We start from the raw sequence: 252,187 nt of genomic DNA on the forward strand, positions 1-252,187 counted from the left end.
TCTGTTTTGTCCCCCTCCCTGTTTTTATATTATTTTTGCTTCCCTTCCCTTATGTTCATCTGTTCTGTGTCTTAAAGTCCTCATATAAGTGATGTCATATGATATTTATTTTTATCTGACTAATTTCGCTTAGCATAATACCCTCTTGTTCCACCCACGTAGTTGCAAATGGCAGGATTGCATTCTTTTTGATTGTCAAGTAATACTCCATCATATATATATACCACATCTTCTTTATCCATTCATCCATCGATGGACATTTGGGCTCTTTCCATATTTTGGCTATTGTTGATAGTGCTGCTATAAACACTGGGGTGCATGTGCCCCTTCGAAACAGCACACCTGTATACCTTGGATAAATACCTAGTAGTGCAATTGCTGGGTCATAGGGTAGTTCTATTTTTAATTTGATGAGGAACCCCCATACTGTTTTCCAGAGTGGCTGCACCAGTTTGCATTCCCACCAGCAGTGCAAAAGAGATCCTTTTTCTCCACATCCTCGCCAACATCTGTTGTTGCCTGAGTTAATGTTAGCCATTCTGACAGATGTGAGGTGGTATCTCATTGTGGTTTTGATTTGTATTTCCCTGATGGTGAGTGGTGTGGAGCATTTTTTCATGTGTCGGTTGGCCATCTGGATGTCTTCTTTGGAGAAGTATCTATTCATGTCTTTTGCCCATTTCTTCACTGGATTATTTGTTTTTTTGGGTGTTGAGTTTGATAAGTTCTTTATAGATTTTGGATCCTAACCCTTTATCTAATATGTCATTTGCAAATATCTCCTCCCATAATGTCTCTTCGTTTTGCTGATTATTTCCTTTGTTGTGCAGAAGCTTTTTATCTTGATGAGGTCCCAATAGTTCATTTTTGCTTTTGTTTCCCTTGCCTCTGGAGACGTGTTGAGTAAGAAGTTGCTGTGGCCAAGATCAAAGAGGTTTTGCCTGCTTTCTCCTCAAGGATTTTGATGGCTTCCTATCTTACATTTAGGTCTTTCATCATTTTGAGTCTTATTTTTGTGTATGGTGTAAGAAAGTAGTCCAGGTTCATTCTTCTGCATGTTGCTGTCCAGTTTTCCCAGCACCACTTGCTGAAGAGACTGTTTTTATTCCATTGGATATTCTTCCCTGCTTTGTCAAAGATTAGTTGGCCATACATTTGTGGGTCCATTTCTGGGTTCTCTATTCTGTTCCATTGATCTGTGTGTCTGTTTTTGTGCCATCCTTCCTAGACTTTTTACCAAGGTTTGCCTTTCCCTCCCTACTCCTTCTTCTGTTTCTTGTACTAATGGTTTGAGTGGTTTATTGGGAGGTTGTTTATTCTGGTGCAGATGGCTATAGAGAAAGGCTGAAATCTTGCCTGAAGGCTGAGGTCTGCCTTTGTGTTAACAGTCTGAGACTAGTGGATGGATGGGTCTGTGAAAGTAGGAGAAAAGCACTTCAGGGGGCTGGATGCCTACAAGGTGCTCTTGGATGGAAGGTTTTAAAGGTGATGCCTGGAGGCAAGCTGGAGCTAAGACAGGAGGAGTCTAGGTGAGACTTCTTTGCCCTGGAATCTTCTGTGGACTGTGAACTCTGGTAGTCTAACAATTGGTTGTTCTTTGTGACTGCTTCTTATTGTGTGCTAGCTTTTATTGCAAAGCCTTCTGCAGATCTTCCACTTTGGGAATTTGAAAGGAAGAGATTTGGTCCATTTTTGGGTGTGAAGGGGCAACACTCCCCTCCCCGCTATGATGACTGTAGGGATTAGTGTGGGCCTGAGGGGAATGTGAAGTTTGGGGACACATTAGGCTGTGTGGTCTGAGACATTATCCTTCTAATCTTGGGGAATTGATTTATTTTTTTATGAGAAGTGGTATTTTCTTTCTTATATAATCTCTAGTACTAAGTATAAGATTATTACTCAGAAATAGCAAAGGGGCTGGACCAGAAAGGATGAAACTCTGGAGTTCATTTAAAGGTTTACACAGTAGAGGTGACAGCAGATGATCAACCTTGCCTGCTTTTCATTGGTGCCAGGCACCTTCCCACGAGGGTTTTAGGTTGTTGGGACCAGTCTGCCCCTGGTGCATCTGCTCCCGGGGAGGTTCATTTTCTACCTGTATTTGGATAACACACTGTGTTCCTGGCTTCTCCTGCTTTGGTCTCCCTATGTGCCTGTTGTTCCACAGTACAACTAACTGAGCTGAATTACAGAGGGAGGTAAATTGTCCTTGCAGGAGGAGGGATGTAGCAATCCCAAATGCCAGGGCCAGTTGACCAAGGCACCAATTCTTACTGCAAACTGGAGAATGCAATGCATGTAGTTTTGTTGCCTGTTATGAAAACGGGGAAAGGTAATTTCTGAGGGGTGGGGAGGTCTGTAAATAACTGCCAAATATTATAGCTATAGAGTATTGAAAAGTAAGCAAAAATGATTTGGGGCACATGATTTTTTCATGCCTTCAGCAAGGTATATGCAGTAGAGCCAGCTTTTCCTTATCTATTATAATTTATTTTTTTTTAATTTTTTTAACGTTTATTTATTTTTGAGACAGAGAGAGACAGAGCATGAACAGGGGAGGAGCAGAGAGAGAGGGAGACACAGAATCTGAAACAGGCTCCAGGCTCTTGAGCTGTCAGCACAGAGCCCGACGCGGGGCTCGAACTCACGGACCGTGAGATCATGACCTGAGCCGAAGTCGGACGCTTAACCGACCAAGCCACCCAGGCACCCCTATCTATTATAATTTAAAACTCAGGCATGGAAGCAGGAGACGGACTTCAATGGACTGGAGGGCTGTGCTTTTCCCACTGAAAGAACTCTTTCAAATGGACTCTGGGTTAAAAACTAACCACTTTTTTCTAGCCAACCCTCAATCTCTCTCTCTTTCTCTCTCCCTTCCATTCTATGTATGTATGTACGTATGTATGTATGTATGTATGTATGTATGTATCTTCCTATCCATCCATCTATCATCTAATTCTAGGTGTTTTGTTTTTTTTTTTCTCCTATTTGAGAAATGTCAGGGGGGCGCCTGGGTGGCGCAGTCGGTTAAGCGTCCGACTTCAGCCAGGTCACGATCTCGCGGTCTGTGAGTTCGAGCCCCGCGTCGGGCTCTGGGCTGATGGCTCAGAGCCTGGAGCCTGTTTCCGATTCTGTGTCTCCCTCTCTCTCTGCCCCTCGCCCGTTCATGCTCTGTCTCTCTCTGTCCCAAAAATAAATAAACGTTGAAAAAAAAAAAATTAAAAAAAAAAAAAAATGTCAGGATCTGTATGAAGATGCTGGTCACTATTCCTTGTGACTGTTGATTCAGGACTTTTGGTACATTTCATCCTGTGAAGCTGTAGGTATAAGGTTGAAATAAGTGAAGTTACAGTATAAAATGATTTATCGCTTTGCAGAGTGTCTATTAGGTGGCATCTTATAGAACCTGAAATCCAGACTATTATATAAAATGGGCCTCAGACTATACCTTTGGAGAAAAAAAAAAAAAAAAAGCAGTTTCTTCTCACATGGTAGTGTCCTAATGGAGGCATAGCAAATAGTTATTTAGAAACAAGTAATTGTCACCATAAAAAAACAAGGTAGTATGAGTGGTACAACACATATGACCATTGTATATGCTGATTAAGCAAAAGAAAAATGATTTCTTTATTCATTTAACTACTTAAGAGCATCATGATAGAGTAGATTTGCCAGTCTACTGGGGGCACTTACTTTTAATATGTGTGAGCAGGAGTTCCCATAGCCTCAGGCTTCTATGCCATTCTTCTAGCATCACTTTCCCCCCAGGTCTCCATCAGTGCAATCTGGAGCTGCTTAGTGAAGCTGAGTTCAGCCAGCCTTGCCCATTGCACATATCCTTTAAGCTCCTCTTTAGTTGTGACCTCTTGGAGTTTGAAGTTGCAGGAGAGATACTTCCAGGGGGACTTGTGTAGGAGCAAAAAGCCATGTTCCTATAGATTATGAGCAATGGGTAGAGCCTGTGAAGAAACTGCTTATGTTGGGGGCCAGAGCCTTCTTTATCTATCTATCTATCTATCTATCTATCTATCTATCTATCATCTATGCATGCATTCGTGCATCCATTCATCCATCCATGTATCCACTCATTCATCCATCCATGTATCCACTCATTCATCCATCCATGTATCCAGTCATTCATCCATGCCGTTTATCTATGCATCTGTCCATCCATGCATCCATCTATGCTTCCAACCTTCTATCAGTACATCATCCATTTCTCCATCATCCATCTGCCCCTATAGCCAAGGGGGAACACAAATTCCTTGATTTTGGAGATATTTGAATTGATTTTGTTCCTTTTGGGGAGATATAATTCAGTTGAATAAAAAGTTAAAGGCTAGTGTACTGCATCAAAGTTTTCAAACTTTTTTTTAAACAGTGAATCTCGAGGCACCTGGGTGGTTCAGTCAGTTGAGCATCCAACCCTTGATTTCAGCTCAGGTCATGATCTCATGGTTCATGGGTTTGAGCCCCACATCAGGTTCTGGGCTGACAGAGTGGAGCCTGCTTGGGATTCTCTGTCTCCCTCTCTCTCTTTCTGCCCCTCCCCCACTCACGTGCACACACTCTCTCAAAAATAAATAAGTAAACACTAAAAAAAAAAGTGAACCTCAAAAGAAACCTCATATATGAGATAAATACATAGCCATCTGAAAAGTGATCTGGAGTTCCATTTGCTCTGCAAATACCCACCTCCCAACTACTGTGACAACTTCACAAGATCCCTTCGCTCCCCAGAGCACAGTTTACAGACTGCTGTGCGTTGGTATAAAGCAAAGTATTGATGATGTGGTTTGGGTGGTGGATCTTGTGGGGGATTAAGGGAAGGGAGAGTTCACTGGGGCTGGAGACTTTGGAGGAAGTGTTTTGAAGATGGGTATGTCTTGAAAGGGAGTCATGTTTGAACCAGGAGAGTTGGGGGACACACTTCTTGGCAAGGTAAAGGACAGAGATAGGATGAGTAAAGGCCCTGGAGGGGGAGATGGGGTAGAGGCAGAAAGGGTGTCAGTCAGGGTCCAATAAGGAAAAGGTGGCATAGTCAAGCTGGGTATTGAGGAGAGTGTAATGATGGGGTGATTGAGAAAGCTGCAGCAGGTTTAAGGAAATCAATAAAAGTGTGGAATCTTGGAGCTAGTGTATCAGCAAGCCATTACTAGGGGTAAGAGGAAGTTGCTATTCCTGGACCCAGGGACAGAACTGGACCACCTAACAGGAGGTGTGGCCTTTGGTAGAGAGGTCCCACCTATTCCTGGTGACCTTCAAGGAAGAGATGAGGGAAATAAATACCCCACTTAGCTCTTTCTCTTCTCCTAGTGCGTCTCATTGTCCAAACCAATTGGAAGCCAGGGAGGCCCTCTTCAAGGTGATGACAGATGTACAAGAGGGCAGACCATTACTTTAACACTTCTCAAGCCGTTGGTCATGTCACATCTGCCAATATTGGCCAAAGCAAGTCATGTGGCTGAGCCCAAGTCAAGGAGCAAGAAGGTCCCCTCCTCTCAGAGAGATGGGGAAATTGCCAGGTTGCGTGTGAAGAAGTGGAACCAGTAATTCAGCCTATCAAAATTTCCCTTAAGAGGATGAGGTGGAAAATGGATTGTGCAGGAGGGGGATTAGTGTGAACAGCTTTGGGTGGTACAACTTCTATTTGTACTCCCACCCCCACCATATCCGTCGTCCCTTCCTTTTATCATAATAGAATTTTTAGCTTGACACGTGACTGTATTTCACAGCTGAAGACAGTTTTCCCTAGCATTCCTTGCAAGTAAGTAAGGCTATTTGACTAAGTTCTGGGTGAAGAGATGTGAGTAGAAGTGGTATATACGGTTTCTGCCATTAAAGGGATTAATTAACTTCTTTTCCCACCCTCTCCCCCAAGCCTGCTTCCTGGAATGTGGATGTATTGCTGAGCCCTCTTAGATCATGCTTGCTTCAGGATGGCAGAGCAAGAAGACTGCAGGGGGCGGCTCCCTGGGCTGCTTATGTACCTATAGTCAGGTGCAAGGGAAAGAAGCCTCCAACTTTTTAAGGCTGCTGCTATTTTGGGTCTTTATTTCATCAGCCAAATCTGTAATTAATACAAATTCACAAAACCTCTATTCCTTTGATACCCAATGGAAGGGATAACACAGAAAGAGGTACAAGTTTTGTTTTTGTTTTTATTTTTTTCAGTCTTACTGGTATAAGGGAGAAGAGATCTCATAATTTTAGTTTTTCACCATGTTATCCCTATCTAGTATTTTGAAAGGATGCATTATCAGTGAGCTAGTTGCTGATGCAGTTTCCCTAATGATATTGGGACAGGTAGTGACAGGTCTGAACCAGTTCTGGACAATGCTGGTTCTATATGTGAGTGGAGGGCATGGCAGGCAAAGAGAGAAATGAGGGGAGAGAGCTCTTTGCCACTTGAGTATGTGTCATAACCAGGAAGTAGAGAGCAAGATTCCAACTTGGGCCCATTTGGCTCCAAAGCCCATCTCTCTTCATTTGGCACTAATTATATCAGAAAACTGGGAGAGGTCCAGCTACTCTAGAATCTAGAGTGGGTTCTTCAAACTAGCCTCTTTGGACATCCATGGCATTGGGGGCCTCTTTGCTAATTGACGTTGAAGGCAATGGTCTAGCACTTTTATCTAAACTGTGCAAATCAGGATTCCTACATTCTCTCTCTGGTCCTGTTAGAGAGAGGTAATCTTGGTGGTTTGAGATTTCTTGTGGCAAAGAACAAAATACAATGGGAAAAGCCTAGGCTCTCAGGAAGGTCCTGGTTGGGAGTATAGAAGACAGTATGGAGGGGTGGAAGCTAGGCAGCCATGAGTTCAAATCCCAGTTCTTGGAAGATTATTTAATCAGTCCAATCTTTAGTTTTCTTGCATAAGGATTGGAAATAGTATATGTCAACTTCCTAACCTATAGTAGGTGCTACTATAGAGCCAGCACTTTGTGCTTGTTAATGTCAGGCCTGGCCTGGCTCCTGCTTCATGGCACAGGAATTAATTTTAAGAAGCTTGTAACTCCCTGCAGCTTCCAGCCATGATTTGGTGGGTCTTGGCAATTAGTGACATGTAAAGAATACACAAAACTCTGGTGCCAAAGGTTAGGAGACTGGTCAAAGGGCAATTCTCCATACCTGGCCAAGAAGACTAAATTGAGACCCTTGGTTATGCCCATTTTATGACCTGTCTGAATGAGGTGTTAGCAGAAGTCTCTACACTGGCAGCTTCCTCCTGCTCAAGTTGCACAGGTGACCTTGCTTTGCAAACTGAGGGCTAATGTCCTTGGACGGAGTTTGGAGGCTGGGACACAATCCCGACTATGGCAGGCTGGAGTGGACTGAGATAGTTTATTCATAGACCATTCATTGAAAAATATGAAAACCAGGAGTCCTGTCTCTGGGGAATTAATGTTAGTTTTCTTAAGCCTGCTTTTTTCTGGACTTTTGCTCAACTGGGCATGCTATATACTTATTTGAACAAGGATATCTTGGAGGAGAGGAAAAAGGATGAACAGGTGAAGCAAAATCTTTTCAACATCTGCTATGTGACTTATCAAATAAATATGACACCATGCCATTAAGGGATTCTTCTCAGGAAAATGGAACTGTTGTACAGAGAAACACCTCAAAAAGACTGAAAAGTCTATCTGTACTTGTAAAATTGTTGAGTATAATGGTAAGAAAAGAGATGCTCCATCACACTACCATTTAGAAAAGGTTTCTAAAGTTTTTTCCCTGACTCAGGACCATACTTGGGTAATAGAATGAATCTGTTTTATCATCTGATTCTTTCCACTCTATCTTCCATTCACGTTGATAGACTGATACAAATATAATAAGCATACATCCAATATACTGGATGTACAATAACCAACTTTTAGCAACATGAATCCCTTCATTTCTCTTGCTTGGCTTCTTCTACTCTTCAGTTCTTTTAAGATTTCATAACTGACTGGCCACATTCACCTTTCTCTCTTCTCAATTCAGTAATTTTTAGGTCTCTCATCTAATCTGTAGATCATCTAACACATTGAAGGAGTTTTCTTCTGTTTCATCCAGATCACTTGTGCACAGTATTTGGCATGGAAAGAGGGATCTGCTCTACATTTTTTGGGAAAGGATTCAGACAAGAAGTGATGCTTGGGCTGAATCTTAAAGAAGGTACTCTCCAGGTATAAAATACAGGGAAGGAATCCAGGTAGAGTATGGGGGTGAGAAAGAGCATGGGAGAAAGTACAGGTGGCTTGGAAGGCTGTTTTGGTGCATGGGTGAGGGAGGGTAGGGTTGCAGCTGGAGGGAAGGCTGGACATGTGGTTGGGAACCTGGGATCCTTTTGAAGATTTTAGGCTAGGGATATGGGGTAGGATAGAGTTGGATTTTAAATTAAGAATGAGGAACCTGATCAGATTTGCATTTTTGAAGGCAACTATGACAGCAGTGTGGGCTAGGGACAAGTCTTCCAATCATCCTGTTTCCTCAGTTTTGCATGAAGATTAGAGGAGATAATGTATGTGAAAATGCTAAACATTTAAACAATTATTCTTGTGTGACTTCTCTGAGTCATGAGTTAATATGCTTACTTTTTCAAGAAGAGACCAGCTTTGTCATCTGAGGCAAAAAACACATGCTTGGCATTGTTACCTGATTGATATAGCTCTCTACTTCCTTAAATATCTGGTTTTTAAAATGGGAGTGGCTATTACCATTTGTTGTCTACTTTAGCTTACATTTTAACTCCTACAAATTGGAAGGGTGAGAGGAGATTCATAATAGAAGGTAATAGAAAAGAAAGGGTTTTTTCCCCTCCTGGTTGTGCATTCATTCTTTTAAGAACCATTAGAAAGAAAAATGTGGGGTGCCTGGGTGGCTCAGTTGGTTAAGTGTCCAACTCTTGATTTCAGATCAGGTCATGATCTCTTGGTTCTTGAGTTAGAGCCCCGCACCAAGCTCTGTGCTGACAGTGTGGAATCTGCTTGGGATTCTCTCTCCTGCTGTCTCTGTTCTTCCCTGCTGCATGCGCATTTTCTCTCAAAATAAATACACTTAAAAAAAAGAAAAATCATTCTCCTTCTCCTAGTGTGTATCAGGTTACGTGCCTGAACAGACTTTATCATATCTCATTAAAACTCTCCTCCCAAAAGAGCATCAGTTGTGAGTAGGTGAACAGAAACCTGTTGTATAAAGAGCTAAATGCACAGAGAAGTACATAAGGTATCTTATAATGTGTGATATTCATCTGATTTTATTCAGTGTGTTATTAAGAAGGACCCCTGTTCCTCAAAAACAGAATTTTCAGAGCTCAAGTCAGAATCCTATCTCCTTAGTGATGGTGGGACCTAGGAAGTGGTGTCACCTCCTTGAGACCCTCCCCTTTTCTGTCAATGGGGAGGGTAGCAAGGCCTGCTCGATGGGGCTGTTAGGAGGATGACGTGAGATGGTCTGACTGAAGTACTTCCCATAGTACCTGACAAATGACAGCACTGTAAGTTATGATTAGGGCTGGAGAGAACCATCTCAACTGAGAGAGCTAGCACTGTTCCCTTCTGATGATGGCATCACACATTTAAGTTGCTTCTGGGCATGAATATGAATTGACACTTAAAAAACAGGAAGAGGATGAAAAAGCAGATTGGGTTTAATCTATAAAAGGTCTTGAGGGATTGGGTTTAATCTGTGGAAGGCCTTGACCTGAGAAAATACTGGAGTCCAGTGCTTGCCTTGTGTCACAGGGCCCAGATGACGGTGAGTGCTGGCAACCTGACCAGGCCACGTGAACAGGACAGCAGGGCATAAAGGTGCAAGGAGATGGTCGTTTTCAGCTACAGAGATGGCATGAATGGTGACCAGGGGTTAAGACAACATAGTCCACACGGCTGCAGGTGTGAAAGTCAAACTCTGTCTTTATTCTTTTACCATTTTATTTGGGATAGGTAGCAGCACTGCCTGGGGAGCTCCTTGGAAGGGGAGGAGAGGGAATCTGTTGGTTGGAAATCTTACCTTTGAGCATCAATTATATCTAATGCCTATTTTCAGCACATTTCATGTTAGACTTTTTGATGGCAAGTCAAGGTGTAGAAGGTAGATGGGCTCAGAGGAAAGGTTCTTTGCAACAGTTCAATGTAGTGGCCAAAAGTTTACCCTTGCATTTCATCATACGTGTACCTTGGAGTTATGTTTTTTGGAACCTGCCTTAAGAAAACACAAACTTTCCAGGTAGCATATAGCTGTCCCCATCTTGCTTGCATCTCTGCCTTGGTTGATGAGATGCCATACTTTGCTGACAGTCACTAGTGGCTCTGCTGTTGGTCTGATATGAAGCACATTCATAACTCAGCCATAAAATAGGGCTTTCTAGATAGCCAGATTCTTTCCCAACAGATACCTCTCCACCACCCCTAACTCCACCAAAATGAAGTAGAAGCACATCCTGAGTTGACCACTTTCTCTGGGCCTGGCCAGGCACATAATAAGAATGTTGGCTGGTGATGGGCTCAAAACACAGCCCACTTGACTGAGCCACATATATGCTCAGGCTTGACCTATCCTGGCAAAATCTGCAAGGATATTTTTAGACATTTCAAGTGATTGACTCCTCTGAGGAAATGATACATTAAAAAATATATATATATACACACATATTTAATTTTTTAAAACCACAACTGAAAAATTTCTTTGCCAATGGGTAGAATTAAGTCTGACAAGAAACCCTAAGAGTTTTTTTTTATTAGTACCATTATTGTTTTCTTTGGCTCCATGTATTATATTGGTAAGATGACAAAAAAAAAAGAAGAAAAGGAAAAAATTATAAAAAGGCAAATATTTTGTACAAAAATACAAAGTTTTAAAAGCTCTTTAAGTATATTTCATATCATTACTAAGAGTTGGCCTATATATCTGTGTGTCTGCATATTTTTCTTACATTTGGGATTTTAGAAATGTACGGTACGTTTACACAGTATAGTTCTCCCTAAAGCTCAACAACCAATGATAGTCTTTTTTCTGATTGGAGCAGTCCATACTTTGGAAGATGTGATTTGCATAACTGTGCAGTTACTGGCTGAAAAAAATCTATGTGATTCAGTCCATTTGCATACTGAAAATCAATACATCATACTGGGGGGAACATTTTAGTTCTGAAATCCTTGAGTAAAGGAAGATGGTAAAGATAACTAGCTGTCAATTTTTTCAGTAATTTGTTTTCAGTGCTTTTTTTTCAATCTGGTGAGAAGATGATGCAATCAGAAAGAAGTATCCTTTGCCCTTGAGAACCATCTGAAAATCTGCTCTTGTTATTACATCACAGTCCATTATAATGCAGATGGTGGTACTACAAAAGAGGAAAAATAATGGGCGTTAGTTTTTCTTAAAGAATAACTATGTACAATTCAAAAAAAGGAGCACATATTTTTATAGGAAAGATTCCAAAATACATCAATTATTTTTTTCAAGAAATGCCTATAAGTTCATATCCAGATTAACTAAAAGGTAAATGTCTCCTTTAAGGAGTCCATTCTGGGCTCAACTTAAATCTCAAGTGGCCAAACAAGGCAAACAAATGACAAACCTGGGTCACTTCTCACCCTCTACTGTAATTTTTTTTTTAATTGAATATAACTGACATACAATATTAGTTTCGGGTGTGTAATATGATTTGATATTTCTATACATTGTGAAATGATCACCATAATAAGTCTAGTTAACATTTGTCATCACACACAGGAAAAAAAAATTACCTTTTCATTTATATCCAAATTAGTTAGCATATAGTGCCATAATGATTTCAGGAGTGGAATCCAGTGATTCATCCCAACGAGTGTTCTCCTTAAGGCCCCTTGCCCATTTAGCACATCCCCCCACCCACAACCCCTCCAGCAACCCTCAGTTTGTTCTCTGTATTTAAGAGTCTCTTGCGTTTTGTGCCCCTCCCTGTTTTTATATTATTTTTGCTTCTCTTCCCTTATGTTCATCTGTTTTGTATCTTAAATTCCATGTATGAGTGAAGTCATAAGTATCTTTCTCTAATTTCACTTCGCATAATATACTCTAGTTCCATTCATGTTGTTGCAAATGGCAAGATTTCATTCTTTTTGACTGCTAATACTCCATTTTGTAATATATATATACACACACACACACACACACACATATATATACATATATATATATACATACATACATACCACATCTTCTTTATCCATTCATCTGTTGATGGACATTTGGGTTCTTTCCATACTTTGGCTATTGTTGATAGTGCCGCTATAAACATTGGGGTGCATGTGTCCCTTTGAAACAGCATACCTGTATCCTTTGGATAAATACCTAGTAGTGCAATAGCTGTGTCATAGGGTAGTTCTATTTTTTTTTTAATCTAAAAAAATTTTTTTAATGTTTATTTATTTTTGAGAGAGAGAGAGAGAGAGTGTGAGTGGGGGAGGAGCAGAGAGAGAGGGAAACACAGAATCTAAAGCAGGCTCCAGGCTCTGAGCTGTCAGCCCAGAGCTTGATGCAGGGCTCAAACTCACGAACCGTGAGATCATGACCAGAGCTGAAGTCGGACACTTACCGACTGAGCCACTCAGGTGGCCCAGGGTAGTTCTATTTTTCATTTGCTGAGGAACCTCCATACCATTTTTCAGAGTGGCTGCACCCCACCAGCAGTGCAAAAGAGATCCTCTTTCTCCACATCCTCACCAACATCTGTTGTTGCCTGAGTTGTTAATGTTAGCCATTCTGACAGGTGTGAGGTGGTATCTCAGTTTGTATTTCCCTGATGATGAGTGATGTGGAGCATTTTTTCATGTGTCGGTTGGCCATCTGGATGTCTTCTTTGGAGAAGACATATTCATGTCTTTTGCTCATTTCTTCACTGGATTGTTTTTGGGTGTTGAGTTTGATAAGTTCTTTATAGATTTTGGATCCTAACCCTTTATCTGATATGTCGTTTGCAAATATCTTCTCCCATTCTGTTAGTGGTTTTATCTTTTGCTAATTAAACAGCTTTGCTGTGCAGAAGCTTTTTATCTTGATGAAGTCCCAATAGTTCATTTTTGCTTTTGTTTCCCTTGCCTCCAGAGACATGTTGAGTAAGAAGTTGCTGTGGCCAAGATCAAAGAGGTTTTGCCTGCTTTCTCCTCGAGGATTTTGATGGCTTCTTGTCTTACATTTAGGTCTTTTATCCATTTTGAGCTTATTTTTGTGTATCGTGTAAGAAAGTGGTCCAGGTTCATTCTTCTGCATGTCACCTGCCCAGTTTTCCCAACACCATTTGCTGAAGAGACTGTCTTTATTCCATTGGATAGTCTTTCCTGCTTTGGTCAAAGATTAGTTGGCCATATGTTTGTGGGTCCATTTCTGGGTTCTCTATTCTGTTCCATTGATCTGTGTGTCTGTTTTTGTGCCAGTACCATACTGTCTTGGTGATTACAGCTTTGTAAAACATCTTAAAGTCTGGAATTGTGATGCCTCCAGCCTTTGTTTTCTTTTGCAGGATTGCTTTGGCTATTGGGGTCTTTTCTGGTTCCATACAAATTTTAGGTTTTGTTTTTTTTTTTAAGCTCTGTGAGGAATGCTGATGTTATTTTGATAGGGATTGCATTGAATATGTACATTGCTTTGGGTAGTATCGACATTAACAATATTTGTTCTTCCAGTCCATGAGCATGGACAATTTTGCATTTTTTTGTCTTCTTCAATTTCTTTCATGAGCTTTCTATAGTTTTCAATGTATAGATTTTCACCACTTTGGTTAGGTTTATTCCTAGGTATATTATGGTTTTTGGTGGGAAAAAAAATTTTTATGATGGCTTTTTTATTTTTTTATGTTTGTTTATTTATTTATTTTGAGAGAGAGAGAGAGTGAGCACAAGCCGGAGGGGGGGGGGGGGAGAAAGAGGGAAAGAGAGAATCCCAAGCAGTCCTTTGCACTGTCAGTGCAGAGCCCAATATGGGGCTCAAACTCCTGTAGCGTGAGATCATGACCTGTGCCGAAATCAGGAGTCCAATGCTTAACCAACCGAGCTACTCAGGTGCCCTAAGTTTTTATTTTAATTCCAGTTAACATATAGTATTACATTAGTTGCAGGTGTATAGATAGTGATTCAACAATTCTGTACATCACCCAGAGCCCATCATGAGAAGTCCACTCTTTAATCCCCATCACCTGTTTCCACCCTCCCACCACCAACTTTCCCTCTGGTAACCATCAGTTCTCTATAGTTCAGAATCTGTTTCTTGCTTTCTCTCTCTCTCTCTTTCCCTTTGTTCATTTGTTTCTTAAATTTCACATATGAGTTCAATCATATGGTATTCTTCTCTGACTTATTTCTCTGAGCATTATATCCTCTAGCTCCAGCCATATCATTGCAAATGGCAATATTTCAGTGTTTTTAATGGCTGAATAATATTCCTTTGTATTTATATATTACTGCACATTTATCCATTCATTAATCAATGGACACTTGGGCTGCTGTTGTAAATAATGCTGCAATAAACATAGAGGTGCATATGGTATTTCTGAGGTAGTGTTTTCATTTTTTTCAGATAAGTGGCCAGAAGTGGAATTATTGGATATATGGTAATTGTATTTTTAATTTTTTAGGAACCTCTATGCTGTTTCCCATAGTGGCTGGTATATTCCTACCAACAGTGTACATGGATTTCCTGTTTTCCACATCCTTGCCAGCACTTGTTTATTTCTTTCTGAGCACAGCCATTCTAACAGGTGTGAAGTGATAGCTCATTGTGGTTTTGATTGCATTCCCTGATGATTGTGATGTTGAGCACCTTTTCATGTACCTGTTGGCCATTTGTATATCTTCTTTGGAAAAATATCTTATTCAGGTCCTTTGACCACTTTTAAATTGGGTTATTTGGCTTTTTGCTAATGAGTTGTTTGAATTCCCTTATGTATATTGGGTATTGACAACTTGTCAGATATATGATTTGAAAATATCTTCTACCATTCCACAGGTGGCCTTTTTTTATCCTCATGGTTTTTATTCAAATCTTTTTAAAAAAATTATTTTTATCCCCGTATAGTTAACATATAATGTTATATTAGTTTCAGGTGTACAATATAGTGATTCAATAATGCTATACATTGCCCAGGGCTCACCATGATAAATATACTCTGTAATCCCCATCTTCTATTTACCCATCCCCCAACCCATCTCCCTTGTGGTAACCATCAGTTTGTTCTCTATAATTAAAAGAGTCTGTTCCTTGGTTTGTCTCTCTCTTTTCCCTTTGTTCATTTGTTTTGTTTCTTAAATTCCACATGAGTATAATCATATAGTATTTGTCTTCACTTACTTCACTAAGCATTACATTTTCTTGCTCCATGCATGTTACTGCAAATGGCAAGGCTTCATTCTTTTTTTATGGCAGAATCGTAAATATACACCACATCTTTTTATCCATTCATCTATCAATGGACGCTTGGGCTGCCTTTCCTTTTTTTGATGGTTTTCTTTGCTGTGCAGAAGCTATTTAGTTTGCTGTAGTCCCATTTGTTTATTTTTGCCTCTGTTGCCTTTGCTTTTGGTGTTAGATTCAAAAAAGTCATTACCAACTGATGCCAAGGAGATTACTATGTTTTCTTCTAGGGGTTTTATGGTTTCAGGTCTTAATTCTTAATCCATTTTGAGTTAACTTTTGTGTATTGTGTACATTGCATTCTTTTGCACATGGCTGACCAGTCTGCTTAACACTATTAAAGAGACTGTCCTTTTGCTGTTGTATATTGTTGGCTTTTTGTCAGTTAATTAATGATATATGTGTAGGTTTATCTGTGGGCTGTCTATTCTGTTACATTGATCTATGTGTCTGTTCTTATGCCAACACCATACTCCTTACTATTAACTCAATCTGACTACTAATCTGTCAGTTCACATATTCTGTTTTCTTTGTTATTCAGTCTTGGTAGGTTTATGTTTCTAAGAATTTATCCATTTTTTCTGACTTTTTCTTGTTTATGGAGGTGGGCATTTATTGCTATGAACTTTTCCCTTAGAACTCCTTTTGTTGCATCCTATAACTTTTGGTATGTTCTATTTCCATTTTCATTTGTCTCAAAGAATTTTTGATCTTTCTTTGATTTCTTCTTTGAGTAATTGTAGTTTAGTAGCATGTTGTTTAATCTTCACATATTGGTGATATCCCAGTTTTCTTCTTACAACTGATTTCTAGTTTCATACCTTTATGGTCAGAAAGATGTCTGGTAGGATTGCAATCTCCTTAAATTTACTGAAATTTACTGTTTTGTGGCCTAATATGTGATCTATTCTGAAGAATGCTGCATGTTCAGTTGAGAAAAATATGTGTTCTGTTGCTTTAGGATGGAGTGTTCTGTATATGTAGGTTAAGTCCTTCTGATCTTAAGGCTGATGATTCCTCATGATTTTATTGTCTGGCTGATCCATCTATTTATGTAAGTGGGGTATTAAAGTCCCCTGCTATTATTGTATTGCTGCCTATTTCTCCCTTTAGGTCTGTTAATATGTGTTTCATATATTTAGGGGCTTCTATATTGGGTCCGTAAATATTTACAAATGTTATATCCATTTGTTGGATTGTCCCTTTGTTATTATCTAATGCCCTTCTTTGTCTCTTGTACAGTCTCTGTTAAAGTCTGTTTGGTCTGATATAAATACAGCAACCCCATCTTTTGGCTTGTTTCATGGTGTATCGTTTTCCATCCCTTCACTTTCAGTCTGTGTGTATCTTTATGTCTGAAGTGAGTCTCTTTTTGGCAGCATATACATGGGTCTTATTTTCTTATCCATTCAGCCACTTTGTGTCTTTTGATTGGAGAATTTAATCCATTTAAAGCAATTGTTGATAGGTGTGTACTTACTGCCATTTAAAAAGTTGCTTTTCAAAGGGAATTAAAAGCAAAAATGAACACCTGGGACCTTATGAAGATAAAAGCTTCTGCACAGCAAAGGAAACAACAAACAAAACTAAAGGCAACCAAACGGAATGGGAAAGATATGTGCAAATGACATATTGGACAAAGGGCTAGTATCCAAAATCTATAAGAGCTCACCAAACTCCCACACCCGAAAAACAAATAACCCAGTGAAGAAATGGGCAGAAAACATGAATAGACACTTCTCTAAAGAAGACATCCAGATGGCCAACAGACACATGAAAAGATGCTCATGTCCCTCCTCATCAGGGAAATACAAATCAAAACCACACTCAGATATCACCTCACGCCAGTCAGAGTGGCCAAAATGAACAAATCAGGAGACTATAGATGCTGGAGAGGATGTGGAGAAACGGGAACCCTCTTGCACTGTTGGTGGGAATGCAAACTGGTGCAGCCACTCTGGAAAACAGTGTGGAGGTTCCTCAAAAAGTAAAAACAGACCTACCCTATGACCCAGCAATAGCACTGCTAGGAATTTACCCAAGGAATACAGGAGTACTGATGCATAGGGGAACTTGTACCCCAATGTTTATAGCAGCACTCTCAACAATAGCCAAATTATGGAAAGAGCTGAAATGTCCATCAACTGATGAAGGGGTAAAGAAATTGTGGTTTATATACACAATGGAATACTATGTGGCAATGAAAAAGAATGAAATATGGCCCTTTGTAGCAACGTGGACGGAACTGGAGAGTGTTATGCTAAGTGAAATAAGCCATACAGAGAAGACAGATACCATATGGTTTCACTCTTATGTGGATCCTGAGAAACTTAACAGAAACCCATGGGGGAGGGGAAGGAAAAAAAAAAAAAAAGAGGTTAGAGTGGGAGAGAGCCAAAGCATAAGAGACTCTTAAAACTGAGAACTGAGGGTTGATGGGGGGGGGGGGGGGGGAGGGGGGGTGATGGGCATTGAGTAGGGCACCTTTTGGGATGAGCACTGGGTGTTGTATGGAAACCAATTTGACAATAAACTTCATATATTGAAAAAAATAAAATAAAAAATAAAAAGTTGCTTTTTAGTTGTTTTATAGTTCCTTTCTAGTCCTTTCTTCTCTTCCTTTGTGATTTTATGACCTCCCCTACTGGTGTGCTTAGATTCTTTATCTATCAACTATAGGTTTTTGCTTTGTGGTTACATGAGGCTTACATACAACTACTTATAGCAGTCTATTTTAACTTGGTAACAAGTTTGCTTTCTAAAGCTCTACAGTTTTATTCCACTTCCCACATTTTATTTTTTTGAGGTCACATTTCATATATTTTTATCTTGTGTATCCTTAATTATTGTATAGTTATTTTTATTACTTTTGTCTTTGAAATGACTAATCCACCACCTTACTATTTACCTTACCATTAAAGTTTATACTTTTGTGTGCTTTCTTGTTCCTAATTAGCACCCCTTTTTCAGCTTCAAGAAGTCCCTTTGACATTTCTTGTAAGGCTGGTTTAGTGGTGATGAACTCTGTTAGCTTTTGATTATCTGAGAAACTCTTTCTCTCCTTCAATTCTGAATAACTTTGCCAGGGTAGCGTATTCTTGGTTGGAAGTTCTGTTCTTGAGCATTTAAAAAAATATTCTTTGATATATAATGCCACTCCCTTCTGTCTTGCAAAGTTTCTGCTGAAATATCTGATAGTCCTATGGGGGTTCCCTTGTACATAACAAGTTTTTCTCTTGTTTCTTTTAAAATTGTCTCCTTGTCTTTAACTTTTGACATTTCAATTGTAATGTGTCTTGGTGTTGGTCTCTTTGGGTTCATCTTCTTTGGAACTCTCAAGGCATCCTGAATCTGAATGTCTATCTCCTTCCGTAGGTTAGAGAAGTTTTCTGCCCACCCCCTTTTCTCCTTCTACAACCCTTATAATGTGATGTTAGTATACTTGATGTCCTATAAATCCCTTAAGGTATCTTCACTTTTTTCCATTCTCTTTTTTGTTACTCTACTTTGGTGAGTTCCACTGTCCTGTGAATTCACTGATCCTTTCTTCTGCTTCATCTATTCTGCTGTTCAACCCCTCTAAGATATTTTTTCAGTTCTGTTGTTATATTCATCAGCTCTGTGACTTCTGTTTGGTATTTTCTATCTCTCTGGAAGTTCTCATCATGTTCATCCATTCTCCCAAGTTCAGTGAGCATCTTTTTAAATAATTATCACTGAGGTATAATTGACATACAAGGTTATATTAGTTTCAGGTATACAATATATTGATTTGGCAATTCTATACATTATTTAATGTTCTCTATGATAAGTATAATCATCTGTCACCATATGATGTTCTGACAATGTTACTGACTATATTCCCTATGCTGTACTTTTCATTTTGGTGACTTATTTACATTATAATTGTAAGTTTGTACCTCTTAATCTTCTTTATCTATTTTGCCCATCCCTCCAAACCACCAATTTGTTTTCTGTAATTAAGAGTGTTTTTCTTTGTTCATTTGCTTCGTCTTTTAGATTCCATATAAATGAAATCATATGGTATTGGTCCTTCTCTGAATTATTTCACTTAACGTAATGCCCTCTAAGTCCATCCATGTTGTTGCAAACAGCAAGATTTCATTCATTTTTTATGGCTGAGTAGTATTCCTCTGTGTGCATGTGTGTGTGTCTCTCTCTCTCTCACTATATATATATGCATGCACACACACACATCTTTATCTGTTTATCTATCAATGGACACGGAGTTGCTTCCATATTTTATCTATTATAAACAATGCTGCAGTAAACATAGAGAGTGCATATATTTTTTCAAGTCAGTGCTTTCTTTTTCTTTGGGTAAATAGTAGTGGAATTGCTGGATCATATGGTAATTCTATTTATCATTTCTTGAGGAATCTCCACACTGCTTTCCACAGTGGTTGCACCAATTTACATTCCCAACACTGCACAAGTGTTCCCTTCTCTCCACATTCTTACCAACACTTGTTATTTCTTATCTTTTTAATGTTTATTTTTGAGAGAGAATGAGAGCAGGGAGGGGCAGAGAGAGAGAGGGGGTTTGAGGATCTGAAGTGGGCTCTGTGCTGACAGTGGATGCTTAACCAACTGAGCCACCCAGGTGCCCCTATTTCTTGTCTTTTTGATACTAGCTGGCTATTCTGACTGGGGTGACGTGACATCTCCTGATGGTTTTGATTTGCATTTCCCTGATGATCAGTGATGTTGAACATCTTTTCATGTGTCTGCTGGCCATGTGCATGTCTTCTTTGGCAAAATGTCTATTCAGGTCCTCTATCCATTTCTTAGTCAAAAAAATTTTTTTTGGTGCTGAGTTGTATAAGTTCTTTATAGTTTTTGTATATTAACCCCTTAGATATATTATTTGCAAATATTTTCTCTCATTTACTAGGCTTTAGTTTTACTGATGGTTTCCTTTTCTGGCTCTTTAAAGGTGGGGATTCAGTTTCCTATTGCCCTCCAGCTTCCTGGGGTTTTAGCCCACTGATGTGATGTCCCTCCCATTTTCAGTTAGTCATAGTTGGGGTTTGGTTTCCAACTACATCTCTGTCCTTCCTACCTTTTATGATGTGGCCTCCTATGATTAGTTATGAAAAGTCTGTTTTGCCACTTTTCAGGTTGTTTCAGAGTTAAGTCACATGGTGGTAGCTGCTATCTTGGTGTGTCCTTGCAACAAGGTGAACTCAGGATCCTCCTACTCTGCATCTTCCCTGGTGTTCCAGTTAGCATCTTTATGACCATTACTATGAGCACTTTATCAGGTGTATTACTTATTTTCATTTTATGAAGGTTTTCTTTCCCCTGAAGTTTTATCTTGTTCTTTGTTAGGAATATTTTTCCTCTGTTTCTTCATTTTGCTTGACTCTCTCTGTTGGTTTCTATGTATTAGAGGAAACAACCACCTCTCCCAGTCTTTTTTTTTTTTTTTTAATTTAAAAAATTTTTTTAAAATTTAAATCCAAGTTAGTTCACATATAGTGTAATCATGATTTCAGGAACAGAATTTAGTGATTTATCATGAGCACACAGTGCTCATCCCAACAAGTGCCCTCCTTAATGTCCATCACCCATTTAGCTCATCCCCCCACCGAACTCCTCTCCAGCAACCCTGTTTGTTCTCTGTATTAAGAGTCTCTCACAGTTTGTCTCCCTCTCTGTTTTTATCTTGTTTTTGCCTCCCTTCCCCTATATTCATCTGCTTTCTTAAATTCCACATATGAGTGAAATCATATGATATTTGCTTTCTCTGGCTTATTTCGCTTAGCACAGTACACTCTAGTTCCATCTACATTGTTGCAAATGGTAAGATTTCACTTTTTTTGATCACCGAGTAATGTTACATTGTGTGTGTGTGTGTGTGTGTGTGTGTGTGTGTGTGTATGTATATATATGTAGCACATCTTTATCCATTCATCAGTGATGGACATTTGGGTTCTTTCCATACTTTGGCTTTGGTGACAGTGCTACTAGAAACCTTGGGGTGCATGTGCCCCTTCGAATCAGCATTTTTGTATCCTTTGGATAAATATCTAGTAGTGCAATGGTTGGGTCATAGGGTAGTTATGTTTTTAATTTTTTGAGGAACATCCATACTGTTTTCCAGAGTGACTGCACCAGTTTGTATTCCCACCAGCAGTGCAAAAAGAAAAGAAAATTTCCTTTTCTCTGCATCCTTGCCAACATCTGTGTTTCCTGAGTTGTTAATTTTAGCTATTCTGACAGGTGTGAGGTGTTGTCCTCATTGTGGTTTTGATTCCTATTTCCCTAAGAATGAGTGATGTGGAGCATCTTTTCATGTATCTGTTAGCCATCTGGATGTCTTCTTTGGAGAAGTGTCTATTCATGTCTTTTGCCCATTTCTTCACTGGATTATTGTTTTTGGGTGTTGAGTTTGATAAGTTCTTTATAGATTTTGGATACTAACCCTTTATCTGATACGTCGTTTGCAAATATCTTCTCCATTCCATCGGTTGCCTCTTCGTTTTGCTGATTGTTTCCTTTGCTGTGCAGAAGCTTTTTATCTTGATGAGGTCCCAATAGTTCATTTTGCTTTTGTTTCCCTTGCCTCCAGAAACATGTCTCGTAAGAAGTTGCTGCACCCAAGGTCAGAGGTTGTTGCCTGTTTTCTCCTCTAGGATTTTGTGGCTTCCTGTCTTACATTTAGGTCTTTCACCAATTTTGAGTTTATTTTTGTGTATGGTGTAAGAAAGTGGTCCAGGTTCATTCTTCTACATGTCACTGTCCAGTTTTCCCAACACCATTTGCTGAAAAGGACTGTCTTGATTCCATTGGATAGTCTTTCCTGCTTTGTCAAAGAATTGTTGGCCATATGTTTGTGGGTTCATTTCTGGGTTCTACTCTGTCCTATTGATCTATGTGTCTGTTTTTGTGCCAGTACCATACTGTCTTGGTGATTACAGCTTTGTAATACAGCTTGAAGTATGGAATTGTGATCCCTCCAGCTTTTTCTTTTTCAACATTTTTTCTGGTTCCATACAAATTTTAGGATTGTTGTTTCTAGCTCTGTGAAAAATGCTGGTGTTATTTTGATAGGGATTGCTTTGAATGCGTAGATTGTTTTGGGGTAGTATCAACTTTTAACAATAGTTGTTCTTCCAATCCATGAGCATGGAATGTTTTTCCATTTCTTTTTGTCTTCTTTAATTTCTTTCATAAGCTTTCTACCTTGTGTAGGCAGACACACATTGGAAGTCAGACATTCAGGCAATAGTGTTTAAAATATGCAAATATATACAGTCCTGTGGGACCATGAGTATAAGGTCTGCTGGCCACCAGAGCCAGGTGATCTGGAGGTGTACCCTCAGTGGCAGTTGCAAAAACCAAGTCTCTACATGAGTATACAAGCTCCTTTCTGGGAGATACCAGTGGGCTTTCATGAGGCACAGGGAGAGTACAAAGTATCCCCCAGCCTCTGTTCCTAGGAGCACCTCAGATGTGTGCCAAACCTGATAGGTTCCCTAGCCACCACACATGTGTAAGAGCTGTCCTGGGTACCTAGCCCACCAGGAGATTCTGGTGCTCTGGAGCACAGCAGAGAGCATGGAGATAGTGACTGCCCTCTGAGGAGAGGTCTCTGGAAATGCTTACAATCAGTCCTTAGATACGTGCTTAATTATAAGCCTGTGCCTCCAGCTGCAGCCATGATGATAAGCTAACAGGCATCTTTCACAGATAGACTGAGCTTCTGGGACTGTTACCTGTTGCTGTGCCCTGGGGGTGGTCGCTGTTTAACAACTCTTTCTCTGTTGGTATAGTCCTGTGGGACCCATGTCCACTGATACCAAGTCATGTAGAACTGTCCCCTGGTGGCAGCTGCCAAAAATTAGGGCACCAGACAAGGGTCTAAGCTCCTCTTTGGGAGACACCGATGAATCTGAGGGACTCTGAGGGAGAGGGCAAAGACTGAATCCACCAGCCTCTGTTCCTGAAGCACATATGTATAGGCTCCTAGATGTGTGCCAAACCAGAGGCTGTTCCTTAGGCTCCTGGACAAGCAATAGGCTTCTTTCATGGAATGACTGAGGGTGTCTTGCAGCCTGCTGTCTGTGCAGTGTCCTGGGGCAGTAGTCTGTCAAGAATGGTCTGATTGCTACAGTCCCATAGAACCAGGAACCCAAGTCTCCCCGGCCTCCAGAGCTGGGTGATCAAGGGCAGTGTCATGGGCAAAAACCAAGGCACCAGACATTTATCTAGGAGATACTGGTGCCGTGGAGCAAGGCCGAGGGAGAGAGTAGGATGGTGCCTGTCAGGTCTCAGACAGTATTCCACCAGGCTCCTAGATACAAATGTTAAGTTAGATGCCTGCCCCCAGGCCTATGCTTTAATATAAGCAAATGAGCTTCTTCATGTAAATTCTGGGTGCAGTTGACTGCCTGTGAGTTGGGCCGTGGGGTGGGTGAGTCCAAGTGTGCAGGCCCTTAAGACCCCATTCTCAGTTTGCTATAGCCTTGTGGGTCTCATGGATGCAAGCCCCTTTGGTTTTCAAAGCTTGAGGTTTTGGGGGCTTGTCTCTCTGGTGCAAGTCTTAAAACTTGGGGTACGGATGTAGGGTTCTCCTCCGGAAGAAGCTCTGGGTTTTTTTTTTTTTTTTTTAATTTTTTTTTTTTCAACGTTTATTATTTTTGGGACAGAGAGAGACAGAGCATGAACGGGGGATGGGCAGAGAGAGAGGGAGACACAGAATCGGAAACAGGCTCCAGGCTCTGAGCCATCAGCCCAGAGCCTGACGCAGGGCTCGAACTCACGGAGCGCGAGATGGTGACCTGGCTGAAGTCGGATGCTTAACCTGACTGCGCCACCCAGGCGCCCCAGAAGCTCTGGGTTTTTGAGCTCCCCTCTGACTGAGGTGGTCACTGTGCAGGAGGGGTGGATTTATGGCAAGATTGTGTCCCCACCTCTCCTACCCGCTTCGATGTGGTTTTTGTTCTTGTTTGCCTCATGTGTAGCAGTTGCTCGGCCAGGCTTTAAGTTTTTTTCAGAGGCAGTTATTCCATATGTAGCTGTAGACTTGGTGTGTTTGTGGGACATGCCATCATGAATTGGAAGGGGTCATTTCTTGTTTAGATATTTGTAGTTGTCCCCTGTAACTGACCAGGCTGGGAGTTCTTTGTGAATCTCAAGACCTGTGGCACTGGAGACTAGTGCCTGGTATTCAATAAATGTTGAATGGATGTATGGATAACTTGTGTCCTGGTTACTGTCAATAATGGTTTGAGCAAATGTATTTGAGGTTTTTGTTTACCACCACCGTTTTTATAAAGGCTTTATGAGATGTAATTCACATATAAATTTTACCCATCTAAAGTATACAATTCAGTGGCTTTTAGTATATTCAAAGATGTGTAAAATTTAGAAATATCTCATTTTAGAACATATCATCACCCCCAAAAGAAATCCATACTCATGAGGATTCACTCCTCATTCCCTCCTTCCCCCACCATAAATGTTTAAATCTAGGTCTGATGAAGAAAACTAAGGCACCCATTCTGAAAAGGGTCATGTATTAATGAAACTTTAGATAGGTATCTTTTGTAATTAAAAAAAAAACAAACAACGTATACACAAAAGGCTCTTAGTCTATACCCCCGAAAAGCTTCTAAGCTGATCTCCCTCTATTATCAGGCATAGCATCTGGCTCATAGTAGATGCTCAGTAAATACGCATGGAATTGAATGCTTAGTCACCTAAATTGTCCACGTATGAAACTATAAAACCGATGATAACACTGGTACCATATTTATTAACTGACAATATTATGAGATAGTGACCTAGAACAGTTAATCTGATATTTACTTCCTAGAAGTTAGGCACATTTATTAACTTGTTTAAACTCTCATGAAAACCCCACGAGAGGATACTATTATTATTTCCCTAAGGTTAACGAGCTGCCCCACCGGTAAGAGGCAGAACCACAGGCTGTAGAACCTGACTGCAGAGTCCGCATTCAGAGCCCTTCTACTCCTCCACATCTCACCCTTTGACAGAATATAAGCTGTGCAGCTCGCTCTTCAGTCCCCTTTCCTGCTTACCTGTCTCTCTGTCTTTTTCGCAAATGAAGTTATTGATGTCTTCACACTGGAAGTCATTCCACTGCCCAGCGTTAAATCAGCCCAGCACAGTCTTCTCCTGGCCCATGGCCATGACCCCAGTTATCTGGCTGTCCAGCTTTCCAATTTCTTTTAACAAAACAGAAATGGAGTGTTATTTGCAAGTCATGCAGAAGTTTTTTTTACCCAAGAGCAGCATATAAATATAAAAAACATAACTGAAGCCATGTCATTTGTCCTGGAATAAAAATACACTGTTTAAAGCTGTGCCTGCTCTTAGAATAAAAAGCAGCTGTTTTGCAGAGTGGTGTGTGATGCAGCATCTCCCTGTGGGCTTGTTATCTTTGAATGAAATCAACTCATTGAGCTGCTTCATCACAATGCTGAGGGAGGTAAAAGTTAGATGAGTAACTTTCCAGCGTGTACTGGAATACTGACTTCTGGGCGTGTGTGAATATGTCTGTGTGTGAATATATATGCACGCTGAGGACATGGTACACACATACACAGTCTCTCTCACTCTTATGGGAGCCCAGAGGGATCCTTGTGCATCTTGATTCCTTGCCTCTGACAAGTCAAAACATCACACAGAGAAAGTGAGGGACCGCCAATATACACATTTACGAGATTTACAATTACAAACCCTTGGTTATGGGTTGTCTGGCTAAGCTGCAGATAGTTGACTGCTGTAGAAAGAAGTAGTAATTGAATCTTACTGAAAATGACTCAGACATTTCACTGCCTTTTTGGGGAGGGAAATTCTCAAAAACATATTTTCTTCAGGAGTTCACTGGGGCTTGTTAACTTGGATGCCACAGCTTAAAATACCACTTTGTCAGAGTTCACTGTTCTTGATTGTCTTTCTGTGCAATAAATTAGTTGTGCTTCCAGGACTCAAAACTTGAGAGCTCAATTTTCTCTAAGAAGCAGGTTCTTGCACAGAAATTTGTGGTTACTGCCTGAGAAGACAAGCTTGCCTTGCGTGGAGGGTTCTAAAAAAACATGTGCAGCAGAAGGCTCTTCCCATAAATGACTCACTACCCCATCAGCCACAGGGTTGTCCTAGGGTAATCTGAGGATAGAGCCCATATTGCTCTACATCTTTTCACAATAGGATCAGTAAGACTAGAGAGCAGTGGGAAATGACAGGTGAAATTTACAATTAAAAGGTGGGGAAACAAGGCAGAATTGACTCCCCACACCATATAATTCATATATATGTAAAGGTATATAATATATAATATAAATATATATAAAATATATATATGTACACAGACATATATATGGATCCATATATATATATATATATATATGGATTTTTAAAAAATGTAAAGTGACCTCACTTAAATCTAGTAATAAACAGATAATTTAGACAAAACCATCAACTAAAAGAATAAAAATGGGATGATACTTAGGAGGGAGTATTAGAATATTCATTCACACATTCACTCAACAGATATCCAGACAGTACCTACTATGTGCCAGGGATGATGCTACATGATGGCAGCACAGCATGTGGGTAGGGTTGGGTTAGGGTTAGGGAGAATTCCCTCCCTCGGAGAACTTATGTAATAGGCAACAAACAAGTGAATTAAAATCTCAGACTGCTGCGGTGATTGGGCCAAAGACAGACGAAGTTAGAAGGAAAAATAGTTTACTTTCACGTCTGCTTTTTTTTGTATATTTCCATCCACCCTGTAGGACCCTTCAGCAATGTCAACAATGCCTGAGCAGTTTGATCCTGTTGGTGTACATTTGGTTAATTTCTGTCAGTAACATGAAGGGGTTTTATTCCAATTTTGTTTATAGAATTTGAGGTCTGTAATTCCTGAATGTATAATGATGGGACATTTGATATTCTTTATCTCAGTTAATTGGGAAGTTGTTATAAATAGGAGTTCTGAAAGAAGACCTGCTTAGTATTTTTCCCCTGCATTTACTTCAAGTTAAATAGATAAAAGGTTGGGGCGCCTGGGTGGCGCAGTCGGTTAAGCGTCCGACTTCAGCCAGGTCACGATCTCGCGGTCCGGGAGTTCGAGCCCCGCGTCGGGCTCTGGGCTGATGGCTCAGAGCCTGGAGCCTGTTTCCGATTCTGTGTCTCCCTCTCTCTCTGCCCCTCCCCCGTTCATGCTCTGTCTCTCTCTGTCCCAAAATAATAAAAACGTTGAAAAAAAAATTAAAAAAAAATAATAAATAGATAAAAGGGATTTATAGACTAGACCAAAAGATAAGTTAAAGATAAGAGACAGCCTTTATCAGGGTGCCTGGGTGGCACAGTTGGTTGAGCCTCTGACTCTTGATCTTGGCTCAGGTCATGATCTCATGGTTTGGTTCCTGAGTTCAAGCCCCACATCAGGCTCTGTGCCGATGGTGCCTGATTGGGATGCCCTCTCTCCTCTCTGCCCCTCCCCCGCTTGTGTGCTCGCTCACACTCTCTCTCAAAATAAACAAACTTAAAAAAATTACAAAAAAGAGATAACCTTTATCACCATTCTCCATATTTTTTAAGTCATTGGAATTCTCTGCATATGGTACTCAAGTTTTTCCTTTGGGACTAGAAGTAGAATGCAGTTCTGTGGGTATGAGTGTGTGACTTAGGTGATACTAGTGTGGATGGGTGGTGGGGTAACCTGAAGCCAGGCTCCAGGGGGCAATTTGTCTTTCACCCAGTCTCAAAACATATCTTTGGAAAAGCCAATCACATGGAGTGATTTGTAGCAAAACGCCCAAGCCTGCATGCTTGTCATTAAACAGAATAGAACATGTCAGATAAGAGAGTGTATATAGTTTATGAGAAGAATTTCAGGTTACACCGCGCCTTAACTTCCTTTACAGGTAGATTCTGGAAAGAAGATGGCTGAAGGATGGGCCCCAAGTCCCTGAATCCCATATTATAATACATATCCCAACACACATTTGTACCTGGACAGCATTCTCTAAGTACTCCAGGGACCTTGGAAGCACTTGGACTCACTGCTCTTGTCGCTGGAACACACAAGCACATCAGCTAGTGGGTGTGAACTCCCTCACCCAGGGTTTTGGTTTCTCCTAATGGTGCAGAGCACAAAGTCTCAATCTTGGGAAATAGCGCCTTCCAACCTCACGACTTTGTACTTTCTCATCAACCACAAGACTGAGGCCTCATGGCCAAGAAACTTCTGCTGGTAAGAGCCTGGCCTCAAAACAGGAAAATCTTAGTAGTGAGAAGTATACTTTGCTGTAGAATGTTCTCCCGATACCAGGGTCTATATAGGTTTCTCTCTGGTGGCCTAAGCCAATGCCACTCTGACAGAAACATGAAGTGTCAACCAGAGTGAGTTTTTAGTGAATTAGATGACTCTGAAGGTTCCCTTCTGGTCTCCACCATTCTATGGCTCTACGGTCTAAAAGCACAATACGTAATATTATAACGGAACAGTCTACATGGACAGAGGCAACCCAGGTTTTATCTTTGCAATGCAGAGATGAGAGTGTTACACATAACAGCATATTCCCACCAAATGAGGTTCTGCTCAGGGGACTAAGAAGTGGACAAGAGGAATAGAGGACTTCAAGTGTGTTTGGGAAACCCTCAGGAAGATACTCACATCTTTGGTGATCTAAGTAAGGTGGGCAACAGCAGCAGAGCGCGCTGGAAAAGGCCTTATAAGGCTCCCTTTTGGTTGTGCTCTGGGCCAAGTCAGTGGGCAGAACCTACATGCCACTTGTGTCTGATTCCTGCACTTGTACCAGGCAGCCTCTGTAAACGGTGATGATCTCTGCCAAACAACGTACTTGCATGTATTACATCCAGAGTAGAAAGATCAGCTTTGATGTGTTCCTAGGCTCACTGATCCTTTCTTTCATGTGTCTGTGTTCTGATTCACTGCTTTCCAGTCATTATTGTTTCCTTCCTTCTACTTATTTTGGGATTGACTTGCTTTTCTTCTACCCACATAAAGTGGAAGCTTAGATCATGGATTTTCAACTTAAAAACTTTTTTCAAGGGCTCCTGGGTGGCTCAGTTGATTACGACCTGGCTCAGCTCAGGTCATGATCTCATGGTTGGTGAGTTTGAGCCCCACATCAGGCTGTCTGCTTTCAGAGCAGACCCCGCTTTGGATCCTGACTCCCTCTCTCTGCTCTAACACAGCTCACGCACATGCTCCTTCTCTCTCAAAAATAAACATTAAAAAAAATAAAAAACTTTTTAAAAAAACATGAGTACTTTAGAGGAGTCTAAACACTGTTTTAACTGTATAAATTTTGATATGTTATATTTTCATTTTCTTTGAAACATTTGCAAGTTTCCTCTCTGATTTCTTCTTTGATCCATGGGTTATTAAGATGTGTGTTCTTTAATTTATAAATATTTGACAATATTGCAGATATCTTTTTTGCTGTGATTTCTAATTTAATTTTGGTCAGAGAACATACTCTGTATAATTTCAGTTCTTTTTAAATGTATTGAGACTTGTGTGATGGCCCAGCATATAGTTTATCTTGGTGAATGTACCGAATGTGCTTGAGAAGAGTGCATTTACAGCTCTTGGGTGAAACAGTCCATAAACATCAATTAAGTCAAGTTAGTTAATAGTGTCCATCATATCCCTACTGATTTTTCTACTTATTTGCTCTGTCAATTACTATAAGGAGAATGTTGAAATCTCCTTTGAAGCCCCACTCTTTGCTGTGTCCACATTTAGGGTTGGTGTGTCTATTTTCTGGATTGTGACATGGTCCTGGAAATCAGACTTTTTTTTACATGAGCAGCAACATGTCTCACTCATTGTTGCCTCTGTACTCTGGAAAAGATCCTCTAGGCCAGCACAGAGGCTGGCTCACAGTGGACTCACCAGGATAATTCACTGAATGTTGACATAGGACTATGGCCCTGGATTCCAATCTCCAGTCAGGGTTTGATGCTGGCCAGGAAAGAAGTTTTCACAGTTCTGTGGTGAAATGAAAGGACAACTGTGTGTATGTGTGTGTGTGTGTGTGTGTGTGTGTGTGTGAGAGAGAGAGAGAGAGAGAGAGAGAGAGAGAGAGAGAGAGAGAGATGGCCAAGTGTCTTCTTGGAAAGGACTATAGACTTGGTTTTTTTAATACCAAGATTTGTTGATAGGCAATTTTTAAAAAACATGTCCTTAAGTGGCAATAAAATGTTGGCAACGTATTTCAGCCCTCCATTCTTTCCCTTGGAATTATATATGAGTGTGGACCCAAAGCATCTGGGAAACTGTCCTGGGCAGCATCCTGAGCCACCACAGATTGAGGCAGGTCATATATTTTATTAGAAATAAATCTTAGTGCAGGTGTGTGTATGACCCAACCCTTTAGCATCTAGCATCCATTCCATGTTATTACCCTTGCTTTTTGTCCTTTTTTTTTTTTTTTTTCCAGCAGTCTTTGTCAACTAGGTCTCAGCATAAAAATGGAGGTGGGGCGGGGGTGGGTAGGCAACAGGCAGGGAGAACCTTTTATCTCTTGTCTATTTCCACTTCAACAGTACCACAAACACCTGAAACAATTTCAAAAGGGCTGTGAGAGTGAGGGTGTGGGTCGGTGTGAAGCTGTGTGTGTTGGAGGAAAATGGTAAGAGGACATCTAGGAGACATGATTGATTCTTCTGCAGCCTGGGCAAGGCACAAGGTTGTGCCTTCACAACCCTGGTGTGGGATCTGAGTGAGATAACTATGTGTGACATCTGAGTAAGGGTACGGTAAAATACATAAATGCTAGGTAGTGTTATTCTGCAATTACTGACTAGTATGAAGATAGTTGAAATTATGACAATAATAGTGATAATACTGATACTAGTAGGTGACATTTCTTGAGCACTTCCCATGAACCAAGTACTGAACTAAACGCTTTATATACATAATCTCATTTAATTTTCACAATACCAACATAGGTCCTTCTGTAATACTCACTGCCAGGTGAAGACATGAGATTTCACATGGTGGAGTAACTGGCAGCTACGAATGCCACGTCAAACCCTGGAACCCAGACCTCACTGCATTGGCTCTTTTTCTAGTTTGAGCAGTGTTTATTATTCTATGTCAAATTAAATTAGCCTTCCATTATTGAGGCCTCATAATATGTCTGCCTAATTTATTCTTGCTTTTAAAACTTGATCCTGGGGACTTTTCACGTACTGCATATGTGTTCCTCTGGGTGGAAAACGAGAAGTGCAGTGTGTGCTGTGGTTAGGGTCAGAAGCCAAGGCTCTCAGGAGGCTCCAGGGTGGCTGTGGCTGGGGAGGAGTTCCCAGCAAGGTGTCTGATCATCTAATCCCTCTCAGGTCCCAGGTACTGACACTGGTGCTCTCCTCCCAGTCACCAAATTCCTGCTGGAGCCCAGGGAAGAGGAGAAAAGTTCCCCTTTGGGAGAGTTGGCACAGACAATAATGCTTCAGCTCAATCCATCCCATATGGGCCAATCTAGTTTTTTTCTTGGAGGAAGGCTTAAGATTGAATTTCTCAGTGAGTCTAACCCAGACCTTTTATGCACTTATAGCTGTGAGGAAAGTGGAGAAGGCTGATTTTTTTAAAGCTTGCCCCACCCTTTGTAATGTTTATTTATTTTTGAGAGAGAGAGAGTGTGAGCAGGGGAGGGACAGAGAGAGAGGGAGACACAGAATCTGAAGCAGGCTCCAGGCTCCAAGCTGTCAGCACAGAGCTCAATGTGGGGCTCAAACTCACGAACCCCAAGATCATGACCTGAGCTGAGGTCGGATGCTTAACTGACTGAGCCACCCAGGTGCCCCTAACTTTGCCCACCCTTAAAAAAAAAAAAGATCCTGGCACTCCTGTCTGTTGAAGACAAGACTTATGCTTTATCCTCTAAAGGGAGATGCCTTCCATCTCCACCGCCAACCCTCCCAACTGTTTCGCGTCTCCTGAGTACATCTCTGCCACGCTGGGTGCTCAGGGTGGCTGTCAGCCAATTCCCCGAGCGCCAGGGTGTGGCATAGCTTCCTCTCCCCCAAGGACAGGTGCAGAGGGAGCCGACAGGATATCTGTCAGGCCAGCAGGCAGAAAGCCATTTGCCCTGTGGGCACTGTGAGGCTCGCCTTCGGAGCAGACCTAAAACCTTCTCATGTTCCATCTTAATGTTTGGTCACTGTTTTGTAAAGAAATGGCCTTACTCAGGTTTCTACCTATATCCTCTAATCCTGGTCCCATGGAAGATTTAAAAGTACAAAGCGAAGCTGCCTGTCTGTCTACCTGTGCACAGGCACACAGAAACATTTTAAAAACTCTCACTGGCTTCTCCACCGCCTCTGGCCCCTGCTTCTCCTCCTTGACAGCTACAGGCTCGGCCTCAATACCTCCGACACCATCTTAGTCCTGAAACACCTCACTGTCTCCTTCCTGGGTGCCGTGGTCACTGCTGTCTCCAAACCACGCCTGCTTGAGCCTCTGCAGGTCTGCCTTCTCTTCTCCAGCACAGGAAAGGCTGGTTATTTGGAGGTGAGTTTGCATAAATTCTGCTCCATGTGGTGCAGCTTGTTGCCTATTTTCACATCCATTAGAGGCAAGACAGGAGTTGGAAGAAGTGAAATTCAGATTGGTACAATTCAGCCACCATATGACCCTTGGGCAGGATTAGGGAAGGAGCTGACATGACAGCCCCGGGATTGAATTAGGGGCACAGAAGTCCCCATGAGCCTGGGAGTCTGAGCAGGTTTTATAAAGGGCTTCCATTCTTTGTCGCTGCCTTTACAGAACTCAGGTCACACTGGACTTAAAACACACACCTTTGTTCACGGTGCACCTGTCATAAACTTGTAGTTCATAATCATACTCTGGTCAGAAGCCCCGCTGGGGTCAGGGGCAGTGATGGTGTTATCCTTAAGGGAACTCCCAGCTCTTGTCAGGAACAGGGCTGGGGCAAGTTCTGATCGTGCCTGAAGTAGTCTGGGCTTCCTTATCCTTCAGAGCACCATTTAGGGAGAACACCTCAGTCCAAGTACCATACTGTGAGCTTTTATGAGTCTCTGATTTTTTTTCCCCATATAAATGAAAAAAATTCACTCCATGAAAAGAAAAAGGAACCTTATGTTATAGCACAGTGATTCTCAAGCACACGTGGAAATACACAACACTTGTACCAGAGCCTCAGTGGAGGGGCATCTAGGGCATCGGTGGTTAAAGAAGAAACTGCAGGGGGTCAGGCAAAGGTGAAAAACAAGAGCAGCCCAAGTCTTCCCAGGGATCTGGAAGGCTCTGAGCACTCACTTGTACTCTGGAGACGTCCCATCCAGCCACTTCCATTCATTTTCGTGCTCCGAGTCTGTGAGACCGATCCAGTGGCTGTCTCTTCCTACTATCTGCTTTTTTATCCATTGCTGAAAAACAAAACAGTGACAATGTGTTATTATTTTGGGGTCACACATACCTGGGGGAATTCCCCTGTCCCCTGCAGCATTTGGGGGGAAAAAAGGACATTTAAAAGAGGATGTTTGTTAGAGCACACACATGCTTCTGCTCTCTTTTTTACTGCACCTGTTTTGTTTGCAGTGCTTTGGGGCTTTGACACTTTCTCCTCTTATAAGTTTGTAAGTTAACATTTATGGGACGCTTTTTCTCTTGTAAATCACCCAGACACTCAATGAATCCCACCAGGCTCCATCCCTCTCCATCAGCCGTCGCTCCCATGTTCTAATACTACTAACAACCGTGGCATTATTGAGCTCTTCCTTTGGCCACGTCCCACGTCCAGTGTGTCACATGCCACATGTCTTTAAGCCTTCACAGCAACCTATGTAAACCAAGATAGTAAGTGGCTGGGCTGAGATTAGACCCAAGTCTACACAGTCTAAAGCCCAGGCACCTGACTGGATGCTCATCCGGGCCAGTTATTGCAGGAAACATCTGTTTTCAGGGTTGTGTCTGCTGGAGATACTTAGGGAAAAGGAAGGAGGCCACTGGAACAGTGTGCACCAAAGCCCATGGCATGGTTGCTAGAGGGACCTCAGTTTCAGTCTCAGCTCTGCATTACTTTTAATCCCATAAATAAAGCCATTAAACCTTGTGGGGCCTCAGTTTTCTTATCTGTAAAAAGGGGATAATAATACCCCTAGGTTCTAAGGTTGTTGTGAGGTGTAAAGGAGAAATGCCTTGTACTGTGCCTGGCACACAGTAGGGGCTAGGGAGTAGTCAACATCGTTATGTATGGGCTCTACCCCGTGGTCTTCTCTGCTCTTCCTGACCCTGCTGAAGCCACAGATATGGTCCCTTGCACCTGCCCCTACAGTGTTCATGCCCCTTTGTTTCTCTCTCCACAGGTGTTTGATGCCAGCCTGCAGGCTTCTATTCCACATTACGGCTCTTTTGACAGCCACCAGAGGCGGGGTTTGGGGGGAGCCACAGATCTCCGGCTTAATAACGCAGTATCTTCCAGGTATGAAGCAAGAGGACAGAATTCCCGTGCCATGAATGTTTCTTGTCACTGGATAAAGCCCAAATCTCCAGAATGCAGCCTTCTGTGTTTATGTGACTATAGATTCTTGATATCTTCGAATCCCCAGTAAGCATGCAATTTCCAGATGTAAACTATCCTTAAATTATAGTTTTCTCCAAGTATGCTGCAAACATACCTGTTCCTCTCTTGTGTTTATGAAAACAAGATGTGAAGACTTGTCTTCACAGAAAAGTTTTGCAATCCTCGAAAATGTCTTTCTCAACCGAAAATAGTAGCATTTGTCTGTGAAGTTCTTCCAGTGAGGGTGGGCAGCCTAGGAATGCAAATGTTTAAGATTATTAATTAGGGGCGCCTGGGTGGCTCAGTCAGTTAAGTGGCCGACTTCAGCTTGGGTCATGATCTTGCAGGTCATGAGTTCAAGCCCGCTTTGGGCTCTGTGCTGACAGCTCAGAGCCTGGAGCCTGCTTTGGATTCTGTGTCTCCCTCCCCCTCTGCCCCTCCCTGGCTCATGCTCTGTCTGTGTCTCTCAAAAATGAATGAACATTAAAAAAAAATTTTAAAAATATTAATGAAAACCCAAACACACACACGAAGCACTATGCCTTTCTTCAGTTATATGTCAGAGGCCATGGCTTTGGCCTCACTTCCCTCACAGGCCAGGAGGTGAGCAGTTCCAGCGTCTGTGTGTGAGCCTGTGACTGCCCTTGGACAGACACCTTGGGAGCTAAGACTTGTCCAGGAGGGCAGGCCACAGAGCACAACAGTAGTAAACCTACGTAGCCTGGAAAATTATTTTTGCTGGGTCTTAGTTCCTCTGTGTCTGGATTAGTATTTACAGTGACAGAAACAACAACAAAAGGCAATGCAGATGTTCCACATCAGTCTGGAGTCACATGGAACTAACCAGCAACTAGATGGAGCACCCAGAACCAAAACTGGGCTTGTGGAGCTACAAGGATGACCAGAGTCATGCTTAAGGAAATCAGGTGGAACTGGGTGTTATTCAAAGGAGAGGAAAAATAGGCTTGGTTGATAACCAAACACTGAGGGTTTTGCCAAGTTAGCAAAATTTAGTAAGCAAATTTAATAATTATAAAAAAACTAGAAGCACCATAACACCTTCTCGAAACAATGAAATCTGGGCTTTAGTAACAAAATTCCATCTACGTAGTTACTGAGGAATGTCTATCCCCCAGATTGAAGGGCATAAAATGAGAACAAAATGGGTGGGGGGTAGCCAGCCTCAGACTGTCACAAAGGAAATGTCTGGGGACGCATTTGTCCCTGAGGGCTTGACTTAGCTAAACAAACAAGTGCTAGAGAACCTGATAGTGTTTAGAGAGAAACACATATGCCTGAGTGACACTGCCTGGTGCAGAGGCCTGTGAGAGCAACGGGGTCCATGCCTGCCCACGTGGTGCCTTCATGCCAAGAGAAGTGGGGTGTGGGTGGCATACGGGCTGCATGCTGGGGGCTGGGCACAACCCCACACAGTGCCCTTGACCCTGGTTGTGAGGGAGGGCTCAGACTTACCATTGGCCTCAGGTGCAGAGGTTGGCTCATTCTGTAGGGCCAGGGGCATCGCTGCCCCTGATGGGCCTGGGGGGCCAGGGGGACCCTTCGGGCCTGGCATGCCTGGCACCCCAGGCAAGCCTGGCAGCCCCCGAGGTCCAGGCACCCCCGGCTCTCCCACGGTGCCCTGCAATCCCTGGAAGCCAGGAGGGCCCTGAGGGCCAGGGAGTCCATCCTTGCCTGGTGGGCCTGCGGGGCCTGGGTCTCCGCTGGGGCCCTGAGGGCCAGGCTTCCCAGGGGATCCACGGGAGCCTTTGGGGCCCTGCAAGCCTTTGGAGCCTTTGCCTCCACGCTCTCCAGGGGGGCCAACTGGCCCAATTGGGCCCCTCTCACCAGCGGGGCCGGGTGGACCAGGCTCTCCCTTCTCTCCTTTTTGTCCTTTGTTGCCAGTGGGACCAGGGGGTCCCTGCTGTCCTCTGTCGCCTTTTGGACCCCTGGGGCCAGGAGGACCTAAAACATAAAAAAATGTACATGGCATGAACAAAAATCCATTGTGAGTGATAGTGAAGAATTTATCTTATAAAATATCTAATTAAAAAAAATCTAGACATATAAAATATATTCATTAAAGGACTGCTTCTTGTTTCACTCTACTGTTGTCGATGATATTTTTTTCAAACAAAAAGGTTTCTTAACTAAGCTCACCCTTTCTGCTCCAAGCATTTAAAATATATTTTTTTTAATTTTTTTTTTTTTCCTGTTTTTGAGAGAGAGCAAGCAAGCGCACAGAGGAGGGGCAGAGAGACAGGGAGAGAGAGAGAATCCCAAGCAAGCTCCATGCTGTCAGCCCAGAGCCCGACGCGGGGCTCAAACCCATGAACCATGAGATCATGACCTGAGCTAAAGTCAGATGCCCGAACGACTGAGCCACCCAAGCGCCCGGCATTTAGAATATATCTTAACGGCACACAACCCTCCGGTATCCACTGATGTTTTAGGGGGAGGCACAGCTCCACGCCAACAATCACAGCAGTGACTCACACCATTCACCTGGGCCCCCCTTAGTCGTCTGGGACTGTTCCATCACCAGGAGAAAAGCAGTGCAAGTTGGGATGGGGATTCTCTCCTACTATTTCCTCTTCTTTTCATAGAGTTGAATGAAATATCCCATCCAATGTTGAGAGGCACCATTCTGCTAATTCATCCTCACCAAGTGGCAGCCTCTCCTCTGACACCTCACTCCCGCCCTCCTGGCCCCTCTGCCAGTGCTGTAGGGATGCTGCTGCCCTTGAGGCTGAGCCTTGCTCACCTGTGGAACAGCTCAGAGGGTCTCTGGGGGAAAGTGTTCTACAAGCTGGGCTAAGTGTCATTTTCCCCAGTTTGTTAGTCTAATAATGCAAATAGGGCTGTGGGCTACAGAAAAAAATAGGCGACCATCTAATTAGGCAAGGGAGAGGAAAAACAACAACAACATTTTTCCCCCAAAGGAAGAAGGCAAATACCTGCTCATCCCTTGTCATCCTAGAGATGCTCACACAACCTGGGATTGTTTTGTTTTCTGTAAATTCTTAGAGGTGACAGGGAACTGCACACAAACATACCACAACCAGGATTCATATGGTGACTTGACAGTTTTTGAGCTAGTTTCACATACATTATGTCATCTGAACTGTATCTATGAGATTATATTCCCAGAGCACATTGAGGACGTGTAGGGCCAGAGACACCAAGCTCTTATTCCATGCTAGCTCCTCAAGACAGATCTATCCAGGAGAATGAGACATGAACAGTTACAGTCTAGTGGTGGAGCTGGGATGGTAATTCCTGTCTTCTCCTTGCAATGACTGTATCTAGGAGGACACTATTCTCAAATATTCTACTCCCTGGAACTTTTGAGTGTCTGAGATCTCACTGTTCTCTATGTGAATAAGTAAAAGAGATCCACACTCATTCTTTCCATAGAAATGGAAAGCCTTTCAGGCTGGATGGGCAGAAGTGCTGGGGAGAGGGAGAGTAGATAGGCCTCCCACCCTATGTTTTTCTTGATCCCCTTACCCCACTCCTCCCCCACCAGCTGGTCAGGACAGAACACTGAAGCAGGCCTCCCCACCTCAAGGGGGAGGGGGCGTCTCTCTGCCCCACTCCCCTCTCTAGGCCTTGATGGATGTCCACTGTACCCTCATATTATCCATGGCCCTAACTAGCCCACCCATCTCTGTTCTCCCTTAGCAAGAACCTTGGCTCTGGACTCAGCTTTCCTCATTTAAGGTACTCATGATGTTGCCCTGGATTGACTGGCAGACCTACTACCAAGCTGTAAGAGAGTTCATGCTAATGGTTAGGACTAGCTTCAGTGTGTTTTTTTTGAGAACCCTTTCTAGGGGTCTTTCTCATCTGCTTGAGAAGACTTTGTAATGAAGAATTTTCTCTCCGAACCCAACTCACTGACTTTTGCCCACCAGCTCCTATTGGCTGCTCTCCATCACTAGCTCTCCTGGCCCTTATTTCCATCTCGTAGTTGGACAGTCCATTATCTCTGGGATGTCCTGCCAGCACCTCCAACCTGACATGTCTAAAACTGACCTTATCACCTCTTTATTGTTTATGCCCTTCTTCCATCATCCCTCATCCTACATCATCACAACCACCTCTTCCCTCTGTCCTTCATCATGACCCAGTGTGGGGGTTCTCTTTTTGGCAGATTTTTATAGTATCCTCTATAGTAACTGCTCTTCCTACCTTTGATTCCTCTCCATTCATTCCACTCTGTATCTTTCCCACATTTGTCCCACAGCTCTGATCTCCACTTGCCCTAAAATATTTTGTCCCCACTACCTGGTCATGTGGTATTAAATCAGGGTTTTCATGACCTGGTCTAACATGTCTTTAGTCCATCCTCCTCTGCACTTCTGCATATCTCTTCTCTTAAAATTGCCTCTGCTCATATCCATCTGGAGAACTGTCATCCACCTACCACGTAATCCTCCCAGGTGGAAGTTTTTCCTCTTTCTCTAATCTTTTAGTACTTGTTTGTTCTTTGAGAACACTTCTCCGTCTAGCAGCTAGCAGTGTCTGGTGTATGGTCCTTATTCAGACAGTGTTTATCAAACCAATGTGCATCACAGATCTAAATGCCTAGCATGCTGATGCCAACAGTTTGGGCCCCAGGAGAGACCAGAAGGGAGAGATTTTGGGGGAGTAGCGATTTGCTTGGTGCCCCTTACCTTTCTAAGAAGTAAAGCTCCACTCAGTCTATGTATCAGGATGCTCCTGGCTGCTGCTACGGAATGGTCCTGGGGAGATCTTTCTTGACTCTACACACATTTAAGAATTGATCCAGTAGTCTCTTCATCTGCAATCTGAGGGTTTTTTTTTTTTTCTTTTTAAGCTGAGGAGGCTCTTGGAATGTATTAGTAAAGATAGAGAAGGTGGATTTTCATTGTCAAATCGATCTTCTGTAAAAAAGTATCTTAGTTCCTTTGTGTGGTTGAGAAATAGTGCCCTAGAGATTAATAGTGGGGATGGTGGTGTGTGCATTCATTCCTCCATAATGGATGTAGTATTATGGAAGGTTCTAGCGGAACAATACTGACAAATAGGCCAAGACAACAACAACAAAATTCTAATTTAGTTAGAATAATAGCAAAAATAAAAGTAGCTTTTCTTCTCACCTGTTTCTTTTTATGGTCTATGTTTAGACTTTAGAAATCCAAATAATGAAGAGATTTTTTTGGGGGGAAATTCAAGTGCTTTAGATTCTCTATTCTTTATTCCTTATTCTCCTTATGGGTTTTGCCAACAATTAGTGTTTCTCAATCACTCACAACTGGGTTTGGTACTATACTTGCAGGTTATGGGAAATGGGTTTACCCATGCCCATGGAATAGTGACTATTCTGGGACTTGTCTTCCTGACATGACAGGGAGTTATATTTCTTCCAGAACACCTTCCTCTTGTTTCTAACAGAACTCCGAAGACACACAACTCTCTACTCCTCTCCGGGTATGAATCCGAGACCTTCCTTATGTAGGATGACAGCTTTTCATTAATCTTATTTCTCTCTGAGGTTGGGTGGGTTTATTATGGTGTTTAGCTATTTCCCTCTGAAGTGCTTCTCAAATGTCCCCACTCACTCCACACAAAAGTTGTGGCTTATTTTAAGAATGGCATCAAACATGGATCCCACAGTCAGTGCAAAATATCAGCAGGTGCTAACTTCTAGATCTTGGGAAGAAAGGGAAAAGATGTGAATATGCAAGGTTTTGCCTCTGATATAAAGGTCGAAAATCTCTTTTTTAAAAATATTTATTTTTGAGAGAGACAGAGCATGAATGGGGGAGGGGCAGAGAGAGAGAGGAAGCCACAGAATCTGAAACAGGCTCCAGGCTCCGAGCTGTCAGCAAAGAGTCTGACATGGGGCTTGAACCCGTGAACCTTGAGATCATGACCTGAGCTAAAGTCGGATGCTCAACCAACTGAAGCACCCAGGCAAATTTTTTAATTTTATTTTTAATTTATTTGAGAGAGAGAGTGGGGGAGGGGCAGAGAGAGAGGGAGAGAGAGTCCCAAGCAGGCTCCGTGCTGTCAGCGCAGAGCCTGATGTGGAGCTTGACCTCATGAAACCGTGAGAACATGACCTGAGCCAAGATCAAGAGTTGGATGCTTAACTAACTGAGCCACCGAGGCACCTTGAAAATCTTATTTGTGATGCATTTCCCAGCTGGATTAGAATGAAAACTGAATTTTTTACAGGAATTGCTACATTTCTCTTTATAAGACAAGGTTGAATATCAATGACTGTGGATAAACTCCTGACAAGCACAGTGTTATCGATTTCTTCATCCATAGCTGCCCCAGCCTTGGGAGAAAACCATCATGACACTAGAGCAGGAAGCTGGCACTCTACCTTCCAATGCTGGGCTAAGTAAAAAATGTACTCTATGTGTTCCATATGTAAGAGGATTCATTCATATACTTAAGTATTCAGTAAGACCATACTTTGCTCACTAAGAACTAAAATTTCCAACTTGTTTCTTTTCAAAAATTACTGAGGAAAAAAAGCTAAAACCACTGGCTACCTGTAAAATAGCCATACTGGCTACCCGTAAAAAATAGATTATTAATGCCAGGGGTATATCTTCTAGGACCCGGGATGCTAGCATCAAATATTAGTATCTGGACGATCCCAAGCTTTTAGGTCTTACTTGAATCTTTAATTGGGCAGCTGCTGAAATGAAAAGAAGATGAAATAAAAGACAAGTCACCCCTAGTGCCTTAAAACCGCAACAGTGAGATAAATGACCCAGGATTATTTATGAGCTTGGGCAGTAACAACTTGTGTTCAGAGTCGAGAATGTGGTAAATGCTACATGTGGAAGCAGATGTGATGTCCCCCTTCAGAAGCAAATTTGAGATTTGCTTTCAAGACCAAGTGAGTGGGTCCCTGGCTCAAGATTCTGAAATGCCGGAATACCCAGGTTGCTGGTAAAGCCATTGCAAAGCTCCAGAAATGCCTGAATATGACCTAGACCAGATCTTTGAGCAGCCTGTGTTTTACTGCCAGCAAAACATCCTCCCTGTTCCCCACCCTCCAGAATTGGGAGCCTTGAACACCTGAATCCTCTAAACAGTTTAAATGTTTTTTTTTTTTTTTTTAACGTTTATTCATTTTTGAGACAGAGAGAGACAGAGCATGAACGGGGGAGGGTCAGAGAGAGGGAGACACAGAATCCGAAGCGGGCTCCAGGCTCTGAGCTGTCAGCACAGGGCCTGACACGGGGCTTGAACTCACGGACCGCGAGATCATGACCTGAGCCGAAGTCGGACGCCCAACTGACTGAGCCACCCAGGCCCCCAAAACAGTTTAAAGAGGACAGAGTAAATTTACATCACTTTGCTGTTTCTGCTTTGGAAACCAAACTGCAGGCCCTGAGGAGAACCAGCCCTGTGTCCTACCCTTGAGAGAAGTTTCCAATTTGTTTTCCAATAAAGCAGAAAGTAGAGAAACCACTTCAATTCTTACTGTCCTACAAGATTTTGGAGATTTCATTTTAGAACCTCTAGTGGTAAGGTTAGAAGATAGAGGAAACTAGTCGTATAATCTGAGACATTTTTTCTTCTCATTTTTTTAAAATATGAAATTTATTTTCCAGTTGGTTTCCATACAACACCCAGTGCTCATCCCAATAGGTGCCCTCCTCAATGCCCATCACCCACTTTCCCCCACCCCCCATCAACCCTCAGTTTGTTCTCACTGACGTGCTTTAAAAGTACTTGTTTGAGGAAATTTAAAAGATATTATTTGGCAATAATTTTGAAAAATAATTTGATTCTTAACCTCATGTTTAAGACAGGCTTCTGGAAAGCCACAGAAGCTCCCTCTCCACAAATATACCCTTGTCCACAGGGTATATTTAAACCACCATTTCTCACCAACTGGCCACAGTTCTGTTTCTATGCCCTCAAATGCCTGCTCTCAAAGGTCCTCAGACAAGCAGTCTTCTTTGAGGAAGCATGACAAGAATGGCAGTTGGCAATGAGAGAAATTGAGGCCTCCTGCCTGATCCATTCAGCCTTCCTACGTATCTGTCAAGGTCCAGCTCAAATGTCAATCTCTTACACCTCAACCGACTGTTCTACTGAAAACAAACTCTTCCACATTTCAACTTCCCAAACATGCCATCTTTTCTCTTACATCGTTGCATAGCAGCAGGGGCTCATGTAGAAGCATCAGTTTGGGAATTAGATCCAGGGTTAGTACTCTCTGACATTACTAGCTCCTTGACCTTGGATAAGTTACTCAGGTTCTGTGCCATGGTTCCCAGCCCTGCAAATGCGGAATGCTGGTAATTCCTACCTTAAAGAGATGGAACAAGGAAAACAGACAAATTAACCAAGTGCTCAGCAGTATGACTGGCACACTGCAGACAATGGACTGGAAAGTGAGCGAAAGCTAGCTGTCAGCAGCACCTGACTCTGAGTCCTCTCCAAGGCTAGGCACTGGGCTGCCAGCAGCAAGTACTTTTGGAACCAAATCAACACTGATCCCATCTGTACAATTTTATTCCTTGAGCACACGAAGCTGTTGTTTGGCACTGTGATATAGCAGCTGGGGCTGCAGCAGAAATCCTGGGTAGGCACTGAACTTACTCACATTTGAGTATGAATATTAGCCAACTGCCTGCTAGGCACTGTACGAAGAGCTTTATTGACATTATCTCATGAAGTTCTCATAACTCGAAAGGTAGATGCAGAATAGGAAACTGAGGCAGGGAGAGGATGAGGAACTTGGTATTTGTGTTCAGGTCTATTTCCAGAGCTCTTGTTCTTACCCACTAAATCTGTTGCCTCTTTCACAAGAACAGAGGAAGGGAGCCCTCTGATTGTGCTAGGAAGGTGCACCTTGCATTCTTTGCTTCCTACCCAAGAGTGCACTGTGACGTTATGACGAGTGAAGTCCTCCACATACACAACGAGCATAAAGATATTTACATTATTTGTAACAAAAACAAGGCTTTTCCAATAAGTATTTTGGTTTATGGATAAAGAGATAATTGTTGCTGGGATTCAACATGGGGTTTAAAATCTATTTCCAGTTATCACCTAGCTTCAGTGCAAGCAGGGAGCTTCAGCTTCTACTTCGAAATGAGGCCAATGTCTCCTGCGACTGAACGGCATGCACCATATGCGTGAGGGCTCATTAAGTGCGAGTCCAAAGGATTTCCCTGGAAGCATCAGGGTATTCTGAATCTTGCAGAGGCAAGCCCAACATAACCCAAAGTTAATCCAATCCTGCTCCATCCTACTTTATCTCATCTTTCCCTCATCCTCAGGAACCAGATTTGCTGGGAGGGACAGAGGAAAGGCACTGGAGAAGTGCAAGGGGAAATGGAGCTCTGCCCCCAGTCTCTTCTTCAATGGCAACACCTCGTGAACATTCCTGTTCTGGAGGAAGTTGAACAGATGGAATAGAATGGGGGCAGTTTGTTTGGCCTGAGAAGTTTCATTTACCTCACAGAAAGTGCAGGTAATAAAAAGACCAAGGATAAAAGTAATATAGGAAAGGCATATGTGAAAAGGGAAAAATCATTCAGAAACCAGGATCTCAGGTGTTTCAGAAGCACGGAGTCAGAAACCTCATTCTAACAGATATGTTCCACTTAATATGTCTAAACGGGCCTCTCAACATGAACCTCCCCAGTCTGTCCATCTACCTACTTGCTTCAGCTAAAAACTAAGGAGACATCCTGCTCCTCTCTTTCCCTCACCCTCACAGCCAATCCACCCATCAGCCTCATCTAGCCACATACACTGGCCCCTGACCCTGTGTTCAGTTTCTGTCCACACCCCTCCACCACCACCCCTACAACACACCATGCCTCACGGCTGATCCTCTGGGCTTCGGACACTTTGCGTAGGAAATTCTAGAGTCTTGGGCATCAAATGGGGTCAAGAACAGGTTGATGTGAGCTCTGAATACTCGCAGCCCCTTGAACCTGTAGACTCCTCCCCCTCGGCAGAGTACAGCCAGAGGAAGCCAGTCAGGGCTTCTACAGCAGGGCCCTGTTGACCACGGAAGGGTAAGGCTGCCCTTGAGCCTGCCTACAAGACTCCTCCTCAATGATGAGACCCATTTCTCTTATATCCACGTCACTTATATCTGGCCCATAGCTCCTCACTGGACCCCCATCACCCTGCTTGCTCCCCTGTAATCTATTCTTCTCCCACCTCACCCCCTGACCCTGCACCCAGAATGACCTTTTAAAAATATAAATCAGACCATGTCACCACCTTGCTTAAAACCTCCCTGTCGCACTTAGAACGAAATCCCAGCTCCCTGCCCTCACAGACTACTTCAGGGGCAGCTGGGGACTGTAGAGGAGGGTCACTCACTTTCAGCAATTACTGACGGGGTTGGCAGCATGGGCTCTGGCACCAGGAAGCCTGGACTTGATACTATTTAGCTATTTACCATCTCTGTAAATTTGAGCAGTTTCCTTAAACACCTCTCTAAACCTTAGTTTCCTCATCTGTAAACTGGTTATGATCTTACAAGTTCCTATCCTACAGAGTTTGTGTAAAGCACTCAGTATACTCACATTCAACATTAGCCAATAAAAATAATCACAATAATGGAAACATTAATTTAAAGCCAGGGTCTGAATGTTCAACTATAAGCTTTTCACACACTTCCCTAGCTGACAAGTCACACTGTCTATACACACTAAATATGTCAGAAGTTTACTTGTAGAAGACAAGCTAGCAATTGGACTAATAGAATAATAAAACCATAAAACTTATAGCTGGAAAATGGCCAGAAAACTACAATAGGATTTTCTAAGGTTTTACAATGCCCAGAGAAATTTAGCAAGCTCTTATTTCATGTGGTTGCATTATCTATTGAGATATGCTCTCATTCTGAATTTGAGAAAAAACAGGGAAAAACTAGTCCCCTAATACCTTTTTTATCATTTGAAAACCTGTCCCTTATTCAGAGTATGACTTACACCCACAGTGTCCCTGCAACTGTCCATCCCCCAGTTGGGACACCCATATTTCTCAGGGAAGCCATTATATTTACGGGCAACGCCAATTTTTATAAGCAACATCATATAAAACCAAAATGTTTTCTATTAATGAATAGTCATTAGTCTTTGTTTCACCCTCCTCAGATGTCATTTAAAATCTCTTCCATGTGACAGTCTTTAAATAGCTATAGATAGCAGCCTTATCTCCCACTAAGCAGTCTCTCCTACAGGTTAAAGTTCCCAGGTCCTTCAATCTTTCCTTGAGCACATCTAGACTGCATAATCCTGGGCAAATTTTTCTGAACATGCTGCTCTGTGAACGTCCCTCTTGAAAGGGACCCCTCCAAAGTACACACTATCCTCCAGGGGTAGTCTTGCCACACTGAATGGAGTAAGATATCACCTCCTTCATTTTGGACATATTTCTATTGATATAGTCAAAGATCACATTAGATTCACTGGCAGACACAGTGACTTGCTTACAATCAACTAAAACCACCATGCTTTTCATGCATACTTCTTTAAGCCATGCTCTCCCATCAACATTGTTCTATTTGTTTTTTTCCACCTACCAGCAGGATTTTACATGTATTCCCTATCTCCTTCATTTGTTGGTATCTTTTTATTATTCTAGCCTCTCCAGGTCATTTTGGATTATGATTCTGTCATCCATGGGCTAGTATATATAGTTTCATGTCATACAAGTATTGGATTACCAGGTCATCCATATCCTCATGCTAGTCACGGACAAAGCTGTTGAATGGGCCCCTGCCATCTGCCATCCAGACTTGCTGCCAGCCTCACAGGGGCTCATTAACTACCATTCTTTAGACCCATTCTGTGGTAGACACACCCTAGGGTCATCTCCAATGACTCACACCCTCGTGTAATCCCTTCCCCTTGAGTGTAGAACCTGTGACTTGCTTCTAACCAACAGAACATGGCAAAGATGATGGCATGTCACCCCCTTGACTTACATTAGATGAGATGACGTTACATAACACAGTCTCAGCAGACTGGAGCGAGAGACTCCCTTGCCAGCTCTGAAGAAGCTGCAGTGTTGTCAGATGGTCACATGGCAAGGAACTGTAGGTGGTCTCTAGGCCAGTACCCCTTACTCCCCTGAAATCCCCCAGGAACCTCAATCTCACATTTGCAAGGACATGAATTCTGTCAAGCACCTGAGGGAGCGTGGAAATGGATCTTTCCCCAGTCAAGCCTCTGATGAAACCTCAGCCCCTCAGTGACACTGCACCCTGGTGAGAGACCCTAAGCAGAGGACCCAAGCCTTGCCCAGACTCCTAACCCACAGATATTGTGAGATAAGAAATGGGTGTCACCTGGGTGGCTCAGTCAGTTAAGCATCCAACTCTTGATTTCAGCTCAGTTCACGATCTCATAGTTTGTGAGTTCAAACCCTTGTCAGGTTCTTTGCTGACAGCATGGAGCCCGCTTCAGATTCTATCTCTCCCTCCGCCCCTGCCCTGCTTGCTCTCTCTCAAAATAAAAAATAAACTAAAAAAAAGAAAAATGGGTGTTGTCTTAAGCTGCTGAGTTTGTAATTTGTTACATAGCACAGAAAACCAACGTAACCCATAAACCCATCTAACTGTGCTATAATCCAGTAGCTATTTTTACCATCTTGTTCTTAACAGCATTAGTGACAAATGCCTTGGTAAAATCCAGATATGCTATTTTTCATTCTCCTAGTTTAAACAATCGAATAACTCTGTTAATATGCAGAAATAAGTTTAGGTTCACCTGCTTTTTTTTTTTTTTTTTTAATGTTTATTTTTACTTTTGAGACAGAGAGAGACAGAGCGTGAAGAGGTGAGGGGCAGAGAGAGAGGGAGACACAGAATCTGAAACAGGCTCCAGGCTCTGAGCTGTAAGTACAGAGCCCGACACAGGGCTCGAACTCACAGACCGTGAGATCATGACCTAAGCCGAAGTCGGACGCTCAACCGACTGAGCCACCCAGGCGCCCCATCACCTGCTTTCTTAATGAACTCCTTGTGATGACTGCTGCTTTCCTGAAGGTTCACAAATTATCCTCTTCTCAGGCTTGAAGACAAATTCCCATTCTACACAGTGTGTAGAATCCACCTAGATCCTCTTTTTGAAAATCAGGATTATTTTGCTTAACAGGTAGTCTCCTGATACTCTAAATCTCTTGATTTTTTTTTTTAAAGGTTTACTTATTTTTGAGAGAGCGAGCATGAGTGAGGGAGGGGCAGAGACAGAGGGAGATAGAGGATCAGAAATGGACTCCACACTGTCAGCAGAAAGCCTGATGCGGGGCTTGAAGTCTCGAACCGTGAGACTGTGACTTGAGCCAAAGTTGGACACTTAACCGACCAGCTGCCCAGGCGCCCCTGACCTTCTATTGATTTGAGCTACCTGAGGGCAGAGACCACCTGGGCTTCTCTGCATACCTCAGAGGGCTCAGCACAGCATCTTTCACATAGTACTTTCAACTTAAAACCTGTGAAGATAGTTTATGACTAAAAAATACTATTATTACATGGTTGCTGCAAATCTCAGAAGGAGACTTAATTTGAGCCAAATATTTTCAATTTACATGGATGACCTGGATGAAACTAAAACTCAGATTTTATATGCAAGTTACATTCTTTTCTCTCCTCTGTGGCCTTACGGTTACTGGGATGGCCATCCATCCATCTGCTCATGACACTTAGGAATAGGAATCTCTGAGGTGCCTGGGTGGCTCAGTCATTTAAGCATCTGACTCTTGATTTTGGGTCAGGTCATGATCTCATAGTTCATGAGATACAGCCCCGCAACAAGCTCTGCAATGACAGCACAGAGCCCGCTTGGGATTCTCTGCCCCTCCCCTGTCATGTTTGTGTGTGCACGCACACACACACTCTCTCTCTCTCTAAAAATAAATAAACTTAAAAAAATTAGGAATATCTGTGACCTAAAAAAATTAATCTTGCTTTCAAAGGAGCCCAATTTATAAAGACTTGAAAGAGCTAGGCACTGACAAAGTCCAAATTCAACAAATATTTAATGGACTGTCTTTGACCACTGACCACAAATTCATAGTTAAAACTCTTTTCAAGATGTAGAGCTTAATCTCCCCGGGTTGGACTTAGTGATTTATCAGATTATGGTGGAAGTGACGGTATGTGACTTCTGAGGCTAGGTCATAAAAGGCATGTGACTCCTCTTTGTGCTTTCTCTTGGATCACCTGCTCTGGAGGCAGCCAGCTGCCATATTGTGAGAACACTCAAGCAACTTCACGTTGTGAGGAACTGAGGCCTCCTGCAAAAACCGTGTACATGAGTCATCTTGAAAGCAGATTCTCAGCCCCAGTTAAGGTTTTGAGATGACTGCAGCCCTTGCCAATATTTTGACACAACCTTATGAAAGATACTGAGTGAGAATCACCCAGCTAAGCCACTCCTGAATTCCTAACCTACAGAAATGGTGAGATAGCAAGTGTTTATTGTTTTAAGTTGCCAGCTTTTAGGGTCGTTTGTTATACAGCAATCAATAACTAACACAAATAAATTCGGAATTTTCACTTACCTTGTAGTATTGTAAAATTCTTGATGAGCTGACCATGCTTGGAGTCTACCAGCTTCATTTCTTCCATAATTACTGATAAGTTGGCTACTTCAGTATCTAACCTTGACCTCATCATGTCTTGTTGCATCCTGAGAGAAACAGAATCCAAACGGATGTTGGCCAGTGTGTTATTCAAGGAGGTCAGGTCGTCTGTGTGTTTGGTCAGCGTATCTGTGCAAGTCGTCCTGACTTCATTCAGATTGCTGGTCAGCGTCCGCAGGTAGTGGGCAGTGTAACTGATGTTGCTAATGATGTTCACAATATCCGTCTCAAAGAGCTGGAAGCGTTCCTCCAACTGGCTGAACTTGATGGCTGTTCTGTTCTCCGCATCCTTGTGTACGTCCTGCAGGTCTTTCAGGTTCTGCTCATTAGCTTGTGAGGCTGTGGTGATGTTGTCCATCTGACCTGTGAATGAACTGAGCTGGCTGTTCATATCCTCCAGGGTGTCGTTGTTAGCTTTGGCCAAGGCAGAGTTATTGGCAGCCAGCGTCTGTAAACTCTGCACTTTCTCCTTCAGCCAATCAGTGTCCTTCTTGGCTTGAAGGAAAACCTGCTGCAGATTTTGGAAGTCGTTCTTGATTCGCTGGATGGCCTGGCTCGTGTCATCCACAGACCGCTGCAAATTAGTGATGAGGTTCCTCTGCTGCACCTGGGTCAGGTTCAGGTTGTTGAGGTTCATAATAACCACGTTATGAGAGTACATTTGGCTCTGCAGATTGCCCTGCAGCACGCTGGTGTCTTGCTGTAGATTGGTGACATAGCCATTATACGCTTGGAGGGTTTTGTTTACAGTGGTGATGAGGAAAGAGTTATTCTCCAAAGTTTCCTTCAGGTGACTCTGCCTGTCCACCAGCGCATCCCCACTTGCCTGTAACTTCTCCAGTGTGTCTTTGTTCTTGCTGGTTTTCTCTGTAATCTCACGAAGCTGCTGACGAAGATCCAGTATGTCTGATCTGAAGGTAGAGAGTTCTGAGTTGGTGCTTATAGCTTTCTTCCCAGTTTGGTCCCCTGGAATAAGACATGTTTTGTTACTTAGTGATATGAAGAAATGTTCACGTGAGGTCAAAGATCTCAAAGAGACTTAACTGGTATGCACTGCGTATTTCAGATATAAAATCTGTGATATATGCAGAATGGTCTATGTTAGTAAAACCCACGTGTCTATTAAAACTGGGTCCTGGAAAAGTGGAAAGGGTACTAACTTTGTAAGTGCTTTTCTCAAAGAAGGAGGGAATTCTACCAGATTCTAGAGCACTGGGCAGGGTGTCAAGAAGGCAATAAACTTTATTAAATTTACCATTAATTCCTTCCAAAAAAAATGGAAACAAAAATTCAAGGATAGAACTGGAATCTTTCATTTAAAAAAATTAATTTTCATAATTCTTCAATGCAGTTTAGAATATTTCAAATAGGAATTGACTGGAAATTTTATAAAAGAGCTTTTATTAAAGTGTATTTGTGGTACTTTTTGATCAGGATTGGTCTTCAGATCTTTATAAGCATTTTTTTTAAAGTTTATTTATTTTTGAGAGAGAGGGAGAGACAGACAGAGCACGAGCAGGGGACCGGCAGAGCGAGAGAGGGACACAGAATCCAAAGCAGGCTCCAGGCTCCATGATGTCGGCACAGAGCCCGATACGGGGCTTGAACTCACGAGCTGTGAGGTCATGACCTGAGCTGAAGTAGGACGCTTAACTGACTGAGCCACCCCGGCGCCCCAGTCTTCAGATTTTCAAATGCTTATTTATTTTTGAGAGAGAGAGAGAGAGAGAGAGCGCGCAAGTGAGCACAAGCAGGGGAGGAGCAGAGAGAGAGAGGGAAACACGAAATCCAAAGCAGACTCCAGGCTCTTAGCTGTCAGCACAGAGCCTGACGTGGGCCCTGAACTCATGAACTGTGAGATCATGACCTGAGCTGATCTTGGATGCTTAGCTGACTGAGCCACCCAGGCGTGCCTGGTGTTCAGATTTTAACTGGCATATGGAGTAGTTTTTGGGGGTGGGGAGAATCCAACTCTAAGATTGCTCTTTAACTTTAAAACGTAGACGCCTTTAAATTAAATTGTGAGGAAAAACTCAACACACAACACAAAAATTAATGTCCTTCTGGGTGGATGTGAGTTTATAGCAAAGTCATTCTAAAGAGCTATGGTCTTTTAATGTAGAATTAGAGGATTTAGTTTAGTGGGTCATTCTTGTTGCAGATTACCTAATTTTTTCAGGTCGCTTTCCACTGCTGTGAGCTTGTCATCATAGGTTTGGCGAGATGTCTCCATGCCACCTGTAACATTGTCCATTTTTTCTACAACTAAGATTTGGAAACTAAAGATTAGTACACACACCTGCTCATAATTTATTTTTCAGTTTCAACAAAAGACCATTTCATTACAGAATACAGGAAACAGATTGACACAAAAAGAGTATAAATGAAATCAAATATGAGGAATAAGCCATTCTCGTAGAAAAATAACTTGTCACAAAACCCAGTGATAGTTTATTTGGTTGAGAACTGTATGTTCTTATGATTCTGTATTGCCTCAGATGTTCCAGACCTTGTTTGAAACTAATTTTTAATTTTTATGTATTATATAAGCTTTTGATCTGTATTATTTTCTATAGGAACTTCCATAGGTAGATCATTTACAAAATCTCATCATTCATCAGACTCCCTACTATTCCTGGAAGGTGGTACTCACTTATCTGGAAGCAGAGTCCATAGCAAAGAACACCTAGCTTAATTCTATAAACAGTCTTCGTGAAAGGGAAACAGTGTTTGCCGTTCTCTTTCAGGAGGCCTGAAAAATTTGGTTCTCCTTAGTGACAAGTGAATATGTAGTTTATCAGTTCCCAAGGAGATGCCTAAGTAGGTTTCCAAACAATGATCTACGAAGACTTTTCCTTTTTTTTTTTTTTTCTTAGCATTTTCTTGATTGCACGCGATAGGGAAAGAGTTACTGATACAATGTTAAGTAAAAGCTTCTGTTCTCTTTGTTCTCAGAAGGCAGTCATTCTCTATGGTTGTGAATATGGTTTCTTTCTAAAATATCTATTAAGAGTGTATTTCTCCAGAAGTGACTCCTGTGAGATCCAGCCTCCAGCAGCTTGAGATGCAGTCTTTCTTGGTATCAACGGCTTTCTGAAAATACGGACTTTATTTTTTTTTAAGCATGAATATGTTTTGTATGTTAATTGTGAGGTAATGGAGCCAGTTTGTTTTTATTTATCAAGTGTCCCACCCATGCAAGACCGTGTGAGAAGATTCCCCTGGCTCCTATCAGGAAGCAGAAGTATGCTCCCATGTGTCTGTATGACCTAAACTGACCCAGCCCTGTGGTGCCTAGCACCTTCCCTGGAGAACCTTGCCATGCTGTCACTGTACCAAATACTTTCCCACCCAAGCCCTTCCATGTGTTCTTTCTACCTAGAATGTTCTTCCCTGGACTCTTCACCACGCTAAGCCCTACTTGCTCTTCAAGACTCAGCTCATTACTTCCTGTGGGAAATCTTTGCTGCCGGGCATCTTGCAGAATTCTTTTGGCAAGTAGTCCTTTCCCTACTGTAGGACTTCCTTCAATGTGTTATCATGGCTTGTTTACTATTAGATCCTTTAAGGCAGGAAAATGTGTACCCAGTTTTATCCGTACCTCTTAGTGTGTGGCACTTAGTAGGCATTCAACACATATTTGTTTATAATGCTATTTATTTAAATAAATGAGAGTCTGCCTGCTGGCTACTGAGGCCTGTGAAAAACTGGCTGGGCTAGATAGAGGTCATGCAAACAAACATACAAACCAGACGCCCCAGGGAAGCCTCAGCACTGGCAAGGAGTACAACATCCAGTTGAATGATGATTGTTTTTTTGGTAAGTGACTATATAGACAAGAGAGGTACAGTTACAGTAATCTGTACCTTAGGATTGTTAGATAGGCATGCACATTCATAAATCTCTGAAACTGAACAAAATGTTTCATCTGCATTTAAGCAAAATTAAACTTTTAAAAAATAAAGTATAAAATGTTTATGAGTTAAGATTCAGTTTTGATCCTCAAATCAAAACACATGCCTCAGTCTGTCCTCAAACCACACACAGGATTTTAAGTCCTGCCCTTTTTTCCCCCGGAAGCCGAAAAAACCTCTAAATATGCTGACAGGCAGTCATTTTTCTACCCTCTCTAATTTTTCTTCCATTTTAGTTTAAAAAAACACAGAACTTTCATGGACAGATAATTCAGGTTTGCGCAAAGGGAATGAATACATTTGTTACAAACAAATAACAAACCTGTTAGGTTTCTCTTCCGCTCAGCAAGGAAGCTATTTGCCCCGACCACAAATGCTAATGAACTGCTTACATGCACTGGGGTGTGTGCGTCTGTGTTTAAAAATAGGATCTGGGTATAAAGCTGCAAACTTCAGGGCTGCAAAGCTGGCAGCTTGGTATTACATAAAAATACCCAGCTGATGGACATCCAGAACCAACACTTGCTGTAATAGCACACAGCATTTTCGTCAATTTTTACTCTTATCAGCACAAGTTGTTAACCAGGAAAACGGTGGCAGAGCCATCCTCTCTTAGACTAGAAACTCAGTCTATCAATGCAGACCTCTGTCTGTAGATCCCTCTCCTGTGAGGAAAATGAACATGAAACAGAAGAGTTCCTAGCAGTCTGTTTTCTTCATGGGCTCCACTTTACTAGAAACTGTTTAACAGAGAATTTTTCTTTAGAATATTGCTGCTTCAGATATTATAGCTAAAGGGTCAGCCCTCTTCAAGTACCCAAAGCCTAATTCCCTTGGATAATCTGACAATAATCCCTTTTCTACAAAAGCATTTTGGTACCATCCCTTGGCCTGGACCATCAACCTCCTTCTCTCTTAATGCCACCCATCCTTCAGGGTCCACTCCAAGATGACCACCCCAACTATGCTCAGCCTTCCCAGATGATCGGATTCCACACCACACCAATGATAACACCAGTAACAGCCTCTCTTTATTGAGGGCCTACTCTTTGAGAGGTGCACTGTGCCATCACTGCAGTTAATCCTTAAAACTGCTATTTTACAGATGAAGAAATTGAGGCTCAGAGATGTTCAGTAGCTTGCCCAAAATTACACAGCTTGTAAATGACTAGGGGGCTTGCAGGCCAGGAGATCTAATTCCAAACCCCATGCCTTCTCTATAACTTCACATTGCTTCTAATTTACTATTTCTTTTTCCTAAATATGGTTTCCTCCCACAAGAGGCATAGCTCATGGTCCAGTCCCTGAGGAAAGGAACAGCAGCAAGGCACAGAGCTCCTGCTTGGTGCTCATGAGTGTCTGTCCCAGGCTGAATGGGGGATTGGGTGAGGGTGGAGATACCCCTGCATTGGTACCTGGGACTTCTGGGAATACCAGCTGCACTCCCCTGGAATGCAATAAAGACATTTCTACCTTGAACACTATTTCAGGTTTCATTACAACACTTAGGAGATATGGTTGTATGGTGTTACCCTGGCTTCTAACGTAGCCAACTCAGTGTGATTTGATGGACGTAACTGCTAGGTTAGGAGAGCTTAGCAGCAAGGTAGACCTTCTGTGACTAGGAATGTTGAGTTATAGGAGATTCTTCTTGAGAAATATTCAGACTTCTGTCTTTCTTCTTTATCCTCATTACCTTAAGATGGATGACTGCTGGGAAGGACAACTGAGTACAATTTCCCCGTTCAGGGAATGTTCTGGAGGAAACACAACTCATTGAAATTAAAAGATGGCTTCTGCCACGGAAGCTCCATGACTGAGGATAAAAAACCCAAGCAGAGAATGACCCAAGCTGAAACTGTCCAGGAACACGTTTTCTATAAAGTAGCTCATGAGTGTCATGGTCACAGCCACTGTACAGACCTGTGTGGGTGACTCAGCAGTTCCCTGACTTGTGCAGCAAATTCTCTAGAAGGAACTAAGTTATATCCCAACTTGTAGCTGTCTGAGTGACATAAAAGGAGAAGTAAAAACACAATTTTGAGAAAAACAGTATGGAGTTGCCTTTGCTAACTCTGATACATAAAGCAGTTTCTATTTTCTTTCCTTTCTAACTTCTCCTTCAGAGAAACATCTTCTTTGTCTGAATATTTCTTTTTCTTCCTTTCTTTTTTGCAATGGACAGAGTTTCTCTAGACTTCAAAGGGAGACATGGGAGGGGAGAACTAGGTCTTATCTTTCTGCCTCTTACAATGTGCGGTTACTAGAATCTTATTAGCAAGAAAGAAGAATCACTGTACAAGAGAAAACACACCTGGAAAATATCCACACTTTAGTTTATGAAGACTGTGTTTGGAAACCAAAACTGCATGTTGTATTATCTTATATTTCTAAGTAGATGCCTGAGAGATGGGGGCCCCTGAAGGAGGAAAAGGGGGCAAGACTATCATCTTGTGTCCACTTGTACTTGGTTCCCTCAACCTCTCCCCACTTCATCCTGGACAGAGGACACCCACGGAGAAGGCCATGCTGATCTTCAGGATTTTAGGCTTACAGGTAGGGATCTGAGTGGTAGCAATGCCTTAAGTGCAGAATGGTTTTAGAGTCCCTGGGCACCACCTGATTGTCTTTACAGAAGTCAGCCCTGATCTACAATCCATCCATCCATCCATCCATCCATCCATCCATCCATCCATTCTCTCATTAATTTATTCAGTAACTTCACTTGGTGCCTAATAAGTACCATGAGGCTAGATGCTAGATGGGAGATATAACAAACTAAAGATAGGAGTCTCTTGTCTTCATGGAACTTATAGTTTGGGTGGTAAGACAGACAAGCCCACTTGTCATAATGATACAGTGTGACAGGGGCACCTAACTCAGCCTTCAGGGGGTTCTTGCAGGATGTATGTCTGAGTGAAACATGAAGGGAAAGAAGGTGTCATTTGAGGTAGAGAGCAGAGAAAAGGTGTTCCAGGCAAATGGACCAGCACACGCAAAACATGCCAGAGCTGAGAAGGGCTTTCAAATGTCATAAAAATGGAGGAAACATCTGTACTTTAAAAACAAAGAAAAAAAAACCCTCCTCTGAATTTGGATCTTTCTGTATCATTCTAAAGGCATCAAGATCCAGATCTTACTTCTTTGCAGTGGTAAGAATTACAAAATCCCATATGGTGGTATGCTCTTCAAACCTTTGTCATCTGTCTTTCAGTAGTAAATGTTTGCTTTCATGCTATCACATAGTACTAAGCCCTAAAGGTACTTATTAAATGGCCATTTGTCAAGTTTCTCCTTTATCTGAGTTTGCTGGAAACAGTCAAGGAGAAGTGAGCAGTGACCTAAATAACTTGGTAAAGGAGGAGAGCCAGTCTGAATTACCTGGGACATAAAAGACCCTCCTTTTCCTCACTAGGATCCCTCCCTACTCCTTGTCCTGCCTTACCACAGTTTAATAACCTTTCTTAACACTTACTTTGTTAATACTAAGTTGGATTAACTAATCACAAATGGATAAAATTACATGGTAATTTTCCGAATTTCCACTGTGCTCAAATTCATCAGTCAACACACTATAGGACACACATAATTTTCTCCGTGTGTGACCTCAGAGATGAGACTTCCAAGCCTCACCTATATTGAGTATTTTTAACATTTTGCCATTCTAATGGCTATAGCTGTATAAATGCAGTTATGAAGAGGAAACACAGAAATATGGCCACTATCTAGTAGGACTAGATGGACAGGTGGTTCAATGACATCATCTTTGCTCATCTCAATCACCTTGAAAAATGGCATTATTAATTGCCATTTTAAGAAACAGTAAACTCAAAGAAGTTATGCTTCATACCCAGGTTACACAACCATGCAGAGGACTTAGCATGATGCCTAGAATATCAACAAGCACTTAATAAACATTAATTGTATTACAAACAGCAGAATCAAGAATGAACTTGACCATCTGGCTCCAAAGCCCATTCTCATTTCAACACATTGGGTTTCCTCAGGAAGCTTCTAGACACTGGGAGAGAGGAGACAGAAGTTACAGCTTGGGGGGAATTCACTTTGAATCTTTCTCTCCCCAAGGAGAGTAAATCTATGAACCAAGAACCCGTGGGAATTCTCCACTGTTAATCTGTCAGTTCTGAGGGAAGGCAGCTGAGATGACTGCTGAGTGAAGGTTTTGAAGATTAGCAGACCCCACGTCTGCCTCTTGCTAAAACCAGATGACATGCCTGTCTCACATATCTTTGATGGAAAGGCTTCTACGGCTTTTTTCTGTAAAAAGGTTTATGTAGCTTGTGATTCTGAATCATGACACCTTTTACCTATAGTATCTAGAATGGGTGTGGTGGTGATGGTGGTGAACCCGCTTTGTTTGCAAGTCTGAGGCAATAATTCTCCACTGACCTGAAACCAGACACATTGAAAGAATACCTAACATCCTATAAAGTATTGTTGAGGTGGCAGTGCTCCCTCTGTGTTTAACTTCTGCAGGGCAATATTTTTATGGAGCTATATAAACAACAGTGGTCACAGTAAATGTGCTGAAGAGGAAAAAAGGGAACTGGCTGCCCAGTCCCTGAGTAAAGTAAGTCGTATCTCTGGAGACTGTGTTTGGCTTACCCTGTGTCAGTACAATTTTCCTGCGTGCTGACTCAGGGTTTCCATAGCACCTCTTAGAGAGAAGATGAAAAAAGAGGGTGGAACTAGAAACAGGTAGGAAAATGCAACAGTGAGAAAAATTTTTATAAGTCATAGAGGACCTTTCTTATTGTTGAAATGAGTCAAAAGGACTCTGATCCCACAGCTACAAGAGGCTCAAGACACAAAGTTTATCATGTTGCTTACTTGTGCGTTTGAGCTGAATTAATGAAATACTTCATACTTGCAAACAGGGGTGTCTTTTTTTTTTTTTCATGTTTAAAGTCATAAAGAGAAACCTGCCATTTGGAAGGAAAAAGGAAAGAGTACTTACCTTTGTATCCCAAAATGGCTACTGTGATTGTTAGCAAGGCACACAAAATATATAATAATATGATAGAAAACTTCAGTGCCCAGTTATTTTTACATTTGGTACACTGCGTTCCTTCCTGGATACCTGTAAGAGAAGTCAAATTTTAATAATAGTAACCAGAGATCTCATTTTGAAAACTATCTTTCTGCATGTTGCTTCAAACACTATGATTAGGAATAATTTTTCTAGGGCGCCTGGCTGGCTCTCAGTTGGTTAAGCATCCAACTCGTGATCTCAGCTTAGGTCTTGATCTCAGGGTCTTGAGTTGAGTTCAAGCCCTGGGTTGGGCTCCATGCTGGGTATGGAGCCTACTTTAAAAAAAAAAAAGTAATTTTTCCACATGCCTTACTATAGGATGAGTGGTATTTTTTTTAAGTTTATTTATTTTGAGAGAGAGAGAGAGAGAGAGAGAGAAAACGCATGCATGCAGGGGAGGGGCAGAGAGAGAGAATCCTAAGCACACTCTGCACTGGCAGTGCAGAGCCCAACATGGGGCTCGAACTCATAACCCGCATGACCATAAAAGATCATGACCTGAGCCGAAACCAAGAGTTGGATGCTTAACTGACTGAGCCACCCAGGCGCCCCAGAATGAATAGTATTTTAAAATTAGACATACCACTTTAGCAACACAAAGACTTTGAATAATGCCATTATGTTGTAATTTAATGTTGTTGTATTTAATGAGATTGGGCATTTGCATATAACTTTGTCTCAGAATAATTTCAGATCAAATTCCATAATTATAATAAAAATCTCTACATGACAAAAAAATAATTATAATTTCAATAAAAATCTCTACATGACAGAAGATTTTAAACACCCAAATCTACTTGTTTCAGCTATTATTGGACCTATCACAATTCAAACACACCAATCAAAAAAACTGTGGCCTGTCCCTTAATGTTTGTTCAGTGGTATACTCGAGCTAGTTCCTACTGGCTTTACAAGAGTCAGCTGTTAAGTGTGTGGGAATCTGGGTAGCTGGTTGTTTAACTGTTGGTAGCTTGAAGTCGGCCCAGGAGGGAGTGTTTACACCATGGAAATTAGCAACCACCATAAACTGTGACACGCATTCATCCCCCCCACCCTCCCGACACCTAACTGGTTTACTATGCCACTGGCTATAATGTACTATAACCTGCAGCAGAAAATATAGGTAACTTCATGATTAAAATGCTCAATATATAACTATTGTTGTACATTATATGTATACAGAAAACAGACACTGACCCTTATTTACGTTATCACAGTGACTTGAATAACGACTAGGAAACTAGGAAAACCAGACATTTTTGATGAAAGGAGGTAAATTTTTACTGCTTACAGTTCAACTTTTTGAAGAGCATTCTAGTCTAAGTGGTAAACCACCATCACTTCTGCAAGTGACTCCAGAAACTAACCTATAAAAAGGGAACTTTCCATTAAATTGATTAGAATCACAGAAGACAAAAACGGTGGACATTTAAATGTGAAAATCACATTGTAAGAAATATTGGGAGATTCCTTGTTTTCCTATGTGTGTCTTACTAATAGTGTCCCACAGGAGCAACAGCACATAAAGTACTGATCTCCTATAATTGTGCTCAATAACTTTTGATGGGTAAGTCGTGAGGATTAAGCTTCAACCAAAGCTCCCCCCTTCTGGTTTGCAATTTTACGCATAGTGCCCTTCTTCAGTGAAAAGAGTTCTTCAGCTGTGTTTAATGCAAAATGATGAGAGAAACAGCATAGAACAATGACTCCATTTTAACTTTCAGGGTTTAACCAATCCCTGTGGTGTTCTGTGCTACAGACCCAAGGGGAGGGGGTTCAATCCATCTGTTCCATGACTTAGAGCGGTGATTCTCAAGCTCTAGGGTACATCGGAGTCGTCAAAATACAGCCTTTCTAATTCAGGAGGCCTGAGAAGGTGCCTGAGAATTTGGATTTCTAACAAGTTCCCAGGGGATGCTGACACTGCTAGTCTGGCCACCTGCTTTACAACAGTGCTTCTCAAACTATAAAGTGCTTACAAAACACACTGTCAAATGCAGATTCTGATTTAGCAGGTCTGAAGTAGGAGCTAAGATTCTGCATTTCTAACAAGGTCTAGAAGATGCTTAGTTGGAGACACACACTATGAGGAGCTAAGGTTTACTGAGAAGATGATGATGCCGGATCAACCTTTGGGTAGCCAATCCCTTGAAAGTGAAGCTGTAAAGTCAGACTCAATGGTCAAACAGACCTAGAGAAAATCAACTTCTTTGTTATCAGTTTTCCTATTTCTTTCACTCTGTTTCCTTTTCATCCTCCTTCTTTAATTGCCACCTGTATGTCTCCGCACCACCTCTCCTGTCCAAAACTACCTCGGTACCATCTTCACCAAACCAGATCTCTAACTTCCACCAATGTCCATATTTCCATCCAACCTAAATAGTACCACTATCTGAGTCCCTCACTCAAAGACACACTCAAGTCTTCTTTTGTACTTATTCTTTAATTCACTCAGTTGCCAGGCTCTGCGAATCCTCCCTGGGGATATTTTTATCACTATTATCTCATCTATAGTTTCTTGCTGTTCATTTACTGCCTACACTGTACCAGGTTCTGAGCTAGGTACTTTCCACACAGCACCTTTATTTGTAATCACCCTTCAAGGAGGCATGGCAGTGAGAGCTGAAATGACATCCCATAGACATCACAGCCAGGATTCAAACCTGGGTCTGCCCAACTTCAAATGCCATGATCTCACTTTGCCATGGTGACTCTCTCTGGTCATCCCTTCATCTCGATTTCACTGGCCCTTCATCTCAGTGGGAGCTTCTACTTCCATTCCCACTGGAATCCAGCCTCACCCTGTACTCAGATGCTGTTGTCCTCATGACAATGCCAAAGAGAAAAAAACAAAAACACTTCAATAGCTCATCCTTGAATAAAGGATGAACACACACACACACACACACACACACACACACACACCCCTCAGCTCTTAGATTCTCTACAATTTGGCAGCTTAAAACAAAACAAAGAGCCCTTACATCAGTCAGAATGAAAATATTTTTGGAATTGGGAGAGGGGGGAAGTGTAAATAGACCCACAAACATGCCACATCTCATGTTCAGAAACCATAAACTTGCTTTGGTGGCAACTATAAACACAGAAAGATGATAGACACAGCAATGCTGGACCAACCTCCCTTGGAAAGACTGGATGACATTTTTATGACTGATGGGGGAGGGGGTTCATTCCTTTTGGATTTTAGGACTGTGGTGGGTGAGCTCTTTATGTCTCTCCAGGGCTATTTCTTGCATTCCATTAGCAGAGCCTCAGAAGAGTTGGTCACCAGAGAGGTTAGGATAGATAACAGAATCTAGGGCGAGGAAGTTGCTTAGGGGTCATCTGGTCAAGTGTCATTGTGTTATTGATGGGGAAAGTGAGGCCGGCGAGGTAAAGCAAATCAGGAGCCACGTGTCCTCACTCTCAGGGAAAGGGTCTTTCCCTCCCATTCTGGCCATGTGTGCTAGGACTGTGTTTACCACCGGACATCTTGTGCATGTGGTATTCATGCAGGCCTGCTCCCAGACCGCTGTCACTGGTTCATATTCTGAAGAGCAGGGTCATTTCCTCGTGATGTGCCTTTCTCCCTGCTGGCCTAATCAAGCATTTAATCAATATCAGATGGCACCGCCTGGCCTCCCTTTCCACTTGACACACTTTCTGTGTCTTGTTTTTTCTCTCCCCAGAGACTTATTTTTAATAAGAATTCTGTTTTATCTTTCCCTCTCTGCCCTCTGCTGGGAGGACACCTGGCCAAACATACAGATGCCTACTACAAAGAGATCCTGCTGGCTCACGTAGCTGGGGGACCCCTCCTCCTTGAACCTAGATGGTCACAAAAAACATTCGAGAGAGATATCCCCCTGTTACCAGCCTTTGTACTGTTTGTTTTCTCAGCATTACTTTCCAGAGACTGGGGACTTTGTTCCTGTTGGAGGGGCTGGGGGTGGAAGGAAGGGCAAGGGAATCAGTCTGCAGAGCGCTGGAGATAAGGCATTCTAGTTCAGGAAATGAAGCAGTTTTGCCCCTGTACCACCAGGACACTCAGCGGATCAAAAAACCTGGCCCAAATAGCACATTTGTGATTCAGCAGGCCACAGACAGAACGTGCCTGAAGGATCCATGCTTTTCTGTTGGTTATCCCTCTTAAGCTAGCTCCCACTGAACTTGATTCTTGGCTCATGTTTTAAATGTGTTTTCCAGGGTCCTAGTCTTTCTTATGCAAAAGTAAGTTTGGGGGCCCAGTGAAATCAGAATCACTCCCAGTTAAGTCCTTGGGTATCGCACGGAAGTTCACAATAGACTGACAATATGATCCCCAGGGCCCAAACTCAAAGTTCCTCGTGTTGCCCTGTTTCCAATAACACATGTTTAAAGTAAGAAGGATGGGGGGCGGGTGAGGCCGCTGATCAGGGGGCTGGCGGTTAGCTGGTTGGAGAGAATAACTGCAACACTGCAGGAATGACAGTGCAAAGGGCCAGAATTCTCCAGCAGAGAATTCCTTTCTGCTGTGGTTCTCCATAAAGAGCCCTCCCAAGTGCTGCGGTCCAAGCTCCAATCCAGTCTGTTTTCCCAATCTGTTTGGAGAACAAAAGGGTCTCCTTCATTCACTATCATACTTTTCTGCCATCACAAGGATGGCTTGTCTTTTGAAACAGACTTGTGCTGATCAATGTCCTTCCTCAGGTGAAGAAGCCTGGCACTGTGGGCAAGTGTGGAGTACTCCTGGTCTGTCCTAATTATCACAAGTGTCTATAAAAGCTCTGTGGTGTTGTCATAAAAATCATATTACCAGAGAGGAGCTTCAAAAAGCTGGTGGGTTGCAAAATCCAGAAAACCACAGGTTTTGATCCCAGATTTGCAGTGACCTTTTCATGTGGTTTTTTTATAGTTATTAATCTACCGCCTGGTGGCATATATTCCCATAAGCCCATGAGAATGATTTGGCTCTAACAGTAAAACTGATGATTCAAATAAACTCCTACAATTAAAATGCCCTCAAAAACAACAAAACAGTAAGAGTTAACATCCTGGTTAGTTATTTGGATATTATGCAATATCATTAGAACAAAAGTTAAATACATGAAACACTTTATCCCACAAATAGTTTTTTTGCTTATTATAAAGGCCATTTACTAAATGGTGGAATATGGATTTAGTTAGCAAAAATTTTTTTTATTAATGAGTAATTTAGTTCCCCAAATATAAATCCCAGCCCTGGACAACTTATTATGCCAAGTTTCCTAAACGATGTGGAGAATCATGAAAACGGAAGCAGGACAAGACTTGGGAATGAAATAACTTTCCACACAAAATAAATGAAGCCTTACAGCATTTCTGCATTCATAAAAGTATATTCAAACCAGGAAAATTATTTAGAGGAGAGTTTGAAATCTTCAGTACTCCTTCTGAGCTTATATTAATATTCTGCACATTTAACAAGGGTATAGTTTTTTCATTAAAACAATTATATATATATATATATATATATATATCAGAACTGACTGCCATATATATAAAAATATATATATATTTATATACATAAATATATATATTTATAAATAAGTATATATATTTATATATATATGGCAGTCAGTTCTGGTTTGGGTTTAATGTTTTAAAAAAGAGTATGTGTTATTTGTTTAAAATTTATCATTAGTGCCCTGCCTACTAAAAAAGAACTGCTGTAGGAAAAAGCCAGATGAAATGAGCCACTCAGAGTATATAGTGTCTGCCAGAATATATACTGTCTCGACAAAACACCATTATTTTCTCTTTGTGGCTTTTAAAATAAGAAATCCTTTATTATATGAACCGTACACAAATGCTTTCGATTCTGAGGAACGGAATCCGGGCTCATCAGGGAGCTCAACCATCACATCTCCCTGCATTTGTCCCTCCTCGCTGGCCCCCCTCCTCTTGGCTCCAGTCCTGTTCATTTTATCCTATGGACACAGAGTGAGCTGTCAACAATCCTGTTGATACATTTCAGCAGCCCTGACTACTTCATTATCTGGCACTACCAAACAATGTCCTTCTGTGATTAGGCACTGAATCTTTTAATGAAAAGGACTTATGAAAATGCAGCTCCAGCTCAGGCCATCAGAGTCTGTTGTATAACTGAGCCAGACACATACACTGCACAGGTATCTGGAGGAAGGCCACTGAACATTTGTTTAGTGGGTGAGAGTCTGCCATTGCTGCTAAGGCAAAGAGGCACTGCTGAGGACGGCTGCTCTTCCTGAGGCCCTGATATGTGCCAGGCACCCTCTCCTAGTTACTTACGATCCCTTTCACAATTCTGCAAAGTAGGAATTCTGACCCTGATGTTACAGAGTTTGGGAAAGTGGGCATCAAAGAGTTTGACTATCCAAGCCAGTGAGCGGCTGAACTGTGAGCTGAACTCATAGTTATCATATGCTGCTTCTCCAAGCTCACTGACTTCCAGAAGTGGAAAGCAAAACAAAGTGAGATTAAGGATGCCTAACAAGATAAACTGTAGAAAACTGACAGGTTAGACTCCTAGAAGCACTCTGTCAAAATAAAGTGGTGTAGAAACATCTTTTCAAACGTTGATAGATAAGCCTTTCTCAGAAATGAGCAGTAAAATTCAGTCTCCAGTAAGTTAACTATTACAGGCCTGGGGCTTCTACTGACTGTAATTTCTCTCTGACTCTTCTGTGGTGACATACTGAAAAGCAAGTTAATTCCACCCTAAATAAATGCTCATTATCTCTGTGAGAGGTCAGGACTGTCTTGAAGGTTGGCTGGTAAGGTCTATTGGCCTTTCAGGGGAATCATCCACCAATGGTGATGGAATTTTTGGAATGGGGTGGGCCAGGAAGAGAAGGCAGCTTTATAATTTCAAGGCAAACTATGAGACGTGCAGGGGGCTTGCACAGTTTAAGCTTGGAACCAAAGCAAGTTGGTTGCTCCTAAGGAGTTTTCTTCTGAACTTCTAGTACATGACACAGTAGCCACAAAAGCCGGTCTCCAATGGACCATTTAACAGGAGGTTCACACCTGCAGAAGTTGGGTGAGATAAGTTAGTGGAAAGAAGGAGGTGCAAGAAGGATTAACTAAATGGTGATAAAAAAAATAATTTATCTGTAGCCTCTTAACCAGCCCTCAAACAAAAAATCTGCTTGAGTATATTGGGAAAACCTTTTCACAAATACCAGCTTGACCCAATGCTTCAGAAACCCATGGTGTTCTCCACTGCCATAGTAAGTTCCAGGTGGCTCAAAGTAGATTCCAAGATGCACGCCAGCTAGCCTCCTCTAACCACACAGGTCTGAAGAACCTCAGGGCCAGGAGGAGAATCAGTTGTCATCTAGGCCAACATCCGTCTTACAATGAGGAAACTACAGCCCAGTGAACTCCACTATCTGCCCCATTCCACGGGCCAGCCCTGTCTTTAGGATTCAGGTTTCCCGATTCTCTGCCAGAATTCTAATCTAGACCCCCAAACCCTGCCCACCTCCTTATGCTTCTTTCTTGTTACATCCCATTTATTCATTTATTCAAGAAATAAATATGGAGCACCAACTATGTACCAGGCACTGGGTATAATGGTCAACAAAACAGACAACAAATCTTGGCTCTTATGGAACTTACACACCAGTAGGAAGATACAGTAAGGTGTCGGAAGGTGAAAAACACTATGGAGAAAAATCAAGCCAGGAATGGGCAAAGGGCTTGTGGGAGAGGAGATGGATGGCAATTTATTTTTTTTTATTTTTTATTTAAAAAAAAAATTTTTTTTTTAACGTTTATTTATTTTTGAGACAGAGAAAGACAGAGCATGAAGGGGGGAGGGTCAGAGAGAGGGAGACACAGAATCTGAAACAGGCTCCAGGCTCTGAGCTGTCAGCACAGAGTCTGACGCGGGGCTCGAACTCACGGGCCGCGAGATCATGACCTGAGCTGAAGTCGGCCGCTCAACCGACTGAGCCACCCAGGCGCCCCTGGATGGCAATTTAAATAGCGTGGTCAGAGAAGGCTTCAGAGAGTAACACTGAAGCAAAAGTTTGGGGGAATGTGGGAAAGAGCACCAGGGTACCTGTGTGGAGCTCACACTGCACTCCCCAAACATTCCCCAAACATGTGCTCATTCCTTCTCCAGGTCTTGAGATCTGTCCTCCTTCTCCCTGCAAAACGTTTCCTCTCCATCAAATGACTTCTTTTAAAACTTTACTCACACATTTGTGAATCCTTTCGTAAAATTAGCCCCACCCCATGCCCAGCTGGGCCTGAACCCCTTTAGTACCTGTGTGGTTTACAGTGTATAAATCTATACTCATTTGGGTTTTTGAAGGCCATATGTATGGCTACCACCTCTTGTAGGTGTGGGAATTTTCTCTGCATGATTGCTTTTGGATATCTCTAAACAAACCAGTTATTTCTCTCTAGAACCCTACACATCAAGCCGTTTAACAAAGTGAGAAGAGCAGTCTCTGTCACTCCCTCAGTGAAGGTCTCTCACACAAACCGGAAGTGGCCACTTCCCTCAGCTCTCAGGTGCTGGGATTTCACAACCTTTTCTCCCATCTTGCCTTCTACCTGATGAGTGACATGCTGATCTCACTTGCGGGCCAGGATGTAGGCAGTCATCCTGGGAGAGGCATTCAGCTCAGAGGCCTGACAGTCAAAATGCAGACATTCATAACAACACTGCCTGGAACAATCAGGAGCCCACAGCCTGAAAGGAAGAGTTTTCTTTTTCACCACGGGAGGTGGGGAGTGCAGTGGGGTTTACTGACCAAAGAAACTCAAGGCATTCTTTAGACCCCAGCCCAGCCTGAAATGAATCCCAAGATCTAATGTGGGGCATGCAGCAGCATTTCTATGTTTTTTGTCCCTCAGTACTCACAAAACTAAATCCAGTAGGGCAAAGATGAGAAAAGTGAACACGCAATCCAACATCTGCCTTGAGTGTTGTTGCTTTATTTTTTTTAAAGATTTATTTATTTAAAAGTTTATTTATTTTTGAGACAGAGAGTGTTCTCACACAAGTGGGGGAGGAACAGAGAGAGAGGGGGAGACAGAGAATCCCAAGCAGGCTCCGCAATTTGAGTGCAGAGCCCGACATGGGGCTTGAACCCAGGAACCGTGAGATCATGACCTGAGCTGAAATCAAGAGGTAGACCCTTAACTGAGCCACCCAGGTGCCCCAGAGTGCTTTTGCTTTAAAAAGTGTTATTTGGGGGGCAGCAGAGGAGCTAATATGATGATGGGAACCCTGCTGAGCCAAGGGGGAGTGAGTCTCAGCTAATGATAGTGTATTTGCTGTTTATCACTGAAACAGTGTTGGGACATGTGGAAATTATGCTGTGGAGCAGGTGCTGGCATAAAAAAGAGACTAATCCACTCTCTCACATACCTACTTGATTTTTTCAAACCAACAGAACTAGTGTTTTGATGGGAAAAAAGGGGCCTTGATGTAAATGAAAATATCAATCAGCCTGACAGACATTCCTCATTCCTTTATGAATATGTGTTTTTTACTTTCTTCAAGTGAACACTGTAGTTGAGGACACTTAAATTAAGGGAAAAGTGAGCCAAGACAGAGCAACAAATTTTACTGTTGGTGTTTTAAAGTAATTATCTACTCTGCATTGAATGTAGCCCCAGTTCTGAACCCTGATGAGAAAGGAGTCAATCAACTTGAAATGACCCAAATGAGGAAGAGTTGGCAAATAAATAATGAGGGAAATGGGGGGGGGGATCTATTTTACAGACTATGGCCCAGCGGTGAGAAGAATGAGGTCCCCAGATTCGGTGAAGAGCATCCCATTCACCAGCCTGTTATTCTTACTTGTTATTAAGGGCGGACAAAGGACAGAGAGAGGAAGAAATGTTTCCACGGGGCAGGCAGCTATGGTTGTAGAGGTCAAAAGAATATAAAAATGGAAACCCACTACACAAGAGAGTCAGAAGGCATGCAATGAATTACAATTGAACATAAAATAAATGGGAAGATGTATGCTTATTAAATTTTCCATGACTTTGTAAAGAGCTCGCAGAGTTAAATTTAGGAAATTATCTAAAACTGAAATAACTACATAAAAAAAATGGATAAGTGCACACACTTGTATACATATGCACACACACACAAAGTGATTTTCTTGACAGTAGAAATGTTTTAAAAATGGATCTCTAAGTCAAAAATCCAAATTCACAATTTCCCATGGATTCCTCAGGTGTGTGCCTGAGCCAGCTGACACTGACTGGTGAGAACCAAGTATTTGTATCTCTTCACAACTCTACGTTCAGTGACTTTACATTGGCAGCTTGGAACTGGTCACACTGGGAGTATTTACACCAAAAAAAATCAGCAAATGCTACAAATCAGGGCTTTTGTCCCCTGGAAAGCTGGTTGTTAAACATCTGCCAGCACACTACTCAGCCTGGTTCAATTGACCCATCACATTTAAACAAATCAAACTGCTCTGTCCATCTGGAGTAATCACTTGAGAAGTTCGGGATCGTTGGACAGAGTGAAGATAACACTGGACCTTTGTTTCTTCTCTCCCCCTCCAGGTTATAGAGATCAGATGGGTAATCTTATTAGTGATATTTGTGCACATGAGATGTTTTGAATTCAAAATTTCCAGGGATACTTAATACATTTCAAATTCATAATCTCTATGGGGTACAATAACCTTCAATTCCTAGTGAAACTGACAATGTTTAGGATTCAATTCCCACATGTCTGTTAACTTCATACTATGGATACAAGTTTGACTTAATTCTGACCAACCAGCCTGAAAGTGAATTTTCCTCTCGCTTCGGAGATGATGTACAGAAGGGCTGGCCTAGTCTGTCACCTACATGAAGTTAGTGCAGCAAAGTTAAGAGGTGGAGCATAGATGAATCAGTCTAAGGACAGAGAGTTGTGGAGGGCACATCAAATGAAAAGCCTCAGTCTGGAAGACATTCTCTTTGCCTCCTAAAATTCTGAAGGAATTAAAACACCATCTGCTAGGCCAAATAATAATAATAATAGTAATAATAATAATAATAATAATAATAAATTTTAAAAATTAAAAATGTCCAAGAGTCCAAAGGAGCATAAGATCTCTATACATTCATGAGATGCACAAATATCTGTGACAGCATCCATCAGACGCAGAGACAGACAGAAACAGGAAAACATCAGAAATACACCAGCTGAGCTGCAAACAGTGGAGGCAGAATACCTTTTGAACTTGACCTCTTGTAGCAGAAAATTGCATAATTTGGTCAGGGCCACATTAGCTCTGGTTCATTATTCAATGGAGATCAGAGATGCAGACAGTATACACACAATTTCACCAATATGAACTTCTTAGGGTCAAATCACTTAATTCTACTCCATGCTCAACAAAATGCATTTTATTGCCCAAATGGCCAAACAGCTTTTAATTACATCAGTAAACTGGTTAAACAGGTGGAAAGAAGAGGTTTAGGACAAGTTCTTAACAATGCTGTCTAACCCTCACCTAAGTCAGGGTTTTCTCCACTATGCCAGTGAATGTGGAATTTGAAATTTGTATCAGAATCACCCACTAGTGAGTCATTCATGTATTTCATTTCTAATTTGTAGCACATATTTATTTACATTAATTCCTAGTAAGCTAGATATAGTTTGGAATATAGTGTGAGTTTATTGCTTATTATTCTTTAAAATATCCTCTGGTCCCTTCCAGTAAAGAAGTACTTGTCTTGAGTGGTCACTGCACAGTGGGATGCGAGGGACAGGCCTGGCTTGGCTCAGCAGACCAAGGACACACACCCCTTCTGGAACAGGGCGTGGGGCACCTGGGTGGCTCAGTTGGTTAAATGCCCGACTCTTGATTTTGGTTCAGGTACTGATCTCACAGTTTGTGGGTCTGAGTTTCACACTGGGCTCTGTGCTGACAATGTGGAGCCTGCTTGGGGATTCTTTGCCCACTGCCCCCCTGCCCCCGTCTCAAAATAAATAAATAAACAAACAAACAAACTTAAAAACAACAACAACAAACCAGGGCCTAAGCCGGGATCTTCCTTCCTTGAGCGGCAAGACTTCCCCATGAAGTCTTGGAAGTGTTGGAAAAGCTCTCATCCTATTGCTAACAGTCCGGCAGTGTGATCCTACAATCAAAAGACAGTGCTATTTCATTACTTTGACGTCATGGATGGCCCTGAAGAGGAACTAAACAAGGATTCAGTGATTCACAGAACATCCATTCTTAAATGAGGAATAGAATAAAGTCTGGACTTAATAACTCCAGCTAGTATGTGATGTTCCCTCCTGCCAGAAAGCAGTTGTGTTGTAGCAGTAAAGCTAGTAAAGACAACCAACCACCTGTAAATACAGTCTACTGGTTGCCTTGAAACAATCTGTCACTTTATATAGCACTTAGGGGAAACAACACCTAATAAACAACACCTAGTAAAGCACAGGAACATATACTACAGTAAAAGGAAAAATCCTACTTACAACTGTGGTTATGACAGTCCTTATAAAATTAGAAGCACTAATTTACTAGAGTATACAGAGCCCCCCAATGACTATGTGATTGTAGATTTACTCAATTGTATCTATGGGACTAACGTGTAGAAGTAAATCTTCTTGGCTTTGAGCTGGGTGGGAAGATCTGTCGGTTTCCATCTACTCTTGCTTACTTCCCAGGCACACGAAACAAGTGGGCACAAATCACCTAATGGAAATGTTTGTTCAAGTGGGGCTGGGAGAGTCAGGGGCTCAGGGAGCACTCCTCTCAAGGGCTTCAGCTGTACAGGCTTAGAGTAGGAAGGAAAGGATCTCAGAGTAGGAGACAGAAATAACCAAAAAAAAGTTTTTTAGAAGAGCAAAGATTTGTGAGTATCTAGAAATAACAAAAGAAAGGGGAGAGCTGTAGCAACAGAGGAATGAAAATAAGCAACAAAAGGCCTTGAAAGACACTATAAGAAAGGTTGATATCACTGAGTCATTTGTGTCCCAACAAGCAGGGAAATCCTGAGGTGGAATGTCTGTGCTCCATGCACTGGAACATAGAGATGATATAGATTATTTCTGTTAGTAATGAAGAGTGGGTTCTAGAAAGTAAAGAGAAAACAAACTAGAGCATGATACATGAATCTGCACAAGTCATAGAAAATTACTTGGACATCTAGGGCATAATCAAGTAAGTCTGTTAGGTAAAGAAATGAGTACCAATGGAGCTCCTGCTGTTAAAATGCAGTGATTCTTAAGTTCCCAAATGGCCAATACTAAGGTTTTATAGCTGCACACCTGGTCCTCAGAGTAGGGTGAGACTTCGGCTTCCACTCAACCCTCACCACTCCTCCCACCACGGACATCATGGCCAGGTGCTATTGTGTGGCCCCCACTGGGACCCAAACACCGTGGCTCAGCACACAGGTCGGGTGCTCCCTACTTGGGGTGCTATGTCTAGACAATGAAAGCATTCTTTTTTAGTAGACCCATTTCAGAGTTCTTCCTCAACCCACCCTCATGAAACAGGTAATCAACTGAAGAGACCAAACTGACTCTATTTTTACTGCACTATCTCATTTCTAGTAAGTCAAGTACTACAGTTCTGAAGTCTCTGAGCCACAGCTGGGAGCAAACTAGTCCAACCCTTAAGATGGTGCAGAAGTGGGAGCAAAATAATTTCCCAGCTCTATCATCTTGTAGGGTATACCTATAAGTATTATTTACTGACACTGGGCAGCACTTTTGGCAAAGCACTTTCTGACAAGTGGACATGTAACGTGACACAGGAAGTGTACTGATACCTCCCAAATAGGGGATCCAGTTTTTGGTCTGATCTTCCAGCAGAAAAAAGGTTCCGGCCAAAGAGGTTAAACCTCCTCCCATCTTTCCAGGAAACAGAGATTACAGCTTTGTAGCAAAAGATAATGAATCTTTTTGAGAGACTGGTATTGTTAAATTAATTAAATCAGGAGGCCATTAGACTGAGGTGGCTCTCATGCCCTGGCAGCCTACATAAGCAAACCAAAGCCTAAGTCTGTAAATGCCTTAAGGTTACAAAATCCCAACCCAAGAGTAGCCAATCACAAACAGCCAACTAGGCCTAAGCATTAGCCAATCAAATATTTTCCTTTCCTTGCTTCCACACCTTCTCTTTAAGTCTTTCCCTTGCTCCTAACCACTTCCGGTTTGCCTGCTCCAATTTGAACAGATGTTTGCTTAAACTCTTAAAATTCTTAACATGCCTCACTTTATCTTCTGACAGGATTTTCAAGTTAGAGAGGAACAGAGACTAGGGCTCCCTGTGGCCAGGATAAAACTGAAATGTTGCTCATGTTGGTGGACAGAAACACAGACTGAACCGGTAGCAAACGTTTTCATAGTTTTCCTTTTTAAAGTTCTCATCTCAATAAAAAATGTGAAATTTCTATGCAATTGAAGAACAAAATAAACAGGCTTCTGTTTCATAATGTGTATCATGGATCTTCTCCAGTTATCAAATACAAGCTTAATCATATTTGACCATGTTTCTGATGGTCCTAGTTTTTCCCCTCCACAGAAAAAAATAGGAAGGCTTATGGATGTTCCTGACCCTGACGTGAGAAGCAGACATCTCTTTAGTCAGTGAGACTAAACAGTGGGGGAAGAGCAGGGTGGACCTATGGAAGCAGATTCAGACAGGACCAGAACTATTTCCTTAGCCACAATGATGAAGGGTTTTTACCAGTTCCTTTAGTGAGGAGGAGCTGGAACCTGATATCAAAACCCACTGTATGTCCTTTATAGTTTATTGTATATAATTATGTACCATAAACTGTGCAGGGTTTGCATTCCAGGGCGTGGGATCAGTCATTCTCAACAAATCCTTTTGTTGACTTCTCTAAGTCCCAGCTAAGAACCCCTTGAGGGCTTCTCTGCACTGGGCCCCATGGACTAATGTGCCCAGGGGAAGCAGCAACCCACCAAATTCCGCCTGGTGTGCTTCGGGTACATCTGCAGATGAGTAGCAACCAATAGATATGCCAGGTGCATAGCCTGCCTCCAGTATAGGAACACGTCAGGATGTGCCAGCACGACTTTAGGAACGTCTGTTTCTATCACTGCACTGCTGCGAAGTCACTACGCTTCCCTATTAAATTTTCCTCTCTTTTCCTCTTTGCGGCTTAGACCTCATGTTGTGTGTGAGCTCTGTTCCACTAAGGACCCAAGGGGATGCGGGTGCTTCCAAATACCTAAGGCCTAGGTTGTTGTTTTAAACCATTTGGCTCATGTGCATGTCTGTAAAGCATTGCTAAAGTTGGAGGTGTTTCAAAGGCAATGAGGAGCATATGAGAATAAGTGATCTAATACAGCGGGTGAATTCCTAGCAGTTTAGTCACTGAGCATGGAGGCAAAACAGACCTTGTGTGGTAACACACCTTGATGTCCTCAAAAATACATTCCATGCCTTCCTAGAGACCATGATTTATCTTTCTATCTTAGAAATCCTACAAGTAATATTTGTTAAATAGAAATTTTACAGATTCTTAATATTAGGAAACTAAAAGATCCCTTTAAGCCCCTTTTTGAAATGTGTATATTGCCACATGCTGGCATATAGGTTAGTGCACTAGCATATCCATATGTAAGTATGGCCTGCAATTGTGATGAATCATTCAAGGAACAAGCAACATGAAAGTTATGACCTTGGGGCGCCTGGGTGGCGCAGTCGGTTAAGCGTCCGACATCAGCCAGGTCACCATCTCGCGGTCCGTGAGTTCGAGCCCCGCGTCGGGCTCTGGGCTGATGGCTCGGAGCCTGGAGCCTGTTTCCGATTCTGTGTCTCCCTCTCTCTCTGCCCCTCCCCCGTTCATGCTCTGTCTCTCTCTGTCCCAAAAATAAGTAAAAAAACGTTGAAAAAAAAATTAAAAAAAAAAAAAGGAAAGTTATGACCTCTCCCCAGAAAAATGTACCTGGATGTACACTGGACATTATTTCAGGAGATCTCTGGGATCTAGAAGCTCGCCATACCTAAGGCTCAGAGTTTGTGATGCCTGGCCCCTCACAGGAATATAAGGATATCATAATCTTTTCCCAAAGGAATTTATAGGTGCTAGTGAGTTCTCTGTCTGCCACACTACAGGGGGCAAGTTCATTGACAAACATGGCTTTCCACATCCTTGGTCTCCACTGGTTCTCTTGGTTGCCCAGCCAAAGCAATATTTATCTGTGAGTCCCCGGTCCCAATAACTAATGCAAACGCAGCAACACATTATGAATCACAAGTATAGACCACATTAGCAGTATCATCGAGACAATCCAGTGCAGAGAGGCAGCAAAGGACAGAATCATCCAGAAGGGAGGCTGGACCCAGATAGAGGGGAAGTTGGGGAAAGCTCATCTGCTGTCAAAATCAACAAGTACAATGTTGACAGTGGAGGCCCAGATGTCCTGTTAAGAAATTTCCTACTTAAACGGTCTCAAAAAGTTGGCAACTGTCCTTGTGGGAATCAACAGCAGGGGCAGCAGCTGTAGTGAATGAATCAGAAGTGTCCTTTCTACACATCTGGCTTCATCTTCATCATGCCCCTCCTCTGCTCAAGTTCTTCTGGTAGCTTCTCATCTCACAGAGACAAAGAGCTAAGGCCCGCAAAGCCCTACACAGTCTGTGCCCCAACCCTGACCTCTCTGACCTCATCTGCTCTTTCTACTCCAGCCACACTGGTCTCCTTGCTGCACCTTGGATACACTAGACATGTTTCTACAGGGCCTTTGCATTTGTCTTTTCCTCTACCCAGACTCTCTCTCTCTCTGGGATATCCTCATGGCTCCCTCTCTCCCTTAAGGTCTTTACTCAAATATCATCTTGTCAGAGAGGCTTTCCCTGATCATTCTTTTGAGAAATAACAACACTACCCATCCCTCACCATTCCCCATTCCTGTTTTATCTTTCTCCATAGCACTAAGCACCATTTAACATGCTACTTATTTTACTTATCTTTTGTCTTTCCTCAAAAAGAATGTAGGTTTCATGCAGGCAGAGATTTTTGTCAGTCACTTGCAACTCACTACTATATCCCCAAGGGCTAGAATATGGCTAGTATGGTGCCTACCCCACGGGGTTGTTGAGAAGATTAAATGAGTCATGTCAAACCTAACAGCACAGAGCATATAACAAGAATTATGTAAATGTTGGCTATTATTTGAATTTTGTTTTATTTTATTATTTTTAAAAAATGTTTATTTTTGAGAGAGAGAGTGTGAGCAGGGGGGTGGGGGGAGAGAGGGAGACACAGAATCCGAAGCAGGCTCCAGGCTCGAACACGCGAACCACGAGATCATGACCCGAGTCAAAGTTGGACGCTCAACTGACTGAGCCACCCAGGCGCCCCATTTTGAATTTTGTTTTAAACTTCATGACAACCTAATGAGTAATTACTACTATGCCATTTTACATATTAGGAGACTGAAGCTCAGAGTAACTCACTTGAGGTGACATATTAGCAACTGGCAGAACCAGGATTCAAACCCAGATCTGACTCTAAGTTCTATGTGCTCATTCCCCTCACTCTGCTTTGTAATTCCCAGCACAGAAGAGAGGCAGCAATCCATTCATTCTGGAACAAGCCCACAAAGCCTGAGAAGGCTCCAGCCCAAGGGAGTGGGGGGCAGGGAATAAAGTTTCTCGAATCCAGAGACCTTTGTATTGCGTGAATCTGAAATGGCATGTGGCATTCTGTTTACTTCCTAACTTCACCGAAAAATGTAGAAGAGCCTGCCAATTAAAAAATGTTTTCATGACCCCAGAAAATCCATGTATTGGAGACATTTACTTTAAACAGTCATTCTACCATAACAGGAAAAAGAGGTAGAGAGAGGAGTTTATTATAACAGCTGCTTTCATACCCAAAACAAGGTTTGGCTGTTTTTGGCAAGTTGTACCGTCCTAATGTTGGCAAGAAGCTGATGGACTGCGTGAGTTTCCTTTCAAAAGATCATTTTGCTTCCTTAGAGAAACCCATGACTGGACTATCTAGTGTGAATTGCAGATGTTTGTTCCTCCTTTGCTCCTCTGTCCTCCTGGGGCTTCCACCCTGCCCAGGCCTAACCAGGTCATGAGCTTGTAGAGCAGAAAGAGCGTAGGCTTTGGATTCACAAAGATCATGGTTAGAATCCACTGTTTCTTTTATTAGCTGTGCAGCACTCTGAGACTCAGGGTCCTCGTCCATAGGGCTATGTGAGGAGTAAGGAAGGCAGACGTCACTCCTAGCATGTTACCAGGCACCGCCAGCAGCTATTATTATAATATAGTTTTTATGATGATTTTTAGGTGGCTAGAGGCTTGAGTCCCTATTTCCTCTGAGGGTTCGTTTGAGACATTCCACTTTGCAAAATGCACATAGCAGAGGATGTAAAATGCAAATCCTCTCCTGAGGGCTTTTTAAAGAGTGACTTACCTGCACACCCCACCCCTTCAAACCTACAAGGTAGGCAAGAAATGACAGAAAGATAGATGTCAGAATCTCCCTGCAAATGTCGTTACTCTTGGGCTCCAAAAGGAGAGGAAAGGGAAGAGATAGAAGGGGACCTGATGATGGCCTGGAGGCTAGGGCTTCACTGGGTTTTAAACTGGAAATCCTACAGGAAGCAAAAGGCTCCTGGTTCCTAGAACTGAGGCTGTGCTGGGCTGCGCCTCCCGTGACACACCAAGTACACAGTGGCTGAAACCATTCCGATGCTAATGATTTCCAGATGGCGGGAGAACAACCAGCACATGATGCACTCAGCACAAGTGAGCCCAAGGGATATGATGCCCATCAGCAGGGCTGGTGGCCCACACTCATAAAGAACCTATATGAACTAGAAATGGACCCCCAGCAAACTTGGATCCCCTGGCTGGACTGTACTATTCCAGTACTGGATCAGTCAGCACAGAAGTCACCTCCCTCCCTCCTCCAGCAATGCTTGCTCCCCAGCATCCAAGTCTGAGGCTCACAGACAACACAGGTCTTGTTGCACAAAGGAAATGAGCTTCCCAAAGCATTTGGGAGATGTGTGCTGGGCTGGGTTTTTGGACCCATGCTATAGTGGAGGGAATCCTTGGCCACTGCTGGCAGCTTTGAAGACCTATTTTTGACTTCAAAAGCCTTTAATCCTCTGTCTATTCAGAGCCTGAACTTGGAGCATTTGCCTTTCAAAGAAAGATAGGGAAGCCAATGAGCAGCACGCGGAAAGAAGATTCAAGGAGCACCCCTCATTGGGCACCTTTAAGCCCTACTCTTTGGCTCTAGCCTGGCAAAAAGTGGGGTTTGGGGGGGGGGCTACATCCTTCCCCACTGAGAGGACTGAGGTTTAATTCAGACATTAAAACATCCCATATCCCAAATACCAGTTCAACCAAAAGGAAAATATGTGATTGTGCACGTCAGCCCCAACCCCATATCTAGGGGTGATTGTCCAAATATTTAAAAAATGCTTTGGCATGGGCACTGATCAATCAGACGGAATATACCATGGTGCTCCCTGCTGAGCATCAGCCCTACCTATATCCTGACAGAGATGTTTTAAAAATACCACAGCAATTACTTGTGGGTGGAATATCCCAGAGCAGCCAACACTTTCCACTGTTGACATGCAGCTCTCACTGCCTGGAACTTTGCCTGGAGGGCGCCCTGCTCCATGGTCACCTGGCCACACAGAGCTCAATGGTACATCAGAAGATGGACTGCGTGCCCCAGTTGTGAATTAAAAACAAGAACTGTTATAAAAGTAGACGATGAATGGCTATTTTAAGTTGCTCCACTGTTTTGGGAAAGGAGCTGTGAGGACAGGTGCCAGGGCTTGGAGAAAATTCTTCCATTCCTGTCAAATTGCGTAAAAACCCCAAGTGTATTGCTTTGTGAATGAAAAAACTCAGATGTGATTGCCACAGGTCCTTCAGCAGGAAGACCCACATCAAGTCCCGAAGGGCATGGCTAGGGAGGGAGAAAGAAAGAAGCAAACAGCACCCAGTGCCCAGCCTCCAGAAACTTACAATCGAAGTCTTTGCAATTACTGTCATAGTTGTAGATAACTAGGCTCCTTCCATGCAGCAGTCTGTCACTACTCAGCAGGGAAAGACTGTAAGTGCTAAAGGAGATACTGACAGAACCACAGTTTGTTTTGTCTGTCTTTATTTATTTATTTATTTATTTAATTTATTTATTTATTTTAAGAGACAGAGTAGGGGGGTGCAGTGAGAGAGGGAGGGAGGGAGGGAGGGAGGGAGGGAGGGAGGGAGGGAGAGAGATCCCAAGCAGGCCCCATACTATCAGCACAGAGCCCAATGTGAGGCTCGAACTCACGAACTATAATGATCAGGACCTGAGCCAAAATTAAGAGTCAGATGATTCAGGTGCCCCTGTTTTGTCCTTTCAGGACTCTTCTGACACAGTGTTTTTCTTCCCAATCTATTTTCCCTTCTCCTCCTCACTCCTAGTAGATCGCTACCTTCTCCATTCTCACCTTTCTTTTCCTTCTTTCCCTAGAACCAGTTCTCCATGGCAGTCTCTTTGATTCTTAGCAGCTCTATTTCTTTCTTTCCAACAGTGCCTTCAAGAACCTTACATCTGGACCACCAGAAAGAACCCCGAGTGCTTGTGACTGAGGATGGAGTGGGGCAAGGTAGAAATGTGAAGGATGGTTTCCAACAACATGCCTCCACCACCAACCCAGGATTCCTTCTGGTAGGCCAGAGCTGGATGGACTGTTCACTCTTTTATCACAAACTAGATCTTCACTAGGAGAAAAAGTTAGAACAGGTCACTTACTCCCAGCCCAGATCCATGCAGCCTAAAAATTCTGTTAAAGCAAAAAAGGAAAATTGGAGGATAAAAGGAAGAAATAAAAGGAATAAAGAGCAGAAGAGAGAGACTCAATTTCAGAGTGATCACACTGGATACAGGTCAAGGTTCAAAATACTAAAACTGTTTCTAATGTTCCACTAAGTAGCAGCCTCTCAGTGCCTCTGACAAGTGATTTAAGACAAGTGGTCTGCTCCCAAGGGGGCTCATGAATCTCCATGCATGACAGTTAGATCGAGAGAGTCTGGAGTCACACAGTTGGAAAGGTGGCAATGCAAAGGTCAGAAATACAAGGGAGGAGTCCATCCATCAACCCTGACAGGCGGGCATGCCCAGGACGGCAGAAGGGACAGGAGCCATCTGGTAGCTTTGCTTGCAAGACCAGATTAAGAAAGCACTAGCCCAGAAACCAAAAAGGAGAAGATGGAGCTGTATTTCCGGAGGAAAAAGCAAAGACTTCTACCCAAAGCTGAGGTAAGAGCTTTATTTTATTATTTTTTTTTCCAGTGATGAAGAAAGAATTCTACTTCCCTCTGATTTGAATTATTTTTAGTATACATGCCTCAGCTTTGATGCCCAACACGTCTGGCCATGTCTCTCTTCCCCTGCCTGAAATTTTTCAGTAGCTTCCCACTGCCTAGAGCGTAAAACGTAAACTCCACCGCATGGCACCAAAGGCCATCACGAAGAGACCTCTGCCTAACACTTCTTGTCTTCTTCCCGCATTCTCAGCTCAGACTTCAGAGGACTTGCACCTTCCAGAACACATTACACTGTCTCATGATTTTCCCTCTGCTTCGAACACTTTCTCCTGCTTGCTTGCCTTCCTGCCCAAATTTTACTCATCCGCTATAACCCATCTAAAACTCCAGCTCCTCTGTGAATCCTGACTTCTAAGGCGTTCCCTCTCCTGGATGCCCACAGAACTTGAATGTGTTTCCATTCTACTAATTATTTTTTTACCGTAATAGAGACTAGAACTGTATCTTTCCATCTTTTTGCAACCAGTGCCTAGCACACAGGCAGTGCCCCTAACATATTCAGAATATTCAGATATCATTGGTTTCAATTCGACATGTATACATATTTAATTACACAACACACACACACACACACACACACACACACACACACACACACACTGTCATCACCTCCTGTATCTCTAGGGTTGTGGGTTCTAGTTAGGACACTGGTTAGAAGTTTTTGACCAGGGCCCCAAGGTTGGGACAGATGTGATGTGATGAACAGAGTGAGTGGTCTATCTGAAATCAAGTTTGAAATGATCTTGAAGTGGTCTTGAAGTGGTCTATCTGAAATCAAGTGGTCTATCTGAAATCAAGTTTCCAGAAATGAATGGCTTCAAATGCTTAGAAGTATTTCCTATCCACAGTCCTTAGCCTTCAACTCAGAGTATAAATGTTTGCACGTGGGGGGTAGGGAGGTTGTAAATCAAAGTGAGTGAGAGCAGACAGAGGGGGTACAGGGTCTTGTGCAGAGTCTCACTCCTGGTCCCCCCCCTTCCAGCCTCCTGGGCAAATGGCCCCTGGCTAGTGGCTCTATATAAAGAGTCATTTATTATTTCCATCCATTTTAACTAGCCTTTTCCCAAGAACCACAGAATGTCAAAGACGCTGAGGTAAGCACTTGAGACTTTTGTAAATGTCAAAGGCAGTGGAGCCAGACTCCGAGAAAGTCAGGTAAATGCAGGAAGAGACCCCTTGCATTCCAAAGCATGTGCAGAAAAGTGTAGAAAAGTACAGAAGTGGGTATTTATGTACAAAGGAATTTTTGAAATAGTTCATTGTACAGAGATATAATTCTGCTCCAAAACCTCAATTTTCAAGAAGTCTGGCATGAAACTGACAGGAGAAGAAAGGGGTATCTAAATCTGGAATATTCTGCACTTCTGAAACTGGGTGTAGTTGGTAGTTTGTAGGTGTGCTCACCTCTCATCAGGAAATAAACTGCTGGATTTACAAATGTCAAGAACTCATTATTTGGGCACGTTAAACAAGCATACCAGGTCTGTGATCTTCTAGAGATCTAAAAACTGCTACTGCCACCACAGGGGAGACAGGAGTTTTACTAGGAATTAGGAATACACTGCTATAATAATCCATAATATATTCATGGTGGAGTTGGAATAGTATTTTCACTATACATACCAGGTACACAGTGGGTTAAACAGGCATTGCAGATGATCAGAAGGTAAAACATTATTTCTAGAGAGAAATGTATCTTTAAATGATCAAACATCTGCCTTACAAATTACTTTGCCTGTTCCAAGTTAGGAACTACCTGTATAAATCATTCAGACACACTGATGAAAAAAAAAATCCCCTCTTCTACTTTTCATGCAGAGTCAAGAATATAGGATCAATTAGTTTCACAAGTGTATAGTCTGACTTACTACTTTATACAGCAAGTTGCTCCAAGGAAGGTAGAGTATCTCCTACGTGTTCTGCATTTCATCACAGTGGAGCAGGTTTTTGTAACCTAGCAAATGTATGCCATGCAGAAATAGGACCCAGAAAGACTGACAGCCTGGAATTCTGGAGTGAACCCAATACAATGAAATTCAATACAGATGAAGTGCCTCCCTTACCTTAGCGGATGGTGTGGTGGAAAGGGCATGACACACATTTTGCTCCTGACACTCCACTTATTAGCACTCTGCCCCTCTGAGCACTAGCTTTCTTCTCTGTAATGTGGGCATAATTACATGCACATCACAAAATTATTGTACAGATTAAGTGAAATCATGCACTTACAATGAATATGGTAAATGTGGTACATGTTGGGCCAATGCATCATAGTTACCTCTTCTTTCCTTGTAAAATGTAATTCCCTTTTTGGGGTGTCTGCCTGCAGACAGAGAACACACTTTATGGTCTGTGCCTCCACGCAGTACGTTTTACAAGACAGTCCCCACATAAGAAGTCTGTGGTTTTCTAGTATTCCCTGTGGGAAAGTCCAGCTAATTCTAGAGTCCAGGATTGGGAAGCTCATTGCTGTGGTACACCTAAGCCACATCCTCCTACCTAGCCTTTATCAGTATTAAAGGTGAATTTTTTAATTAATAAAAAAAAGCATCTGCTGAAATATAAGATGGGGTAATGGCTTAGTAGTAGCATGAGGGAAAAAAGACTAGGAGTTTAGGTGAGTAGCAAATTCAATATAAGTTAGGGATCTGGTGTAGCTAATGTGTAATATGTAGTGTGATAGAGGTATGGAGGGGAGTGATACCTCAGGAGGGAGACCGTATGTCCCCATATCCCAACTTCCAAAATGCCTTGTCATAACATCCCATAGCAAAACAAAATACCTGCCAGAAACATGATAAAATGTGGAACATGAAAACATGAGCTTACCTAGCTCAGCTGTGAAACTTAAGTTATGATTATATTGGTTTTGTATTAATGCAACATAATTCAAGATTAAAACCTAAAAACCAAGTAACCTTAGTTCCATCTTAAGGAGAAACCTACCAATTCAACAACAGGTTATAGCTTCTCCTCCACCCTAACCACCCTCCCCATCCCTTCTCCACACTCAGCCCATGCACCCAGGAATGCCTTTGATCAGTAAAGACTCTACAGTAGTGGTTCTCAGCCTCAGTTGCATGATATACCCCAGAAGTCTGTACAAATCTTGAACCCAGGTCAGTAAAGTCCAGGTGATTCCAATGCACAGTCAAGGTCAAGAACCACTGCTCTAGAATGCTGGTCCCACTTGAACCCAGAGGATAGTACCAGTTCTGGTCCACAAACTTGAGGAAGATTGGAGAGAGTTGGGAGCCTGTTCAAATGAGAATGACCAGGATAGTGACAGAAGGACAACTGGCAAGGGACATGGAGATGAGGAGAATATACTCAGGGGGTGTATAATCGATACTTAACATACGTGGAGTTGATACTACCCAAAGCAATCTACATATTCAGTGCAATTCCTATCAAAATAACACCAGCATTATTCACAGAACTAGAACAAATAATCCTAAAATTTGTAGGGAACCAGAAAAGATCCCAAATAGCCAAAGAAATCTTGAAAAAGAAAACCAAAGCAGGAGGCATCATAACTCTGGATTTCAGGCTATACTACAAAGCTGTAATCATCAAGACAGTATGGTACTGGCACAAGAACAGACACACAGATCAATGGAACAGAATAGAGAACCCAGAAATGGACCCACAAACGTATGGTCAATTAATCTTTGACAAAGCAGGAAAGAATATCCATGGAATAAAGACAGTCTCTTCAGCAAGTGATGCTCGGAAAACTGGGCAGCGACATGCAGAAGAACGAACCTGGACCACCACTTTCTTACACCATACACAAAAATAAACTCAAAGTGGATGAAAGACCTAAATGTAAGACAGGAAGCCATCAAAATCCTCGAGGAGAAAGCAGGCAAAAACCTCTTTGATCTTAGCCGCAGCAGCTTCTTACTCAACACGTCTCAGGAGGCAAGGTAAACAAAAGCAAATATGAACTACTGGGACCTCATCAAAATAAAAAAGCTTCTGCACAGCAAAGGAAACAATCAGTAAAACTAAAAGGCAACCGACAGAATGGGAGAAGATATTTGCAAACGACATATCAGATAAAGGGTTAGGATCCAAAATCTATAAAGAACTTATCAAACTCAACACCCAAAAAACAAATAATCCAGTGAAGAAATGGGCGAAAGACATGAATATGTCTTCTCCAAAGAAGACATCTAGATGGCCAACCGACACATGAAAAAATGCTCCACATCACTCATCATCAGGGAAATACAAACTGAGATACCACCTCACACCTGTCAGAATGGCTAACATTAACAACTCAGGCAACAACAGATGTTGGTGAGGATGTGGAGAAAGAGGATCCCTTTTGCACTGCTGGTGGGAATGCAAGCTGGTGCAGCTACTCTGGAAAACGGTATGGAGGCTCTTCAAAAAACTAAAAATAGAACTACCCTATGACCCAGCAATTGCACTACTAGGTATTAATCCAAGGGATACAGGTGTGCTGTTTCGAAGGGACACATGCACCCCAATGTTTATAGCAGCACTATCGACAATAGCCAAAGTATGGAAAGACCCCAAATGTCCATCAATGGATGAATGGATAAAGAAGATGTGGTATATATATATATATATATATATATATATATATATATATATAATGGAGTATTACTCAGCAATCAAAAAGAATGAAATCTTGCCATTTGCAACTATGTGGATAGAACTGGAGGGTATTTTGCTAAGTGAAATTAGTCAGAGAAAGACAAATATCATATGACTTCACTCATAAGAGGACTTTAAGAGACAAAACAGATGAACATAAGGGAAGGGAAACAAAAATAATATAAAAACAGGGAGGGGAACAAAACATAAGAGACTCATAAATATGGAGAACAAACTGAGGGTTACTGGAAGGGGTGAGGGAGGGGGGATGGGCTAAATGGGTAAGGGGCAGTAAGGAATCTACTCCTGAAATCATTGTTGCACTATATGCTAACTAATTTGGATATAAATTAAAAATAAAAAATAAAATAAAATAGAATAAAATAAAATAAAAAGTGTTATGTGAAAACAGAGATGGGTCAGTTATAAATGTATATTTCAAACTTCAGGAAAAATTAAAAAAATTTTTTTTAATGAAAAAATAAATAAATAAAAATAAAATACCTGGAGCCCTGTCAAGTGTAGGAAAAAAATTGTTTTGTTCTCCCTGCATGACTATCAAAGGATGGAAACTAGAGGGAAATGATTTCAGTTCAATCTCAGGAAGAACTTTCTTAGAAGGAGAACTCTTCAAAGATGAAGAGGCCCTGAGGGAACGCACAACCCACAGCTGGACGTGAATGAGCGCAGACTGGTGTGAGGCCCCAGAGGCCAGAGATTCTATAATGGGAAATCAGGCATCAGATGGGGGATCAGACTGGACAGCTTTTCAGGTCTGGTGCAGCTCTGTGATTTCCGGGGCTTGATGCTAGTAATGGACTAAGTTATCAACTTTACATGATGAAGAAAAAAATTTCGTTTAACTCAGGAAAACAAATCCATTAATAACCCTTACCTAATGGGTAAACATGAGTGGGCTGGGATGTAGGAACAAACCCAAGAAGACTAAAATGCCCCAGACCTCTTTCCACAATACCATACAGTTCATTAGAACAATTCAAAATACAGCAGTGAAAGGCAGCTACGCTGAATGCCCTCTCTGCAGCAGCTCTCCAGGAGCTATCTGATTTGAGAAGGCAGACACTCTGGAGGAGCTCCCTGCTGTTTATATGGCTGTCCAAGTTAATTATCCCTATATTTTCAGATGAAGTGAATGGTAATCTGTTTATCTAGGTCAAATGTTTGGAGCTGCCTCTGTCCCTTGATAGTCATACAAAAATACATAGTGTTATCCTTCTGGGCATTATAAGAAAAGATCAGGTTAAAAAAATAGCATCTACTTCTTTATAGGTTCAACACAGTAAGCCCTTATTTGTAAAGTACTCTAATTAAACCTAACTCTAAACAAGTAGTTTATAATGGGATTTTTTTAAAAAAGAAAAGAAATTTTGAATTCATGCCATCTTGTTGTCCTGAGATTATGAATATGTTTCCCCATAGAGATAATGAAAAGCTGACTTCTGGTTTCTGCAACCATTCCTAAGAGTAGTCACTTCCACTGAACAAGGAAAAATGCATGGTACTACCATAGACAGCTAATAAAGTGCAGGTATTGATTACCAGAGCAAAGAGCGGTGTTGGACTGGAGGAAGAAACTTTATATGTAACAATGCATGTGGGGGAGGATGTGATTTTACATGCAAAATAAAATCTCTGGAAGGGTAGGTGTTTCCTAATGTCATCTACGATTAAGATGTACTTTAAGGTCATCTCATTTTGGATCAAGTCAGTCAGAGTGAACTGAGGATAGAGTTAGGGTAGGTATGCCCACCTGGGAGAAAGGATTAATAGGAAACCTGCTGTGGGTGGGGATGGGAATAAGGACAGTCTTGGTTTGGTCCTGGAAGAATGGAACCTTTAGAGGACTACAGAATCACTGAGCAGCTAAAGTTACAAACTCCCGTCCATCTATGTCCCTTTGAGCCACTTTTCTGTACTAACTAGATCCAACATGTCTAACGTTATTACATGCAAGGCATCTAACCAAACGTGAGCATACAGCAATGATGGGAAGACTAAGACATGCCTGCTGCCATCTTCGAGTCTCAGGAGGATAATGCTATTAAGACCTCCACACTCAGGGCGCCTGGGTGGCTCAGTCGGTTGAGCATCCGACTTCGGCTCAGGTCATGATCTCACAGTTCATGAGTTCAAGCCCCGCGTCAGGCTCTGTGCTGACAGCTCAGAGCCTGGAGCCTGCTTCGGATTCTGTGTCTCCCTCTCTCTGCCCCTTCCCTGCTCATGCTCTGTCGCTCTCTGTCTCTCAAAAATGAATAAAAGTTAAAAAAAAAATTAAAAAATAAAAGACCTCCACACTCAAAGTGCTATCTGTGCACCAGCAGCAATAGCATCACCTGGATGGAAGCTTCTCAGAAGCAGAACGTCAGGCCTCCCCCCAGACCTACTGAATCAGAACCCGCATTTTAACAAGATCCTTAAGTGATTCCTTTGGCTCATTAAAGCTGGAGAAGCACTTTGGTAAGAGACCTTAGAATTTCTATCCTCCCATTTAAAAATAAAAAAAAAAAAGACTATTTTTAAGGCAGTTTTAGGTTTGCAGCAAAATTGAGGGGAAAGTACAAGATTTCCCATGTACTTCCTGCCTACCCACTTGCACAGTCTCCCCCATTATCCACATCCCCCATCAGAGTGGCACATTTGTTATAGGTGACACATCTACATGGACACATCATGATCACCCAAAGTCCACAGTTCACATTAGAGTTCATTCCTGATGTTGCACATCTTGTGGGTTTAGATAAATGTATAATAACGTGTATTCACCATTATAGCATCACACACAGTAGATTCATTGCCCTAAAAAACTCTGTGCTCCATGTATTCATCCCTCCCTCCCCATTACGCCTGACAATCACTGACATTTTTACTGTCTCCATAGTTTTGCCTTTTCCAGAATGTCACACAGTTGGAATTATACAATATGTAGCCTTTTCAGACTGGCTTCCTTCACTTAGTAATATGCATTTATGTCTCTTCCATGTATTTTCATGGCCTGATAGCTTCTTTATTTCTAATGCTAAATTATGCTATATTCCATAATCTGGATGCATTATAGTTTATCCATTCACCTACTGAAGGACATCTTGGAGGCTTATAAGTTTTGGCAATTATGAATAAAGCTGCTATAAACATCTGTGCACAGGTTTTAGTGTAGACATAAGTTTTCATCTCCTTTGAGTAAATGTCAAAGAGTATGATCGCTGGATTGTATGGTAAGAGTATGTTTAGTTTTACAAGAATAACCTTTCATTTCTTAGCTACAGAGTCGAGGCCCAGAGAAGTTAAACGACTTGCCCAAAGTCACACCATAAATTCATGGAAGCCAGGCCCAGAACACACATTTCTTGCTGCTTCATCTGGAAACATATGTTGTTATGGGAAAATAATGAATTTGGAAGCCAGGGAGACCTGAATTTGGAAGCTCTGTGCCTCAGTTTCCTCACCTGTGGCCACTACGATGCTAATACTTGCCTAGTAGCATAATTGTGAAGATTTAGTGAAACACCTGAAAGAGCTCAAGGTCCACAAAAAATGTAACTTCCAAAAAGTTATTGTTCCTATTGGTACCTTCCAGAGGCACAGAACCTCTGAAAGGGGCCAGCTGCACTCCTCACTGAGGCTTCAGGGGCTCTCCACGTGGTGAGGAGTTTTGTTGGGCAAGAATGGAGAACTCTACTTCATCTGCTGAAGGGTGGGGTACCACACTGCTGCCCATGTTCTTTAAGACTGCTGTCCAAGCTTTATATAGATCCCTGGATGTTTCCAGTGCTGTTTTCTAACACAGTGACAAGCTCGCTTTTGGCAGATTAATTGGTAGAGTTGTCAGCACAGCTGCCTTTTATTGCCAATAAATGTGGGTCCCTCTGAGCTGTGGTCTTAATTATTTGTTATTTCTTTTTCCAAGGGGGGTAACATATGTCCTTCTTTAGCTGGTGTTTTCTTGCATCAGGGCAAGAAACTGAAGGGTGCACTGAGGCATTTATCATATGGCAGTGACTAGGAGCGTTAGAGAAAGCAATAAACTAGCAGAAGCTGGAATACCCTTCTACTAGCCTTTCTCCTTTTCTCGATCCTCTCACTCCCCCCCTTTCTCCTCCCCACCAAACCCGTGCTTAAAGGCAAGAGGCAGAAAAACTTCTGCATCCAGTTTAAGCCCCATGATAAAATTTCTACTGGTATAATACTGTGATTTCCCTCTCCCCATTTAAGAAATGTTTGAAGTGGGGCACCTGGGTGGCTCAGTCAGTTGAGCACTGACTTCAGCTCAGGTCATGATCTCACGGTTCGTGGGTTCAAGCCCTGCATTGGGCTCTGTGCTGATGGCTCGGAGCCTGGAGCCTGCTTTGGATTCTGTGTCTCCCTCTCTCTCTGTCCCTCCCTGCCCATGCTCTGTCTCTCTCTCAAAAGTAAAAATTAAAAAACAAAAACATAAGAAATGTTTGAAGGCTTCTAAGCCATAGGGCAATCCCTCGGTGATATTTTCTTATGCAATATTTGAGAACTATCAATCTCAGCACCATTGATTCAGATACAACTATAAATGACTGTATTTTTATAGCTCTTAAAAATAATGTACTCTAAGAAAATTCAGAAACTTTGTTGACAGTATTTACAGAATTAGGCAAAAACTGTTTTGATGAGTGTAATCACTGAACAAATCATGTGTAATTTGAAAATCTTCAAAATCCTGTTGGATTTATCACTGTTTTTCCTTACATGTAACAAAATTAATGCCATATAAAGCAGAATCCTGCTGAGTTTACTTTTTATCCTACCAAGAAATATTCAGTTCAGCCAATTGTTAGCTCGTTCCAACATTGGGGATCTAAGGGAATCAAAGGAAAATGTAATCCATGCGGGAACACATAGGTCTGTTTTCAGCCAATAGTTTCAGTATCTTCCCCACAAAATGTTTTACTAGATTTGCTGCTAGGCAGATAGATGTGAGCTTCACCTTCTTCATGTCTACCTTCTTGTCAAGGGGCTAGGGAACTGTAAAACAATCTCAGCTGGACAACAGGAGGGATAATGAGCAAAAAGAACTTGGTAATAAGCCATCTACATAATTGGTACATGAAAAAAATCAAGCTAAAATGGTAATTTTTAAGGCTGTTAGTAGCACTCAGCTTCCACAATGGCAAGACACAGTAAACTACTTATTATACTATTTTATTATAGTCAAATACCACCTCATTTTAAATGGAAGCCTTGTAAAATTGAACTAGATTGATGTCTTAACCAGAGTTATCTGTATAATCTCTAACTAAATCTGCCTAATTGGGTCATCAGCAATGGCTCTCTTGGCCATTAGTCTTAATTAGCATGGCGACATCAATACTGCACACACTCACATGCCTTCCAAGTAGCAGCTAGCATTAGCCACCTACCTTTTTTTTTTTTTTTGAGAGAGAGAGTGCATGTGTGGGGGTGCAGAGCAAGAGAGGGAGGGAGAGACACACAGAGAGAGAGAATCCCACTAGAGGCGGGGGGGGGGGAAGGGGGGAGGGAGAGAGAGAAGCAGGGATCACCCACAGTGGGACTCATGCTCACCTGAAGTGGGGCTTGAGCTCACCCAATGCGATACTCAAACTCATGAACCAAGAGGTCATGACCTGAACCAAAGTCAGATGCTTAACCGACTGAGCCACCCAGGTGCCCCCACCCGCCTTTTTATGAAGAGATTCACTCAAACATATGTATGTGGGTCTCCCCAAATGCCAAGCATACATCCAGTGAAGGTGGTAAACCTCAACTTTAACTTACTGAACTGATTAACTACTTGTGGCCAGCCAATGTCCAAGAGCCAGTATGTCACAGGGATGGACTAAATAGAGATAACACTGGAGAAACAATGGGAGGTATTCCTGGCAATGATGGGCTACCAACTAATTAATGTGACCCTGAAGCCAGCTTTTGTCACAAAATCAGAGTCCCAGGGACACTTGAAGAGGAGCAGGCACATCAGTACTTGTAATAACTGACTGTGCTTATAAAATTCTCACTCACCATTACTGCTCCCTTTCCTTCAGGCCAAGGAACACTTGGGAGATCACACACCTTTCGTCCCAAGCCAGGGTCTGCTTTACACTTTCAACATAGGGAGAAGTTTGGAGTCCTCCTGTCCCCATCACTTTGGAGTCCTCCTGTCCCCATCTCTGCATTGCTCTTCTTTCTCCCGAATGCCATCTACCTGTCTCCCGGCTCCCGGTGAACTCACTGTGCCTATCAGCTAGTGGCATTTCCTCACTTGCTGCCCTCTCCAATGCCCCTGGATTCTGATGACCTCTTCCTTCTATAACAAACATTTCCTCTCCTGGTGAGTATGTAAGCCAGGTGTTAGAAAGAAACAACTTGTCTGTATGATTCACAATTTATTGTGAAAATAGAACAACTAGCCACAACTCTCCCAAGGGTATTAACAATTGAAAGGATGAGCTTATTGACAATATTGAATTTATCACTGATAGACTTCCAACCAGTGTAACTTTGAAAAGGAAGCTGTTTCAGGCAGAATAAGGAAAGGATGTTTGAAAAGATACCTATATCCATTTCACACACACACAGCCATGCTGTACAATACTGTGCAGCAATTTTTTATTTTTTATTTATTTTTTATTTTTTTTTTTAATTTTTTTTTTCAACGTTTATTTACTTTTTGGGACAGAGAGAGACAGAGCATGAACGGGGGAGGGGCAGAGAGAGAGGGAGACACAGAATCCAAAGCAGGCTCCAGGCTCTGAGCCATCAGCCCAGAGCCTGATGCGGGGCTCGAACTCACAGACCGCGAGATCACGACCTGGTTGAAGTCGGACGCTTAACCGACTGTGCCACCCAGGCACCCCAAGTGCAGCAATTTTTTAAAATGACATAGTGTCATATATACTTAAGTGGAAACTCTCCAAGGTACTGTAACAGCAAGCCCCTTTGGGGATTCTTTAATCCAACCACAAGGTCAAAAATAAGGTCATCACTGGTCTTCTCCCACTATTTCAGAATAATCATCCCCTCTGCTCCACCTACTCCCCGAGAGAATCAAGCTCACTCAAAATGCCACCCACAGACTCAAGCCTGAAGAACAGAGCTGAAAACCTGGCACAGCACCTCTGAAAAATTGTTCAGCCCTGACCCTGGCCAATGGATGTGGAAATCTCATCTGTGGTCAAAATCACACTCACAGATCAGGCCACAGATGCAAATCCATTTTCTGCCATGGTATCCACAGACCTCATCTACAGCTTTCTGATGACTGGCTTTCATTCTAATTGAAAGGCCAACGATAAGATCCTGATGGAATTTTTCCTTAACATTAAAAGCACAAAGGGGCACCTGGGTGGCTCAGTCAGTTAAGTGCCTACCTTCGGCTCAGGTCATGATCTCACGGTTCATGGGTGCAAGCCCCATGTGGGGCTCTCTGCTGTCAGTGCACAGCCTGCTTCAGATCCTCTGCCCCTGCCCCTCTCTAAAGTAAGTAAACCTTTAAAAAACGCACAAATAAATAAAAACATACAGCAAACACAATGTCAGACTCTAATTTCACAGGATGCCATGTCAACCAGAGGCCTATCCCAGGATCCATAAGTGCTTTGCCCAGCAAGGGGCTAGAGTGCTCCAAATCACATCTGCATTTCCCAAGAGCAGGCCTCAGATGCTCTCAAAATCTGGGAAGGGAAGCCAGTCCTGCTGCACAAACGGTGGTTTGTTATGGAACAGGCCTACGCCTGTTGTCCTGTGAGCTATTTTTGAAAAAGAGGCAAGATGAGTAAGTTGAATTAGAATCTTTCAAAGCAGAAACTACTTTCCAGGACCCAGATATTTTCAGAAATGTTCCATTAACTATTTCAAGGCACAAAAGATCATTTAGCAAATGATCTTTACTGTACTTAAAGGTTAAAAAGATAACAAAGGCAAAGGCTCCTTTGGTGCATGAATTATAATCCTAAAGACTTAAGAAGGCCCTGTTTTCCTAATGCCCTGGTCACAGTACAGCAGCAGGTCACAAAGACACAAGGACAGTCCTTGCCTGCTACACTGGTGGGTCAGACATCATCCCCACAGCAGCAAACTGGGATCTGTTAGGAAGTAACCATGCAGGTGGCTGAGGGAAGCTGTGTGTTGATGGGGAACTGGTTCCACTCTTTCTCTCTTCCTTCCTTCCTTTCTTTCTCATGTGAATTTCCAGTTTTACTGCAGAGCCATTTAATGGCTTTTTCCAAACCAGTCTCAGGTTTGGATGTCACAGAGTCTTGTTTCCACCGACTTAACATGAACTCCATCTCTAACAACTTGGGAGGTTGGAGAGAAGAAAGCTCTTTGGGTATGTACCTACTTTCATCTTGTAGACTCCCAATTTTTTGAACTGAAAAAGACTTAGGAAATGATACATTCTCTCATTTGAAGAGTATGTACCAACTGGATGCCAAATGGAAAGGGGTGCGTGGTAATGTGTGTGCCCAAACAGAGAAGAGAATAGGGAAGGACGTTCTGGAATGTTTTACCCTGATTGATTTGGGGGAGGGGTTACTTTGGGGTATCTTTGGCAAGTAACTGCAGCAAAAGTGTCTCCATTTTTCAGCAAATACACAACATGTTATAAGTTAACAGGCAGTATGCCATATTAAGATCTGCCATCTCCTCTTGGGCAATAAACTGGAGATATTTAGTGCTATCTTGAGATCACCTTTTTGAGTGCCTGTGGCTCTCTTGTTGTAAGAACTCTTGTTGATCGGGAGGAGATTCTGTCTTTTGGGACAGTAGTTTATAATTAGTGCACTGTGCCATCGATGTCTGAATTTTACTTCCTATTTGTATTTTTGGGGGGGACCAAGAGAAAACAGCCTACAACCACAAATTCCCTGCTGCACACCAAAGTAACTAGATACAAGTTAGCTCTTTGGATGTTCAATGAAAAAGTAGGTAGGAGGCAGCAAGAGTTTATTTTTACTTAAGTAGAGTACTCAGAAAACCAATTATTACAATATACAGAGTTCAAGTTCATCCTTACATCTATAGTAAGTAAGTACCTTTGGGAAGATCTCGTCATTTAATATCAACAGATAAGATTACTTAAAGTTTATACAATGTTTTTGGAACTAATCTTACATTATACTGAGAACATGCACGTCCACACACTCATGTGTGGCAATAAACTTTGTATGTTTAGTAAATAGAAGACCGAAAGAACAAATCCTTGGATGGTCTCTGGCCCATGAGTACCTGGGACCATCCAGGGAGCACAGGAAATAGGAAGTACATGGCTTTAGCATTTCTGCCTAAGGAGTTGATATTTTTTTCTGGGTTAAACTGCAGGGAACCTTCCATCCCTACAGTGCATGGAATTTTTTCCAATTGGCAGTATATAGCCTGGTGGCTGCTGAGCACAGTTATCATAACCTACAATTCACTATTCTTTTGGATAAGTCAGATACATCTTGGAAGAAAGAAAAAAATAAAAGACCCAGGTTATGACCCTTGTTCTCCTCCCCCATGTCCATGTCAACTTGGTCAAGCCTTTAGTTTTCTCATCTGTATTATGGGATAATCATACCAGTCCTGCTCAAAGTTTTATGCAATTCAAATTAGATGCTGGGTCGGAATGATGGAAATCTACTTTACAAATTGTACAATGTTGCATAAATATGTGGAAAGTGTGTTTTATATGTGGTAAAATTTACACTCTTTTAGTTTACATGCTATTTGGTGAATGCCACACACACACCAGCCTGTTGGATCTATGTTTATGCTTCACACTATTGCTTCAGCTGCTAAGGAAAAGGGCTAATGTCAAAAGATGCTCAGCTCACAGCTTGACTTGTATAATGTAAGGGCTCTTTATACATCTACCTTCAACCTAGAGTTCACAGCAAGACACGTGCTGTCAGGTCAGGGAACTCACTTTAGCAACCCAGTCCTAATTCCAGGTCAGCTGGAGCTGAGCCATGGATTACACTATTAGTCCAGGATGACAGTTACTTTCCTTCTATGATTAAACATCTTTGGAAAGGATTTCTGTGTTACATAACCCAAGGTTCAAACTCTTTTGTTCTTGAGTTCTTTGACAATGAATAGAAGCTTAAGTTCACTGCCTGCTGTCCAATACTTTTTAAGAGTCCTGTTGTAAGAAATAATATTCATGGATGATTGCCTAAAAGATACGAAGAACTTCTATCCCTTTATATACCCAAAATTGTATCTGCACATCAAGCCAAACGATCAAAAAAGCAGCAGGCTTAGGCTGAACCGCTCTGGCCCTGTGTAGAGCTGCTTTTACTGAATTACACTTTGGCAGTATGCCATTGGCTTGCAGTGAGGGACATTATAAGAAACAATTCTATAAAAACTGCTAGTGTAAGAATGTTGTTGAAGATATTTCCACTGTATCTCCACATTGAGCATTTGATGAGAATCAGTGGAGAAATGTCCCTTGGGTCTTAGTTCCAGCACAAACCTGTTTCTCTGGCTTTCTTGATATGGGCACAGGAAAGTGCCTATTTCCCTTTTTGCTGTGGTTTTAGGAAGCACAGAGTCAAATTTTTGTGCTACCTCTAACAACTAACTGTACATAAACTGTATATGAACAACTAACTTTCATGGTCTTTTCCATCCTCATCCCTCATACTTTCTACTGTTTAATTTCTTCTTAATGTGTTTATTATGTGTATTTCTGTAAACTCTCCTAAATTTTTGGAGAACAAATGTGCATTTAACTTGTGGGCCCTGAAAAGGCTCTGCCAGATCACATCTGCCTTTCCAGCCTTGTCTTTTGCCATTTTCTACCATGACTCTGTGACCCAGTCACACTGACCTGCATCATGCCTTAACTATGCTGTGCCCTTCTGTGTTGTTCTCCATCTGTCTATGCAGATTCCTCTGCCTGGAAGACCCTTTGCCTGTTTCTTAGTCAAGTGAAATCCTGGCAGAACTCATAGTTTCTGTCTTTGTTCCTGTATGGCTTTTCATCCATGCCACCAGGATAGCATTTATATTATCTCCAGTACACTAGGTATACACCTGGGTCCTTTGCTAGATCATAAACTCCTTGAAGGCAATTTGCATTTATCTTTGTATCTCCAGCGCCTCACCACAGCTCCATACACACACACACACACACACACACACACACACACACACACACACATATGTGCTCAACAAATGTTTGTAAAAGTAACAAGTCAATGAATACTCCAGAACCAGAACTGGGACCCCTGGGAGACTCGTAACGAAGTTTGATAACAAGCTGCATTTCAGTATTCACATGGGCTTCACAGTGGTGGCTGCTGGAGGCACAGGTACACATGCTGGTATCTTCCAGAGTTTGAGATAACTGGCTACATCAGTCTTTCCTCAGAGCAAACCCCAATCCTCCAACTTTCTTCTGGAGACAGGAATACAGGGATGCTTTTTCCCCCCCATGACTCTTGCCTATGGCATCTGCTACCTGGTCAAATTCCAGCTGTTTGGCATTGGTGATGCTAACACCACAACATCAAACCCAAAATATAAAAAAAAAGCTACACCTGATTCTGCTTTTTGATTCCACGGGACAGAGAAGAGGGGCCCAGGTAAAGGGAGCAGGTAGGAAGCAGTCTGGTATACTGGGGGCCTCAAGGGTGCACGCCTGCATATGAATGTTGAGGAAAGCTAACACCAGCAACCAATGATTCAATCAATTTTCCAAACACTGGGATGGAAATGATGCTACCACAGCCTCCCCTGTCCTTCCAGTGCCAGCATAACTTCTCATTTGTTCAAGAATCCAAAATATCCACTGGATGATGAAACAGAACATGAAAATAGCATCACACTGTTTACAGAAGAGTCTTGCACCAAAACACATTCAAAGGGCACTGCAGAGCAATTTTAATATAGTAAGCAGTAACTTTCTGCCTTGGAGCTTTCCCATTTTTGCCTTTTGCTTGGTGTTTGCTTTCCTGGAAACCTCACAGTAAAACTAATAGGACTACTACAGTTTCAACAGGAAGACCACGGAGTCCAACACCTCCATTTTACAAGTGGGCAAGCCGAGGCCCTGTCAGATACACTAAGTTGTCCAATGCTACACAATGAACTGGGAGCAGAACCAATGCTTGATACTCAGACCATTGTTGCTCCCAGGATCTCATGCCAGCTGCCTCCTGGTAGTCCTCAGACAAAAATTAAGTACAAATAACCAGAAACTCCTGGGAGAATAAACCAACCCACTTGTTTCTACATTAACGCCAACTCAGTTAAAAGAAAAAAAAAAAGCCCTCTATTAAAGGGCTAACAGACTCAGTTAAACATCTGAGCAAGTGATTAATGTGTACAGGGACAGGGACAAGGTTGCAAAGAAATGTTCTATCTTCGAGCTTGGCATCTGGGACTGATTCTGTAAACACTTGGGGAGAGCCTAGCATCTGCTGACCCAAGTGTTGGAAGAAGGAGAGGAGGTGAATGAAAGCAGGGTGTGCAAGAATGCAGCAGAAATCTTGGTCTCAGATCTCCTACTCTGCTGACGAATGTGTTATGTATGTCACTTGGCAACTGGGACATGGCGTGCATCAGCAAAAAGACACTCAGGGTTTCTGCAGTTGAGCTGGGAGGGCACAGGGCTCTACAAACAGTTCACAATTCGTTGGAAGTGCCATAAGGAACACAAGAGTGCTGGTGCCTTCTGGTTTCAATTCTGGCACAATATCCCAATTTTAGGGGGCCACATGTGTCCACAATCCCTGGGCACGCACAGCACAAGGCAAAGGCTCATGTTAGGATGTACCGACTCAACCACGGGAAGGGCACTAGACTTTTTTGAGTTTCTGATTGCCTTTTTTAAACAATAAAAACATGGATCATAATCCTTCCCAGAAAAATGTGAGGTTAAAAGTTTAATCTGAGTTCACAGCACACACATTCCAAGGGGGCACTGTACTTGGGGAAATTACTCACCTAGAGTTTATATAAGTTCCGAGGCGATTAGAGTCAGCCGACAAATTGGAGCCAGGACACGTTTACATTTAAGGCTTAAAATGTAGATTCTTCTTACAGAAAGAAAGAATGAGGGGGGAAAATCACCCAATGTTTCTTGTTAAGGGACCAGACCCCATTAAGTGTCAGTCCATCATCTCAGAAAGTGTGGGAGATGCCAACACATGATCCCTCTCTGTCCCTCTTGAAAAGCACACGTCACATCTGCTTGCTATCAGTATTTATCTCACAGCGTGCGTCTGACTCATTTGGAAAACTCAAAGCACATGTTTATTCCTGCTGAGGAATCAGCCATTACTATGCAGTTTTACAGGTCTTCTGTAACCCAGAGCACACTGTGATGAAAAGAGCTGCCAGGGAGGCGGGCTGGGCTCTCAGTGCTGCTTGGTTTGATTACATGGCTCCCAGCTTTGAATGTGGAGAGAACACCTTCCCATCTTCCGGTGAGCTCTCTTTCACTTCTAGTCTGGGTCACAACTAACTCCCCTTCTTAGTCACACAGTGGGTGAAGACCTTAAAGCAAGTGTGTCTGGGAAAGAGTGGCAGCAGTTAATGAGAATGAGAAACACACAGCTTGTTAATTGTTGGAAACTAATGGCATTTGTGCAGCAACTCAAAAAGTCTTGGTCACAAAACAAAATCTACGTGCTCTTCCTTTTTTTTTTTTTTTTTTATCCCTGCTGTCTTTGGGGTGGCTCCTGGTGACTGCAATACAATTCTCACACTGGGCTTCTCTGCACCACCTAATCTGAATTCAAGTGGCTTCTCTAACAACACTGAAGATGATGGCAACGTGAACCTACGTTACCTGGGCCTACATAAAGCCACACTCTGGGATGAAGGATGAAAATTCGTTAGACTTAGAGTTTTGCCTGTTGGATCTTTTTTTCTGATTTTTGGCTCTATTCTGCCAAAATTGACTGCAAAGCCATGGCAGGACAACATAAGTGTCTTTGCATGACTTAGGAAAAGGTGCCCCTCCAGGCAGATCAGCCCTTCTGGAAACCCTTCTGCAGAGCCAAGCCTGCACAAGTGACTGCAGCAGCCCTGGCAAGAGCTTTTCCTAGGCCTTTTCTTTCCAGAGACCTTAAAAAGTGACAGAAACTCTGAAGTTTATTTGCTTTAACTGGAAAAGCCACACTAGGATGATTAAATGCAAGAGGTCAAAGGTTCTAATCAAAACCTACCATGGGGCATCTGGATGGCTCAGTTAAGCGACCACCTTTGGCTCAGGTCATGATCTCACGGTTCATGGGTTTCAGCCCTGAATCGGGCTCTGTGCTAACAGTGTGGAGTTTGCTTGGGATTTTCTCTCTCTCCGCCCCTCCCCTGCTCACACGCTCTGTCTCTCAAAAATAAGCATTAAAAACACACACACACACACACACACAAAACCCTACCATATACTTTTATTTGTGTTTGCTGAATGCTGAGTCCCACAGAGGGCTGGATGGCAAGGCTGGCATGAGTTAGCCATACCCGATGGGCCTCCATCTGGCCAGATGAGCTGATAATCCTCAGTTTGCCCAAGAACCAGCTGCCAGACAGAACTTGTTGCTTTGGTGAGTTTGTGTCCACTTTCTTAAGCTGCGTCCTTAGTTCTGCATACCTCTGGAATGACAGGGAGATTTCCTGTCCTCCTGGTTTGTATATGCCTTCCCACTTCTTGTCAGTGGCCTCTATCATCCCTCAGATTTTGCAGGCAGGCCTGTCCTCTGTGGCCACTCTATCTTTGAACAGACCACCAAACTGTGACCACCAACTTTAGTAGGTGCTATTTCCTAGTTCAGTGGGTTCCAAGCATTCGAACATAGAACCCCCAACTTCATTACTTTATTTATTCTTTGTTAACTGATAAATTATCGATGCAGGCTATCACATCACTACTTAATAGTTCAAAATACACTTAGAGTGAAAGCTATCGTAACAATTACACATGTAAATTTTCATCCATATCCCCCAGTGACATTTTAATAATTTTGATGATTTTCTGGCTAATGCTTGGCAAATCACAAGAGACTGTCACTGCGTCTACCCTGTAACACTGTCACCTTATAATGTGATTGGCAAACCATTTTTGGGAGGCATAGGAGAAGTGTTTCCTGTATTCAATTTTTGTCTATTTGGTTCTCTCAGGGATGTACTGATAGAATGCTATCTTTAATCCATGGTTCCTTTATAGGAGTCTTTTATTTTTATTTATTTTTTTAATGTTTATTTTTGAGAGAGAGAGAGAGCGAGAGCATGTGCAAGCATATGGGCAGGGGAGGAGTAGAGAGAGAGAAGGAGACACAGAATCCAAAGCAGGCTCCACATAACCTGTCAGCATAGAGCTTGACGTGGGCCCCAAACCCATGAACTGTGAGATCATGACCTGAGTCGAAGTCAGACACTTAACTGACTGAGCCACCCAGATGCCCCTACAGGGGTCTTTTAAAGTCATATGTTCATTTCGTGGAGGTTAAAACTAGACAATACAACTGTTAAACCCATTCAACTAGGTACCAGTAACCAAGCATGGAGTACTCTCTGCCTTTGAGGACTTGGAGACAAAAGTCTAAAGATTGGCCCACTCTTTCACTTAGGGTTAATACCATGTCACCTAGCCAGGAAAAAATGCAGTGGGTTTTATAGCCACCAGAAACATGAGAATTTCACAGCTGACTCCACATCTACATCATTTCTGGTTCAGAGCACTTCCTAGGAAGAGAAAGGAAGTTACAGATACCATGTATGTCCAAATGTCTTAAATGCCTCCAAAGGGAAGCAGGTAAAGTATACGACCTAACTTTCTAGGCTTAAAACAAACAAACAAAACAAAACAAAAAAACAGGGTCTGTCTTCACTCATCTTTCCTCCATGGGCACTTCAAAAAAAGCATGGGAGCTACAAGACAGCAGCAAAAGGCATGCTGTTCCTCCTTCCATTAGCCCACATTGCCTTACCTTCCGCAATAATAACACCTACAGTCTTAACACCTTCCGTAAATTGATTTTGTCACCCCATTCTAGGTTTGAAAAATTAGAGCTGCTATATACATTTTCAATCCAAAGGGTCGTGATTTCTAGTTTTTGAGGAATGTTGCTACTTTATCCAAGAAAAGCAACCACCAACAAGATGAAAGGAACTAGCCACAAATTCCCCTTTCCACCCACTTCTACGGTAAAAACACAAGATCAGCGCATTTCTCCAATGTTGCCAGTGAAGACTTTTCTCCAATGCTTGAATACTGGCCCTTCTGAGCCAGGTCTCCCCTCTGTGCACAAGCCTCTCTCTCTGACAGCAGAAGCATCTCTGTGCATTCAGTGGGCCTGATACAAGAGAGGGAGTCTGGGGGAAGGGTGGGGAAGCTGACTTAGCAACTTAGCAGGGTCAGTCACAGGAAAATTCTATCGATAGGAAAAGCAGATTCAAACTGTGCAAGAGTTAGAGAAGTTAGTTAACCATAAGTTAACTCTAAGTTAGCTTCTCCAATGAACTCTCTGATTCACTGGCATCTGTAATGAAGTTCAAAGAAGTCGGTTATTATAAAGAACAAGAAGAAAACCAGCACTGAAGCCAACTGAGGCTATGGATTGAGACATCCAGAATCTCTAGTCTTTTCTGGAATGGGGGGAACATGTAAGCTGACAGCTTTGACCTCAAGTTCTACGTGCTGCCTCTTTTTGCACTAGGGGATTCTAAGTGCCCATGGACTTAATACAAGAAGAAAAGAAGGAATTAAAAGCTGGCCTATATGTAGTATCCAGACCTAAATCCTAACCCAAACATATCCAAATTCTTCTGATCTTGTTAAGATCAATGTAAGCAAACAAAGCAGGTCCAAATAATGCCAAGCAGTTGAGGGCCACCCATGTTTACCAGGCTACTTTATCAGCAGCTCGAGGCACTATTTATAAAAAAGCAAAACCAACCAAATAAACCAACAAAAGACAACACACAAAAACAAACCCAAAATGCCATCCCAGAAAATGCACAATGGAGTCTGAGGTTGAGGACACTTTCCACCCTGTCTCAGGACTGAATTTCAGATGACTGGGGTGGGGACCACCAGCACTAGAGACCTGGGGTGTATGACAGGGAAATGAGCCAGGACAGCAACTTAGTTGAAAAGATACTTCTCGGGGGACCCGGGTGGCTCAGGCGGTTAAGCATCCGACTTCAGCTCAGGTCATGATCTCGTGGTCCGTGAGTTGGGGCCCTGCGTCAGGCTCTGTGTGGACAGCTCAGAGCCTGGAGACTGCTTCAGATTCTGTGTCTCCCTCTCTCTCTGCCCCTCCCCCACTCATGCTCACTCACTCACTCTCTCTCAAAAATAAACATTAGGAAGGAAGGAAGGAAGGAAGGAAGGAAGGAAGGAAGGAAGGAAGGAAGGAAGGGAGGGAGGGAGGAAGGAAAGGTACTTCTCAGTCCCAGGTGGGCAGCTCTATGTCCTTGTAGCTGTTCCTACTAGTTGGGAATCCTTTCTGTCAAACTCTCCCCAATGGCAGGCCATGCTCTGCCATCCATGTCATGTCATTTACTAATTTATTTGTCCATTTAGCAAATATTTATTCAATTCCTCCTAAGGGTCAAGTCCTGGGGATATACACATGAATGGAACACACATGGCCTCTACCTTCATTTGGAGCTTTCTCTAAGTCTCTCTGGCAGGCTGTTTGCTTGAGTTTTAATCCTGGTTAACATGTAGACACTGTGGGGCAGAATTAGACTTGGCTGTTGCCAGTTGTTAGTTAAGCAGGATTTTGAAATTCAGACTGATACTGAGTACCTGGAAGGAAGCACTGGGGCAGATGTGTGGTGGGAACCATGGTAGAGCACGTGGGAAATTAATTTTCATCTGTTTCACAGTTTGCTTGGGACTAGCCCAACCTATAACAGACCCCGGTTCTTGGCTCAGTCCTCAGACAACCCTTGTTAAAGGGTGTACATGGGGGGGGGGGCAATGACTGGAGAGGCTATATTTATTCAGAGTCTATAGAAAGTCCCAAGACACAGTTTTAGCTAGACTTTCAGCTCTCTCTTTGTGTAAGTGGTTAACCCTTTTCATCTCCATCTGCGTCCTCAGTGCAGACTGAGGTAGTGCTTGGTAGTGCTTGGGAGGAGTAAAACTGCAAAAAGACAGTGGCAAGTGGATATCTAGAAGCTGGAAAGGGCACACATAAAGTCTAATCTGGATAATCTCTGGGTACTGGATAATGAAGCACTGGTGTGCTCTACGAGTGGAGCAACTTTCAGTTTAAATCACGCCAACTGAATGTTCAACAGTTTCTAGAATGAATAGATCCTTCTGATCTGTCATAAGTTCGTGCACTTGGAATAACCAATAATGTATAGTTAAACATGTAATAAAACTTAAGGGAAAAGAGAGTCCAGGGCGTGCAGGGGAAATGAGCTATTACTCCTCTGGCATGGAAAGGCCATTGTGTTTCATGTATGATTTGACCATGCTTCAGGAAAGCAATTTTAGCTTTAAATGGCACATTTCCTTTCTTCTTTTATTAGGCTTCCTGAAGGGTTATTTCACCCCAGGTACTTTCTTATTCTGAGTAGTATTTCAGCTGTTTCGTGCAAACCCAGATATCTTGCAGAGATCTCAGTAATATTTGGTATGTCACTAACGGTCAACAACTGGCAGACTGTGGTTCTGGAATCCTGAGCTGCATACTTGAATCTGTGATGGATGTTTATAACTGTCGGAATGTGTCTTCAATCATCACAGAAATGCCTGAGCACATGGCTGTCTGTTGCGCAATGGAAGATGTGACTGACCATGTTTCTTAAGATGGGCATTTGTGCCATTATTTATTATTGTTCTGGTAACATTTACTATTTTTGAGGGCTTGTTGTTCTGTTTTAAGAAATAACAATTTGAGTGTTCCCCCTCCCCCCGCCCAAAGAAATAGCCTCAACCTTCTTTCCCCAAGTTTTGTAGCAAGGCAGCATCTGGGAACATATGGTTTCAGCTTCCTGAAAAATAAACTTTCCTTTCTTATTTTGTTAAGATGAATTCTTTATTCCTAGTGAAACCAAGACTAGATTAGTTAATGGAATTTTATTTCCTTGGAATTTATCTACATGGGAACATCAATCTCATTAGAGCCTCTGGAGGTAGGGGCTAATGGAATGTAGACTATCTTGCACAAGAATGTCTTCTAATCATGAAACAACAATTCTTACCTAGGAGCCACAAACATGTGCTTTTTTTCAATACTATCTGCACTCAGGCTTGCTTCAACCTTCTTAGTATTTAGGTATCTAAAATTAGTTATTCATGAGTGAAATAAAATATTTGTATTTGCATTATAGTTCTTCAGATCTGTAACCAGCTGACACCAGCTGGCCTTTTAAATAATTCCTCTGTAAAATCTCCAGTAACTCTGCCACTCAAAGCAATGCAGTTACCTTTGGCTTCCTTACAGGGATTCAACCCCTATTCCAAGGGAAACAGACCAGGTTTTCAAAAAGCCAAATGGTCCTTGGCGCCTTAGCTGCTCATGAAAGTACAATTATTATCAACAGAAAAGATACTTTCTAATTGTCACCAAGGACTTGTCCTCAGTGTTTTGTGATCTCAGATCAAAAGTCTCCAGGTGTCGTGGGTGGGGCCAATGCTAGCACTTGGCTTAGCTCCACTGTGCATCCTCTTGGCATCTCAATGTTCTTGTTTATGAAGCTGGGCCATCTTATCCTTTACAGATACTCCACAAAGTACCTCAAAGGAATACGCTCAAATACTTGCTTCTGTATAATTCCTGGAGGCAAGGCACTGGCCACATCATATTGCATAAGACTTCACAGCAGGCTTCAAACCTTCTTTCTTCAGGGTCCAGGGACAGGAAGGCTGAAAACTAGCTGTGTTACATGATGGTCTGGAACTCAGAGGACCCGAGGTGGCCTGAAAGGGATGGGTGGCTTCTTGAAAGACTCAACACTTAGCTCTGACAAAGTCCTCCTCTACGTTACACCAGCAGAAAGAACTAAACACTGGAAAGCACAGTTAATACATTCTGAGTCCAACTGCTGCTTTACCACACTTCATGGTTTCCTCACCTATACAATGAGAGTTGGATATTCAACAACCTTCAGGACACCTTCAGATTTGTTGCGTGATTCTGTAATTCCATTCTAGTCAGAATCATGTCCTAGCAGACTGTGGTGGAGCAAAGCTGCAATGTAACTGTATGAAAGAGGGAACTTATGATAGCCTGGCCAGATGACACAAAGATGAACCAGAAGTGAGGTATAGAAGATGCCCATGTCTCGGGGCGCCTGGGTGGCTTGGTCGGTTAGGTGTCCGACTTCAGCTCAGGTCATGATCTCACGGTCCGTGAGTTCGAGCCCAGCGTCGGGCTCTGTGCTGACAGCTCGGAGCCTGGAGCCTGTTTCGGATTCTGTGTCTCCCTCTCTCTCTGCCCCTCCCCTGTTCATGCTCTGTCTCTCTCTGTCTCAAAAATAAATAAACGTTAAAAAAATTAAAAAAAAAAAAAGAAGATGCCCATGTCTCGTCTCCTGTCTAATCTAAAAGATCCAGAACTTCTACTTTCACATAATAAAGTAGTTGCCGTCTTAGCAGTAGTTGAATTAGGGCTATTTCCATGGCTGACACAATTCCACTGCCACCCCCATCCCCCACCACAGGCAGCAGTGAACGTTTGTTCCTTGCTTTCGGGTGTGTGCGGGGGAGAACTTGGTGGATTAGGTGTGCACAAAAGCAGGAAACGTGTACTGGGCACAAAGTGATTAAACAGCTATGGCCTGAGTTGCCAATTTGGGGGAGAGTCTATAGTGTTAAATAGTGTTGGTGCTTCTGATAATGAGCAGTCCATGTTCACTTCTTTAAGGGTTAAGTTACTCTGCCCTTCAAAAGGACTTTTCAACTCCCCATCTGTAGCCTTAGCATTCAGAAGAATGCTAATCCTTGGAGGACTTTTAAATACTTGCTTCTTAAGAGCTAAACTTTAAGAAACAAAGACTAACAGCTATGTGTAACCAGCTTATGAAAGACCTTGAGGTAAGAAGTGCAAACCAGACCAAGTGAGACAAGATCATGATAGAAAGGACTCAGACCGGAGCAGAGCCCCACTAAGGGTGACCAAATCCTCAGGGATATGGAACCAGCAACTGATAGCAAAACCCATTCTCTTCTTTATGGTTTGTGGTGTCTACACAAGTTGTATAAGGTCCTTACTTATCAGAGGGTGTGTTTTTAATCACTCCCAAGAAATTCCTTTGTTGTCTTCATACAGACCCTGAGTTAAAAAAAAAAAACAACCTTTCAGAGGTTGTTGTAAATAAACATATGACCTGGGTAGACACAGGTGCCTATAAAAGACAAGATTCTGATGCCCAGAGTGGGAAAATCCAGACTAACAGCACCCATTTGCCAAACCTTCCAATACAGCACTGTGCGTGCTAATACCACTTATAAAAATGCATAAAACAACAGAATATGAAGCAAAGAGTAGTTTCTTTTGCCTTCAGTGACTCTTTACTATCCAAATTTCTGAAAAAACAGCTTGGAATGAAAACCTATCAATCTAATTTCTGCTGGAAATTTCAATCCAAAAGATAAATGGAGACAAAAAGATTAAAAAGTTGTATTTCCATTAGCTAACCAAAGTGGGGAGCTGACAAAAGTATCCAGCTTGGACAAAACTAAAAGACAAGTTATCTTTTCAAATCTAAAATGTCCATACTCTCTATGGTCCCAATTTTTTCAGGTCCCTGGGCAGCCTTCTCATTCCCCTGAAGCCAAGCAAACATGAAAAAGGGATGGTTACATTTTGTTCTCACATACCTATGGTTCTAAAAAAAGGGGGGGAGGGGTTGGAAGAGGTTTTCTTTTGCTGCTATAGAATTGGAAGGACTCCAAGATCCAACCCAGGGCATCTTCCTTTTTTTCCCCAAATGTATTCCTAGTTGGGTTTTTAAATTTACTTTAGGTAAAATGAGAATAGCAAAACCATCTGAAAATTAAGCACGAAATGGAAACTCTGATGCTTTTATCTTCACACACGGCAGCCCTGATGTGCTGGTAGGATATAGTCATGAAAGCAGCCCTAGATAAACTTCGATGACTTCTGATCTCTCAAAATCCGTTTATTCCCTTGAACCAGAATAATTCCTATGGCTCTGTTTATTAGCAATTGTTTTTCAAAGTTTGGAAAAGGGGGGGGGAAGCAAATGATAAAACAAGAATATCACTCCTCTGCCAGCGATTTACAAGATACTAAAATAAATTAAAATTTACTCTAATATGGAATCCCAAAGTGCCTTTCATATATTTAAAGATATGATCAGTGTGATAGAAATTTATGAGGCACTGGCTTATGGTGTTATAAACCAAGGTTTTTTTTTTTGACCAAGTCATGAACTTGTGTTACTGAATAAAATGAAATATTCAAAAGACAGATGGAGCCACATCTTAATATAAAGTGGAACTAAGGATGGGGCTGTAAAAATTGAATGAAAAAGTAGCCACTCAGGAGCGCCTGAGCGTCATTCGGTTAAGCGTCTGACTCTTGGTTTTTGCTCAGGTCATGATCTCATGGTTCATGAGATCAAGCTCCACATCAGACTCCGCGCTGAAGGAGCCTGCTTGGGATTCTCTCTCTCCCTCTCTCTCTGCCCCTCCTCCACTTTGCACTCACTCACTCTCTCTCTTCCAAAATAAATAAAAACTTTAAAAAAATAGCCATTCCAACACAGGACTTTCAACCAAATTGATTTATTCATGGCCATATGGCTGGCAGTCAATATGAATGAATCAGATATGCAATGATGGGAACATCTGGTTTACCTTCCCATCTCCCTCTCACCCCACCCCATCCTATTCTCCTCTGGCTACATCTACTGGGCTCTGACCTTCGACTTTTCTTCCCTCTCTGGCTCCCTGCTTGCCCCTTGGACTGGCATGGGACCCTAGCCTGGCCCTCAGTGCTCTCTAGGATTGGCCTGTACCCCTCTTTGGTTCATTTTGCTCTTGTATCTCTGGGTAGTCACCTCCCCACTCAGTGTTGGACTCTAGATGCCAAGTTCAGCTTTGGGCATCTGGCCAAAACTCTGAGCAGACTGATCCAGACCACCAGGAGGGACAACTAGTGTGCGTTAACAACGGGTACCATAACTGAGGGTTGATGAGGGTTGGTGGAGAGGGGAAAGTGGGTGATGGGCATTGAGGAGGACACCTGTTGGGATGAGCACTGGGTGTTGTATGGAAACCAATTTGACAATAAATTATATTTAAGAAACAAACAAACAACAACAAAAAAACACAATAGGTACCATAAGGTGCCTTTATCCCCCAGGCTGCTCTTCCTGTGTTGAGGCCACTTTATCTAGGCTGTGTTTTGATAGCAAGGTATTGTGTTCCTTGATTTCACAGCTGCTTCTGCTGGAAGAACATAAGTGTAGAGGCCAAGAATCAGATCAAGCTGGTTGAGGGAAGCACAGGGGCAGGAATGTGAGTTTCCTCTGGCTGAACTGCATCCCCAGCATCAATATTGAGGTGGAATGTTAAAGAATGTTAAAGAAATGTCCATCCAACCCCATTTCAAAAAAGCTATCCTTATGATATCTAGAAGGACATAAAGTATGAAAAATCTCAGAGACGGAAAAGGTGTCAAGAAGTCTTAGTTAAAATATGATATGCATATGTGTATAGAGAGATTTATTATAAGGAATTGGCTTGTGTAATTATAGAGGCTGAGAAGTCCCAAGACTGGCTTTTGGCAAGCTATAACCCAGGAGAGCTGATGATGTTAGACTGAAAGCCAGTTGAGACCCAAGAAACACCAGTGTTTCAGTTCAGTCAAAGGCAGGAAGAGACCAAGGTTCCATCTCAAGGCAGTCAGACAGAAGGACCCAGTTACTCCCAAGAGGGTCAGCCTTTTTCTTCTATTCAGGTCTTTGACTAATTGTAGATGGCCACTCATATCAGGGAGGGCAATCTGCTTTATTCAGTCCACTGATTCAAATGTTAATCTCATTCCGAAACACTTTTACAAACACATCTAGAATAAATACTTGACCAAATGTCTGGGCACCTCACAGCCCAATCAAATAGACACATGAGATTTGACCATCACAGAAAGTGACCTTACAGATTACAGGGAGCAAGGAGACTGCAAGGTGTCAATCTGATATGGCTGCATATCAGAGTCACCTGGGGACTTTAGAAATAGCTGTCTGGGCCCCATCTCGGGCCAAAAATCAGAACCTCTGTGAGATGGAGCCTCACATAATTAAAAAACCCCAAAAAACAGAAACACCTGCCCAATGATCTGATATGTGGTCATAATTGCAAAGCTCTGGACTAAAAGGAATACAATAAATGGTTGGAGAAATGATGAACAGATGGAATCCAGTTGCTGGCACTAGCCTAGGAGATGAATTTTTAGTAGGTCTTCTTCAGAATTCAAGAGGTTAAGTCAATTTCTTTGGTTTTCAGCATAAGAGGATTTTCCAGCTTGGCGTGGGGAATGTATCCTGGAAAGTGTATGGGTTTCAGGGTCTGAAAGACTTAGGTTCAATCCCAGCTCTACCACAGAGTTATTTAGCCTCTCACAAATCCCCTGCAACCCCCATTTCCTAACTGGTAAACTAGGGATAATGATGGCTGAGTCGACACTCTTAGAAGGTCAGCACAATGCCCGACCCTGACAGGATACCAGCAAAGGCCATTCTCGTCCTCTAAACTCAGCAGGGATCAAATATTATTAAAACTTGAGAACCGAAAACGTTACCATCATACATGTAATCCCATCTATGTTTTCAATACATAAATAATACATCACATACCACATCTCTTTTAGCAGTCTTTCTTTTCAATCACTATCTTGTACCAAAAACTCCTGTGGTTCATAAACAGAAAAAAAAAAGATGTCAGATTTTGAACTTGAAAAGGTATGAATGCAGGATTAAACTTGAATTATTCATAGCTGTCTCAAAGTTGAAACTCTCCAAGGAATTCAAGTATTGCCAAATATTGAGGGAAAAAATGGGGGAAAATAAAAGGGAAGAAAGAGATGAAGATGATTTCTTTAAGTCAAATTTCAGAGACAGGAAATAGGTCTAAAATCAGTAATGTGTCCAAAGCCCCTCAAAAAATAATTTTGCCACAAATTAATTCACACTAAAATAAGGCTTGCAATGCCTAACTCAGAAATGATCGTGTTTGACAATTATTATCAGCTTATTAACCTTAAATAGAGCAATGATTCTTCAAAACCAAAAGAATATCATTTGGATATTCTGCTAGCAGACAAATGTTTTTAAGTTCTTTTTTTTTTAATTTTTTTTTTTCAACATTTATTTATTTTTTGGGACAGAGAGAGACAGAGCATGAACGGGGGAGGGGCAGAGAGAGAGGGAGACACAGAATCGGAAACAGGCTCCAGGCTCTGAGCCATCAGCCCAGAGCCCGACGCGGGGCTCGAACTCCCGGACCGTGAGATCGTGACCTGGCTGAAGTCGGACGCTCAACCGACTGCGCCACCCAGGCGCCCCTATGTTTTTAAGTTCTTAAAGAAATGTCTCCTTTCCCCAAAATGTGAGCATTCCTATAAAAAGTGGCAATGCCTTCTTTTACTTATGATTTTTTACATATGTATTTACTTATGAAATCAGTCTATTACATTGCAGGCACAACTTACATAGCAATACTGGAACACACTAACATGGTGGGGTTCTCTCACTGATTTGATACAATAGGTATTTATTAGTTTCCTACTGTTAGTATAGGACTCCTAACTATGCAGGTGTATTTATATTTATACACAAAAACCACACCTATAAGAATACGGTTCACCTAACTGAAAACTGATGTGGAGTTGCATGGGATTTATTAGGTATGCATACGCAAAAGAAGCAGGAAAGATCATCTCTGTCCTGGCTGAGTTAACAAGCTGAGTGAGGCATGTGGTGGAAGAAAAATGTCAGCAAATTACTAAATTGTGCGATCTGGAACAAGTTACTTAATTTCTCTAAACTTCAGTTCTCACCTCTGCAAAATAGGGTTAATAATACCCTCCCTGTAGCATTATTTTTGAGGATTAAGTGAAATTATGCATAAAGTACCAAGCACGTGGTAGACACTTTTCCTCTTGCATAAACCCAAGAAACAAATGTTTCCTGCAGGTGGTTTGGTGTCCTTCTGGTTTGTTAAGTGGTACTGCGTGTTCGTACAATATTGAGCTTGAAAACCAAGCTGACTAAAACTAAAGCTCCAGGACTTCCAGCTTCCAGGGAGATGAAGTGGATGCACTTACTCTCGTTTTTCCTACTAAGTAAAAATGAAACCCTGGACGTCAGATATTAAACAAATGTGACACTGTGAGAGGAAGGAGAAGGCAGACTAGTTAGAGACCTCAGGACACATGGAACAACACAGTGGTGAGTTGTTCTTATTTCTTTGTATGTCAAATACCCCCAACAAAAGCCTGCTTTGGAAAGGGGCAGCCTTGCAAGGTAGTAAACTTTTAAATTAATAAACACTGTGCTCCAGGGGCGCCTGGGTGGCTCAGTCAGTTAAGTGTCTGACTTCGGCTCAGGTCATCATCTCACAGTTCATGAGTTCGAGCCCCGCGTCGGGCTCTGTGCTGACAGCTCAGAGCCTGGAGCCTGTTTCAGATTCTGTCTCTCCCTGTCTCAAAAATAAAATAAACATTAAAAAAAATTAAAACAAAACAAAACACTGTGCTCCAGCTAAACACTGCACACACAAAAAAATGTGACCCAACCTCCCAGGTGGGGAGCCTAGACTTCCACCCTTGTGAGGCTGTAATAAGGTGCCCAAATACCGGCAGTGGGGTGGTGGTGGTGTCAGGACTTTCATTATAGCCTAGTGATAATGAGGCCACCCTGCCTGTGGTGTCAAAGGAGAACCTCCACCCCTGTCCAGCAATAATGCTTAATAATGAGCAATGATAATAGTGAACAAGAATGACACCCCTCAAGTGTCAACACAGGCTGAGTAGGGGACCTGCATGTCTGCCTCCACCTAAACAGTAATGAGGCAATGCTCACGCCTTCTTCTGCCGAAGGCCCAAGAAAGCCAGTTTAAAACAGGGTTTCAGTAAAATCCAGAGTCTCATAAAATAATATGAAAATAACTGAGTTTCAATTGAAATCACTTGTCATACCAATAAGCAGAAAAATCTCAAACTCAGTAAAAAATAACAATCAACAGCTGCCAGTAATGAGATGACAAGAGATTTTAGGATTACCTGACAAAGATTTTAAAGCAGCCATTATAAATTGCTTCTATAAATTGCTTCTTGTATTGCAATTATGAATACATTTCAAATGAAACAAGTTAAAAAGTTAGAAAAGAAAAAGAAAGTTTAAGTGTAAAACCAGATGACCTAAAGAAAAATGAAATGGAAACTTCAAACAAACAAAAATGTAATAACTACAATAAAAAGCTCATTGGAAGGGCTCCACAGCAGAATGGATGGAACAGAGGAAAGAAACAGTGAACTGGAAGACAGAAGAATAAAAGCTACCCATCTGAATAGAGAGAAAATAGATTAAAAAGAAAATGAAGAGAACCTCAGGAACCTGTTAGAAAAATCTAACATTCATGTCAGCAGAGTCTTGAAGGAAAAGAGAAAGAAGGAGGAACTAGAAAAGTACTTGAAGAAATAATGGCTGAGAAAACTTCTCAAATTTGGCAAGAGACAGAACCTACAAGTTCAGAAGCTGAGTGAACCCCAACCAGGATAAAGCCAAAGAAATCTATGCCAACACACATCATCATTAAACTTCTGAAAACAAAAGACAAGAAAATATTTTGAAAGCAGCAAGAGAGAAACAACACTTTACCTACAGGGGAAAAGCAATTCACACAACAGTGGTTTTCTCATCTGAGAATATGGAAGGGGGAACAAGATTTTTCAAGTGCCGAGAGAAAACAACTGTGAATACAGAATCCTATACCTTGAAAAAACATACTTTAGGAAGGAATGGAGAAATGAAGACACTCTCAGAAGAAGGAAAACCAAAAAAAGTTGTAGCTAAAAGACCCACTCTGAAAGAACAGCTAAAGAAAGTTCTCTAAACATAAAAGAAACTGTGGAACATCAAGAAGGAAGAGACAGTAAACAAACAAAAAAAGATAAATGCAATAGACTTTTATCTCCTTTGGAGTTTTCTAAATTATGTTTGATGGTGAAGCAAAATTAACAGGACTGTTTGATTTGGTTCCAAATGTATGTAGATGAACTATTTAAGACAAGTATATTATAAATGGAGAAAGGTAAAGGGAGGTAAGGTTTCTACACTTCATTTGAATTGGTAAAAAGAAAATAGCAGTAGGCTGTGATAAACTATGTAGATACACAATATAGTATTTAGAGCAACCACCAAAAGAAAGCTATACAAAAAGATACACCCAAAAACATTATGAATAAGTCAAAATGGAATTCTAAAAAATGTTCAGATAACCCACTGAAAAGCAAAAAAAAAAAAAAAAAAAAAAAGAAAAAAGAAAACAGAGAATAATGACAAAAAAAAATAAAACAGTTGACGTAAGCCCTAACATATCAATAAATCCATTAAGTGCAAACAATCTAAATAAACCAATTAAAAGATAGTGAATGGCAGAACATATTTAAAAGTGTTACTTAAGAATATGTTATCTAGGGGCGCCTGGGTGGTGCAGTCGGTTAAGCGTCCGACTTCAGCCAGGTCACGATCTCGCGGTCCGGGAGTTCGAGCCCCGCGTCGGGCTCTGGGCTGATGGCTCAGAGCCTGGAGCCTGTTTCCGATTCTGTGTCTCCCTCTCTCTCTGCCCCTTCCCCGTTCATGCTCTGTCTCTCTCTGTCCCAAAAATAAATAAACGTTGAAAAAAAAATTTCTTTTAAAAAAAAAATAATAAAAAAAAAAGAATATGTTATCTACAAGAAACTCATTCAAATATAGCAATATAGGAAGGTATATTCAAGTAAGAGGATGGAAGAAGATACATCAGACAAATATTATCAAAGGAAAGCAGGAGTGGTTATATTAATATCCGATAACGTAGACTTCAGAGAAAATAAAATGACCAGAGACAGAGAGGGATACTACATAATAATAACAGGGTCACTCCAACAAGACTTGGAAATCCTAAGTGTATGTGCACCAAACACCAGAACTGCAGAATATGTGAAGCAAAAACTGATAAAATTGAAAGGAGAAATAAACAACTTAAGAATTATGGTTGAGAAATTTAACACCATTCTTTCAACAATTGGTTGAAATTGATTTTCTTTTTTTTTAAGTTTTTTTTTAATGTTTGTTTATTTATTTTTTGAGAGACAGAGAGTGAGTGGGGGTGGGGCAGAGAGAGAGACACACACAGAATCCGAAGCAGGCTCCAGGATCTGAGCTGTCAACACAGAGCCCAATGCAGGGCTCGAACCCACAGACCATGACATCATGACCTGAGCTGAAGTCAGACGCTTAACCCATCAAACTACCCAGGCGCCTCGAAAATGATTTTCAACAGCAAGTCAGCAGGACATAGAAGAACTCAACACCATCGACAACCAACAGGATCTAATTATAATTTCTAGAACACTCTGCCCAACAACTGCAGGATATACATTCTTTACAAGTGCCCACAGCACGTATATCAAGATAGACCAAATCCTGAGTTATAATACAAACATCATCAATTTAAAAGAGTTGAAATCATACAAAGTGTGTTCTCTGATCACAATGGAATCAAACTAGAAATCAGTAACAGAAAGATAACAGTAAAATTTCCAAACACTGACACTAAATAACAATCTGCTAAGTAATCCATGTGTCAAAAGCAAATTTCAGTGAAATAAATACATTGAACTGATGAAAATGAAAATACAACATATCAACATTTGTGGGACACAACTAAATCAGTGCTGAGAGGAAAATATACAGCACTAAATATGTACATTAGAAAGGAGGAGGTCACCTGAGTGGTTTAGTTGGTTGAGCATCTAACTCTTCGTATCAGCTTAGGTCATGGTCTCTCAGTTTGTGGGATTGAGCCCCGCATCAGGCTCCATGCTGAGAGCACAGAGCCTGCTTGAGATTCTCTCTCTCCCTCTCTCTCTACCCCTTCTAGTTCATGCTCTCTCTCTCTCTCTCTCTCAAAATAGATAAACTAAAAAAGAAGAAGAAAAGTCTGAAATCAATAATCTAAGCTCCCTGCTCAAGAACCTACAAAGAAACAAAATAAACCCAAAGCTAGCAGAAGGAAGGAAATAATCAAGATAAGAGCAGAAACCAATGAATATTAAAATGCAAAAACAGTAGAGAAAATAGTAAACTGAAGAGCTGGTTCTTTGCCAAGATAATAAAAGTGACAAAAAATTCACTTCAGTAGGATCGACAAAAAATATATATGTAAACTACCAACAGTATCAGGAAAAAAATGGGATATCACTACAGACCCAGCAGACATCAAAAGGATAATAAAGCAATATTAAGAACAATTCTACATGAATAAATTTGACAACTTCTATGAAATGAACAAATTCCTCAAAGAAACCCAAACTACCACAACCCACTTAACATGAAATAATATATGTATTCCTATATGTATTGAGGAAAATGAATTTATTATTTATTTATTTATTTATTTATTTATTTAAATTTTTATGTTTACTTATTTCTGAGACACAGAGTGCAAGCTGGGGAGGAGCAGAGAAAGAGACACACACAAAATTGGAAGCAGGCTCCAGGATTTAAGCTGTCAGCACTGAGACTGATGTGGGGCACGGGCTCAAACTCACGAATGCTGAGGTCATGACCTGAGCTGAAGTCGGACACTTAACTGACTGAGCCACCCAGGAGCCCCTAATTTATTTATTTTTTAAATGTTTGTTCACTTTTGAGAGAGAGAGTGAGTGCAAGCAGGGGAGGGACAGAGAGAGAGGGAAACAGAAAATCCAAAGCAGGCTCTGCACTGTCAGCACAGAGCCCAACACAGGGCTTGAACTCACGAACCGTGAGATCATGACCTGAGCCAAAGTCGCCCACTCAACCAACTGAGCCACCTAGGCACCCCATGAATTCATAATTTAAAAGCTCCCAAGAAGGAGTGGAGGAATTGAAATAGCTAAAACAATTTTGAAAAGGAATCATCAAGTCAGAGGAATCAATTTACCCTATTTCAAAGCTTTATATAACTACAGTAATCAAGATTGTACTGCATACGTGATTCAGAACAGAGAACCCAGAAACAGACCCCAAACATGCCCACCTGATTTTTGACAAAGGCACAAAAGCCATTCAATAGAGGAAATTTAGCATTTCCAACAAACTATGCTGAAGCAATTGGATATTAACAAGCAATTCTCACACCTGATATAAAACTTAACTTGAATGCATCACAGACTTAAACATAAAACAAAAGACTTATAAAGAAAAAGTAATAGAAGAACATTTTTAGGCTCTTTAGTTAGGTAAAGAGTTCTTAGACTTTACACGAAAAGCAAAATACACGAAAAGCAAAATACATTAAAAAAAACTGGTAAGTTGAACTTCACCAAAATTAAAACCTTTGCCTTTGGAAAAAAGTCCTGTTATCTAAGAAGCTGAAAAGACAAGCTAGAGAGAGGGAGAAAATATTTGCAAACCATATATTCAAACAAAGAACTAATATAGAATGTATAAGGCATTTTCAGAAACTCAAGAACAAAAAAAAAAAAAAACCCCAAAATTTTTCAATTGGAACATAGGCAAACATGAAGAGACATTCAAAGGAACATGAAGAGACATTTTGCCAAAAAGATAGACAGATGGCAAATAAGCACATCCAACATCACCTGCCATTACAATGATGTAAATTAAAACCAACATCAGCAGCCATTAGAGTCATGTAAATTACAAGATATCCAACATCATCAGCCATTAGATATCCACCATCACTAGCCATGACGGTAATGTACATTAAAACCACAATAATATATACCACTACACATCTATCAAAATAGCTAAAATAAAAAATAGTGACACCACCAAATGCTAGTGAGGGTGTGGAAAAACTAGATCACTCTAGAATGTGAATGGAATGTAAAATAGTGCAGTCACTCTGAAAAAAAGTTGGGAGTTTCTTAAACAACTAAATATGCAAATACTATAATGATCCAGGAATTGCATTCCTTTGACATTTATCCCAGAAAAAAAGGAAGACTTACGTTCACAAAAAAAAATCTGTAAATGAATGTTTATAGCAGATTTATTCATAATAGCCACAAACTGGAAACAAATCAGATGTCCTTCAGTGAATGAATGACTATCCCATGGAATATTACTCAACAATAAAAAAGGAAGGAAGTACTGATACACACAACAGTCTTAATGAGGCTACACAGAATGCTCAGTGTGTGTGTGTGGAGGGGGAAGTCAACCATGAAAGGTTACATATAGTACAATCCTATTTATACATTTCTTGAAATGACAGAATTATAGAAATGGACTACTGATTAGTGATTGCCAGGGATTACGAGAAGGTGGAAGGGAAGGAAGTTAGTAAAGCTATCTATATAAGGGAAATGTGTGGGAACCTTGTGACAAAGGACATTTTCTGTATCTTGACTCTACCATTGCCAAAATCCTGGTTGTGATAGTGTCCTATAGTTCTACAAGATGTTACCACTGGGGGAAACTGGGTAAAGGATACACAAGCTTACTCTGTATTATTTCCTACAACTGCATAAGAATTTACAATGATTTCAAAACAAAATTTAAGTTAAAATTTAATGCTTCAGAGGTGACTTGCAAACTAGTAAGGAAAGTAAGCAAAAGCAAAACAAAACAAGCAAAAAATAAACACTCATGCAAACGCTGACCCTTAGAGGTAGGAGAACTTTTAATTATCAACTAGTTTGATCTATTAATCTGAAGATAAGAAATGGAGGCCCAGAAAAATAGAATAATTAGCACAGCTTTTCTGGATAAATGTGCAGTAACATGGAGGTTTATTCAGTTGCCTATCATCCTGACATATGAACCTAATTATGTTGTAATTCACATCTGTCTTTCTTCAACTACTCAATACTCTGGTGTTGAATACGTTAGGCTTAAAATAAGTTGGACTGAAGAAAAATAAATAAGAAATGACAATCAACAGCACTAGTTCCTGGTCAGGCTACTGATTTTCACTGCCCTCAACTGAGTTATCATCATGCTAGGAGATGTGGGTGAAATATTTTTAGGGTGGAGAGATGACTTTTAAAACTCTTTCTAGATTCTCCAGTTCCTTTTTTGCTGTTAAAGAAACAAGAAGGTCCAACAGATCAAATTTCAAAATGAACATGTTACCTGTACTGACCCACAAAAAATTCAGTTTGAGAACTGTTTAAGGAAAAAGCAAAAGCTAACAAAGAGCAGCCAGGAATATCTAGTGAAGTACTTATCACATGCTGGTTATTGTAGATGATTCCAACATTAAGCAGAAGTGAGTTTCATGAGATTATCTGATGTAGAGGAAAAAAAGAAAAGAAAGATGAATAAAGTCAGAGGTTGAAAAGGGATGTACTGAGAGACACTGTCACAATATCTAGGAGTTATACATCTCTAACTGCTCTCCCAACATTTTATTTAAATATCTTGTTATTATATCCTACAAGAACTTCACAAGCCATTGAAAGTGGCTTCTGTGCCTCCTCTCTAGTAGGGAATCTCTCCTGTTAAGAGCAGGGAGATAACTTCAAATTTCCATCCACACAATGAGGCTTTGGGTTTCTTCCATGACCTGCTGTGCAGGCACTGTTCACATGCTTCTCTTGAATGTGTCATGGGAAAGTACCAGCTCTAGTGAAGAGTGAAGTCCTTAATCAGAGGATAGATCTTTTGCTCTAACAATCAGAGTGACAGATCTCTTCACCTAAAGTATGTAAATAATAATAATAATAATAATAATAGTAATAATAAAATTAAAGTTAGAACATTCATCTTGCCCACATTCTGGACAGCACAAGATAAAGTTTGGTAAACAAATTGGGGGGTTATAGAAAAAGAAGAAGGGAGGAAAAGGGCACTCCAGGTAGAGGGTCCAGCATGTGCAAAGGTATTGATGTGTGGGAAAGTATACCTGGTTTAAAGAACTGCAGTAACTAGGAAGAGTTCATTAATTTTACATGTATTTGTTGAGACCTGGGCCAGGCATTGTTCTCCGGGTTCTAGTGGTGACCAACAGACAAGGTCCCTTCTCCATGAACCTGCCTCTGAGACAGAGTATGGGGGTTGGGAAGAGACGCAAAATAAACAAATAAAATAACATGAAAATTTCAAATAGTATTACACTGAGAATCAAAGTGGCTACTTTACATTGGGTCCTTCAGAAATCAGGAGGCTAACAGATCATCTAGGCAGAAAAGTCAACAAGGAAACATCTGCCTTAACAACATGTTAGACCAGATGGACCTAACCTATATATACAGAACATTCTCTCCAAAAGCAATAGAACACACACTCTTCTCAAGGGCACATGGAACACTCACTATGTTCAGGATAGATCATATCTTAGGTCAAGTGTTAATAAATTTAAGAAGAACTGAAATAATATCAAGCATCTTTACTGACCACAATGGTGTAAAGTAGAAATTAATTACAAGAAAACTGGAAAATTCACAACTATGTGAAGATTAAACAACATGCTACTGATGGGTTGAAGAAGAAATTTAAAAATTCCTTGAGACAAAAATGCAAATACAACAAACCAAAATTTATGAGATACAGTAAAAGCAGTTCTAAGAGAGACATTCATAGCAATGAATACTATTTCAAAAAAAAAAAAAAGCAAAAATCTCAAACAACCTAACTTTATACCTCAAAGAAATAGATAAAGAAAAACAAAGTACAAGTTGGTAGAAGAAAAGAAATAAATATCAGAGCCGAAATGAATAAAATAGATACTAAAAAGATAATAGAAAAGATCAATGAAACTAAGAGTTGGTCCACTGAAAAGATAAAATTGACAAGCCTTTTGCTAGGCTCACCAAGAAAAAAGAGAGAAAACTCAAATAAATAAATCAGAAATGAAGAAGACATTACAACTGCTACCACGGTAATAACAGAGGACTATAAGAGACTACTACCTGACAACCTAGAAGAAATGAATAAATTCCTAGAAACATATAACTTGCCAAGACAGAATCATGAAGAAACAGAAAATCTGAAAAGAATGGTTACTAGTAAGGAACTGAATCAGTAATCAAAAACCTCCCAACAAACAAAAGTCCAGGACCAGATGGCTTCACTAGTGATTCTACCAAACATCCAAAGAATACCAATCCTTCTTAAACTCTTCCAAAAAAATAGAAGAAGAGAGAGTTCTTTCAAACTCATTTTATAAGGCCAGCATTACCCTGATACCAAAACCAGACATGTGTGGCACCAAAAAAAAAAAAAAAACAAAAAAAAAAAAAAAACAAAAAAAAAACAAAAAAAAACACACACATCAATATCCTTAATGAACATAAATGTAAAAATCTCCAATAAAATATTAGCAAACTGAATTCAATAATATATCAAAAGGATCATACACCATAATCAAGTCAGATTTATTCCAGGGATGCACAATGGTTCAACTCCACAAAAATCAATTATGATACATCACATAATAAAATGAAGGATAAAAATCATATGATCATCTCAATAGATGCAGAAAAGCATTTGAGAAAATTCAACAATAAAAAACTCTCAACAGTATGTATAGAGGGAAAGTATATCAACATAATAAAGGCCACATATGACAAGCCCACAGCTAACATTATACTCAACGGTAAAATGCTGAAAGCTTTTCCTCTAAGATCAGGAATAAGATAAGGATGTATAGTCTGACTACTTTTATTCAACATAACATTGGAAATCCAAGCCAGGGCAATTAGGCAAGAAGAGGAAATAAGAGACATCCAAATTGGAAAGGAAGAAGAAAATTGTCATTTGCGGATGATGTGATATTATATATAGAAAACACTAAACTCCACCAAAAAAGTGTTAGAACTAATGGATGAATTCAGTAAGATTGCACGATACAAAAATCTGTTCCATTTCTATACAGTAATCACAAACTATCAGAAAAAGATTAAGAAAACAATCCCCTTTACAACGGCATCAAAAAGAACAAAATACTTAAGAATAAATTTAACCAAGTAGGTGAAAGAGTTGTACACTGAAAACTTTAAGACATTAATGAAAGAAATTAATGGAAATAAATAAATAGAAAAATATTCTGTGTTCATGGATTCAATGAGTTAATGTTGTTATAATGTCCATATAAAATAAAATAAAATAAAATAAAATAAAATAAAATAAATAAAATAAAATAAAATAACCCATACTACCCAAAGCAATCTATAGAGTCAATGCAATCCCCATTGAAGTTCCAATGGCATTTTTCACAGAAATAAAAAATACTAAAATTTGTGTGGAACCACAAAAGATGCGAATATCCAAAGCAAATTTAAAAAGAAGAAGAAACCTAGAGGCATCATGCTCCCTGATTTCAAACTATTTTGAAGCCACAGTAATCAAAACAGTATGGTATTGACATAAAACTGACACACATCAAAAGACCAGATCAGAGTGACCAGAAATAAACCTGCACATATATGGTCAATTATGACAAAGAAACTAAGAATATACAATGAGGAAGGGCAATCTCTTCAATAAATAATTGTATGGATGGATGGATGGATGGATGGATGACTGGACAAACTGAACAGCCATATGCAAAAGAATGGAACTAGAAAGTATCTTACACAATACACAAAAATTAACTCAGAATGATCTAAAACCTTGAATGTAAGATCTGAAACCATAAAATTCCTTGAAGAAAACACTGGTGTAAGCTCCTTGACATAGGTTGTGTTTTTTTAATCTGACAACAAAAGCAAAAATAAGCTGGGGCACCTGGGTGGCTCAGTCGGTTAGCGTCCAACTCGATTTCGGCTCAGGTCATGATCTCACAGTTCATGAGTTCAAGCCCCACGTGGGACTCTGTGCTGACAGCTCGGAGCCTGGAGCCTGCTTCGGATTCTGTGTCTCCCTCTCTCTCCATTCCTCCCCTGCTCATGCTCTGTCTCTCAAAAATAAATAAATGTTTAAAAAAAAAAGCACAAATAAGCAAGTAGGACTACACCAAATTAAAAACCTTTGCACAGTGAAGGAAATCATCAACAAAATAAAAGGGCAACCTATGAAATGGGAGAAAATATTTGCAAATCATATATCTGGTAAGGGGTTAATATCCAAAATATATAAAGAACTCCTTTAACTCAATAGCAAAACAAAGAAACGAACAAAAACTCAAAAAAATCTGATTAAAGAATAGGCAGAGGATCTAAATAGATATTTTTCCAAAGAAGATATAAAGATGGACACCAGATATCCTCAAGGAAATACAAATCAAAATTGCAATGAGATAAAACACCCCACATCTGTTAAAATGGCTATATTCAAAAAGAGAAAAAATAACAAGTGTTGGTAAAGATGTAGAGAAAAAGGACTCTTGTGCACTGGTGGTAGGAATGTAAATTGGTGCAGCCACTATGGAAAATGGTATAGAGGTTCCTCAAAAAATTAAAAATAGAAGTACCATATGATCCAGCAATTCTACTTCTGTGTGTGTGTGTGTGTGTGTGTGTGTGTGTGTGTGTGTACACACACACATACATATTATTATTCAATCAGAAAAAAGAATGAAATCTTGCCATTTCCAACGACTTGGATGGACCTTGAGGGCATTATGCTAAGTATAATAAGTCAAAGAAAGTCAAATACCATATGATCTTACTTATAAGGAATCTAAAAAACAAACAAACAAAAAATCAAGCTCATAGAATCAGAGAATAGACCAGTGATTTCCAGAGGCAGGGAGTACAAAATTGTAGTTATAAAATAAATACATTATGGGGATGTAATGTATAGTACAATGACTATAGTTAACAATATTGTATTGCATATTTGGAAGTTGCTAAGACAGTAAACCTGAAAAGTTCTCATCACAAGAAAAAAAAATGTCGCTACATAAGGTGATGGATGTAAACTAGTTCATTTGTGGTGATCATTTCCCAATGTATACAGATATCAAATGATTAAGTTGTATACCTGTAATGAATATAATGTCGTATGTCAATTATACCTAAAAAACCCCTAAATCAATAACAATAATTTAAAACTAAGTCAGGAAGTGGTTATTAAGCAGAGCTCTGAATAACAAGGAGCTAGTCATACAAGATCACTGGGGAGAGGGAGTAGCTACTGCAGAGATCCCAATGCAAGTAGAAGCTTGAGGAGTCAAAGAGGGCCGCTGTGGCAGTGGGGAAGGAATGTGGAACCGGGAAATGTGTCCTGTAGCTTACTGCCAACATCTGCTTACATCTCAATGGAAAAATGGAAATGTTTGCTAATGTTGTTTCAGCTTGAACAAATAACAAAATAATTTATTTCCTAGTCTCTTTGCGACATCTACAGATGTATGGACGATATTGGATCTACCCAAACATTTACCAAGATCGGTTCAGACTTGGGCTCCAAACTCCTCATTTTCCCTATCATCAGCCTGGCTCCCCTTCCCTAGAACATGGCCACAGCTGAACCATGTTCCCAAGGCCATTGTCAACATGTCTATCTAGTGATATGAGCAGAGACTTGTCTTGCCCTTCCTTCTGGCCAGGAGATCATGGTGGGAAATGGACATGGTAGAGGGGCTGAGATGGTGGATCCAAGTTCATTACTATCAGCATCAGAAGCATGATTAACAGAGAGATTTTACTCCTAAGGCCTGCTGCTGTCAGCAAGTTCCAACAAACACTGGTCATTGCTATAGCAACTGATTTCACATGCATCAGGAGAAATCATAACAGTATTAGCTTTTCCTGGAAACAGTCAAAGTTGAAACTGCCTGCAATTAGAGTGTTCCCCATTTCCTCTAATAATGCCAGTGCTGCCCTGTTCTTTGTGCCTTTCTCTCACTGCTCTTTCAGTCCTCTGAGGCCTCCATTTTTGTCCCTGAGAAGGCTGGTCCTGGTCTATACAACTGAGCCATTTGTATGCTGTCCTAAGACTTCCAAGGCCAAGAAACAGGGTGTATGGGTGTGGGGGAGTGGGGATTCAAGAGGTAGACATGACAAGATTCAGAGTTTCAAGTTCTGGGCGTGGGCACTAGCTCTACCAGTCAGCCATGTGACCAATCCACAAGCAGTTTACTTAACCTCTCTGTACTTTTGTTTCCTCATCTGAAAAATGGTGCTTTAACAATACCTCTCATGAGGTCAGCATGTGGGACAAAGTCTCTAAGAGCTGTCAAACACTAAGCATGTACCTGAAACCAAAGATCTTTTCTTCATTTCAGGAAATTAACACCCAAAATGATGAAATTTATTAAAAGTTCTTATCATGGTCGTTGACTTCCTTTTATCTATATTAAGGAATACAAAGATACCATCAGTGAAAAGTATACAGCTAACCTAATTCTGGTCCTGTCTCTGCCACCATGAGTAGCCATGTAATGTGGGACACTTAACTACTCAGAGCCTCCACTTCCTCATGAACAAAATGAAGACAGTAATACTCAAGCACAGATGTTAGAATCATTTAATACATCTTAAAATTCCTTGGAAAATATCCAATAAGTGCAAGGATATACATTTGGATATCCTACTATATACTGTATATAGTTTAGATGATTACCAAGTCATAATTTGAGTTTGAAGTCAAAATTTTTCCATCAAACAGTCAACAATCTTCATCGAGAGAGAACTCTGAAATGAGCTACAGCTGAATATCTACTTTTCTAAGGTAGGTACAGAGTGAGATAAAAATAATCTTCTTTTTGTCGATATGCTAAACGCCATGCGGTAGAGTAGAGATAACCACAGATTCTTTGCTAATCTTCTAACTGAGAGGTGAAGTCTGTCCTCTGCCCTGGAATCTGCAGGGTGGAGTGTGGGTGTCTCTGTGAAAACTTAACCAACCTAACCAATATGGCAGAAAGAATGCTGTAGCCTGCCAATTTCCAGGCTCAGCCTTAAGAGACCAGCAGCTTCCCCTTTCTGATTCCTGAAGAATTGTTTTTGGAGCCCAGAGCAACCATGTCAGAAGGCTACCCTGAGGCTGCTGTTCTGTGAGAAAGCTTGCACTTAGTCACTTGGAGAGACCATATGAGGAGAGAGACCTGCCCTGCTGCCCCCAAGTTTTCCAGTTCCAGCCATTCCTATGATCCCAGCTGAAACCCCAGGGTGGTGCTGCAGAGGTGAGCTGCACAGAATCCTGAACCCACAGACCAGAGATATAAGAGTAATAAACTGCTTTATGCCACTAGGTTTTGGAGCAGTTTGTTTCACAGCAATAGATAAAATAGATAACTGGAAAATCATCCAAACATGAAATGATAAAATATCTGATGGTTATTTATGAGTGTGTGTGTCACCAAAATGAAACTTCAGCCCCACAGTTGCCTCAGTCCTAGAACAGGAAAACATTTTCCTATGGCTAGCTGCCAGTGGGTGTCTGAGAAATTATGGGTAACTGGAATGAGTCCTCAGTATTTCCAAGTACGGTGAAAAGGGGAAAAGCCTCATTAAGTTTTGTAAAGCAACAAAATCTATGTAGGCTAAAATCTGTTCTGCAGAAATCTGAAAAAAAAAGAAAAAGAAAAAAAAAGAAGTCTAAAAGGCTAATTAATAAGAGCCCTCAAAAAGTTTCTGGGTGAGGGGAAGAGGGCTCTGGATTGCCTGCCACAGTCGAGGTTAAAGTTGGTATTGGACAGTAACTTAGGGCTGTATAAATACCGTACCATTCATTCGAAATCATGTAGACCACTAAAGGCAAATCACTTTATAACATAATTTGGCAAATACTCATGCAAACCCACAAAAGGTAACTAAGAAAGATTCAGACAGATATGTTAAACTCATTTGTATTGTATGTATTTTTTTTATTTTCTGTACATGATGTTTTGACACCTTAAAAAAACCCTTTCTAGCTGAAAAGAGACTGCCCCCTCCCCTGGGGATAGCCAATTCTTGGAGATAGCAAAGGGCCCAGCTGGGAGCATGCCTTTGATATGCAAACTAACCAATCCAGAGCCAGACTTCCTCATTCTGTTCCCTTCACCCTGGATACAATATTCCTCTGCCTTAATCATCCCAGGGCCAGGTACCAGGCAATTAGAGACCATCCCCATTGCCAAAATCCCTCAGAAATTATTCAAACTAGTCAATCCTATTTATCCTGCTCTGCCCTTCCTTTCCCTCAGAAACCCCAATAAAGATTGTAGCCTTCTCTTACCAGGCCATATCCAACATGGACATTCTTAGAACATCACTCAAAGGGTTACATGTTCAAAGACTTAGCTGAGGTCAAGTGTACCTGGGGGAGAAATCTGGGGTGGGTGAGGTTACACTAGTTTAATGACCGTGGGATTACAGAGAGGCTTTTCTTGGCACAGAGACCTAACAACCTTCAGACTGGTGCACTGATGTCAGTGAGGCCTAGTCTGGGAGTACAGATGGGTTAGCACGTCTCCCATTATAATCAGAAAACCAACCCAGAAACTGTGACAGTAAAAGAAGTCATCATGTCCCCTTCCTTACAAAGGGGAACAGGTGAGAAAGAGGACAGAAACTTAGCTGCTTAATTTCGAAATTCAGTTTCTCATGTCATCTAGCAGAAAACAAACTTACATGGCTTTCTAAGTACCTACTTCAATTAGTTCCTACAAATAAATATCTAAATGGTTGCATAGTTTTAAAAAGTACACACAGCTTTAAGTTGTTCATGACTACAAACCTTCTGAAAGTGCAGCCTGTCTCTATTGCTGAGTTACAAAAACTACATGTTAAGGTTAGAAGGCTGTACTTTACTAGAAACACAAGATAAAATTGAACCTTCTTGCCTGGTGATATAAGTCAAATATGTTTTATTAATAACCCATGTTAGTGGACAGCAGATACCAAAAAAACATACAAACATTATGTCTCAGTTCTGCCTTGAAATGCTCTACTATCAGCAGAAATCAGATTTCTTATCTTCTCAACTTCCAAAAACACTGCCTTCATTTTCCTATAGTGAAAACAAATTAAGTCAAGTCTTTTATCCTCTTACAGATCCTCTACCTTCACTGCTGCTCATCTTCTGCTGGTAGGTTGATCAAACAGGCAAACATGGACAAACAGGAGACAAACTCAAAGGAATGTAGGAGAAATTTGGAGGTGTAATTAAAAGAATTACATGTCTGCCTTTTTGTGTCTTTAATTTAGGAAGTCAGTGGCTTAAATCACGTACTTCACAGCATGAGTAATGCACAGAACGTCTGTGCTGCAGCTACATTTAAAAGGACTCTGCCACCCAGACTGAAGCTAAGTGGCACTTTTTTCACCTGATCAAAATACTTAAGTGATTTCAGCAACCGACTACTGGTGGTAATCTTATCTGGACATTCCTGCCATTGGGATCTTTCTACCAGCTTCTTCAAATAGACTCCAAGCTGCCATTCAAGCATTTTTAAATACTGCCAACTCATTTCCTAGATGAGGGGCCAAGAAAGGGTTTCTTGCATTGGGGTCATGCCAGCTGGATTGGGGTTAAACATTCTCACGCATCATGTCAGTTTCTGGACATCAAGCTCATGGATGGGCCAAATGACTGATGCTTGAACCACTAGATTGCTGTCTCCTTCCCCAGATGGTCTCATTAGTTCTTTATTTGATGTGGCAAACCAGCGTTACCTGAACAGGACTGTGAGTACAAAGGCCTTTCAGGAAGCCATGCCTGTCCAGCCCTATCAGGTTAACAGATCACCAAAGTTAGTGGCCTTCTTGCCAGGCCATTGGCCTTTGTTCAGGCAATATATAAGCCCAGAGGAACACATACAATTATGTGTAATACCATGTTACTCTACATAATACTATGTTATTTGCTAATAGTGGGCAGTAAATTTGGGGCCATTTTGTTTTTTTTAATTGGAAAATATATTTATCAATAGCAACCCAAAACTATTCCTATATTTCTGATGGCTTCTTTCGTTGATAGACCCAGATGATGCCTTCTCTTTCCTAAGTCTTCAGTTCAATTTCCTTATCACCATTCTACTCCTAACTCTCTCAAAGTCAAATGTTTTGAGTATAATTTACATGTCACTCCATTCACTGATTCACTTTATGTGTGTGTTTAACATTGATTTAATGTTTGCTAAGTGCCAGACCACGTGTTAAGAACTGAGATATACAAATGCATACTCATAGGAAGAATTTGAAAATGAGAAACATATAAGCTAAATTGTGAAAGTACCCTTTATCTTTCCCAAATTTACTCCTTCTTTAGAGATAACTACTGTTAACTATATTTTCCATATCTTTAAAAAAAAAAAAAACATTGAAATATATACATGCACTCACACACAGTCTATGCGTGACAGTCTAAGCATGTACCTATGGGAAGTGTTGGGGGTGTATGTGTGTCCATGAACAATTTCAGATATGGTATTCATGAGCTTAAAAAGTACATATTATTGAAAATTATAATAAATGTTCTTTTTAAATTCTCACTCTGATCTTTTTGTTTATACACATTTTCAGAGTTTGCAGAAAGAAGACACCACTGGACTCACAGCCAACCAGCACAGAGGCTTCTGCTCTGTAAATATTCCTCTCACTCAGTGATTCAAAAAATATTTATTGGGCTTAGACCATCTTCCAAACACTACACCAACTAGGAGTACAAAAATGAAGATGTAGCCTTATCCTCAAGTCCAGAATACACGAATTAAAATGAATATGTGTACTATTTTTCCAAATAACGTTCTTATTTTTTAAGAAAATAACCTCAAAAATCCTTTTGGATTTAAAGAATTAAAATGATTTAAGGAGGGGCGCCTGGGTGGCGCAGTCGGTTAAGCGTCCGACTTCAGCCAGGTCACGATCTCGCGGTCCGTGAGTTCGAGCCCCGCGTCGGGCTCTGGGCTGGTGGCTCAGAGCCTGGAGCCTGTTTCCGATTCTGTGTCTCCCTCTCTCTCTGCCCCTCCCCCGTTCATGTTCTGTCTCTCTCTGTCCCAAAAATAAATAAACGTTGAAAAAAAAAAAATTAAAAAAAAAAAAAAAAAGATTTAAGGAATTAAAGTTAGTTGTATCAACTGTCAGGTGTTATGATAGTTGTTCAAATATTAGCTCGCCCAGGTAAGAAGACATGACGACTCATTATTAGTGCAGGTCTCCCTGGAAGAGCCTTAAGAAGTAACGTTGCAGGTAACTTAAGAAATGGGCAGATTTTTATATCATACTGGCCATAGTAAGGTTGATAGTAAGATTGGTTTAGGAGCACTCTGTTTTCACTTGTTTATAATTGAGGTTGGCTGATGTGGTCCCTAATACAGGGACAGGGAAAGATGTGACCTAGAGACCTGTCTCTCCTCCTCAGGCGACAATCATGCAGGTTGAGAGAGCTAAAGGGTTCATTTGGTTTCTTGTCCCTCTTTCCAATCGGGAAGGAAAAGAAAGTGATTTTGGAATGTGCTACAGATGGTCTTTCATAGCTGCCACTAAACTCAGTTTTAAGAACAACATCTTCTAGTGAGAGAAGAAATTACACAACAAATGTCCCTGATCATTTTTCTACATAGGGCAAAAGCCCAGTTATAAATTACATCAAGTACTTAAATCATGGCATGACCTACAAGTGACCTTTTGCCTTCCGTCAGTCCAGCCAGCCTGGTGACTCCCTCCAACCACTGTCACCATGGATGCTGCATTACAGCTGAGATGGAGGGTGCAAGGAGATTTACTTACGTAACCCACAGGGCCGTCTCTGTCCCAGCCCTCCGCTCACATTAACACTAAGCAGTATATAATTTAGAAAAGGGGAAATGCGATCATAGCTTTTGCCCCCACACTGCTATGACATTCCAGGCTTTTATGTTCAGGAAGCTCCGTGTTGATCTTGGCGTCCCCATGGGTTAAAATCTTGTTTAAATGTTGCAGCCTTAGAATAGTCTTTGAGGTTTTTCTGTGTTGTTTTATAAAAGGCTTCTGCCTGATTATTTACAGATGCTGTCTCTGAGAAAGCTGAAAATAGTCTCACTACGAATGTTGAAGTTTGAACTCAGGCTTCCCTTACTATTTTATGGTGAACAGTTCAATAGCACTCACAGGTTGGGCTGGTCAACTGGCTTTTAAATGGGGTTTCTGTCAGTGTCTCCAGCATTGAGGTTTCTGTTGACTTGACCTCTGCCTGTCAAAGGAGTTATTCATATCTGTGCACTCATTCAACAAATATTTGCTGAGCCCTACTACGTGTCAGGTATTATGTTAGGGGCTAGAGACACAGGGGTGAAGACCAAGGCTCTGCCTTTGAAGAGCTCAGTCTAAGGAGAGGAAGTAAGTGTGATAAACGCTGTCACAAATGCTGGAGTCCCCTCACAGGGCACAGGGAAGGGAAGGTAAACAGGGAAGTCCGCTCAGTTACTCAATCTCTCTCCCACCTTCACCTGGCTCTGTTAGTCACAATAGACAAGGTAGGACAATCAGGTATGGTTCCCTTGTCTCAGCTTTTCCCTTCTTCATATCTGAATCAAGCCTCTGCCTCGGCGGGGCAGCGGGGGAGACATGTTCTGTAATATTTCAGATTAAAAGAGACCCAATCTTGTTCTTCAAAATCTCTAGAGAAGAACTTGGTAGAACCTTCATAAATGTGTCCACAGCATTCACTAGCTTAGGCAGACAGTTCTTCAGTCTCCATAACTATAACCCTTGAGGTAAAGTCACTCTCTTCTGCAGCAGGCATGGTGGAAAGACTGCCTCTGTGGAAGCATCTGCCCATAGAGTCCCGCTGTGGCCTGCTCCTTTCCAGGCGAAGCAGTCCTGGCCCCTCCCACCAGAGCTCGCTCAACTCCTCTCAATGCTTTCAGTGTCGGGTCCTGGACTCACTCCAAACCCTCCTTATCCCTTCTCAATTACAAAACCCAGAACTGGGCCAGGAAAGGAGTGTGCTGGGCCAAAGACTTTTCCTTCCCAATTCCTGCAAATTCCTGAGAGTCTCCACAGGCTGGTTAAATGAATCTCTTTTTACAGGATAACCAGGGGAGACTCTGGGATGACAGCACTGGGGGAAGAGGTTGAGGAGAGTAAAATACCATTCTTACAGGTTTAATTAAGGACACATGGCCCCATGGGCATCAACATTACCACTGCTGGCACCATGAACTTCTCTCTGGAGCCATCAGGACATGTGGGTGAATATTGGAGAGGTGCTTTTGGATCAACAGTAGTGCCATAAATCACTGTTACTGAGTTAAAGACCTCTCCACGTGATTTACAACTTGCAGTAATAATGACCTGGTGAGTTTAAGAACTCACCACTCCATCTCTTATTCTAAAGTCTCTTCTTAAAGAAAAATGGACCAAATCTAAGCTGAGAGCAATAACATCACATCCCATCTTTCTATAGCATTCTTTTTATTTTCCAAAGTACTTTCCCACACGTAACTTCATCTAATTCTCACCATAGCCTTGTGCAGTGAATCTTAAATACACTAACTTACAGCTAAGGAAAGATAGGCAAAGAGGTGTTCTGTGACTTGCTCAAGATCACAGTATCACAGGAAGTATCAGAGGTTGGTCTGAAATGCAGGCTGGCCTCACCTGTCTCTTTTGTACTCTACTATTTGCAAAATGTATCACAGCTTATATGGCAAATTTTCCTATCTATTATCTTATTGGTCCTCAAAACATTCCTAGCATGCAAATAAGGAACTAGCAATAAGAAAAAAAAATGCAGAAAATAATTGTGAAAAATACTGAAATGGATCAGAATGATTAATGGGTGTTATCAGCAGAAAACTAGGCATTGTGTGGTGCAGCCTTCCAGGTACCTGATTGTAACAACCTACTGATTATCTCATTAATGAGCGAATTAAATAAATCCTTGACACGTGTTCATTTGATATCTGAGAGTCATCATTTACCCTTTTAAAATAATCACCCTTTAACAATGGCTAACACTTCTTAAGCACTTACTAGAAGCCCTTACTAAGGGCTTTACATACACTGAATTCTCACAGCCATCAGAAGGCAGGCACTCATAATCTCCATTTTCTAGATGAGAAGATAGAGGTTTAGAAAGATTAGATAGCTTGCTCAAGGTCCCAGAGTCAGTAAAAGAGGGAATCACTTCTCTCTGAGGCCACTGCTATTGATTTTTCCTTGGGGTCTACAGTATCTAGAACTAAATAATTAGGGCAGCAAGGGTCCTCAACAGGGGTGGGCATGTGAGTTCCTCTGGAGCAATTGTGCATGGTGGTCTGCAGTTCATGCACCATGAAGTTAAAGTCATTCTCATTCTGGTTGTTGATCAACATCCTACTGATAGACAATTTCCAAAGTACTTTCCCACACGTAACGTGTACTCGATGTCATCTGTCTCTCACGCAGCATGAGTTGAGGGAAGGTAGTGTCCTGGATACAGCACTGGCCCCATAGTCAGAAGAGGTACATTCGTGGGGCGCCTGGGTGGCTCAGTCGGTTGAGCGTCCAACTTCAGCTCAGGTCATGATCTCGCAGCTCATGAGTTCGAGCCCCACATCGGGCTCTGTGCTGACAGCTCAGAGCCTGGAGCCTGTTTCAGATTCTGTGTCTCCCTCTCTCTCTGTCCCAACCCACTCACATTCTGTCTCTGTCTCTCTCAAAAATAAACATTAAAAAAAAAAAAAAAAAAGAAGAGGTGCATTCCTGCCCTGGCTCAGCTACTGAAAAGCAGTGTCACCCTAGACAAGACACAATTTTTCTGGTTAGTCTAAAGTAATGAAGAGCAGATGGACAAGACGGTCAAGGAGGAGGACAAATTCAGTTATGCCCACAATGCTAACAAAGACAACGTGCATGGAGTAACGTACGTGGGTCCCTGCCCTTTCAGTACTTAAATATGGGCCTCCGGGGAGGGGAAAATCCTCATTTAAAAACTGGTAAAGAAGCAAGAATTGCAGGTCATCCAGTACACATAGGTGGAAGCGTTCTATATCTTGTCCCCATGGGCAGAACTGTCCTGGGTGATCCCCACAAGGCTGAGCCCTTCAGTGGATCTCTGGGGGTAACTCAGGGATGCAGCCCTCTTGGAAGAAAAGTGAAACTCTATGGCTGGGACTAACAAGACTGAGGCTTATCTATGTAATTACTAATCTCTAGAGGAAAAAGATCTTTTCTTATTCATCTTTGTGTCTGCCCAGTGATTGACACAGCTCATAACTAATCCTCAAATGTTCACTGAATATAACTGAAGATAAGCCCATAGCTAGTTAAATAATTAATACAATGAACATTTATTAGACATCTACCACATGCTTGATATTATCCCAAATGAAGGAGATGCCAAGCCCACCGTACCACGTTCATGTGGGACATGCTCCCTGGATTCCACTTTCCTCTCTGGCTGTCTTTGGGAGATATTATTTTCTCCTTTCAAAGTTGTCTTTGGTGTTAAACTATTGTCTTTTAAAAGTGCACAATTCTACATGAACTGTTATCTGCCCTCATGGAGGGCCTACTTAATGACATTTTCCTGGGTCACCTGGGTGGCTCAGTTGGTTAAGCATCCAACTCTTGGTTTCAGCTCAAGTCATAATCTCACGGTTCATGAGTTTGAGCCCTGCATGAGTCTCCGTGCGATGACAGTGCAGAGCCTGCTTGGGCTTCTCTCTCTACCCCTTTCCCACTCATGCACATACTCTCTCTCTCTCAAAACAAATTAAAAACTTAAAAGAATAAAAAGTAATGACATTTTCCCAACAAATGCTGACTGAATGTTTGCCATGGGTTATGCCACGTTCTGTGTGCTGGATTAAAATGGAGAAAGTCTTTCCTCCCACAGAGTTTATGTTCATTTTAAGGTGAGACAATGTTGGGAGGAAACAGATGAAGCTAAAAGAAAACATTTTAAAAGGCATCCAAATTATAAAGAGAGAAGTAAAATTGACTCTATTTGCAGATGAAATGATACCATACATAGAAAACCCTTGGGGTGCCTGGGTGACTCAGTTGTTTAAGAGTCCAACTTCAGCTCAGGTCATGATCTCATCACGTTCACGAGTTTGAGCCCTGCGTCAGGCTCTGTGCTGACAGCTCAGAGCTTGGAGCCTGCTTCAGATTCTGTGTCTCCCTCTCTCTCTGCCCCTTCCCTGCTTGTGCTCTCTCTCTCTCAAAAATAAATAAACATTTAAAAAAATTTTTTTAAAAAGGAAAATCCTAAAGACCACACCAAAAAACGGTTTGACTAGTCAACAAATTTAGTAGTTGCAGGATACAAAATCAATATACAAAATCAATATACAAAAATCAGTTGCATTTCTATATATTAACAATGAACTATCAGAAAAAAAATTAAGAAAAAAGTCCCATTTAAAATTGCATCAAAAAGAATAAAACAACCTGGGAATAAATCTAACCAAGGAGGTGAAAGACCTGTACACTGAAAACTGTAAGACATTTATGGAAAACTGAAGATGACACAAATAAACGGAAAGATATTTTGTGTTCATGGATTGAAAGAATATTGTTAAAATATCCATACTACCCAAAGCAATCTACAGAGTCCCTGCAAATTCCCATCAAAGTTCCAATGGCATTTTCACAGAAACAAAGCAAACAATACTAAAATGTGTATGGAACCACAAAAGCCTGCTTGTCAAAGCAATCATCAGAAAGAACAAAGCTGGAGGCATCAGGCTCCCTGATTTCAAACTATGTCATGAAGTCATGGTGATCAAAATGTATGGTATTGGCATAAAAACACCCACACTGATCAGTGGAATAGATTAGAGGGCCTAGAAATAGGCCCACAATGATATGATCAATTAATTTATGACAAAGGAGCCAAGAATATACAATGGGAGAAGAATAGCCTCTTCAATAAATGGCCTTGGGAAAACTGACAGTCACATGCAAAAGAATGAAACTGAACCCCTATCTTAGACCATATACAAAGTCAACTCAAATTGGATTAAAGACTTGAACATAAGACCTGAAGCCATAAAACCCCTAGGAGAAAACACAGGGTATAAGCTCCTTGACATTGGTCTTAGCAATGATTTCCTGGATTTGACACTGAGAGCAAAGGCAGAAAAACAAAAATGAATACGTAGGACTACTTCAAACTAAAAAGCTTCTACAAGGCAAAGGAAATCACCAACAAAATAAAAAGGTAACTATGGAATGAAAGAAAATATTTTTAATTGGGTTATTTGGGTGTTTTGCTATTGAGTTGGATGAGTCCCTTGTGTATTTTGGATATTAGTCCTTTACTGGATGTGTGGTTTGCAAACTTATATTATACTAGGAAACCTTAAAAAATTGTTAGAAATCTTGTCTTGAGTTTCAAAAATAAAATAAAATAAATAACCTAAGCAATAAAAACTCACACTTTTTATATCTCTTCAGATCAAGTTAAATGATGGCAAAGAAGGTTGATTTTCATATGATTCTGTGGTAGTTCCCATTTTCAGAGAATACAGAAATCTGATCTTTTTGTTAAAAATAATTAAAAATAATTGGTTACTTCAAGTTACTCACTGAATAACTCCAAGTGGTCAGAACAGATGCCACAGATTGCTCAGCAATCTATTATCATGGCTAAAAAAATGATTGATTAGAAATTATATCCAATTGATACATACAGACACATGTCTGTGGGAGCTCATTTAAAAGGAATTAAATAATGTATTATTCCCCCTAATGAATCAGCATTGCATTTAATTAGGTAACTAAACACTGTATCTTTTTTCTTAGACCTAAATTAAAAATTATAAGCCAATATAATTTGGGAGAATAATAATTAAGACACCACACTATATATAATGGCTTTCCATTAAGATTTCATTAACTTAATGTTTTTCTCCCTTTGGATTAAATTACATCAGGCCAAAATGAACTTGCCCTAGGGCAAATTTTCTAAGGAATGAATGTAACATTTACTAGGAAAGACAAACACAGTAAAAGAATTTTTTTTTTAGATATTTTTTAGCCAGATGGAAGGCTGTACTTTAAAAATGTAAAAGGTCATAAAAGCCCCCTTTTGGGGGGCAATCATAATTTTTTTAATAGGCCAAAGTGAATATTCTTAACATACAAATGTGACTTTTAATTCTTTAAAATGCAGTGGGGAGTAAGTTTTCCTTAACAGTAAGAAGGAAAATCCCTCTGAGATTATGAAGCCATAGAATTTGAGACTAAAATTTGCTCACATCAAGATGCTGTTAGTTAGCCATCTGCTTCATGTATGTGTTTTCTTAATGAAAGCATTTTGTCTCCCCACTAGTAAGGATGCAGATTTCAAAGTATTTACACTATTGTTAGAATAATGTGTGCCACACGAGACAACCTCTATACATGGCAGATTTGATAAACAACGCAAACTATTTTCTTATGCAATTCATTACCAACACAAGCTAGCAGAGAATATGCACCAGAGTGAAAGGGAAGGTAGGACTGTGTGATGGTAGATGTCAATTCGAATGTCTGATTTAGGCCAATGTGAATAATGAAATCTTAGTGAACAACCAAATAGGGAGAGAAGCCCTACAATCTATGAGTGATTTCCCATCACCTTATCTATTGCATCTAGCACTCTTTACTCGCTAATCCTTATTGCCCTTATTTTCTTTAGTGAGATGATTCTTTTAATTATACTCCATAGACAAGAAATGTTTATCAATTTATAAAAGTTATACATTTATAAATAAATTTATGAATTCATAAAGGACTGTTTAAACAATAAGTTTTCCTCCAATAAGAGAATTATTAACTATGCATATCTTTTCTTTAAAATGAAGTGATAAATTATATGGGGCGCCTGGGTGGCGCAGTCGGTTAAGCGTCCGACTTCAGCCAGGTCACGATCTCGCGGTCCGTGAGTTCGAGCCCCGCGTCGGGCTCTGGGCTGATGGCTCGGAGCCTGGAGCCTGTTTCCGATTCTGTGTCTCCCTCTCTCTCTGCCCCTCCCCCGTTCATGCTCTGTCTCTCTCTGTCCCAAAAATAAATAAACGTTGAAAAAAAAAAAATTTAAAATGAAGTGATAAATTATAAATAATGTATAATAATGGTACTAAATTTAGATATGGAAATTACCCTCAAAGCTGCTGGGTGTGAATAATCAAACCTTTTCTTTCTATTTATGCTTCTGGCTGAGAATGAAACAAGTGATGGAGACTTAAAGAAATGGAAAAATCCTTCACACGGTTTCTTGTGACCATGAGTGGAGGAGGGCAAAGTCTTTTTCTCTAGAGTCCAAAGACAAGATAAAATGTCTGTGATTTGAAATCAGAATGGATCTGCTGCTCCACTAACCATGGCTTGAGTATTGCCATAAACCTCTGATGGAGGATTCCCCAGTATGAGGTTGCAAATGGCAGTTCTTGCCATCTTGATATTTTGTAAAGTGCCAAGGATGTGAACCTTCACATCAGCCAAAATTATCCTTCTCCATGTCACACTCTCTGTGGTGAATTTGGGTGGTTCCTCCTTTGCCAGTGATTCTTCCTATTGCCCCACACAGGTGGTCTCCCTTTAGGGTCATCACATCTGTAATTTCAAAAGACTCTAGGAAAAGGTCACCCAACCTAATGAGGGCAAGTATGTCCTCCACCTGAAACCCAAGAGAAAGGCTTTCACAAAATCAGCTGCTTTTGTCAAAATACTAACGTCCTTGGTTTCTTTACAAGTCCTGATTCCACATTCCTGAATTTCAAGGTAAAGCGTATCTGAAGTCGCAAATGTTCTACAATAGGAGTAAATCTCTGCATCCGTTCTCTTTTAATGGCATGTATCTGTTAGCTGGGACTGGAATTTTCCTTGTTTCTTCTTTCCCACCCAGGAATCCACGGCCAGAGAGGGGTGGGAAACCGGGCCTCCCTGCGGCCGGGCCTCTGCCTGCCTTGTCCATGCGGCTGCTGTTTCCCTGGGCCCCTGGGCCATCCTGGCGGGTGACCTGGGTGAAGCTGTCCTCAGCCCTGGCGCTCTGTGCTTCCATCCTCGGAAGAATTTTTCCAGTCCCAACTTGTGCTTCTGGCTTGAATGCGTGTGCGCTGCCCTTATTGCCCCTATTTTAATTCATAGCTCTTATCACTGCCTGGCATCACAGGTTTATTGTTTATTAGTTTATTTCCTGTCTCTCTCAGTAGAATGTAAACTGTCTCAGGGCTGGGTTCTGGTTTGCTCACTGCTGCATCCCCAGCTCCCGGAACAGGACCTGGCACATGGAAGTTATCAATAAATAAATCCTTTGGAGAACTACAGACTCTGTACCTAGATAACTTTGCTTATTAATTACCCCTATTTTAAAAACTTTTATTTTTCCAGAGCTCTTTCCTAACTGCCTAATTACTTACTAGTGAATAAATTATTTATAGTGCATTTGAAAGATAATGTTCCCTTTCACTTACATGTTACATTTGAAGCTTACAGTGAATTAAAAATCTCTAAGGTTTTATTTGTACAACAAAACTGGTAAGAATATGAGAATAAATGGGCTAAGCTCAATTTATTAATCCAACTGAGTATATAAAAAGTAGAAATTTAAATTCTTTAATTTAAATTTAAAACTTCTTTAAATTAAAAAAAATTTTAAATAGTCGACTTTAAATTATTTTCAACCTACCTTCATATCACCACAAAAAACAATTACCGTACAGACACAAGTCCACCTGAAGATCTGAATATTCTAGGGGCACCTGAGTGGCTTTGTTGGTTAAACATCCGACTTCAGCTCAGGTCATGATCTCACAGTTCATGAGTTCAAGCCTTGCATCGGGCTCTGTGCTGACAGCTCGGAGCCTGGAGCCTGCTTCAGATTCTCTGTCTCTCTCTCTCTGCCCCTCCCCTCCTTGTGTTCTCTTTCTCAAAATAATAATAAACTAATAATAATAATAAACATTAAAAAAAAAGAACTGAATATTCTAAAAAAGGGAAAACTTTTACTGTAAAGTCATCATCATGTGAAAGAATATTTTTAGGACCCAAAATGGAGAACAAGTAATAAAACTAGTTTTCCCAGGGGTGCCTGGGTGGCTCAGCTGGTTAAGGGTCTGACTCTTACTTTTGGCTCAGGTCATGATCTCAGGGTTGTGAGGTAGAGAAGCCCCAACATGGGCTCTGTGCTGAGCATGGAGCCTGCTTGGGATTCTCTCTCTCCTCTGCCCCTCCTCCTCCCCTCCTCCTGTGTATTCTCTTCCCCTCTCTCAAAAAAAAAAAAAAAAAAAAAAAAAAAAACCAACCAAACCAAAACAAACAAACACTAGTTTTCCTGACAAGTGTTTTGCTAACCAAAAGGACCGAAATTTTTAAAATACAGAATGATCCCCTGATGGTTCCCTTCATCATCTTTCCATGTAAACGGTTGTCCACTTTGTATTTGAGTGGCAACACATAGGAACCATGGTCACATCATGTGGCCTCTTACAGCTGGTCAATACATTTTATTTTGACAGGCTTACTATGTGGGATTTGCATTCAGCGCTTCGTTCTCTGCATCTTGTCTTATACTGAAGATTCTTCAGGACGAGAATCATGCCTTATTCACGTTTATTTCTTGAGGCACTTTGGAGAGTGCCTCGTACACACTTGGTGTTCAATAAAATCTTAATTGAATGAATGAATGACCCATGGAATGTGGAGGAGGAAGGAGAGAATAAAGGACCACTGAGGTGTCTAGCTTGGGTAAATTGAGGAAAGTGGGAACTCACGAGGAGGAGTCTACTGGGAGGAAGCTAATGAGTTTGACTTTGGATGTGTTGAGTTTGAAGTGCTATTGTATCTCTGGGTTGGGGTATCCAGTGAGTAATTGGAAAAACAGGGCCACAGCTCAGGAAAAGTACCAGAGCACCTTCTCTCACATTCATTGGTTCTTGGTTCCTTCCAACGTACAGAGGGTTATGCTAGAAAAACAGCAGCAACAGTAGTAGTGATGATGATGATACATGCTAACACTTAATGAACCATTGCCATGTACCAGGCATTATGCTAAGAGTTTATATACATGATTTTATCTAACTGTTACAGAAACCCAATGAGGTAATTCTGGTATTATCTAGGGAGATTTAACTTGTCTGTTGTCACAAGCCTATACCTTAATTATTTTACAAAAATCCAAACAAACCCAAGAAACCTTGAAGAGTATATAAGGAGAGTACTGCCATCCTAAACTCTACATATCTTTTCTATTTGTTCCTCTACACGCAGGTCTGGAACTGTTTCCACAATGAACCTGGGCTTGATTATGGCCATTCACTAACCTCATTAATTTATTAATTCATTTACTGACAAGTATTTATTCAGTTCCACATACTATTTTAAGTGCTTACACCTACATTAAAACAAGTACTAAAATAATGTTATCACTAACAATAAAAATAAAAGATATAACAGTAAAAGAAGCAACAGATGACATAGACATTCCTACTGCAAAAGGAGCCTGGGTGTCCAAGAATTCACACTCAGCTCAGCTACTGCTAATCTGACTAGGAAACCTCATTTAGCTTGGCTGGGTCTCAGACTCCTTATATAGAAGCTAAGGGGGAGTTCTGCTGTATTGCCAGTGTGAAGATACAAATTCTTTCCGAACCATTTGATATATTAGAAAACAATTTGAGCATAACATGAATTTCACTTTGTTGCTAATGCAAAATTTCTTCTGTGACAAACACTAAGTGAATGCAGAAAATGTCATCCAGCTGAATTGAGCCATGTGCAAATGCACAAAATGCGCAGTGTGTGTGCGTGCCTCCCCCCGACCCCCCACACACATTTTAAACACCACCCAGCTACCTCGGTTCCCTGTGTGTTGTGAGCCATTCCCATCCACATCTGGTGTTAGAACTTTCTATCTGATATCAGATAACCTTCCTTCCACCCTTTCACAAAACTCACAAGCTACAACCCTTTCAGTATCTACCTCCTCAAACAAACTTTTCAACATAAAGTGCCACATTTACCATAGTATTTACATGCTTCTTAACATGTGTTTCTTTAATGTGTATAAAACCGTGCTAATCTTTTTACAGAATCTTATCTTTTTTAAAAAACATATGTCACTGGTGAAGTCTTTGAGTGTTGTGCCCTGTGCCCCTTACCCTACGTTTCCCATTAGCCTGTGGTTTTTATCACATGATTTTGCATAGTGCAGTGGTTTTTAGGAAGGCAATATGCTGCATGATAGCAGAACTGACTGTACTCAGATCATGCTTAAATTTAACGTTCAGTTCTGCAAAACTTCACTATGTCATTCCTAGATTGAATGTTTACCTTTGATAGTCCTTTAAACAAATCTTAACATACTGAATCACATCAACAGGAGGCTGAAAATAAAAAGAATTTAAGTATGAACTTGTTTCTTCCCCCCTATAAGGGAAAAAAGGACCAAGTCATACCATTCAAATGACCACACATTTGCTGTCCATTTTGCTACTCCCTCAGGAAAAGCACCTACTTCCTTGCATTTGAAAATTCAGCACTTTAGAAAGGCTGGCCCTTGGTTTCCTACACGATCAAGGATGCTTGGGGCTTCATTTAAGGTAGGACTGGTATGGGCCCAAGAAACTTAATATAGTCAGAAGATTACTGGCGTGTGGCTGCCAGTTTTTTCTCTGAGACTCCTATGGCAACTGAACAGCTGGCTTCTTACGAGATTCTGGCATCCCGAGGAGGCCCTGAAGTCAAGTTATTGCTTAGCCCAGAAGCCGATCAGCTCTAGGAGTCACCACTTGTGGAAGACAACACAAGGTTTTAGAGGCCAGTCCTGATCATCACCTCCTAAATCTAGGTCTGCTCTGTTTCTTAAAAGGCTGGAGAAGAGATCTGCTGTGGCAGGTGGTAATCTTCTGAATATAATCATGGAAAAAAAGAGAAGAAAGAAGGAAGTTTAGGGGTGCCTGGGTGATTCAGTTGGTTGAGCGTCCAACTTCAGCTCAGGTCATGATCTCACAGTTTGTGGGTTCGAGCCCCGCACTGGGCTCTGTGCTGACAGCACACAGCCTGGAACCTGCTTCAGATTCTATGTCTCCCTCTCTCTCTGCTCCTCACCCGCTTGCGCTGTCTCTCTCTCTCTCCCTCTCAAAAATAAATAAACATTAAAAAAATTGTTTTAAAAAGAAGGAAGGTTAAGTACCCTGCAAGATTGTCCATAAAAATCAAACTCATATCCCAAGAGGGAGTCATTACACAATCATAGGATGCCATCGTATTACTACTAATACTATAACACTACTGAACTATTATCCATATATCATTAAGCCATTCTTACTGGCTGGGAAAAAGGAACAGGAATTATTAGAATATATGCTTTCCACTGATGATGTAAAACTGTGAAAGAACATGCCAACCACTGAAAAGTGGTTCAAAGCATCATTTGAAAATGGAAGAAATAAGGGAAGATACACAGTGCTTAAAACTGAAGATGTTTTAAAAATACATAAACTGATAATGGTTGATAATGACCCAGAGAGATAAATGTGATACACGGTATTTCCATGACAAATCTCCATAATTGGGGGTGACTTGCTTTCACAACCAACCTGGCACTAGGTTTCTATCACCCATGTTTCTATATTGTCTGAGCAGCCACATCTAGCTTGTTCTTCCTCCACAAGGCCTCTCCCGGCCACTCTTCCTCACTGTCCCGATCAGCTCAGGCTACCACCATCTCATGCCAAGTGGGATGCAATGGTTGTCAAACTCAAACCCCTATCTGAGGTACCTCCTCTCTTATCACTTCCCTACTCACACAGCCATCAAAATTATCTCCCCAAAATTCATATTTGAAGCTTACTTTCTCTTCTGCAATCACACAATGGCTATCTTTTCCTTACAGAAGTCTTTGGATGGGTTTTAGTGCAAACATCATCTCCACTGCACCCCACTGTTCTGGTCTAAACTATCTTTTCCTGCTTCATCTCCCATCCTGGCCATCCCTACATTCCCCAGTTGAGCCAAAACACTTGCCATTCACAGAAGTGTCCTACATGGCCCCTGCTCCAGGCCAATGCTCAGCCTAGGTTGACTAGCAGCTTTCTGGTGTTATTTAGTACTTATTCCGGATACTGTAACTCTTCACTTACACTTCCCTAGCTGGATTCTGAATTTGTTAAAGATTTTAGCACCCAGCACACTCTCTTGCACATAATGAACACGATTAATATTCACTAAATGTAATTAGGCTGAACTTATAAAAGAGAAAGGATGAGAAGTTAAATTCATAGAAATATATGGCTGACATATATCTGAAGTCTCTTTTTATACATAGCTTTTTCCTGAATATTCTGAGGTAGACAAAGCATTCAGAATTTTGCCTGCTCGATAAGAATCCTTCTGGATATCTAAAATCTGAATATTGCATTATACTGAATAGCCTCCTATACATAAGTTGAAGACACTTATTTGTTCTCAAAACACAACAAGTGTCCAAATATAATGACTATTATTTTGATGGGTTAGGCTAAAGAATTTCCTGGAACTTTGCACTCTTGTTTCTGATAACACACAACAGAAATCTGGACTGAAATCTAGACTCTTCATCTTCTGTTCACAGCAACTGTCCACAAAAGACTCTGATTGTGTTTCTGGCAGTCAGATATTCTTAATAACTGTTCACCTTTCCCCTCTGGTCTTCCATGTGTCTGTGTCGTCTCTGGAGAGAATTTAAGTCAGAATCCGTGACTAATGTGCATAGTATGTCAGCCAGACTATTGCTACGAAATAAGCTCCAGCTAGCTAGCCATCAACTCTTTGTTGCTTCTTGGTTAAGTTACTAGACTGCATGAAAAAACACTACTTAGTGATTAAAATACTGCTCAAATAGGCCCTGCTCTGCCACAGGACTAACTAGACAAAGGGGTCTTTCTCAGCTAGAGATCTGTTTATTTTATAGGTAACAAAGGAAAAAAGAAAGGGTGGCTTTCAGGAATTTAGATGTGGGACTCTACGGTGTAAATGTAGTTTGGTACAGACATCTCATAGATCTCTTCTGTGTTCAACTGGGATTTTTCAGGCCTTACTTCCAGTTTATCTGGGAGTCACCTGAATCAAAAGTCACAACCAGAGGTAGCCATCACAAGGAAGCATGTAGATTTCCTCTAAAGAGCCATAGAAGAGTTTTATATTGTTCTTTGATGATCTTACATGTGTTCATCTTTCCTTCACAACCAGACTGCATGTTTCCTGAGGCCAGGTTCCATGTTTTATGTTTTGTTTGTATTCCTCACATGGCCGACAGAGTCACCAGTGTTGAAATATATAGCACAAGCTCATTAAATATCTTCAATTAATTGATTTTGCTATAGAAAGTAGCACACTACTTGTGTCTTTCCGAGATTTCTAGCTCATGACTAGAAATAACCACATATTTATATGATCCAGCAGCTTCTGAGGTGAAAAGCATTCCCTGAGTAGAATAAAACTGAAGATGGAGGGGGTGGGGGGCAGTGGAGGAAGGGAGTCAGCAGTCACTGAGGAGAAATTACAAAAATTACAGTAGGCTGTCTTGGCCCAAACCAGGGACTCTCTAACCAGGACTCTATATTTTCAGAGAACAGCTCCATTAAATATTGATGATTGGACTCTGAAAGCCCTAGAATTAAATTCCAATCCTGTTTTAATTTTATGGGCTATGCAACATAAAGACCGAGGAAGAACATCTGGGCCACTGGGCCACATGCACATGTTCACAGCTGGAAGAGATCATAGATGACCCAAGTTAAATTAGCTTCAGGGTGGCCACCTGCACCACATTTTTATTTCTCTCAAATTCTTTCCCCTGCCCATTTTGACCTGTCCCATGACTCTCCACTTAAACCGAATTTTTTTTTAAAGTCTATTTCCGTAGTCTCTTTTCTCTCATACTCTCGAGTTGGTTTTCATTGCATTGGTGGTGTATGTGCACACACATGGAATGAGGCACTCGCATCATTTGCTCAGTTGATAGCTGGTTGAGTTATCTTTCTTTAGTATATTCCTAAGTACAATTAGAAAGGACAGGAAATGACTCCAGGGCTAAAAGTTTTATTCTGATTTGGGTAAGTGGTTTGAGTCAACCCAGATGGTGATACTTCATGTCACAGCATGTGACTGAAAAGAAAAGTCTTTGGAGAAATAATAGGAATGACAAGAGCTTGCATTTACTGAGCCCTTACCAGATGCCAGGCACTTTCTCCTAAGCTCTTTTGCATCTATTAATTCACTTAATGGACTATTTGAGCTACAAAAATGGGTTTTAAAACAAGTCTTCAATATTTCTCTAGCAACTAATAAAATAGACTAAGGAAAGTAGAATTTAAAGCTTTGACCTGTCATCCCAAAGCACACATATTTCTGAAGAAATATAATTTTTAGAAATTTATAGTCTACGTACACATGGTACATGTATATAGTTGAGTATAATTCAGCTTTGAACTCTGGGATATATTTTGAGTTTAACTTTTAAAAAAATGATAAAAGGAGTAAGATGACATATGTGCTAGATTGTAAAGTAAAAGCCATATTCTTAAATGAATGTAAAAAAGAAATTAATTTGGCCATAGAGATACTGTTGGATCTAGAAAAGTAGACATGAGTGATTTCAGATGTTGTACTCAGAATGCCAGCATAAACCTTACTCTCTTACAACCCAGGCTGACAAATAAATTAATAACTTACTTTTCCTAACTCCTTTCTTCCAAGTTGATAGCTTAGCCTCAAATATAAAATTGTACTATATCATGGAGCTAAAATTCATTCTAAATTTTAATATACTCAATATTTCTGCCAACTATTATTTTTAAACACATTAAAATCTTAAGTGAACATATGTCATTTTATTTGCAATACTTTAAAAATTTACACATCAAGTTTAGCTGTGCTTTATAAAAAAAGAAGAGATACAATGCAATATCAAAAACTCTCATTCCACAAAATCCCAAGCACCCCACATCTACAAACTTTCACTGAATCTCTCTGAATAGTCACGGAAAGAACAGAAGAAAGAACAGACTAGAAGTCTGGGGGCAAGGCCATAATTATGGGAAGTTAAAGAAGCAGCTGGCAGGAAAGAATAATAAATAAAGGAAGCAGGACTTATAATTTTGGATAGGAACTGGCTGTTCCTATTAACATGCCTCAGCTATCTGGGAAACTTTTTCCAGAATTAACTCAAACTTCTCTACCTTCCTCTGACAGTGCCCTTGCTCTGAGAAATCAAGGGCATCTCCTCATTCTTTGTAAATACTTCCACAATGGCACAACAATGCCAATGGCACAAACAAATAATTATTTGTTTCCATGTCTGCCTTTTCCTCAAAACCATGAACTTAAAAAAGAGATTTTTTTTGTTTCCTTCATAGGCACTGTCCGTATGCCTATACCAACCAAAATAGTAGTTCATCTGAAGATGAGCTTAATAGTATTTGTTGCATGAATGAATGAATGAATGAATGAATGAACAAGCAAATGGAAAGAGGTAATTAGGCTGGCAAGGGAGAGAAAACCTAGAACACAAAGAAGAATACCCTCACAGCCACAACAATTCAAATTTTCTGAACCTCATGGTTTCCAGAAGTATGAAGTTTTTTCATTTTTCCAACTTTCTCTCTCTCTCTACCTACCTACCTAACAATGTGTATCGAGATATAATTCACATACCATCTATTTGGAGAATAGCACATGCAGTAATAATAATTAGGAAATACTGCTAATACCTTACATTTAAATAGAGTTTTACATAAAAGCATTTTCAATATGTTAATGCACTGGATTCTCCCAACATTTCTTAAGCACCCGACTTCGGCTAAGGTCATGCTCTCTCAGTTCGTAAGTTCGAGCCCCACATCTGGCTCTGTGCTGACAGCTCACAGCCTGGAGCCTGCTTTGGATTCTGTCTGTCTGTCTGTCTCTGCCCCTCCCTTGCTTGTGCTCTCTCTCAAAAATAAATAAATAAACATTAAAAAAACATTAAAAAAAACAGACAAGCATATCAAAACTACCATGTGATACAGTGAATGCCATAATAAAAGAATGTAAAGTCTCTCTCAGCATTATCATTCTGATTTCCTTTACCATTTCTTTCTCTTAAAATGAAGTTCTGGAATCTAATAACAAAATATTGCTTCTGATGACCATCATTAGGAAATGGGAAGTGTTACACACAGGGATTCTGAGCCTGTGAGCCAGTACTGTTCTCCTCAATGCTGGGGATGTCTAAGGAGTCAGTCAGACAATGATGCAAAGAATGAAGAAGAGGTTACCAAGTGTGAAATGTAGACTGGCATTTCCCTTCCTTCATATTCATGCTGTGGCTCTCTGATTTTCCATCACCACAATATTTCCTATAGAGATGGATTATAAAATTCAAGTCTTCAATTGTGACATCTACATAGAGGGCATCTGAATATTTATCTGCAGCCATGACTTCTCTCCTGAGCTCAGTGGATGGATCCACCTCTTTGTGGATACTTCTACTTTAAAATCTTACCGTGACCTCACGTTGTTTACCTCAAATTAGGTAACAGCAACAGATTACCTCACAAGTGTTCCTGATTCCAATCTTTCCTTTCTTTTAACCCATTATATACACTAGCATATACAAATGCTCCTAAAACAGAGGTTTGTAGTATGCCGCATCCAAACTTTCTAAGCTGATCTGCAATGACCTCCTACTCTCACTCATGGCAGGTTACCGACATACTGGATTGGAGCAGAGGCAGAAGCTTGCCTCTGGCACTTGATTGCCATGACCTTGGGCAAATAGCTGAGCCTGCTAGGACTGAGTAAAAATCCCATGCCAATGTATAGCCCCAGAAGTAAGAAAGGCTTACTTCCTAGGTTTTCTATGTTCCTGCCCTTTGTTCTTTGCATATCCTGCCTCTCCAAAGTGAGTTCAAGTATCACCTTGCTTGTGAAACTTTCTTCAAGTACTCTGGCCCAGAATGACTTCTGCTTTTTCCAAACTCCCAGGACCTTTACTTCCAGCTCTTTTCATAATCCTAGAGCCATCTCTTGGAAATCTAGAAGTCACTGTCAAGAGTTCATTTGGTCCAGTCACTTGCTGGCTGGAGAGTTACCTCTTTTTACTGATCACCCGAGGCTGTCTCATATACAATCCATAGTGTTCACTGATTTTCTATATGTGTGTTAACATGGAATATATATATATATATATATATAGTATATGAAAAATATGTATTCTGTACATGCATATTCTCTTTCCAACTAATGCATGAACTCTCCAAGAACAAGTACTTCTCTAATATTTCCCATAGCACCTAAAACAACGTATGTACTTGAGTACTGAATTGACTTTTAAGTATCTTCAGATTGGAGTTAAATTATTGGTCAAAATCTCCAAATCTGGAAAAATGGATGCATTAATTTTTCATGGCTGAAAGAAACCATGGGTCAAACCTGGAAGAAACTCAGTTAGCTTGTATCTCACTTTCATGTCTTTCAGTTAGTAAAATAAAACCATTCCTTTTATTTAAATATCCTCTTGGGCCTTCTATTGAAATGGTGGTTTTTTTTTTTTTTTTCAACGTTTATTTATTTATTTATTTATTTATTTATTTATTTTTTGGGACAGAGAGAGACAGAGCATGAACGGGGGAGGGGCAGAGAGAGAGGGAGACACAGAATCGGAAACAGGCTCCAGGCTCTGAGCCATCAGCCCAGAGCCCGACGCGGGGCTCGAACTCACGGACCGCGAGATTGTGACCTGGCTGAAGTCGGACGCTTAACCGACTGCGCCACCCAGGCGCCCCTGAAATGGTGGTTAAGAACAGTTGGCTCTGGAAGTGTGGCTGTCCTCAGGTTTTCATGGGAATGTGCATCTGTTGGCGAACCCTGAGGTACTCTTGGTTCCCAATATGTGCCTGTGTGCCCTTAATGGTGCTTAATGGTGCAGGGTGAGGGGAAGGGGAACCACTGGAAATGAATCATGGAGGCTGGAGCATAAGAATAAGGGTTAGATTATGATGGGAAAGAGAAAGCAAAGAAAGGAACATGCTCCAAACTTTTGTTCAAACATCCTTATCAGAAACAAAGTAATGAGAAAATGTCCTTCAGTATATTTATTTTATATATGTGTGTGTGCGCATATAGGCGTGTATATAGGTATACACACACACACATATACATATATATGTGTATATATACACACCCACTATGTTTGTCTATATTAAATAGTATTACAGTTTAAATGTCCTTTTCTTTTGTCAAATAAAAATCAACCACGTTCATACTGCACTTTGTAGATCACTGGTATAAAGTCTAGACTCCATAGCTAAGAGCTGGTCCAGTGCAAAGGCTACGGTGGGTGAAAATGCTGACATAATTGAAACAACATGCCATGTGCACAGCTAATAAAGCCATGCTCCCACTTCAGCTTCAACGGTCCTGCCAGAACACCCTCTGTGCAAAGAGCCTCAGGACTGCCCTGGCCCACACCCACTTCACCTCCAGCCATCCCACCAGGGCAGCCTCAGCACAGTGTACCCCAGGACCCCCAGCCCACACCAGCCATAGCCCCAACCAGCCAGCCAAATTCACCAAGTACACATGGTCTACATAAGGGACAACCATCCACAAGACCATTCCTTCAAGTTTAGAAGTAGCTGTTCAGCCTAAATCATAGAAACAAACACAGAAGGTCAGGTAAAAGGGGGAGACAGAGGAATATACTCCAAAATAAAGAGTAAGACAAAACCTCAGAAAAAGAACTAAATGAAACAGAGATAAGCAATACACCTGACAAAGAGTTTAAAGTAATGATTGTAAAGATGCTTAGCAGGCTGAGGCACTTAGGTGGCTCAGCCCAGCATCAGGCTCTATGCTGAATGTGGAGCCTGCTTAGGATTCTCTCTCCCTCCCTCTGCCCTTCTTGCCCCACTCATGTGCTCTCTCTCTCTTTCTAATATAAAAACTAATAATAATAAAAAAAGATGCTCATCAGGCTGGAGAGGAGAGTGGAAGAAATCAGTGAGAACTTCAGCAAAGAGATAGAAAATATAAAAAATATAATAACAAAGCCATGCAGATAGAACCCTGAGCCCATATTTACACTGCAGTGTAAACATAAAACATCAGAAATAGTCTTGATATGAAATTAATTTATTTTTGAGACATGATATTCCCAGAAGTGGCTTATAGTCCTGACACTCTCAACTCTTTCTGAAGCAATATATATATGTTTTGCTTCTTCGTGTTGTTTTGTTTTGTTTGGTAGAGGGGAAGCAGGAGATCGGATAGAACAGGGAAAGATAAAGTTAAAATACAAGTACAGGTATGAAAAACAAGAAAACTATTCTTCTCCCATGTGAAAACAACTTAAAAAATTTTTTAATGTTTATTTACTTTTGAGAGAGAGAGGCAGGATGCAAGCAGGGGAGGGCAGAGGGAGAGGGAGACACAGAATCTGAAGCAGGCTCTAGGCTATGAGCTGTCTGCACAGAGCCTGATGTGGGGCTCGAACTCCCAAACCATGAGATCATGACCTGAGCCGAAGTCGGACGCTTAACTGACTAAGCCAACCAGGCACCCCTGGAAATAACTTTTATTTTAAAAATTATATATCTCTATATAAATGAGATATACATATGATATTTCCATATTGCCTTAAAGCAAGAAATTTAGCATTGTCAGGAACAATATCCTGAAAGCATCTCACCAGGTCTCATACTCACAATAAATGCAATTCTCCAAGCTGCCTGCAAGATCTGACAGAAGGGAACATGTACAACACTTTTCGGGATCTAGGCAAATACTTACTCCTTGATTTGTTATGTTTTGTTTTTATTTTGTCCATTTAAGCTACTTTTACTCATTAAGATACTTTTTTTTTTTTTTTTTTACATATGACTTTAAAACAGAAGTCAACTCTGACTTGTTGCCCTCTTCTTACGACATTCACAGTTTGTTTCTTCCAGTTGGAAATGTTTTTCCCATGTGATGTTTGCACTGAGGGGAACATATAATAAAGTAATCAAACCTGACCAGGACAACAATTTTCATATGGAGAACAGAATGCCAGGGAAAAAGTGCCAGATCATACAGCAACATGCACTTGGTCTTTCAATGTGGCACAAAGTATGCATCAGCAGATTCCAGCTAGTGTGGATTTCAGAGCACCTGGGGAAAAACCTTATCAGTCTCTCCTAAGTTAAAGCTACATTTCTCAGCCTTGCTCCTTTTAAGTGGTAGATGTTGCCTATGTTGTATGTCAGCTCTTACTCATTTCAATGCCAATTATTCATATCTGTGAAAGTTCTAATAGGGATGGACTGACATTTAACTTTTTTTTTAATAGAAGAGCTTTGTTGAGATATAGTCACATACCATATAATTCACTCATTTCAAGTGTTCAATTCAAGGGTTTTTAGTATAGCTGTGCAACCATCACAATAAGCAATTTGAGAACATTTTCATCACCCCAGAAAGAAACCAAATACCCATTAGCATCCTCCAGCTCCTGCCCCACCCCACCCCATCCCTAGCAACCACTCTACTTTCTGTTGCTATAGATTTTCCTGTTCTGACACTTCACATGAAAAGAATCATTTTGTGTATGATTTCTTTTGTTAACATAATATGATCAAGGTTCATCTATGCTGAAGCATGTACCAGTACTTCCTTTTTATAACTGAATAATATTCCATTTTATGGATTATACTACATTTTATTTATCTATTCATCAGTTAATAACACTTGGGTTGTTTCTCCTTTTTGGCTATTATGAATAACGCTACTATACGCATTTGTGTGCAAATTTTAGGTGGACATGTTTTCATTTCATATCTAGGGGCTGAATGGCTGAGCCATATAAAAACTCTATGTCCAATCTTTTGAGAAACTACCAGACACTTACCTTCTTGTTGATGTAAACAAGTTTTGTAAACAAAATCAAATGTGAAATGCAAAAAGAAAAAAAGGAATATTCTGCCCCTTTTCTAAAATAATTTCCAAACCTTTCAACATTTCAGGACTATTTGCATAAAATTTTTACTATGTTACTGGCAAATTATCGTCTTCTTAGAGCAATTTCAGTTGATATTAATGTATATGGCAACATTCTGTCAGCCATTTATTTGTATTAAGCAACCATAAAAGCAATCAAAAGCCTTAATTTAATTCACATTTTCCATTTGACTTCTCCCTAATCATTGTGAATTATTTTAGCCATTTTTCTTTAGAATATAAGATCTTTGAGTGCATATGCACATTAACAGGCTTCCAAAAAAAGTATGCGATTATCTTTGACAGTATGCTTTGAGTGCTCAGGACCACCTTCATAGTTATTTTTTATTTTTTTAATTTTTTTTCAACGTTTATTTATTTTTGGGACAGAGAGAGACAGAGCATGAACGGGGGAGGGGCAGAGAGAGAGGGAGACACAGAATCGGAAACAGGCTCCAGGCTCTGAGCCATCAGCCCAGAGCCCGACGCGGGGCTCGAACTCACGGACCGCGAGATCGTGACCTGGCTGAAGTCGGACGCTTAACCGACTGCGCCACCCAGGCGCCCTAGTTATTCTTGATCATAAGTATTGGTTTATCTTCCCATGTTCAAGATACTGACTATTGATGGGCTCTTCTAGCTCATGTGATTGGACAGAGTGACTTCCTGCTGAGAATTACATGCCCATTAAGTTAGATTAAAACATGCTGAATCCCTCTTTATGAAAGACTTTTCACACTGTATAGATAACACATGCATTCAGGCTTTCTCCTTGGCTTATGGCCTTTGTTAACCAACAAAAATGGTTATATTTTAGTAAATACTTTTTCTATTCGTAATTTGGGGTCAGCCATGGTTGTACCATCTAAGAAATACTTGGATCAGTGGTACCTTCCTATATGGAGACATACCTTGCTCCTCTGAGCAGGATCTGACTTCATCAGAAGGCAATCAGATCTCCACTCAACCTCCCTTGGGCAGCATGAATGTTCTCCATTTCTCATGGGGGTTGAGGCAAAGCAGAGTAGCCTACCACTTCTCGAAATTCACCGTAGTTCTTCCTAGCATGCTGAATGGCGGCCACCCAGTCTGTCTTCTTCAATAGAATTTAATGACTTCACCAGACCAAGTGAAACAGATCCACCATAGAAGCACTCCAGGAAAAACAGCAGAGCATAACCTCGGAGTGCTGAGAAACTGGTGTACTGCTCTTTATGGGCACTGTCGAAAGTTGGAGGGTACAACCCAGCTTCTCCTTTTGTGGAATTCACCCCTTCACATATACTTGACAACATTATGAAGAAGCCGTTTCTAATGCTTGGATCTTTCACTAATGTAGTAAATATACAAGTAAAACTGCAAAAGCAGATCCTGTCATCCCTGATTTTATTAAGTATAAATGTACTGATCACTTTGTTTTCCTCTAGCAGAATACATCAATAAAATAATCTTATGGGGAGAAAAACTCCACCCTTCATTTTTATAATTATCAAATATTTTAGAACTCTTTCCAAAAATTGTCAACAGTCAAGGTAAATGGTAATTTGAGGGTGTAGGGGCATGGAAATCTGACTTTGGGGAACAGTATGTATGAAAATATGTATCTAAAAAGCTCAATGTGGAATGCAGCACCAACTGCAGATGAAAAACAGTAATTCTGCTGCTTTCAAATACCCAGTGGCGGGTACAAAGTCTGTCTTTCTCTAAAGCCTGTCTGCATCGATACCTTTTGTGTCTCCTGAAAATATTACTTTGTGTAGTAATCTTTATTTTAACCACTTTGTCATCATCGTGGGATAAACACAATCGAGTTTCCAAAATGAATCTGGGAGGCTGGGGTTGTCTAGATAAAACATGACTGACTGTTTGGCAAACAATTGCTCACAAAGGACCTGATCCTGTAATCTTTGTCTTGGCAGAACATTACTGTAGTATAACTCGGTTTGGCAAACCTTATGTAAAAATAGGACCCTTGACTTAAGATACAGTGTAAACATACTGACTTCCTAAAGCCCTCAATGGGTCTGTGGTGAATGAATGCTTAAGCGCAGACTCTTCTATGGAAAACCAAATTTACTTGAAAAGTAATGTTTCTCTTCTCTATTTTTCATAACATATGGGCAGCCCAAGCCCTACTCCTGTACCAAAAACTTCACAGTTATTGTCCAAATTCCTATGGAATCCAAAAGGGAGATGGTTTTTAACTACTGAGGGACTTTGAATAAAATGAGATGTGTGTGAGGCCATTACGGTTGTCAGTGGCAAAAATATGCATAAATTAGAACAATTAACTAAACAAAAATGACTAATTGAAATTTGTGGGGAAAAATCTTTTTAACTGATGCTGTTTCCATTACACAAGTACCAAAACCCTTCCTGATGAGTTTAAAAGATTTGAAAAAACTACTGTATTATACATAAATTTAATGACAATAAAGCAGTGCCTTCTGTTGTAGCGTACAAAGGAATAAATACTACGGTTTCTTTTAAAAAGTAATTTTCATTCAATGACTGATGTACACTCAGTATGTTCACAAACAATAAAAAAGAATTAATGGCCAGATACACAAAACAAGGTCATTTTTCTGCTCCTACAGAAATGACACCTGTGGGGGGGGGAGGGGAATATTGTTTACTTGAATTCATGTCTTTTTTTGTTTGTTTTTAACATTTATTTATTGCTGAGAGACAGAGACAGAGAATGAGCAAGGGAACGGCAGACAAGGAGGGAGACACAGAATCTGAAGCAGACTCCAGGTTCTGAGCTGTCAGCACAGAGCCCAACGTGGGGGCTTGAACCCACGAACCACGAGATCATGACCTGAGCTGAAGTCAGACGCTTAACCAACTGAGCCACCCAGGTGCCCTTACTTGAATTCATGTGTTTCATTGAAATCATACTGAAGTCTATATACAGTTGACACTTGAACAATGCACTTAGAGACACTGACCCCACAAACAGTAAAAAAAAAAAAAAAAAAAAAAAAGGCCATATATAATTTCTGACTCCACAAAAACTTAACTACTGATACCCTACTCTTTTTTCAATGGGGGGGAAGGGCAGAGGGAGAGAAAAAAATTTTTTTTAATGTTTAGAGGAGGGGAGGGAGAGAGGGAGAGAGGGACAGAGGGAGAGAGGGAGAGATGCAGAGAGAGAGAGAGAGAGAGAGAGAGAATCCTAAGCAGGCTCCAAGCTCTGTGCAGAGTCCAATGTGGGGCTCCAACTCACAACCCTGGGATCATAACCTGAGCCAAAATCAAGAGTTGGACACTTAGCCAAGTGAGCCATCCAGGTGCCCCCAATAGCCTCCTCGTGACCAGAAGCCTTACCGATGACATAAACAGTCAATTAACACCTATTTTGTATGTTACCTGCACTATATACATACTGTATTCTCACAATAAAGGAAGGTAGAGAAAAGATGTTATTAAGAAAATCACAAGGAAAAGAAAATACATTTATACTGCTGTACTATAAAAAATCAACATGTAAGTAGACCCATGCAGTTTAAACCCAGGTTTTTCAAGGGTCAACTGCATTAACATTTTTTTTTTAAATATAGAACATACACCTTTTTAAAAACAATGATTGTCTTTTCGGGATGGAGTGTTACAGCAGACCTCTACATTCTAAAATACACATTTCTAAACTAATAAGAAAAAACCTGTCACTTAAAAAAATAACTCCAGTGTGAGAGATTTTCTCTGAGGCGGAGCTGAAGAAAAGTATGTTCTTCTCACTGTTGTTTACAGTCAAAATATACAAATATCAGAGCTTGTCTTGAGGGCCACCTGCAATGCCATGGAGTCTCTGAAATGCTGTTAACTAGCTGCCTTATGAGCTACCATAATGAAGCTTCCTCAGCAAACTCACACAGGGGCTCCCATATTGAGATGCTTTTCTAGAATGTGGTAAAAACCACTATGCAGGCATGGAGGTGTGCCTCTCAGATCTGCCGTCAAGACAGTACTTGCTGTGACTGCCAGCTACTATACTTTTGGGATCTCCAACAATGTTCCTGCTGAGGCCACACTATCCTGCGTCTGCTCCCAGTCAATGACTGGGCATAGCAGGAACACTAGATCTAGGTCAGTTCTCAACATGGGATGCTTCTAAACAGGCAGCCTCTGCTCTGGGGCTCCCCATCAGGCCAACCGATCCCGTCCCTGGCTGCACTGTAGTCTGAGGCTTCTCCTACCCAGTCCTCCTTCCTTCCTCCTCTCTTTTCAAAGGTGTCAGACCCGTACAGTCTGAAGGCTCTCTCTGGTTATTCTGGCTTCTTCACTCTATTATCCTTCACAAGACATTTCCACCAATTAATTCTGTGTTGGCATGTGCCTTCCAGTGGACTCAAATAAATGTAGACACCTTAGGCTCCAACCTACATTCTTGTGAGAAAAATGGGAGCTGAGCTAGCCCTGGGATACCTGTAGTATACACACAGATCTTTAAATGAGAACAGAATGTCTGGGACACATCATCCAAACACCTGGTGCTCTCCCGCTCAGACCTGGCTTCCCCTCTCTATTGCAAAGCAGTTCCTAGAAACTCGATACTAACTCTGGTTTAGACATAGCCAGGAAACATTCTTCTTTTTAAGAACAATTGTGTCCCCAGAAATTACATAACATTTCAAAAATAATATTGTTATCAGTAATAAAAATATGACTAAAAAACTTTCATTGAGATATTTCTTATGATTTTAAACAATTTTCACTTACATAATTTCATTTTATCTTTTATTATCATGTCAAATATGTATGCTAGGTAAATCATTTATTAATAAAATATTTAGTGAAAAAATTAGGCACAGATTGCCTTCACTTGCATTAGGAAACATCTACTTAAAGGGAGAATGTTGACATCGAACAAAGTATTAATAAAATACAAGAACTTTCTCTTTATTCACTATGGCAAAATACACATAGAATTTACCATCTTAACCATTATTAGGTATAAAGTTCAGTAGTGTTAAGGACATGTTGTTGTTCAACCAATTTCCAGAACTCCTTTCATCTTGCAAAACTGAAACTCTGTACCCATAAAACAACAACTTCCCACTGCCCCGTCTCCAGTCCCTGGCAACCACCATTCAACTATTTGTCCCTGTGATTTTGACTACTCTATGTAACTCTAAGTGACATCATGCAGTACTTGTCCTCTTGTGACTAGCTTATTTCATTTAGCATCATGTCCTCAAGGTTCACTCGTGTTGTAGCATGAACGACCTTTTTTTTTTTTTTTTTTTAAATTCCTTACTTAGCTTCCAGGGACACCATACCTTCCTGATTCTCTTCCCACCTCTAAATTTTTACTGGATCATCCCTCTTTTTCCATCTACCTCTTTAACATGGACATTCTCCAGAGTTCTGTCCTTGGCCCCCTCAGGTTCCCTGTAGGTGATCATATCCACTTCTGATGGTTTTCACTGTCATATATGTTGTGGTCATTTCCTCTCCTGTGGACTTCAGACTCATATCTGACTAACCGCTGGACCTCTCCACCTTGGTACTAGAGGATCTGTGGTAAGCAGGTAACAGCCCCCAAAGATCATCAACTCCAATTCCTAGAACCTGTAAATGTTACCTTATTTAGAAAAACAGTCTTTGAAGACAGTAAGGTTTCTGAGATGAGATTGTCCTGGATTACCTGGGTGGGCTCTGAATAAAATCACAAATGTTCTTACAAGGGAGAGGCAGAGAGAAATTCAACAAATGCACAGAGAAGAAGGCAAAGTGACTGCTAAGGCAGATAGAAAGGATGGGGCCAAAAGCGAAGGAATACCAGCAGCCACCAGAAGCTGGAAGAGGCAAGGGGCAGATTCCCTCCTAGAGCATGTAGAAGGAACCCACCTGCTGACATCTTGATTTTGGCCCAGTGAAAACTGATTTTGGACTTCTGGCCTCCCAAACTATAAGAGAAGAAATTTCTGCTGTTTTAATCAACCAAGATCATGATAATTTGTTTTGGCAACCACAAGAAACTGATGGAGTACTGTATTAATTTTCTACAACTACTGTAACAAAGTACCACAACACAGGACATAAACAGCAGAGACCTGTTTTCTCATAGTTCTGGAGGCTAGAAGTCCAAGGTCCAGGGATCAGCAGGGTTGATGCCTTCTGAGGGCTGTGATGGAGAATCTCCTCCCTGCCTCTCCTAGCTTCTGGTGGTTTGCTGGAAACTGTTGGTGTTCCTTGGCTTCTGATACATCACCCTGATGTCTGCCTTCATCTTTACATGGTGTTCTCCCTGAGTGGATGTCCTCTGTGTCCAGACTGCCCCTCTTTATAAGGACATCAGTCATACTGGATTAGGGCCCATCCTAATGACTTCATCTTAACTTAATCTGCAAAGACCCTGTTTCAAACAAGCTCATATCCACAGGTACTGGGGAGTTAGGACTTCAGCATCTTTTGGGGGACATAATTCAACCCATAACTTGTCTATTCTCTTGCTGCCCCAAATTCATGTCCTTCCCATGTGGAAAACACACTGATCTCATCACTTATATCTCCCCAAGTCTTAATCATTCCACCATCAACTCAAAGTCCCAAATCTCATCATCTACATCATGCAAATCAGTAATGGGTAAGACTTGGGGTAAGAATCATCCTGTAGCAAAATTATTCTCCAGCTGTGAAACTGGACAACTGGTTATCTCCTTCCAAAATACAACTGTGGAACAGGCATAGGATACAAGGATACACATTCCCATTCCAAAAGGGAGTAACTGGAAGGAGAAAAAAGGGACTATGTTGTCCCAAGCAAGAAAGAAAAGTAGCAGGGCAAATTCCATTAGATTTTAAGGCTTGGGAATAATCCTCTTTGGCTTCATGTTCTGTCCTCCAGGCCCACCAGCATGGCGGCCCCAGACCCAGCCCTCTGGAATCAAGGAGGAGGCACTGACCCCAGGCCTGTGTCCTAGAGGACCATGGTGATGACAGCAGCCCTGGTGACCTATGAACTGCCTTCAGGCTCATTCTTCCCTTTTCCTGAAGGATAATACATATTCTTGGCCAAACAGCTCCATTGACCCATCTCCTCCCTATAGACTCCTAGAAGTCTGATAACATCCTTCCCTCATTTTATCCCATCTCTGGCCCCTTTAGTCCACACTGGAAGTATTTCTGCTGAGATGGTTGACACCCTTGATGCTCTCTGTATGGTAGACTTTCTTGTTTTTTTTTTTTTTTACAATATGGACAAGCTGAGAATTTTCCAATCTTCAGGTCCTGTTTCTTTTATGCTTAACAATTCCTTCTTCAAATAATCTCTGTTCTCTCACAGTTTCCCAAAAGCAGCAAGGAGATACTACACCATGCTTTCAACACTTTTCTTAGAAATCTCCACAGCTAAATATCCATGTTTATCACTTATAAGTTCCACTTTCCATCCGACAGAACACAATCAAATTCTCTCCTACTTCATTACAAGGATTGCCTTTCCTCCAGTTTCAAATAACACATTCCTTATTTCCATCTGAGAACTCACAAGAAGCACCTTAAGCATTCATGTTTCTAGCAACAATCTTTTCATGATGATTTATGTATCCTCCAAGAAGATAGAAGCTCTCTCTACAGCTCTCTTGTAGAGAGCCCTCCTGTTCTTTCTGAGTCCTCGCCAGAACCACCTATAACATCCACATTTGTACCAAAATCTCTTTGAGGCAATCTGAGCTTTCTCTAGCAAGCACTACAAAACTCCTCCAGCCTCTACCCATTACCCAACCCCAAAGCCACTTCCACATTTTTAGGGATTTGTTACCACAGCACCAAATGTGTTTTAGTTTCCTAAGGCTGATGCTGTAACAAAGTACCAAAAACTGGGCGGCTTAAGCAACAGAACTGTATTCTCTCCAAGTCCTGGAGGCTGCAAGTCCAAAATCAGTGTCTGCAAAGCTGATTCCTTCTGAGAGCTGTGATGGAGAGTGTCCTCCATACCCGTTCTAGTTTCCAATGGTTTTCTGACCATCATTGGCATTCCTTGGTTTCTGCTCATCATCCTGATCTCTGCCTTCATCTTCACATGACGTTCTCCCTGTGTGCATGTCCTGTGTCCAAATCTCCCCTCTTTTTATAAGGACCCCCATCATATTGGATTAGGGTCCACCCTAATGACAGCTTAGCCTGATTATCTGTAAATACCCCATTTCCAAATAAGGGCATATCCACAGGTACTAGGAGTTCGGAGTTCAACATCTTTTGGGGGAACATAACTCAACCCATAAATACCTCAAATTCAGCATTATGCAAAACATAATTTATCCTCCTTCCAAACAACATGCTGCTCTTCCTATACTCCATTCGTGAGATAGTAACACCACCACCACTGATCCATTCAGAAGTGTTGGAGTTCTCCCCGATGCCTTGCTTTCCCCTGAACTCCATGCTCAATCCTGCTTATTTTACCACCTAATTATGTATGTATGTATGAATGTATATATGTATGCATGAATTTATTTTTTGAGGGGGGGCACACACATGAGTGGGGGAGGGGCAGAGGGAGAGGGAGAGACAGAATCATAAGCAGACTCTACTCCTGGCACAGAGCCCAACGCGGGGCTCCATCTCGTAACTGTGAGATCATGACCTGAGCAGAAATCAAAAGTCAGCTGCTTAACTGACTAAGCCACCCAGGGTACCCATATTTCAATAATATTTTATTTAACCCAACATGTCCAAAATATTATCATTTCAATATAAAAACAGTTTTTTGGATGAGACTGCTTTTTTTCCCATTTATTTCCAGTATTATTAACATACACTATTATACTAGTTTCAGGTGTACAACATAGTGAGTCAACAATTCTATACTCAGTGCTCATCACAAGAAGTGTACTCTTAATCCCCATCATCTATTTCACCCATTCCCCCCCCCCGTAACCATCAGTTTGTTCTCTACAGTTACGAAGAGTCTTTTTCTTTTTTCTTTGCTAATTTGTTTTGCTTTTTAAATTCCACATGAGAGAAATCATATAGTATTTGTCTTTCTCTTACTTATCTCACTTAGCATTATACTCTCTAGCTCCATCCATGTCATTGCAAATGGCAAGATTTCATTCTTTTTTTGTGACCGAATAATATTCCATTGTACATGTGTGTGTATATATGTGTGTGTCACACACCACTTCTTCTCTATCTATTCAGCTACTGATAGATACTTGGGCTGCTTCCATATCTTGGCTATTGTAAATAATTCTGCTATAAACACTAGGGTGCATGTATCCATCTTAATTAGTGTTTTTGTATTCTTTGGGTAAATTCCCAGTAATATGATTGCTAGATCATAATGTGGTTCTATTTTTAACTTTTTGAGAAACCTCCAAACTGTTTTCCACACTGGCTGCATGGGTTTGCATTCCCACTAATTGTGACAAGTGCTCCTTTTTCTCCACTATCTTCAACACCTGTTGTTTCTTGTGTTTTTTATTTTAGCCATTCTGACAGGTGTGAGGTAATCTCTTATTGTGGTTTTGATTTGAGTTTCTCCGATGATGAGTGATGCTGAGCATCTTTTTATGTGTCTGTTGGCCATCTGTATGTCTTCTTTGAAGAAATGTCTGTTCATGTCTTCTGCCCATATTTAAATTGGATTATTGTTTTTTGGCTGTTGAGCTGTATAAGTTCTTTATATATTTTGTCTATTAACCACTTATCAGATCTATCATTCACAAATATCTTCTCCCATTCAGTAGTTTGTCTTTTTGTTTTTCTGATTGTGTCCTTTGCTGTGCAAAAGAACTTTTTATCTGCCTAAGTATTTATTGACTTCATCAGCATCTCTCAATCTCTCCAGCTAAAGCCTTTAAGTTAAGAGTTTATGTGCTTATCATCTGGGCTCATGGGCTCATTCCCCATGCTCTAGTCTTGCACTTCTCACATTTGCCCTCCTATCTTCTGAGCTCCTTCATCTTGGAATCCCACTGGCCTCACACAGAACTTCTCACATAGAAGACACTCACTTAGCAAATGATGACCAGTGAACTCATTCAAGAAACTGCATTATATACACAACACTAAAACTATCCCATTTGAGGTCTTCCTTGGGATTCACAGATAAATTCTCCTATTGAAACAAAAGTTATGATAGTATTTCTGAAAGTGGGATTTTACTAACCTTTTGATAGAGGGTACATCCTAAGTATCAGTCAAGATGGTGTTTTATACACCATTAGTTGAAAAGATAGTTGCATCATAGAGGAAAGATATCACCTTGACCTTTGTCACAGCATTTGCTCTCCCTTGAGCATCTGTAATATCTGTCCATAGCTCTGATTAGGCAGTTTGTTACCTACTGCCTTACACTTGTCTCTATTTTTTTTTTATTATGTCTTCTCTGACACCTAAGCTGCTTGAAAAAAAAAACAAAACAAAACAATGTCACATATTTTTGAATGCCCCCACAATGCATGGGCTAGTGTTAACAGAACAGATATTGGCATCAATCATCACTCATACAGATTGTGTTAGAAAAAGAAGACCAACTTTGTGCACTTCTGTCTCCAATATATATGTTTTAGATTAGAGCTTAGGTTCTGAAAACAGACAGACTTGGTTTCAAATTTCTCCCACCTACTAGCATATAACATTAGATGATTTATACAGCCTCTTGAAGCCTCAGCTTCCTCAGCAATAAAATGGGATCCCTCCCTTTAGTGTCTCTTGTATAGGACTATACTAAGGATCAGCTCAGATAAGGCATGTAAAAGTGTCACACAGTGCCTGGTACATGTAAACACTCATGGAATGGTGATTATCAACATCACTATTAGTTTTTATTCCTTTAAGGGTTCTGACTGCTGCTTCTAGAAATCTCCTCTTTGGCAGTAGCGTCCTCCTCCTCCTCCTCATCAAAGAACATTTCTTAAGAATCTTGGAAGAAATCCCGCGTTTCCAGGTGTTGGGCTCTGGCAGGATTCTGTGGGAGTACAGAAGATCAGCTGATATTACCCCTGACAAAACCAAAAATTTTCCCAGTGCAAGCCAGGATCCCAAGATTGGATCTCCAGCACTTGTAGGCTTGCTTATTTTTTAAATTACTGTGTTCTGCCGATATGTTTTTTGCTGTGTATTTATTTCTCTTCCACTGAACTTCACATCTGTTTCTCCTGCCACACAAGTACCTAAGGGCCTTGGGACCAGACACTTTTTTTTTTTTAATGTTTTTATTTATTTTTGAGACAGAGAGAGACAGAGCATGAGCAGGGGAGGGGCAGAGAGAGAGGGAGACACAGAATCCGAGGCAAGCTCCAGGCTCTGAGCTGTCAGCACAGAGCCTGACGTGGGGCTTGAACTCACGGACTGCGAGATCATGACCTGGGCTGAAGTCGGACAATTAACTGACTGAGCCACCCAGGCACCCCAGGACCAGACACTTCTAACAGGAGCACAGAGCTGCTTTAGAGGGGTAAGGACATGGCCTTTGTCCCACCAAACAATGCCACTCAGGCACCCACCATCAGAAATCCTAATCCATGGGAATTTGAAGCTAATATTCCACAAATTGAAAGAATGTATTCAAAACATATCACCCTAAAAAGCAGCAGGAAACTAGTGTTGTTGGTTTGGTTTTTTTTTTTTTTTTTATGGCACACTGTCAAGTCCATCTTCTAGTACACAGTGAGCTCCTCAACAATAAAGAGAGGTCTTTGGGATTTGATGGTTTACTCCCCCACCTTCCCTAAACAGTTCAACTTCCCCTACTTAAATATGGTGGTGAATTTAGCAAGGAAGAATTCTGAATCACTGTCCAATGATCAGCGTCACTGAGCGTGTTCTGGAGATCGACAAGGACAGGAATGTGCTAGGAGATGTAAGCACAGGATCAACTCCTGGGCAGGTTGGGGAGCTCCAGAATTTGGAAATTAATCAAGAAAGGAAAGAAAGGGGAAAATAAAAGGAAAAGAGGAAAAAGAAAGTTATCAGGCCCCGACTCCCCTGCTCTTCCCGACACACATGAAGAGCACAGACCAAATATCTGAACATTCCTGACCCCACCCTTTCCCTTATACCCACATCAGCAAGCCCAGTCAGCTCAGTCTCTAAAATATACCTTGAACCCTATCACTTCTCCAGGACTGCCATTCTGGTCAAACACACCATTATCTTCCATCTGGTCTACCAACACACTTCCTTAGCTATCCCTGCTCCCACACTTGCCTCCTTATCCCTCATACCTTATAATCACTTTTCCATAGAGAAGTCAGAGTGGCTTATACTACGAGATGCAAGTCAGACCACGTTACTTTTCTACTCGAACCCTACTAAGGCTTTCCAAGACTCCAAAATCCTCCCCATGGATGCCAGGTCTTAACACTTCCCACTTCTTGACCTCATATCCTCCGCTTCCCTTTCATTTTATTCTAGCAATATCTGGCTTAGTACTGTTCCTAGAACACTGTAGGCTGTTTCTACCTCAGGGTCTTTTTACATACTATACCCTCAGCGTATAATGCTTCCCCAAAATCACAGCATCCATCATCATTTCATGTGCGTCCTTGTTCCAATGTTACCTCTTCCAAGAGGTTTTTCTTAATCATCCTGTCCAAAACAACCATTCATCTCCCTAGTCCTCTGTCTTGGTATTTCTCCATAGCACCTTGTCACTATTTGAATTTTCTCATTAGATTATTACCTATCCCCCAACCAACCTGCCTGAGGATAGGTGCTTTCTATCTGTTCTCCACTGTATTCTCAGAGCCTAGAACAGAGGCTGGCATATAACAGATAGTCAACAGTATCTCAATAAATAAATGTGGAGCCATTGAGATTGGCCAGAAAGGGTTTCCTATAATCAGGATTTTTAGTTTTATTTTCAAAGAGACGAAGGATACATGTTGGTTGGAATCATACCTGATGATCTCTAATGTTCCTGCTCTTACTGATGTCCAAGAATCTCCACTACCCCCACAAGCTGGGCCACCTTTTACAATCACAGACCACACACCATCATTCAGATGGTGCATGTGAACCAGACAGAAACAATATGAAAAATCAGTTTTCCATTCCATGATTGTGTGGTACCTAAATGGAAAGCTACACTGGAAGATAAACAGAAATGAAAGGCACCAAGATGCTATAATGTTATCTTTAAAAAGAAAGTGCAACCTATTTTAAATGACACAATACTTAAGTGCATCAGGCATACCAGGCAGGGTGTGAAATCAGGCCATATGTTAGCCCTCAGGTGGAATTATAAAGCACGTGGCTGAAGGCTGACTGCTTTAAGAGAGCCTTGCATTACATTATATAAAGAATTTTACTACTTTTCTGAATTGAACTTAGCTACGGAATTGAGAGAAACCATCTGACTTCCACATTTACCCTGTCTCACAGAGGTGGGGCATGGTAGCATTAAAATCCAACAGGCACACTGTAGCCATGCTCCATTCAAATTCTCAGTGCAGAACTACGATGTTGATGTTATATTGTGTTTAAACCTTAATGAAAGATAACATTTCTTTCTCTCTCGCACAGTGCTCAGTTCTATAACCTTCATACAAAATACAGATCCTTGCTGGGGAGTTTGGATCAAGAGTGTGCTGTGAGCAACTTGTGCTCATAAGCCAGGCCCACACAGATGAAACACTTTGCACAAAGAAAGAAAAGCTTCCCAAAAACCTCCTCTGGAGAAATACTCTATATTGGCTGGATTCTCTCGTCAGTGCCGGAAACAGCAGGATGACTTCTAAGTTACCAATGATCTGTTCTCCACATCACTGGAGCCTTCCCACACCTCAGCTCAAGAAGGTCACAAGCCCACTTTGGGTTAAATGCTCTCACAGCTTACTGGAAACCCACTGATGGCTGATGCAGTGTTTTGAGAATAAACTATGTAATCTTCAAGATTTCCAAAAGGCACAGTTTCCCTTCCAACAAAGAGCAGATTCTGACTGAACTGTGGGATGTGGGCAGTGGTAACCCTTGAGCTGCTCACCTTTTTGATTCTGAAGAGATCCCACGTGAGGATGAAAGTCTGTTGGGAAGGCAAGATCAGCTTTCCAAGGAGAAAGTAAACATAAAATACAGGGGGTAGGTAAGAGCTATGCAGATATGGCCACACAATACACAACTCTGAGATTTGAGCCCCCTCCTTCTGGTCAAGTGGTTAGCCCTAGCTCCTTCTCTGAAGATGAGCCTGGGAACACCTTCAAGTTCTTAAATGTTTCACTGCTCTTTGGCAGTGTTTCCATGGGCATTTTGTTCGGAAGGTAGTTTGCTCATGTCCCTGGGAGTTTTCTCTTGGCAGGGATCAGTACAGCTAGGTGACTGCTCTCCCTTAATGAGCCTTAATTAGATTATGTTTAACAGCATGGACTGCACAGGGAGGCATGCTGATGTGCAGACAAGGAGTGGCTTACCCTGTAAATTAATAGGCCTGACTGGAATTATGGAAGCTAGCTGTGTAAACGCAAATGGAGCCCCCTAAGCCAACAGTCCTTGGCCTGCTGACACAGCTGCACCAGAGTACCCAGTCACTGGAGCGCCAAAGGATATTCAGTTACAGTGAAGAAATCATAACAGAGACAGGAAACAGATCAGCACACTCTGGATTTAACACCCTCCCTGGGGAACTCGGCTGATTTCGAGCCTGCAGATGTTTTTAACTCTGCCTTGAAGAATGTCCATGTCACATGCTCAAGCTGATGGAGTTGAGTACAGTAGTCAAGCAAGGCTTACATATTCGGAGAGGGGACCGAAATTCTGTTGATTCGATCTCCTCATCTCTGAGACTGAGGTGGGGCAACTGATAAAATCTGCAAAATCCTTCGGTGGATTTGCTGAGCTGGCTGGAAATAGATGCCTACGAAGCCCAGTGTTTACACGAAATGAGGTGTAAATGAAGTCAACTAGACTCTTCCATGAAGATCCTGCCGTCCCCATGGTGGTGGGGTTTCTCAGCTGCTTCCCCCTTGTTGTTATTCTCACTGCTCCATACCAAGTGGAGGAGAATGAAAACAAGCCTTCTCCATTCAGCATTTTCAACATCACTGCCAACAAAAATGGGATCCTTGACTATTTAGAGCTTATGACTAAGGGGATGGCATATCTTAGGCAGGATATAGGTCGTTTTTCAAAAGTTACAGTAAATTTGCAGAATTGGAAATTTATCTTTTTAAGTTCTTCCGACTGAGTTAAATAAATATGTCTAAGGCTGAATAAAGATGTGGTTTGCCAGAGGTACCGCATTTTCTTTGGGGCAAAGGGACCTGCTGGACCCTGCCAGGAAAGAGTTCAGGCAAGAGGAGGACTATGGATGTGAGATAAACCTCAAGTCTGAGTTGAAAAAAGAGAAGAATGTTCAGCTTGCTTGTGATTTTTTTGTTTTTGGTCCCATTTGCAGTTATTTTAATCTTCTAAATTTCCTTATCTATAAAACGAGCAATTTTTAAGAATGCTCTCAGAGGACCCCGTCAGGACCAAAAATTCTATCAGTCATTTCCTAACATACCCTTGAAACATCCCGCTGAGGACATATTTTTGTTTCTCATGTTGAAAAAGCAATGATCTTTTTAACTGCTACTGAATTGAGTTTCGTGTTTGAACAGACACACATTTCTGGCAATTTAGAGCAATTCTCCTTTCTCCACCTGAGTTTGCGGACTTATCCAAACAACTGAGAAGATGGGAGGGTGGTGGGGCCGGGGAGAGGGGAAGCCTGCTGGAGCTATCTGGGCTGGCCCTCTCTGCAGAAGGCAAGCCTTCACTTCTGTGAATGGGAAGCAGTTCTGGATGGAAGTAGAGACTTATGGGGCGGCCTGGATCACTGTTGGACAGTTCCACCTGTTAATATAAGCCCCTCCTTATTTTGGACTTCTCCCATCTATGTTCTTGTCTGAAGAATTTATGACCACAGATTCTCTCCCCAGATGATCACTCCCCAAGACTTCTCTTTCCCAAGTGGAGCTATTTCTCCAATTTCCTCTGTGCTCTACCACCACACCTGGTTCTTACTTGCTATCTAAATAACAGGTGGATAGAGTTGGATCACCCAGATTCTAATGAGGAGCTTAGATGGATTAGGGACTTAGGGACTTAGGTGTGGGCAGAGAAATTCATCTTGTATTAAGACGTGAAGGGTACCAATGAAACGGACTTTGCCCTGCCAATCAGCTCTAAGTCTGGAAGGTCATTTGTTGCGTGTTCTTGTTTGGAGTTACACAGGGCTCTTATATCAAGGTCTCCTTTTGAGTGAATGACCACCTGGAAAAGTAAGCATGCACAGTGCCCGGTACATATGTATAGAATGTATTTAGAAGTTAAATCCTAAATCAGACAGCTTTTCTCACACTGCAGGTTCCTGAAAGAGTGAAGGGGCAGGATGCCTGGAAGAGACTGACCAGAGCGAGGTATGTAAAAGCTGAGTGTAGATAAGAGGAGCATTTGAGATAGTTCTGTTTACCTTAAAACTCTGCTAATGCCAGGTCTATGTCAAGAGACCCCAAACCAGCTACCTCTGCACACCTAGGGCAGCAAGTATTGCCTACGTGCTAGAATACCTTTGCTTATTCTTTTCTCCATCTTCCTTCCAGAAGTTTCATGGAAGTAGAGCCAGGGCCAGGATACAATTTCCTGACTCTCCCATGCCTCTTAGTTATGGAGGTAGGACAGTACAGGAGGGAAAAAGGATACTGAGGAGCTTCTTAAAGGGGGATCATTGCTCGTAAAGTTGGCCCTAAAATCAACCAGGAAATCTAATAAAACACATATGTTCAACACAGAAATTAGTTTATTGGATCATTCTCTCTCTTAATTACCCCGTTTTTCAGTAAACCATAATGACCTCTCAGTACTTCCCAGGGGGACTTCCCTAAAGTTCTTCCTTTAAAATGGACAAGTGACGAGTGATGATTGAGTAACCTGCCAAATCCTTCACTTACGAACTCATCAAGAGAAAGAAGAAAATAGACTTAGTTATTTTGATTTGGCAGTGAGCTCAAAGAAACAACATCAGTAAAACAGTTAAGAATGTTTTTGACAAGAGACATCATTTAAAGACACGTGGAATCCCTCTGCTGTCATCCAAGAACAAAATCCTGACTGGCTCCCACCTATTTTTCTCCTTCTTCTTCCATGGTCACTTGGGATGGGCCATGGGAGAGATCAGGATTCTTCATTTACTCTATGCCCTAAGGTTTTATGGACTTTGTCTCACCTTTTGAATCCATTCCCCCAACACCACCCCAAGTTTCATTTTACACATCAGCGAAAGTCTCAGCCAAAGGGGAAGGAGTTTTCTTCCCACTGGAGTAGAATTCAGGAATTTATCTGTCTTAAGGTCTGGAGTCAAGCTAAATTATGTTACCTGGGGATGGTGCCAAAAAAAAGGTCTGTTCTCTTTTCTGAATCATGAAACCACCAGTGGTAATCTTATGTCCAAATAGTTGAGATTAAAAACACCAGTACATAACGTGTGCTTTACAGAAGATGGCTGCCAAGTATGTTACGCCTTCAACATAGCTCTCCTGGTAATCTGAAAACTGACCTTGAACGAAAAAAGGCAGGTGAGAAACACAGGGCCAACTCTACGATTAAGTGGTATCCACACATATTAGTTGAAAGATCAGCCTCGCCCAACATTTCCCCAACAACTTGCCACATGTATATTGTCTTTTTTTCTTTCTTGGCCTGCAATGTCCACCAGTCACTCTCCTGAGCTACACAAAGAGAGGGGACACTGTCCTAGGCCAGCATGTTACTGGGAGAGTCAGTGAAGGAGTTATATTCGATTATCACAGGAGTTTGTTTTAATGTCTTTATGGTCACGTTTCTTTTTTCTGTGAAGGCTTTGTCTTATTTTGTTGGTTAGGTGATGAATTAATTTTGAAGGAAGGCTGGTCAGTTGGTCAGTCAGCACCCTTCTGTTGAAGGCTGACTCACTGTTCTCAGTCAAGGAGCAAATGGATTTCTGCTCTTTCTTTAGTGATTAAAAAAAAAAAAGAAACTTGCCAATAACCATCTGAATCTACCCAAAAGAGAGTTAATTTTTTTTCTTTTCCAGTATTCAAAAAATAAAGCCTAGAAAATAGTATATAATAGCACTCCCGAATAGAAATATAAGCCACACATGTAATCTAATATTTTCTAATAGCCACATAAAAAAGGTACAAAGAAACAGGTGAAATTATTTTTAACAGTATATCTTATTTAACCCAACAGATCCCAAATATTATCCTTTCAATGTGTAATCAATATAAAAATCATTATATTTTACATTCTTTTTGTCATATTAAGTCTTCCGAATCTGGTGGATTTTAGACTCACAGCATATCTCAGTTTGAACTAGACACATTTTCGAGGGCTCGGTAGCCACACGCAGCCCCTGGCTACCACACTGGCAAGTTCAGATGTAGCCCTGCCCCACACCTCACCAACTTAGGGAAAGGAGAACAGAAATATTAACCGGGTTTTCTTTTTCACATGGTGGCAAACTGAAGTATGCTGTAATGTATAGATATGGAGATGTAAACAAATGACACCATACCTAAAACCACTCTCAGATCATTTCAGCTCTATCCTCTCTAGTTAATACAAATCACCACTGTACTATAGCAAAGTAATTGAAGATGGGTTTTTCCCCCTTTGGGGGTAAAGGACACAATGAAGGAGTGGTGCAGCCACTTTGGAATACAGGCTGGCTGTTCCTCCCAAAGTTAAACACTTCCCCAAGAGCAGTGAAAACATACATCCACACCAAAAACTTACACATCCATGTCCACAGCATTATTCATAATAGCCAAAACGTGGAAAGAAGCCAAATGCCCATCAAATGATCAGTGAATAAATGTGGCACATACACAAGAATATTATTCGGCAATAAAGAGGAAAGAAGTACCGACACATGTACAACACATGTGAACCCTGAAGACATGATGCTAAGTGAAATAAGCCAGAGAGAAAAGACCTTGTATGGTTCCATTTATTTTTTTATACTTTTCTTTAATGTTTATTTATTTTTGAGAGAGAGACCGAGAGAGCAAGTGAGCGTGGGTGGTAGAGGGGCAGAGCAAAAGGGAGAGAGAGCATCCCAAGCAGGCTCCACACTGTCAGCACAGAGCCCAAAGGGGGGCTTGATCTCATGAACCTTGAGATTGTGACCTAAGCCAAAGTTGGAGTCTTAACCGACTGAGCCATCCAGGCTCATTCATATAAATGGTGCCATTTATATGAAACATCCATAGAGTCAAAAAGGACAGGAAAATCCATAGAGTCAAAAAGTAGCTTGGGTTACAAAGGGGTAGAAAGAGTTGGGGAAAAGAGGGGAATGACTGCTAATAGGTACAAGGTTTCTTTCTGAGGTGATGAAAATGTTCTAAAATTGACTGTGGTGATTATTGCATAATTCTGAATACACTAAAACTATCTAATTGTACACTTTAAATTGGTGAGTTGAATCATATGTGAGTTATGTCTCAATAACGCTGTTATTTAAAAAAAAAAAAAGTAACAAAAGACGACTCCACCTAATGTATGAGGCCCCTGAACACCACATTTTATCAAGTGCTCATATGAGATTGCCCATGTGACCACAGATATATGGATACAGAGGCATTCTACCAATACAAACAATGGGTGAAATGCTGAAGTATGTTTCTTCTATTTAAAGAAGGCAAAGCAGAGAAGCTCCAGGTTAATTTCTCCCTAGCCAGAGGCTATAAAGAGAAACAAAGTGTAGAATCTCAGACTGAAGACCTCCCTGGTAATAAGGAAAAAGCCAATCTTTCCATAGGAGGGTTGGCGAGAGGGGGTTTGACGACAGGGTGACAGGTCTGCAGAAGTACAGGCTCATACCGTGACGTCCCGCTTCCTCCTGCAATCCCGCCATCCTCCTGGGCAGCTCAGCACTCATTCACCACTCACTACCTCTTCAAGATGGGTTTCCAAAATCAGCTTCAGACTTTAGGACCCTAGCGCCAGCCTTCAACATCAGGGCTTCCAGAAAGCGATTTACTTACCCGCAGACTACTGTCCTCCCTTATAGTTTGATACTTCTTTTACAATGTTTTGTTCTAGGCTTGGTTTGCCGGTTGTTTTTATTTCCCCGAAACCAAAAACGTTTCCAAGACCACACTGGCACACTGGTGAAGTAACAGCTGCTTCGTAAAAAGCGCTTATTATTTGTACCTGACTATCCATGGTTGCATTTCAGCCACTTCCCAATAACCAACCAAACCAAAAAGATCTATTCAAATCAAGAAAGTAACAAACCACAAAGAAAAATAATTAGTTGCCTAACTGTCTCAATGAAATGAAAGGTGGCGGCCTGCGTCCTAAGCAACGTAAGTGCCTGGATTCCTCTGTGGTGGGAGCAGGGTCTGTGCCGAGCTGCGGCCTCGCGTGCTGACCTCTGAACCTCAGTGCCAGATGCTATCAGCGACCACAGGAAGAGTCAGCAGACATCCTGGAGTCACAGATTACAGTGTCTCTCTCACTTCATTCCTACTGTCACAAGTATGTTATCAGCCTGTTCGCTGGTGATAGCTACAGCTCCATCCCCTGTCCCCTCACTGCCCCTTTCCCCTCTTTGTGTGTAACATTGCGAGGCAACATCACATCAGTCACCCTCAATATCCCTTAATACCCCTTTTGCTATACAGACTGCTCTGTTAAAACACTTTCAGAGACGGGCTATTTTAACTGAATCAAGTCTAAATTCTTTCGTCCTGGTTTTCAGCTCGCTAGCCTGGCTCCTTACCCACCCCCCACCACACCCTCCCTACAACCCCAGCTCCAGTCAGGAAAACAGTTTCCCTCTCTGGGGGCCTTTTCTCCCATCCCCACATGCTCCCTAAGCTAACTCCTGCTTTCCTCACCCAGAGCTCCAGACTACTACAATGGTTTTCCTCTTCCTTTCTTGATTTCCTTTGGACGCACCTTCACCACAGAGAGCTACTGTTGGAACTCACTGGCACTGTTTGCTACTGTTACCTGTCAGTAACTTTTGTCTCCTTAACTTGCTTGTAACATGCTGACCGCAGGGACCAAGATTTACTATTCTGAATCTTCCAGGGCATCGAGCACATATTGGGAGCCTAAGCCACACAGCATTAACAACTATCACTGGATACTGGATTACAGAAGACTGGTACTTAATGCTCCTTGATTCCCTTGCTGTATCTTCAGTCTGTCTCTGCCTCAAGACCCTCCCACTGACTGCCTAGGGACTCCCTCATTTTAATGCCCCTTCCCTTAAACAATCATCCTTCCCTATTCCTTTCTCTGATCACACATTGCTCTCCTCCCTGCAGAATTAGTAACCTTAGAATCTGGGTCCTCTATCTATCCTCTATTTCCTTTCAAACATCTTTCAAACTATAGTATGATTATGTTGATTTTTTTTTTCCCTCCTCTGTTAGACCACAATGACCATAAATAATGATGCTATGTCTCAGCAATACAATCCCACACTCTAGCACAGGGGTAGGATATAATAGGTAGATAACAGATACTCTAGGATTTTATTCCAGGAGCTCTCATGGAGGGCCCAGGAATCATGCAAACTTCCTCTTCCTAGTGAAAGTTAACTCTTTTCACAGAACTTGGTTGAGGAGTCCTTCTTCCCAGCATGCAGAGAGGGGCTCAGCCCCAGGGCCCAGGGAAGCCGGCGTGCCCTCCGGCTCACCACTGTTGCTCTGGGGACCTCTATCTAAAGGTAGCTTCCCCCCAGCAATAGCACTGTTAGGAATTTACCCTAGGGATACAGGAGTACTGATGCATAGGGGCACTTGTACCCCAATGTTTATAGCAGCACTCTCAACAATAGCCAAATTATGGAAAGAGCCTAAATGTCCATCAACTGATGAATGGATAAAGAAGTTCTGGTTTATATACACAATGGAATACTACATGGCAATGAGAAAGAATGAAATATGGCCCTTTGTAGCAACATGGATGGAACTGGAGAGTGTTATGCTAAGTGAAATAAGCCATACAGAGAATTAGAGTGGGAGAAAGCCAAAGCATAAGAGACTCTTAAAAACTGAGAACAAACTGAGGGTTGATGAGGGGTGGGAGGGAGGGGAGGGTGGGTGATGGGTATTGAGGCGGGCACCTTTTGGGATGAGCACTGGGTGTTGTATGGAAACCAATTTGACAATAAACTTCATATATTGAAAAATAAAATAAAATAAAATAAAATAAAATAAAATAAAATAAAGGTAGCTTCCCCTCAGACTGCAGACTGTACTCTCCCTCAAGCCTCCTTAAAGATGGCCTCTTCTCACTTGCTTTCTGGAAAGAAGGGAGATAGGAACAGACCTAAAGAAAATCATTATGCAGTGTTTGTGTTTCACACTCACCTCTCTGAATTCCTGCTCTACATCTCAACACTCTTCTTCCCCAATCCTAGGTGCCTTCATTCCAAAGCTCCTTGAACCTCTTATATCTCTGAAACATGAACCTTTTATTAACAACAGATTCAAGGACCTCAGCGAGATTTTATGGAGAAAGTAATCTGATTAAACAGTGCAGCCTGAAGTGCAGGTGACCATTAAGAACCACCATTCTTTCTGAAACTTCCTAGTGTATTTGTACTTCACAAGAGGTCTATAATCTTAAGTTTAACGGAAATAGAGTAAATTCAAATGAAGCAAAAGGACTGTCCCAGTATCTTTCTGAAGAAGCAAAGAGACACCTGGTCCTACCTTAGAGATTTCCAGGTGCTTCAGCAGGTCCTTGCTTTGCTCAGTCTTCTCCCTTTGACCCTAGTCACTCTCTGACCTCCTCCTCCCCAAGGTTGGCTCGAGTTTGTCTCCTCCCTTCTCAGACCTAGCCACTGCTATCTTTTACTTTTCCTGGATCTGAGTCTGTGCTATAACTGACTATTTGACATGGGGTCTGAGCCTCTGCCTTCCCTGAATTCAATTTTAGAAAATATTCTTACGGCTGAGGTCAGAGATATGGAAACCAATTTGTCAATAAATTTCATATATATATAAAAAAAAAAAAAAAAAAAAAGAAAATATTCTTTGTCCATACACAGGCACCTTTTGGGAGAGGCCTACCAGATCATGGGCTTCAGTAAGATTTAAGAAAACACCCTAGGTACGATGCACATCATAAGCACACAAAACATATCACTCTTCCTTTCTCAAATATTTATTGAGCTGAGGAACCGTCCCAGGTACAGTAATGAACAAGACACTCTGTCCCCATTAAACTTACACCATGGCTAAGAAAAAATATTTAAAAACAAAAAAAGTAATTGTAAGGATGCAAGGGTTTGTTCACTCCCTTCTGCCTATAAGCCCTGCCCTTGAGGACTAAATAAGATCACTTCATACCCCAATGTCGAAACCTGCTGCACACTCTGCTCCCTCCAGATCTTCCCACGCATGGGTCCTTCCCTTCCTGGTGCTTCCCTGAGCACCCTGGAACCCCAAATTCTTCCACTCTCTCCAACCGTGGGTATACTTACCCCCGCCCCCACCACATGCTCATTCAGGGTATACATACCATCCCCTTCCATCGTGTTCAGCCTAGGTATACATACCAAAACCACCACCCCCCCCCCTTGTGCTCAGCCAGGGAGAAAAAAAAAAAAAAAAAAGACTCTGAACTTATCAGAATCCACCTTTTGTAGGTATTTGCAATTAAAATAGGACAAAAAAGTTAATACTCTTTTCTTCTTCCCTTCATTCTAAATGCTGACTTATTCATTATTTTGAAAGTGAGGTTAACTATATACAAAGAGGCAGAGAGGGAAGGAATCAATTTAATAATATCCTAGCTGGGAGAAGGACTAGCTGAGCTTTTAAAATATAAGTGTTCCTACTTTACATAACCACAATCTCAGAGGAAGGAAAAAAGCTCCAAAGCAGAGAAGACCACCTGGCACCTTTTTTTTTCCTTTGGTGGATGGATTCTAATACTTGGTCATTAGCCTGAGAAGGTAAGAAAGTCACTGCTCCCAGCAAGCCATCTCAATACAGAGCATGGTTCAAGTGATTTCTTTTTCCTTTGTTGATAACTAGTAGATTTATGTTTTCATTCAATGTGGCTTTCATTAACATGAGAAGCACAAAGAAAAATTTCATAATATGATAAATATAAACAGATCACTGAACTGAGAGAAACTGCAAGTTTTCTTGGGATTATTAATGGAAACGTTATGCTTTTTATTAAATTTGTAGACATGTATATTTGAATAATTACCCACTGATTTTATGAAAGCTGGGAGGGACCAGAATCTTCCATGATTGAGTGTAGAAATCTAGAATAAAGTGAGTTCAAAACACGTAAGCCTAGAAAATACTTCAGTACCTCTAAAGTTACATGAAGGGAACCAAATGGAAAACCAATAATCATGAGATCACTAATATTTTGAACAAAACTAATGAGATGAGAGTTTTCCATCTGTCAATTTTTACCAACTAACTTTTGTTTCAGAGAACTGGAAAAATATATCTAAAGGGAAGGTACCAAAATATTTACTCTGAAGTGTTGAATTAAGTAAAAGTAAAAACCAGTACTATGTATGTAAAATCAGGGTCACCTAGGTGGGTCAGTCAGGTAAGCATCCAACTCTTGATTTTGGCTCAGGTCATGATCTCACAGTTCCTGAGTTCGAGCCCCACATTGGGCTCTGCACTGACAGTGTGGAGCCTACTTGGGATTCTCTCTCTCTCCCTCTCTGTTCCTCCCCTGTTTGTGTTCTTTCACTCTTTCTTAAAAATAAGTAAACTTGAAAAAAAAAAAAAGTAAAATAAAATAAAACGTAGGCGTGGAATAGAGCTCTGGATGACATTACAGATCACACCCATAACAGTGCATGGCCTAAAGAAAGTTTCAAAATCACCTACTCTACTCCCTTCATTTTGCAGACTGGCTTATTTGAGACCCAGAGAGTTTACATCATCTTGTAAATTCACATAGCTAGTTAGTTAATACATATGAAAAAAAAAAAAAAAAAAAAAGACTACTTCTGAACTCCATTCTTCAAATATCCAGTCATGCATGCACATGTAGGGGGGTGTGCATGTGTAGACAGAGAGAAGGAGGGAGAGACAGCGTGGGAGAGACAGAGCTCAAATGAAGTACTGAACTCAGTTATTTTCACAAAATCTAGGTTTCTATCTTTGTCTTCCTGTCTTGATTAGTAATGAGCATTTGTGGAATACCTTGTAAGTGCCAGGCGTTTTGAGAAGTACTTCACTTACATCAAAGAATCCTCATAATGCCCTGTGACGTAGGTGGTTTTGTTATCTCTCTTTCCATAAAGAGCAAATGAAGGCTTGGTGGTATAAATTCACAAGTTTAAGGTCACTTGGTCTCCCTGACCTCCTCATTCACAGGCTTCACTGTTTAGAGGAGGCACATTTTGGTCTACCAAAAGTGCAACAAATAGTGAAGGCTTCCAAACCAAATTATTTTATGCACACTTTCTGAACTGTGTTTTAAACGAATATAGCTGCTGTTAAAAAGCAGAGTGGATTCACATGGCAGCAGTTTAGAAACAGCTGTGGTCGCTGGTGTGTACACCATATGGAGACGGAAATTACCTTCCAACCTTCTTTCACGGGCTCATATCAAACAGATTCTTACACTTCATCCTGAATCTTTTCTGTGGAGCAAAGGAAAGAGACTCTGCATATGCCCTCTTCACTTGCACAGACGGGAAGGGGCGGGTACAAAGGAGAGTCCCAACCTTACCCGGAAACCACTGAAGTTTTGCCAATAGCGAACTGACAGCAACACTGGAGACAGAGAGAGACGGCTCACATTCCATCTGGCATGTGGTGCCCTCTATTGTGCCTTTTGAAATTCTGCTGGCGGGTGGGGAAACAATTTGTAGGGCTGGCTGATATTTTTCTTTTATGCAAATGTACCAGTGTTGGAAAACGGTCTGCTTTTCATTAAATCGGAAATTCCCAAAGGCAAAGCTTACATCTCCCTTCTTTACTGTGCATGATGCCCAACACATTATGGATAGTTAATAAATGTCACATCATTTTCATATTGCCTTGACTAAGAATGACATTTTCCCATGAGTCTTGCTTGCTTCAATTTCTCAGCAAATCTCAAAAACTGCATCTATTTCCTAAGAAAAAAGCACTGTGCAAGGCCCATCTTCCTTGCCTGAATCTCTTCCCCAAACTCCTATTAATGCTTCACTCGCCTTTTCTCTGGGCCAAGGGATATCTCCTCCCACAACCCCCAGCTGTTCCCCAACTCTGTTTCCATTCCCACTTGCAGAATTTATTCACAAATCTCTGACACCCTGGTTCATATCACTTCCATCACAAAATGGCAGCTCTCTCTAAACTCCCTATACTTTATGAGTCTTTGGGGGAACCCTTTGATGAGGATTCTCAAGTAGGCTATCACTAGTATGCAGATTTTTTAAAGCATTGTTTTTTGTTTTCATAAGGATTATTATACCTCTTATTTTCTGAGAAATTGAAAAAAAATGAATTATAAATGCCAATGATAATTAATAGTCAGGAAAGGGACCTTGTTTTCTTTATCTTTGTACCACAATTCACAGCACATGGTGGGTAGTCAGTGAGAGCTCATATGAATGATAAGTATTTCCATCTCTCCTCAATTATCTCGAAAGCAATTCAACAGTAAGATTTCTATGTAAAATGTGAGGTAGAGCAATCACTATATCTTCATATTCTTCACCAAAAGGCTCCAGTAAAGTACTGAATATGAGCTATCATGAGGACTTCCTCTTCCAAGTACAAAACGAAATAAAACCCAAAGGGGAAGAATATGCTTATCTCTCGCTTACACTGCTTTGAATGCCTGAGCTTGGATTGAAAACTCTATCATCTAAAATGTCAACGGTAATTTTACTTACGCATTTTCCTGCTTCACAGAACAAGAATGTAATAAAAAGTCTATCTCAAATATTAGAGAACAGAGGCATCTTTAGGCATTTAGAATAAGAATGTATTCTAAGTTTCTGCCAGAACTTTTGCAGACTGCTAGTTCCATTCTCCTGTTTTCCTGACAAGTCTACAGTTCTTCATCTTCTCAGTGCATGAAAAAAATTGATCTGTGTATGGAAATATTTACACCAATCAAAAAAAAAAAACTATCATAGCATATGAAAAGAGAAGCTTGTTTCAATCAGGGCCAAATGTCAGTTTTCAAAAACTTATAAAAAGGCTAAAAAAATGAAAAACATCGGAAGAAGCACGAAGTGTTTATAGTTATGACTCAGGAGACCAGTTTCACAATGTTTCCTGTGGCAAGAGTTGTGTTCACTAAGAATACAACATGAGAGTTGTATTCTTGAGAGTTCAACACCTTTGTAGCTCCATTTATAACAAAATTATAAGGCACTGAAAAGTAAACTTGTAATTATTTTGTAAATAAACTGAATTTTTCAATGTGCTATATAAAACCTGACAATTTTGTAAGTGGAACAAAGCATAGGTAATAATGGATCAGATTATAAATAAATCACATTGTTATTTAATAATTAATAATTACTCAGTCTAAATTAACATTAAATTATAAGTATGACAATACTATATATAATATTATGTTAAATACCATGGCTATTAAGTTCTACATAATAAGAGCGGTCAAAGTCCTTAATTCCTCACTATACATTCTACACCTAAATGATTAGCCCAAGCCAACCAGAGCCAGCCCTACTCCCTTCGTCCATACTGATTTAGGAAAAGACTGAGGCTCAATGTTGGCCAATGACCTGTGACAGAGGGTCTACTGAAGGCTTTCTGGGATAGTTTCCTTGCTTCCAAAAAGACACTGAAACACAGATTCTTTCACCAACCTGGACCCGCTGCAGCAGCCACCGTGTGACCATTTCCGTCACTTTTCATAACACACACTTGTATGCAGTTCTCTTTACATGCAAGATACTGTTCTAAGTATTTTAACTCATTCAGTTCTCACCTCCCTATAGGTAGATACTCGAATTACCCCCATTTTTTGATGAGGACAATGAGGCACTGAGAGGCTGACTTACCCAAGGCTGTCTCGCCACTAAGTGGCAAAGCCGGAAATTCAAGCCAGGGTACATCTCTCAGCCATGAGGATGCTATGTCACCTCTCCAAGAAAGCTGCTCTTAGCCCCCAGCATGTGTTTCTTCCCTTTAAAATATCCTCTTTGCTAGTGGCCACTAGGTCTTTAATTATTTTTAAAAAGGCCTGCAAGACAATAGACTCCTTCAATATTCCCTGAACAAAGTATGACCCTGGTACAGGGAAGAGTACATAGGAGTGAGGGCAGTGAGGTTTTGATGGAGGGAGGACAGAAGGCGGAAAGGGTCAGAGGGCATGAGGCCTACCAGGCTTCACAAAGGGAGAGCCGAGGTAACGCAAACATGGGAGGTTGGTGCCTGGAAAATGGAGGGGAAGGGAGCAAGAGGGTTGAGAGTTGTCAGCAACTTACCGGCAGCCACAGGTCAGTGCAGACCGACTATATACCTGGCCCCTCTTCTGTATTACTTGTAAGTGTTATAACTCACACATCCTGCAAGGAAGGTTTTTTTGTTATTCCCATTTCCCAGATGAGCAAAGTGGTACTTCAAGAGTGGGTGATTTGGTGGCAAGGGGCAAAGCCAGCATGTGAACCAGACTACAAGAATCTAAAGATGAGCTGGCATCCTGCAGAGCAGAGGCACCAGCAGGGACTGTGAGGGAGGAGAGGAGCCCTCCAGCTCACCACTTTGCTGAGGACTGTGTTTTCCCTCAAAACCAACGACTCTCAGACATCATTCCCTTCCCTGGGGGGCCTCCAAATGAACAGCTCAAGTCTTTCAAGGAAAATTTCAGAGTTCATCTGTTTTAAGTTACTTGGAGTTGCTACCAAAAGGAATCACTCTTTCCCACCCTACCCCTAACGACCAAGCACTGGAAACAACCTAATGCCTTCATGCTGTCTGAGCAGAAAAATGGCTGAGGAGATTTTTTTTTTCCCCTTAGTTTTTCCAAAAATAAAAACAAACCACATTCAGCTTCAACCCAACTGTAGGACAAACAAATTATTCTCCCTCCCCACACTCTTACCAGGATTCGTAAGCAAATGCAAACCAGGAAAGGGCAGGGAGGAATTCTACTTAAAACGGTTGAAAACTTCAGGGCTCAAGTATTCAATCGATACATATTATGAATTATGAAACACGAGACCATGTATAAACAGCTGCTGATTTAATCCACATATACATGTGATCGTTTGTTTTCCCATCAAAATCTTGAGATGCAGGGCACGTGGGTGGCTCAGGTGACTGAGCATCCACCTCTTGATTTTGGCTCAGGTCATGATCTCACAGTGCATGGGATAGAGCCCCACCTCGGGTTCTACGCTGACAATGTGGGGCCTGCTTAGAATTCTCTCTCTCTCGGGGAGTCTGGGTGGCTCAGTTGGTTGAGTGATTGACTTCAGCTCAGGTCATGATCTTGTGGTTGGCGAGTTCAAGCCCCACATCGGGCTCTGTGCTGACAGCTCAGAGCCTGGAGCCTGCTTCTGATCTGTGTCTCCTTCTCTCTCTGTCCCTCCTCTGCTTGTGCTCTGTCTCTCAAAAATAAATAAGCATTAAAAAAATTAAAAAAAAAAAAGAATTCTCTCTTTTCTCCACCCCTCCTCCACATGCTCTCTCTCTCAAAAATAAATAAGCATTTTTTTTTTTTTAAATCTTGAGATGCTCTGAGAATGGATGTATCTGTGTGTTTCTTAGCCATGGATGGAGTGGAGAGATCGTGGGGACTGAAATCAGGTTGAATACAAATGTTGGCCATGCCACTCAGCTCTAGGGGCTTCAGTCCTCCTCACCTGCAAACTGCAGGTAATTCCCACTTCAAAGGATTTCTGAGAGAATTAAATGAACTAATGAGTGGGAAATTGCCTAACACATAATAGATAGCCGAGAAATGAGAAATGATGCTTAATGGTTTCTTTCACATGAAAATGGTTTAAATAAAATCATAATCACATGGGAACACCATGTGGAACAAATTTTTTACTGATGAGCTAGAAGGACTAGGCAGGGAGGACCTTGATAGGAGCAGAAGTGAAACCTGGACAAATACTGGTGCAAGAGATGGTGTGAATATCATCTCTAATGATAAAAGTTAGGAAACCTGCTTTGGTTATTTAAAAGACAGTGACAGCCATGAAACTCCCGTTCTTAGGTCTCAGGAACCCCGCCTGCCTGACTGGAAGCAGAGAGTAGGGTGAGATATTCTACGAATCTCCTTCAAGGTGACTCCGAGAATCTCTTTTGCGTCTACTTCTCCACAAGCCATTTGACACCAAATTCTTAAAAAATCAGAAATATCAACTTCATTAGCATTCACAAAGCCACATAAATAAAACCCTCCCACAAAGTGATGCAAATGGCTTGAACATTTCCAAGAAACTAGATTCCTCTTTCCTGCCCTAACCTGGTCTCTGCCCAGGGTCAGTCCTTTGCAATTGATCCTATATCATTTCCATTCAGAGATGCTTGGAAGAGGTGCAGCTGAAAGGCCAGCCCCATGCTGAGCTTATTGAGTCATTCCTGACAGGAAATGATGGACATTCCTGGCATTCTTCTCAGGGACCCCGGTGAGCTCTGCCGGTGTCAGTCCTGCCGTGGTGAGAGGGATGTGGGGATCCCTGCTTTGTTGTTGGAGGTGGATGACTTCAAAGCAGTGCCTTCACCAAACCCAACCACGGAAGACAGGCTTCTAGCACAGTCGTGGGAGAGAAGAGACAGGCAGCCTGGTCCCCAAACCCAAATAACCAGAAGTTGAGGCATCAAGGGTTTACCTTGAGCAGCTTCCCAAACACAGTTCAGTGTCCTCTTGGTAAACTTTTTCAATCCTCTGCATTGAAAGCAGAAATGCACCATGTATCTCAGAAAGAACTCTTCTTTCTGGCTGTCTGACTAAGCAAATATATGTCACTATTTTTCAGGAGCCTGTGTGGTCTTCCACACCTTTAGACATTCAGTTCCTCTAAAACTCTTGGCAAGAAACAGCTCTGTGATTTAACTGAAGTCACTGATTTGAATTTTATGTCTTTGGAGGATGGTGTGGGTAAGGGGGGGGGGGGCATTCTGGAGCAGGACCGGGCTCTATTCTACATAGATTTCTCAGGCTGTTTCCACGTGCCTGAAGGTTAAATTGCTAAAATATTCTTGCTAAACTGAAATTATCATTCAAGAAAAGAAAGGAAAAAGAAAAAGCCCAGCATGTTTGAAACTTTAAATACAGGGGGCCTGTGAAGTTGTAGGCGAACAAAACTATTCAAGGGCACACTTCCCGGAACATACTTAGGAAAAGGCATCTGATACCCTTTCTGGGACTGTATCCCTTAAATAGTTCTCTCAGAACTTCCTCACTTAGTTTTTACAAACGACTAGAATTCTACTCCACAGAGAATGCTTCTTTAACTTTCTGTTACTCTTTCAGTTTGCAATTTTTCAGATCTTTTTCTCTTCATAGCTATTAATGCTCCTCATAGCTGAGCCCCGAGGAAGCAATTTTGTCACAGCTTTGTCAAATACAAACAACGAATGTTTCCAGCCACTCCCAGTTGGTCACTTGCAACCCTTAAATCTACCCATGATTTTCACGGACGGAACCACGTATCTCTTGCTCCTCTACCATTCCAGCTTTGGACATCCTATTATTATACCAGATCATATCCCAAAGATAACTCAAGAGAACCCAAAGCAACCAAGGAAACAAAGTTGGTCTAGGCTCCCTTCTGCCCCAGCACACCTAAAGGAGCAAAGCAAGCTCTAGAGGGAGGGCCCGCGACATCCAGTATGATGTTCACCATGAGATGCACACACCACCCACCAGGGTGCTGGCGCACAGGACTGCTGTCCCCAGATCTTCTCACCTTTCCTAGTTTTTAGCAGTAAAGGAAGAGATATGATAGAACAAGAATTCATGAGGTTGCTAGAAATCAGAAGGTTCCAGAGGTCTACTAAATCCTAGGCACTATGTTCAAGTCACAGGGCCAGAAGGTCCAAGAAGGAACCTAATATTAGAATAAGGGTCAACACTTACGGGATGCTCACAGTGTGCAAGGCACTGTGCTAACCCAGCATCATATCTAATTCCACAACTTCATGCAGTTGGCCTGTTATGATCCAAACTTCATAAGTGACGAAACAGACTTCACAATATTGGACACTAACGAACCCGAGGTCACACAGCTGGTGAGTAAACTCACACACCTGGTTCCAGTGCCCATACACCTAACCACTGCCCCCACAATGTCTCAGGAAAGATGAAAAGCAGCCATCAAACAGGAAAGATGACACCTGGCCTGCTGTCCTCGTGGATTTGTTGTGAAGGAAAAATATGTAAGTCCTTTAGAAAGATAAATGTGATACACAAATGTGAGCTGGATTTGCTATGATCATTTCTACACATGTTCTGGAATTCACCCCTCTTCCCACACTTCTCCCCTTCTCCTATGGAATTCTGATACACTTAGCCCTTCATTCAATGAAGAAAAGACATTCTTCATTCCTTCTACTCCACATCATTTTCATGAAGAAAAATTTAAGAAAACAAAACCTGGGATGCATTCATGTTGATCATATGACTAATCGGAAGGTTTCAGGAGACATTCTTGGATCAATTTATCACAAGTTCCAAAATTTATAAATTTATATTTATCCCTTATAATATGAAGTAATTCTTCTTCCTTTTCTGCTAACTACAATAAAGAATACTAGTGCCACGTGATATTTTGAAGAAAACAGTAACTGAGAAATATGTAGAAAGATATCATTATAGTATAGATCATACTCTATCTCTAGAAAGTAAAAATTTAACATACAGGTGCCTCATGTTTCAGAGAGTGAACTCTGCCAAACTGTAACTATAGTTATATCCCAAATTAATTAGCTCTGCATACTGAGTCCAAGAAATGCTGACCCTGAGAACCTGATTAAAACTTGTATATGCTTACTTCATTAACCTTTCGAAGTTTCCCCTCATTGAAGCCTCTTTTAGAGAAGCAAATGCATGGCAAACCTATGAGATTTAACTCCGCCTCTTCCCCAGACACCTGTCCAGAACTTTGGGAAAGGGGCTAACAAGTGTGACATAAAAAGAGGCTGAAGTGGGGCGCCTGGGTGGCTCAGTTGGTTGAGCATCTGACTTCGGCTGAGGTCATCATCTCCTGATTCATGAGTTTGAGCCCCGCATCAGGATCGCTACTCTCAGTGTAGAGACTGCATCAGATCCTCTGTCCCCCCACTCTGCCAGCCCCTCCCCCACTCGTTCTCTCTCTCTCTCTCTCTCTCTCTCTCAAAAATAAATAAAACATTAAAAAAAAAAAAGAGCAACTGAAGAAAAACAGAAGACCTACTTAAAACTAAAATGCAATAATGAATCCCCAAATAGACAAGGGCTGGTTGTCCTAATATCATGCCACGCTAGATTACCAGAAAAGATCACCCATTTTGCACTTTATTATAATTTTGTACTGAATTTAAAAAAGCAAAATATTATGTAAACTGCTACAATTTCATGTAGCAAACGTTTCTGAATAACTGTATACAAATAACTCTGGAAACAAGCCACCAAATAACAATTGTTAGAACAGTGAGTGGCCCCTTTGCCCTGTGAATAACAAATCCCTGGTTCATGTGTGGTCTAAATTCAAGTTGTGATTTGCATAAATCACAACAGACCCTATATGTTACCCCACTCAGACCACTTGCTAACACTCTTGCCACGCCTCTCTGCTCATGATCGCCAATATTGGTAAGTTTTTACCATGCCTCCTCTGAGTCATCAGTCTATGATTTCCACACATAATGTAACCACCACAAATTAAATATTTCAGCAACTTATCATTTTTGCGTGTTTTTCACCAAATCCCCATCCATCTAGCTAGTTACACAGCTAGTTACATAGTCATGAAATTTTAAAAAAATTTCTCTCAAGGTCACTCTTTTTAAAAATTTTTTTTTTCTTTCCAACATTTATTTTTTTTGGGACAGAGAGAGACAGAGCATGAACGGGGGAGGGGCAGAGAGAGAGGGAGACACAGAATCGGAAACAGGCTCCAGGCTCTGAGCCATCAGCCCAGAGCCCGATGCGGGGCTCGAACTCACGGACCGCGAGATCGTGACCTGGCTGAAGTCGGACGCTTAACCGACTGCGCCACCCAGGCGCCCTCAAGGTCACTCTTTTTAAAGGAAACATTTTCTCATGGCTCTTCTTATTTCTACTAACGTCCAAAGAAAGATCTGAAATCTACTGATTTCCAAAATAGGCAGGTCAACATTGATTTTGCCTTATTTTTACAAGTTTGATATTCCTCTTTATTTCTACCTTTTCATTTTTGTTTTGTTTTTCTTTCCTTTATAATTCCTGGGTTCATCTTTGCTCCTGCTACCACCTTCAGTGAACCCACCATGGCAGTGCAGAACAACACAGGGCACCAATCCCGAAACATGTAATGTGCAAAGAACAGCAGTGTGGAGGAGGGGAGAAAGTACTGAGCATCCCTGCCAGTGTACGAATGGAGTGGCCATCGGCTTGATGCCAGTGCATTCCCATCATAAAGCCCGACTTTTTCACAGAAAGAAATGTAGAAGTGTATATCCAGAAGGAAAAATGTAAAGCAATGAGGGAGCCAGAGCAGCTGGGGACTGTTAACTTTAATCAAAATCCAGCCAGGAGACTTTTTTTTTTTTTTTTTTTTTTTAGTCAACAGGAAGTAGATTCATTCTCTTTCACATTCTCTCTCTCCCATTCTCCCTGCCCCACCAACACACACACACACACACACACACACACACACACACGCACACACACACGCACACACACTCATTATTTTCTCCTCTATCCTTCTTCATTTCCTCTTGCCAAGGCACAGAAACACCCTGGACAGAAAAACCCCAGCTCCTCTGAACAGTCTTCAGAACTTTAAGTGTTCACTGCCAGTTCAAAACCAAATTGCAGAGCATGAGAAGCATGGTCAAAGAGAGACGAGCACTGTGTGCGGCAGTCTGGGAGGCAGAGGAGCGTGTTTTGGTTCCCTACGGCTGCTGTAATAGATTTCCACAAACGTGGTGGCTTAAAACAACACAAATCTCCTCTCTCACAGTTTGAGAGGCCAGAAGTGTGAAATCCACTCCAGTTGGCTGGAATCAAGATGTTGGCAGAGCCCTGCTCCCTCCAGAGGCTCTGACCAGAAAATCCATTTCCTTGCCTTTTTCAGCTCCTAGTGACCACCTGTATTCCTTGGCTCGTGGCCCCTTCCTCCACCTTCAGAGTACACCACCTTCTCCTGTCAGTCGTCAAATATCCCTCTCCCTCCTTCTCATAAGGACACTTTGATTGCATTTAGAGCCCACCTAGATAACCCGGGATAATCTCCCCATCTCAAGATCTTTAACTTAATCACATCTGCAAAGCAACTTTTGCCAGACAAGGTAACATTCAAGTTCCAGGGATCAGGATGTGGATACCCCTGGGGGCTGCTATCCAGCCACCACAGGGCACCTGTGTCTGGCTGGGTGCCTGGAGAAAGCCGCCTTCTCACTATACACTAGGTTATGAAAAAGGAGCCCTGAGGAAAAGAGGCAGAGATGTTTTCTCAATATCAACATAGAGAAATCACGTGTATTTTTGCTCCTGTCCTGTCACAGATTTACCTTTTTCATCAAGTTTTGCCTATTAAGCCGACTGGTTTACATTCAGCGAACCCTGTGAGCATCCCATCACTTTCTGTGCCTGGGCACGGCTTCTGCTCCATTACCATTACCCTTGGTGTTAGGAGAAATCGTCCACCTGTTACAGGGAAACTCAAAACTTCCAGTCAAACCTGGGCCTCGGAACCACACACATCCATGTGTGTTAAAGGTCCAGCAATGGCGCTATCACCGTATCTCGTATCAAGCACAGAGAAGAAGAGCTTGGTCAGCACTCACCAAACCGCTTGTAACCGAAGGACTGCACCTCCTCCTCCTCTGCAAAGTCGTCTGCAGGAAAAGCAAAGGCACAGTGTTAACCCTGGCAAGGCCCAGATGCACAGGGCCAACCTGGAATGCAGCTGCTGGGACCCCACCAGCTCCACCCTCCCCCACCTGCTCCACCCTCCCCTACCTCTCCATCCTCCCCCACCTCTCCACCCTCCCTCACCAGCTCCACCTTCCCCCACCTCTCCACCCTCCCCCACCAGCTCCACCCTCCCCCACCAGCTCCACCCTCCCCCACCTCTCCACCCTCCCTCACCAGCTCCACCCTCCCCCACCTGCTCCACCCTCCCCTTTGCCCACAACACGTGTCCTTCTGCTCCCAGAAAACATGCCACACTTTCTAAGAAAAGCTATGGGGTTCCTGCACTGGCTGTTCCCTCTGGCTGGAATGCTCTTTCTTCTGCTCTTGATGAGACTCCTACTAATCCAGGTCTCAGCTGAAGAGTGACACCTTTGAGATGCCTTTCCAGACCACAACCCAGACACTCCCTGTCACACCACCCTACTTTAATATTACTCTCTGATATCCTCCTCATTTTATGTGTGTGTGTGTCATCTTGCATCCTGTGAGCAGAAACTTTTTCTGTTTTGTTTCACGAACGAATCACCTATGCCTAGAATGGTGCATGCCACAAAGCAGGGGCTAAATGAATTTTGTTGAATGATGACTGAATAACCAGCTGTCCAAAGGGTTATGTTATCGTCACGTAACTGAGTCTTAAGCCCTTCCTCTCAGATGCCAGGCTCTGGGGTCCTGTGTTTCACTAAATGTGACATCTCAGGAGCCCAGCATGGCTCCTGCAGTGACAAACAAACCCTTCCCACTCCCTTTCCATTGGATAACCAGGACCAACAGATGGTTTTCCAGTAAATACATTTCAAAAGACAGACTTGCTGTGGGAATTCCTAAATGTAGGGCCCCTCTGGAACAAAAGAGATAGGTCAGCCAAGCTTTCTACCAAAAGATCTAAATCCAGACCCCCAAGACAGATGTGATGTGATTCCTTATCACACTGACAAAGAACCTACTTTACAGTTCTGCCAGGTGTGGGTCTAGTTTCTTGTGCACTTAAAGGATATTTCTGACAACAAGTAAAGTGTCAAGATGAGGCCTTTCCAGGGAGCCCTAACCAATTATTCTTGAGCTGGTCACCATTATTGCACCAGCATTCAGTAATCTCCATTATGCAGTTCAGTTCAAAAGCATTTATTTGGCACTTACTGTGGACCAGAGATTGCCAGGCAGTGGGGCTTCAGAAATGAGTGAACATAGTCCCTTCCCTGAAGAAGCTGACAAGTTTTCAAGAAAGAGAGTCAAGGAGCGGGAAAACAAAGTCTCTGAGATCATTTTTTTCAGGCCCCAAATGGAATGCAGGACCTGGATGTATCTGAACCTTGAACTATTATAGAAAAACCCAAGAGGCATGGTATCTGTAATACAATGTGGTGGCCTTAGAGCACTAGTTTGTTGTGAAGTGCTATGAAAACACCAGTGAGAGAGCAATTACTTCCAGCAGAGAATGGAGAAGTGTGTATCTGTATTTTACCATTGTTTCCTTATTCAGAGAACAGGGAAGAAATCTTGCTTGGAATGCAGAAGGCCAGGTCTTCATAATTAAAGCAGTCTTCTTATGTCAAAGATTGAAGCTTTAGGGGTGCCTGTGTGGCTCAGTTGGTTAAGCATCCAACTTTGGCTCAGGTCAAGATCTCATGGTTCACGGGTTCGAGCATTGGGCTCTGTGCTGACAGCTTGGAGCCTGGAGCCTGCTTTGGATTCTATGCCTCCCTCTCTCTCTGCCCCTTCCCCGCTCACAATCTCTCTCCTTCTCTCTCTCAAAAATAAACATTAAAATTTGTTTTAAAAAAATATTAAAGCTTTAGTTCTTTCTACATGGAAGAACATGCTTACAACCAAGAGAACAGTACCTTTCTCAGTCACTCGGTGACTGGTTAGTTTCACAAATACCTATTAAGCTCCTCTGGGCCAGCTTTACTAAGTAATCCTATCATATTAATGGCTGAAAGGCTTGGTCTAGTCTCAGTTAAAGAGAAATCCTTATCTACTGCTTCTGCAGATAAATAAATCCATTCATTCATTTACTTATTTATTCACTCAATAAACATATGCTTATAGCCTAATGGGGTTGATGAGGCATGAAGACAGGTAATGGTGTCACCTAGATGTCAGCTTCCCCTGCCAGTTCCAGCCCCTCCTCCACCAGGCCACGTCTGAGGAGTCTACTCACAGACTCCTCAGACATTGTGAAGCAAGGAGGCATCACTGAGGATCACACAGTGGAAACAAAAGAGCGGTTTATGCTGTACCTCTGATAGCAAACAGCTTACAATTTCCCGTTAGACATTTCTGTTCTCCTCCCAAAGCTTCTTTTCAGCAAGCCTACCATTAGTTTGTTTGTTTGTTTTCTTTTTCCTCTCTGATCTTTTTCCCATGCAGCATTTAGTCTGACTAACTCTTGTCTCCTTCCTGAAATTTCCCTGGGAACTTCAAATGTCTCATATTTTTGTTACTAAAACAGTTCAGCTCTGTCTCCAAATTAACATACTCAAACCTATTAGGGGTTCGAGAAAACAAAGGCCTTCCAGGTGACTCCTAATAGGGCTCAAGGAGGATCTCCTGCTTCTTGTCTTAAGCCTCATTCCAAAAAGATCAGGACTTCTTACAGCGGCTACTAAAAGAATACAAACAACTATCTCGTCCAACTCTACAACTAGACAGAAAATCATGAGACCTAAGGGGTACACGTCAAGTACCATAGATCACATCTCATGTGGATGATCAGGGAAGGTCTCATAGAGAGGCATCTTAAATGAGTCTTCTCAACGTTTTTTCTTTGGAGGAAAAAAGAGAATTTTGGAAACACTGTATAGTATGTTCCTTTCTTGGCGATTCACAAGGGTTTTTGAACTCTTATGAAAGAGGAAAAAGAACTTAACTTTGTTTTACTCGTGTTTTCAACAGTTGATCTTAGAATCCTCTTCTCGTATCCTTAAAAGCCAGGTGAAGTCAGTCAGGTAACACTTATCTGTTGTTCATTTGCATAGCTGGCTGGCCCCCAGAGCCCTCTGCCATGTTTCCCCAGCTGTGCAGCCAACAAACAGCCCATTCAAGCTAGTGGTAGAGCCAGGCATTTAGGGGATGGAAAAAGAGAAAAAGGCCAGGGCTGATGGCTCTGTGGCTGCATGGGCAACCCACATCAGGCTACACGAGCCCCAGGAGAGAGGACAAGGTCAAGTGTTCTTAATGCCTAAATGCTTTATTTTTTAAGTTTATTTATTGTGAGAGAAAGAGAGAGAGAGCATGAGCTGGGGAGGGGCAGAGTGGGGGGGGAGGAGGGGCGGGAGGGGAGAGAGAGAGAGAGAGAGAGAGAGAGAGAGAGAGAGAGAATATCCCAAGCAGGCTCCATGCTGTCAGCACAGAGCCTGACAGGAGCTCTATCCCACGAACCTTGAGACCATGACCTGAGCCAAAATCAAGAGTCAGATGCTTAATCCACTGAGCCACCCAGGCACCCCTCTTTTTTTTTTTTTATTTATTTTGAGAGACAGAAAGAGAAAGCAATGCCTGAAGATTTTAGAGGGGAAAAGACTACAATTCAGCCCACAGTGGCAGACAGACAGGTTTGAGGAAGATAAATAAGCCCGACATGATGTGCAACGTTGCATTCTATTCTCAAAACTTTTCCTCACGCTCTGTAGACCCAAGGGAAGTGCATTGTAGACTATCTTTACAGTACCGAGGGCCCCCAAATGTGGTGTTCTTAAATAAGGATAATCTCCCTAGAGAATATCCAGTCACCTCAGCAACTTGCCACTTTCCAGAATCTGTCTCTGACACCACCTAAGCCACACATCTGTTGCACCCCTATGCAAGCAAGGATTTGGCTAAGATGAAAGGCCTCTAAGTTCTGGTGTGGCCCTAACCTGATCCCTGCTTGTAACAGCAGTTTGTCTGCAGAGAGGACATAACCTTAACATAACAAAATAACAAAACAAGTTTAAAACAATGTGAGATTTATATCTATAGGCACATGCTTTTAGGCTTCCACAGCTGTATTTCCGCATTTTTGTTTCAATACCTATGGGCTACCCGGTCTTCAGTTTGCCTGTTTCAAAAAGTGATTTTTATTTGTTTTCTTTACTTTCCTTGGTATGTGGCACAGAGCCACACTCGCCAGAGGTTTCATGATAGAGAACGCTGAAGAGAATTCTGTTGATGATTGACAGCTTTGAGTCTTGCTATTTCAGGGTACCATGGGTTCAAGTGAAGATGTTCCAATCAACTTAAGGACCAAGTGTGTGACACCCTACAGTTAGAATATACCTCTCCTTTCCCTACACTCCCTTTAGGTCAGTGCGACAGCACTTTCCTCCGTCTATCCCCGTTCCAGTTGCTGGTTTTCACGCCACCAGATAGAAAGCCATTTGAAAACAGGAAACTTGTTGCATTGTATGTACCCTCAGCAACCAGCACATTTATGGCACCTTATAGGTACTCAATAGTTGTTGAAACTCAGCAGATTAGAGTTATATATGTGTCTATCTCTACTACCAGTTGATGAATTCCTAAAGAAAAGAGATTAAATCTTCCTCTTTTTAAATATTCACCACATTTGGGGAAGATAAGAGAACTAATATTTAGTTAATATCTTCCATATGTCAGATACTTCCTACTCATTATGTTTCTCTGTTTTACAGATGAGAAAACTAAGGCTCAGAGGAGTTACATAACTTGACCCCAGGTCTCACCGCTTGTGAGGAGTCAGACCAAGACTAAGACCCAGAATCTGGCAGCAGTGGGGGGAGGAGGGCTCGAGTTCCACACCATGAGGACACCACAGTCCCAAGAAACTGAACCCTGTGCTAGCAGCAGAAAAGCTAAGGTGCAATGCTTTATACCACAGAATGCTGAAAAGGCTGAGGAATTTGGGACACAGGTCACTCTTGAGGGAGAATCAACGTAAGGCTAAAATAGGAGGACTGGATGAACATATATTTAAGAAGCAGTTGCCTATAACCAAAAAGACAAATGGCAAATATTGGCAAGGATGTGCAGAAATCAGAACTCTCATATGCTACCAGTGGACACGTAAAATGGTACAGCCACTTTGGAAAATGGTCTGGCACTTCTTCTAAGGGTTAGGCCACTTCACTTCTAGGCATACATCCTAGAGAAATGACAACACATGTCCACACAAAAACTTGTACGCAAATGTTTGTAGCAGTATTAGTCATAACAAGAAAAAGTGGAAACACCCTGAATGTGCACAAAATGATGAACGGAGAAATTAGGGTAGAGCCACACGATAGAGTATTATTCAGCCCTAAAAAGGAATGATGCGCTGGCATGTGTTACAATATGAATGGACCCTGAACACATCATGCTAAGTGACAGAAACCAGTCACGAAAGACTGCATGTTGTACAACTCCATGTATATGAAATGAAATGTCTACGTTAAACAAATTCAGAGTTGGAAAGCAGATTAAAGGTTGCCTATGGCTAGAAGTTTTAGGGGAAAATGGGGAATGACAGCTAATGGGTATGGGGTTTCTTTCTTGGGTGACAAAAGTGTTCTAAAATTGATTGTAGGGGCGCCTGGGTGGCTCAGTCGGTTAAGCGTCCGACTTCAGCTCAGGTCACGATCTCGCGGTCCGCGAGTTCGAGCCCCGCGTCAGGCTCTGGGCTGATGGCTCAGAGCCTGGAGCTTGCTTCCGATTCTGTGTCTCCCTCTCTCTCTGCCCCTCCCCCGTTCATGCTGTGTCTCTCCCTATCTCAAAAATAAATAAACGTTAAAAAAAATTTAAAAAATAAATAAATAAAAAATAAAATTGATTGTAATGATGGTTGCAAAACCTGTGAATACACAAAACAAAACAAAAATCCAAAAAAAAACCCCACTGACTTGTACACTTTAAATGGTTTGTGTGGTACGTGGGGCAGCGGGGGGGGGGGGGGGGGCGGGGAGCAGCTGGACTTCCCAAGTCCCCTGCCAAGGGAAGTGACTGTCCCTCCCTGACTACAGCAGAAGACCTAAGTTTATTTTTCAGAGAAGTCAGAAACAAAAGGTATCTTGCTTAGAAGACACCAGGAACAGCTGGGATGAGGGGACTGCAAGGGACTCAGAGAAAAGGTGAACGTTTGCACACTGAATGTCCAGACACGTGGTCCTCCTCTCCCAGTCAGCCAGACTGTGCCCTCTAGGTCAAAGACTGGAAGGCTTTTCCTGGGAAATCTGACCAGTTAAGAGAAAAATAAACGAATGATTCTGATTCTGGGTGGTCCCCAGTGGAACAGCTCAGCCAGTTCAGCCTAGAGTGACAGTCACAGTTCACAAAACCCACCAAAACAAAGAGGTTCTAACCAACCTTTACCATAGTCTGTTCCTACTGATAAGACCCAGACATATGACACAGCCTCTAATATGAAAAAAATAAATATGAACATAAAGAAACCAGATAGGGGTGCCTGGGTGGCTCAGTTGGTTAAGTGTCCGATTTCAGCTAGGGTCATGATCTCATGATTCGTGAGTTCAAGCCCCACGTCGGGCTCTGCACTGATAGCACAAAGCCTGCTTGGGATTCTCTCTCTCTCCCTCTCTCTGTCCCTCCCCTGCTCATGCACATGCATTCTTTCTCTCTCAAAATAAATAAATACTAAAAAAAAAAAAAAAAAAAAAAAAGGAAACCAGATAAAGAAATGTGGAGGAAAGACATATGATATGAGATGAAAAAAATTTCATAAAAAATTTCTACCAATATCCTTAGAGAGATATGAGAAGATAACATATCCATAAAATTAGAACAGGATGGCATAATTTAAAAAAAGAACCATAAGAGAAAAAGAAAAAGCTCTTGGAAATTAAAAGTATGATCATAAAGGGGCACCTGGGTGGCTCAGTTGGTTAAGTGTCTGACTCTTGATTCTAGCTCAGGTCATGATCTCCTGGTTCATGAGATTGAGCCCCATATCAGACTCTGTACTGACTACACTGAGCCCGATTGGGATTCTCTCTCTCTCCCCCTCTCTCTCTGCCTCTCCCCTGCTCATATGCTCTCTTTCTCTCTCTCTAAATAAATAAATGAATAAATAAACATTTTTTTAAAAGTATGATCACAAAAGCAAAAATTTAATAGAAGAGTTGGAAAACACAGCTGAAATATTCCAGAGGTTGGGAAGGAAGGGAAACAAATAAATAGAAAAGAGCAAAGCCAAAAAGAAAAAGAAAAAAATCAATTCAGTGGATCCAATATTTAAATTCAAATAGCAAGTGTTTTAGGTAAAAGAACAGGGGTAGATAATTATCAGAGGAAGAACTAAACAAAATTTTTCAGCAGTGAAGGATGAGTCTCCAGAGTGAAAGGGCCAGTTTCCTCCCAGCACAAAGAAAAGAGATCCACTCCAAAGCACATCACTGTAAAATTTCGGAACACTGAGGACAAAAAGAAAATCCTAAAAACTTCCAGACAGGAAAACTTAAAAGCTTACAAAGGAAGGGGAAGGGGAAGGGGAAGTGGAGGAGGAGGGGAAGGAAAGGAAAGGAAAGGAAAGGAAAGGAAAGGAAAGGAAAGGAAAGGAAAGGAAAGGAAGACCTCACACTCACACTTCTTAATAGCAAAACTAGAAGAAAATAGATCAGTGCCCTCAAAAATTCTAAGGCTAAATTATTTCCTACACAGAAATCTCTCCAGTGAATGAGTAGGTAATACAAAGATGTCTTCAGACCTACACAGTCCCCAAAAATGTACTTCTCATGAACACTTTCTTCGAGACATTTGAGAATGCATTCCACTAAAATAACAAAGCTAGAAAAACACGTGTGTGTGTATCCGTGTGCATGCACACATGCATATACCCTAATCTAACCCTAACCCTGAGTAGGTCAGAAAGCTCCAGGGAAGATTTCTTCAAAAATATGGAAATGAGAGAATATCTACTATAGGTGAACACATGTGTAGAGATTCAGAAAAGTGGAAGAGACTCTGGGGATGAATGATGAGATATATACACACACACACACACACACACACACACACACACACACACAGGAAGCTAAGCAAATAAAACAAGAGAATTGTTAACTCCAGAGGAGAGAAGTTATGCATGAAGGAAATATGAGTCAGCTGTGAATAGCATTTATATAAGTATAGTAATATGAACACTGAATGCTGATTTAATCAAGATTATGATGTAACTATTTTGGGATGATGGAGGGCAACAGACGGCATCCATGATGCCGGTTGTTAGGTGGAAATGAAGGGTGAAAGAACTAAACCTTATCTGCTATAAAGGGGAGTCAATATATATGCCTAAATCTCAATTAGCAATTAGTACTAATTGCTAACTAATTGCTAACTAATTGCTAACTAGTACTGCTGTAGTACTAATAGTAATAAGGAGGAGGAGAAGACCACAAGCATTTCACTTAAAGACAAGGGGTTGTGACAGATCATCTGCATAAAGGACTACCAACAATTCTTTCCATCCCTCCATGTGCAAGCCCATTTCCACTCTCTTGAATCTGGGAGAGCCCTGTGACTTGCTTTGGCTGATGGAATTTGCCAGAAGTAGCAGTGGGTGACCTCAGGAACTGGGCCCCAGATGCCTTTCAGCTTCTGTTTTCACCCTTTGGCAACTAGCTGCCATGTGAAATGTCCCACGACCGTGCTGGACTGGAGGCCCCCCTGGGAGAGAAGATCTGTGGGAGAGCAAGAGATGACGAAGGGGAAGAAGCCATTCCAGCCACCCTGCTGATGCCCGGCCCTGGGGGTGCGGCTGACCAGCATGGTCAACACCCCAGGAAGCAGAAGCCGAGCCGAACTACAGAATCCTGAACAAATACACAGCTGTTGTTTTACGCTACAGGGTTTGGGGATGGTTTGTTAGGCATCAGAGGATAACCGCAAGAAAAGTAAATGCCAAAAGAAAATGCTAAAAATGTTCTCAAGAGATTCCCTCTGGGGACTGGAAAATGATGATATGAAGGTGGGCCGGCAGGAAACTGCTGTTTTTCATAATAAATCTCATTCGTAATAAATATTTTTTGACTCTTCCAACTATATACATCTCTAACTTTGAGTTAAAAAAAAATAAAGCCAACAAAACAAAGGAATGTGGGTGCAAGATAAAAGTCAGGTAGACAAAAATGAAAGTGCTGATGACCAGAAAAAGGTCCAAAGTCCACCCTGTTCCAAAGAGCCAGTGTGAAGAGGTCAACCTGAAGCAACAGAATAAGAAGTTTGGACTTAGAGCCTTAAATCCCTGGCACAAAGTATGTTCTGACAAATGCCAAACTGAACAGAGCAAGTTCAGACTTCCTTAGGAGCCAGGCTGAAGGACCGTGGACAGAGGCTAGGCTCAGTGATGCTGTCCACATGTGCGTATCCATCGGCTACTCTATGCTGTTTCTACCTCGATGCAGTCCCAGCTCTTGTACAGCCATCACTGTTAGAACAGAACAGCACAGTCCTACCAGCTGTTAGAATGTTTCCATGCTTCCAAACCAGCTGGTGAACATACGCTGCCTGCCGTGAGCATTCCTGCAAGCTGTTCCTGTGGGTTCCCACCACCACTACCTATCACAGCAGGTCTGGGTGGTGAGGAGAGGAAAAAATGCCCCTGCATCCCTGGAGCCAAATACCCAGTGTCATCTGGACCCCTGAGTCTACAGTTGCCCTCCACTGGCCACTGCTGCGTGGAGGCACCTTCATGGCACTGCAGAACTGTGGCCTCCAGAGAATGTCACCTGGGTTACTAAATATTTTGGGCATCTCTTTGGACCACTGTGCTGTTCTGGGGGACTTTTCTCCTAAAGCCAGGCTGAGCCAGCCAAAGCTTGGGCTCTGGAATTAGAAGACCTGGGTTTGAACACTGGCTCCACCTCGTCTGGCAATATAAACTCAAGGCTGCCTCTCATTCTCCCATAAGATGGGACCAATAATTCCTATCTCACTTATTGTTGGGAGGCAAACAGGAATTGATATGTGGGAAACACCCAACACATACTTAATGCTTAATAAACATGAGGGGTCTTTCTAAGTAAGAGGACAGAGGTGGTAACAGCGGTACTCTGCTTTAAGGACAAAAATAAATATCACAAAACTTGAATGCTCATGAAATACAAGATAGCTTTAGGTTTGGGTAGGGACCACTTATTTTTTTATTTTTTATGTTTGAGAGAGAGGGAGAGAGAGAGAGAGAACACACCTGAGCAGGGGGGATGGGTAGAGGAAGGGAGAGAGAGAAAGAGAAATAGAAAGGGAGAGGATCTCAAGCAGGCTCAGTGAGAAGCCCAACATGGCGCTTGATGTTGGGGCTCAACCTGAGCCAAAAGCAAGAGTCAGATGCTAAGCCGAGCCACCCAGGTGCCCCAGGTAGGGACTACTTTAGTGCTCAAGTTTCAAAAGACTCAAAGCTCCAGTCTGAAGTGAGCATTTGGGGGAGGTCAACAGCAGGGAAGTTTGACTAGCAAGAGTATTATGTGGGGTGGGTTCAATTTGGACCCTAGCTAACTGGCACTGAAGTATCTATCTGATATTGAAGAAGATTTATCTTAAATTTGGGCTGTAAAAACTGAAGACAGACATTCTTTTTATTTTTGAGAGAGACAGAGTGTGAGCAGGGGAGGGGCAGAGAGAGGGAGACACAGAATCTGAAGCAGGCTCCAGGCTCTGAGCTGTCAGCACAGAGCCTGACTCAGGGCTTGAACTCACTAGCCGTGAGATCAATGACCTGAGCCGAAGTCAGATGGTTAACCAACTGAGCCACCCAGGCGCCCCAAAGGCGGACATTCTTTAACCTTAAGAGCCATACTAGTACTATCTGCCCTGGTTTCATAGCTTTATAAATATAAAACCTAACATGGCCCTTGTATAGTTTGGTTTGCCCATTGGCATTTCTGGGCCATAGTTGTTAAGTATTCTGCAAGTGAATGAGCTCAGTGCAGTGTAATACAATACTGAGGTTCAGCATAATTTTGATGGGGTAATTAGATCTGCCTTCCAGGCCTCCCCACTACCCTACTCCAAATGGATAAAGGAATTTGTAGCAATTTAAATACTTGTAGATTACTCCAAATATTACAGAAGATTTATTTCAATTATTCAGCTGCTTTCCCAACTTTATGTTTTATAACAAAAGGATCACTTTTTGGTTCAATAGTATAAGTTTGGTTTTTTTTTAAGTCAATATTACAGACATAAAATGACCCCAATTTGTGGTACAACTTATGGTTCTGATTCTTATAAAAACAGCAAATACTTGCTTTTAGGGTAAAGAGAGATACCATACCTTTTTCATTCCTTTATATTCCAAAAAATTGAGGTGATTTTTTTTGTTACTTTTACCCCTAAATTGGGAGTGTAGGCTAAACCAGATTTCCCCTGGGAGCCAACTTTAACAACTTAAAAAGTAAGAAACAAATATGACACTCAAAACCTTGATCCCCACATCTACCATTCATGGCTAATTATAGGGCAGAGGACATGCCTCTCTTTGTTTTATGATGGACCTCCTCATCCAATCACATTGTCAGGTTAATAATAAGAAAGTCCAGAGCAGACGAATCACTGCCTCAAATTTTATAAGGGCTCTGAAACGGCCTCAAATACATGGGTCATTTGTCAAGGAAAACTAATGCTGTCCAATTCTCTGGAGGCATGCAAAAAATAAGTGGTCTTTGTTAACTAGCCCCCTCCCAAATAATAAATAAACAACTGATACATCTGTTTTGTTTTGAAATCACTTAACTTTCTGTTTAGGTTATCCAGACAATTATGCCAAAGTGATATACTATAATTAATTGCAAATAATGGACCAACATTGAGCTCAGGAGACAAAGTTTGAGAAAACTGTGATCTTCTCTCACCTCCTACAGTGAAATGCCTCACTTCAAGGTTTTGCGGTGCCTGGATGTACCATTTCCCTCTTCAATTACAATTAGAATAATGCAATCTGAAATATGAAATATAATTCAAGGTAATGAATCAGCTTGCATCATCCCTCCAAATGAAATTATCCCTGTTCTCAGCCAGGTTGCCCTCTCCTCCTGTCCTCCAACAACATTTATCTGAACTTCACATAGGCCCCATTTCACCTTTTACCTTAGATTCCAATTGTTTGTGCATAAGCCTTGCTCTGCCCACCAGACTGCAAGCTCTTTGGGGACAGGAGCTGTATAATATACTAAATAATGTAAATAATATACTATATAATGTACTAAATATTTGAATAGATCTCAATCATATACTAAATGAATATTTGAATATATTTGATATAAAGAATATTTGAACATATTTAAGTGATATATTAAATAAAGAGTAAGTGAAAGCTAGTTAAGATTTGGTGGCCCAATCATAAATAATAAAATACAAATATGACAAATCAGTAGGAAATCAACACTACCAGTGAAATAGACATGATCTCATACAGTATATATATATATATATATATATATATATATATATGCCTCTGTCCTAATGCTTCCTTAGAGATGAATTTGTTTTATGTTTTGATTCTTTGATGTCGTATTTTTACTGGATAAATCTGGACACTGGATTTGAGATACATATCTTTAAAAATAGTATGTCATTATTAGTAGGCATGAACAATAGTGCTCCTGGAAATTGCATGCTCTTAGGCAAATTAAATGTATTTACAAATATTTAATCAATTTTCTACCACTACCACAAATGAGAAAATTGTATGATTTTACTATAGTTTACAAACTCACTATAAACACGGTCCCTGCATTTTCAGTATGGCTGGTTTTTATATAATACAATGATGACGATAACACTAGAGACAACAGCTAAAGATAGACCAATGTGAGCACTGTTCCTATAGAGAGCACAGCTCCCTCCAGCCTCTGAGGTCAGCTTTAACACATTTGTAATTTGAAAATTACTTTTCTCTCAAAACTGAAATTTTTTCTTCATGGTATATATTGTTTCACTTGATTAACTTAAATGGTTCATAACTGGCAATTCTATTACTGCCTGGAGGAGGCAGCAGGTTAACAATTACACAGTATAACAATAACTAAAATGTCTTGAGTTTTCATTAAGCGCTAGACACTATTCTAAACAATCCATACCAAGCTATTTAATCCTCCACACAACGAACAAATAAAAATGCCATTGGATAGATGCCATTACTATCCCCCACTTGACAGAGAAGGAAACCAGGGGCTATGTTCCTAACCAGGGGAGGTTAGGTAATTTTCATGTGGTTACCAGGTCCTCTGGTTTCAGAGTCCACACCCCTTGCCACCACACTAAAATTATCAGGCTCAACTCCTGGGGTCACTATGTATAATTACATTTTATGAAATGGTTATATTTTATTTTATTTTATTTAAAAAAAAATTTTTTTTCAACGTTTATTTATTTTTGGGACAGAGAGAGACAGAGCATGAACGGGGGAGGGGCAGAGAGAGAGGGAGACACAGAATCGGAAACAGGCTCCAGGCTCTGAGCCATCAGCCCAGAGCCCGACGCGGGGCTCGAACTCACGGACCGCGAGATCGTGACCTGGCTGAAGTCGGACGCTTAACCGACTGCGCCACCCAGGCGCCCCGAAATGGTTATATTTTAAAGTATGCGTTATCAGGTATAAAGTTGAACTATTTTGCCTGTGAATAATACGTTGTTACATAAATATCGGTTTCTTAACATTTCTAGGTCACAAGGAAGTGACTTAGGCCCAAAGAAGTGCAACTGCTTCCACAAAAGCCAAGCACAAGTCAGGAAGAATGTCAAATATCCAATCTCAGTCTAGTGAATATGACCTCATGTGATACTGAGTTATAGTCCCAAACCATTCATTCAAGAAAACATAAAAGAGTCATATTTAATATATCAAAGTCCAATAAATTTACTTAATTTTTAAAACTTCTCCCATGCTGAAAAACACACTTCCTTTATATTCTAAAGAGTATTAACTGAATATTCATGATAAATTCAGGGATTAGCTCTTTGGCATCTTAATTTGATATCACTTATTTCTGTTTACGCTAGTTTTCACTGCCATATAATTACAAAGGACCCTTAAGCAATCAGCAGGATCTTTTCAAGGCACTATATTGGTTTGGGCTCTTCAAATATCACTCACTTAAACAGAAATCAAATCACTGATTGAAAAGTTACCTCCCTCAAGCTTTGTTGCTATGGTTAGAAACAGCGGTGTCAGCAGTAAAGAATGAAATACTTTCTATGAAGAATGTCCCTATTTCCCTATCCGTTGCTCATAATGTTTATTTACTACCACTACTACTATTTTATTTTTATGTATTTTTCTTATAACTGATCATCTACTGATGGTTACAGTCTGTTCTTGAATATGACACTTCTGACAATGTTCCATTGTTTCATGGCAAATCTGTCAGCAAAACTGTGGTGCAGAGGCTGTTTTCAGAGTTGTTGGATTCAGTGAGCCACTCACATTCATTCAATCAGTCATAAGCAAAACCTCCCAGAAGATAAACTGTACACATGGCAATGACTCTGGAATATGATATATCTTTTACAAGAGCTTCTATCTAAAGAGGCTCTTCTAGTGGCTGGCTGTAGAGCACATCAATTTCTTCAGACCTTTGATGCCAGGTTATTATAGGTCTGAGTCCAGATGGTAGGACTGTATGTGGCTCACTTAGTATCTAGTGGAATGTGACACACAGTAGGTACTTAACAAAGATGGGTTGATTGAGTGGAATATTAGAGTTTGGCTAGGAAGGAGTCTAAGCAAGAGGTGTCATGTGCATTCTGGAGTCAGACTGTCGGAGTTTGAATACCGGTTTTCCCACTGACCAGCTAGGTGCCCTTAGATAAGTAACTATGTCTCTTTGAGCCAAAATTTCCTATCTGCAAAATGGAGAAAATAAGGACACTCGGCTGGGCAGGTGCTCAATAAGTGTCAGCTATTATTAAAGAGAAAAATAATAAGTGGGCATATTAAGTGGCCATCAGTCATACCTAAGAAGTTGTTAGCAAGCGTACCCCTTGGTACAGATCAACCTCGTCCCTGCCATTTATCTTCCAACATATGACCCTGTTTCCTTCCTCCAGGCCATTGACAGGAACTCTGGAAGCTGAGTGGGAGTGAGCCGGTGCCTTCAGAATGGCAGAAGATGGAAAGGGCAGAAACAGCCTGGTAGAGCTGACCCCATGGTGGGGTTAGATTCTTCACAGATGATTACCTTCCAGACCTAGAATGCTGTCCAGCCTCCACTCCCCCTGACTGCCTGATTCTCTTCACTCAGACTCACCAGCTGAAGCTCCAAAGCACCATGGGTACACACGGCAAGCAAGAAGGCTGTGCTCTACCACCACTCTGGGCCTCCTTTCCCAGGACCCCACCCCTTCTTCCCACCATGGGGAGACACGTGTCAGATTTGCCACCTGAGAGATTACTCACATTCCACGTTTACCTGAGGCAAAATATATTTTTTTTCTATCACAAAACTTAAATGTCTATTTTCCCATCTGAAAACTTACTTTGGTAGCAGCTGCATCAACTGTTTTAAAATACTATTTTAATAAGCATTAATTCAGAAAATTAGACACCTGGTTATGCTGTAGCTTGCAAGCTATCATCTGCCAGCTTGTCCCAGTCACACCCTTATCGGTAGATGAACTGCATGGTAAAAAGCAGGGGGGAGGGGACATAGGAGTAATCTTGGGAAACTGCAGAGACCACAGAAAAGATCTATACTTAGCAATAATTAAACCTCAGATTAAGAATGTTAAGCATCCCCAAACTAATGAAAAGTCAAAAGTATAATTAGATTGTAAATTTGCCTTCCAGAGGAAGGTCAGCCCCAATTCCAAATCAGTGAAGGGGAAAAGGCCTCATTTTGTTTCCATTTCCCCTCAGAAAACATGATGCTTTCAATGCAGCTGGCCCTTACACGCTTGTTTACTTATCCCAGTTAAGGACAAGAAATCTTAGAGAGACAGTGGTAAAGCAAGGAGTCCATGAGTCCAGAAAAACAACTGGCAATAGACATATATTGCTTACCAGTGCATTTTTTAAGTATTCTTGCCAACAGTATTTCAGAAATGTTTATATACAGGCGCACAAAAATAAGCGGCTGAATACTATGATTTGATGGCACCAACCTCCTTCCTGTGTTAAATCAGAACAGTGGTTTGGACCACTGTGGTCCCAGTTGCTAGTGGCTGTTTTGGGCCATCTCTTAGGCAACAAGTGCTGCTGCATTAAAACTTACCAATATTTCCAACTTTCAGAACTAGAAACGTGATTTAATAATGACACACCTAACTCTGGAGGAGTCAAATTCCTTCAAAAAGAATGTGACTATTTATCCAAAACCACGAGATTTATGGTGTAGCACAGCTAATTGAAAATGAAACTGGAAATAAATTAAAACAACTTCATGTTTTAATAAGTTTGAAAGACTTCGAGTATTGCAGCACAAGGCAAGTAATTTTCTTCTGGAAAAGATATAATGATGTCATTATTTTGGTACTTGTGATTCCAGAGATCGAGGAAATAAACAGAGACAAGTACTTGCTAAATGCAACAGATAGGTGGCACTGTGGCTCATGGCAGATGTGGAATTACACTCCAAAAGCCAGGTTTATTACATAGATGTCCCAGGTTGAAACATCAGAATTAGAAAGTCAAATAGGTACCTTATAAAAGCATTGGACTCATACAGGAGCTAAATTTTTGCTTTAGCAAAAAAAAAAAAAAAAAAAAAAAAAAAAAAGTTCTGTAACTTCTAAGGAGTCTACTAATTTTCTATTTACCTAAAGAATGTTTTAAGTTAATACTTTAAGCATTTGCAAGGTTTGTCATTGACCTGTATCATTTAGGGAAGTTAAAGTCTAATGAAACATTGGCTTTCTTCAGCATAATGAGTTAATAACTACGAGACATAATCACAAACCCAAGGAAAACTTTGGATTGGTTACCTATGGCAAATTGTCAAAATAATTCCACTCGGTAAAGGCAGCCTTCCTCCTTGGCTAGAAATACACTCTCTGCTTGGCTTCAGAAGCCTTGTGTCCAATTTCTTGGATCCACCCCCTTCCTGACTAATGCACCTACTGTGGGTTACTTGGCTACTTAGTTGTCTGAGACTTACCCTTCTTCTAGTCTATACCAGAAGTTATCATACCTGGTGTCCTAGGCCTTTCCAAGGAACACAGGGAAATTGGCAGAGCTTGTCTTTAGTGCTTACCACACTCCTGGACTCCAGTTCTTATAAGTTCTAGACTCAGTTTCCACATCTGTAACGTAGGAGTTAAAATACCTACCTCATACCATTGAGGATTAATTGATAGAGGGCTTGTAGAGGGTGTAGCACAGGGGTTGGCACTTAGTACATACTAAAAAAGTATTACCATCCTCTCCTTTCCCCACCTCAGTAACCAGACAAACGAATGTAAGTTATATGGCAATAGTTGGTAAGCAAATCTCTTACAGAATATTTCCTTTGAAAAGAGGCCTTCAAAGCAAGTAGTCTACCCTGGGATTCACCAGTACCTTATACCCCCTCCCCCACTGGGACACAAGGTAAGTGGGGCCTTTAGACAGTGCCTGGATCACAGAGGGTAAGCAATGAGACTTCTCCAGGGGGGTCTGCAAGCTGGTCCAGAATGCAGCATAAACTTCACAAATGTACATTTAGGACTTTCAGGTGTGTCTTCCCTGGCAGATTTGAATTAACACTTAAAAATACCCAAGTTGCAGTAATGGTCATTTACCCAGTCAAAAAGCATAAAATTTTCAGGGTTCAGGAGCCCAGATGGGAGCTGATCTTCCCAAAAGTTCAAAAACTACTGGCCTCAGGGACCAGCAATAAGATTAACTTCTGGCTCATATGAAGGTAACTGAGCCCCAGAGTAACATTTAGCCATGTGAACTCTTTCCTTTCTGGGAGGATCCTTTAATCAGTGCTAGCCAAGGAAAGTGTGTTTCCTAAAATCTAAATGAGAGAAGACAAACTGAGTGGAAAAACAAGAAACACACACCACTGCGTTTTGAAATTCCCTAGCCAGAAAATTGTATCATATCTTTCGTTTCTCTTCTGGGGAGGGTGACTTTTCACCTGGAGTTCAGTCCCTGCCTTTCCTCGAGTCTCCTGACTAGGAAACTAACACCTTGGAAGGACAGCTAATTGGTAGGACGGTATCGCTCCGGATACTTTAGCGAGAACTTCCTTCCAGAGAACGCTAGAGGCAAAAGTTACTTTCCAAGCGTGTGGGGCTTCCCAGACACCTCCCTCGGACCACAGCCCTGGCAAGTCAAAGCGATCGCATCGCGTGGTCTCTGGTGGCTGGAAATTCGGTCACGGCGGTCACATGGCATTTCGCACCCAGCCCCCTCACTCAAGCCCGGCCCGTGTTATCCTAGCACAAAACTAGAAACTCCAGTCTTGTGTAAACACCACGCCAGGCCATCCCGAAATGATTCCCTTTTGATGCCCGTTGCAATTATTTATCCCACATATAAATCAGAATTCTGTTGACCGATCTCACTGTTTCTAATAAATAGAAAGTTGCCCTGCAAAGCCCTCATCCTTGTGATTCCGCTTAAAGGTACGATAACATCTGACACTCCCCTAAACCGGCCTGCAGAGGACACCGCCCAGGAGACGATCAACGGAATGATTTGTGTCACCTCTGAGCACACGTGGGCACACCAACTGCACAGGCGGGCACATGGAAGGGACGCGGAACCGAGAGCAGTTATTTTCCAATCGGTGGGTCTGATGGAGAAAGATGCCAAACGCATTTTCCGAGCCAGCTGAACTCCGCGGGCACCTAATCATTGCCAGATGTGGGGAGGGCGCACCGAGAACATCCCCGAGTCCCGAAGGAAACACCCGGCTGGCAGCACGTCGACTTCTCGGATGGGGAAACTGCACCAGCCGAGCGGAGAGGACCCCCAAACACAGTGTGGAGCGCCTCAGAGCGGAAAACGGACTGGGAGGAATGAGGATGCCTCCACTCTCCTCGGCATGTTTTTTCAATTAAAAAGTTGGGAACTGGAATCTGTAAACAACGACTTAGGGCTTCAAACTACTTCGCAGAGAGACACGATGGGGAGAGGAATACTTGTACGCCCCCAAACCCGAACCCCTGGGTCTCCTGCCGTGCGGAACTGCGGGGCGGAGGAGCGCCCCACGCGTGCACGCACGATCCCCGCGCCGCATCTCCTCCGACCCTCCGCCCGGAGAAAGTTCGCGCAGCTTGCACCTCCGCCCCCTCCCGCGTGTCCCGAAGCCCGCCCTGCGGGCCGGGAGCCCAGCGCAGCCCGCCGCCGCCCTACCTTTCATGGTGACCGAGGAGACGCACCGCCAGCCAGGGAGCTCCGCGCAGCCGAGGAAGTTCGCACTAAACAGCGGGTCACTGCGCGTCCATGGCAGCCGCGCCGCGCGTCGGCCGTCTGCGCTCCAGCCCTTCCTCGCCGCCACCCGCCCGCGTTCCCCGCTCGGCGCTCTGTGCCGCGGGGCTGCCGCGCGCGCCGCTCACCCCGGGCGGGAGGCGCCGCTCCCGCCAGCGCCCCTCCCCCTGGCCCGCCGGGGCGCGCGGGCCGCCGCGCCCACGCCCCCTCGCGCCCTCCCGCGCCCGCCCCGCCCTCCGGCCCGTGCTCTCCCCTGCCCAGTCGCTTTCTCGCCCGGCCTCTTCCCCGCGCGGTGTCTCGCCCCGGGTCTCCCTTTTCTCGTCGCACCAGCGGCAGAACGATGTCGGAAGAAGGCGTCTTCCAGTCGGTCAAATGCTCACCCTTGGTGTGCGCGAAAAGTGCCGCTGCTGGGCTTGTTTCTAGACCCCCAAACTACCTAGAGAGTGGGGTGAGAGAGTTGGGGAGCGGTGGTGTCACCGGGGTGGCGGAGTAAGCATGTCCCTTCCCCAAAAGTCTCTGGGGCATCCAGGATTAGATCAAACCGAGATGAGAACGTCTTCGGGGTTCCAAGTTTCCAGGTGCGCTTGTGGACACCCGAAGGAAGAACGGGCACAGGCGACCGCGCTGTCACCCCGGGAGAGCTGTCGCTAAATCCGAAGTCACAATTAGATGTTCTCCCTACAGAACTCCGAGCAGGATTACAACTTTGGACCTTCAAGAACACAAAGACACAGACCAAAAAATCCTCTCCGCTCCCCTTGGTTTAGAAAAGTCACCCTTCTACCCACCTCCCCTGAATTGATAAGGTTGAGGGACGCTGGGCTACTGAGTGGCTTCTTCGTAAGTTCCCTCCATTGTGGCCCGTCATGTTGTCCCAATGTGGGTTCCACCCCCCCCCCCTTTTAGAACCTCCTAAGCAGACCCATTCGTTGCTTTATTGCTTTAAAAGTTTCAGTGGTGAGTGGATCTGTGGGGAGGGAGGTGCAGAGAGACTTCTTCAACAAGGATGGAATGAAAAATCACCATGCACTTAGTAACACAGCAAAAGGAATACAATTCTGCCTGGGCGGTGGTTACAGCTTTTCAGATTTCCTCTCCTGAGGATTTGGTAACGCGGTGTAAACAACCCACTGATTCATTCTAAACAGAGAATTCTGCTCTAGAAAAAGGTAGTGCCCAGAAATGAATACATTCTAAAATATTTTAGCCTCTCCATTCCAGAGTCCTTCTTTTGTCAACACCAGCGGGGAAACTTGTACATGACTAGCAAAGAAAAAGGTAAAAAACAACAACACTTTTTATTTCACTTCAGGAGTTGATTAAACGTTAGGGTCCCTGGGGACTTGCTCCAGGTCTCACCAATGTTACCTGCCTTGTCTTGCTGGGCAAGTGAGGGTGGCCAAAGGAAACCCAGATTATGGATTCTCAGCCCAGAACTTACTAACCAATGTTGGAATAGAGGAAATCCATCAGTTTCTTTGTGTAATAATTTCCCCAGCTGAAAAATGGAGAGGATTCTGGCTCCAATATTTCAGTTAAAAAATTATTTTAAAAACATAAATTACAGCTATGACACCAAAAACAGTAAAAGAAAACATAGATAAATCGGATTTCATTAAAATTCAAAACTTGTGCATCAAAGGACACAGTGTGAAAAGGCCACCCATGGAATGAGAGAAAATATTTGTAAATCATATATTTTGTAAGGGACTAATATCCAGAATATATAAACAATGCCTAAAACTCAACAGCCACAAAAAACAACCCAGTTCAAAAGTGGGCAAAGGACTCAAACTGACATTCTCCAAACATTTACAAATGGCCAATAAACATATGGAAAGATGTTTAACATCTTTAATCATTAGGGAAATGCAAATCAACACCACAATGAGATACCATTTCTTATCCATTAGGATGACTATTATAAAAAATAAAAATGCTTTTAAAAAAGCAGAAAACAACAAGTGTTGGCAAGGATGTGAAGAAATTAGAACCTTATGCATTGCTGGTAAGAATGTAAAATGATGCAACCACTGTGGAAAACAACATGGTGCTTGTTCAAAACAATGAAACAGAATTATCATATTATCTAACAGTACTACTTCTGGATATATGCCCCCAAAGAATTGGAAACAGGGACTCGAATAGATATTTGTACACCCATGTTCACAGCAGCCTTATTCACAATCGCCAAGGTAGAAGCAATCAAAGTGCCATCAATAGATGAATGGATAAATAAAATGTGGTATATATTAACAATGGAATATTACTCGGCCCTAAAAAGGAAGGAAATTCTGACACCTGCTACAGCACGGATGAACATGAGGGCATTATGCTAAGTGAAAAAAAGCCAGTCACAAAAGGACAAATACTGTATGATTCCACTTATATGAGTCACCCAGAATAGTCAAATTCATAAAAGACAGGAAGTAGAATGGTGGCTGCCAGGGGCTGAGGGGAGGAAAGAATGGGGACACAGTGTTTAATTGTTACAGAGTTTCAGGTTTGCAGGGTGAAGAGTTCTGGAGATGGATGGTGGTAATGGTTGGGTGACAATGTGAATGTACCTAATGCCACTGAACTGCACACTTAAAAGTGGTTAGGATGGTAAATTTCATGTGTACTTTACCACAAAAAAATTCTAACCAAAAAAAAAAAAAAATGAGATTGAAGAAAATCCCATAAAACCCCAAACCTATGATGTTAGTTATAATGAGCCAGACTCACAGACCTGCTGATGAAGAAGCAGGCTTGGCAATTCTTCTTCTTCTTCTTCTTTTTTAATGTTTATTTATTTTTGAGAGAGAGCACGTACATGCAAGCAGAGGAGGGGCAGAGAGAGAGAAAATCACAAGCAGGCTCTGGGGTGTCAGCACAGATCCTGACATGGGGCTCAGACTCATGAACTGTGAGATCATGACCTGAGCCAAAATCAAGAGTCAGAGGTTTAACTGACTGAGTCACCCAGGTGCCCTGGCAATTTTTTAGAGGACAGTTTTAAGGAGGGTCCCTGGAAGATTGCCTCTTTCAGCACAGGAGCCCCCCAGGTACATCCCACAGATCCCCTGCCTGCCACCCCCTCTGAGTCCCACTCTGGAGGGTTCAGGGGCTGAAGGTGTGGACACATGCAGATCATCAGCTGACCAAGATTTCTCTGATCAAGATCTGTGAGAGAAGTTGAGGACCCAGCTGGGGCTCAGGAAGGAAAGGGAAAGGTAAAGAAGAAGAGGGTAGTTGTCAAGGACTGAATCATACTGGAGAAGATGCTTTGAACTCCTCAGTGGAAATGGGCTACAGGGCCTCTAGGTCACACGGAGGCCTCCTCACCACCAGCAGCAGCACCTGTGTTCTGCATTCGCACTACACTTATAAACTTGGGAAAGTCATTATCTCAGTTAATCCTCCCCACAACCTTGTGCTAGCTATCTCCTTTCTACTAATGAAAGCGCATATCTCACACTTCTCCACCTCTTTCCATCTCCCATGTAAAGACCACTCGAGCCCAACTGGAATTTTGCAAGGACCTTGCAGGTGGCCTCCCCACACCCACTGTTGCTTCTCCACTCCAGCCTCCAACACGCAGCAGCTGGAGAGGCAAGGAAGGACAGATGAGAGATGGGAAGCTCTACAGTTTCCCCAGCTTACTACCTTTACAGAGTTTCCAGGCCATGATATGAAAATGGAGAACCCAGGCTGAGCCCAATCGGCTCCTTGAGTGAAGGAGAAGCTGATAGGGTAGGAAGACCAAGGCAGGACAGAGCACTGGAGGGGAGAGAGTGGCAGTCAGCTTGTGGCAGGATCATTCCAATACCTTGATCTCTGACCATCTGTATACTTCCTCTCTGGTGGGCAGCCAGTACCTTCCAGCAACTGTCAGAGCTACTACCACCTTCCATTTGCCCACTCATTTTTCTCCTCTCCTTATACAGCTCCTTTTGTTCCGTTTTAGCCAAGCTATTCAGTGTCTCCCCAAACATCCTGTGCTTACTCCACCTATGAAGCACTGAGCCTAGCTAGCATTGCACATCTGAAAACATCCTCCTTTCTCCATTGTATCAGTATATTTATTTACATCCGCTTTATTTTTTTTATTTTAAAAAATTTTTTTAACGTTTATTTATTTTTGAGACAGAGAGAGACAGAGCATGAACGGGGGAGGGTCAGAGAGAGAGGGAGACACAGAATCTGAAACAGGCTCCAGGCTCTGAGTGGTCAGCACAGAGCCTGACGCGGGGCTTGAACTCACGGACCGCGAGATCATGACCTGAGCCGAAGTCGGACGCTTAACCTACTGAGCCACCCAGGCGCCCCAACATCCGCTTTAAAGACACAACTTTTTACAAATGGGCCCTTCATCCAGCAAGCAAGACTTACATGATTACTAATAATTGGCACTGTGCTTCACGCTGCAGAGAATGCAAATTTGGGTCAGATGGTCCCTCATCCAGGAGTCTGGTAGGTGAGATAAGACATTCCAGAAAGGATCCATAGTAAAGACAGAAAGTGGGAGATGGCCAGTGTCATGAGACATACAGATACAAGGCCACAGAAGGAAATAAGGTGATGATTTCTGACTAAGGTAACATGGAAAGCTGGGCGCTGAAGGTTAGTTGAGATTCAAAAGAACATGAAAAATGCTCTCTCCCTCCAGACCAGTAGGTTGAACAATGGCATCTGGGAACCACCTATATCAGAACCACTCAGGGGTGTTTTTATAAAGTTCAGATGGCTGGGCTTCCCTTCAGACTCCTGAATCAGAATCTTTCAGGAAGAGGTTTGGGGTGCTTCCATTTTCTAGCACTCCCCAGCTGAGTTTTGTGCTCACTAAGCTTGGAAGATCATCACAGTAGACTATGAGCTTCTTAAGAGAAAGACCACGTCTTCTTCATCTTTGTAGCAACAGCTTCCAGCAATTAACGATCAAGTGAAAGACCGAATAAATGGAAAGGGGATTAGCAATGGAAGACAGTGCCCCAAAAAATGCAGAGCAGGGAAAGCAGAATGTATGGAACATCCCTTAACATAGCCCTCTGTGGATGACACATGCTCTGCTTATTCAGGAGAATAAGCTTGTTTTCTGAGAATATTGGCTTCTTCAGGTTGGTCCTCTGAGTCACTTCATATTTTCTCCCATACTTGACAAAGAATAGACTTTATTTTGACTGATGAGTCATTGTGCTGTTAAGCAAGTCCACTAAAATGTAAAGATCCCATAAAGAAACTAAGGGTGCTGTAATGGACACGAGGTGCTCTGTCTCATTCTGTCTGCACGAAAAGGTTTTTTGGATGAAGAGGTAGTTTTCAGGTCTTTAAAAACTTAGGTTTTTGTCAGTTCGTGTTCTTTTTCTTTAGTGTTTAAACAAACAGCATTTTGGAAAAGGGCTCTGATTGAGAGCTGCTTCCCCTGCTCATCCCCAAAATCTCTATTCTATTCCATTCGATGTTTCACCATTCAAAGGATGAGTCTGAAATTGCTCCTCTAGCCCATTACAAACCACTTTGGTTCTCGGGATGGTACTGGGGCCTCTTTTTAAGTTCAGTGAAGAGGCAAGGGGCCAAGAAAACAGAAACGTGGCTCTTGAGTCTCAGTTTGGAGACCAGGGTGTATCTTGAGGTAAGCAGCAATTACCTCATCATGACCTGAGAGCTATGAGGTGGATGACCATTAATTCTGTTCCAGCTCTCAAAACATTGGTGATTGCTTTCCTACCAGGCTTCAGATGTTTAACACCTATACATTTCAGATTGACATGTGTAAAATAAAATTAAGAGTTTACTTTTGCTTTTGATATGTATCTATTGCAGTGAAATAGATGAGAGGGATTTACTTTGGCTTCATGTTTCATTTGGCTTTGTCGCTCATTTGCTCTGGAGATGAAGTGTGTTGGATGTGAGAAAACCACCATCTGGTGACCAGTCAAATTGGACTCCAAGGCCGGTTCTGTGAGAGGTGCCTCTCTGATTTAGGGCAGGCCTCTGACTTCTCTGGGTCTAAGGATTCTCACTGTAAGGTGAAGGATTTTAGGCTAGGTCATGTCCAAGATCCTTTTTGGCTCAAAAACTCTAACATGAAACACATACAAATACTATTCAAGTACAAAATAACCACACAGAAAATGTGAAAGTTGGAAATTCAGATACCTTTTGGATATATATATATTGTCATATCCAAAAGGCATCTGAATTTCCAACTTTCACAGTGATCAGCTACAAATACATACATACATATATATATGTATATATATCTGTATATATATATATATATCTGATCAGGATATAATATCCTGATATATATATATATATATATATATATATATATACACATACATATATATATGTACACACATGCACACACACATGCATTTGTAGCTGATTGCTTTTTAAAATACTGGATTTCCTCAGGGTGCCTCAGTGGCTCAGTCAGTTAAACATCCAAGTCTTGATTTCGGCTCAGGTCATGATCTCATGCTTTTGTGGGTTCAAGCCCCACTTTGGGCTCTGCACACGGTACTATGCAGAACCTGCTTAGGATTCTGTGTCTCTGTCTCTCTGCCCCTCCCCTGCACACACACACACACACACTCTCTCTCAAAATAAATAAACTTAAAAAAAACTACTGGATTACCTCAGAGGTACATCTTTGTGTATCCACAGTGATATTCTCAGTGCATCGTAAACATTCAGTAAATGTTTGTTGAATGAATAAATGAATGAGTATTCAAATGCATTTGAAACAGATGCAAAAGCTAGACTAATTTATCTGTCCATCAACTTTCACTGAACTTTAAAGTAAACCCCTTCTTTAGAGTAATAACAGTAGCCATAGCTGACATTTATTGAGTGCTTTCTATGAGGGCTTATTTAGCCCTTGATACACAGTACTGTATCTTATTTATCGGATTCAGAAAATACTTGAGGCTTTAGGGAAATCACTTAATTTGAATATCAATTTTCTTCCTATAAAAAGTGAGGGCTACATTTTTTAAAAAATTTTTGTTCTAATGTTTATTTATTTTTGAGAGAGAGAGACAGGACAGAGCAAGAGCAGGGGAGGGGCAGAGAGAGAGGGAGACAGAATCTGAAGCAGGCTCCAGGTTCTGAGCTGTCAGCACAGAGCCTGACGTGGGGCTCAAACCCACCAATCATGAGATCATGACCTGAGCTGAAGTCGGCCGCTTAACCGACTGAGCCACCCAGGCACCCCAGGACAATATCTTTCTTGCAATATTTTGTGAGGAATTAAAGATAATGGTTTAAATACTACACATATTACCTATTACTTAGGAGGAACTCACTAAATTGTAGTAATTTTCTCATAATTAATGAACTTATTTATTATCTTCTATTTTGCTTTTTTAAGGTAAAACAGAAGACCAAATTGAACAAAGGTAAAATAATCTTGTTCAATTATTTCATGTGAAATAACAATTTGGCTGGGTAGGGAAAAACCTAGTAAAATTAATTTTAAAGCTGAATGATAGAGTATCTTTAAAGAGAGTTTTATTTTTAAAAGCAAACAAGTACAAAAATAGTAGAAAGCCTAAAGAGAACTACCTTCAGGGATAGATTAAATTGTTTATAATTCATATGTACATTGTTACTAAATACAGTCCGTTCAAGATATTTGAACATAATCTGTTCTCTAAAGTAATTTAAACATTAACTTTGTGAATATTGTTTATACTATAATTTGATTAATAATGGTGAAAAGGTAAACTTGCTCTAAGCTTTTGTCAAAATTGTTACAAATTCTAAATAAGCATATCAAGATTGGTAAGGCTTCACAGTGTGGTCTTATTCCTACGTGGTATTATCTGTTGATATTATAGTCTTTCGCGATTGGCAAAATTTTACTCCTTCATATAAATAACTAGCCATTTCCATTGGAGTTTTTGACCACACTACATTTTACACTACATTTTTTATTCAAGATTAAGATCCAATAATTCTTTCCACTTTAGTTATTTATATCTTCATTGAAGCAACACATTATACATTGAGGTTAAATTTTTCTTTACCTAGAATGTGCTTTCTCAGCACATAAGAATAGTGCATATCAATATTCTAAAAGATTTACTTAAAAATAAAGAGCACCAGGTCAGGTAGGGGCTGGGAGAAAATTTTTTTAAAAATAATTAAAAATAATAAAATAAAAATAAACAAATAGCACCAAAGTGCAAACAATTTAATAAGATCTTTTATTTGCAAAGACTTTTCGCTGAATTGGAAAAAGTGTTCATTGTTGATTGCTCCTATGCTTCTAGTGAATTCTCACATTGCCCATTAAGCTGATTTGCTCTATAGATTGTAAAAGTTGTGGATTTTCAATCACATACAATTGAAATATTTAGTATCCATATAGTAGAAACTAAATCCCAGAAGTGTTCCACAACTTTTCTAAGTCCAAGACAATCAAGAATAATGTTCCATTAAGATTCCTATTGAATGTATTCAAAATAAACCCATCTCAAATTGAATATGATTTTCCAATAACTTCAGTTAAGCTGAATGAAAAACTTAAGACTGGGAAGAGAGAATAGGAATTTTGTGACTAAATCTACAATGCTGCAGGAACATAGGAATGTGGGTAGCTTAAAGATAATTCTTACCTTTTATTTAATATTGTCTATGGAGAAGGTACAGCTAATGAAATCTTTATAAATTTTTATAAGATCCCTAGAATCCTAGGGATTATTATTATTTTATTATTATTTATTTATTTTAAAGTTTATTTTATTTATTTATTTTGAGACAGAGTGCATGGGAAGAGCAGAGAGAGAAGGAGAGAGAGAGAATTCCAAGCAGGTTCCGCACTGCTTGAGCTGGACGCAGGGCTTGAACTCACGAACCGTGAGATCATGACCTGAACCGAAATCAAGAGTCTGACACTTAACTGAGTTAGCCACGCAGGCCCCCTTTAGAATCCTAGAGTTTAATGTGCTATAAGGAAAATGCCCACAAGTTAGACCCTAGGGTCCTGGTACCAGCACAGATCATAGCTAATTCTGCTGTGGTCTCACTACTCTCTCAAGTGTCCTTGCGCGTGCTCTGGGCAGTCCATTTCCCCCATTTTCCTAGCAGCTTCTCCTGACTTTCCCCAGGACCCTGCTTGACACCCACTCTCTTATTCTCTGCAGATAATGAACTCATCTCCTCCTCTACAGAAAATCGGAGGTTATCTGGCAGGAATCCCCTCAAGTTCCCATGCCCTCCCCTACACCTACCACTTTAGAACTTATCTTGCCTAGCACCTGGCCTCACCACTTCCCCTAATTATCACAGGCAGAGGCATCTCATCTGCCATGCAGGAGCGGCTCTCCACCCAGCTGTGTTCTCAAACCCCACCTCTCCCTGCTCTCATGTCCCACCCTCCCTCATCTATTATTTCTCTCTCTCTCTGTATCTCTCTTTCTCTCTATAGATTCTTCCTTTACTTCCTAAACTCTTCTTCTCATCAGAGCCAAGCTCCTGAAGTCATCTACATTTTGCAGTGTCCACTTCCAGGAACTGTTCCCTCTTTAAATGTTCCAACATTGCCCACATGTCTCCTGCCACACGGTGGCGCTGGTCCTGCTGTAACAAAGGTCATTCAAGCCGTTCAAACTGCCAACTCCAGTGGACACTTTGCACTCCATTCTTAATTCATTTAACTTCTCTTCTGTTGACACCCAACTTCTTGAACCTTTCTCTTCCCTCTGATAGCTGTCAACATGTCTCTGATTCTCCTACTAACTCTGTCACTCTTGTGATCTTCGATGTGGCTTTTCCTTATCTACCTTGCTTCAAAATAAGGATGGTCCTAAAGATCTTAGCATCTGTTCTGCCTTCAAGCCTTCAACAACTGTTTGTTTCTGATGACCTCTGTTCCCTGCCTGGACTCCTCTGAGTTTTTGTGGACATTGTCCACAAATGTCCAATTGCTTACTAGATATTTCAAAACCTTTCTCTTTCATGTAGTGTTCCAAATTTACTGGCATGAAATTCATTGCAGTCACTTGTATGATTTTTTTAAAAAACATCTGGAATAGAATGATATGTTCACACCTTTACTATGGCATCTTGGTGGGTGGAGTATACTCCCTGCCTCTTGACTTTGGGCTTGTCCACTTTGGCCATATTTGAAGTAACCTGAAATGTACCTATGCTCTTGGGCTTGCCCTCCTGCTCTCTGATGATCTGTTATGAGAAGAACATGACCCAGTATCTGCTGTCTCTCAGCCTGGGTGCCCAAATGGTAAATGTAAAGCCAACTACATGCCCCAGCCCAGGACCTGAAGAGTCGGTGAGACTTGACTTTGGACATAGGGCCCAGGGAGCTTGCATGGAGGCTTCTGAAATGTATTACACAGGTAGTGATAAGCACAGAGAAGAAAGATGAAAATAAACCAAAACCCTCCCATTCAAAGTAAGCCTGTAAATGCAAATTCTCAAAACACTTAGGGAAAAGGAATACAATAAAGTATAATGTGTTAGCAATTATCACCACAGCAAAACTTTTGCTGTACAGCAAAACTCAGTAGCTTAAAAACAGCCATCTATTCTCAAGCAGGCTGCCACCTGACTGGGCTTGGCTGGACTCTAGGTTCTAGGATCCAGCTTCTGGTCTCCAGGTTCCAGGTTGATTTCAGGTCTGGTTTGTGTGTCTCTTATCCCTCTGAGACCAAATGCTACCTAAGGCATGTGGTTGGCTTCACATTTCCCGTTCAGGGGCCTTGGCTGAGGGACAGCAGGTACCTGGTTCATGTTTCTCTCATAATAGATCATCAGAGAGCAGGAGGGCAAGTCCACCAGCACAGGTATACCTCAAGTTACTTCAAATATGGCCAAAGCCAGTCATACCGATGAGCCTATATCTGGTCATTTAGTCAGAGGGTGGCTTGGCCCAGGTACTGGTTGTAAGCTGCATTTGCATCTTCCTGTCTCTCTAGGTATAAAACTCATATCAGATGGCTCAAGTGGCAAGGTAGTTGGATCTATTCTTAGTTTCCATTCATGCAGGAGTTAAAACCAGCCCCTGGTTTCTAGGGCTGAGCCTGGCTCACTTCTTCTATCTTGCCTAAGTTCTTTTACCCCACAAGACATAAACTCCACCTCTACCTGCTTCCAGACCCTGAGCTCAGCGGCCACAGCTTCAGTCCTGCTTATCATTTTGTATGTATTTCTCTTCTAAACCTAGTCCAATGTGGTATTTATCTTACTTTTGAGATACCAATGTCTTTTTAAGTGTCACACTGCTCTGTGTTTGAAGTGGGGAAAGGGTGCTTTGAAACATGAACTCACAATGCTATCTTGACTACAATTTTCCTGGACATTTCTACCTACATGCTCACCAAGCACTTATACCTCTTCCACTCAAAACAGATTCCATTCACCACTTTCCCACAAAACCACTACTTCTGTATTCCCACTTCTGGTTAATGTTACACTATCTCTCCATTTGCTCAAGTCAAAATCCTCATTCATTCTTTTCTTCCCACCTTCTGCATCTGCTTCCAGTCTATCAACTCCTCCCCCATGCCAACCCTCAGTCCCATCTGTGAAGTCAGATCACTAAAATGCACACCTTATTCTATTACTCCATAGCCTGAGAGTTCTCAGCTTGAGAATAAAGTCCAGACTCCTTAGTGAAACATAGGCCTGATCCCACAGGTCTGATTCCCTCTGAGCCTCAGTTCCCGCTACTAATGTATCGACAATTCCTTGACTCAGGCACCCTGTTTCTGGCTCGATGTTTCTTTTCATGACCTTTGTGATAACAGAAATTCCTTTTCCTGAACCACCAGCCCAAGCCCTACATCTACCACTCCTCTTCTCTTCCCTCTCCACACCTCATCTGGGGAATCCTCGAGACCCAAGAACCTCTTGCTCTGAAAACAACTTCCACAATCCCCTCACCCCCAGAGTTAACTGACCTTTTGCACATTTGAAGAACCTGATATTACACCTCCATTAGAGAACCTATCACACCAACTAGTGTGTGCTTGCATACACTTGTTTTCCCATCTAGGCTTTAACCTTTGTAAGAGCATTTTCTTTTTCAATACGGAGCATGCACCCAATGAACGCCTGCTGAAGCCTTAGTATTAAACACAGGTGAGCCTTTTTCTCACTAGGTCTTGGTTTTCTCATTAGTAGGTGAAGAAATAGACTGCATGGCCTCCAAGAGTTCTCCAAGGCTCATCACACTGCCATTGGGGTGCCTCAAATGTACATTTTAAGTATAACTCACATGAAAATTTTTATAGATAGCATCAGTAAATCTTTGATGTTTCAGGCCTCAAAAGATGATGGCAGTGAAATTGATGGTTGTTTTAATAAATGTTTCTAGTTTACTCTCGGTTTTGGGGTGGTTTTTTTTGATGTTATTGTTTTAGACTAAAAACGTAAAGGAAGACTGTCAAGTAAAAGGTATTCTACTCCAAGTATATATTGCACACAGTTACATTTGAGTCTTTAATGTAGTATTTATGTTTTTATTTAAAGTACTTGTTTACTGTTTTATTTCAGTGGGAATCTCTTATTTGCAGTTGTTTGGATTTTGTGTTCTTGTTTTAAGGATTTAAAAATATATTCAGTGGAGACCTTAGCTAATGTGGTACAACTGAGCCATATTGGAAATCAGAAATTTCATTTCAATTTCTGCCTGGCTTGGCTGCTCAGAACTTTTCAGGTCCTTGTTGAAAATCTCAAGCAACTGAAAGTTTGGTTCAGGTCACACATGACGAAAATTTGCCATTCATTCATTTCATTCATTCAGGAAACATTCATGCAGCGTCTGTTAGGAATTGAGCACTGGGAACACAATAGTGACAAGATAGAGTAGTCTCTATCCTCAAGGATCTTAGCATTTGTTGGGGGAAAGAAGCGATTAAATAAGCAAGAAAAATATGATGTGTAGTGCTGATGAGTTAAACAGCTTTCCAGGGCAAGTAACATAACCCTACTGTAACTGGGTAACCACAAAGAAAATTTATATGTGCCTGTGTCTTCAGAGGTAGGCTGGCTTCAGCAAAGCTTGATCTAGGCAGTTCAAAGCATGTGGCCAGACCTAACACTCCTTTCTCTTTATTTCTCAGCATTGCCTCCATGATATGGGCTCCTTTATCATCAGAACTCTTATGATTCCAAGATGGCTTCAAGCAACTCCTGAAGCTGGAAGCTACGTATATCATTCACTATGGTGGGGAACAGGGAATCTGTGTCCCAGCATTCTCTGCATTTGAGCAAAAGTCTCAAGATTTCTTCTTATTGGAGCAGCCTAGCATCTGTGTCTGCCCTGAACCAATCACTGTGAGCAACTGGAAGGGATGTGTTGATTGGGTTAGCCTGCATCATGTGGTTCACCCCAGGGACCAGGGATGGAAACTGAAATAGAAATTGTTGGGGCTCCTGGGTGGCTCAGTTAAGTGTCTGACTTTGGCTCAGGTCATGATCTCATGGTCAGCAGATTCGAGCCCCATGTCGGGCTCTGTGCTAACAGCTGAGAGCCTGGAGCCTGCTTCAGATTCTGTGTCTCCCTCTATCGCTGCCTTTCCCCCACCATGTTCGCTCTCTCTCTCTCTCTCTCTCTCTCAAAAATAAATAAACATTAAAAAAAAAAGAAAGTTGTTGTGAAGGAAAGAGGGGATGGGTGCTGGGCAAGCAATCTATTAATGTTCACTAGAAGTGCTGTGATAGGAAAAGTACAGAGTGTTTTGGGAGGCAGGATAACACAGTAGTTAGGAACATATGTCTTGCCTTGTTGCTCAGATGTTGAATTTGGAGCACCCTTGGCAATAGAAATCTTCATAGTTGGAGCCACCACATACCAAAGAGACAAAACATGCATCATATTGTGAAAAGTACCAAATGCAAGACTGGAAATACTGATACTGACTTTTTGGATTTAAGAAATTTCAATACTTGAACTATAATTGGATAAAGGAGAGAGATGATGAGTGATCATGTTTATTAAATATTTGGCTTTGGTTCAACAGGATGAAATCTTGATTATCAGATAAAAGGTATGTCTAAGCATAACTTCAAATGATGTCATTATTTTATTCATTGGTCTTAGATCAAGCTAGAGATAACATAGTCTGCTAGACAAAATTCATAGTGGAGTAAGTTTCCTCAGATAATAGCCACTCATTGTCAGGAGTTAGTCATTTATTCAACATACTAGCACATTTTTCTTGACTGTCCATCTTGTGACTGACAATGATCTAGATGCTGAGAGTACCTACAAAGCATCTGGGGGATTTGACTGTCAGGTGTGAAGACAGATGGAACAGTCTCAATGTAGTCCATGCTACAGGGAGATTTGTAAGCAATACTGAGGAGTGAAGGAAGGAGGGTGACAGTCTCCCTGGGGAGTTCAGAAGTGTCCCATGAGAATCAGAAACCTATAAAGCAGTCACATTTCCACTAACAATAGCATTAAAAAGAATGTGATTACCAACAATGCAAAGTTTATTACAAAACTAAAATGAACTCCATCCTAAATATTTAAAACTGTTCGGAGCAAATAATGCAGATAAGGAAAACAGTGACAAACTGAAGTGACAAACTCTTCACTTCAAATAAACAGCTTTCCTTTCCTCTCCTCTCCTCTCCTCTCCTCTCCTCTCCTCGCCTCTCCTCCCCTCCCCTCCCCTCCCCTCCCTCCCCTCCCCCCCCTTCCCCTCCCCCCCCTCCCCCCCCTCCCCCTCCCTTTCACCTTTCTCTGCCCCTCCATCTCTCTCTGTCTCTGTCTCTGTCTCTCTCTCTCCTTTCCTCCCTCCCTCCCCCCCTCTCTTTTTGGTGAATACTTCTTTTTCTTGGTGTAGCTGTTTGATGGTTAAAATGAACCAAATTACAGTTCTGTGTGGTTGATTCTTGAATGGTCAATCCAAAGATAGGAACACGTCACCTATAGGATATATTTTAACATGGCAACTTCCTTTAATCTATACATTTACTAAAACTATGAAACATAATTCATTGAAACTAATTTTTCAAAATATATATTAAAAGAACCATCAATAGGCAAGGTGGGACTCAGTAGTTACCCCCAGTTTTCTGTCTTTCACACTTATCTATCACCCTCTAGCCCTGACACCTTCTCACCATTTTCTACCCCACTCACTTCCCACCACCTTTAAGTAGCTAACCTCTACTTATTCAGACCTCACCTTCTCCAGAAAAGATATCCTTCAACCCTCCCAGAACAGCCAAGTACCCCTCCTTGGGGGTCCAACTTAGCCCTTTCACTGCCTTAAGACAATCTTTTATATATATATTTTTTTATTTGTTATTTTTAGAGAGAGAGAGAGAGCATGAGCAGGGGAGAGGGGCAGAGGGAGAGAGCGAGAGAGAGCAAGAGAAAGAGAGAGAGAGAGAGAGAGAGAGAAAACCCCAAGCAGGCTCCAAGCTCAGCACAGAGCCCAACGCAGGACTTGATCCCATGACCCTGGGACCATGAGCTGAGCCAAAATAAGAGTCCATGCTCAACCAACTGAGCCACCCAGGTGTCCCAATCTGTTTCTATTTTTAAATAAAACACTGCATCATGTGTACTCTTTTATCCTCTGTGCCTCATGAAGAGAAGCTCAAAAAACATTTGAGAAATGAATGAAAGAATTTGGTCACCATATAAATCAATAGCTAGAATTATAGTGATAGTGAATGTCTATTAGGCATGTGTAATGTATCAGGCACTGTGCTAAGCATTTTATGTGTATTTCATTCCATCCAATCTTCACAACAGCCATAAGAGGTAGAGACTATGAGTCTCCTCATTGTACAGATGTAGGCACTGAGGCTTGAGGGATTAGGTAACTTGCTCAAAGGTAGAATGAGACAGGGTCAGAACTGACTCCAAGTCTGATCTCACTCCAGAGTTCATGCTCTTAGTCACTCAATTTTTCACTCTTCAACAGATGTCCTTACAGAGGGAAGTTATAACCAGCCCATTCTTAGATGTTCTACTATCTTGAAACAGGTATCTTTTAGATTATCTCTTTTTTTAAAAAAGAGAGAAAGAAAATGTGTGCAGGGAGGAGGAGGAGGAGGAGGAAGAGGAGGAGGAGGAGGAGGAGGAGGAGGAAGAAGAAGAAGAAGAAGAAGAAGAAGAATCTTTTTTAAAAATTTTTTTTAGTGTTTATTTATTTTTGACAGAGAGAGAGACAGAGCATGAGCAGGGGAGGGTCAGAGAGAGAGGGAGACACAGAATCTGAAGCAAGCTCCAGGCTCTGAGCTGTCAGCACAGAGCCTGATGTGGGGCTCGAACTCACAAAGTGCGAGATCATGACCTGAGCCGAAGTCGGACGCTCAACTGACTGAGCCACCCAGGCGCCCTGAGAGAGAGAGAATCTTAAGCAGGCTCCATGCTCAGTGCAGAGCCTGATGCACGGCTCGATCTCTCATCCCTGGGATCATGACCTGAGCCAAAATCAAGAGACACTCAACCAACTGAGCCATCCAGGTGCTCCAAGATGATCTCTTTTTGCACTTGGTTCTTCAAACTTCACAATGAAAGTTTATATAGACACCAGTCAAGTTGACTGATGATGTCATTCTATAACACTACCTCTGAAATGGCATATTTCAGGCTCAGAATTCTTTTTAACTCAACAGGCCCTGTGATATGGAAAAAGGAAGAGAAAGAAAGAAAGAAAGAAAGAAAGAAAGAAAGAAAGAAAGAAAGAAAGAAAGAAAAAGAATGGCCTGAGTCACAACTCTTGATGACTCCATCTTGAGCAAGCTGAGGGTTTTAGGCAAATCACTCAATCGCTCTGGATCTCTGAATCCTTGCTTGTAAAGTGAGTCAACTCTAGCACTCATATTCTGTGATCCTTCCAGGATCTCCAGCTGTCTCCATATTATATCTTGAAACCTTATACAGTGACATGTTTTGTGAATTTAACTTTGGCACTTTCTTTCTCAGAATGTGTGTCTAGAAAGGCAGGATAAAGTAAAGTTACAGACTGCATTAACCTTCCAGAATAATTGCTAATTCTGGCCAAAAAGAATTGCCTTTGCCTGAATGCACAGGTCTGTCTGAACCTCCCTAACCAAACTGCACAGTCTCTGAGGGCCTGCTGTCTTTCTTGGGAGGACCCAGCTAAATGCAATTGGGCTTTTTGTTGTCCAGATACTAATTGTAAACATGACCTTTCTGGCATTCACAAGGAGAATATGCAACTTTTGAAGCTGAATCCCAGAAGACAGAATCTTAATTGGGAACAGTAGAAAGACATCTATTTCAGTAGAAAATTATCCACAGTTCAATGTGGATTTGTCTGTAATTATTCCCAAGTGGTTCTTTGTTCATCAGAGCCACTGTATCTAAAATAGATAAAAGTTTTTCTCAGAGAAACAAGTTGAGGAAGCAAAATACCACACCAAAAGCAGATCTGGGGAACACTTGGTGTGGCAAAGGCAACTCTTGGCAGAGCTGCGGGTGGAAGGGGGTAAGTCTGATGGATTCACCCACAGCCAGAGCAGGGCTTGTCAAGGCATCAACATCCGCCCCATAAGTGGGGTTCCTGTTTCCTCTGAACAGGTAATCAGGGGCCTTCAAGTCTGGGTGGTCTGTTTTTCCAATTTGTGACGCTTGGTTGTATTATCTTATCACTTTTCCCCTTTCCAGTTTCCTCTCCTCGTCCTCCCAACCCTCCCCTCCTTCTCCCTCACACTCTCCAACACCCCTCCCCTACTTACAGACTCTCTCTCACATACAGCCCATAAACTCATACTTAAGACCCATTCTCTCATTTAAAAATGAGAGTGAAACACAAAGGTTATTTTCTAACATAATAGAATTTGCATGTCGGAAGTACCATTAGCAAGCATGTAGGCAAACTCCGCATTGGACTGCAAGCCTGCAGGCTGGAGCAGCTTATGGGAGTGCCTCCAGTTGCTATATACCTAGAGCAAGGATTAAAATCCAAGTCTCCCAACACCCAGACATTTTCAGCATCATCTGATTACAGCCAAACCTTCGACATTTATAAAGTTCTGCACTTTACAAAGCACTTTCCCACATGGGTCTTAGCCTAGGTGTTAGACCAAGAGGCTCTTTATAACCCTCGTTATTATTTACACATAAAACAAGGCTGAAAGAGCAAGTATCCTTTACTGGATCACCTGGCTATTAAATGGCAGAGGCAGGGTTTGAACTCTGGACCCTTAGGCCATGTGCTTGCCATATTGTCTTCATATGCCCTCTCATGCTTGCATTTTAAGGCCAATTTTGTACACAAATTTATAATTGTGTTAACAGAAATGATCTAGTTGCAGTGACAAGCTCTTAAGTATGAGATTAGCACTATAAAATGATTCCAGAAAAGTCTATTTGCTCAGATGGTGCTTTTTGGCTCAACATGTAAACACCATGGCCAATCTGGACACTTTTACCCAAAGTCTTCTCTTCAGTATAATGCTCTGGATTTAAGGCCTTATCTACTGTATCATCAATCTCGTTCTGAAATTCAGGATAGAAGGTACATGCTAAAGTAGGAGCAACAACAGTAATTACATGAAAAATACAAGTCAGAACCAGCAGTCCTTGGAATTAGGCCCAGTGGGCCACCTGCAGACGCCTCCCTGGAGATCTACAATTGTGGTGACATCAAGTGACACTAAGGCTATTTGGGGGCCTATGTTTTGGTCTATTTTTTTTTTCAGTTAGTGCTATATCAAAAATGTTTTCCATGCCCACAAATACATTTCTATAACAGGATTTGTGATAGCGACATAGAATTCTGCTTTATATATGCACCATATCTCTTCTAGACAATCCTGGATTGTTGAATTAAGTTTGCCTCTGATTTTTCATGTTACTAACTGAAAACATTAGTAACATCTAAATCATTTGTTATGACTCCTTTCCTATTTAAAGATAATATGAGGGACACCTGAGTGGCTCAGTTGGTTAAGCATGAGACTTTGGCTCAGGTCATGATCTCACAGTTCATGGGTTCAAGCCCCGCATCAGGCTCTGTGCTGACAGTTCAGAGCCTGAAGCCTGCTTTGGATTCTGTGTCTCCCTGTCTCTCTGCCCCTCCCCCACTTACACTCTGTCCCTCTCTCTCCCTCTAAAAAAAAAATTAAAATATTAAAAAAAATAAAGACAATATGAAAAACCTAAGACTATAGAAGGTCAGGTTGATGTAGCCTTATTTACAGACCCTACATTTTCTCCCTAAAAGGTATTTGTTCAATGGTTTACTTGGTGCCACCTAAAAGAAGCTGGTATTGGGGCGCCTGGGTGACTCAGTCAGTTAAGCGTCCGACTTTGGCTCAGGTCATGATCTCGCAGTCCGTGAGTTCGAGCCCCACGTCGGGCTTGGTGCTGACGGCTCAGAGCCTGGAGCCTGTTTCAGATTCTGTGTCTCCCTCTCTCTCTGACCCTCCCCCGTTCATGCTCTGTCTCTCCCTGTCTCAAAAATAAATAAACGTTAAAAGAAGCTGGTATTTATGAGGAAGAGAAAAGTATTAGTAATTATTAATGAGTATTCATTAGTAATACTAATAATAATTAGTAATTATTCATGAGTATTCATTCGTTCATTCAGCCAGTCAGTCAGTTATGAAATATTTCCTGTGCTCTTAAATATTCCAGGCACTGTGCTAGACATGTACTAGGTAGAGATGATTTAAGACAGATTCACAACTTGGCCAAAACTCACAGTCTGGAGGCATGGGGGTGTTAGTGTATGTGTCAGTTTTCCCACCTAGAGAATGAGCTCCTTGAAGGCAAGAATGAAACTCATCCTTTCATGCCCACATGGCACCTACCTCAGTGATTTGTGCTGAGAGGTCCATGATCAACATTTACTATGGGAACGAGGACACTTGACATAATGTGAGTGACTGAAACCACTGTACTTTCCAAAAATGAGGAAAGGACCCATGGTTATATGAAAGAAAGGAACTCAATTATTTTCCTGAATTCAAAGAGCCTGAATTTGAGATTTATGGGGAGTTGTATAAGAGCATCTTATCTTTCGTGTTGGCTTCTTTTTATGTTTTTTTGTTTCTTACCTGTTATTATTTGTTTTGGGTCTTGTCCACTCAAAACATTAGTTACTAGTTACCCAGTTTCTTTTTACTGAATATTATTAAAGTTAAACTCGATTAACAAAAACCTCAATAAATACTAAATGACTATTAAAATATTAACCAGATACTGTTAATAATAAAATTGCCTATTTATTCTTATACCCAATAACTTGGGCATATCCAATAGCTTTCTTTCATCCATGAAGTTTGCCCAAATGCTAATTCTTAGAAGAAAATTGTTATCATTGGCCAACTGAAATTTAAAGAGCTACCAGGTTTTTTAATTCATTTTTTATTATAGAGAGAAAGAGAGAGTGTGTGCAAGTGGGGAGAGGATCAGAGAGAGAGTGTGTGAGAGAGAGAAATCCTAAGCAGGCTCCATGCTCAGTGCAGAACCCTATGAGGGGCTTAATCCCATGACCCTGGGATCATGACCTGAGCTGAAATCAGGAGTGGGATGCTCAACTGGCTGAGTTACCCAGGTGCCCCTATATATCTTTTAGAAAAAGGTTTTAAACAATCTTACATTCTGAAACAACTTTACAAGACATTTTTATTTTCATTTTTAGTGACAGAAATCTGTCTCTCAGCTTTGTGAAAGTAATTTTGAGGAGTTGATATAATTAACCTGGTTACAAAATTAATCAGCATCCAAGCAAGAAGAAAATTAGAATCATAGAAACTTAGAGCCAGGAAATGCTTAGAAAGAATATTTAGGGGCACTATATAGATATATGTTTGCAATGAGGTTCTGAGTCCTAATAAAGCTGGGCATTGATAAGGGAGAAAATAATGTTGTGGTCTAATGATAATCAATACATAATTTGGTAGGCACAGATGGGAAACAAGAATGAATAGAACATAGTCCTTTCCATCTAGCTTAGAGAAGGAACTATATATGGAAGTTATGGGGTGAGGGAGGAGCAGTGGCAGGACTATCTACCTGATTTATGGGGCCCAGTGCAAAATGAAATGTGAGACTCATTTAAAAAATTATTAAGAATGCCAAGACAGCAACAGCAGAGCATTAAATCAGGCACAGTCTGCATACTCATGAAGCCAGCCTAGGACAGTGTATTAATCATAGCCTTGCTCCTCCAAATACAGGTGCTGGGACTCTTTCTTCCATACCAACACCACGTCTTTGGATATCAAAAAGCTCACCCTCTGTTTCCCGGTACTTACATATTTCAGGCTTAAAAGACCCATAAAGGACTATGTCCACACTGGGAGGGTGTCAGGACATGGGTGATCCCAAGCAGCATGAGGGCAGCTTTGTATGGCATCCCATGCCATCTTGAAGAGAAGTCTGCCTTTTATATAGTTCCTTTCCCTGAGTGGTTTGCTGTGTTTCTTTGAATAGCAATAGTTTCGAAGGACCTTAAGGCAATGGGAATAAAGAAAAACTCTTTTTTTTTTTTGGTCACATCCCTGCCAGATCCTCCATAGCAAAATGTTTGCATAGCTTAGCAATTCTGGGCCCTGCCTTAGAAGCCCCACCCAGCCCACCCACCCTCATAATTTTGCCTCTACAATTCTCTCTTTGATATGTTTAGGCTACAATGTTGTCCCTTAAAACACCCTTGGAAGAGGGATGCCACACACCAGTGAACAGCTTTGAAGCAAAGGCTTTGGGAAAATGCCTTGGTTTAGGAGTACTCGCTGCAGAATAAAGAACATACATGCAGCATTTGGGCCATGAAACAAACCACCCAAGACAACTGCACCTGGACCTCCCCTATGGTGTGTGTCACTCGAAAAATGAAAACAGAACATACCCTCTGCTTTGGGAAGACACAATCTGACATCAAATCGACAAGGAGTTGGGATGGGTGTGAATCAGTGGCCAGTGGTACAGGATGGTGAAAATGACATTGACCTAGAACCTAAGGAAGAGTCCTACCCTCTTGATTTGACTCAGCCTCTTTCTAGCTATGTGAGTTTGGGTTAATCACATTATCTCTCCGGTCTCAATGACTTCGTCTACTTAAGAACTATCTTAAGTTTTGGGCCTCTTCTTGAAAGAAGAGAAGTTCTATGCACATTTTTTATTTTTATTTTTTGAAAAGGTGTTGAGGGACGATAGGACAAAGAAAGAAGAAAGAGTCTGTTTAAGGGACAAAGAGTTTGTTCATTGACATAAACAATGAAATACCCAGGGAGGGTGAATCATGTGCAGGAAACCAGAGAAGACAACAGAAAGGACTAATATTTAGGGATTGAGATAATTAGCTACAGAGCATGTCAGAGTGGTGGGCCAGGGAGTTGAAGTATGTTCAAGGGCAAGTTCTTGGCTTTGTGTAATATAAGAGGCGGGAAAAGGCCTGGATGGGATACAGATTTTAATTTCAAACTTCCAAGAGGTTATTATAAACAACTGCAGAGAAGGTTGTTTTAAATCGTGTTTAATGTGAGTATTCACTTGTTGGCAGTGATCAGCATTTCCTATAAATACCACTTACATCGTATGGAATGAAGCTGTAACATGTAATGTGTAAGGAGAAGAGGTGAAGAAAGAGCAGTGAGGGAAACTTGGAGCCTGAGCACTTGGCATGAAAAATTGGGGAAATTGAACTCTCCTCTTTTTATTCTTTTTGGAACTGATGGTGAACAATTGCATTTTGAATGGCTGTGTTCTTATTAATATACATTTTTGCTTTGCTTTTGGGCATTTAATGTGCTCTCCAGGGAATTGTTCAAAGCATTTAAAATAGCATTTGCCAATTTCTCCTTCTTCTAATTAATACCAAGTGGTTTCATTCAAACCGAAGTTTCAGGCTGAGTCTACACAAGCAAAACTAAATGTAGAGTCAGAGCCAGCATGACCTAAATTCAGATCCCTGCCCCACCACTTGTTAGCTTTGTGACCTTAGGAAAATGATTTAACCTATCAGAATTTCAAATACATCTTTTTTATAATGAGGATTGTTATGATTATTAAATGTAGTAGACAAGGTATGTGAAACATCTGACACTGTTCTTGACACACGGTAGGAACACAGTAAACATGAACTATTACTCATTCCCCACCTACAACTCTCTCTCCCCAAGAGGAGAAGCATGTGATTTTGGAGATCTGAGTTATTCTTCCAGATGCTTACATTTGTCACATTACCAAGGATGACCACTGACCCTGCTCCACTTCGTGCCTGCAGAGGAAGGCCTAGGTAGGGGTATCTGTTTCTAAAATAATCTTGGCTTCTTAGTTGACTGATGTGAGTACCTCATGCCCAGTGCTCATTCTTCCTTCCCACGCAGCCCTGCTTTCTCAGGCTCATCCCAGTAGGTACTCTTGCAGAAACCTTCCATGATCTCTTCAATTTGTGTCCTCTCACAATATAGATGGCCCCTGACTAATGATTCCACTTATAATTTTTTGACTCTGCAATCACGCAACAGCAATGTGCACTCAGTAGAAACAACACTTCAAATTTTGAATTCTGACCTTTTCCTGGGCTAGTGATATGGAATATGATACTCTTTTATGATGCTATACAGTGCCAGCTACAGCTTCCAGTCAGTCATGTGATCACCAGAATAAACAACTGATACACTGGCAACCATTCTGTACCCATATGGTCATTCTGTTTTACACTTGCAATATAGTAGTCAATAAATTACATGAGCTATTCAACACTTTATTATAAAACAGGCTTCGTGTTAGATGATTTTGCCCAACTGTAGGCTAATGTAGCTATTCTGAGCATGCTTATGGCTCTAAGGCACATACCTATTTTGGGTGGGTGGATATTTATTTAGGTATGTATGTATGTATTTATTTATTTATTTATTCATTCATTCATTCATTCTTTATTTTATAGGGGGAGGGGCAGAAGGAGATAGGGAGGGAGAGAGAGAGAGAGAGAGAGAGAGAGAGAGAGAGAGAATCTTAAGCAGGCTCCACACTGAGGTCCACACTGACACAGGGCTGGATCCCATGACCCTGGAATCATGACCTGAGCTGAAATCAAGAGTCATATGCTCAACCAACTGAGTGGCTGGGTGGATATTTAAATTAACAGTGGAATAGTACCAAGAAAAGGGAGAATGGATGTTTACAAGACATCATGATATCCAGCATACCAATGGATAGAGCTAACTGGTGTCAGTGCATATTCAGTTTTGTCTTAAAATGTTGTTGCTTTCATATTTCCCTATTTGATATGGATTATTTAAGTTAGTTTAGTTGGATTCTGACCTCCTGAAGCTGAAATTGGGGGAAAACATGTATGAACCTAAGTAATGGCGTTGGTCCTGAGATGTTGGAGGCACTTGATTCCAAACTAGATTGGGCAGTGTTCGCATGGTGAAAATGTGAAGACAAGCACCCCAGGAATTAAACATTACTGACTACTACTTACAAAGATGAGTGTCTCCTCACTGGGGAAAAGATCATGCTGACAGGCTTGCTCCTCTTATCTCTCTTGACAGTGCTCCTGCGACTTTTCATAGTGATGGGCAGATGAACTAAGAACAGATTTTCAAATGTACATTTAGGAAAACACGATGATATTATATATGATGCTCTGTCAAAACGCACTTTACTTACAGTTAAACTTGGAATGTTCCCTTGCCTCTGCCTGACTCCATGAAAGCAATATAAAGTTTCCTGAGGTTCTTTGTGTCAGTCTGGCTTTCCCTCTTCAACCTCCGAGCAGCCATAATACTAGGACCCTCATCCTAGTAGTAGAAATATGTTTTCACTCCACTACTGAAAAAAACCTACAATGGACCCCCCACAATTCCCTCGCCTCACACTCCAGGGCAGCTGCATTCTGGTTCCAACAGTCCTTATCCGTCCTTATCAGGGTTTTTTATACGCCTAACATTCCCCATGACTTTTTTACATGTCTCACGTTCCCCATGACTGCCCAAACCATTTCTTCAGCATTGAATGCCCTCCTTCCACCATTCTTTCTTTCAAATCCCACTTCATATATTCTCTCTTCCCCCAAACCATTCCTTCTCCCCCAGCCTGGAATGATCTGTCCTCTAGCTCTTTACTTATATGTATTTTGTGTCCAGTGCTGAATGTATGAGTGGAAGGATGTAGGTCTGTGCTTGTGATATCTTCCTTGCATTGGTAAAGGTTAGTTTTATCAGAAAAAAAAATGGGGAAGTTATCTGTACATAGGTAATAACAGTTTTGAAAATTCTTTCTTATTATTAATAAAAGTTCTTTTTTAGAATCTTTTTGTTTTAAAGTTTATCTATTTATTTTGGGGGGTGGGGAAGAGAGAGAGGGAGAGAATCCCAAGCAGGCTCCACATGTCAGTACAGAGCTTGATGTGGGGCTTGATCTCACAAAACATGAGATCATGACCTGAGTTTAAATCAAGAGTCAGATGCTTAATCACCTGAGCCACCCAGATGCCCCAGAAAAGTTCCTGACAAGAAAGATGTTTGTAATTGGTGGTTGCCAGCTGGGAAGGGGGATGGGCAAAATGGGTGAAGGGGAGTGGGAGGTACAGGATTCTAGTTATGGAATGAATAAATCATGGGGACGAATGATACAGCATAGGGAATATAGTCAATGGTATTTTGATAGCACTGTATAGTGACAGATGGTAGCTACATTTGTGGTGAGCATAGCATAAGGTATAGAGTGGTCAAACTACTATGCTGTGCACCTGAAACTAATGTAACATTGTGTGTCAACTATACTTCAATAAAAAAATGCAAAACAAAAAAAAATATGTTTGTGACTCAGTATAGTATTTAATCCATAAGAACACATTCATAGTAGAGAGCAATGATTAGGCTCTCCATTTATTTTGCACTTTCTTTTACATCAACTTATTTTTCTTTCCTGATATAGAAAGGCTTATGTTGTCAGTTGCAGCCCAAAGTGTCAGTTTGTGAGGCACAGTGCTCTTTAGAAGTAAAAAATGAAGTGCTGATATGTACATCTTGATTAATTAGAAAATAGTTCTCCCCCTCCCCTTTTCATATACCCCCCCCCTCTTCTCTATTTGAATTGGCAGGTAGATATGGTGGTTCTGCCAAATGAGTAAGCTGAAATGAGAAAATTCACTTTTTTAAGCCAGAAGAGTGTCAGCATTGATCTGGGGGGTAAAAGGTGCTGATATGTATCCTGGCAGACCCTATTGCAAGACAAGCACCAAGAGTGGTTGAGGAAAATCCAGCATGAAAAAATGGACTGACAGTTTCAATAAGCGGATTTGTACTAAACTATCTAAAAATGGCTGTCTTTTTACATGTCAGGCTAGATGCACGACAATAAAATAATTTCAAACTTGTTCCAATTCTAAATCCTATTTGAACACATATCCATAGTAATATACACAGTAGTCATCCTTTCGACTGCACTCTTTTCTGCATGGCCTACTTCTAATGAGCTCCATTAAGAAAGTAGTGACAATGGCTTGTAACTCTTCTGTCATATGTACGGACAGCCAAAGTCCTATATGTAGGTCCCAGCAGGAGCTTTCCTACCTGCATCAATTAACCCCAAAATCTTCTAACAATTGTTGAATGTTTATCAACAGTGACCAAAGGTGCCAAACCCAGGGGCTATTTCACTGAGCAATTTCCTACTCTAAGTCCTGACACAGGTACCCCAGAAACTCAGTCTTCTGCTATTTTTGCTTATGAGAAAATTAAGAAAAGGGATGAACTCTTGGCAAGCTGTTTGGGCTGAGGATCTGGGATGCCCAGGGGTTAATGGGACCTTGGTGATTAATGGGAACACGTGGTGATGCCAGCTGGGAGGGCAGTAGCGCACACGGAGGAGAGAGGCTTGCGACTGAAACCCTCGTTTTCCACTCCAGTTAGTGACAACTTTCCAAGGTAGAGAAGGCAGGACAGACAAATCAAAAATCATACTCAGGCCATCACCCAGATCCCCAACCGCTCCCCCTCCCCCTCCCATCTGGAACTGTGGTCCATTGGTATATGAGAAGAAAAAAATTAAGATTTTGGACTATGTTAAAATTCTGTTTTAAAAATAAGAAAAATTAAGATTTCCTAATATTTAACATATAATATAATTAGAACACATATTCCAACAGTTATTAGATTTACACACACTGTTTACTCAGAATAGTGCCCTCATCTTCATATTCATTTTTGGTATATTTCAAGGTTTTTGAAATATCTTTGTCAAGATGGAGTTTATAAAAGTGAGATTGTAGGGAGATGGAACATGACTAAGAAGATCTCAAAAAATTAAACATAAAGCTACCATTTCATCCAGCAATTCCACTTCTGGGTATATACCCAAAAGAAGTGAAACCATGACCTTGAACAGATATTTGTACCCTCATGTTCACAGCAGCATTATTTATAATAGCCAAACCAGTGGAAACAAGCAAGTGTCCATCAACATTTGAATGGATAAACAAGATGTGATACATACATACGATGGACCAGTATTCAGCCTTAAAAAGGAGGGAAGTTCTGGCACATGGATAAACCTTGAGGACACTATGCTAAGTGAAACAAACCAGTTACAAAAGGAAAAATATTGTATGATTCCACTTCTAGGACGTGGACTCTGGTCAAATTCAGGGAGAAAGAAAGTAGAATGGTAGTTGCCAGGGGCTGGAAGGAAGAGGAGATGGAGTTATTATTTTTTTTGGGGGGGAGTTATTATTTAATGAGTACAGATTTTTAGGTTTACATGATGAAATGTTTTGGAGATAGATGATGGTGATGATTGTACAACAATATATTACCACTGAATGGTACCCTTAAAATGGCTAAAATAATAACTTTTATGTTAAACCACAATAATATATATATTTATGTGTGTATATATATATATACATATAAATAAATAATTAACACTCTCACTCTGTCATTTCACAATAAAGCTGATATGTTCACAATGAATAAGAAAGTAAACATTGTCTGAATAAAATTTGTGTTACGGAAAAAATATTGAGAAACTGGTGTCTGGAAATGTTTCCATGATTATGGAATTCTGTTGCCCAAAATAGTATGTGTCATCTATAAAAACTCTGATATCTGCACTTTTTAAAAACTTGGAAAGAGAATTTGCAAATTATGAATCTACTTGTGAACACACAATACAGAAAAGCAACACTTTTTGGTTTGTATGAACCAACTGATTAACAACAAGGAATATTTAGCCTTAGTAGATGAATTTGAACAAAAAATCTTTTTATAACTGATGGATACAACTAAAAATTAGGTAACATGTTTTAGAAAGTTTAGTCAGTGATGCAATTCTTCTATGTGGGTCTATTTATTTTTGTAAGAAATCTTTTTCCATGCTGTCTCTTAAAAACCAAGTATCAGGTATGTAAATATGACTTAGTACACACCTGTGTTTGTGTGTATGCCCTAGTTCTGTCTATTGAATTGGCCTATAATTAATGATACACTAACAGCAACGAGCACCCAATGGTTTCTAAATACCATTCTACAATTAAAAAAACAAAAAACAAAACAAACAAACAGGACACCTAGGAGAAATGACTATTTTCAGGGCTGAGGCAGGGAAAATACAGGATGAACCTGGAGCATGAACTGGGACACAAGAGCCAACCTAAAAAAACTCAATGACCAAAGCTGGAAAAACTTGAGCAACAAAATAGATAACATCGTATTGGATTATAACCCAAACTATAAAATAAATATCCATGAGTCAATGCCAATATAAATGATTGAATGTACAAATAAGTGAGAGGAGAAGAGACAAATCTTCACAGAGAGATCGTAAACAGTGTATGCAGATACTACCCCTCCAGGATGTACAGCTTACTTCCCAACTCCATTTCTCCCTGCTATGAAATTGGGCTAGACATAGTGACTTGCTTCCAAAGAACAGAGTAGGGACATGACTAAGTAGTATCCCTACAGTGGAGAACCTTGGCAAACACTGCTTTAACCAAGGGAGGGCTAACATCCCCGTGATGTCATATGGCTATCATGTACCCCCAATATGATGCAATGAAAAGGGCACTTTCCCTCTCTAGTATTCATTCCCAAAAGCCATTACCCCAACCCAATCATGAGAAAAACATCAGAAACACAGATTGAGAAGCCATTCTACAGGCTAGTTGGTTGATACTTCTAGAGACCACCAAGGTCATAAAAAAAAACAAAAACAAAAACAAAAACAAAAACAAAAAAAAAAACCCAAAAAACAAGGAAAGCCTGAGAAGTTGTCACAGGCCAGAGAAGACTAGGAGATATGATTATCATAAGCAAGGTGGGACCCTACATTGGATCCTGGAACAGAAAGAGGACATGAATGGAAAACCTAGTGAAATCCAAATATGTCTGGAGTTTAGTTAACAAAACTGTATCAATGCCTGTTCCTGAGTCCAATGTACCAAAGTAAGATGTCACAACTTAAGATGTTTATAGTGTGGGAACTGGTGAGGGGTATACACAACTCTGTACTATCTTTTCAACTTTTTGTAAATCTAAAATTATTCCAAAATAAAAAGTGTCAAACATATGAAAAAAATTTAAGTGTCAAAATATACTGAATTGAGGACCAAAGTTGAAAATCACTACATCACAAAATGTTAAACCAAGGTTGTCATAAATACTGAAGCTTTGACTGTCACATCTCCAGAAAAATTAACATTGTTAATAATTGAGGTCAGAAAAAAGTTTGGTTTTACTTAATTAATAAACAAAATGAATTATTTTTTAAAACATCATTTTATTTCATTTCTTTATCCTTTCAAAACGTCTCATTTTTTGAACGTTCTATAATGTACTCAACATATTGGCATTGTCACACATTTTATAATATATAGATAAGTAAACATACAAGTATTTTCACAGGTCTATGAGGCTAAAAAAAGTTTGCCTGCCAGCGGTTTCAGGACACAATCAATGTGTCATAACAGAAATCAAAGAGAACATCTGGGTTCAGATGCCAGCTGTGCTGCCCTATCAACCGAGTGACTATGTGCAAGTCACCTCCTCTCCATGAAGTGAGGATAGCGCTACCGCCTACTTTTCATGGTCATTATGTTGGCCAGATAAGAAAATGAATGTACAAGGCTTTACAAACAGTGAAGTTCCCCATAAAGGTGACCTGGAAATCAGACTAAAAGAAGGTGGGGTGTCTGTGGTACTGATGAGAGAGTGTGAGGCAGGCTGAGGGCAAAATACAAGCTAGCACACACCCCCTCCCCCCAAGTGGAATATGTGTCATATTTCTCAGGCACTCCTGGCTGCCCAAGGACACAGGAAATGACCGAAAACAAATGGTTAAGCTGATAAGAGTCTCCACCAGTTTACCAGAAAAAGGCAATTTCATCGATAGCCTAATCTCTAGTAACCTGTAGACTGTTTCCTGGAGCCCCAACATCACTCCTCCATAGTGATAAAGGAAACAAAAGCAAGAAGGAAATGACAGGTAAAACTAAATTTCCTTATAACCTGCAGCCCATTGACAAATACTTGTGGCAAATACAGAGTGTAACATTTCTCCAGCAACTCCCTACTCTTAAGTTAATGCTTTGCTAGAGGGAAAAACAACCTTAACTTGAGAGTAGCTAGGCCTCCAGTAATCTGTGAGCCTTTAGCATATGAAAGTCTCTTTGGAAACCTCCCTTTTGATTTTACCTCCCCTAAGTCCACAATATACAACCAGTATACTCCACTCCTTCAGTGCAGTCTTCCTGCCCACGGGTCCTGTCCCCCTGCTTTACTAAAATCACCTTTTTGCACCAAAGATGTCTTCAAGAATTCTCTCTTGGTCGTCAGCTCTGGACCCCATGAACTCCCCATCACCTCAAAACTTCATCAGTACTAATGCCAAAAGCTGAAATCCAAGGTCAGAAAAGGCACAAAGTGGAGAATTAATTGCTAACTGAAGTAATCTACACAACTTTAAACGTGGCCCCCTAGTTCTTTCCTGGGCACTTGAGGTGGCTGCAGTCATATGAAGTCATGAGGTCACAGAGACCAGGAGGCTGGACTTCAGATTTTATCTTTTGACTCAAAATCTTCCTCTAATCAGTTCATTGAGAGGTATTGGAGCCTGGGGAATGAATGTTCACCCTAACCACAATTGAGAAAATTGATTAATGAACCATTAACACATCTCTCAATTACGATAGCTAAATGTGTTTGCCAATGGAAAGTGTCATACTTGGCCCACAGGTGGGCCTGACTTTTCTTGTAAGTTTGCTTGGAGAATAGAGAATTATAATGCAAAGAATGAGAGCTTCATCTAGCTGGCTGTTCTGCTCTGTCACAGGAACAACCTGCCACACAAATCAGGACTCCTAGGTGTATGGACAGAAGCTTCCTTTTGCCAGGTTCTTTGATGACCATCTTTATGTTGCCACGACAATGCCCTTCTCCATATTATCCAGTTTTCACTATGGGTGACAATCCAGGGACAAAATGTTACAGAGATGTTGCCTGCTCCATCTGATATCTACAGGGGCTTGTGAATCCCTATCAGCTGTGTCTCAAAACACCACAGCAGGGCCCTTTCATTCTGAGAGGCCTTCAGACCATCTGGACCTATCTGGGTGAATTTCAATAGCTTCAATTTTGGAAGCTGTTTCTGTTATAGTGGTTGTCATTTAAAAAAAAAATGCTCAGAGGGTGGTATTTCCCTCACTTGGGTGTCGTCATATCCTCCTCTTGACCTCCTCCTCCAGATGCATCCCGTCTTAAATCTCAGGGCCTTTCTCAAGGCTGTTTGTATTTCCTCCACAATGAGTAAGACATGATGACTGTGTGTGTGTGTGTGTGTGTGTGTGTGTGTGTGAGTGTGCGCGTGCACGCATTCAGGCACTTCTGTTTCTCTTCTCACTGATCTTCAGAGATTTCAGCCTGAAACCTACCGCTGAGATTTCCTGCCCAGTGACTTCCTGTGTAAACAAAAACAGCTCTTCAAGATCCATACAAGGAAATAGAAACATCTCCTTATGTAGGGCAGTTATACCATTCATGCCTCTTAGAGGAAGACAGTAAGAAGCTGAGTGCCCCAACCTATGGTTATTAAGATTTTCATTTCTAGACATTTTGAACAAAGTTTGGCCTCATTAAAAAAAAAAAGTCATGCTACACAAAACACAACCATCTCTTTCATCTAAGTGTTTTGAGAAGAAAGGCTACAGAAGTTATGGATTCCACTGTCAGAAGGAGACTCCTTTGATAGAGGAATGTTTTTAATTATTTAAATACTTTCACAGCAAGAGCTCACGGTGGGTTGGTTTCCAAAAGTATTACTAGAATCTCACTGCAGGTAACCATGTAACTTTGTCAGAGCATTGATTAAACATCCTGGCATGAGGCAAAGTATCCCTGTGAGAAGGTGCATCCCACATGTAAACATGCAGTGCTGAATATTAGCAGCCATTTATTCACTATGCTTTATTGACTTTTGCTTCTGAGTAACTCCAAGTATTTCTATATCCTATCCTGCCAAGACTTCCAGGGCTGAGATGGGAGGAGCATAATCCAATTACAAACCTCTGCTAGCTTTTTATCTTTCAAAAGACAGTGAAAGAATAACATCAAAGACAAAGGAGTATTTTCCAATCCATAGGCAATTAGGAGTGGCCTTGAGACTATAAAAATAGGATTCACTAGTTCCTCTATTCCCTGGGAAAACATTTTCACTTATAGAGAGGTAGTTGCTATCCTAGGAATCTTTTTTTCAACTGTTCTCTTTAAAAATAAGCACTGAAACAGCTGTAAATAAAGTTAAAATTGAATTGGTCAAACTTACTACTAAGCACTCCTTTTAACTGAGACATCCAGATAAGAATATACACAATTTTTCTCTTCTCCTTTTCTTCCTTCCTGTTTGTGTCTTCCTTTCTTTCTAAAAATATTTAGCACTGGGGTGCCTGGGTGGCTCAGCCAACTGGGCATCTGACTTTGGCTCTGGTCATGACCTCGCGTTTGGTGAGTTTGAGCCCCTCATCAGGCTCGCTGCTCTCAGCGCAGAGCCAACTTTGGATCCTCAGTCTTTCTCTCTCTCTCTCTCTCTCTCTCTCAAAAGTAAAATAAAATAAACATTAAAAAAGTAAAAAAATAAAAATATTCAGCACCTACTATATATAAGCATTGTGTTAGATACTTGGGATACAAAGGTAAATAAGAAGTAGTCTGGGGTGCCTGGGTGGCTTAGTCAGTTAAGCGTCTGACTTTTGATTTTGGCTTAGGTCACGATATCATGCTTCCTGAGATGAGCTCTGAGTGTCGGGCTCTGTGCTGACAGGGTGGAGCCCGCTTGGGATGCTCTCTCTCCCTCTCTCTCTGCCCCTCCCCTGCTCATACTCTTTCTCTCTCTCTGAAATAAATAAATCAACTTAAAAAAAATGTAGCCCCTCCTTTCAGATCACAGTCTATGGAGAAAGCTAATTAGGTCATTTGTTCACTCATTCATCTATGCATTCACCCAGCCACTACCTATTGAGTGCCTACTCTGTGTACCCTGCATTACAATGAAAATCTCAGTTATCCAGGGATGTAACTGAATGCTAAGGGCACCTGGGTCAAAAATATAAAGAGATTGTGGACATTTATGTTCTCAATTTTTCTACCTGCCTGTTTGAAATATATAATAATAACACATAAAAATAAGTGTTTTTAAATAACCCACTGTCTAGGTCTTTGACATCAAAAGTTATGAATAAGATAAGATGTAATGAAATACCCATAAGGCAGTAGGGGGCTTCAACTGAAATGAAACTTAGTAAAATGTTTTATGTCAAACATTAAAAAAAAATGTTTTATGTCAAACATTAAAAAAGATAGTCTCTGCAAAATATGTTTAGAAATCTTTTGATTATTATGTAACTTTCTTGCTGAAAAGATGTTTCACTTCTTAAAACTCTTTTATCTGGCTACTTAGACTTGGAAAAAAATTATTTTTTTAACTCTTCCAAATGAAGAATATCAGTGGTTTTTGAACCATCTGCCAAATATAGGGAAAAGCAACATCCTCAGACAGTGAAGATGGAAATTCTGAACCAAATACTAAGAAATATCTTGCACAACTGGTGCTGTGAACTATTAAAAAAAAAGGATACTATTTTTAAAAAAGGGAAAAAAGATATTTAAAAACAGAAACTATTAAAAAAAAGTTCACTAAATATGCACACCTTTCATTTTTGTATTTACTTGTTTTGTATTTACTTATTATCTTTTTCAGCTATGATCATAATTAAAGTCAAGTATAGAGATAAACTGATCTTAGAACCAGACTTTCAAGTAGTTGCATCATAAACCATTAAACCAAAATTTTAAAACATGATGAAATGTATTTCATCTCAGTAAAGTCATTGCAAAGACTGCTTAACATTAACACTTTTTAAGAATCTCATGTTAATAATTATTAAACATTAAGATATTCTAAAGGGATATAGAGAAATTTTTAGCCTTAAATGCTTATAATATTAAAAAATAACAGTTGAAAATTAGTGAGCTAAGCATGCTGCTTAAGGAGCTAAAAAGAGGATCAGGGGAGGAAAAACAAAAGAAAGTATAGGAAGAAAATAATAACGATAGCAAAGATACACTTGTGCTGAGCATAGCATAACAGAGAGAGGTGTTGAATTACTATGTTGAATGCATGCCTGAAACTCATGTAACATAGTGTCAACTACACTCCAATAAAAATAAATAAAATAAATACATAAATACACAAAACAATGAATTTAGAAAGGTAGATTTTAAAAAAAGATGGCAAAATTAATGGGGGACACAAAACGAAAAACAAAGCCAAAAATTGGTTATTTGAAAAGACTAATAAAACTGCCAAACATCTGGCAAGCCTGGGCAAGAAAAAAAGATTAGGCATTCATAAATAATGTTAGGAACAGAAAAGGAGACATAACTATAGTTGCAGAAGAGATTTAAAATACTATATAATATTACCATGTACAACTTCATGCCACCAAATTTCAGAGTCATAAGTGAAATACACAAATTACTAGAAAAATTTTCAAGATCAAAGTTGACTCAAGAAGAAATAGAAAATCATAATGGTTTTACATACATTAAAGAAATTGAATTCACAAAGGAAGTGAGGTAATTCAAAGTCTTTCCTCAGAGAAAACAGCAGACCCATTATTTTACTGTTGAGTTCTAACATTCAAGGATTAAACAATTATTTTCAGATTATAGAAATATTTTCATATTATAGAAAAAGAGAGACTAATTCCAAATTCATATCACAATGCCAGCTTAATCTTAATGCCCAAACTTGACCAGGACAATAGGAGAAAGGAAGAAAATTGGACATAGATGCAAAAACCCCAAACAAAATATTAGCAAACTTGTAGCCAGTAATGTATGAAAAATATAATATATTATAACTAAGTTAGATTTATTATAAGAATATAACATTGCCTCAATGTTAAAAAGTCAAGTCATATATGAGAACTTAAAATAGGAAACCATGTTTTCTTAGAATATGCAGAAAAAGAATTCTGTAAAATCCAGTTACCATAATGCCAAATTATGGAAAGAGCCCAAATGTTCATCTATTGATGAATGGATAAAGAAGATGTGGTTTATACATTCAATGGACTATTACTCAGCCATAAAAAGAATGAAATCTTGCCATTGGCAATGACATGGATGGAGCTAGAGAGTATAATGCTGAGCAACATAAGTTAATCAGAGAAAGACAATACCATATAATCATACCACTCATACGTGGAATTTAAGAAACAAAACAAATGAACAAAGAAAAAAGAGACAGAAAACAAGACTCTTAATTATAGAGAACAAACTAATGGTTACCAGAGGGGAGGTAAGCAAGGGGATGGGTTAAATGGGTGATGGGTATTAAGGAGGGCACTCGTTGTGATAAGCACTTGGTGTTGTATATAAGTGATGAATCATTAAATTCTATACCTGAAACTTTAAATAAATAAATAAATAAATAAATAAATAGCTTGTTTAAGGGAGAAAAAAGCCCACTAACATTCAGAATCATAAAACAAACACCTGAACTACTAGCAATAGAAAAGAATATTTTTAATCTGTTTTAAAGTATATATCCATGGATGAACATTAAAAAAAATGTTAAAGTAAAAAAAGTCACAGAACAGTATTTCAGTGATTCTATTTAAATGATTTTTACTTCCATATGATTTTATTTTTATATGACTGTATTTAATGATTCAGTGATTCCATTTCCATGAAAAGTTCACAAATAGGCAAAGCTAAACAATATATTGTTTAGAGGTCCCAACTTACATACAGCGAATTCACACACAGCTACACGTGGGGGAAATGATTAGCTTAAATTTTAGGACACAGGGTAACTGGAGGGAAGAGAATGAGGAAGCAAACAAAGGACTTCAAAAATACTGGAAATGCGCCTCTGTCTCTAGCTCAATCATTGTTATACTGGTGTTTGCTCTAATATTATTCTATTATTTTAGTTCTAACATTACACATTCTAGAAACTTTTTGCATATATAATGTATTTTCAAGTGATGAATGGCTTTTCAATAACTGCTAATTGAGAACAAACACCCTGATGACAATGAACAGAAAAATAATACTTTTATATATGGCTAAAGTGGGGAACATCAGATTGGCAAGGGAATCAAATTTTTCTTAGCTCACACTGAACTATTTATAGGTGACCTGTCTGGGAATTGCTTCAAAATAACCTAGGGATAGGGTAATGATGAAAATATTAACCATGAGTTGGTAATCGTTGAAGCTGGGTGATGAGTGCATGAGGGTTCATTTATACTATTCCCCCTCAGTTGTGTGTACATGAAGAGGAGGAGGAGGAAAGGGAGGGAGAAAGAAGTGGAGAAATTTCACAGAAGGGAACTGACACAAGTGAGGATATTTACTGATTATTTCAATGTTCAACATTCCCTACTATAAAGAATAAAACAGAATAGATTTAAAAGGAAGAGGAACAAAATAAAGGGGGACCTGCCAATTCCTTACACATGAAGAGTCTAGTTGGCTAGAACACATAAAATGTGTAGGCATGAAGGCATAAAAGGTCCACCAGGCTGTCAGGGCAGGTGTGGGGGGAGGTGAGATCCTGAAAGGCAGCCATGGACAATCCTACCCGCTGTGCAAGAGGCCACCCCTTCTCCTGCTGCTGCTGAGGACCTTCATGATCTTACAGCAGACCTGAGTCTTTAAGGGCTGGCCAGAGGAGACATACAACAGATGAAATACTGTGGTCATCCTGATGTGCTATATTGGCCATAGGCCACCCGGCCTGGATGGTCTACAACGATCACATTCCAGGACTCTGACTCCCATTCTCAGGACTTCCATGGCTCATGCCTTTCCCTGCCCATCCCCCCCGCTCCTGCCACTGCCTTCCATGTACGAGTACCCAGTAGACCTCCACAGGGCCTAGGCTGTCCCCAAGTATACCTCCTCCTCACATTCATGCACACACATCCGATACTCAACTGATAGTGAACTAGCTATTCACTTTCTTGCTTCTACTCCTTAGTACTGTAGGTATTATTCCCTTGACCTAAGAAATCTTCTGCTCTTCTGCCCTCCTGGAGAATTCATAAGCACCCTGCCAGAATGCTGGAGTGGGACCTCCTCTAAGGAGGCTCTCCCTGACCCACAGGGAGGGAGTCCCCCCCAACCTCCTGTCCCCATTTTCAATCCTGCTACGACTATTTGCAACACTTCTGGCTCTTTCCACCTTGTTGAACTGCCCTCTGCTGAATTTTCCACAATTGTGGAAGAACTCTCTTATCCTGTCTCTATGACCATCATTCTACATATGGAAATCATGTCAAAAAAAGCACACGTTTGCTATTTAAAAGATTGTAGAAGGTATCAAAGGAAGGTTATTATGTGCATAGAGGGATGTTGTAGTTTAATCCTAGCTTTGTTCTTGATTTTCTGTAATTATATGTTGCTGTGATTTAGATGGAGTTAGCAGAGAGAAGTTCCTGCTGAAATCAAGGACTGTAGTTGATGCCTTCCTCACCTGAGCATTTGTTCCCACTCCACATTAAATGACTGCTCTTGCCAACACCCAAAGCTGGACCAGCTCCCAAATGAGCCAGCCGTGGGGAGATAGAGACGGCAGAGAAGGTACTGGTTTTTGGGAAGTTACAATACTAATACCCTTCTTACAAGGAAAGACATACCTGGCTCATTAAATATTAAACTACTTTTTAAGAAGGCAACCTAAATTACATCATCAAATCTATGCTAAACCAAAGCAGAATGCTGTTGAACTGAAGTTAGTTTTTCTGCTCTACCTTCAGAGCTCTCATGTTATTAATCCTGGGAAAAGTATGGCGTTAGCTGTAGCCAAACTTGGCAATTTAAACGTCATATCCATGGTATCTGTTTTTATTTAGTAGTGTTATATATTTTTATCCAGCACTGTTCTATCTCTCATGTGACATTTTAGTGCATGCACAATATTTTGGACCATATCTAGGTACAGAGGGCAGTTGCTTTAATTTATGGGTGATCCCAATTGTCACTTCCCCCAAACAGCAATGGAATTTTTCAATATCCTCAGAATAAATCCCTCCTCTGGAGCAGTAAACATAATATGACAGTGTGTCAACCATGGATTTGTTTCAAGATTATTTACTTACAATTCAACAACACTGCTGGCCCAGGGAGTGCTTCGTCAGCAAAAGCTGCATTGTTTGAAGTAGCTCAGGGAAACAGCCAGGGTTTCAGAATCCAAAGAATGTAGTTTTCCTAAATACCTCAGGATTACGAGATGCTATAGAACTAATAAATTTGCTCCTTAAAATAGTCCAGAAGGAATCCTTAACTATTCCTACATGTTTGAAAGTTTAGGTTATTGATGGAGAGAGAGAATGTAGTTTTGTCCCGCAGGCTCACATAACAAGTGTCATGGGTCATTTTAACCTCCCTCTTTTCTCCTTGTGATTATTTTTAAAAGGATAAATTCCAAAGGTGGATAATCTTTTGGAAGAGAAGGAAATAATGATGAAATGAGGAGATTATCTGCAAGAGCCCACTTCAGGGCAACGTTTTAAGCAGCAAATGTTTACCCAGTGCTGATCGCGGTTTCCCAGGGTAGTGGGCTGGGTGAGCTCACCCACCTATGGCATGAACTGGATAGCACTCTGTGCAATGCAAACATTACCTGTTTGGTAATGTCACAGAATGAGAGGAGTTATTACTATCACCATTTTACAAATGAAGAAATTTAGGCACAGAAGACTCAAGCAACCTACTTAAGTTCACATAGAAAATGAGTTGAAGAGAGGCACCTGAGTGGCTCAGTTGGTTAAGCATCTGACTCTTGGTTTCGGCTCAGGTCATGATCTCATAGTTCATGAGATTGAGCCCTGCATTGGGATCTGCACTGACAGTGTGGATCTTGCTTGGGACTCTCTCTCTCCCTCTCTCTCTCTCTCTCTCTCTCTGTCACTCCCTCACTTGTATTGTCTCTCTCTCCAAATAAATAAATAAGCATTTTTTTTAAGTGAAAAAAAAAAAGAGTCAAAGAATGTGGACAACAAAATCTTAGATCTCTTAGTTCGGTGGTCATAACCCCTGGTCTATCCAGGCTGTATTTTTAACCATGCAAAGTCACATTTGTCTCACTGAAAGAAATATGCACACAAATTATGTGCAGACTTCCCCCACAGTAATGAACATTTTAACTGGGATCATGGTGGGGCACCTGGGTGGCTCAGTCGGTTGAGCAGCCGGCTTCAGCTTAGGTTATGATCTTGTGGTTTCTGAGTTCCAGCCCTGCGTCAGGCTCTATGCTGACAGCTCAGAGCCTGGAGCCTACTTTGGATCCTGTATCTCCCTTTCTCTCTCTGTGCCCCTCCCCTGCTTGTGCTCTGTCTCTGTCTCTCAAAAATGAATAAACGTTAAAAAAAATTTAACTGGGGGCATGGCAGCCCACAATAAACTCACTTCTTAGTCTCCCTGGCAGCAGCTACATGTGGCCAATGGAGTGTGAGCAGAAGGGATGTGGGCAACTTTTGGTTCATGGAAGTCTTGCAGGCTCCCCTCTCTCGGCCTGGGCTCCCCTGAGAGTAAAACCTGAAGCTAAAGCTTGACTACAGGTTTATTTGGGAAGTGATCCCAGGGAGCAGAAGTGAAGATGACAAGGGAGAGTATGACAATGAAGGAGGGAGAGCCAACGCAAGAATGTGTTACAGAGTTGGTCATCACTAGCACAAGTGACCAGCACTTGATCCCACAGTACTTTCTGATGGTGAGACACAAGGAGGAAGATATCCACTGATACTTGTCCACCACTGGTCAAGGTGTTAACTCTCCCACACCACTGGGTTGTACTTGCTGTGATGTCCGAGAAACTCCAGAATAGAAAGTGAGAGGCTCGAGTTGAGGTGAGGCACCACCAGGTTTCAAGTGTGCAAAGTGGCAAAGTCTGTATAGATAGCTATGGGCATCAGAGGAGTAGGTTAGTAGGGTGGAGAGGATTTGTTTCTCAAGAGGAGCCTAACCCAGCTCCCTTCCTGCTGGCTAAGGCGCTGGTGATGGGAAGCCATCTTGGACTGTGTAACAAGTCAAACAAGGCAAACTGCCTGGGAGGGCTGGAGCAACAACACTGAAGGGGCTTGGCGCCCTGGGAATATCTGAGTAGCCAGGTGAGCTGGGACCATACAAAAGTCAGAAATAAATCTCTTTGATTTAAGCGACCATTATGTTAGAAACTAGTAAAAGGTAAGTCTGACAATCATAAGTTGTAAACGTGAAACAGGAGAGATTTGTTTAGACAATGAGTAAAACATAGGTGTGCTAGTAAACAGGTGACAGAGCCAGGGGTTACATGACAATCTCACCATGAAAATCTCACCATCATGTGACTGAGTCCACAACACCAAAAAACAGTTCAATATTTTGCTGCTGAATTATTTAACTAACTGGATGATGTTGCCATCCAAGCTCAGCCCCTCCAAATATTTTATTAAATATACATATTCTGGCCTTGGCAACACAGATTTTAAGGTGAAGCAATACAAATATGGGGATATTTTTTACAAATATGGTTATTTTACATCATGGTATCATACCAATTCTTAAGGAGAATTGAAATAGCCTATAAAACACCAAATACATCCCCACTAAATAATTAAACTAGGTATCTAATTGAATACATATCATCTAATTGAATAGGATGTTCCTTTAAACTGTGTCTAGTGACAGAAAGAGAAGATTGTGTTGCATCGTGAAGGAGGAGCTAGGTACTGAGAGGTTGGGCAACTTTGTATTCAAACCGTCCTATGTTTGGCTCAAAAGCCCATGCTTTACCCATTATGCTAAACCTGATTGAATAAAGCTTCAAGCTTTGATATTCTCTTAGATTTAAGAAGATCTAAAATAAGTAGTCTATGGAGCGCTTGGGTGGCTCAGTTTGTTAAACGTCCAACTCTTGATTTCAGCTCAGGTCCTGATCTCAGGGTTGGTGGGATAGAGCCCCTGATCAGGCTCTGTGCTGATAGTGAGGAGCTTGCTCGGGATTCTCTCTCTCTCCCTCTCTCTGCCCCTCCCCCGTGCTCGCTTACTCTCTCTCTCAAAATAAATAAACATTAAAAAAAAATCTTTAAAGGGGTGCCTGGGTGGCTCAGTCAAGCATCTCCCTCTCTCTTTGCCCCTCCCTCCCTTCTCAAAATAAATAAAAAAATAAACTTTAAAATAAATAGTCCATCTGTGTTGTGCTTAAAAGGGGGCACTGTAGGGGCTCCTGGGTGGCCCCGTTAGTTAAGCATCCAACTTCGAGTCAGGTCACGAGCTCATGGTTTGTGAGTTCGAGTCCTGCGTTGGGTTCTGCCCTGACAGCTCAGAGCATGGAGCCTGCTTTGGATTCTGTGTCTCCCTCTCTCTCTGACCTTACCCCCATTCATGCTCTGTCTCTCTCTGTCTCAAAAATAAATAAATATAAAAATTTTTTTTAAATAAATAAAAAATAAAAAACTTAAAAGGGGGCACCATAGAGAAGGAGCACTGGAGTTGAGGTGGGGAGGGGGGCTGAGTCATAATGCTGCTGCTTGCTTTGTGAATGTGAAAATGGGGCTGGATTTCAGACATCAGGTTCTTTATTGATAACATGGCAATAATAAAATGTACATTGTAGGCTTTTGGAGATGTTAAATGAGATAGTATGTGTATATGGAAATGCTTTGTAAATCCGAAAGCACTACAATAACTGAGCATTTACCGTGGGCCAGGTACAGTATTAAACACTTCACATGGATTAGCTCGCTTAATCACCACTGCAATCCTATGAGCTAACTGCTTTCCCACCCCATTTTATAGGAGCTTGGAGCTTAGCTTGCCCGGGGTCATGTACCTAGTAGCGGGTGGGGCTGGTATTCAAGGGCAGGCACCCAGGACTCTGAGCCCACCACCTTACTGCCCTGTGCACATCAGCCATGTGGTTACCACCTATGCATTAACATACCACCGACACAATTTAGACAACTAATCTTAGATTAAAATGTAGCATATAGATGCAGTGTCTCTGGCATCTCCTCATTGGGGCTGCCATAGGATCCTGCAGAGGCGAATGACCACAGTCATTAGGAGGAGAGATTTCTCTCTGCTGGTGAGTTACTTTTCACTAAACTAAAAAAATACAATTCCTGAACATTCCATTTATCTAGACATTAATCCTAGCCTTGTAAATTTCTGGAGTTTCCCCATGCTAAATTCAAATGTATTTGTTTTTATGTATTCTAAATTAATCCCTATGAACCAGGAATTCTAAGGTGCCCTTTCCTTTGTTTTGAACAATATGTAAGATAAAATGTATAGGTTATGCCTCAGTGTCTAAAAGTTGACTGCTGGGAAATCAGGATGTTCACACTATCTAAGCAGAAAGAAAGGCTAAATAATTACCACTTCCTTAGGATTCACTAAATACTCACGATTTTGTAAAGTTCACATAGATGGATCTGTGATAAGATATGTAACCTCCCCAACCTTTTCCAACCCAACTGGTAGATGAGTCTGAAGTGTAAGTTTATATCTGAGAGCTCATGTACTTCCTCTCTCTCCCCTTGAAATTCCCCTCTGTTATCCTTAAGTTATTTTTCAAAGTGCCTGCATGAAACTGTTCTTGGAGGATGCGGGGAGCTTTAAAAGTAACCAACTGTGGGCTCACACCAATGCAATGGGGACTGAAATCACCCTGACAGACAAACACTTTGTATGAGGTGCAACTGAAAACAATACAACAAGTAAATGACCCAGTTTCCATTCTAAGCTTTATCCCATGCACAGCATTCAGAGCAAAAGGAACCCTGGCTAGTGCTGAGGGAAAAAAACAAAAACCAAAAACAAAACAGAAGAACATGGATTTCAGATAAGAATGATCCAGAAACCAGAGGAATTCGGAAAGGACTTTTTAGATGCAAAGTGGCAAATGCAGAACCTGAAGGAAAAAAGAGGAACAGCAATTCCCTCTGAGTTTCAAAAGATGTTTAACCGACATCTCAATGAAAAGCCTATGTGGGGATGGTCAGCTGCCAACTGGAAAGGATGAGGAGACATCCTCTCCTCCCACCCTAATTTGTAGCCCCTTTCCCATTTAGAGGCTTAGTAGGAGGTAGCTGTAATATGACTACTTGTTGATGAAGGGATTTCTAACATGACCTACTGGTTTCCTTTGATGCTTTGTTTGCTGACACACTGAGAAATTTTGAAACGCAGAACTATAATTTAGTTCACAAGCTTATTTTAAAATGTATATTGCAGTCATGGAACTGATTTTTATGATCTACCTCTCAGAATTTTTTGTTAATGCTAGTCCCCTCACAAAAGGCATTAAGTTTCCCCTACCATCTACTGTCACTTATAGTTTCCCCAGTTCCCAAGGAGTTGGGGAGCAGCCTTCTGAAAACAGGGCTGTTGTGGCATCTGTGGGAAAGGGTCACAGTCCCAGCTCTTCTGTTCCCTCACTGTGCTTTGCATGGGACCTCAGGGGTGACCTCTAAGAGTATACCTGGATCCGTCTCACTGGCAATCACAGAGGCCTCTAGGTCAAAGGGGTACTGGAGGATAAGGGCACAAGGACATGGCAGGCAGAGCAGGCTCCTTTCTCCTTCTCTCCCAAGCTGATTCAGGGGACAAAATCAAACAGATCAGTGCTGTATCTATAATAGTTCACTTTCCCCTGTAGGGCTGGCTCTTGCATGGTCTGTCCTTCAGGAAAGATCTTTATGCTGCACTTCAGGAACTAGGCATGAATGGGCTTTGAGCTAGAATTCAATTTTCCCTCTGTCTCCCTCCTTTTCTCTGAGAAGCATCCTTAGTAGGTAAACACCAGCAGAAGGAGTGACCAATACAAGGACTGGATGAACAACATGCAGCCCATAGGCCAACTTCCGCCTGACCTGTTTTCCACAAGACCTGTTTTCTTGGGCCTGTGCAGTTATTTTGTTTGTTCTGTTTTTAAATTTGAATTTCAATGTCTTTTTAAAGGGCACAAACTCTCCAGGTCACCACTAATCCCTAAATACACCCCGAACAGGCAGCCCCACTTGGCTCATCTGGTGTTACTCACACCCCTGTGGGCTTTTGACCTTTCCATCCCTGGTAAGCAGAAAACTCTCCTCAATTTTCAGCCTCAGAGCCAGTTTAGATGCTGATGTCTCAGGGGTCTTGGAGAATAGAAGAAGGTGGATCAAAGGGTAAATCAATAGCTTAGTCTAGGAGGTATTTTAAAAATCCAAGCAAGCCACTTCCAGACCCCTTGGTTCTGCATTTTTGGTTGCATGCCTGCACTTGTGGGCCCTCTGCAGACGACAGGATAGTACAACTCCTGAATCATAAATCCCGAGAGGTTGTGCTTTGAGTTCATATCAACGCAGATTGTATCTTTTCTGTTTGTTTCCATCAAAGAAGTGCTTAATTTGGACCGATCCGGACTCTGAGAAGACAACGATTCTTTTGTTGGTTGCATTTAATTTCACTCCACCTTGCAAGTTCAAAGTGCTCTGGACATTCATTTATCTTCCTTCCTCTCCTCCTCACACTTTTCCTTCCTCCTCGTTCTATTTTAACTCCCAAATCCAAATGATGTATAAGTGGCGTGGATCTTGGTTGGGAGGGAAAGGGAAACATTTATTTTTTCCACCTCAAGCTCTACATTAGATCCTACATCTGAGTTTGCTAAAACACATAAGGTTACCTAGCCCCTGGTCACATCCTTGGGGTGTACTTAAAGTCACAAAATAAGCACAGTACATTTTCTGCAAGGGAATCAAATTTGCTTGATGGTCAATCATTTAAAACTATAATAGAACTGGCAAATATGCTATGAAGCAGAAAGCAATTTTTTTTTTAAATAAAACACAGGATTATAAAGACATTTCATGCTTGGTGAAGACTTCTTCGGAATGTTTCCCTGGTTCCCAAAGGAGTGCTTTATATCTCCGTTGCTATTAGGAGTATTTGGATGCAAGTTTGATAAGCGGTGTGAGATTCTGGTAAATTCTTTTCTAAAACACAGTCTGATTTTGTATCTGAGAGGAGTATTTCTTTATTTCTGGGGTTCATGAAATGAGAAATTATGT

At 41.3% G+C, this 252,187-nt stretch overlaps 1 protein-coding gene and 1 pseudogene across 1 annotated transcript; both read right to left on the reverse strand.

Annotated features, from left to right (window-relative positions):
• Positions 1–9,880: 9,880 nt before the first annotated feature.
• Positions 9,881–206,738, reverse strand: COLEC12 (collectin subfamily member 12). The gene is given in 12 exon segments (XM_030336875.1): positions 9,881–11,327; positions 25,447–25,519; positions 25,521–25,593; positions 33,687–33,796; positions 35,048–35,176; positions 35,178–35,185; positions 36,406–36,894; positions 49,468–50,514; positions 51,715–51,813; positions 58,441–58,563; positions 187,243–187,293; positions 206,604–206,738. Coding segments are annotated over 12 exon segments (2,229 nt in total). The 5' UTR covers positions 206,611–206,738; the 3' UTR covers positions 9,881–11,307.
• LOC115528628 lies at positions 136,730–137,457 on the reverse strand (annotated as a pseudogene).
• Positions 206,739–252,187: the final 45,449 nt, after the last annotated feature.

The sequence above is a fragment of the Lynx canadensis genome, chromosome D3, assembly GCF_007474595.2.
Source record: "Lynx canadensis isolate LIC74 chromosome D3, mLynCan4.pri.v2, whole genome shotgun sequence".
NCBI classification, from domain to species: Eukaryota; Metazoa; Chordata; class Mammalia; order Carnivora; family Felidae; genus Lynx; species Lynx canadensis.